The sequence below is a fragment of the Antennarius striatus genome, chromosome 11, assembly GCF_040054535.1.
Source record: "Antennarius striatus isolate MH-2024 chromosome 11, ASM4005453v1, whole genome shotgun sequence".
NCBI lineage: Eukaryota > Metazoa > Chordata > Actinopteri > Lophiiformes > Antennariidae > Antennarius > Antennarius striatus.
Window position 1 is genome coordinate 21,804,749 of NC_090786.1, and position 288,358 is coordinate 22,093,106.

At 43.5% G+C, this 288,358-nt stretch overlaps 4 protein-coding genes and 2 pseudogenes across 13 annotated transcripts in view; 2 read left to right on the plus strand and 4 right to left on the minus strand.

The window, feature by feature from the left end:
- Positions 1-15,483: 15,483 nt before the first annotated feature.
- On the minus strand, positions 15,484-20,560 carry LOC137603365 (synaptic vesicle 2-related protein-like; annotated as a pseudogene).
- An 811-nt stretch (positions 20,561-21,371) lies between these two features.
- LOC137603901 (synaptic vesicle 2-related protein-like) lies at positions 21,372-28,494 on the minus strand. Of its 4 annotated transcripts, none has more exons than XM_068327743.1 (16): positions 28,378-28,494; positions 28,016-28,146; positions 27,629-27,714; positions 27,444-27,542; positions 27,307-27,378; positions 27,102-27,226; positions 26,953-27,016; positions 26,724-26,849; positions 26,525-26,653; positions 26,344-26,417; positions 25,879-25,955; positions 25,593-25,697; positions 22,443-22,554; positions 22,254-22,335; positions 22,033-22,122; positions 21,372-21,934 (listed from the first exon to the last, which is right to left on the minus strand). In XM_068327743.1, exons 1-16 carry the CDS (start codon positions 28,434-28,436, stop codon positions 21,731-21,733), a joined length of 1,635 nt encoding a protein of 544 aa, XP_068183844.1. In that variant the 5' UTR covers positions 28,437-28,494; the 3' UTR covers positions 21,372-21,730. The 4 variants fall into 4 exon arrangements, with proteins under 4 accessions (XP_068183844.1, XP_068183845.1, XP_068183843.1 ...); XM_068327744.1 differs by having other exon boundaries at positions 22,254-22,302; positions 28,016-28,149; positions 28,378-28,462; XM_068327742.1 differs by having other exon boundaries at positions 28,016-28,149; positions 28,378-28,462.
- Positions 28,495-33,823: 5,329 nt separating this feature from the next.
- Positions 33,824-48,092, minus strand: LOC137603842 (synaptic vesicle 2-related protein-like). Of its 2 annotated transcripts, XM_068327651.1 has the most exons (16): positions 47,973-48,092; positions 47,577-47,710; positions 46,214-46,299; positions 46,028-46,126; positions 45,860-45,931; positions 45,637-45,761; positions 45,420-45,483; positions 36,297-36,422; positions 36,096-36,224; positions 35,910-35,983; positions 35,402-35,478; positions 35,216-35,320; positions 34,663-34,774; positions 34,474-34,555; positions 34,285-34,374; positions 33,824-34,156 (listed from the first exon to the last, which is right to left on the minus strand). In XM_068327651.1, exons 1-16 carry the CDS (start codon positions 48,029-48,031, stop codon positions 33,962-33,964), a joined length of 1,629 nt encoding a protein of 542 aa, XP_068183752.1. In that variant the 5' UTR covers positions 48,032-48,092; the 3' UTR covers positions 33,824-33,961. The 2 variants fall into 2 exon arrangements, with proteins under 2 accessions (XP_068183752.1, XP_068183753.1); XM_068327652.1 differs by lacking the exons at positions 34,663-34,774; positions 35,216-35,320; positions 35,402-35,478.
- Positions 48,093-61,090: 12,998 nt separating this feature from the next.
- On the plus strand, positions 61,091-209,440 carry LOC137604196 (adhesion G protein-coupled receptor A3). 2 transcript variants are annotated; one of them, XM_068328169.1, is made up of 19 exons: positions 61,091-61,540; positions 80,122-80,193; positions 89,600-89,671; positions 92,866-92,937; positions 93,321-93,392; positions 94,109-94,272; positions 106,633-106,846; positions 112,056-112,220; positions 115,380-115,578; positions 115,758-115,907; positions 117,512-117,673; positions 118,779-119,012; positions 158,270-158,480; positions 158,920-159,128; positions 181,471-181,598; positions 190,000-190,123; positions 196,560-196,705; positions 207,585-207,680; positions 207,921-209,440. In XM_068328169.1, exons 1-19 carry the CDS (start codon positions 61,323-61,325, stop codon positions 209,290-209,292), a joined length of 4,080 nt encoding a protein of 1,359 aa, XP_068184270.1. In that variant the 5' UTR covers positions 61,091-61,322; the 3' UTR covers positions 209,293-209,440. The 2 variants fall into 2 exon arrangements, with proteins under 2 accessions (XP_068184270.1, XP_068184271.1); XM_068328170.1 differs by lacking the exons at positions 61,091-61,540; positions 80,122-80,193; positions 89,600-89,671; positions 92,866-92,937 and adding an exon at positions 93,146-93,197.
- Positions 209,441-225,976: 16,536 nt separating this feature from the next.
- Positions 225,977-226,481, minus strand: LOC137604039 (adenosine 5'-monophosphoramidase HINT1 pseudogene; annotated as a pseudogene).
- A 50,862-nt stretch (positions 226,482-277,343) lies between these two features.
- Positions 277,344-288,358, plus strand: part of LOC137603878 (kinase non-catalytic C-lobe domain-containing protein 1) — a 17,288-nt gene continuing 6,273 nt past the window's right edge. For all 5 annotated transcript variants that reach the window (XR_011037344.1, XR_011037345.1, XM_068327707.1 and 2 more), the window contains exons 1-4: positions 277,344-277,667; positions 280,567-280,765; positions 284,683-284,741; positions 286,512-286,658. Coding sequence is in view for 3 of the 5 variants with exons in the window: in XM_068327707.1 (XP_068183808.1) it covers positions 277,569-277,667; positions 280,567-280,765; positions 284,683-284,741; positions 286,512-286,658 (504 nt within the window). In the remaining 2 variants the exon portion in view is untranslated. The remainder of the gene's footprint in view (positions 277,668-280,566; positions 280,766-284,682; positions 284,742-286,511; positions 286,659-288,358) is intronic.

A 288,358-nucleotide genomic window follows, 5' to 3' on the forward strand; every position in this document is an offset into this window, starting at 1 on the left:
TTATGTTTGTTATTGTCAGATAATTCTGGACAGCATGCAGTGCAAATGAAAAGAAAACTGCATTATAGGAAATCGAGCTCAACAGAATTGCATGATTATGTACTGCGATTTAATATCTCTGTGGTATACGATGACCTATTGCATTTTTTTTCCCATTTGTTGTCTATTGAACATTGTCAAACTGTTAAAATCTATTTATATTTACTTGCAATTTTAAACTGTTGGAATTTATCTCTGCATTCCCTAAACTTTTTATCTAGTAGAGCAAACAAAACTACCAAACAATGCTTGCTCTCATTACCTGGTATTCAAAAAGGAGGATTTACTTTGTTTCCTGCATGATTATCCAGTGTAACTATTATTTCCTCCGCTTTGCTTCTTTAGGTTTGTTATTTTTCTTTATATATGATGCAAGAAGAATCATCATGTAGTGCTGAGTAATGAACTAATTATATCTTTATTTTTAGGGACAGACATTTGACTTGGGGTTATATAAGTGCTGATAAATGTGCTCTTCTGTTCTTCTGAATCTTATTCTTTGAAGGGATTAGTGATCAGGTTTTGGTCTGAGGTGCATCCGCATCACATTTGGTGATGTGTGTGACGTGATCCCATCTGATGGCTAACTAGCAGTCATTGAAACGGTGAATGGAAACACCACAGACTATCTAGTTTTATACCGTTAATTACTAAGGTGCCGGTTTTGATAATGATTTTCCCAGTGTGTAATAAAGGACATGCCAAAGTGGAGCCAAAGAACGTCAACAGCAGCTCACTTATTCAGGGTGGATAAAAATAGGTATGACCCAATGAAGACAAATTCAAGTTGTAGAGTTTCATTTTTCCTGAGGATCCATGGGGGAGAGATTATCAGCGCTGGACTGGAGGTCAATATTGCCAGAGCAAATTTGGAGCAACTTTTCAATAACAATTGGAACACAGTAATAAAATGAAAACCACTGGACCTCCTGGAACATCTGAAATAATGATTCAGTGTGAGAGCAGCTCACACTGTGTGGGCGTACTCCTGGGAAATACATTTATAATCTGCAGTAACACATGGGTAGAGGCACCTGTTTGTTAATCTTGTACATAAGTACTAATACTATGCATGTGTATTTTGATGTGTGGATATGAATGATAGCAATAAACCTGATTCCCTGTCTATTCTGTTGTTAATATATTTACTTGTAGCATGTGGTGATGTTTCTACTCGTGTCAGTCGGTTCTTTGGTTAACAGTTGATTTGATTTGTATTCATTCACAGGCAAAAGTCCAGGAAAACAAGAACTGATGGCAAACTGTGGTATTCATGCTGAAGACCTCAGGTTTACTCTTTTAATGCACAATTGCTGAACCACTATTTTGGTCTGACTGTGACATTTATTTTAAAAAGTTTCCCTGTCGACTTCTGCCTTTGTACTGCTTTTAGGAAACAATGCTAAGGAATAATTATTAATCCATTTTCTAGAGGAGGAGATAATTAGTTATCATCTCATTTTCAGCTGCTTCTCCGGGTCTGGCTCACGAGTCATGCTGGAGTCTTTCCAGTTGACTACGAGTGTAGGCAGGTTACACCCTGGACAAGTTGCCAGTTTATTGCAGGGCCGCATGGACAGACGCCGCTCTGGGTGGACTTCTCATGTTCTCCCCGTGTCTGCGTGGGTTCTCTCCGGGTTCTCCAGCTTCCTCCCACCTCCAGAAACATGACCTTCAGGTTAATTGGTCGTTCCAAATTGTTGTGTGTGTGTGTGTGTTTGTTTGTTTATATGTGGCTCTGGCGTCGCACCCAGAGTGTCCCCAGTCTCAGGCCCCCAGTTGGCTGGGATAGGCTCCAGCCCCCCCTGACCTGTGAGAGCTTAAGACTTGGGCAGTGTGATCTAGACATTTATTTGGCCTTAGTTCTGGACCATGATGTGGATCCAGTGGGTAACAGTACTGTGTGACACACACACACGTGTGTACAGGCTGTTTAGGTGTGTGTTGACCTGTCTGCCTGTTTCTGGCCGTCTGCTGCGCTGAAGGTGGGCGTGGCAGAGGGTTACCTGTGAAGTGACAACACACGTTCCTGCTGAAAGATCCACATGAAGGCATGAAGCTTGAGCCTGTTTCTCCGACATCCCGCCCATCTTACGTGTGAAGCATCTTCAGAGGGTGGACAATTTAGAGCAATCATTTTGGAGGTGAGAAGAAGACGGGGAACCCGGAGAGAACCCATGAAGACACCGGGAGAACGTGCAGATTGTGTACTGAAAGGAATTGAACCCAGAACCTTCTTGCTGTGAGATGGAGATGCAGAACCTTTAGTGAAGCAGAGAAGAGCTTCTACCTCCAGTACCTGAAGCGGTGCTATGGTCTGTTTCATTGGCTCTCGCGTTGAGTTCATCTAGAGGTTCAGGATGTGACCAGGGCAACAGATTTGTGATTTCACCATCGGTGTCTCACCCTCCTCAGCATCTGGAGGAGTCAGTCTGTCCATCCCGTTCCTCAAAGTTCTTCTCTAACAAATAAAATCAATAAATTGATAATATTTGTTTTCCCTAACAAATATTGAACAGATGATGCCCTGAGCCACCAGGAGGTGGCGGTATAGAATCACATTCAAGATCATTTCCACTGCAGCACAAGAGATGAACTACTTTTCAGGTATTAACTCTGACCTGATGTCATTCATGACCTCCCAGGAGCATGAAGGGTTAAGTGTTTGAAACCTTTCCATGTTTAGCTCAGAGCTCAGGATTCAGGCCCATGAGGCCAGTGGTCCAGATGTTAAAGACATGTTAAAGAAGAAGAAATGTTAAAATACATCAAAACACAAGTATCACAAATATACAACAGAATAAATCATGGCAAAAAAGATAAATGATGTTTACAAATGTAGCAAATAATAAAAAAAAAAGATCAATAAATCCTTGTTTCCCATTAATATGGAGCAAATGAGGAGTGTTGTCTACAAATTATAAATGGAAAAAGCAGAAAGCAATGAAATATTTCTATGGAGGTAGATATAAGTACAGGTAACACAGCAAAACTTTGATAATTATAAGAAAATACACAAATACAATGAAAAAAAATACCTTCTAGAAACATGTAGGGTGGACAAGCAGTATTTTAGCTGAAAGTAATAGTAGTCGACATGTATGAGTCATTCAGATTTTAATCAAACCCTTTGATCCGTACTGTTCTCTATTTAACACAATCCCCAGCTTCTTATGGTAGAAACCCTCCATTTCCTACACAAGATGGATACACAAAATCAGACATCATTTAACTGGAGTTCAGTATAACAGTCTGTCACTATTTGGTGTGGCGGTGCTGGGGGGTGTGGCAGGGGGAGAGGCCAAACCTGTGGGTGGAGCCTCGGCTCCACACCTGTTGGTTCTCTCCACACCTGACGCTCATCACCACGCCCGTTGCTGGTCTTCTCACCTGATCTCAATTGATCTAATGACCTTGAGGCTTTTTAAGCCGGGTTCTACCAGAGCTCTTGGCCGGTTGGTTTTTTTTGTCCTGGAGTCTCGTCCTGAAGTTCTGTTCATGAAGTTTGGTCTCGAAGTCTAACCTGATAGTTCTGTTTTGTTCCAGCCCACGTTTTTGTACCTCCGTTTAACTTTTATGATTCTTGCCTGTCTGGAGAATTTTTGAGTTTTGATTAAATCATGAACAAAAGCTCTGCCTACGGTGTTCTTCATTTGGGTCCATACCCCTCCCTACTTTACATAGTTACTCTGTTTTATTTGACTGGGATGTCCAAAAATGGACCTAATTAGAATTGTATCTACAATGGAATACACGTTAACTCCTCAGACCTAAACTCTTGCATGGCATGCATTTTCAATTTCTCTTTGCTACGTAGGCTGATTGGGACCTGATGAGTGTAAAAACAAATAATTATCTTTTTACATGATGTTTCTGAGAAAAATGATGTCCACATATGAGGACATTAGTTTTAAATTCCGATAGAACACAATAAAGTCATAATTGAGTAATGATGTACAAAACTGTTTTGTGCCAGAACACAGCAGCATTTTTCCTGAGTGAAAGAACAAAATGAGAAAAAAACAATTGTGCCCCTTTGAGCTCATTTGAAGCGCTGCTAACAGTTGCAGAAAGACATTATGTCTGTAACAAAGTAAAAAACATTCCGAACATTTTGCATTGTTACTGTTCTAAACTGTTCATTTCAGTTTCTGAACATGGCATGAAACATGAAACTGCTACTTCCAACTTTTTTTCCCCTGTGGGAACATGTTTACACCTATGTGTGAAAGGCTCTAACAGTTGTGATCTGCCTGTAAGAAGAAGAAGTAGAACGTTATTAATCCCCTTTTACTCGAATTACTATTTTCACTCTTTTTTACATGATTGTTTTTGTGTTACATGCAGGATATATACAGTGTATTTGTGCAGGCCCCTTGAAACACACAAGGTACCTGTGTGCATGCAGTTAGTATCACAGCGGGGGAGGCAGAGAGTAAAGGGCAGTCACTTCAGGTAGCGCCCCAACTGAACAACTTGTAAGGGGATGGCGCCTTGCTCAAGGGTGCCTCGGCAGTGGCTGAGAGGTGAGCTGACACCTCCCACAGTCAGCTCACACTCCAATGTTGAAAGTCTGGCGGGAGCAGGAATCGAACCGCCGATGTCTGGGCGATGTCTGGATGGAAGACGTCTGCTCTACCGCTGAGCCACTGCCGCCCCTGTAAGCAGAGGATCACCTTGCATGTACCACACTGCACTCGAGGTTTCCCAGAGCAGCCTTTTGCTCTGCAGCGTGCTGCATTCTTCAAGTTTACCACCTCTGGCAGATGTTCATTAGCCCTCCTGCGGACTGAGACAGGGGGACTGACCTCACCGGACATTTTCTCCCTTGGACTAAAACTTCTGGGTCATCTTCCGGCTCTGAAGAGCCAGAGTTGTCATTGTCACGCTGAGCCAAGTAGGTCATGGCCACTTCCATTCGAAATTCAAGGAACTGCATGATGTTTTTCTTTGGTGTGCCACATACAGTGAGGTCCTTGCGGTACAGTAACCAGCTGCTGCTGAAGCCAGATCTGTAAAGTGCAATAACCTCCTCAGTGTCCTTTTCTTTGTGCGGCCATTCATCCGATAGTAGCTCATCATTCTATCAACAAGGTCAACTCCACCCATCTTGGAGTTGTATTCATGGACAATACTTGGTCGCATGATGCTCACATATGGTTTCTGTTTTTTGTTCCATCTCTGGCAGGTGTCTTCTGGCTCTCTAGCATGAACAGCAGACATCATCAATAGCGGTTTATTGTCATACCACTTAACCACGCAAATATTTCCATCCTCAGTGGTAACTTGCGCTGAGGTACCTCTTCCTTCCTTTTTCATTGTTTGTCGGTTGGTAGTCTGCACTGCTGCACCGACCCGCTTCTTCATAACTGTACCAGTTACATACATCTGCTTCTTCATCATGCGTTCCACACCTTGGATGGATGTGAAGAACCCATCACAGTGAATATTTGTATTAGGACGCAGAGTTTGAGACAGACAATCCATCACCAAACCTCCCAAACCCAGATCCTCTGGTTCTTCAACCTGCTCAAGAAGTGCATCTGCACCTTGATAAAGGTCAAAGTCCAGCACAATACCATCTGCTGTTGCACAAACAAAGCTTTTCATGCCAACTGATTTGGTTTCATTGGTAGATATTGTCGATACGGACACGCTCCTGTGAATGGAAACGCATTCTGGTCAACCCTGAGATTTGCAGCCTTTCAGAATAAGGTCCAGAAATGGCCTCACCTTCCAGAATTTATCACACAGTCTCAGATCCTCCGGAACGTCACCATCAATGAGCACTTTGAGTGATCGCCTCAGTCTGAAAAATCTGTCACGTGTGAACTTTTCAGTGATGGCAGGGAATCTCAAGCTTTTGGACCAATACATCCTGATTGCTGGATATGGTACACAAGACATCAAAATACATCATACATTTCATCAGTTCATGTGTTGAGTAGGTCCCTACTTCGAGCCAGTGAAGTAGCATCAGAGCAATCGGCAATCATTTTCATCAAATCTTTATCAATATACTGTTCAATGTAGTCCAGCGGAGTCCAGTCCTCTCTGTCCTGCGCAGTTTCCTCCTCATGCTCAAACTGGGCTTGATTTGGTGTTAGTGGAGAAGCCCTCCATCGCATCCCACGCAAATCAGCCACTTCCTCTATCTGACGGTGGTACGTGATGTGTAGGAGCAATGTTGGTGCATTGTTGTTCTTAAATTGTCCATTCAGTCAAATTGGTGTGCATCTTTGCACACGTATTTGTCAGTTTATGAGAAGAGTCCAATGTTGTTAGTATTCCATTTGTAGTCCCTTCCGAATGATGTTTCTGGGCAATTTCATGGTATCTGTGCTGATTGAATTTCTTGGTTTGTGTGTCAGAGCTGATGTTGAATTCTGTGCCTGCCCCCCCCCCCCTTGTCACTGGTGTCAGCATCACGGTTCCTGGCCATCACCTCCATACGTTTTCCCAATCTCTACAGCTTTTGAGTGATGTCTTCCTTGAACTGAGCATTGGCGTTGTCCTGCTGGTCACTCATCCTGGCCGTGGCCTCCTTGCTTGCAACTTGCACTCTGGCCGTTGCCTCCATTGCTTGGGCGTAATCCTCTTTTACTTTGGTCTGTTGTATTGCCAATTTTCTCAGCTTGCGATGCAGTATGAAAACTCCAAACCCCAGTTCTGTGATCCCGATTGTCATGGAGGCGAAGATGTACGCATCCTCGACGTCTTCCACGTCCAGCGGGGCCAGACACATAGTTTTGAACGTGTCCCAGCTGTCCACCATGTAGCCAGCCATAAAAGTCCTGTCTTGGAGCTCGCCAGATCCGGCTGGTCTGGTGGAAAGAATTCTGTCAATCGCATTAAGTGACCAGCTCACCAGCTCCATCTTGGTAAACAGACTTCGTGTTATGAAGTCTGTTTATAACTATACAGGAAGAGACAACGTGACGAGCCAACATTATCACATCTATTTATCAGGACATCATCTAAAATCCTGTTTCTGACCCACTAAGAGTTTCAGTGGATTGTTTGAGCTTCTGGTGGTCCTGCAGCTTCTGTAGTTCTTACTGTAGTTCAGGTCATGTCAGCTGTTTCCTCACCGCTCTTTGTCTTCCTGCTGGACCTGAAGGTCATCGGTCTGAGTGAACGCACACGTTGTTAGAGTCACTGACTAGTTATAATGTCCTGTTTGGGTTCACTGTGTGGATGGAAAAGTTAATAGCGCTAACGTGCTAGCCCATCAATGGGGTTTTCCATATTTTGTTAGCGTTGAGCTAGCTGCCAATTGTTACTGTTGGACTGTGTGGAGTTAATAAAAACTTTAGTTTATATAAATATGTCTTGTGTTTACTAAAGTATCAGGATCAGGGCCTGACATGATGTTTTACTATGTTTTATTTCAGTGTCATAGATCTTCTCAGTAAAATCACCTGTCAATCACTTTTGATATTGTTTACTTTTGCGAGTGCCATAACCCAGATAGCCTTTTCACTCCACCCCGGAACTGCCTCGGTTCCGCCACCGGCTCCACCACTGATCCGCATACCGGGCCCGGAATGAAGTCCACTTGCACAACACAACGGAACCGGAGCGGACAAGGGCCGCAGACCCAAACCAGATCGAGTGCGGATCCGGATGCCTTCATATAGCTGTGCAGCAGTCCGGAATCGTTCTGGAACCGTTCATGATGCGGCTCATCTGGCCCAGACCCTTTAGTTAAAATGGCTCATTTGGCCATAACTAGCAACAGAAATATCCAAAACCTAGCTTACAAACATCAGCGTTGTTCTGAAAAGCTTCAATATTTCCCTTAACCAGTCTGCCTTTAATAGGAATAAATCATTCAAGACTTTCAAGACTTGAAAATATATTAGACTATATCCTTTAACCCACACTTTGAGTCTCTGGTTAAATCGTCTTGTGTAGCAGCATAATAGCTTTGGTAGAGCTGAGAGCTATCAATTAGCAGTGAGACTCAACAGAAAAGAGGTCAAAACATACTGTAAATGGAAAGACGAAATGCAACCACCCATTGGATCTAAAGCATTTTGCCGCCATTCCTCTCTGGGTAATGGCTCACAAAAGAAAAAGATGAAGGAAAATAATCAATATGGTAACACATGAAAACGAAGGATGACAACATCGCTTCAACGACAAACTGGTTGGTCCTCTTTGCAAGTAGCACAACGCCTCCTGGAGGTGCCCCTGTCAGCTGCGAGGCCGAACCAGTGAATTGTATGTCTGACTAATTTTATACTGTTTATATTTTAATTTTATACTGTTTATATTTTAGTTATAGTTTAGTATATAAGTCCTGTTAGTGCTGCATGTGTCTGTCTGTTAGTGTAATGTATGTCTTGCGGTATGTCCTGTGATGTCAGTGTTTCTTTTTCTCCTGGTGTTTTTCCAGTATTTATTCGTTATGTAATGCCTAAGCAGTGGATATATACAATTTCCTCCGGGATTAATAAAGTATATATCTATTAGGTCCACATCTGTCACTGTACCCCCAATGTGGCTGTCATGATGGGAGGGGTATGGACCCAAATGCAGGTCACCGTAGGCACAGCTCGTGTCCATGATTTAATCAGACAACTCAAATCTCCAGATACAGGCAAAATCAAACAAGACGTAAGCAGATATATAAAAACGTGTGCAGGACAGGACAGAACTACAAAACTAAAATGCAAGATTTCAGGACAAAATTCCAGGACAGCCTTTAGGAACTGATTCAAGGAAAACCAAACTTAAGAAATGAACCAGCAAGTAGCTCTGATCGAACCTGGCTTAAAAAGCCTCATGGTCATTAGATCAATCAAGATCAGGTGAGAAGACCAGCAACGGGCGTGGTGATCAGCAGCAGGTGTGGAGAGAACCAACACACCAGCACCACCACACCAAACCATGACAGTGGCTTGTTTTTTACAGCATCTGAAATCACACAAAATATCATCACACAGGATTACTTGAACTCCCACACACACCAGTTGTAATGTTTTACAAAGGTGTGTATACTGATTGGCTTTTATATTGAAGTTTCGCTGCATGACATTAGGTGTCCCTATTTGCATTGTTGACAGAGCACAAATCTAATGTTCGAACAGGGAATTTAAAGTTTAGCCAGATACTGGTTAGTTTTACTCTGTGTAAATGCATAATGTGGATCTGTTTATACTGTAAAATCCACCTGCAGCATAGTTGTCACATGTAGGTTCTACCAATATGTCCTTGGTAATCAATATCACATTGATATCTACGTGCATATTAACATGCATTTCCCTGTCACTTGTCTTTGTCTCATGTGCATGTTACAGTTAATCAGTTAGTGTTTCTAGCAAGATCCTGCAATATCTGTCAATGCCCCCAACATTGACCATCTCCCCAGTGCCCTCAAATTAATTAGCATGTCCTTTCTAATGTAATCTCTTACAATAGTTATAGCACTGTAAGACCATTAACACAATTACTTACTTAGAAGAAAAGTCTTGGTAGCCATCTGGCTGAATGAGTGTTTTCCATTGGTCCCCTTCCAATTAATCTCATGCCCCATATCATCACGGAATATGTGGGCCAGGATGTTCCTCGCTTAATATCATGACCTCCGATACATCCCAATGAGAAAATCTAAATACATAAATACAGACACACACATACACACAGATTACAATTACATTTTAAAATATACTACATGTGAAACCAAGATTCCACAAGCTACTGACAACATGACACAATAATAAAGGTAAATCATATGTATATTATATGATGGATTCAAAATGGAGAGCAATTGAACTCATCAGCCTCAGCCTCAGACGTGAATTGGCAGAATCTTTAAGCCCATCTCAAATTCCCTGACTTCCTCCATCGGACCCAGTGGGAACCGGGCGGGGCCAGCCATGTCTGCGTCTGTGTCAGTGTCACTTGGGTTGAGCCTGCTCATCAAAAGATCACCTTAATTACTATTAGCTGCTCTTGCTGGTGTTTGATATATTCCAACAGGCTCATGATATGGACTTCAGCAGCTGTCAAAGAAGATTAAAATAAATGAATTCATTCCAGTACACTCTGAACAAGTCATTAAAGCAGTCTTCTTTTTTAATGTAAGCCAAAACAATAAACCCCGATCATCCCCTGGGTAAATGTTGTGCCTTGGAAGTTTGGTGTGCCTGGGGCACAACACGTTTGAACACCACTGGTACATGGGTAATACAGTTAACATCTTAAGAACAGAAATGATTGACATGTTGAATCTCAAGGTATTACCCACCAGAACAGGAAACTGTCCGAGCCACACAGTCCTCCTCGCCAAGTGGGTCAGTACACTTGGCTAGTAGGGAGAGTTGCCTCGTCTATTTGTCCCCTGTGTTCTATCTGAGGTGGTGGTGGAGTGGGTCCAGGTGGTGGAGCAACTGGCAGAAGGCGAGGTGGCAGCAGAATACAAGGAGCCTGTGGTATGGATGTGGCCGGATGCTTGCCTGTCTTTGTCGGAATACTTTCCTCCTCCCTGTCTTTGTCCGAGTCCTCAAAGAAATGACGACAAAACGGTTGGATAAATAAGCACCTGTTAACATTGTAAGAATGTTTATTCCAGTTATTCTGTACTTTGTCGACCAGTCCACTAAAAAGATTACTAACGCGTTAGACTCAAAAAACCTGTTCTGAATATTCAACCATGCTGAGATTATCCACAGACCTATAGACAGCTACATAACTGACCTTTTCAGTCAGTAAGCTGGCATCTCCACCATTGTGCACCACTGCTACACTCTTGTTTACTACGAATTAAATGGAACATTGTATATTGTGAAGGAAGGAAAAAACATTACCATCATCATAAAAGTGCAACTTTCTGTTCTGAGAACTTATAAAGCTACCACTGATTATTAGTGAGTGTTGTGGAAGCTGCTGTTCCAACAAAAGGAACATTTATCTCATCAGTCTTTGCCATAAAGTGTTAATCAAGCCTGTCCAATGCAAACAATACATGTATTTGGATCGTGTGACAAATATCTTTCAGTGAATATCAAAGGGATAGGTGAAGGGCTGCAAATCAGGATCATTTTCATTGTCAATTATTTTGTACATTTATACATAGTCATTTTGTGATTAACATACCTATTCGAGGTTGTGTGTTGGAAAATGTCAAACATTGATGAAACATGTGCGTCACTGTTTCACAAAGCCTTAGATGATGCCCATACATGCTTTGTATTACAGTTTTTCTCTATTGCTAAAACACATTTAACCATACTGCCCTCTATTTTCCCACAACTCTAAACACAAAACACTTTTCTCAAGCACTATTCACACAACTACACAGTGTCTTCAAAACCAACCCATACACTCCAGAACAGTTGCCTAAATGTTCAAAGTCACACAAGCACACCAAAACAATTGCAACTGTGCTCAAAAGTCTCACATATTCTCAAAAGTAATCCTTGACAGCACAATACCTCTCAAGTCCTGCAAAAATGTAAACACTACTGAGCATCATTACACACTACCAAAAAATTTCAAAACACAATGTTCAGAGTGTGCGACTGTTTTTTCTACAGTTTCACAACTGCCAGGACACATTTTTAGAAACTCTTACATACGTGTATTTTCAAATATGCATTGGGCATGTACTCTAGATTTGTGTGTTTACAATAGGAATAGTTACATAATGAAGAAAATGCAGTTATCATAACTCAATGTAAAACGTATAGCATTGTAAACACCATGGAGGATCCATTTCACACAATACATACAACAATTGAAAACATAATGTTCAGGGTATGACATTTTTTATTTTACTGTGCAGTGTTAAAAAAATAAACACCCATGGATCATACTTTGAGACAACACAAAATCAAATATTGTCCATAAATTAGGAAATGTTTACGGCAAGAATTAGCTAAAATAGCCCTTCTACAATCTCACAACAACATTGTAGATCTGCCATTTTCACTAGTTTGGGTCCTGGGGGAATGTCTCATTTCTCTTTTGGGTCACCAGCCAAAACATGAATGGAGACTCAACTCATTGGTCGGCATCATGTCGTCGGGCTGGGTCGGGCCACAGGGCCTCATCAACATCACATACAATATTATCCATGGACCGGTCTATGTGGGAAGAATGCCCTGGCATGCCGCACCCAGCCTTGGAACGCCTCCGCACGCACATCATCACAGGCCAGGTCCATAGCCGTGAGAAGGTTCTCTCATCGCTCAGAATCTCTATCTCAGCTCTCAGCTCTCAGCTCTCAATCTGTCTATCTCTGCTCCATGTTCTGTGTGGTGAGAAACTGCCATTTTAGTTTAGTGTTCTTTGTTAATTATTGTATATTCTGTTAGTCCATGGCGTAGGGTTAGCTAGAAGTTGCAACCCAACTTCAAATAATCCCGACTTTAACATTATAAAAATATTTGTATGACTTTCCTGGCACTTGAACCTACACTTGAAGTTTTGAGAAATCAGTGAATATGTTTTAATAGTTTATATGGGTTTAAAATTATCAGATATACAGCATAACATATAATGACTTCACATAAATCGGTCAGATGAAAACATTAAAAATACACCATTTATATAAAAAACTTAGTCAAATGTCCGGTTTCACAAAGATTGGTGGTGGTGGTGCAGTCTGTCGGTTTTTGACACAATCTCTGACTCTTATTCTAGATTGTCACCCAGTCAAAAGGTACAAGTGTACATCACTTTCAACACTATAACATAAGACATGCAACTAATACTGTACAATTCTCATATAAATGTGATATCAATATACTGCCTAGCCCTACATTGGGGATCAAAAAGTAGTTATCCCAAACCTGACTGAATGACAGACCTGCATTGTGTCCCACAAAAACATGGGCCATCCCTAAACTGTATGAAATAGGGGAATGGCTACAAAACCACTCATGTGGGGCAAGACTGCACATTTTTGAGCAAGGTCTGAAACTTTAACACAGTTGAGTGTATCAGATGTTCAGGAAATTGCATGAATGTGCAGGTAATCAGACTTGAATGGATAAGTGAATAAGGACGTATCTGCAATGTCTTGGTATATAAAATACATTCCATCACTGCATTCTAGAATGTTAAGTATGCAGCAAATGTCATTTCCAATGAGACAAACATTATCCCCTGTGGAGACTTTAATAGTCCACTTGTCACAGGTCATTTCACTGACATTCCATCTGCAAGCAGCTCAACAAAAAGCTGCTTTTTAAGAGTGGTACCATTCAAAGGACAGTCCATAATATTAATTTCTGACAATCGCCAAATAATTTAAGCCAGGGGAAATTCTGGTTTTCGAACTACCGTTTTCAGCTTGTGCAGGTAGCTTTCATACGGAAAGCAAAAAATGAATCAAGGCAACCATGCTGCTGTACTTCATCTGCTTGATGGACCAAACCATGTACATTATAAACAATTTGATCTTTGCCATATATTTGTCCAAAGTGACTGACAAAAGATTTAAGCAAGGTGGCAGCATACTGTGTGTGACAAGATAGTCGAGGACAAGATAGTCGAGGACTAAAATTGCAATACCAGAGAAGAGTAGCATGAAGTTGTTATACAGATTTATGTCCAGGAAGACACCCAGCATTACAGGTCCTGTGTACAGCAGAAACCGTCTTAATTCTGTTGCCTTCCAGCGATCCAATTCCCTCAGCCATCTGGTCTTGGGGGCAAACTCCACAGGAATATAAGAACGCGTTTCTAAGAGTTTTCCAGACATTCTTTCTACAATGTTTTCAGGTACTTGAAAGGTGAGAGGTCCTCTAAGCCAGATGTGCAACAGTCGCCTAATGGCACCTAAACAAACCAAATACATGTAATCTAAAGGGAACTATGAGACCATGCCAACACCGCCACCATGAAATGGATGTGGGCCCTCATGATGATGACACTCAACCATGTTTTCAAATGATTCATCTGTCCTTAAAGCATAATCTGTATATGGGTATGTCATGTGTCTTAATGTATTTGCCAGGCTGCACACATGTGTCACAGCCATGGTAAGCATTGTGATTCTTTGTGTTTTTAACAAAGGACCTGGTTGGTGTGTCACAAATTACTGTGTCCAGCTTGACCTTGAATTTCTTGCCGTCTACATGAAAACCTTTCTTAAGCTGTTCCAACTCAGTAACAAAGTCTCTGAGGAATTCCACTAGTGAACTGGGTTTCTTTGGTCAACAGAACAAACCTATCACTACTGGTTCCTTCATGGGAACACCTACTAGCAGACCAAGGATGGGCTACCGTTGCAGACAGGAGCTCTTAAACAAAGGAAGACCATCTATTTCAAGTGAAAGTGTCTGAACTTAGATAATGTATGTCTAAGTGATGCCAGAATCCCCAAATAGTGGTACTGTCCCCCAGCCCTATCCACAATTGATTATTTTCTAAGGACAGTCCTAGCATCCTTTGGAAGATCATGATAGCAAATGTGTAGTATGGCCAATAGTGCTGTCAAAGCAACCAGGGTAATGCCAAACTGTATGGCCCAGTTGGAAATTCTGTGGGTGAGTGAATGTCTGTCAGAGAATTCATCATCACAATGTTCTGAATCAGATGTCTGAATCTGTTCATCACAGTCACCAACCACAAAATCCACAGTCCTGTCTGCATTCATTTCCATGCCACCTTCCTCCTTCAACACTACTCCAGCTGCAATGCCAGAGCATGTTGCATTGTCTGTGTAATTAATACTCTCTGTCCAATAGCATCTCTGAGGTCCCATTTTCCTGTTATTTCAAAGTCATTTAACTTTGTGTAGTCATCACTAATTTGTTTCAATCGTTTATTGAAACAAAGGCGGCAGGCAAAACAGGCAGAGTCCAGTAGTCAGGCAGGTCATACACTAAGGCAGTCCAAAAACCAGGCAGACAAATCTGAAGAGGGGCTGACGAAAGGCAGGGTCCTAGTAACAGGCTGAGTCAATCACAAAATTAGAATAGGCAGGAGATAAACACTAACAATCTGGCAGAGAACTGAGGGCTGAGCTGGAAGATGAAGACTGGAGCTGATTAGGGGAGTGGCTGCAGGTGAGCGAAGGGAAGGCAGGTACAGCGAATGTACTGATTATAAGTGGGACTGGATCTGAAATGACATGTTAGTCACAGGAAAACAAACAGGATAATAATAGTCTAGAGACGTGACAGAAAGTCAAAGAAGACATACAGGATAAAACAATTTTGCGAACCTTTCTTTTTAATCAAATATATTTATACAAATTAAACTTACTTGACCACCATCATCACGTTGTTCATTAAGTCCTTCTGCCCAGCATATAATGACAAGGCCACACCATAAATAAAATGATTTTGCATCTCCCAGCCTGAAACATGGGTGTCCCCTTGTTGTTGAATTCACATTAAAACAATTCAGTTATTTGCAGAATTGTCTGTTGGTAATTTTAGTTATTATTGACCGTTGATCTTTGTCTTGGGACAGTCTTGCATCACTTCATTGGCTCGTTGCTGATGTCTTCCCTCCATCCTCTTGAGTAAGATGGGACTCCTGCAAGCCTTTTCCAGATATCTCAAAAGGTTCAAAAATACAATGCTGCCAGAAGAATACAGCCACAGTAGACAGAGTCAAATGTCCGCAACGTCATCTAAAACCAAAACACAGAAAATGAAGGATCACTCAGAAAAACATAGAGCCAAATTATGTGATATCAGACGGGGGATAAAAGCACGTTTTGAATACCTGTGAAACAAAAGGAGCAGTCGGAGAACCCCACCGCGACATCACACCACAAGTCCCCAATCCTAAGGCTCTATTTTCTGTAGGAAACACCTAATTTGCATGACAAGGGCATTTTTTTCAGTTGAAATTATACAAAACAAATACCTGTGTAATATTTATCTAGAGTGATCACATGTAGACTTACCTCTGGTGTGTAACTGACAACAACTTGAAATCCTCCTGACATGAAAATTCTTGCAATAAAGGTGGAGATTGTAAGAGGAATCCTGCGAGAACCGAAGACAAACACACAGAATGAGAGATTAGTCGTCACGTTTTAATATATTTTGTTGTTGAATAACAAAATTACAGATATTGAGACAAATGTACCTCCCTATACAAGTGTATAAAGGCAAAATGAACAAAAAAAACATGAAGAAACACAATGCCATGTTGTTCTGTCTTCCGATATAATCAGCTGGTTAACATAAGGTTTAAATAATGCAGAGGACAATACAGGGAGAATGGAATAAGTTAAGGTTTTCCAGGTTAGGCCACTACAACAACTTTTTGCATCTCTATTATCCCGTAGGCAACAACATTGAGCTAATATCAACAAAGCTTCAAACCTGTTCCTGTGAGAAAGGCAAACCCATTTAAATACCTGTATGTAAACAGTAATTTCATTTATAAAGGATGCTTACTTTCATTTAAGCTTGAACAAAATTCAAAACTTTTATCAATTGTATAAATGTTTGAAAACTAAGTTTAGTTATCAGAATTTTAACAGAAGTTGAAAGCCTTCTGGTCTCAGATTGTTCTCAGGGATGGTTGATAAAGAAACATGGAGGACCACCCTGTATCTGTCCTTAGCAGTTTTCTTACACCAGCATTTTGAAGGTGTAAGAAGGTGCAACTTCAATTCTCCATTAAAAAAAAATGCTAATAGGGAGCTTTTCATCTGGACATTCAGCCAAGGTTGTCCATGTAATGTCTTTGTCGTCATCTGATGTAAAATACTTGGACTCCAGATTACAAACGGGTTTAGCTTTGGCTTCCTGGGCTGCTAAATTGAAGATGAAGAGTTTAGTGTTGGGTTTTTTAAGACAAACAGTTGAAGCTGATTAACAAACAGACAGTATCTGTTACTCACCACTACATGTATCTCCATCCTGGAACAGCTCAGTTGTGAACAGGACTACGAAAAGGCAACAGCGGACCTTTCAATGTCAGAACATTGCGTCATTCTAAATGCTAAATAATGCATGTAGAATAGTATCTGGGGAAGGAAATCGTGTTGGTCCAGGAGTTGAAATGCCAACAAGTCAAATAAAATGAAATGATGTCAAATGAAAATTCAGTTTTGATTCATGTTTCTTCTACAAAATGAGGGTAATGCAGTACTTAATTTTGTTTTTTATTTGCAGTCCCAGATTGGATTTATTTCCATCCAATATTCAATTTAATGCTAATTACATCCTGCAAAGGTGATGTATTGTAATGTCAGTGTCCGTGTGTTCGTCTGTTAGTCCACCAAATATCTTCACAACCGTTCAGATAGAAAGATGAGACAAAAAGCACATTACTGGGGCAGCAAAGGGGATGAAGATGAGATGATGACCCTGACCTTGAAGAAACTAGGTCAAGGTCAAATTTCAACTTTTGCACTCATCACAGATTTTTGGTAGGCAGTCATGTGATACCATACTCACATTCTATTGGCTGACGGTATCCAGAAGTGCGCTACGTTCTGTGAGTCTCTGACTTCTGTGAGACACAAAGTGCTTTAAACAGTCTATCAGAGTGTTTTAAAGGCAATACAGATAGAAGGTGGTTTAATATCAGTATGGGGGGGGGGGTTGTGTGGTTCCTGGAACACATTAACCACGAGGAACGAGGGATCACTCTATACCTGTTTAGGGACACATCTCTGAAACCTGATGAGATGTAATCACAAAACAAAAAGCAACATTTTCAGGAAGCCAGAGCCACAAAAATGTGTGTGTCTGGGTAAAATGTTGAATTCAGGTGTGTCGCGGGATGTTACAGTCTCTGACTGCCTTGTTAGTTTTTAATATGTTGTTGTTTTCTATTCTTCTCCTGATCCGCACTTCAGGACCATCATAAAAAAATAAATGAAGTATGAATGGATAGAGGATAAAGTAGAAGCTAACCCAATAAACCATAGAAGAAGAGTAGTCCTCCTGTACTGAGGAGAAAATAGATCTTTAATCTGCCCACGGTCTTTCTGTGAAATAAAAAATAAAAAACAATTAGTGGGAACATTTTCACTATAAAACCTGTTCAACATTGTTTTCTGACCCAATCGTATGTAACCTTACCTGCTAGTGGATGATCACCTTCCCTTGAGGAATAGTGTTACCATTCTCTCGGGCAACACGCTGTAATGTTACCATGGCTTTCTCTGTGTTTCCTGCCACTGTAAAACAGGACGTTTACTGAAGAGATGACCTCAGGAGATTGTTAGTTTAAACATCTCTATAAACCACGAGTACACTTACAAAGCAGAAACAGGAAAATTGCCAATGATAGAATGGACACACCAAGCAGCCATCTCCAACCAAGTTTGGGCTTGATCCACAATGCCAGGATCACAAACATAGTACCAACTGACCAGAAGACCTGATGCACACAAAACAGCATTCGGAATGGGAATCATTAAACAGTAATTAACCACCACAACAACAACAATAACAGCGACAAAAAATCCACCACATTACCCACATCATCATGATGCAGGTGCCTCTCAACTTTGTGGGGAGGAACTCTGAGTACAATGTCACCCTTAAATGGGAGGAATAATTGATGTCAATTATGGTTTAATAATGTGTCATTCTGGCCATGCAGACATCAGTCCAATGGATAAAGAGGAAGCAGGAAATTTACGACTGAAAGTCCTCCAATGCTAAAGCCGACAAAACCCTGCAGAGCCAAGAGGCATTCATATCCTGGAGCGAAGGCACTCAACAGACCGTAAAACAGGATCCAGCTGATGCAAATGATCAGACACTGCTTCCAACAGAGAGATACAAAGAAAACATGAGAGTTATATGTCAAGTCATGCACAAAACCACTAAACTGTACATGAATAAACAAGGAAAAGATTAGGCCTACAATGTTTCTACCATAGCTGTCTGACACTTTACCCCATAAAGAGGCACTGAGGCCTTACGTGAAAAAAATCACCTGGAAAAAAAATTAAAAGAAAAAACACAAACATTTTAACATTTTTTTAAATCAGCAACAAGAACATTTTGAGTGGATCCTACCGACGTTAAGAGAGCCAACTTATAGCTAGACAGCCTCCAGTCACAGTGAAGCTGGCGGCCCCAGATACTGGGGATCATCATTTCCATGGGTTCTCCTACCTGTTCTCAGTGATGTGAACAATGTGTGAAACAAACACCATCTGGAAATCATAGTGAGAACATTTCCCATGTTTAATAACTACCAAAGCCAATCCGGCGAGAACAGATAATTTCCACTGGAACCTTCTGAAGCCGATCATTTTGAGAGCATCTTCTACAGTAAAGGTCTCTAAAATTGTCAAGACATTCACAGACATAAGAACCAAAACCAGCCTAACCAAATTGCTTTAATTATTAAAAACTGCACAATATGCATCTAACCTATAGACATAAAATGTCACGTCTTATCTGCTAAATAATGGTACTAAAGCATAGTTTTCAATAAGAGTTGATAACTATCTCCTTCAGAGTAAAATAACTCAATTAGATTCTCAAACATAAGGAAGCATCTATCCTATAATACCTGTATTTGTAATATTCTATTTTAAGGTTTCTTCAGGGTCCCCTCGCTGAATTGATGTGTGTTTTATTTTAAGGAAACAGACAGGATCATGAATGTGCATGATTTCTGAGAGTTTTACAGACGTTTCCACTGGTGATCTGCGTAAGGGTCCTGCAACCCATGACACACCAACTTGTCTCATATGTGAAGTACTGCAAAGTTAAATTTTAGGTCAAAAGCCATTTCTCGTGTGTGTTTCCTGTTGACAAGATCATTCATCGTATAGATAGTGTGAAGAGAGTCAGTTTAGATTCAGGAAATGGAACCTGCCCCAGTGGAGAAAATGTTGTTTCTAAATACAAACCAATGATGTCACAAAGCATAGTCATATATATATATATATATATATATATATATATATATATATATATATATATATATATATATATATATATATATATATATATATAATAATCACTAAACTATACATGTTTTGCATACTTCTTTATTTTGCTGACAGTTTTATTAACAGGCTTTCTGCAAAATGCTACACACTTCAAACTCATGCCACCTGATATTTTACCATCCAGTAGATGTCGCACTAGAGCAAATGAAGCCTCATGAAGCTCCGAATCACCGTGAACCGATTGGGATGAAAGGCTTCAGTGCTTCATGGGGCTTCATCTGCCCATCACTCCTCACTGGTGGAGGTACTCTAGGTCCAGAAATGTGCATTGGCTTAACTGATTAGCTGTTCTGACGTGTGCCTGCATAGTGTACACAGATGAGCAAATGACCTGTGGGCTATCAAGTCTACTAATAGGTAGACTTTCAAATGCCCAGTTTTTCATCCCAAATAAAAGGAAACAACCTGATATTTTACTTTCTCATGGTATTGTCTCGACGCATGGACAGAACAGTTTCCATTAATACCTCAGTACTATGAGGGAAACTCCTTCTGGCTCTGGTAGTTTAGATTCAGGCAGTGTCTTACAAATGGTATTAGGGGGACTAGATGGGCCTGCATGACTCTGATTTTTTTTTTACCGATCGTTCGTCTGAGGAACTGCTGAAAGGACATTGTGAACGTTTTGGAAAATATTTGCAAAATGTTATGTAAAAGTTACTAACCGTAGGCTTAGAAGGCTGGTTTTAACTATGGGCTCTGATTGTTTTTTGTTATGCTACAGAGACAGACATTTTTGTTAATTGAAGGATTCCATATGTTCAACCAGAAATAATCACCCTTACCAAAGCCAAAAAACTGATTTTGTAGTAGCAACTATCCATCCATCCATTGTAATTGTCTCATCTTGACCTGCATATCCATTTTGCAGTGTTGTAGGGGCCTATCTGAGCTGGCTATAGGTGAGAGGCGGGGTACACCCTGGATGCTTAGCCAGTGCATCACTGGGGCAGCTTTCAACTCTACTTTTATAATAAAACACACCATTCAAAGCCGATAGAAACTAGGCACTCACGGACGCAACATCCCACGACACCCCTGAATTAATTTTTTTCCCCTGACCTACTTTCATAGGTCAGGGTTATTTAATAAAAGATCTATGATCCAACTTGTAACTGGTGCATTCTATTTGTCATGAAGTTTCAGAAATGTGGACCTAAAATGGTATAAAGGTGAACATTTGACCTTGACCTAGTTTTTCAAGGTCAAGTTTGTGATGTAATTTTTATCCCCTTGTCTCCCTAAATATAACAGCTTTTTTCTTTTCTTTTCATTTTTCTGTCGTATCCGGTTCCTCAGATATGTGCAAAAATATCTTAGGATAGAAAATATCTCAGACCACTGTCACCTCACAAAACACGATTTGGTTGTAATCCAAGAAACCACACTTTAACTGTGACAAAATTTATACAAATTTCAAGTTTGACCAAATTTCGACAGGGTGACGTTTTAGGAAGGTTAAAGGTTAAAGGTAAACATCACTGTGACATCATAATAATTGGCAAAAGTACATCATTGGAAATAATTAAACACGATAAATGAGGTAACAAAGAAGAGCTTGTGAGCATTTCTAATATCTGTATGTCCTTGTACCACCGTGGTAATTGGAGATTGGCCTTTCCAGCAGACCCCTGCAGGTAAACACATGTCCACAAGTTACCATAAATGTGTGAAACAAGTAGTATTTGTCACTCAAATCATTCTTCCTGTTTCCAGTAGGGGTAGGTGTCACTTTAAATGCTCATTAAAACAAGCTGTTGTCGGTTGACAGAATTAACTGTCTTTTCAATTGTTTTTGCTTCTCTTGGTTAATCTGTGATGTGTTTGACTCATTGCGGTTGTCTGGACTCCAGCCTCCTTGTTAAGACTGGATTCCTGCAGTCTCTTGCCCAATGTCTCAGAAGGCAAGATCAGAGGCATAAAGACAGCCAGCAGACTACAGCCACAGAATACAGAGAGGGTCAAATAAATTGATTTCCTGATCATCACCTAGAACCAAAACAGAAAACGGGAAATCAGTCTTCTCTGAAAGACTCTGGCGCTGGTTCCTCTGGAAAGAAACTAACAAGATTGTAAGTTCTTTATACCTGTGACACAAATGGAGAGATGAGTGAACCCACTTTGGCCATTGAAGAACAAGTCCCCATTGCTAAGGCTCTATTTTCTGTAGGAAACACCTGCATGAGAAGGAAGCATTTAATTCAATTGAAGAAGTGGTAATTATGTCTGTATCAGTATTATCTATAAGAAAATGGATTGAAATTTGCTTGTCTACATCTGTCTAAACTGAAAAAATACATAGACCCACCTCTGGTGTGTAAAGATTAACAACCTGGTATCCTCCAGTGATGAAGGCTCTGGCAATAAAGATGAAGATTGTAAGAGGTATCCTGCATGAACCAAAAGACAGACACCAAGCACTGAACACTCATCCTGGTGTTTAAATATACTGTAGTTTGTTGGTGTATGATGATAAAATCAAAAAGACAAAAGTTACCTCCCAATACAAGCATATAAAGGCAAAATGAACAAAGAAAACATGAAGAAGCACAATGCCAGGCTTTTCTTCCTGCCAATTCGCTCAACCATCAATAGGGCACCAAATACACCTGAAACAACCATGAAATATTGAACATATGATTTACGTGGTGCAGAAAAATAAAATGAAACAGACACAATGAAATAACTTGCATTTCTACAGCATAGGCCACATGTGTCAAACTCAAGGCCCGGGGGGCCAAATGTGGCCCGCCACATCACTTTATGACCCGCAAGAACATAAAAGGTAAGAGTGTCTAAAAATAAATCTGTCAAAAGTGTGCTTTGACCAAAAACTGAATTTCCCACAAAGCAGTAATTAAGCCCATTTTAACATTGTCAGAGAAAGTTTTGAACAAAGTTAATGTCCTAAACCTGTACGTACCTTTCAGCATTAATGGTGCCCTTGCAGGTGTGTAAGTTGCCCATGCCTTGGGCACTAAATCATTCCCATACCATCACAGATGCTGGCTTTTGAACTTTGTGACTATAACGGTGCAGATGGTTCATTTCCTCTTTGGTTTGGAGGACAAGATGAGCACATTTCCCAAAAAAACAATTTGAAATGTGGACTCGTCCGACCACAGAACACTTTTCTACTTTGCATCAGTCCATCTGAGATGAGCTTCCAGAGAAGCCGGCGGCGTCTCTTGGTGTTGTTGATAAATGGATTTGGCTTTTAATAGTAGTTTTAACTTACACTTACAGATGTAGTGACAAACTGTAATTACTGACAGTGGTTTTCCAGAGTGTTCCTGAGCCCATGTGGTGATATCCTTCACACAGTGATACCGGTTTGTGATGCAGTACCGCCTGAGAGATCGAAACTCACGGGCATTCAGTGTTGGTTTTCGGCCTTGCTGCTTACGTGCAATAATTCTGAACTTTTTGATGATATTATGAACGGTAGATGACCAACTCCCCAATTCCTTGCAATAGCTGGTTGGGAAACGTTGTTCTTAAACTGTTCGACAATTTGCTCACACATTTGTTCACAAAGTGATGACCATCAATCCGTCCTTGTTTGTGAACGACTGAGCATTTCAGTGACGCTGCTCTTATTCCCATGCATGGGACCCACCTGTTTCCAAGTAGTCTGTTCACCTGTGGGATGTTCACCTGTGGGATGTTCCAAATAAGTGTTTGATGAGTGTTCCTGAACTTTCTCAGTCTGTTTTGCCACTTGTGCCAGAGTTTTTTGAAACATGTTGCAGGCATCAAATTCCAAAAGTAAGAAGGATATTCTAGACCAAGGGCGGCATAGTGGCGCAGTGGTTAGCGCTGCTGCCTCACAACATGGCAGACCCGGGTTTGAGTCTCGCTCTGTATGGAGTTCGCATGTTCTCCCCGTGTCTGCGTGGGTTCTCTCCGGGTTCTCCGGCTTCCTCCCACCTCCAAAAACATGCGCTTCAGGTTGATTGGCCGTTCCAAATTGGCCGTAGGAGGGAGTGTGTGTGTGCATGTTTGTATATCTTTGTGTGTGGCTCCGCGGTGCACTGGCGTCATGCTCGGAGTGTTCCCCGCCTCACGCCCTATGCCACCGAGATAGGCTCCGGCTCCCCGTGACCCGCTGCGGTGGATACAGCGGTGGTGATCTGATTCTAGACCAAATGGTCTCTTCTCTGGAAGCGTTAAAGAGCGAGTTAAAGAGCGACTGATAAGTTAAGGAGTGACGTTGATAAAAAGTTTGAAGAAAAGCTAAAACCGGTGCTAGACGCCTTGGAAGAAATGGAAGAAATGAAGGACGAAATGAAGAAAATGCAGAAAGACATGGATGAAAAAGACCAAAGAATTGTTGTCTTGGAACAGGGACAACAAAGAATGGATGACTTGGAACAAAGCATTCGTATAAATGATGTGAACATCACTGGAATCAAAATCAAGCCGAGGAATTACAAAAATGCTATGGCCAGCGCTGAAATCGAATCTCTGGAGCAACAAGTGAGTTCTCAAGTGAGGGGTCTGGAGATAACTATAGATCAGACCAGATTGAGACTTGTTACCCATTACCATGTGGAGGTAGGAGACCACCTGCAGTGCTGATAAAATTCAACAATCGTAAACACAAGATAGCTCTTCTGAAACAAGGCTTCAAACTGAAAGGAAAAAATGTCTCCATCAATGAGAATCTCACTAAAAAGAATGCTGATATCGCTAAAAAAGTTCGACAACTAAAGAAGAATGGACTGATCGTCAACACCTGGACCAACACCTGGACCAACACCTGGACCAACACCTGGACCAACACCTGGACCAACACCTGGACCAACACCTGGACCAACACCTGGACGAACAACTGCAGGATCTTCATCAGAACAAAGGGGTTTTCTCCAGACCAGATGAAAACAATGGTGATCAGGAGTGCAGAGGAGTTGGTGAAATATGAGCAATAAAGACGGACAAGAATTGTTACTACATCCAAGATCAGCACAACAGAGTCACTTCAATAGTGGAGCTCTACACCAAAATGGAACAGTTGAAAAAACTAACAACATTAATGTCAGAAACATGGATTCATGAACAAAAAAACAAAACAAATCATGTATTTGTGATAACATGGGATAACATTAAGTTTGTGACCTTAAAGAGCATGTTGATATCTTTTGACAATATAATACCATGTGAAACTATTAAAGTTTACACAACAAACTGGTTAATTCTTGTATAAAAACTGATAAACTGAAAGACGTGAATATGATTGTTATATTCTTGTGGAGAACACTGGTAAGGTCAACTTCCTGTTTGACCATCTATGATGTTAACAAGCCTTGTTGTTCCAGGAAGAACGTAAACATGGTTATGCTCTAGGCTGAAATGCTAATATCTGGAAGTGGATAGGAGTATGAATGTCAAAATTCAATGGATGAACTGGTTGAAAACATTTAATGTCTGAGTTTGATGACAACATATTGTAATGGGAGAGATGTTTGTTGATGTTGTAAAAGTGCTGAAGGTGTGAAGTCTGTTATATTAACATGTCCGAAACCCCCCCCCCAAAAACAACAACAACTAAATAAATATTAATTAATTAATTAATAAAGGAATGTCTCTTATGTGTTAATTTCAAATCACTTCTCTGAAAATTAATTGTCCGGAAGGAACATTTTACCTGGGATTTCAGCAAAGGTTGTCCATAACAGGTCATTGTAGTCTGTTGATGTCAAATAATTACACTCTAAGCTACAACTGGGTTCAAGATTTGCTCCTTGGCTTGCTATGAGGAAGAACAAAAGTTTAATATTGATTTTTAAATTTCAAAACTAATATATGTTAATCTACACTACAAGTGTTATAACAACAACAACAACAACAACAACAAAAACAACAACAATAATAATAATAATAATAATGAAATCCTTTATTCGTCCCTCGTATTTGGAAATTAGTTTACTTACCTTCACATGAATCTCCAGATTGGAACAACTCTGTTGTCAAGAAGACTATACCATAATAGCAGAACGCAATGGCAAACCTTTGGATGAAATAGTAACACATTGCTTTACAATTTAAAACATGATTGTGCAGTTCAAAATAAAGGAGAAACAGTAGATTAACCCTGGATGAATCATGTCTTGTGAAACCCGTTGCCTAATGCAATAAATAGCAACTGGCCATATCGGTGACAGTATACTGTATGTCCTACTGTTTGCAATCTGCCCATTATTTTTGCACATTTTTACTACAGAATATATTAAATTAACTCAATCATCTTATATAACAGTCTTTACAGTATTTTCAAATGGAGAGCTTGTTTTCAGTTCATGCTTGTGAAAGTATCATATGTAATTAAATGTAATAATTAAATATCAGTAAGAAACAATGACAGAAGATAAAATAGAAGATATATTACTTAAACCAACCAAATAAACCACAGAAGAAGAGTAGTCCTCCTGTACTCAGGAGAAAAGAGATCTTTAATTTGCCCACGGTCTTTCTGTGAAATTAATAAGGAAAAATAGAGGGAACATGTTTAACATTACCCATGAAGCATCATGATGGACACAGGTCTTCTCTTTCTTACAACTGTATCTGTAACCTCACCTGTTTGTGGGCGATCACCTTCCCTTGAGGCATGGTCTTACCATTCTCTCTGGCAACACGCTGTAATGTTACCATGGCTCTCTCTGTGTTTCCTGTCAGCAAGTCAAAGCGAGGACTTTCAGGAAGCCACTGTGTAACAAGAAAAAACATTTAAGAGTAACTTCTTGTTAGTTTAAACGTCAGTCAACAATCTACTTACAAAGGTGAAGCAGACGAAGATTGCCAGTGGTAGAGTAGACACACCAAGCAGCCATCTCCAACCAAATGTTGGCATGACCCACAATGCAATGAAGACTATGAATACAGCACCACCTGACCAGAAGAACTGATGCACACAAACACATTAATCAAGAGGGAACTGGTACCCATTGTAATTAATCAAATTGAAGATAGAACATTGGAATACAACAACAAAAACACCACATTACCGACATCATGATGATGCAAGTGCCTCTCTTCTTAAAGGAGAGGAACTCTGAGTACAATATTGTCCTTGAAAGAGAACAAAAGTTTCTTAGAAATTACTTCATGGTTATTAAAATGCATTCAGCAAATAAAGAAGAAGCAGTGAAATTACGACTGAGAATTTCCTCCAATGCCAATGCCTACAAGACCCCGCAGGACCAAGAGCCATCCATATCCTGGAGAGAAGGTACTCAGCAAGCCATAAAACAGGATCCAGCTGATACAAATGATCAGACACTGTTTCCAACAGAGAAGGAGAAAATATAAGACTTGATGTAAGGCGCAAAATTCACACAAAAAGTGCAAATGAGACTTACAACTCGTCTGCCATAGTTGTCAGAAACATAACCCCATCCAGGGGCACTCATCACCATTCCAAGAAACACCACCTGTTAAAAAATTATGTTTAAGCATTTTAAAAGACACAATAAAAAACCCTTTTAGACGTTCATACCGATAGTATTACAGCCATCTTATAGCTGGGCAGCCTCCACTCGCAGTGAAGCTGGGGGCCCAAGATACTGAGGATCATCATTTCCATGGCTTCTCCTGTCTGCTCTCAGAAAGTCAGAGAATAGGTGTTTAATATACATTATATGGATATCAGAACGAGAATTTTTCTCCATGTTCGAGTCTAACCCAAGCAAATCCAACGAGGAAAGATAATTTCCAATGGAATTTTCCGAAGCCAATGGTTTCCAGTATATCGTCTACTGTCAATGTTTCTGTAAAATTGACAAGACATTCACTGAATTCACTGTCCCCTGAAAAGAAATGTATTTGCATTTAAGAGCCAACTTTCATGTGTTGACTGGGTATATAAGACCAAATGCCGTTACACTTGTCTGAGTAATACTTCCATACTGCTATGTATTAAAGAGAAATAATTCATCACATTGTATTAATAATTCCTCAAATAATTAGCAATTCTCATTAACTGGAGAGAATTTCCCTGAAGAGGGCTGTAGTTAGCATACAGACACAGTCAAAATACTAATAAACTGTAGTTACAAGAGTTGGACAAACCTTCTGTTTCATCAGATCCACATCTGGATGCTGAATTTTCTCCACCTGAGTCAAACTTTCTTGAAACAATAGTGCAGATTTCATTGTCTGTGTTCTGGTCCTCATCGCTCTGACCCACAAAAGGTTCCTCCCTGCTGAACATCAACGCACCCAAAAAGGAAATTCAGCCTTTATTCAACACAGAGATTGGATTTAAAACACAGGTAATCCTGCAGCCACACAGGAAGAGTTATTTGCACATAGTCCACTATGTGAAGCAGGATTCCCCAAAGTGTAGGCGCTTCTCCAAATATCCAATGCATACATAGGGAATTAAACTATTAAAATGAAGAGGAATAAATACAACTGATTGATCACTTTACCTTAAATGACTTCTATGACACTTGAAAAACACGCTTCTTGATTTGCTCCAGTAGTCCATTTTCAAATGACTGTTTGACGTCCACAGCTTTTCTCTGACAGTAGAAAGGTGTTGATACTGGTTGTGGACTTTAAGACTTCATTGCAGTACCCAGTCAGAGAACATTATCTCGTCAGGTGTACAGGGAGGGATCACAGCAGGAACCGGTTTTATTGCATGATTGAATGGAGAGGTGCTTGGGTATTGTGGTCACTTAATTATGCCTCATGCCCTAAGCAAGCTGGGATAGGCTCCAGTTCCCCGTCATGCACGACGGCGGACACAATGTTTAGAGAAAATGAATGAATGAATATATACAGTATATACAGAATATATATATAGTTATTAATTTTAATGGTACCTGGTGCCCAAATATAGTTTCTATCCAGCTCTTACCAAGTATTCCAATGTTTGCTGTCTACCCAATTATTTTAAGACAATATCCCTGAGGACACATTTGCTCCAGAATATATTAAATTTAACCAAATCAACTGAAATAACAAGTTGTCACACGTCAAGCTCTTGGCACACTGTGCTCAGCATTAATTGCATGCTAAAAAATAATTTTAAACACGTGACTGAATGATCACAATCCAACTGACACATAGTGAAACCAAATTCTTCCAAAGTACTTGCTAGTTCTGTGTTGTTGCAAATTCAACCACAATGAATTGATTAACTGCTTCTTCTCTTTTGGGCTTCTCCCTTCAGGGGTCACCACAGCGAATCAGTGTCCTCCATCTAACCCTGTCTTCTGCATCCTCTTCTCTCACACCAACTACCTTCATGTCCTCTTTCACTACATCCATAAACCTCCTCTTTGGTCTTCCTCTAGGCCTCCTGCCTGGCAGTTCAAAACTCAGCATCCTTCTACCAATATATTCACTATCTCTCCTCTGGACATGTCCAAACCATCTCAGTCTGGCCTCTCTGACTTTATCTCCAGAACCTCTAACATGTGCTGTCCCTCTGATGTACTCATTCCTGATCCTATCCATCCTGGTCACTCCCAGAGAGAACCTCAGCATCTTCATCTCTGCTACCTCCAGCTCTGTCTCCTGTCTTTTCCTCAGTGACACTGTCTCTAGACCAAACAACATCGCTGGTCTCACCACAGTTTTGTACACCTTTCCTTTCATTTTAGCTGAAACTCTTCTATCACACATCACACCTGACACTTTCCTCCACCCGTTCCATCCTGCCTGGACACGCTTCTTCACCTCTTTTCCACACTCTCCATTGCTCTGGACTGTTGAGCCTAAGTACTTCAAATCCTCCCCCTTCTGGATCTCTTCTCCCTGTAACCTCACTCTTCCACTTGGGTCCCTCTCATTCACACACATGTACTCTGTCTTACTGCGGCTAACCTTCATTCCTCTCCTTTCCAGGACAAACCTCCACCTCTCTAGCTTCTCCTCCACCTGTTCCCTGCTCTCACTGCAGATCCCAATGTCATCTGCAAACATCATAGTCCATGGAGATTCCTGTCTGACCTCGTCTGTCAGCCTGTCCATCACCATAGCAACAAGAAGGGGCTCAGAGCTGATCCCTGATGCAGTCCCACCTCCACCTTGAACTCCTCTGTCACACCTACACACACCTCACCACTGTCTTACAGTCCTCATACATGTCCTGCACCGCTCTAACATACTTCTCTGCCACTCCAGACTTCCTCATACAATACCACAGTTCCTCTCTGGACACCCTGTCATCAGCTTTCTCCAGATCTACAAAAACACAATGCAGCTCCCTCTGGCCTTCTCTGTACTTCTCTATCAACATCCTCAAAGCAAATACTGCATCTGTAGTACTCTTTTTTGGCATGAAACCATACTGCTGCTCACAAATGTTCACTTCTGCCCTTAGTCTAGCTTCCACTACTCTCTCCCATAACTTCATTGTATGGCTCATCAGCTTTATTCCTCTGTAGTTGCCACAACTCTGCACATCTCCATTGTTCTAAAAAATGGGCACCAGCACACCTCTCCTCCCATTATGTTCATTTTTTTTTTAAATTTAAGATGTAATATACTTTAGTAATCCCCGAAGGGAAATTAAGAGCACACTCTAGTTAGTCAAATAAAATCCAATCACATGCATATGTCAGTATGTACAGGCCCTGAACACGCAAACACACACACACAGGGGGCCTGTACACATGCAGGGAAAGGTAGAGTGGCGGGTAGCTCCTTCCTGGTGCGCCCCAAATGAGCAACTTGTAAGGGGGACAGCGCCTTGCTCAAGGGCGCCTCAGCAGTGCTCCAGAGGTGAGATGACACCTCCCACTGTCATCTCACCGCCGGGTGTTTTTGGGCGGGAGCAGGAATCAAACCGCCGATCTCTGAACATTGGACGACCTGCTCTACCACTGAGCCACCACCGCCCTAATATTGGTTATTTTATGTTCATTATTAATATGGGGGTGGGAGTGTCTCAGCAGTAGAGCAGATATATTGAAGACGGATCGCCCAGCCATCAGTGGTTAAAATCCCACTCCCACCAGGACATCCCTCAGAGTGTGAGCTTATGGTGGGAGATGTCAGCTCACCTCCCAGCCACTCTCGAGGCACCCTTGAGCAAGGCGCCCCCCCCCCCCCCCCCCACACACAAGCTGCTCGTTTGGGGATCGACCCGTCACTCTGCCCCCCCCTACTGTTTGTGTGATGTGTTACTAATTGCAGGCCTACAGGCCCCCAGTGTGTTGTGTTCAGGGGCCTGTCTTCAAAACTTATGTGTGTATGCATGACTAACAACAGACTGTAACCACATGCAAAAAGAGTGAAGAGTGTAAAGATAATTTCCCCACGTTTGGACAAATAAAGTAGATTTAATCTTTAATATTTAATGGTTATATTATGTTTATTATTCTTATATCAAAGTCCGTTAGGTTCCCACACTAGTGTGTAACTTTTAGTCACATGGAGTTGCGAAATCACGCACTCACCTGTGGGGCCGCGGCTGGCCAATTGCGTCACCCCAATAGAAAGCCAGCGAAGAAGACGGCGTGGAGAGGGAGAGAGAGAAAGAGAGCAGGAAGCGCCAAGAGCAGCTGACGTAATGAATTTACCTGATTAGCCCGCAGGCTAACGCTTGGTGATCTGACTTTAAATGATAAAGAAAAGTGAAGAAAAGTACGTGGAGGAGCTGCTACGGACAACAACCTGCACCGGGGAGCGATAGGTTGGTCGCATGGTGCATTGTATATTTTCTGGACTTGGTCGGGGTGCCTGTGAGGACACGATCAAATTGATGGTGAGCTAGGACCCTGATTTGGAGCCGAGACAACCCTTGGTAGGAGGCTCAAAGCCTGGTCCCTCACCTCACCTTCTGTCACACACACACACACACACACACACACACACACACACACACACACACACACACACACACACACACACACACACACACACACACACACACACACACACACACATACACACACAACCACACAAACACACACACACACACACACACACGCACGCAGGACTTTGCACCTTACGGCTTCTAGCCAATGGACAATTAACAGATTGGACTTTACTATTGAGGTGTACATGTTGGACAATTCTTTATGAATTTTTTATTGTGTGCTGTTTTGCCTGATTTTGAATGTTAGGATGCATCAGAAATGTTAAGTGCATTTTAGTAGTTTATTTAATCTGCTGATTGTAAATATTGGGTTTCACTGTATATATATTGTCACAAATTAATACATGGTATCAACTGCATTTGAAGTACTGTGTGTGTGGTTCATTGTACCAGTACCTCCAAGAGCCAATTTAACTTCTGATTGACTTAGTCCCAAATGCTAATAGCTTTTAAATAATGTAGCTGGGGTATTTGCTACTCTAGTCTTTGTTCTCTCTCATCTTCCTCGTTAATCAACTCTTCAAAGTACTCTTTCCATCTTCCCATCACACTGCTGGCACCTGTCAATAGACTTCCATCCCTATCCTTAATCACCCTAACCTGCTGCATGTCCTTCCCATCTCTGTCTCTCTGTCTTGCCAACCGGTATAGATCAGTCTCTCCCTCCTTACTGTCCAACCTAGCATATAAGTCATCATTAGCCCCTTGTTTGGCCTTTGCTACCTCTACCTTCACCTTACGCTGCATCTCCCTGTACTCCTGTCTACTCTCCTCAGTCCTCTCAGTGTCCCACTTCTTCTTAGCTAACCTCTTTCTCTGTATACACTCCTGTGACTCCTCATTCCACCACCAAGTCTCCTTATCTACTTTCCTTCCAGATGACACACCAAGTCCTCTCCTACCTGTCTCCCTGATCACATTAGCTGTAGTTGTCCAGTCATCTGGAAGCACCTCCTGACCACCCAGAGCCTGTCTTAACTCCCTCCTAAAAGTCCTGCAACACTCTTCCTTTTTCAGCTTCCACCATTTCGTCCTCTGCTCTGTCTTTGTCCTCTTCATCTTCCTCACCACCAGAGTCATCCTACACACCACCATCCTATGCTGTTTGGCTACACTCTCACCTACCACTACTTTACAGTCACTGATCTCCTTCAGGTTACACCGTCTACACAAGATGTAGTCTACCTGTGTGCTCCTACCTCCACTCTTGTAGGTCACCCTATGTTCCTGCCTCTTCTGGAAGAAAGTATTCACTACAGCCATTTCTATCCTTTTTGCAAAGTCAACTACCATCTGTCCTTCTGGTCTCCTGGACACACAGTATGTCTACCTTCCATCATGTCAACCAACTCTCTGAGAACCTTTTCCTGTCATAGTTCCAACATTCAACGTCCCTACTCTCAGTCCTATACTATTGGCGTTCCTCTTCTCTCTCTTTCTACGAACACACTATCCTCATCTCTTTCGTCGACCAACAGTAATCCAATTTCCACCGGCGCCCTGTAGGTCAACAGCACAGATGGCGGTCGTTGTTAAACCGGGTCTCGACCGATCCAGTATGGAAGTCATATATTTGATTCACATATTGATTTGGCAAAAGTTTTACATCAGATGTGCTTCCTGACACAACACTCTCTATTTATCCGGGCTTGGGACCGGCACAATAAGACACAGGCTTGTGTCCTCTTGCGGCTACAGGGTAATAGACAGGGTACAGAAATGGGTCAACTTCTAACCTTTCTAACCCTAACCCCTTCCAACCGCTTCTAGCCCCTTCTCGTCAGTACCTGAGTAGTACCTACCTCAATTTTATGTACCACATTTTCAATAACATCACATGACAAACCAAAGTAAATATTGTACTGGTCGTCATTACAAGCAAACATTTTCAAAGTCTCCTAAGTACAAACCTGAAGAAAATAAAACACTCATAAGTGATGTTATAAACCTTTAAGAAAAAAATGATACAAACATCCAGTTGTACACAAGAATGACCAATAAACCAATATTGTATGAATGAACTGTGGATTTTTCAAGCCTTTCTTTTGTTATACCAGCAGAGGATGATGTGACTTTAAATGCATGTTGATTTTTGGATTTCTTCAGGTTTCAAAAATGGTTGTCAGTTGACAAAATTATGAAATTATCTGTCCTACTATTTCTTTCTTGACTAATTACCCTTAGTCCTGAGATAGTGTTGAGTTCTTTACTGACTCATTGCTGTGGTCATCTGCACCATACTCCTCGTTAGAAGTGGACTCCTGCAGGCCTTTGCCAGATGTCTCCATTGGCAAGATCAAGCACACGATACCAGCCAGCAGACCGCAGCCACAGTATATAGAAAGAGTCAAATACATTGATTTCCTGAGCAACACCTACAACCAAAACAGAAAATAAGGGATCATGCAGAGATATGCATAACCAAAACTCTATGACCCTGGTGCTTGAAGTCCTCATCAGGGAGCTTCTTTAAGAACTACCAACCGTGACTACTTGTTCATACCTCTGACACAAATGGAGTGATCAGGGAACCCCACCTGGCCATTGCACTACAAGTCCCCAATGCTAAAGCTCTACTTTCGGTAGGAAACACCTAATTGGCAAGAGGAGAGCATTTTATTTAGTGGAAATTCTACAAAACATTTTTTATCTTAACTTAAAATTTGAAATTTGATGAAATACGTAGACCCACCTCTGGTGTGTAAACAAAGGCACCTTGGTATCCTCCAGAGATGAAGGCTCTGGCAATAAAGATGAAGATTGTAAGAGGTATCCTGCATGAACCAAAAGACAGACACCAAGCACTTGTTAACACCCGTCCTGGTGTTTTAATATAGTTTGTTAATGATGGTGATAAAATAAGACAGAAAGACCGGTTTACCTTCCAATACACGCATATAAAGGCAACATGACCAAAAAATAAATAAAGAAGCACAATGCCATGCTGTTCTTCCTGCCAATTCGCTCAACCATCAATAGAACACCAAAAATACCTGAAACAGTCACCAAATATTGAACATATATAGATGGTGCAGACAGGCATAATACAGAGACACTGAAATAAATTTTGTTTCTAGAGCTGTTCCTAACACCTCTATCTCCGGAGGCTAACAACTGCATGTACTACAAGTGTGAGCTCATGTCAAGAAGATACCAACCCTGTTCCAGCAACAAAGGCAAAAAGTGAAAGGACATGGATGAGATGTGTTTGTTATTCATCTTAAGGTTGTTTTTATATGAATAATTTCATAAATAAACCAAAATAACACACCTTTTCTCAGGGTATTTAATGTGAAACATGTTGCAATACCCTCTCCATGGGTCAAACAGGTTTCTTACAACAGACTTATAAATGTCTTGACTTTACAGCTTCAATTTCAGACCATAGCTCTGAGAAAAATTCTAGCAAGGAACTTTTTTTTTAAATATTTTACCTGGCAGTTCAGCAACAGTTGTCCATGTCAGGTCTATGTAGTCAGCTGATGTCAAATAATTACATTGCAAATTACAACTGGATTCAAACTTGTTTCCTCGGGTTGCTAGACATAGAATTAGAGGATTGTGTTGGATTTTGTTCGACTAAAAGACAAACGGTGACTGATGAACATATAGTAACTTACTGCCACATATACCCCCAGACTGCAAAAGCTCAGGTGTCAACAAGATTATGCCATAATAGGAGAATGCATTGGCAAACCTATGGATAAAATAATAATAAATTGTTCGACAACTTTAAAAAATGTTTGTCCAGTTGGAAAATAAAGCAGAGGATACAGTTTATGACTGGATTCATTCTGTCTTGTGGACCAAATATGCTTTACAGACAGCAAAAGAGGAACAACTTTTGATGACAGTTTCTGTCCCAATGTTTACAATTTATGAATTAATTTCAAGTAATTTTACTCAGTACATATTTACTCCAAAATACACTAATTTAACGAAAGTCAACTGAAATAACAAATCTGCACAGTATTTGTCCGTGGATCTCATCTTTTCAATTCGTGCATGAGAAACAATCACATATAATTTACTGACCACAATGAAATTCTTATTCAAAATTCATAGATAAAGATGATGTAGACAAAAGAGGAGAGAGTATAAAGTAGAGGATGTTTTTCTTTGGCTAACCAAATAAACCACAGAAGAAGAGTAGTCCTCCTGTACTCAGAAGAAAAGAGATCTTTAAACTGCCCACGATTTTTCTGTGAAATTAACAAACACAAATAGACAGAAGATGTTTAACATTACCCATGAAACAACATGATGGACACACGTCTTTTTTTTCCTGACACCTATATCTGTAACCTCCCTCACCTGTTTGTGGGCGATCACCTTCCCTTGAGGCATGGTCTTACCATTCTCTCTGGCAACACGTTGTAATGTTACCATGGCTTTCTCTGTGTTTCCTGTCAGCAAGTCAAAGCGAGGACTTTCAGGAAGCCACTGTGTAACAAGAAAAATTATTTAAGAGAGTAAATTCTTGTTAGTTTAAGCGTCAATCAATAATATACTTACAAAGGTGAAGCAGACGAAGATTGCTAATGGGAGAGTGGACACACCAAGTAGCCATCTCCAACCAAGTGTGGGCATGATCCACAATGCCAGGAGGACCACAAACATAGTACCAAATGACCAGAATATCTGATGCACACAAACAAAATAACCATCAGGGACCTATTAAAATAGCTACACATATTACCTACTCGGGTCTCATAAAAGTGGAAAAATAAATTAATACAGAAATATGTTTTTTGTTTCAATGCATCAGATATATTTCTACTACTTCAGACCTGTCCATAGATATAAAGTTATATTTGTTTATTTTTATTATTATATATGTTTATATGGAATTTGCCATTAGAACCCTGTTTTTCTTCCAATAGGAAAAACACAAAATAAGAAATATTTCCAAAAGTTAGTGCACAGTTTAATTCTTCTGATAAAGATATTAAAACTAGTGGATTAAATGGAAAGACATGTTTTTACAGGTGTGTAAACACAGACAGTGGGTCTGTGTCTGGGTTGTGGGGTGATTGTGGGGTTATTGTGGGGACAGTGTCTTACTGCAGACAATAAAGAGCATGTTTAATCATGCCATGTCAGCATTATTATGTATAGTAATATATATCATATACATATGTAATAAATATTATATATATATATATATATATATATATATATATATATATATATATATATATATATATATAAAATGTCCCTCTCACCCTTGTGGGGTGGTATCTGTGTGTCATCCTCAAGCTCGGGTCCTCTACCAGAGGCCTGGGAGTCTGAGGGTTCTGCGCAGTATCTTAGCTGTTCCTAGGACTGCGCTCTTCTGGACTGAGGCTTCAGATGTTGTTCCAGGAATCTGCTGGAGCCACTCTTCCAGTTTGGGGGTCACTGCCCCAAGTGCTCCTACTACCACGGGGACCACATTAACCTTAACCTTCCACATCTGTTCCAGCTGTTCTTTCAACCCTTGATATTTCTCAATCTTTTCGTGTTCCTTCTTCCTGATGTTGGCGTCAGCTGGAATCTCCACATCTATCACCACTGCTCTCTTCTGCTCTTTGTCCATCACCACAATGTCCGGTTTGTTAGCCAGTAGCTGTTTGTCGGTCTGGAAGCTGAAGTCCCACAGGATCTTAGCCTTGCTGTTCTCAACCACCTTCGGTGGTATGTCCCATTGGGATTTGGGTACTTCTAGTCCATACCGGGTACAGATGTTCCTGTACACTATCACAGCTACTTGGTTGTGCCTTTCCATGTATGCTGAGCTGGCGAGCATCTTACACCCTGCTACCACATGCTGGACTGACTCTGGGGCTTCTTTACATAGCCTGCACCTTGGGTCAGATCTACTGTGGTAGATATTGGCCTCTATTGCCCTTGTACTTAGGGCCTGTTCTTGTGCTGCCATGATCAGTGCCTCTGTGCTGTCTGTCAGTCCAGCTTTATTCAGCCATTGGTAGGTCTTCTTGATATCAGCCACTTCCTCTATCTGACGGTGGTACATGCCGTGTAGGGGCTTGTCCCTCCATGTTGTCTCCTCCTCCTCCTCCTCTTCCTCCTCAGGTTTCTGCTGTCTAAGGCATTCACTGAGCAGTTCATCTGTTGGGGCCATCTTCCTGATGTACTCTTGGATTTTTGATGTCTCATCCTGGACAGTGGCCCTGATGCTCACTAGTCCTCGGCCTCCCTCTTTCCGCTTAGTGTACAGCCTCAGGATGCTGGACTTGGGGTGAAACCCTCCATGCATGGTGAGGAGCTTTCTAGTCTTGATATCTGTGGCTTCTATCTCCTCCTTTGGCCAGCTTATGATCCCAGCGGGGTATCTGATGACCGGCAGTGCATACATGTTGATGGCTCGGACCTTGTTCTTGCCATTCAGCTGACTTCTCAGGACTTGCCTTACTCTCTGGAGGTATTTGGCTGTGGATGACTTCCTTGCGGCCTCCTCATGGTTGCCATTAGCCTGTGGGATTCCAAGGTATTTGTAGCTGTCCTTGATGTCTTCTATCCTGCCCCCTGGTAGGTTGACCCCTTCAGTTCTGATCATCTTGCCTCTTCTTGATACCATCCGGCCACATTTGTCTAATCCGAATGACATCCCTATGTCGTCGCTGTAGATCCTGGTGGTGTGGATCAGTGAGTCAATTTCTCGCTCATTCCTGGCATACAGCTTGATGTCATCCATGTAGAGGAGATGGCTGATTGTTGTCCCGCTTCGGAATCGGTATCCGTAGCCACTCTTTGTGATGATGTGACTGAGGGGGTTCAGGCCTATGCAGAACAGCAGTGGTGATAGTGCATCCCCTTGGTATATGCCGCACTTGATGTTAACTTAGGCAATTGGCTTGGAGTTAGTCTCCAGGGTTGTCTTCCACTTCCCCATTGAGTTCTTGATGAAGGCTCTTAGTGTCCTGTTGATCTTATACAGTTCCAGACATTCCAGTATCCACGTGTGTGGCATTGAGTCGTAGGCTTTCTGGTAGTCAATCCAGGCGGTGCACAAGTTGGTCTGTCTATTCTTACAGTCTCTGTGTACTGCTCTGTCCACCAGTAGCTGGTGCTTGGCTCCCCTGGTGTTACTACCAACTCCTTTCTGTGTCCCGCTCATATATTGATCCATGTGCCTACTCATCTTAGCTGCCATGATGCCTGACAGGAGCTTCCATGTTGTACTGAGACAGGTTATTGGCCGGTAGTTGGATGGGGTAGATTCCTTCTGTGGGTCTTTCATGATCAGGACTGTCCTGCCTTCAGTCAACCATTCTGGGTGCGTCCCATCCCTTAGCAGCTGGTTCATCTGTGCTGCTAGACGCTCGTGGAGTGCTGTCAGCTTCTTTAGCCAGTATGTATGGATCATATCGGGGCCCGGTGCTGACCAACTCTTTATCTTTGACACTCTTTCTTGGATGTCTGCCATTGAGATGGTTACTGGTTCTTGTTCTGGGAGGCAGCTGTGGTCAGTCCTTAGGTCCACTAGCCACTGGGCATCGGTGTTGTGTGATGCTACTCTTTCCCATATGCCCTTCCAGTATTTCTCCACCTCAGCTCTTGGTGGGTCTATATATATATATATATATATATATATATATATATATATACATATATATATATATATATAAATAATTATGGATACTGCAGTGGTTAAGTCAACTGACTTGAATGCAGGAGGTTGTGGGTTCGAATCCCGGTCAGGAAAAACACTATCCAGTCAACTTACTCAAATGCAGGAGGGCGTGGTCTGGAATGCAGGAGGGCGTGGTTTCGAACCCCAGTCATGGCAGACACTATCCAGAGAGGGTCCTTAGGCAAGACCCTTAATGCTATACCAGCCTACCTCAGACATGAGTGAACACAATAAAGACAGAGTCATACCGGCTCGGACGTCACCCGGGTTAACAGGTCCTGCGTCAGATGTTAGGGAACCAGGGAAATCTGATCTGATGGGGCGGATGTGGGACCAATGGATGCTTCAAAACCCACAATCGAGGCTAACAAAGAAACAGCTGTTAGCCCAGTGTTCCAACATCAGTAACCAAAAACTGCTGTCACAACTAGAGATCGATGAAATACTACAACAATGCTACGGCAAGGGGGAGCCAGGACGCCAGATCAGCGGGGGGATACAAACCCCTCCCCCCAATTCGAGATTGGGTACCAAGCACCCAAGAGACATACACAGCCTCAATACAAGAGCTGCTGATCTGAGACGGAAGATCGTGGCCCAAATGGAAACCTGGAGCCTCCGACAAATACCGAAGCTAAGTTGTCAAGTACCTTCAGAAGATCTGCTGGAAGATGTGAATGCTGCAATAAGAACCATCCCCATAGGGAACATAACTGAGACCAACAAGCTGATCCACAGTACAGCAACAGTAATCCTCGAGATGCTGGGATATAAGATCAACACAGGGCATAACAAACAATACCCTCCATGGAAGAGACGGTTAGAGGCCAAGATAAAGGCAACACGGAGAGGAGTCAGCCAGCTAGCTGAGCTGCAGAAGGGGAACATGGTGAATAAAGGGGTACCCAGGAAATACAGCAAGCTCTCCATACCTGAAGCACTCGAAACTGCCAAACAGAGACTAACGGCTCTGGCTACCCGACTGAAGAGATACACCAAGGAGATAGAGGCCAGGAGAATAAACAAGACCTTTTCCACTCAACCAGCAAAGGTGTACTCTCAGTGGCAGGGAAATAGCATCCAGCCAGACTCACCAAGAGCTGAGGTGGAGAAATACTGGAAGGGCATATGGGAACGAGGAGCATCACACAACACCGATGCCCAATGGCTGACCACAGCTGCCTCCCAGAACAAGAACCAGTAACCATCTCATTGGCATACATCCAAGAAAGAGTGTCAAAGATGACGAGTTGGTCAGCACCGGGCCCGGATATGATCCATACGTACTGGCTAAAGAAGCTGACAGCACTCCATGAGCATCTAGCAGCACAGATGAACCAGCTGCTAAGGGATGGGACGCACCCAGAATGGTTGACTGAAGGCAGGACAGTCCTGATCATGAAAGACCCACAGAAGGGATCCGCCCCATCCAACTACCGGCCAATAAGCTGTCTCAGTACAACATGGAAGCTCCTGTCAGGCATCATGGCGGCTAAGATGAGTAGGTACATGGATCAATATATGAGCGGGACAAAGAAAGGAGTTGGTAGTAACACCAGGGGAGCCAAGCACCAGCTTGGGAGGAGCCAAGCACCAACACGACACGCCCCTCAGTGTGACCACAGAGGATGTGAGGAGGACCCTGCAAAGGATTAACCCTCACAAGGCTGCAGGCCCCGACGGCGTCCCAGGGAGAGTGCTGAAGGACTGTTCCCACCAGCTAGCAGAGGTGCTAACAGACATCTTCAACACATCACTGTAGCTAGCAACCGTCCCCAGCTGCCTGAAGTCCGCCATCATCGTCCCAGTCCCCAAACGCCACTCGGCGAAGGAGCTGAATGACTATCGGCCGGTGGCCCTCACCCCGTTTGCATGAAGTACTTTGAGAAGCTGGTCATGGCACACATAAAGGACTCCATAGACATTATGGTGGACCCCCACCAATATGCCTACAGGAGGAACCGCTCCACCGACGATGCCATCTCCTCTGTGGTCCACACATCCCTCACCCACCTGGAGAGCAAGGACTCCTACATCCGCCTGCTCTTCCTGGATTTCACCTCCGCGTTCAATACCACCATCAGCTAAGATACTGACAGAACCCTCAGACTCCCAGGTCTCTGGTAGAGGACCCGACACACATGTTGTTGATTCTTGAAAAATATTTTCAGTTTGTTATCTTTAGGTTTGAACCAATGTAACCACAAGAAGACACAAGCCAGTGTCTTATTGTGCCGGTCCCAAGCCCGGATAAATACAGAGGGTTGCGTGAGGAAGGGAATCCGATGTAAAACCTTTTCCAAATCAAACATGCGAATCAAACCTATGACTTCCATACCGGATCGGTCGAGGCCCGGGTTAACAACGACTGTCTTCGGCGCTGTTGACCTACAGGGTGCAGGTGGAAATTGGACTACTGTTCGTCGAAGTAAGAGCGGAGGAAAGTGTGTTCGTAGGAAGAGAGAGAAGAGGAACGCCAAGAGTATAGGACTGTGAGTAGGGACGTTGAATTTTGGAACTATGACAGGAAAAGGTAGAGAGCTGGTTGACATGATGCAGAGGAGGAAGGTAGACATACTGTGTGTACAGGAGACCAGGTGGAAAGGAAGCAAGGCTAGAAGTTTAGGAGCAGGGTTAAAGTTGTTCTATCATGGTGTAGATGGGAAGAGAAATGGAGGAGGAGTTATCTTGAAGGAGGAGTGTGTTAGGAATGTCCTGGAGGTAAAAAGAGTGTCAGATAGAGTGATCAGTCTGAAGCTTGAAATAGAAGGTGTGATGTTCAGTGTTAACAGATAGGATGTGAGCTGGAGGAGAAGGAGAAATTCTGGTTGGACTTTGATGAAGTGATGCAGAGCATACCTAGAAGTGAGAGAGTTGTCATTGGTAAAGACTTCAATGGACATGTTGATCCAGGAAACAGAGGGGATGAGAAGGTGATGGGCAGGTTTGGTATCCAGGAGAGGAACGCAGAAGGACAGGTGGTAGTTGACTTTGCAAAAAGGATGGAAATGACTATAGTGGAAGTGTCTAGGAGAGGTGGAAGTAGAGTTTCGGACTGAGTTGTTCAACAGGATCTTAGATAGTGAGAAGATGCCTGAAGAATGGAGAAGTGTGCTGGTGCCCATTTTTTAGAACAAGTGAGATGTGTGAGTTGTGGCAACTACAGAGGAATAAAGCTGATGAGCCATACAATGAAGTTATGGGAAAGAGTAGTTGAAGCTAGACTAAGGGCAGAAGTGAGCATTTGTGAGCAGCAGTATGGTTTCATGCCAAAAAAGAGTACTACAGATGCAGTATTTGCTTTAGGATGTTGATAGAGAAATACATAGTAAAGTGCAGTACAGTGCAGGAAACAGGTGATGAGGAGGTGATGGGCAGGTTTGGTATCCAGGAGAGGAACGCAGAAGGACAGATGGTAGTTGACTTTGCAAACAGGATAGAAATGGCTGTAGTGAATACTTTCTTCCAGAAGAGGCAGGAACATAGGGTGACCTAAAATAGTGGAGGTAGGAGCACACAGGTAGACTACATCTTGTGTAGACGGTGTAACCTGAAGGAGATCAGTGACTGCAAAGTAGTGGTAGGTGAGAGTGTAGCCAAACAGCATAGGATGGTGGTGTGTAGGATGACTCTGGTGGTGAGGAAGACAAAGAGGACAAAGACAGAGCAGTGGACGAAATGGTGGAAGCTGAAAAAGGAAGAGTGTTGCATGACTTTTAGGAAGGACTTAAGACAGGCTTGGGTGGTCAGGAGGTGCTTCCAGATGACTGGACAACTACAGCTAATGTGATCAGGGAGACAGGTAGGAGAGTACTTGGTGTGTCATCTGGAAGGAAAGTAGATAAGAAGACTTGGTGGTGGAATGAGGAGGTACAGGAGTGTATACAGAGAAAGAGGTTAGCTAAGAAGAAGTGGGACACTGAGAGGACTGAGGAGAGTAGACAGGAGTACAGGGAGATGCAGCATAAAGTGAAGGTAGAGGTAGCAAATGACAAACAAGGGGCTTATGATGACTTGTATGCTAGGTTGGACAGTAAGGACGGAGAGACTGATCTATACAGGTTGGCAAGACAGAGAGACAGAGATGGGAAGGATGTGCAGCAGGTTAGGGTGATTAAGGATAGAGATGGAAGTCTATTGACAGGTGCCAGTAGTGTGATGGGAAGATGGAAAGAGTACTTTGAAGAGTTGATGAACGTGGAAAATGAGAGGGAACAAAGACTAGAAGAGGTGACTGTTGTGGACCAGGATGTAGCAAAGATTAGTCAGGAGGAAGTGAGGAGGGCACTGAAGAGGATGAAGAGCAGAAAGGCAGTCGGTCCTGATGATATACCTGTAGAGGTACGGAAGTGTCTAGGAGAGGTGGCAGTAAGGTTTCTGACTGGGTTGTTCAACAGGATCTTAGATAGTGAGAAGATGCCTGAGGAATGGAGGAGAAGTGTGCTGGTGCCCATTTTTAAGAACAAGGGAGACGAGCAGAGTTGTGGCAACTACAGAGGAATAAAGCTGATGAGCCATATAATGAAGTTATGGGAGAGAGTAGTGGGAGCTAGACTAAGGGCAGAAGTGAGCATTTGTGAGCAGCAGTATGGTTTCATGCCAAAAAGGAGTATTACAGACGCAGTATTTGCGATGTTGATAGAGAAGTACAGATAAGGCCGGAGGGAGCTGCATTGTGTTTTTGTAGATCTGGAGAAAGCTGATGACAGGGTGTCCAGAGAGGAACTGTGGTATTGTATGAGGAAGTCTGGAGTGGCAGAGAAGTATGTTAGAGCAGTGCAGGACATGTATGAGGACTGTAAGACAGTGGTGAGGTGTGCTGTAGGTGTGACAGAGGAGTTCAAGGTGGAGGTGGGACTGCATCAGGGATCAGCTCTGAGCCCCTTCTTGTTGCTATGGTGATGGACAGGCTGACAGACCAGGTCAGACAGGAATCTCCATGGACTATGATGTTTGCAGATGACATTGTGATCTGCAGTGAGAGCAGGGAACAGGTGGAGGAGAAGCTAGAGAGGTGGAGGTTTGTCCTGGAAAGGAGAGGAATGAAGGTTAGCCGCAGTAAGACAGAGTACATGTGTGTGAATGAGAGGGACCCAAGTGGAAGAGTGAGGTTACAGGGAGAAGAGATCAAGAAGGTGGAGGATCTGAAGTACTTAGGGTCAACAGTCCAGAGCAATGGAGAGTGTGGAAAAGAGGTGAAGAAGCGTGTCCAGGCAGGATGGAACGGGTGGAGGAAAGTGTCAGGTGTGATGTGTGATAGAAGAGTTTCAGCTAAAATGAAAGGAAAGGTGTACAAAACTGTGGTGAGACCAGCGATGTTGTTTGGTCTAGAGACAGTGTCACTGAGGAAAAGACAGGAGACAGAGCTGGAGGTAGCAGAGATGAAGATGCTGAGGTTCTCTCTGGGAGTGACCAGGATGGATAGGATCAGGAATGAGTACATCAGAGGGACAGCACATGATAGAGGTTCTGGAGATAAAGTCAGAGAGGCCAGACTGAGATGGTTTGGACATATCCAGAGGAGAGATAGTGAATATATTGGAGAAGAAGAAGATCTTTAGGTTTGAACCCTGAAATGTGGCAAAATGTCAAAGTTCTTCGGGGGCCAATACTTTCGCAAGGCACTGTATATATACAGTGCCTTGATATATATTTATATATCAGATTTCCATTGTGCACACAATGGAAATCTGAACACTTCCAATGACAGGCATTAAGGAATTTAGAAAATAATGAAAGAAAGATGAAAGAAAATTACTGGCAAAATTTCATAAATGTAACCGTTTAAGTGACTGATTTATTAGGAGAGAAACACATAGTGGCATCAAAAATGTCAGTTCTGGTCCCAAACAGTTCCCAAGGGTTAATCAGGTGGGAATTGATAGTCATAAATAATTAGATCAAAGGTACAACACCTAAAGTCCAGTGGATACAGGTTTATGATAACTGAGAATCTGCACAGACAGCATTGAAGTACAACAATAAAAAAAACACCACATTACCGACATCATCATGATCAAAGTGCCCCTCTTCTTAACGGGAAGGAACTCTGAGTATAATGTCACCCTTTAAAAAGATGAGTGTTGGTTAGAAATTATTTCATGCTACTCAAATTTAGATTTAAGAAACTATTAATACCTAAAAGGGAAATTCTTACTATGAGTAATATGTTACTTAATATGAATTTTGTCACACAAAGAGTTTGTCAATTGAGATTACGTCTGAGGGCCTCCACCGAAGCCAAAGCCTACGAGTCCCCGCAGGATTAAGATCCAGGCATATCCCGGGGAGAAGGCACTCAACAGTCCATAAAACACAGTCCAGCATATGCACATTGTGAGACCCTGTTTCCAAAAGAGAAGGAGAAAATACATGAGATAATCATTGTGTGAAGCACAACATGTCGGTCACACTGCGTATGAAAATACCTAGTGAGACTCACAATTCTCCTGCCATACTTGTCTGAAACTTGACCCCACATGGGGCAACCCAACATCATCCCAATAAACACCACCTGTTTCAAAATTGTGAGAAAAAAAAGGTGTAGTTTTTAGTGAACACCTTCACACATCTCAAAACAAACATGCACACTTCTTTGAGTGGACCTTACTGATGTCATGAGAGCCACCTTATAGCCGGGCAACCTCCATTCACATTTAAGCTGGGGGCTCAAGATACTGAGGATCATCATTTCCATGGCGTCTCCTGTCTGCTCTCAGAATTGCAGTGATAAATAAAGATAAACAGTATCTGGACATAAGAGTGAAAATGTTTGTCCATGTTTAAGAAGTCTTACCCATGCCAGTCCGGTGAGAGCACATAATTTCCACTGGAATTTTCCAAAGCCAATGGTTTCCAGTACGTCGTCTACTGTCAAGGTTTCTGTAGAAGAGACAAGACATTCACTTGTTCCTTGTAAAGAATTGTATCTACGGTCTATTAAGAACCAAAACAAGCACAGTTTAATTCACAACTTAGGCTTTATTACTTTTTATGTTGAAAAACTGCCATGATGCAATACCACCTGGTCAAAATCTCAAATGGGAAAGGAAGCATATAGCAAGGGGTAAATGTTATCCCATGTGCCATCAAGTCAATTAAGTTGGGGTAATAAAAACCTTGATAACTTCATTACAGGAAAAGAAACTAATCAGAATACAGTTTGCCCTCACGCACTCGTGCATCAACGCTCGCAACTTCACCTCATCGCAGATTTTTGGTAGGCAGTCACATGATACCGTACGTGCATTCTATTGGCTGACATCATCCTGAAGTGTGCTACGATCCGTGAGTCTCGGATTTACATGAGACACAAAAGTGCTTCAAACAGTCTATCAGAGTGTTTTAAAGGTAATGCAGATAGAAGGTGGTTTAAATCAGTATGGGGGGGGGGGGGGGGGGGTTGTTCAGAAACGTGTAAATAACCATAAATAATAAGATAAATAGTTTGTTGTTCTATTGCGGAATTCATTAATCGTGTGTGGTTCCTGTAACACATTAACTACAAGGAACGAGGGATTACTATAAGTTACTTTACAAAAGTTGGATATTTGCATGTATTCAATTGTGTACTTCTTTGTACTTTTGCAAACTTTTTAAAACTGTGCTTTTTACTTAAGTAGCTGTCTATGTTTTCATTACAAATGATGCAAATAATGCATTGTTAAACATGACTCCACCAAAAGTTTGTCAAGATAATCAGTTCAGTTAATATTATTGTTGGAACAACCAATGAAAAAATTGGTGACGTGTTAACGTACCAACAAGTATTATTTGCTAATCGACTGTGAAATGCACGCGACTCACGAGGGACGTGCCGCTGGATAACGAGAGAGCAGGCAACACACCAGCCAACGACGAGAAACTAAAATGTACAGCATAGGAAGTGTTAAATAAACTGATTTCAGAGACATCATCTGGAACCAAAGTGCAAAATTTGGGAGTCAGGCAGAAAAAAATGAGACCAATTTGAACAGAAGTTCCAACGGAGATGGTGAATTTCAAAACTTTAAATTTTAGAGTGCTGGTACACACAAGAAAGAACTCGGGGTCCATCAACTCGTATATTGCATTGGAAGATTATAGTTAGCAGATACACACAGACTCACACACATACACACAATATACTAATAAAGTGTAGTTACAAGAGTTGGACAAACCCTCTGTTTCATCAGATCCACATCTGGATGCAGAATTTTCTCCACCTGAGTCAAACTTTCTTGAGACAATAGTGCAGATTTCATTGTCTGTGTTCTGGTCCTCATCGCTCTGACCCACAAAAGGTTCCTCCCTGCTGAACATCAACGCACCCAAAAAGGAAATTCAGCCTTTATTCAACACAGAGATTGAATTTAAAACACAGGTAATCCTGCAGCCACACAGGAAGAGTTATTTGCACATAGTCCACTATGTGAAGCAGGATTCCCCAAAGTGTTCCCTTTGCAGTAATACCCTACTATGGAGAAAAAGTGTAGGTGTTTCTCCCAATTTGCCACACATACATAGGAAAATGAAATATTAAAATAAAAAGGAACAAAGACATCTTATCACTTTACCTTAGATAATCCCTGTGACGCTTGTAGAAACTCCTTCTTGGTCTGCTCAAGTAGTCCATTTCAAAATGACTGTTTGAAAGACACAGCGTCTTTCTGACTGTAGGAAACTGTCAAAACTATTTGAGCACTTCATAGTTCTAGAGCATGTCACAACTGTGGCACTTCATTATTAGTGGAGTCATCGGACCAGTGAACAATTAGCCAGATGGCTTTCTTTCTGTCGTTTGCCTTCAAACATAACCAGACAAACAGTAATTTACTAGTCTAATGTGTTGTATAAACTGTCCTGCGGGTATGACTTACAACATGCAGAACAGTTTACAGGTGATATTTGCATCACTTCTATCATTGTTTATTCTCTTGACAATCAAGCATCTATTTTTGAGCTGTTCCACAGAGCTAGTGTCGCAAAATTTGGAAATACCGGTTCCATAATGATTTAGTTGATCATGTTTCAAGTGAAACCTGAACTGTTATTTGTCCCACAAAATTTGGATTGATGGGACTAACAGCTTCAAACTCACACATGAAGACGACAGAGCTCATCACCTCTGCAGCCGTAGTGCCACAGTTCTGTAATGGAGTTGTAATGAGAGGACACATGAGTCAGACAGAAGTTCACGTCAAATGAATGTAAATATTCTGTGTATTAAATGTATAGATAACTTCATTGTCCCAATTAAATAATTACTGTACTTTCCTTGGCTTTCAATCCAAACAGGTTTTTCTAGTATATTGTTTGTGTGTGTGTGTGTGTGTGTTAATAAAGTATATATCTATCTATCTAACACAAACTAAAAAAGATCTGAAACTTTTTTTTTTTTCTGTGCCGTCTATGATGTGGAAGATGGCCTGATTAGGCTTCAGGACCAAGGATGTGGGCTAATCATGCCAACAAACCAAGAACATTCAGCCAAATGCTAGGGGTTTGCAGAACTAACATAACACCACACCTGCTTTCCCATTGGGGTCTGGATTTGGAGTGGAAAGTGGAAAAACACACCACAGGCTGATCCAACTTTGATGTAATGTCTTTTTAACAAGTCAAAATGAGGCTCAGTAGTGTGTGTGGCCTCTGCGTGTCCGTATGACTTTCCTACAACACCTGGGCATGCTCCGGCTCATACTACCACTAGAGTGAAAGCACCGCCAGCATTCAAAAGTGACAAAAACAACAGCCAGAAAGCATCGGGACTGAAAAGTGGTCTGTGGTCACCACCTGCAGAACCACCCCTTCATTGGGTGTGTCAATGTCTATTCCATTTACACAACAGCATGTGAAACTGATTGTCAACCAGTGTTGCTTCCTATTTGGACAGTTTGATTTCACACAAGTGTGGTTGACTTGTGTGGTTTAAGTGTTCCCTTTATTTTTTGGAGCAGTGTACAGGTATATACATTATAATAGACTATAGGTCACCGGTAAGAAAACTGTTACAATCTGCCTGTTATTTCATATTTTTTTAATTATTGACCAAGTTGTCTCCCTGTAGAAGGAAAGTGATGTGTCAGGTCTCCTGGGGATAGTTGGTGCTCAGGTATACTGTCAGTAGGAGGACCTGTCCGCCACTCTACCTCCCATTATTTGCAAACTTACAGGCCCCTTGTTTGTGTGTGCTGCAGGTCTGTACCCACATATACATTTGTGTCACAAATAACATAATTTAGGGTGGTAAAAAAATTTAAGGAAATTTTTTCTTCTTCGTCCAAAGTTTGCAATGTACAAAATGTATTCATTTATTTAATTCATCTTCCTAACCCGCCTGAGCCACTGTCACAGGGAGCTGGAGCCTATCCCAGTCGACTGAGGGCGTGAGGCAGGGTACACTCCGTGTACACTGGCGTTGCACCCAGAGTGTAACGCTGTCACCTTGCTGTTTGGCGACAGCGTTACCCACTGTGCCACCATGCCGCCCAATGTGCCAAATTATTTTAAAATAATGTCCGTGAGGGCACATTTGCTTCAGGATAAATTAAATTAATTACAACAAATGAGCTTTTGTTTCACGCTGTCTCTTCCTGTGACGCCTCTTCCTGTTGCGGTAAGCGTTTCCGTCATTCCCTGTTGTGTTTGTTTGTCTGCGGTGTCTTGGTTCACTGTTGTCTTGCAATCATTATTAATATCTTGTGTCATTTTAAAACTGTAGACGAAGCTAGTTGTTTTTTCCAGCTTAAAACTTGATAGTGAAAGCTATCACGTATTTCGGCCAATCTCTTGCGAGTGGTTTATTATTAGGTAATCTGCTGTAGTTTAGAGCTAGCTTAGCTGCTAGTCATAACTACGCTTCCTTCTTTCCACTTTCCATTCTCTCTGTTTTGCTCAATCTGTCTGATATTTACCCCCCCCCCCGCTTCCTTCAGCGATAAAGGATGTTGCACTGCATGAAGTGTAGTGCTTTTGCTCTGATGGAAACAAGGCATAGCCAATTGGAAGCAGGCAGGCATACTGCAGCTCGAGAGAGCTGCAGTATGGTTTCATGCCAAAACAGAGTACTACAGATGCAGTATTTGTTTTGAGGATGTTGATGGAGAAGTACAGAGAAGGCCAGAGGGAGCTGCATTGTGTTTTTGTAGATCTGGAGAAAGCTGATGACAGGGTGTCCAGAGAGGAACTGTGGTATTGTATGAGGAAGTCTGGAGTGGCAGAGAAGTATGTTAGAGCGGTGCAGGACATGTATGAGGACTGTAAGACAGTGGTGAGGTGTGTGTAGGTGTGACAGAGGAGTTCAAGGTGGAGGTGGGACTGCATCAGGGATCAGCTCTGAGCCCCTTCTTGTTGCTATGGTGATGGACAGGCTGACAGACCAGGTCAGACAGGAATCTCCATGGACTATGATGTTTGCAGATGACATTGTGATCTGCAGTGAGAGCAGGGAACAGGTGGAGGAGAAGCTAGAGAGGTGGAGGTTTGTCCTGGAAAGGAGAGGAATGAAGGTTAGCCGCAGTAAGACAGAGTACATGTGTGTGAATGAGAGGGACCCAAGTGGAAGAGTGAGGTTACAGGGAGAAGAGATCAAGAAGGTGGAGGATTTGAAGTACTTAGGCTCAACAGTCCAGAGCAATGGAGAGTGTGGAAAAGAGGTGAAGAAGCGTGTCCAGGCAGGATGGAACGGGTGGAGGAAAGTGTCAGGTGTGATGTGTGATAGAAGAGTTTCAGCTAAAATGAAAGGAAAGGTGTCCAAAACTGTGGTGAGACCAGCGATGTTGTTTGGTCTAGAGACAGTGTCCCTGAGGAAAAGACAGGAGACAGAGCTGGAGGTAGCAGAGATGAAGATGCTGAGGTTCTCTCTGGGAGTGACCAGGATGGATAGGATCAGGAATGAGTACATCAGAGGGACAGCACATGTTAGAGGTTCTGGAGATAAAGTCAGAGAGGCCAGACTGAGATGGTTTGGACATGTCCAGAGGAGAGATAGTGAATATATTGGTAGAAGGATGCTGAGTTCTGAACTGCCAGGCAGGAGGCCTAGAGGAAGACCAAAGAGGAGGTTTATGGATGTAGTGAAAGAGGACATGAAGGTAGTTGGTGTGAGAGAAGAGGATGAGAAGACAGGGTTAGATGGAGGACACTGATTGGCTGTGGCGAGTCAAAAGGGGTGGGTACTCTGAACTGCTGTTTGGTGCATAAGCACAAACAACAGTCAGGACCCGTCCCCCCACCCGAAGGCAGAGGGAGGCTACCCTCTCGTCCACCGGGGTGAACCCCAATGTACAGGCACCAAGCCGGGGGACTATAAGTATACCCACACCTGCTCGGCGTCTCTCACCATGGGCAACTCCAGAGTGGAAGAGAGTCCAACCCCTCTGGAGAGGACTGGTACCAGAGCCCAAGCTGTGTGTGGAGGTGAGCCCGACTATATCTAGTCGGAACTTCTCCACCTCACACACCAGCTCAGGCTCCTTCCCTGCCAGAGAGGTGACATTCCACGTCCCAAGAGCCAGCTTCTGTAGCCGGGGATCGGATGGCCAAGGTCCCCGCCTTCGGCCACCGCCCAGCTCGCAGTGCACCTGACCCCCATGGCCCCTCCCACAGGTGGTGAGCCCATGGGAAGGGGGACCCACATTGTCCTTTCGGGCTGGGCCCGACCGGGCCCCATGGGTGCAGGCCCGGCCACCAGGCATTCGCCTTCAAGCCCCACCTCCAGGTCTGGCTCCTGAGGGGGGCCCCGGTGACCCGCGTCCGGGCAAGGGAAAACGTGGTCCATTGTTTTTATTCATCATTAGGGGTTTCTGAGCCGTCCTTTGTCTGGTCCCTCACCTAGGACCTGGGTGACCCTGCCAGGGGCACAAAGCCCCAGACAACTTAGCTCCTAGGATCATTGGGACACACAAACCCCTCCACCACGATAAGGTGACGACTCAAGGAGGGGAAAATTCAAATACAACAATAATTTGAAAAGCGGTGATGATTCCTAGTGAAGGGACGGCTCGCAGGAAAAAACAAAGTGAAGACTGCGCTGGGTTCAAGTAGTCAGGGTTCCACACACCCCCGACCAATCAGGCGGCAGCCAACAATGGGGCAACTCCTGCTTCCAGTTCAGGAGCGAGGCTGAACCCGATTCCAGTTCCCTCCTTCTGGTGGAGAGAAGAGACACAAGAGGAAGAGAGGAAACATGATAATCAATATAAAAAACACACATAACTGATCCATAAGCAATCTATAACGACACTTCTTCCCCATCTTCTGGTCTTTGCTCAAATGACCCCAACCTCATCAATAAAAATGATCTCATGTGGTATAGCATGACTAGCAATCGGTGGGACAATCAATTTGGACTGCACTCTCTGTCCAGCATAATGACTGTAGTTCTAAGGCTCCCTCTCCCTCACCCTTTCATTCTAAACTGCCCTCTGCCTCCCTTTGAAACATCTTCCGTTCTTCTTGTTGAAACCAAAAGGTGCTCACTTGTGGTCTGTTCATACCGTTAACCTCCTGACTGAAGTGGTACCAATGGAACATCAAGCTGTTTGCATCCATCGGCCAATTCACTCATCTAGTGTCAATTTGAATGGCAAACATGTACGTTTATGTGAATTATAGTCATGTGCAGAGAACCATGTTCAAAAGTGTCATTTGGAATTGTGTGGGCAGCAGGAAATGTCATTTGAGATTTGGACACTTGAAAAGACATTTGTTCCTCTTTCTGTTTTTATTATACATAAAATAAGTGTAGCTATGGTATATAAGTGTGTGTGTGTGTGTGTGTGTGTGTGTGTGTGTGTGTGCGTGCGTGCGTGCGTGCGTGTGTGTGTTTATGCACTACAACTCAAACACATATTAATTTTGTAAATAAGACTTTGTTGGGGGGAGGTGTGAAACAGGTGCTTCTGGGACTTCTTCCCTGGAAGAAGGATCCACTATTGTTCCTCTACAAATCCTCAAAGTGCATCTCACTCTACTGCTTTGCTTCTGATTGGTTTGGTATGACATCAATGCATCTCATATGGTCATCATTTTTTTTCAATGAGAGGCTAACTGACATGCAGGATGTGATCCTTCTGGGTCCTGATGATTCCAGAGTCAGATGAATCGATTCTCCTGGTGGAGGTACGAGCTCCTGAAGACCCTTTACTCATAAATAATAACAAAGAGCCATGGACTCGTGTGATATGTTCTGTGATTTTGTTCCTTACTGCAAATGACACAAATATGTTTATCATGTACTGCTGCCATGTTGTTCTTATTAAATATGTTGTCTAAGATTTAGAAACAGAACCGACCTGTTCTAGCACATTTCTTTTGCAGCCCTCCTCCCTCCTCTGCTCATTTGGGACAGATTCCCATGGTGCCTCATCTCCTTCATCTTCGTCTCATTGGATCCCAAGTCATGCAGGTCAGATTAAAGATGAAGACTAAAATATCCCTTGGGCTGAATTCAGCTGCTGCACCACAGACGGAATCTCCCATCTACTCTAACAATACCGTTAAAACAGCCACAGGATCTCCAGTCCTGCATTCATGGTAAGCAGAATGAACTGAAGTGTTGATCTTTAAACCAGAACTAGTAAATATTGAGATTTTTCTTTTCTGAAGGGTTGGCATTAGCTATTCTGTTGTGTCCTTTCAGCATTTTGTCAAACATTTAAGAACTCATGTATCCAAATGAAGATAAAGCATTTCATACAAAGGTTGCCATGGAAATCGAATGCTGTGTGGCTCTACAGAAAATGGATTTAAAGCCACAGCTTTATGTGAGAAAGTAGCCATAAATCAGCTTTAAAAGATCTATACAGGTCTTTCTCAAAAAATTAGCATATTGTGAGTTAATTATTTTCTGTAATTTACTGATAAACATTAGACTTTCATATATTTTAGACTCATTACACACAACTGAAGTATTTCAATCCTTTTAATGTTTTAATATTGATGATTTCGGCAAAAAAGTAAAGAAAAACCAAAAACCCCTATCTCAAAAAATAAGCATATTTCATCCGACCAATAAAAAAAAAATGTTTTTAATACAAAAAGTCACCCTTCACATAATTATGTTCAGTTATGCACTCAATACTTGGTTGGGAATCCTTTTGCAGGAACGACTGCTTCAATGCGACGTGGCATGGAGGCCATCAGCCCGTGGCGCTGCTCAGGTGTTATGGAGGCCCAGGTGCTTCGATAGAGGCCTTAAGCTCATCCACAGTGTTGGGTCTGGTGTCTCTCAGCTTCCTCTTCACAACATCCCACAGATTCTCTGGGGGGTTCAGGTCAGGAGAGTTGGCAGGCCAGGTGAGCACAGTAATACCATGACCAGTAAACCATTTACCAGTGGTTTTGGCACTGTGAGCAGGTGTCAGGTCGTGCTGAAAAATGAAATCTTCATCTCCATAAAGCTTTTCAGCAGATGGAAGCATGAAGTGCTCCAAAACCTCCTGATAGCTGCATTGACCCTGCCCTTGATAAAACACACTGACCAACACCAGCAGCTGACATGCCCCCCCCCCCCCCCAGACCATCACTGACTGTGGGTACTTGACAATGGACTTCAGACATTTTGGCATGTCCTTCTCCCCAGTCTTCCTCCAGACTCTGGGACCTTGATTTCAGAATGACATGCAAAATTTGCTTTCATCTGAAAAAAGTACTTTGGACCACTGAGCAACAGTCCAGTGCTGCGTCTCTGTAGCCCAGGTCAGGGGCTTCTGCCGCTGTTTCTGGTTCAAAAGTGGCTTGACCCTGCGGCATGCGGCACCTGTAGCCCATTTCTGCACACACCTGTGCACGGAGGCTGTGGATGTTTGTACTCCAGACTCAGTCCACTGCCTCCGCAGGTCCCCCAAGTCTTCTCCATGATCTTCCTCAGGGTCCGGTCACCTCTTCTGGTTGTGCAGCGTTTTCTGCCACACTTGTTCCTTCCCACAGACTTCCCACTGAGGTGCCGTGATACAGAACTCTGGAAACAGCCTGTTCGCTCAGAAATGTCTTTGTGTCTTACCTCTGGATTGAGGGTCAATGACGGCCTTCTGGACAGCAGTCAGGTCAGCAGTCCTACCCATGATTGTGGTTTTGAATAATGAACCAGGCTGGGAGTTTTTAAAAGCCTCAGGAATCTTTTGCAGGTGTTTAGAGATAATTTGTTGAATCAGATGATCAGATTGATGATGAGATAGGAATTTTTGGTTTTTCTTTACTTTTTTGCCGACATCATCAATATTAAAACAATAAAAGGCTTGAACTACTTCAGTTGTGTGTAATGAATCCAAAATATATGACAGTCTAATGTTTATCAGTACATTACAGAAAATAATGAACTTTATCACAATATGCTATTTTTTTGAGAAGGACCTGTATATCCTGGAACATCCATATTGTAGCCACAGCATACTAAGACAAAAAAAAAATTGTACTTAACATGCAGTTTACAATAAATATACTACTTATAGAAATGTGAATTTTCGAAAGGTTTTTGACACAGAAAAATATCTACCACCTTTATCTAAATGGTGTCTCAAACATCATACAGACACAATGAGAATCTGTCGACCAGCAGCTGCCTGGCCTCAAGTCAAACAGGTCAGTATTTAGTCAGGGTTGTGAACACTAATGCGAGAGAGGGAAAATTGACTCTCCTTTTTGTTGTGGTAAATGCTGAAGTTCTGCTGCCCATTACATGTATTTACAGTTGAAATAGTATTTATGGTGACGTCTATGTCAGTGATCCCACTCATTCCCATTTGAAAACATGTCCTCCACCATAAGCAGAAGCTGTGTTGAAGAACTTCTTTTATGCTCTTAGTTTCCATAAAGAGTTTTAAGTAGCTGTTTGGAGTCATGGCTCTGCCGACCACATTAAAGATGGATTATTTACACTGTGATGTCGGCCGTAACGGCTGACCCAGGGGTCATCTGGTGGGAAGACCCGCCTCAACACTTACAATCATGAAGTACAGTAAATACACATGTGGGTAAATAAGCCTGGCTGACAGTGCGAGAGGACAAAATGGGAGCACAAGGAGGGGGTCAGGCCTCTGCCTGTGGACACAGAGGGCTGAGCCTTCACAGCTGACAGCAGTAATGAACCGTCCATGGAAGCTCGTCAGGCAGAAGAATGGCGACTGTTTGTGGGGTCAGTGGGAGTGGCTTCAGATCCTCCATTGTAATCACAGAGAATGTGGATAATGAGGGAAGAATTTGGCACAGGGCACAGTTCACACAGATAGGGGACGCACCTCAACCCGGCCAGGCCCCCGGGAGTCCAACCGGCCAGCTGTCCCAGCTTCTGTCCCCCCAGGAACAGACACATCATATCAACAACCGATGAACATGAATGTCATCGGTTATGATGTTTGAGTAAATATTATATTAAAAAATCATTGACATATTAACTGTCATTTTACGCAAAAGATATTTTATATCATTCCAAAAAAATGATATATAGTACATGACATCCATCAATCTTCAGACCTGAACGCCAGCCTGAGGTAGATTGTACGGTACTGACAAAGACACTAGCCTCCCGATTGGAGAAGGTGCTACCAGACATCATAAATGGTGACCATGTAGGTTCCATCAATAATAGTTCATCAGCTGATAACTTATGGGGACATATGCTCCTCATAACGTTAAACCTCACAGATCTGGATCGGGTTGCAGCCCTCTTGATGTGTAGAACGGGGTTTCCCTCTGGCAGTCCCTCATGAACCTGAGTTTGGCGCGAGGCTTGTCACTGGGTCAGGGCGTTCTCCTCCAACCCTGTTCTCATGAACGTGGTGGTGGTAATCATCTTTGGCCTGTCAAGAGATACACAACAGATGAGTCCCTTTCCCCCTATGAGTCACTATAGTCTACAACCAATGGTATTGGCTATTAGATCAGAGGGAAAATTAAACGTGTGCAGGCAGGTAGTAGAGAAGAAACGCTTCAATGGATACAGAATAGACACAGAGTTTTATTTGAATGTATTCACTCACAATCAGATCAGTCAGGCAGTAAAATGAACTGAATTAACAGAGGTCATTCCAATACTGACTACATGTGAGTTCATGTCACTGTCTTTACTTTTACATAAGTACCACCAGGGATGAGAGCATCACTGAAGAAGTTATGCTCTTGAATATGGAACTACACACACACACACACACACACACACACACACACACACACACACACACACACACACACACACAGACACACACACACACACACACACACACACACACACACACACACAGACACACACACACGCACGCAAGCAAACACGCACACACACACACACAGACACACACACACGCATGCACCCAAACACACACGCATGCACACATGCACACACACACACACGCATGCACGCACGCACACACACACACGCACGCAAGCAAACACGCACACACACACAGACACACACACACGCACGCACACACACACACACACGCACACACACACAGACACACACACACACACACACACGCATGCATGCAAACACACACGCATGCACACATACACACACACACGCACGCACACACACACACACACACAGCCTGAAAGAGAGGAAGAGAAGTGATGAAACAGTTTTCAGAGGGTAGTCAGAAAAGACCACAAGGCAAATGATGCTTGGAGACTTGCCATGTTTCTGAACTGACTACGTGTGTGTGTGTGTGTGTGTGTGTGTGTGTGTGTGTGTGTGTGTGTGTGTGTGTGTGTGTGTGTGTGTGTGTGTGTGTGTGTGTGTGTGTGTGTGTGTGTGTGTGTGTGTGTGTGTGTTTGTTTGAGAGAGTTAGTGAAAGGAAAAAGAGAGGGACCCCAGCAGGTAAGAACATACAATTTGGGGTGTGAGTCAGTCATCCTTTGTGGAGCCTACAGGAACGTCTTTGTCTCCTGATTCATGTGGTCAGGAAACAGCTTGTTCAGTTCATTTATTCAGTTACTCATCTTCTTGAAGATGAGACAAAGTTGGACCAAATTTAAATGTCATAACTATTAAAGGGACAGTAAAGTCAAAATGAACCAGGTGTGTATCTGAAGTACATGATTAAAAAAAGTTTTGGTGGCATTTTGATTCTTTTTGATCAATGGGGACTTGGAAAAACAGAATTTATCTTGAGTGACGGAGCGCGCCGCGACAGCAGAAGAGATGCAATCGTAGACATCAGGGTGAATCAGGGTATAATGTCCTGTTTGGGTTTACTGTGTGGATGGGAAAGTTAATCACGCTACCAATGCTAACGTGCTAGCCTGTCAATGGAATTTTTCATATTATGTTAGCATTGAGCTAGCCGCCATTCGTTACTGTTGGACTGTGTGGAGTTAATAACAACTCTAGTATACTGTATATGAACTGTTTTCATATGTTTGGTATTTTCATACCAAACATATATTTATAAACCATCACAGAGTTCTCCACCAGGGGGCAGCGCATCCCGGTCTGACCCAGAACTGGTGCCTGCATTTTTGACAAGGATCGTGAATGAATGAATGAATGAATAAATATATAAACTTTATGGCTTGTAAAGAAACAGACGAACAAATATCCAACTGTCAGCATGTTGGAGCTGAAAATAGCCGGTTTTAACTCTGTACGTTCTGTGTGTACATGTAGACACGGGTCACACACACTGACGTCACAGCGGTTTTCGTTGCAAGAAGACGCCCCCCAGTTTTGGTCCCGGATATGTGCATTGTCGTTGTTAAGGAATATCCAAAAACTAACAGACTAGACCCCATCATTGGAGGTAAACTGACATTCATCATATATGAAGTACCAAGCATGATATGATTGAACCACTGTGATATGATGAGCAGAGCTTTAGAGAGTCTGGTAGGTGAAGGAATAGACTTGAGAGCTCCACCAATCCCTGCCAGGTTAATAATCTGAACAGCTTTGCCTGTAGACTATGCATCTGTCTCAGGAACAGGCTCTTGGGGAATTGGGCTATTAATACTCGAAATTGATGTGTCTCTCAGAGCTGAGAGATCAATGGTGAGAGGCAGGATGAGGAATGGGGACTTGACAATTGAACGATCATGTAACCCTTCAAACTTCTTTTGATTGGTAATCTTCTATCTCTTCTATCTCCTTAAGGGCAAACTGACTATTTTACTCTGGAGTTACTTCAGGGAGCCAGCATGAATCTGTGAGGAACATTTGACCTAAATCAGTTATGAGGTATTTAACAAAGGATGCTTGACAGAGCTGGGACATCATAAATCTAATGACATGCCATGCTAGGAGGAAGTCTGTTACAGCTGCTCCTGTCCCCTATTTTTAATTTTTTTCATTTTTTCTCACTTTTGTCTGTTTTTTCCTATCTTTGGTAAGTTTTCTATCTGTTAGCAAAGTGGTAATAACAAGTTTTGAAAGTAATTGCAAAGTTTTTCTGGTGTGTTTGCCTGTTGGACTGATTCACCTGGTACCTGAACCCTGCTTGTTGGATTAAATATTCTGAGACTCTTAACCCGCCTGCTTGTCTGTCGCGGTTTTGGGTTCCCTCTGCCGGTCTTGTCCAATTCATGACACAATTGATCAAATCAGATCTTGTTTGAAAAATAATCACATTTTTATTTTAAAAGTTGTCTACCTCACTTATCAAATCAGGCAGTTGATCCACAATAAGGTCTCTGATAATTGAAAACTCTCCTCTAGTCTGCTTTTTGAAAATTGAATGGAACCCCCAGCAGACCAGCACTGTAGGAACTCAGAGTTGTACTGGGTAATAAGACACAATGAGCTCTTCAAGATATGATGGTTCCTGGCTATGAACGTGAGAAGAGGTATTTTAAATTATATGCATGCATTAACAGGGACATTCTCGCACAGGGGAAATGTGATCTCTCAATCTACTTCCTGTTAGAACTGGAGCTGCTGCGTTCCGGATCAGGTGTTCAAAAGAGTTGTTGGGACAACCTGACAGTAATGAGTTGCAGTAATTCAGCCTGGAAGCAAAAAACACAAACAAAAAAAACATGGATTACCTGCAGTAATGCAGGTAATCCACATATTAACCCAACATGTCTGTGTAGGTTCTCAGTCATCCAGGTCATGGTACTCCAAAAGCTGTTGAGTCGATCCACTGGACGTTAAGAAAGTTCTTGAAAACGTTTCGTCTCTCATCCAAGAGACTTCTTCAGTTCAGAGAGTGGCTCATCATGTCCCAGCTTATATTAACCCAACAAGATTACTGGATCTTGTTAGATTAATATGTGCCTGATTTTTTAAATATTGTGAAGGTGAAAGAATGCAGTGGTTGAAATATGTTTTGTGTGGGAATGGAAGAACACGTCCTGATCAAAGATCACCCCAGGTTCTGCACAGTGATGCCGATAACACCGTCTACTACATTATAGAACAAGTATTTCTGAGGTGTTCTGAACCATTACTCCAGCTTTATTCACATTTAGCAGGAAGTTCTTGGTCATCCAGGAACTTTAATCCATGTTCTAAGTGTAGCTCAGTGACTGGTTCTGGTCGAACCAACAAGTTCAGGTTGACTTTAACTGACTTGTAAAAAGTTGATATAAAACTTTCATCAACCCTCTGCTGCTGTCATGTGACATGAATGAATGGAAACTGTGTTCTCCGCTGTTGTTCATTAACACCAGCCCTTCAGTGGCTCCTGTGAACTCATGCGTGTCTGTGGGATGGGAAGAGCCTGGAGGTTCACACTGGAGTCCGTCAGGGGGGACTGTTCCACGGGGAGTGAGGGACCACACGCCATCCAGTCCTGCAGACGGACGGGATACTTCCACCAGATCATTAGGAACTATTCACGTTCCAGCTTCATGTTTCAGTGATGCTGTGTGAGGGTAATTGGACTTCTTCAGCGTGTCCCACAGACGGTCACGCAGGATGTGTTGTGATGGGACAGGGCTTGTGACTGGACCAGAGATGTGGAGGATATGACCTGACACCGGCCTGATCCACCATGACCACGCTGACCCTCCTGTGTGTGGCGGTGGGACTGGTGGACCTCGGCCTGGCCGACAGAGTCTGCCCGGACCTGATGGTGGACGGCTGCCACTGCCTGGCCGAGAGGTCCAAGGAGCTGAGCCGGCAGAAGGTCCGCGTCAGGGTGGGGTGTGACGGCCTGGAGCTGATGGACACCCTGCAGCCCAGCTTCCTCCCCAACAGAACCGTCTCCCTGTAAGCCAACGCCTTACTCTAACACATGGACGAGAACCGGGTCGATAGATGAAGCTGCGCTGCTTCAAACAAACAAACAAACAAACAAACAAACAAACAAACAAACAAACAAACAAACACAAACAAACAAACACATCTCACAACAACAACACACATCACATATTCATTCATTCATTTTCCATTTAGTGTGAGACATGTGTGATGTGTGTTGTTAGTGTGAGACATGTGTGATGTGTGTTGTTAGTGTGAGATGTGATGTATGCTTCGCAGTACACTGGCGTCACGCTTGGAGTGTCCCCCGCCTCTCGCCAGTAAGTCAGTTGAGGCTCCTGTAACCACCGGGACCCGCAAGGATGGAATAACTGGTCAGGAAGATGAATGAGAAAATGAACACACGTCTCACGCTAACACACACACACACACACACACACACACAGACAGACAGACAGACAGACAGACACACACACACACACACACACACACACACACACACACACACCCTCACCCCTCACCCTACCGACACCAGTCCGGTCCTGACTGAAATTTTCGTCTCCACTCAGTGGATGGATGGATGAATGTGTGGATGGATGGATGGATGGATGGATGGATGAATGGATGAATGGATGGATGGATGAATGGATTGAATGGATGGATGGATGAATGATGGATGGATGGATGGATAAATGATGGATGAGTGATGAATGGATGGATGAATGATGGATGAGTGATGAATGGATGGATGGTTTCTGCTGGAGGATCTGAATTCCTGCCCAGCAGCTCCGTCTGGTCTGAGTTGTTTCTCTTGAACACAATCATCTCATGCAGGATTAATGATCTTTAGAGCGTCACCACGGAAACACAATAAATCAATCACTGCCAAACTGCTAATGCCCTTCAGATTCTCATGGTTTTTTTGCAGTAGTTCAGGTCATTTTGTTCATAGTGTGATATGTGAAGCTCTTGTAGGTAACGTCACTGCAAACGTATAGTCAGTGTAGTCCTTGTGTTTCTGTGGAATGGCCGTCTGAACAGCTCCACTATTTAAAGCTTTCCGGTGTGAGGCGAGTGAGTCCGTTTCTATATTGATTACCTTTTATTTCATTTTGTGAATGCAGTACATCTGCACAGGGAATCCCTGTGATCAACCAGACTGCCTGTTCCTGAACACAACAGGTACACAACAGGTACACAACAGGTACACAACAGGTACACAACAGGTACACTGGCTGAATGTGAAAAGGAACAGTCAGTACTTGCTGAGGATTTTACATCCATCCATTCATCATCTATTCATTTGATCATTTCTTATGACTGAGTATTCATTCAGGGTGACAGAATGAGGGAGATGATGAATTCATCACGGCTCCCCATTGCCTGAGAAGGGGTAATAGCCTGAACAGATAACACGCTCATTGCTGTATTGACTAATGTAGAGATAAACATTTCATTTTCACATTTTCACCTTTTTCCAACTTTACCTGAAAGTTCCTTAAGATATGAACATCCGACCAACGAAAACGTGTCGGTACGAACAACCGCATGCCGCCGTGTCCAACTGCTGTAGTTCCCATTTCTGCCACAACCCCCACTGAGCACTGTAACATCAACACCCCATACACTCAGATTTCAATCGTCTTGTTAACATGACTCAGCAAATCTCAGACTCAGTGAACAGTCTGCTCTGATGTCACTTCCTGTGGTCTTTTGGTCTTTCCTGTTGGCGTCATCTGCAGCGTGTCACCTTCTTTTCTCCACATCTCTGTGAACTCCTGAGCAGGAAACAAACCCACAATGCATTTCTGTTCATGGAGACGTTCACCAACATGGAGACTGAAGACAATTCAGGTTAAAGTTAGAGCAGCAAAGTAGACGAAAAACGACCTGTAGGAGACTCTGTCACCACCTGTTGTTAGTTCATATTTATTCATACCTGACGGGGTCGTCCTCCAGTAGGAACTAGATGATGTAGGAACCAATGTTGTCCTCCAGTAGGAACTACATGATGTAGGAACCAATGTTGTCCTCCAGTGGGAACTAAATGATGTAGGAACCAATGTTGTCCTCCAGTAGGAACTAAATGATGTAGGAACCAATGTTGTCCTCCAGTAGGAACTAAATGACGTAGGAACCAATGTTGTCCTCCAGTAGGAACTAAATGATGTAGGAACCAATGTTGTCCTCCAGTAGGAACTACATGATGTAGGAACCAATGTTGTCCTCCTGTAGGAACTAAATGACGTAGGAACCAATGTTGTCCTCCTGTAGGAACTAAATGATGTAGGAACCAATGTTGTCCTCCAGTAGGAACTACATGATGTAGGAACCAATGTTGTCCTCCTGTAGGAACTAAATGATGTAGGAACCAATGTTGTCCTCCTGTAGGAACTAAATGATGTAGGAACCAATGTTGTCCTCCAGTAGGAACTACATGATGTAGGAACCAATGTTATCCTCCAGTAGGAACTAAATGATGTAGGAACCAATGTTGTCCACCAGTAGGAACTAAATGATGTAGGAACCAATGTTGTCCTCCAGTAGGAACTAAATGACGTAGGAACCAATGTTGTCCTCCAGTAGGAACTAAATGACGTAGGAACCAATGTTGTCCTCCAGTAGGAACTAGATGATGTAGGAACCAATGTTGTCCTCCAGTAGGAACTAAATGATGTAGGAACCAATGTTGTCCTCCAGTAGGAACTAAATGACGTAGGAACCAATGTTGTCCTCCAGTAGGAACTAAATGACGTAGGAACCAATGTTGTCCTCCAGTAGGAACTAGATGATGTAGGAACCAATGTTGTCCTCCTGTAGGAACTAAATGATGTAGGAACCAATGTTGTCCTCCAGTAGGAACTACATGATGTAGGAACCAATGTTGTCCTCCAGTAGGAACTAAATGATGTAGGAACCAATGTTGTCCTCCTGTAGGAACTAAATGATGTAGGAACCAATGTTGTCCTCCAGTAGGAACTACATGATGTAGGAACCAATGTTGTCCTCCAGTAGGAACTAAATGATGTAGGAACCAATGTTGTCCTCCTGTAGGAACTACATGATGTAGGAACCAATGTTGTCCTCCTGCAGGAACTAAATGATGTAGGAACCAAGTGAAACTGAATGTTTTGCTGGTTGATGTTAAGTATTGGTGGATTAACTGAGAAACATAATTGAATTAAACAAAGTAATCAAACAAAGGGGCGTGTCTGACCTTTAATGAGCAGGAAGTGACATCAGCGAGTCATTCACGTCTGTCATGAAGGGAGGGATATGGACCCAAATGCAGGACACGGTGGGTGAAGCCTTTGTTCATGATTTAATCAGAACAAACTCAAATCTCGGCATACAGGTAAAATCAAACAAGACAAAAGCAGATATAAAGAACGTGTGCAGGACAGGACAGGACAGGACAGGACAGGACAGGACTGGACAGGACAGGACAGGACAGGACAGGACAAAACTACAAAACTACAAAACTACAGGACTTCAGGACAAACCTTTAGGAACAAACTGACAAAGAGCTCCAACACAAACCTGGCTTCAAAAGCCTCATGTTCATCATCAGGATTGAGTTCAGGTGTGAAGACCAGTAAGGGGTGTGGGGATGAGCCTCAGGTGTGGAGAGGACCAACAGGTGTGGAGCCGAGGCTCCACCCAGGAGTTTAGCCACACACCAGCACAGCCACGCCGAACCGTGTCAGTGTCAGTGTGGTGGGACACTTCTGTGGATTAAATCTGGGTCTAGCCTCTACACCCCCCAGGAGAAAATTCACTCATCAGAGGTTGAGATGGTAAAGTTACAGGATTTCATTTCTTCTGTGTTGTTTTTATGTCCTGTAATTGTTTCTGGTCAGTCTTAGAGGACAGTATGTTAATGTTTAGAATAGTAATGACATTTAAATGACCTCAAATAGTGATTATAGATTAAGATTTAATAGATAATGACTTTAATGAAAGAAAATAATTAACAATTCTGCTTTTGAGCAATCATTGAACGGTATTTCACCTTTTCTGCATGCCCTCAGAAAATTTGAAGAAACCTTCACAGAGATCATAAAACATTCAAATTAACAAAATTTTAATGAACTATGAGCTACTCCACTAACTACACCTTAGGCCTGGAACTATATGCGTATCTCTGACAGGTGATAGTATTACCATACTTGGATCCTGATTAAATTCATAATCTATTGTCAACTGAATAAATAGATAATGGGAGTCTTATTCAGAATGTCCTAATATACTGCTTAGTAATTAAATATTGATTTTATTAAGCAAACAATATTACCAGCAGTGCCTTATTGCTATTTCTAGTGTTGGGGAGTAACAGACTGATTCTGATTTTCTTTCATCATAGAACTGTCTTCACGCTGCTGTAAATGTTTATTGTTAATGTTCGCTTCTCATTCAACATTAGAATCCAGCTGGAGATGTAAGAAAAGTCCTAATTATTGAGACAAAACAAACCAAACAAACTCAGGACAAAATGACCCTCTAATCATAGACCAGCTGCTTCCTCACCTTTAGACACCCAGGAACTCGGAGGACGTTCTGGACTCGTGTCCACGCTGTAGGTGAAGTTGTTCATGTGATGAAGGTCTACATCACATTTAGCAGAGATGAGTCCAGTCTCACTGTTACCACTGATGTCACATTTTAGACCTGTAGTTGTCTCCAGAACCCAGTTTGACCAGCTCCATCTGACTGTGAGCCACACTGGAGCCTCCTCTGAGTTGGGATTTACATTTGCCATGTCTGCATTAATAATTGCATTTCTCTGCATTGTTCAGTAAAATCATTTGTATTGTCAAAGTTATTCAAGCACAGACTTTGACACACACTGACAGAAATGTCCTCTAGTATTCACTTTGCCTGTCTGCTAGATGAAAAATGCCTTCATACAGTCAAAGGGTTGATAAATTAGCCGACTCAATCCCCAGTCACTGTAGCACAGATTGAGTACCAGATTAACAGACATCCATTCATCCATTCACTGACAGCTCTTGTTGGAAGCACCAAGTCCACATTTTTAAGAGTACAGACTAAATGTGAAGTTTTAGCCAAGTACTTTTTCTGAACTAAGTCTGTGGTTGACTGAGGTGTCAACTGGTTCTACGGTCACAATTTGCCATTTCGGTGAGAGCTTTTACTTCTTTATAAAATGAATGGAAAAAGGGGTATTGTTGACATTTTCACACCTATGGTTGGATTTTTGTAGCTTGCAGGTATCAACATAGTTCATTTTTGTTGCGATACAATGAAGATCAATGCTTAAAAAACCCACCTTTTTTTCATGCTAACTGGGTCCAATGTGAATCTTCTCTCTCCCCTTGAAGTTCACATGGAAATATAAGGTTTAGCATGTGGTATTATAATTAACTCAGTGCAAATGAGGCTGTTCATCAGTCCTTGGTGAAGTAAATTTTACAGCTGGGTTTTGGCTGGCAGGAAGCAGTTTTCCTGCTTTAGGAAATGTGACCTTTGGCAGTCTCCCTGCTCACTCTTTAGTTTAGATGTGCTCAGAAAATAAACAGATCTATCAAGGGAAGTGTGCACATTCCAACATCTCCTGTAGAATGACTAACAAGTCCTCCTAATGTCTCGTTCACGCTCTTGATCTCATTGTGAGCTTCCAGTCACAGACCGCTGGAGCGGAGGAAACAGACAAGTTCAGTCACGTTTCCATCCACTGTCTCTATGCAATGAGTTTCATCAGTACCATTTTAGATCATACTCACCTCGCCAAAGGAGACAAATCCACCTACTCCAGAATCTTCTCACTGTCACCCCTCAGCTCAACAGCCTCCTCGTCTGATCTGCCCCTCGTAATTGATCCTAATAATTTTTATCTTAATCCTTGTGTGCTCTGGGGCCTGCATATGTATAAAAACCGTCAATGAAAAATTAATTTCCCCCAAAAAGCAAAAGTGTAATATACTTCTTCTTCGTCTACGTCCTCATCTTCGTCTTCTTCTGTTTCTGTGGTCCTTTTACAATGATTACACAAAGAAAAAATGCAGAACCCATTGGCCTTAGAACCCACTTGCTGTGAACACACAGCAATAGAGATATAAACATGGCTATTGATGAGCATCTTGTTCTCCGCCCAATATCTGTCCGTTTTTTATGATTAATTGTTTCTTTTTTTAATTAGACGTCACATAATGGATTATTGGAAAATGTGATCTAGCAGAAATGATAATTGCGACTGACTTGTAATTCACATAAACTCAACCTTCCATGTCCAAAATGAAGCAAAACCGATATCCTTGATTTACAGTCTAATAGATGATGTTGGTTTCAGATTGTCCATTGTCCTTTGGGAATTGTTGGGACGTGGATCATTGTTGGGACGTGGATCATTAAAGCCAGTGGTCATGTTGGATCAGCTGATGGAGGAGGTGTTTAGTTTGTGTACACGTCAGCAGGAACAGTCAGCTGGAAATTACATCTAGTGGCTTTTTTCTGGGTGACTGAGCATGTGGTGGACTTTACCTGGGGATCTGCAGTGAATACCCCTCTGATGTTAGCGGGTGCAGAGGGCTGTAGGACAGGGTAACTATGGAGACAGGAGGCAGATTGACATGAAGAGGTAATGACAGAACCATTGGAGGAACAGAAGGTGAGCAGAACGTTTTGAGTAGAGCTGGAATGTTTGTGTTGGCTGAGGCTGACTGAAATGTGGTGACAGACAGGACTGAGGCGTCACACAGACCCGTTTCACGAAGCAGGTTTAGTTAAACCCTAAGTGTTTTAACCCTGAAATGAGGGGAAACCCAGAGTTCCCGGTTTCACAAAGGGAGGTAACTTAATCCAGAGTCAGAGGGGTAACCCTGATCTGTTTCATGAGTCGAGGTAAACTGAACCTCTAGGATTGTTACCATAGTAACAGAGTCTCTGGAGCTAACCTGGTCATGAGCAGGTTTTATTCACCCAGGTTTCCTCTGACTCCGCCCCTTTTCACATCCGTTCACGCCGTTTAATTTCCTGGTTCTGTTGGACGAGAGTTTTGTCGAAGGTCGATGTTATGAAAATCTCCGTATTTTAGAGGTATTTTAGAGGTACTTCAGGGTATTTTAGAGGTATTTTAGACGAGGATCCCATTGGTGAAGCTGCAGCATTAACTCCGAAAATGAGTTATCATTGTATCGCTTTCAGATGTCCCGTCATATCCTGACAGTTTGTGATCGGTACCGTTTCACGTCTCAGCCCATCACACACATCCCAGCAGGTATTGTGTGTAACAAATGTTCAGGTGCACTCTCCTGGAACGCAATTAAAATTAATTTAGTGGCCAAAAAAGGCAAACCTAGAAGTTATGTGTTGTTTTGGACCAAACTGAAGCACAGCATGATAGTGACTTCTTCGACAGAATCATGAGAATGGACATGGGGCGTACAGGATGTAGTCTTTGATATGGCTTTAACTCTCATGCCATGCTCAGGCATTTTGGTACCTTTGAATGTTTAACTATTCATTATTTTTTACACCACAAACGTGTCCAGAGGGAGCATGCAGAACTACGTTAAATATACTGATGCAATCAAATCAAAGTTGTTGCTGATATTTGACACATCCTGAACTCACAGCCCCATCTCTGTGCTATTTATTTCATAGAAATAGTAAAAGTATTTTTTATTTTTGTAAAGTATAATTAAGTGTCCAGAGGGTGGTAACTTTGAAGAGGGCATAAGCGTTAAATTTATTTTTATGCACTATATAATTTGTTGGTAGTCTATGGTGTTTCAACGGAAGTAATCCAGATGAAGCTGTAGGTGGCTCCAAACCACCACTAGAACATCTTGGTTGTGCACAGAAGAACACCGCGAGATGGAAAGGCTTTAAAATAGCTGATGCACTCATGTAATGTCCTCTATTGAGAAAATGCACCATTGGATTTAGATAGCAGACATGTAAACTGTGTGAGAACTGGACTGCTGGATTTGCTTGGTGCTCCGTCATACTCTCAGTCTAAAGTTGTGTCATCATTGGTTTACCCTCGACACAGATATAAAACGGGATGATGATGATGATGATGATGATGGCGTTGTGTTGCTGTCAGCAGTAGTAGAGCGTACAGATGGATATCTCTTTGTAGTGATTGACAGAAAGGGTTCTTTACCCATCAGAGGCTGCTACTTGGTATTAAATGGAGCACATTATTACTGATGTGTGTGTAATCATATATAATCACACAGTATATGATGTTAGTGATTGTGATAAACTTGGTGTATTGTGTTTGTGTTTGCAGTATTCAGGTTGAGGTAAATAAAGGACAGGACACCAGAAGAGAACTGCTTTTTAGCGTATGGACATGTCTAACCTGCTAATTTGGTGTCAAACATGAGGTGGATGTTATGACTGGAAGCAGCAGCTAGAGGGCGATACCTCCTTCCTAGCAGAGGGATTCTGCTTTTGCTGCTATGCTACGTTTTCCTGCCTCCAGTGGAGCTTTCAAACACAATTTAATTGACATTCATACCATAAAATATCAGCACAGAAACCACAGCACAGCTGTGGCTTCACATCAATGATCTATTCACACTGTAGGCTTGTGTTGGAAAATAACCACATCGTTTCTCTATCTGTAGAGTGAAAGCACAGCTTCACGTCTTGTCACTATAAATATGATCCTGCGTTTTCTCCATATTCATTCCTGCACCCCCTCACCCCCCACTGTTGTTTCTTTGGAGCTTTTTTCTGTCTGCAGAGGTTCTGTTCAGAGCTCTGAGTACTTTCACATGAATATTTTATTAATAGACACACAACTCATCCATATTCTCCTGTGCATTACCTCACTGACATACCCCATGAGTCTACTTTTCATTGAGACATTAAGAATGCCAGATGTGTTAAATGATAGATCTCATATATACATTTAGAGAGGGCTGCCATTCTGCAGAGACCTGACCAAAATGGTCTTGATGGAACTTACTGCATCTAACGTCTCGCTCCATGGGGATTCATTCTACACTGGGTGGTCCTCAGCTTCTCTCCTTCTGACCTCTAGTGGTAAAATATTGAATTCAGGGGTGTCGCAAGATGTTTCAGTCTCTGACTGCCTTGTTTGTCTTGTCTTTGGTGAGGCCTCCTTCAGTGGGATAGGCTTTGGTAGACCTGACCCCATAACGAGGATAAACAGCTGAATTTATCTACAAGATGGATGGAAAATGTGCTTATAGAATTTGATGGAAGTGATAAATAACCACAATGAACACACAGTCATGCTGATGGCTGAAACAACATGATTCCATTGTCCTCAGTTTTGCCTCATAAAATGATAAATCAATGTTCCAGAGGTTGTTTGAAATAAATAAACGGGTGAATTGTGTAAGAGCCTTCAAACGCCAGAATCTGTTGAAACTGATCATCTAGAAATATAAAGGAGTGGAAAATCCAGTGTCTGCCAAGGACACCTCTCTGCTTTGTTACACCTCCCCAAATGATTGAACATAGTCGATCAGTCAGGCACCTTTTAGGACAGCTCAGATGCGCTGTGGGGGGGTACTAGGTGACGTTTTGGTGTCTGTTCCGCGAATTAGCGATATGATTTACACAGGCTGTTTTCCTGTACAAAACCGAGTCGTTCACAAAGTTATGCTCTGTAATGCTGCAAGTTACTGATTAAATATCAGAAATCTGAGCTGTTCCCCATGTGGCCCCCGCCCTGTGGCCAGAGTTACTGCTGTGGATGAAGTGGTTCCAACACACACAGTCCCCTCCAAGTCCATCTTCAAAATTTATAAAACATATTCTAGTGACGTTCTTTCTTGAATATGACTACATTAGGCCTACAAATCAACATTTCTGTCTATGAATGATTGTGTCACAGCCTGCGACATTTTTTGCAGCAGGGAAAAAGAGAACGATAGCTGATGAGAAGAGGATTCAAGGAAGAACAGACCCAATCATTTTCTCTCCTTGCCAATGTGAGACGATTGGCTGCACGTTCGTGTTATTGCAGTATTACTGGAGAAATTAGAGGAGTGCAAAGATAGATTTAAGAAGTAGATTTCATTTGTGGCACCTGACAGGTTTGATTTTGTTTTTTGGTCCAATTTGGCTCTTAGGACGTTTCAGATTGCTGACCCCTGATCTAGTTACTCTAGGGTCGTAAATTTGATAGAAGAAAGGTGGAACTTAAAAGCTTGCTTAAATCTGCTTTTCTTTCTAGCTGCTCTGTAATGACCACAAAACACAGCAAACAGAAGGATTGTTCAAAAATGTGTTTGTATGTGAATTATTTATAAAGCAGAGTCAGTGTGTTTAACGCATATCAATTATTTATATGTGATTTAAAAAATTTGAATCGGATGATGACTTCCTGTTTTTCTATAAGCTAAGGTGACACGTACTCCTTGCTCTGTCTTCAGTGGACATATATGTGGCAAGGGAAGAACATCTAACCTGACAACAACCTATTCAAACCAGACCTTTACAGGCTGGGAGGTGAACTCTGTCTAATGGATTCCTGCAGCAGCGTCCACTCATGTTAGCACACCCACAGCATTATTCTACCTTACACAGACATCACGAATGATAAAACCTCACGCAAAGAATCATCAAATCTGTCAATTAATAAGACATGTCGGATGAGGGCATTTACTGGATAAGAAAATGAATGAATGAATGAACGAATGAGTGAATGGATGGATGGATGAATGAAGGAATGAACAGTTCAAAATGTGTACATTTGAAAATAACAGTACAGGTAATCCTCGACATACAAACATTCAGTTTAGGAACATTCGAACAAGATATGAAGATACGAACTGTAATGGTTATTTCTTGGGCCTATTGATAACCATTGGTGGCCGAGCAACAATGCCTGACTCTCTAGCAGTCCAAAATGATCCAAGGTCCACAAAAGTTTGTAGCCAAAAAATAAACCAAGATTTAATTCAAACTAAAATTAATAAAAAAGACCAGAAGATCAAATGTTAAATTCAAATAAGGATTGCACTGATAAAGTTAGAATTTACAAAGGAGGATTAGTCTAATCTAAAGCTTGGAGGTTATGCATTGAGCGTCAAACTGTGTCTTCCTACTGCGACCACGCCCTGGGGCGGCAGTGGCTCAGTGGTAGAGCAGATGTCTTGTAGACAGATCGCCCCAACCATCGGGATCAAATCCCGCTCCCGCCAGGATGCCACCAGGAGTGTGAGCTGACGGTGGGAGGCGTCAGCTCACCTCCCAGCCACTGCCGAGGTGCCCTTGAGCAAGGCACCGTCCCCCCTACAAGCTGCTCAATTGGGGAGCGTTCCAGAAGCCGCTGCCCGTCACTCTGCCTCCCTGATGTGTGTTGTTTGATGTGTACTAACTGCATGCTTGCAGGCCCCTTTGTGTGCTGTGTTCAGGGGGCCGGTGTATACATTGATTGTTAAAAAAAGAACTAACACAACAGCATGTATTGAGTGACTGTGTAATTTCCCTGCGGGGATAAATAAAGTATACTTCTTCTTCTTCTCCAGGTAGGATGCCTGGACCTTTATGCTCCAGTCCAGCCACTAGATGGGGGTGAATCTGGGATATGGCTCAAACAGAACTAATATGAGTTCATGCAAACAAACATTCATTTTGGCTCCTACACATCCGGCCCCTAAATGTCTTAGGATTAAAACAATTATTCAACAAAATAATGGAGCCAATAAATGATATTACAAAGATTTTTTTTTTCCAGTGTTCATCCAATAGCAGGCAGAGCTTAGTGATAGGCCGCTCTAAGATGCCCATCTTCGTCTTGAGTCTAACAGATCGTACTAACCCTCTTGAGTCAGGTTTCGTCTCCAGGACTCTTGCCAGAGGCCACGATGATCGTGGGGAGGCAGGGTCAACTATCATCACGATGTCTCCGACCTTGAAGTTCTCTTGAACCTTCGGCCACTTTTGTCTTTCTTGCTAAATATTTTCAGTGCTAAATATTCTTGTGTCCATCTTCTCCAGAACACATCAGCCAGGTACTGTATTAATTTCCACCGGCGCCTGGTGTGGGAGTCAGCCTGTGAAAACTCACCCGGAGGGACAACTGGTTGGGAGTTAAGTAGCAGGATGTGGTTTGGGCTCAGAGGTTCTGAAGGGTCTGAAGGGTCAGAGGATGTTGTAGTGATTGGGCAGTTGTTAAGGATTGCCTCAACCTCACAGAAAAGTGTCTGAAGACCTTCATCATCTACTGTTTGTTGGTGTAAAAGAGAGTTCAGAGTCCATCGTACCGACCTAATAAGTATCTCCCACACTCCACCATGGTGAGATGCTCCTGGTGGATTGAAATTACATCCTATCCCTTTCTCAAACATGGCATTTTGGATTTTATTGCTGTTGAAAGTAGCCAAAGCTCTTCTCAGCTCTTTTTCAGCACTCACCATGTTGGTGCCATTGTCGGACCAGATGTGCTTTACCTGGCCTCGTCTGCACACAAATCTCCTGATAGCCTGGATACAGGACTCCGTGTCAAGTGAGCAGGCCATTTCGAGATGAACGGCTCTGCAGGACATGTAAAGATCATACCGTATCTTTTAACTAGACTTCTCCCTCTTTTGGTTTCTATTGGTCCAAAATAGTCCATGCCAACATTAGTGTATGGTGGGAGATGTGGCTGTGTTCTTTGTTGTGGTAAATCAGACATCTTTTGCTCTCCTATCCTGCCTTTCAAGCGCCTGCAGGTCACACATTTTGAAATAATTTTTCTTGCTGCACAATTGGCACTGACGATCCAGTACTTTTTTCTCAACTGAGTGAGGATGTAATTCCTGCCACAGTGCCCATACCTTTCATGGATGTGATGGAGCAACATACTAGAGATACGAGACTGTTTAGGAAGGATGATTGGATACTCCATGGTCTCAGACATGTCTGACCTTGATAGTTGGCCTCCTACTCTCAAGAGTCCATCCTTCAGTACTGGATCTAGCCTGTGGATGGTGTTCTTTCTCAGAACTCTAGGTGGTGTCTTTTCTAGGTTTTGTAACTCACTTGGGAAAGCCTGTTTTTGAGTAAAGGCTACAATAGCCTTTTCAGCCCTGTTAAAGTCTTTCAGGGATACATACTGACCACCGAGCGTTGACCTAAAAGCTTGTTGTTTCTGATGACGAGAACGTGTGTTGACACTGGGGGGTGGCTCTTTCCTTTTAGCAGACGAAGCAAAAAGGGTGTCTCCAAGCTTTTGGTACCACGCAACAGCTTTCACTAACTTGGTCCACTCTGAGAAGGAGAAGAGAAGGATGAGAGTTGGATTCGGAACATCTTGGGTTACCACATTGCATACAACAGGATAACCTTTGACCTCTGGCTCACCATGGGGTAGACTTCTGAATGATGGTTTCCACTGGCCAGTTGTACTTTGGCTTCCAAAGAAAGTCAGGCCCATGGATCCATCTCCTGTTTTCAAGAAATTTACACATACTCAGCCCTCTAGAGGCGTCATCTGCTGCTTACTGGCTACGTATCTCCACTGTTGGATATCTGTGTTCTCTCTTATCACAGAAACTCTGTTTCCCACGAAGGTGTGGTACCTGGCACTGTCATTGTGAATGTATTTTAGAATTGCCTGGCTATCAGTCCAAAATATGGAATCCTCCAGGGGTTGCTGCAGTTCTAGCCTCAGCATTTGTCTACCCTAACAGACAATACTGCAGCTGCCAGTTCCAGTCTGGGAATGGTCATGTGCTTCGAGGGGGCTACTCTTGCCTTTCCTAACATGAAAGATACATGTATCTCTCCTCTGTCATTGGTCATTCTAAGGTAGCTTACTGCTCCAAGCCCTGTCTCGCTGGTATCAGCAAAATGATGAAACTGAAAGGATTGTGGCTTTCCAAAGTTGCTGGGTTTGATACAGCGGGCAACACTAAAGTCTGACAGTTTGGGAAGATCTTGAACCCAATTCATCCACTGCCTAGACTGATCTGTGGGTACTGGCTCATCCCATCCATGGCCTTGCCTACAGAGCTGTTGTAACAGTTTTTTGGCTGGGAGAGTGAGAGGCGCTAGAATACCAAGTGGATCATACACGGAGCTCACCATTGACAGAATGCCTCTCTGTGTGTGTGTGACCTTTCAGTGACCTTGATGTCAAACCTGAAGGTGTCATCCTCCACACTCCACTGAAGTCCTAGTGTACGGTCAGTGGGAAGTTTGTCTTTGTCCAGATCTAATGATTTGATGTCCTTCCCTTGGTCCTCCTCCTTTATGGTAGAAAGCACAGCTCTACTGTTACTCACCCACTTGGTGAGTTGGAATCCTCCTTTGCTGCATAGCTCTGCTAAGTCTACTCTCAGCTGCACTGTTTCCTGTACTGTGGGCAGAGAGGTTAGACAGTCATCCACATAGAAATTCCTCCGTATGGTGTCGGTTACTTGAGCTCTGATGTGGGAATTGTCATCAGCAGTCCTTCGCAGGGCAAAATTAGCACAACTCGAGGATCCTGCACAACTGGATCCTGCTCAATGTCTCCACCTGACCACCACAAAAAGCGCAGGAAGTCTATATCTGACTTGGAGACTTTCACTTGGTGAAACATGGATTTCATATCAGCCAGTAGTGCAACAGGCTCTAGTCTAAACCTGAGCAAGACCCCTACTAGTGAGTTGGTAAGGTCTTGGCCACGCAAAAGTTCAGAGTTGAATGATGTGCCCTGAAACACAGCACCACAGTCAAACACCACCCTAAGTGTGTTCTTTTTGAGGTGATGGACTGCATGTTGTGGGATATACCAGGTTCTTCCATCAGTTTGTTTTTCCTCTTCCTGGGGGACCACCTCAGCATGTCCATTGGCTAAAACATCACTGAGAAAAGCAGTGTACTCTCTGTGGAAAGAGACATCTTTTAGTCTTGAGGCTCATGAGACAGCATGGCTATGTGGCGGTTGCTGGGCAGTTGTAAATCATCTTTCCTGAAGGGCAAGTTTAGAATGTAGTGTCCGTCTACTAGTGTGACTGACTCAGTAGCAATTTTGAGGAACTTCTTATCCTCAAGTGACATTTCATGCTTTTCCTCGGATGTCTTTTCATTAAAGTCGTGATTGTACTGAGTAATCAACTGCTGCTCTAGGTTTGCTACAGAGATTCTGTTTACTGTGATAGACCGAGAGACAGTGTCAGTACTAGATTCACCACCTCTTAAGGGACCATTGACTACCCACCCCACTAGGGTCTTCACTGCATAGGGTCCCTCACCCTGACTATTTACAATTTCCAAGGGTTCAATAACCTTTGAGGCGTTTGCTCTCATCAGTAGCTCAATGTTGCCGTCTATCTCAGGCATGTCAACATTTTGCAGATATGGCCATCTAAAGAGATCCTGCTTTGTGAGAATGTGGTCAGTAGTGACTGGCATCTCTTTTTGCATAAACACATCCGGTAACTGCAGAAAACTGTTTCCCTTCATTCCAGACACTTCTACTCCTGAGACCACAAACGTTGGTACCAGGGCTTTTGAACCAGTTCTTGGAACGAAAACGAAAACCAGAAACTTTTGGTATTTTGGCAGGAACGAAAACGAAACCGAAAACTTTATATTTTTTAATGTTCCGGAACAGAATCGGAACAGAAAATAATTGTACACCGGTTAATACCGGGATTTTTTTTGTTCTTCAAAAAAATATTTGACCTCATGTTTCACTTCCTGTCATTCACTGGACGCGGGATGAGAGAGGAGGGAAGTAGCGGCTATCAGCAGCAGTTAGGAAAAGGGCAGTCTCCCAGTAACAATGTAACAATTTAACAATTTAATTTCCTTTCTTTGTTGAAAGCAGTTCTTTTCTTGATGGAAAAAGTCTTTGACTTGTGTAATGGTTATTTCTTGGGCCTATTGATAACCACTGGTGGCAGAGCAAAAATGTCTGACTCTAGCAGTCCAAAATGATCCAAGGTCCACAAAAGTTTGTAGCCAAAAATAAACGAAGATTTATTTCAAACTAAAATTAATACAAAAGACCAGAAGATCAAATCTTAAATTCAAATAGGGATTGCACTGATAAAGTTAGAATTTACAAAGGAGGAGCAATCTAATCTAAAGCTTGGAGGTTATGCCTTGAGTGTCAAAGACTGTGTCGTCCTGCTGCGACCACGCCCTCCAGGTAGGATGACTGGACCTTTATGCTCCAGTCCAGCCACTAGATGGGGGTGAGTCTGGGATATGGTTCAAACAGAACATATGAGTTCATGCAAACAAATATTCATTTTGGCTCCGACACAAACAAACACAATGATTGCTTAAAAACTAGCGGAGAGTTCCTTGAAGTGTTTCCTTGTTCTACTCCTCAAGAATTAAATTATAGGGAGCAAAAGTTTACCATAATGTAATCTAAATTCAAAACCTTTATGTGGATCACTGGTGACACTTAATGGTAGATAGTTATCGCAACTGTACGTAGGTATATTAAAATGATTACATGTTTTTTTCTTATTTACCATAAAGTAACATGATATTATGTGCTTTAAATTGTTTTCTAATGATTTTAAGAGTCCAGTTTTTGTGAGGACAGATATTAAGGCAAATGAAATGCCGAAAACGTAATTGTTATTTTTCCATATATATATATATATATATATATATATATATATATATATATAAAACCGATGTATAATCCAGAACGATTTAACTCATATTTGAAGTCATATTTTATTTTATTAACTCATATTTTAAGTCGTATTATATTTTATTAGGTGTTGTTTGTATATCCTGTAATTTATTTATTTTTTGGTCAGTTTTGGAGAATAGTACTATAGTATCCCAGTACTTCTCTACCTGTCACTCAATCTGCGATGCGGTGAAATTGCGAGTTTTGATGCATGAATGTGTGAGGGAGCTCTGTATGTACTGTATATATATATATATATATATATAATGTGTGCGTGTGTGCATCCATTCATTCATTGTCATGACCCTCTATTCTGCTTCGTGGGTCATGATTGTTGCTGGAGCTTTCTTTTCTTCAGTTCTGGTTTCATCCTGAGTCATTCTTAGAAGTGATCGGTCCTTTCCCCAAAATGAGTTTGTAGACTCAGTAACAGGATAAACTGAGACACACTAAAGGTTGATTCATGAGAATTTTTGTCTTTCAAGACATGTTCTTTCATACTTTTCTGTCTTGTTTGAGTATACTGTATGTCTTAGTGTCATGTCTCAGGTGCTGATTCTACAGCCTGGCATTGTCATGTACAAACTGTCATGTACACATTCACTCACTGGATGTTGTTAAATGAACGTGGGGAAATGATGGGGGAGGGGAAGGGTGAGATCTGGCCCTGTGAATGACTGTGTGTGGTCATATACTGACAACATACATCAACCTTCACTACTACAGTAATACTCTACTAAAAGCAATCTAGCATCAACTGCTACTCTTATAACCATATTACAAGGCTATAATCCCCAGAATACACACATTTCAAAGACAATATACTCAGCATAAAATGATGGGAATTAAAACATGACATATATGGCACATGTGGCAAATGCTTATAATAACATTTCATCATTCGTTTTGAGCTGCTTATCCGGATCCGCTTACAGTCAACTTCTTTCCAAGACATTCCCAGGCCAATCGAGAGGCTTAATCTCTCCAGCAAGTCTTGGGTTTGCCTCTGGGTCTCCTCCCAGATGGACATACCTGGAACACTTCCCTAGGAAGGTGTCCAGGGGTCATCCTGACCAGATGCCTGAACCCCGTCAGCTGGCTCCACTTGATGCAGATGAGCATTAGCTCTAGCTTGAGTCTCTCCTGGATGTCTGAGCTCCTCACCACATCACTAAGGCTGAGCACAGACACCTTGTGGAGAAAACTCATTTCAGCCACTTGTACTCAGGATCTTGTGCTTTTGGTCATTGCCCAGGGCTCATGACCATAGGTGAGGTTTGGAACATGGACAGAGTGGTAAATTGAGAGTTTTGTCTTGTGGTTCATGTTTCTCTTCACCACCACTGACTGCTAGAGCGTTAACATCACTGATACACCTGACTATTTACCATTCTATTTTCCCTCACTTGTGAATAACACTCCCCACCTACCTGGAGGGGGCGTTGTCTCCGGGAATACAGAGATGGGTGAGTAGCCATGAGCCACCCACCCATACCCTTGATACCCGAATGGACTCTTCAGTGGATGTAAGTCGTAAGCTATCACCAGGTCCAGAAAATACATGCATATGGACTGGTTGGGCAATCCAATGAGAATTCAACAGGCATTGCGGCGTATGGACATTCATTTAGCACAGTAATGCATTTCGCCAATTTCTTCAGAACAAAGCATGAATGAAGCCTGTCTGAGTAGTGCTGAGCTGGAATTCCTTTAATCCTTTCTCATAGGCTGATATTTTAATATGTTGTTGGATCATTACACATCTGAATCACAAACAGCCATAAACAAAACCCTCACATGACCAGCTAAATCATTTACATCCACAATCTAATCAGACATCAATCTGCATCATTTACTGTACCGACATGCTACCCACAGGAAGAACAATGTTCCCGTCATTTGAATGAACACCGGTCCTTTGGTGCAGCTGTTATTTTCATGGGATTTAAAAACATGTCAAGTACTTGTTGACCTCATATTTTCCTCTCTCATATCTTTTGCTCTCCAACAGAACCCTGAGTAACAACAAGATCTCCCTGCTGAGGAATGGCTCCTTCTATGGATTAACTGCCCTGGAAAAACTGTGAGTACTGATGTGAATCAGAGGCTCGTTACTGTTTTTTCAGGTAGCGTTGAGCTGGTAGGTCAATGGGTGTTGGGATTTGGGTTGGGAACTGAAGAGTTGTTGTCCCAGCCCAGACAAAAAAAGAAATTGAGGACCGTAGATTGGTGGTTGGACAGGCACCTTGGACAGTGCCAAGGTGCCCCTGAGCAAGGCATCTATGTAACTGTAGTCTTGTGTAATGTATGAATGAATTAGGACATTCTTGATTAGGTTTACCCCGTGGTTGGCTCACTGGTGGTCTTCACCTGTCTGCTTTTCTGCCTTTCCTCAGTTTTCACAGTACATTTCTTAAAATGGGGAGCATCATATGAAGATCTAATGCAGAACTGACTAGGGACCTTTGATGGATGGAACGGCTGCTCTTGGTCCATGTCAATGAATCTTACATCACATGCGATGTCCCAGTGGGCTGTAAGTCTGCATGCTGATGAGGAGCTCAGTGACGGCTGCCCTGGCTTTTCATGTCTGTCGTGTTGAGGTCAACTCATGATTGATTTAGTCCAGCAGAGCAATCACTGCACATTCTACCTGAGGGTAACTCTGACACTGGAAACAAAAGGGGCTGAAATTATACCGAAGAGAACAGTATATTGCTGAATAACTCTCCGTTCTCATTCAATCTCCAGATGTATGAGCACACATCCTTGGCAATGTTTAGAAACTCATTTTAAGATCATAGACAGACTCAAGTGACTGTTTTGAATATCATGACAGTCAGTGGCCCTGAGTACTTCATAGTGAAATTCACATTGGAATAATGTGAGTGGAACAATTATAGCCCTTTCCAAACCTAATTGGATGTCTGTGTCACTGGTCGACCTATAGGATGACATCACCTCTTTCTCTAGAACCAGTCATGAATTTAATCCCTCATCTTTACAGCTTCAGGGTAATGAAATTATAATTGAAGAAATTGGTTGAGAATAAAATGAAACTGCATGTAACTTTTCTAAAGATGTATTTTTTTTGTTTTTTAAACATTCTTGGCATAAAGCATAATATACATGCAGAGATTATTTTTTAAATTAACTTTATATACAGTATATATATATATATATATATATATATATATATATATATATATATATATATATATATAATTACACAGATGCTCCTCAACTTCCGTTTGTTACGTTCCGAATGGCCGAATGTAAAGTATATATATGGTGGGCAGCTCCTTCATTGTACATCCCCTATGAGCAACTTATAAAGGGGACGGCACCTTGCTCAAGGGCGCCTCAGTTTCAGGTTTGTTTGTGGATCTGGGCTATATAAAAATAATGTCTCAAAGGGTTTTACAATCTGCACATGGACAATATCCCTCTGACCTTTGTGCACTGCGAGCAGTACGACCCTTACATCGGATGAGGAACAACTCCCCCCAAAACCCTTTTAACAGGGGAAAAAATGGATGGGAGAAACCTCAGGAAGACTGCAGAGAAGGGACCCCTCTTCCAGGAGTGGACAGATGAAGCAATAGATATGACATGTACAGATTAACAACACAATGATAATAACAATAACAGTAATACATGTATGACAAAGGCTGATCCATCCAGTAGAGCGAGTCACCACCAGCCGATGAAGCACACAGAGGTCACCGATTGCCGATGATCCACCACTCTGAGGATTGACCAAACAGTGCCTAAGTCATTGATCTCAAAAAAGTTATAGTTTAAGGTTACTCTGGCAAAACCCCATAACCACAGCAGAACCAAATGAGGCAGAACCAGCACTCCCCTAGTGGATGGTGAAACAGGACCACTGTGCAGCTTGTGCTATCGCCAGCCACGGAAGCAGACAGAGGTAACTCAGCAGTGCTCAGGAGGTGAGCTGATGTCTCACTGTTGGTTCACACTCCAAAACGTTTTTTGCCAGACACGGATCTTCAACCGGCGACTTCCAGTAAAGTCCAGGACTTAGTGGACTGAGCTACTGCCGTCGTGTGTGCGTGTGTGTGTGCCCGTCCGTCCATCCATTTCCCTGTAGACAAGACAATTGCTATGTCTTGCTGGTCATACATTTGCTGGAGTTTATCTCAGCTGGCTATGAGTGTAAGGCAGGGTTTACCCCTACAGACGCCAGCTCATTGCGGGGGTGTTTCATCCTGATTGACATTCAAACCAAATTCATCTGAACCCCACAAGGCAAACACCTTTTATGCAATTTGCCACCTCAGTCTAGATAGCATCATCTTAGTGGAACCCTGTCTGTTGGACGTGGCCTAGATCCCCGTATGGAGACGTGCCCAGTACCATCAGTCCCAGCGGGGCTCATGGGAGCGCAGCAGGAACAAAGCCCCCACTGTTCTCAGGTCAGGACACTGAATCAGGCGTTTGGTGGCTTCATCATGTGTTCCAACTGCTGAAGCTCTCAGTGTGTGATAATCTGTATGAAACACATAAGAGTTTAGCCTTCACAGTGTTGACACTGCATCACACGAGGTCTACTATGTTTCTTTAAATAAAAGTAAAATCTAAAAATCAAGAAAATGTGCTGCTCTTCAACTGGATGAAGGCATGCACACTCAAAACATCAAGTTCCCCTCTCCTAATAAAATAATAAAATAAAAAACACAATGGTCTCTGAAATAATTTGAAACTGACCAAATAATAATATAAAAATACTGAAAATTAACTGATTGTTTTTGAATTGTGGTTCAACTGGATAATTTAAAATATCTGGGCTGACTGGACGTCAGCTTTGAACAGAGACAACTTCTGAATTCACAAATGATATTGCCCATTCAGAAAGCAGAGATTCTTCCTGTCATAGAGGTCATGTTCCTTTTGAATGCATCACCTGGACAGGTGATTGATGAGGGCGTGTTCCTCTGCTGAAGGGTATATCTTCTGACACTTCCAGTCAAGATTCTGTGAGCAGAATGTGGGAAAGACTCACTACATTTCACAAAAACTGACCCTCAGATTGTCTTCAGTCAGCAGGTCAAAGGTCAGACGTCATTAACGGGGCTGGACAAAAGACAATTTTACTGCTGAAATTAGTGATGGGTATTTAAATAATATGAACCTAATATTATTATTATTATTATTAACTGACTCTTCATATTTTATGATGTGTTATTTTTATTTCCCAGACAGTGTTACAAACTGCTCCCTGACAGTCATGTGACAGTCATGTGACAGTCTAACGTGAGAAATGTTGCTGGGCTGTCGTCAGACTCTGGCACAAAAGAGGCAGAAAATCCAAAGTCAACCTGTGAAACTAATGTTTAATACATAAGTCATTCATTCATCTTCCAAACCGCTGTATCCGCCGTAGCGGGTCGAGGGGAGCTGGAGCCTATCCCAGCTGTATGATGGCGTGAAGCGGGGGAAACTCTGGGCGCAACGCCAGTGCCACACAGACAACCACGCACATACATGCTCACACCTACGGGCAATTTGGGACCGGCCAATTAACCTGAAGTTGATGTTTCTGGAGGTGGGAGGAAGCTGGAGAACCCAGAGAGAACCCACGCAGACACGGGGAGAACACACAAACTCCACACAGAGTGGGACTCCAACCCGGAACCACCTTGTGGTGCGGCAAAAGCGCTACCCACTGCACAACCCATACATAAGTCAATGAATATAAAATGAACAACTTGTGACACCGTCACATTAATGTAGATGTCATAGGAGTTATCGGTTGAATGAATGCGTACCAAAAGAATGGAAAATTTGCATAACATGTATGTATTTTCGGTAGCAGAAATGTTTCCCCTGAAATTACGAATAATGGATGGACTAATGGTCAGGTGTTCATTTTGACTGTTCAGACATTAGTTATATGTAACATGGATTATCATTAAAAAGATCTAAGAACAAATTGGTGTAATAATAGGTAAAAATACCTCAGGACACTAATTGACACAACATAACTTCCCTGCAATTAGACATCCAAACTTAAACTATGAAATAAAGGCAAATACAGTGCGCCCTCGTTCCTCGCGGTTAATGCGTTCCAGGAACCACACGCGATTAAAGAACCTGCAATCAAAATCCCGAACTATCTTATTTACGGTAATTTAAAAGTTTGTGAACCCTTCCCATACGGATATTAAACCACCTTCTATCTGTATTACCTTGAAAAAAACTCTGATAGACTGTTTACAACACTTTTGTGTCTCACGGAAGTCCCAGACTCATAGAACAGAGCGCATTTCAGGATGACGTCAGCCAGTAGAATGAGCGTACGGTATTATCAACATTCCAAAATGCTGTGACGGCTCCCTGCTGGAGACGCTGCTGTTTATGGCAGCCAGGTCAAGAATATTAAGAAACGCCACCAATGGACATCTTCACTGGGTATTTCTCCACCAATCAAGCACATCTACTCCGACCTTGGTTCTGTTAAACGTAATAGTATCCGGTTTAGCCTCGTGGCCACTTGTGATGATGACAGCTGTGTGGATTGTGATTAGAATGGAGACATTTTCCTTTGTTTGCATTGATGGATTGTTGAACTGAGACATTTCAGCTCGTCTTCAGTGTGCAGGGCCATTTGCTCCTCTACAGATGGAGGTAGCTCTGGTTTGCTCTTATTTACTGGATCAACCAGCTGCTTTTCTGGGCCTTTAGTGCCTTGGAAAGTTCAAGAGAAATAAAGAAGTTATCAGTGGTGATATTTCTCCCTCTTCCAAAAGAACAGCTCAGCTAGTTTCAACACCACTTCGTCTCCCAGTCGCTGTCCTGGCCTCTGTCTCATCATCGTCCAGATACGGTGCAGCATGTATGGCTATGTATTTGGTATCAACAGCAGCAGAAAGCCAGAAGTTGATAACAAATTTATCAGCAGTGCCTTGTTTTTGTTGGGAAGAGCTGCTCATCAACAGTTATATCAACACCTGCTGTGTAGCAGTGATGCAGTTCTGGACCAATGTCTCCTAAACTTCAGATACCAGGATGAACTTGTTCTCCTGTAGACATGTGGACCAGAGTCCTGTACCATAAAGCTGGATTAACCTAGCCGGGCTTCCTCTTACTTATCTGGCTTCACTTACCCAGACATCCGCCCTCCGGATTTTCGGTACCATAAAGCCGGCTATCAACTCACTAACTCAATCCAGACTTGTCCACTCTAGATCTGTGCGCGCTCACATAAAAAGGGCGGAGTTTGCTGCATGCGACCAATCGCAAACATGCAACAAACCGGCCCGAGCCGCATATTTCACAACAGAGGAGCAAACAATAATAATTAATAAATACGATCAATACAAATCAATAATCCAGGCAAAAAGCAACACAGCTGCAGCTGCCAAACGGAGCAAGGATCTCTGGGAAAACATGGCCGACTGCGTCAATGAGGAAGTTAGTGTCATTATAATATTACTGCCCCACTATGACTGCACTTGTGTATCTGACTACAGTAACGTGTGTGTGTTCATACATGTGTGTGTGAACCACATGTTTGGTTATGACATGTGATCGTAGCCCCGTGACTTTATGAACAGCTCTACGTACTGTGTTCTTCACAGGTTTTCAGCATCGCCAACAGAATACATAAAAGTACCGATCAATCAATCAATCAATCCATGATTTACTGAAACAAATCATTGATCAATGGCATTTTATCTGTGTGTTGCTTGTAACCCGTCCAACGAGGGATTTCAGGACATCATAATAATTACCAACATCACTCAGAAATATATTAACTGTGGCAAAGACCCTCAGGTCAATGCACACTGTGTGGGGCTGTCAGCGCGGGGTTGGGGTGCGTTCCATTCCTGATGTGAGGCTCCAGCAGCTGACAGATGTAATGTAACCCCTCTCCCCAAAACCTCTACCTGTCTACAGTCATTGTTCAGGCAATCCCCCCGGATTACAGCCATCCCTAAATATTCTCTCTGCCTGAGCGCTCTGCACACAAGCTGTGACCCGAGATCCACCGGGTTCTCAGGGAACGGACGGCCCGTTTTCAGGAGAACTGATTGGTCAGTAGGTGGGGCTGTTATACCTGCTGAGCTCTGATTGGTCAGTAGGTGGGGCTGTTATACCTGCTGAGCTCTGATTGGTCAGTAGGTGGGGCTGTTACACCTGCTGAGCTCTGATTGGTCAGTAGGTGGGGCTGTTATACCTGCTGAGCTCTTATCCTGAACTTATCCTGCTCCGGAGCAGGTTAGGTGTTCAGCATAGGTTACCGCGACAACGTAGCTGGATAGAAAGTCAGCCACCTGTATGGTACCGAAAAGGGTTAAGCCTGAAGTTATCTGGCTAAGCCGTAATCCAGCTTTACGGTACAGGCCTCTGGTCTCCTTTTTGTCAGAACGCAGGAATCACAACATTTCCTAGAATCTGTTCCGGGACATGGTCTCCTTGAAAATTTATCAAATAAGATGTCAGCAAATGTGGAATTCAATGTTTCCATGTCTGTTTGTCTTGGGAGCATCTCTGAAACGATTTGTCAAACTCTTAAAGCACTAGATGAAGCTTCTTCCAAACATAAAGTCACATCTCTCTCTGAAACGGATCTTCTATGGGATTCTTCCTCATCCAGAGTCTGAAACATGGCTAAAGCCTGCATTACATTAATTTTATTTCTACTTATCTTTTTTTTTTTCAGTTTAGAGTGAAGCTATAACTAGATTTTAGCTGCAGAGCACAAAAAACAAAGAGCAAGAGAGAGAGCAAACGGTGAAATATGGTCTAGTCATTCTGAGGGAGCATTAGAACTTATTTCTGCTTTCCTTAAATAATTGAAATTAGTATGAGATCAAGATTATTTGCACCAAAAACACATTTTAGAAGATTTTTTTCACACAATTAGCATTAGGACAAGAATATCTGTAATGAATCCAGTCATTCCAAACAGGTCCAGTCACTAAGCTGTGAGCCCAGAGCTCAGAGCTTCTCTTCCATCTGCTGGAAAAATGCTGCTGATTTCTTGTGACTGTTTTCATTTGGAGTGTAGGCTGAAATCAAGTCATCCTTGAATAAATGACTGGCTTTCATTACTACTCCCTTCTGTTCATCTGAGGCAGTAGAGACATCTTAAACAATCACCACAAATATCACATAAGCACTCTTCATCCACCCACGTGGAACAAATTACCCTCCATAGGTGTGTGACGAATGGGGCTCATTGTTCTAAAAGGGTTCAGACTGGAAATGTTCAAGCAGTAAAGACCAGTCTTTTTATTTAAAGCCTCTAACCTGTGTAATGTTATTTAAATGTAAATATGGTCAGTATTGATGATCAAACATTTAGTCCTGTGATCCTTACTGTACATAACGTTGTCCTGCCCCAGGGAAAGCCGGTGCTGTCCTCGGGGTGTTTTTATCACTGATTTATTTGCAGTCCACTGGTGGAACGTGTGACCAGGCTTTCCTTCAAAGCATAAATGAGCCATGAATATTTATTACATCAATACATGCTTTGAGTTGGCAGATAGCACATTAGCATTAGTGTATATGTAACTATACATTGCGTCGAGTGTTGTTAATGGAAGAGCAAGGCGTTTGAAAGAAAGGGAAGTTAAGCAAAAAGTTGCTTCCTGTGTTGAAGGTCTTCCTCTTAATGGCTCAATCCCATCTCTGCTGGTCCCTATCAGAGGATAGTGTACTGTTTCTGGAGGGGTAGTAGTCACTTTGCCCCTCAGACTACCCTCCAATGAAGCATTTTCAGGTGCTCAAAACAAAGGGGTAGATGATGGGGTAGAAAATCCAAGAATGCATGGTGAGCAGAAGCAGCATAAATGAACAATGGCTTCCATTTAATGAAGTACATAGATGTAATATATCTTCATAAATAACCCTGCAACAATGTTAGAAATTCGTAGGAATATCTGATTAATGTGGATACAAATTAATGAGACTGAACATTTCTGATACTCACTTTGGAAAAATCTCTACTTATGTTTTAACCCACTTTTCTTTCTGTAGATGAAGAACATTGAATGCAGTTCATGTTATTTTTCCCTATTTTGTTCTTTCTATAATGTAGTTCAGGTTGTCAGATTGTCAGCAGCAACAGGCTGGTGGAGAACTAGGGAACCTTCATGTTTTCATGAGGCTGCCAACCTGCTGTGGGAGTGAAGGACCTGAGTGTCTGAGATAATGATCCTAACCAGAACATGTATTGATGACGTGATGCGCTTCCTGGTCATCAATAGTCAGACACACCTCTTTATGTTTGATTGCTTTGTTTTATTTCCGTTAAGTTTCTTAGTTAACTCAACCAAAACATTAGATAACAAAACATTCAGTCGTAAAAAAACAGAACTGGGAACAAAAGTCACCTTAGTCTTCCCCCACCGCCGACCCCAGACGAGTCTGAGACTGGAGCCCATTTTAACGGCATAGTCTGGTTAACAAACCAGCATTTCTCACTATGTGCTTCGATGCTCCTCAGTCACTCAGTTGACTAAACTTCCCATGGTTAGTACACCAAACACACCTTCCTAGGGTAACAGGAGATGAGTCGTAATCAATTCATACTGCTTTGCCTCACCACATTCGATCTGGTGACTCTTGTTCAAAGGGTTGTTTAGGAGTCCTAATTGTGCAGACAGTGTTTTAATCACGGAATAGTTTGACACAGAACACAGATAATTAACCCTTGATTAGTCATATTCTATTAATGAGGGCCTGCCATCCATGTGTTGAGCTCATGCTTTTATATAACCAATTTAGAACCAGGGAGTGTAAAACAAACACAGTTGGTGCTTCTCATATACAGTATTTCACCTGATAGTATTCATGTACTAATGTGTACTGTGTATATATAATATGTAAAAAATGAGTTTCTTCATATATCAATAGGGTCCAGCAACCCTTGTGACCTGCAAAAGTGGAATAGGTGGTCAAGAAGAATGAATGAATGAATAATCTAACATTGCATTGATTCAGGTTATGTAATCCTGGACTTTGGTTTTAGAGATTCAAAAGAATTTTTCCATACATCCATACATCTTCCACCGCTTATCCAGAACCGGGTCGCGGGGGCAGCAGCTCTACTCTGAGCCCCTCGTGGACAGCAGTGTTTCTACCCTATCTCTAAGGGAGACACCAGCTATCCGCCTGAGAAAGACCATTTCAGCCGCTTGTCCTTCCGCTCATGACCATAGGTGAGGTAGCAAGTATAAATCATACCCTGACATTGGTATTGAATTAACAATGTTTTTTGAAGAATTTCAGATTGTTTCATCAAAATCTCTCTGCCATTGTAATACAGGTATTACACAATATACATACAGTATATTTTACTGTATGATGAACTACGAAATAACAGGAAAATCGGATTCTTCCTGTTTCTGTAACACTAGTCACTAGTTAACCATTGTATTTCTACTATTTTGTATCTGCTATTAATGATAATTTTGATAATGTAATACCACTGACTGTCATTTTTCTGTCTTTTTCAGAGATCTGAAGAATAACCTGATTAGTACGCTGGAGCCGGGGGCGTTCCGTGGTCTTCTGGCTCTAAGAAGACTGTAAGTATGAAGTGTTAAAAGCTTCCTCTGGGGGACACAGGGACGGGTCCTCTGCCTCCCTTCACGTGAATGTGTGTATGACCAGTCTACAGGACTTGGTGGTTTCATGTCCAGGTGCAGCAGGTTCTCAGGGAGGGGAATGGATTCGTCATTCTCTCTCTCAACTCAGATTCTTGTGGATTAGAGCTGCTGACCTGCTGATTCATGGGCAATGCGGGACATTAAGAGTATATACTGTGACATGACTGAATTATAATGAAAATAATTATCATAATGTTATATAGGAGGCATTCGTTTGTTATTTAGCTGTTATTTAGTTTAGTTAGTTTGGTTATTTTTGATAGATATTACTATGTTGTATATTATATTTAGCAAGAATTTCTTTGTGATATGAGTTTACATTGCTTACACAAATGTCCCAGAATGCACTGCAAAGTTTCATACTGTGAAAGAGTGACTATTTGTTCAAAAGTGACCCAGTAGTTTGACAGTTTTATTATTATTTATTTAAGTGTTAGATTAAATCTACACTGTAAATAATTTGAATATTTTAGATTTTGAAGACTGATAGAAACATTTGCTCCGGTTTGAGGAGCTTCCTGTGAAAGGGGGGCCAGATAACCAACTAGCTGGCTGCAGCCAGCGTAGTAGACCATGTCAGAAACATTTCTGATGCTTAAGGTCGATGTAGGTGACCAGTTTCTACTGTCATTTCCAGACTATTGATCACATCTGAATATAAGGTACACCAAAAAATTTTAAAAGAAAAAAGGAAAAGCTTTGTACATATATAGGCCATAAAGTTTATAAGCGGCTGGTGTGGAGGTTTAGTAACACTAGATATTTGCACTGAACGATTTTTAAAAATCTTAATTAGCTGTTTCACTACCTGCAAAACAACACTTCCGTCTCCACGGTGTCACCATCTATTCATTAACGCCACAGTTACGTTCAGCGGCTGTTTCAACAGTGATCGGTTGTCTTTAACTTAAAGCTGCATGGTTTGGCTGTCTTCACGTGTTTTACATCATAAGGGTTGTGAATGTTATGGAAAATGTCTGTTCAAAACACAATCAAACTGCAGTAGCGTTTTCCTCACTGCATTAATTCTTCCACCTGACTCTCCCTCCTGGACTTCCTGCTAAAGTGATCACTGGAGGCCTCAGCCCAGAAATAGATTAGCCTCATCCTTCTTAACCACAGTGTGTGGCTTATAGTACTGAAATTAAAGTAATTCTTTGTCATATTTGGTAAAACTACCTTTGTGACCTGACAACAATCCGCGAGTCAACAAAGCAATACCATTTTTTAACGATGGTATTGCTTGTAATATAATTTACATGAACACCAGCGCCTGAGTCAGAGGAGGAATGTCTGATGGAGGTCAAACTCCAAACCCCTCCTTGAAGAGGGGTTGCTGTGTGTGTGTGTGTGTGTGTGTGTGTGTGTGTGTGTGTGTGTGTGTGTGTGTGTGTGTGTGTGTGTGTGTGTGTGTGCTGCGCACAATAAGTTAGGGATATTTTGAGACGCTCAAAATATGGTGTTTGTTTCATTTCAGTGATTTTTGGGATAGAGAGGCAATTGTATTGAGGTTGATCGACACACCTCATTTTTCGTTTTTGTGATCTGCAGTGAGAGCAGGGAACAGGTGGAGGAGAAGCTAGAGAGGTGGAGGTTTGTCCTGGAAAGGAGAGGAATGAAGGTTAGCCGCAGTAAGACAGAGTACATGTGTGTGAATGAGAGGGACCCAAGTGGACGAGTGAGGTTACAGGGAGAAGAGATCAAGAAGGTGGAGGATTTGAAGTACTTAGGCTCAACAGTCCAGAGCAATGGAGAGTGTGGAAAAGAGGTGAAGAAGCGTGTCCAGGCAGGATGGAACGGGTGGAGGAAAGTGTCAGGTGTGATGTGTGATAGAAGAGTTTCAGCTAAAATGAAAGGAAAGGTGTACAAAACTGTGGTGAGACCAGCGATGTTGTTTGGTCTAGAGACAGTGTCACTGAGGAAAAGACAGGAGACAGAGCTGGAGGTAGCAGAGATGAAGATGCTGAGGTTCTCTCTGGGAGTGACCAGGATGGATAGGATCAGGAATGAGTACATCAGAGGGACAGCACATGTTAGAGGTTCTGGAGATAAAGTCAGAGAGGCCAGACTGAGATGGTTTGGACATGTCCAGAGGAGAGATAGTGAATATATTGGTAGAAGGATGCTGAGTTCTGAACTGCCAGGCAGGAGGCCTAGAGGAAGACCAAAGAGGAGGTTTATGGATGTAGTGAAAGAGGACATGAAGGTAGTTGGTGTGAGAGAAGAGGATGAGAAGACAGGGTTAGATGGAGGACACTGATTGGCTGTGGAGACCCCTGAAGGGAAAAGCCCCAAGGAGAAGGAGAAGAGGTTACAGAGTCAGTAACACCGTTGCTGTCTTATGGTTAGTGTGTTCTGGGCTGGCAGGACTGCCAGCAGTGCCCAGCTCAGGGAGCAGCAGAGTGCTAATTTAAATGCTCCCCAACTGGTGATTATCTGAGTGCTCTGCTTATTTCCCCACAGCTGTTCCACCAAGCAGGTCTTTAATTGCAGCACTTGAGAGCTTGGAGCAACGGATGTGACGGCATTCAGCACGCAGAGTGTGTGTGTGTGCGTATGTGTGTGTGTGTTAAATAAAGGTCAGGGCCGTTTTTCCTGGTAGTTGAATGGCACTGGCCAGTTGATAACAAAGTGATCACAGCTGTAAGGAAGAGATACATACATGTTTTCTGTATTTGATTCCAATGCATGTTTCCTGTTTCAAGAACAATAACAGTGGAATTATTCAATACAGTGAATCCTCGGTACTCGCGGTTAATTCGTTCCGGGAACCAACCCCAAACCAAAATACTGCGATATTGTGATGAACTATTTTTTATTACTTACGGTAATTTAAACGTTTCTGAACCCCCCCATACTGATATTAAACCACCTTCTATCTGTATTACCTTTAAAACACTCTGATAGACTGTTTAAAGCACTTTTGTGTCTCACGGAAGTCCGAGACTCAAGGAACGTAACGCACGTCAGGATGCTGTCAGCCAATAGAATGCGAGTACGGTATCACATGACTGCATACCAAAAATCCGCGATGAGGTAAAGTCGCGTGTGTTGATGCATGAATGTACGACGGATTACTGCATATACATAAAGTGAATGTTTTTCTTTCATAGGGACTTGTCCAACAACAGGATTGGATGTTTCTCTCCTGAAATGTTTCTTGATCTGGAAAACCTTTCAAAAATGTGAGTACCCCTAAATCCAAAGAATGCTTTTTAATACGGTGTATTTAATATACGCTATCTGAACAGAATGTGTTTGATACACATTGATACGACTTATACGGCTTTGGCTCAGTGGCAGAGCAGTCGTCCCTGTTTCAAAAGGTTGATGGTTCCCTGTAGACTTCATGTCAAAGATAAAGAACCCAAACTGCACCAGGTACCTGTTGCACCAGGGTGGTGGAGGGAATGGTCACTGGTCTTGTCATGGCACAACTTTGCATGTATGTATTAATGAGTGAATGATGGTTAGTGTAAAGGACTCTGACTGTTCAGTTTGACTGTTGTGGTGCTGTGGATGGACCGTGCAGTGTATTTAACATGGGTGTGTCTCGTTCTACCAACAGGAATTTATCTGGAAACATCTTCTCTACTCTGACTCAGGGAGTCTTTACACACCTTGTGGCTCTCAGAGCTCTGTACGTAACACACACACACACACACACACACACACACACACACACACACACACACACACACACACACACGGGTGATGGTAGAGTCTACATTGTGTCGTACCCCAAAGAGAGACTTGTATGGGACGATGCCTTGCACAAGGGCACCTAGGCAGCGCTCCGGAGGTGAACTGGCACCTCTCCACTGCCAGTTTACACTCCATACATGGGTTCCACATGGGTCATGAACTGGCTAATACAAGTAACACTGATCATATTAATACTAATACAAATGGCATTCAGCCACTTTTCAGATGCTTTGCCACTTTGTGCGGCTACAGTTAGAATAAAAAGGCAGACAATATGTGTTTACAAAGCCCGTGAGAGCCTGATGATGGCTTCATCATGTGACATGTCAGACGTGACGGAGCCAGATGATGGCTTCGTCATGTCTGACATGTCAGTCGTGTCTGACAGCGAGTCAGGAGCAGTTGACTTTGAGATGATTGCTCCTTACTACACCTTTACACTGCATGACAACTGATGCCAGATGCAGCTGAAATTCAAAATGACCCTAAAATAACCCAAACATCCTGTCAAAGCAGGTCTGTCATTTAGTTGTGTGTATGTACTGTTAAGACTGTTAAATGAAATGAGGAATGAAATCAAAACATGGTTGCGCAAAGAAGAAACGCCACCTCAAGCACCAGGGTGTAACTGTTGTCTTGTTCTCCCAACAGCCACTTCCACTCTGAGACCTTGTTCTGTGACTGTCAGCTGACCTGGCTGATCTACTGGGCTCGGAGACAGTCAGTGAAAATCGGCAATGACACAGTGTGTTCGTACCCCACTCACCTCCGAGGACTGGAGTTTAGCAACTTGCGTGAAGAACAGCTCAGATGTGGTAAGGACTTATTAAAGTTGAGAGGTGAACACACTTGTAGGCAGATAAAAAAGGAAAAAAAGCTTTAAAGCTCCCATATTCTGCTTTTTTTAGCTCATGTCATTCAGCTGCCAGATGTCTGTCTGCACTATACAGCGGTACTTCTACTTATGAAGTTAATTGTTTCTGGAAGAAATTTCATAAGTAGAGACACATTTTCCATGCAAACACCCTAATCTGTTCCGAGCCCCCTAAAATTCAGACATAAATGTTTTATAAAGCATAAAAATGCATCAAAACATGTAACAAATACATGTTACGATTAGATTATTACACAATAAATGAGAGTTGTGTATAATGCCAAAAACAAAGAATAAAGAATAATAATGATGGTCATTTACCTTTTAACTGCTGTCCTCATTGTTTTTTGCCCTCTTTGGTTCATGCCCTCTTGCCCCACCATGAACAACAGAGTGAATTCCAGTCCTCCTTCTGAACTTCTCCAACCACCCACGCGACGCCTTAAACTCCTTAAACTTCCTTTTGTTTTAATAACGTGGTGATTGTAGATGCATTACGGCCTTATTCTTTGGTGAGATCAACCAAACGCATCCCTTTTTCAGGCTTTTCTATCATCTCTTGATTTGTTTGTACGGAGAAAAAAACTCTTTTCTTCGTCTTTTCTTTTCCTCTTTTCTCCGTCACTTTCTTGGGGTCCATAGTGAATACTCTAAAAGTTAATATATTTACGTAAAAATATCAGAACACCTCACGGGTCGAGGGCCGAATGACGAAGACGCTGCATAGACACCGATCTAGCTCCACACAGAGGTCCCTCTTAGCCAATGAGATGTCAGGATGCTAGGTAATAGCCAATGGCAGAGCAGCTATGAGAATGTTGCATTCAGGAACCTGTGGGAGCTGCGAGTATCAGCCCAAACTGTATTTTTACCTTTAATAACTCGAAATTTATTTCGTAACTAGAGGCAATATTTTCCTGTTGAGGCGTTTCGTAGGTAGAAAATTTCGTACGTAGAGACATTCGTAGGTAGAGGTAACACTGTATATTGAACTGTTGGCTGTTCTCTACCTTCTCGCCATACACTAACCTAAGTCACAGTGACAAAGAGGTGGAATGTATCAGTATAGCACTTAAGTATTATTCATAAGCAACTGGAAATGATGCTGGGGATAGCCTTACACGGACACACACACACACGCACGCACGCACGCACGCACACACGCACACACACGCACACCTGACTGATGCAGCGTTAACTAGTTAGCCAAATACTGGTCGACTTCAACAGCTTGTGAGGAACTTTCAGTGTGTACTTTTGAGACAGGTCATTACCACACCCTGCTACCGTGGCCTGAACACAAACCAGACACACACACACACACACACACACACACACACACACACACACACACACACACACACACACACACACACACACACATCCTTCATCAATACATATTTGGAATCTTTTGGATTCATTTTTTATATACTGGTTCTGATCCCCACAGGGGACACTCTAGTTAATGTGTGTACAGGCCCTGAACACACAAACACATGCAGGGGAGGTAGAGTGGCGGGCAGCTCCTTTGTGATGCTCCCAAATGAGAGACTGGCTGGAAAAGAATCAAAAACGATCAGATTGACCACAGCTCCAAACCTTAAGTCATCTCTGAGGTGATTGATTGAGTAAATTGACCTATACTGAGTCATATTTGATTGTCCACCTGGATACGGGCAGGTTGGCTAATGTAGTTTCTGGATTCTTTCTGTGCCACCAATGGCCAAGGACCACCACCAGTCCACGGCCATTGGGTTAGAGTGTAAAGGGAAGTTATAATACCGTATTACAGTATTTTATTTCATTATGTGTGTTTTTATGTCTTGTAATTGTTTCTGGTCAGACTGGCGAAATAATAATTTAGTATTTAGTGTAGTAATGACATTGAAATGAAATCAAAAGTAGATTATCAAATCAGATCAAATCTGATCCGTCTCCATCAAGTGATCAATAATGCAGTGCCCAATATTTTTTTCAAACTTCAAACTTCAGATCAACCTATACTTTTGAACATCCTAATGAGTATGTTTTCAATAAGGACGTGATGAGAAAAAGATGAATTCCATCCATCTGGAGAACCTGGAGAGAACCCAAGCAGACACGGGGAGAATATGCAAACTCCACACAGAGCGGGACTCGAACCCAGAACTCCCTTGCTGTGCAGCAACAGCCCTACCCACTGCCCCACCGTGATAATAATGATAAAGCCATAATGATCTACGTCAAGTCCAATCGCTCGCTAAAGTGGTTTTCAACCAATTGGTCAACAAAATTATAGGAGTAGAAATATTTAGTGTGAATGACCTTCAGTGTACTTCATCTCATGAAAACCCAGAGGAAAAAAAGTGGTTAGTGAAAGTGATAAAACTTTCCTTCTAATTATAATTCAGAATATGAGAGGTTTTTCATAATAAACCATCAACAACATGCTGAACATTTACACTCACCTGCAGCAGGAGAGAGAAAACCAGGTGGAGAGAAAATACACAGAGATGAGGGGAAATGAGGGGAATGAAAATGGCATTGTAATACACTAAAAGCTTTCTCATTGGTTGTCTTTTATGTGTTGTTTCACAAGATTAAATCATTTATAGAATCCCATTTTGATGTTGACTGTTGGCAACACAGATGATGAAAACCTTTAAAACGTAATGAATTTGAGGACTAAATAATGAACACACACGTTGCCGTGCCTATCAGCAGTGAATGCATCAACCAGGGAGTTTAAGTAGAACCAAACGACCTCTTTACTGACGGGAACCTGTTAGCAGCAGTAAAAACAAACAAGTCTTTACTTTCTTTTGTCTGAACGACTGGTAACAGGAAGCCATCTCCACCTGCCTCCCTCCCATCCTCCTGTCCACAAATGTGAAGTTACTACCTTCTCTTGTCCTTACGTGTGTTTCATGTTCAGGGCATTGCTTTGAGATGAGAAAATAATGAGAAAACATTATTATTAGTTAGGTGTGCTCATTTTTCTATGGAGAATGAAAGGACATTACATAAAGATACAGTCTATGCATGATGTAACACAATTTACAAAACGTGCAAATGTGTAAAAATGAATTCCGCCCTGCAGCGCATACAGTGTGTGTAGATGAACACACAGGCACGTCTGTGTGTTAAATCCAAAGCAATTTCAGGCTAATTCTGCGCAGACAAAGAGCCATGAGTGTTATCCAGTGGCAGGACAAGGAGCAATCCCCTCCAGCCCTGAAGCCTCCATTATGGGATTACCATGATGATGTTCTCCTTCCTCTCCATGCTCCGATCCATCCACCACCACACAGCCCCATCTCACCTCCATTCATCACTAACCAACTGGCAGGTGTCACTTGGATACAGTCATTTGCTCTAACAGCTGTTAATTTTAGTATTTTATCTTTGTATTTTTGTGGCTTTGATGGCTGATTAAATGTCACACAGCTGTGAACATAAGCCACGCTACAGCTTCGTGGATTCGACATGACCTGATGCCTTCTAGAAAGTGAAGGTATGGAAAGACCCAATGTCCATCGAAAATATTAGTATGTTACTACAGGCAAACCTCGGTTTCCGACCTCAATTTATTCCTTAAGGCTGTTCGAATACTGATTTGTTTGAATTCTAAATACATTTTTCCCATTACAAATAATGTAAATGTTCAGTTGGCAGTTGGCATACGTGAACGTTAGGGAGGAGGAGGAGGAGGAGGATGGATGTTACTGTGTTTGTTTTGCGTTTGACTTCCAAATTTTGTTCGACTTCTAAGACAAAAAAATTCGGAATTTCTTGGTCGAATTCCGATTTGTTCGATGTCCAAAGAACCAATGTTTGCTTGTATATTGTGTTTATGGAAACATATCACACAACACACATCGGTTTCTGTCTCCAACAGCCCCATGATGACTGCAAATGTAGACATTCCACCAATGGGCCGTTTTCATGGCCTTTGCTGGTCTCATCCAGGCCTTGTTTTGAGAAGATCTAGATGTCTACCACGAAGGGCCATGATGAGAATCTAATAGTTTCTTCATAAGACACTGTGTTGTGCACTGCTTCTCTGCAGAGGCGCCATCAGGATCACTTCTGCAGTAACAACGGTTTCTTGACTTCAGCAGCTACTACACAGCTTGGAGGTGTTATAGTAGTACTGTTACCACCTGGCTCAAAGTCGGCAACAAAAGGGAAGCCACACACAGATGTAACAGTCAACGTTAGTTTTAACTAAAACAATTGAGCAAAAACAAGTTACTGATGGAATGTGTATGTATGAAGGGTATCAGTCGTGGTAGCTGTGCATGGACGAGTGAATCATGGTGTAAAGTCGTGTTGTAAGGTGCAACAATCCAAACAAAGTGATCAGGCTGATGAGGCTGCAGCAGGCCCAGCTGAGAGATTGTGACCAAAAGGGCGGTCCTTAAAAAGCCCTGCATGCCCCACCCAGAATGGCGAGCACTAACAGGCACTCCCTCACAGCTCCGCCTACCAGCCAACTCCTAGTAGCTGCAAGAAAGACAGACCAGTGAGAGACAAGCAAATAGACTGCACAAGGTCGTGACACCCCCTCCCTTAAAAATCGGGGGGTCCTACCTAGGATCCCCAAAATTAAATCTCCACTACAATATAACCTCACGATCTATGCTACTAAGTTAACCTCACGACCTGCAGGCAGTCTCCATCCTTGACCGTCAAGACCACCTCCCTCAGCAACCTTGGTACCTCAGGAAGCAGTTTAAGAGAGAGGAGAGCCAAAACAGACAGGAAGAGACACTGCACGGAGGAAGCAGGCATAGCATGAGACATGGCATCAGCCACCATGTTCTCAGTTCCCTTTATAAGACGGATGTCTAAATGGAACGGCTGAAGGAACGGACACCAACGCATAAGACGCTGATTTGGGTTTTGGAGTGAGTGGAGAAAGGTTGGGTGATTATGGTCTGTATATACCACGAAGGGATTTACTCCACCTCCCACGTAAACCTCAAAATGGTTCAATGCCCAGATGAGTGCCAGTGCTTCTTTTTCGATGATCGAATAATTTAACTGATGCAAGTTGAATTTTCTATAAAAGAAATTCACTGGGCAGTCGGCACCATTTTCATTCTCCTGCATGAGAACTACCCCAGCTCTGACCTTACTGGCATCCACATAAAGAGGGAAAGGCTGGTCCATCTGTGGAGCTGCTAAAACAGGGTCAGAACATAGCAGAGACTTCACCGATTGAAAAGCTTCTTGGCAGTGGGGAGACCACTCAAACTTAACCTTTGGGCTAAGAAGAGACATGAGAGGAGCAACCACTGTGGAGAAATTTTTGGAAAACCCCCGGTAGTAGCCCACCACACCCAAGAAACAGGACAGTTCTTTCTTGGTTGGCGGCACAGGAAATTGATCAACAGCCAACACCTTAGCTCTTACAGGCCGCACCCGCCCTTGTCCAACTACTTTGCCCAGGTAGGTGACTGTCGCTTTGGCAAACTCACATTTTGCCAAGTTGATGGTGAGAAATGTCCAGGCCAAACGGTCAAACAGGGCCCTGATGCGCTGAAGATGATCTTCCCAACTATCGCTGTAAATCACAATGTCATCCAAATACACAGCACAGCCCATCAGACCAGACACAACCTTATTCATAAGGCACTGGAAGGTGGCAGGAGCATTGCGCAAGCCAAACGGCATCAAAGTGTAAGAGTACAAACCGCTGGGTGTAATAAATATTGCGATCTCTCTGGCTTGTGGAGTCAAAGGCACCTGCCAGTAACCTTTAAACAAGTCAAACTTACTTACAAACTTTGCAGAGCCCACCTGACCTACACAATCTTCCATACGGGGAAGTGGGAAACAGTCAAGCTTTGTTACTTATTCATTTTCCTCAGATCAGTACAAGGTCTAAATGAACCATCTAGCTTCTTAACTAGTAAGCATGGGGAAGACCAACTGGATGCACAAGGCTCAGCAATATTGTTCTTTAACATGTAGTTGGCCTCTACCTCCAACTGCTCACGCTTGTCTAGAGACATTCGATAAAAACGCTGTTTGACTGGCGGGGCTACTCCCACATCAATGTAATGCTCAAAGAGATGAGTACGAGATGGAGTATCGCTGGAGAGATGGGGATAACCTTTAATCAGATTCACCAACTCTGTTCGCTTTGTTTTAGGTAAATGCTTCAACATTATCACCAGGTTGGCAAGAGATTCTGAATTTTTCAGACGTCCTCTCAAAATCCCATCATCTGGCATGCACACCTGTCCCTCAACTTCTGTCACCCGATCAGAAGGTGGGGGTGAAAGAATGACTGATGCTGCTGCAGCAACAGAGGAAACCAACAACCCAGGACCTGTACAACAGAGCAATAAAATAGGGTTTCAACAAGTTAATATGACACAACTGCATTGACTTCTTCTGGTCAGGGGTCGAAATCAAATAGTTCAGATCTGACACTTTTCGGACCACAGTATAAGGACCGGAGAACTTGGGCTGGAAAGGGGAACCAACCAAAGGCAAAAGGTCCAGAACTTGATCACTGGGACTATATTCACGGCGATCTGCCCTCCGATCATAGAGACTTTTCATTTTATTTTGAGCTGCTTGTAGATTCTCTCTTGCCAATTTATTTGCACAATACAGTCGATGTCTGAAACCATTTACATAGTCTATTAAGTTTTGTGGGGCCTGTTTTGCTTGCCAGTCACTTTGAAGGGATGCTAAAGGGCCTCAAACTTTATGTCCAAAAACCAGGTCATTGGGGCTGAAACCCAAACTCTCCTGGAACACCTCCCTGGCAACCCACAGCAGCCAGGGCAACCTTCCTCCCAATCTCTGTCCAACTCTGTACAATATGCTCGGAGAAGAGACTTCAAGGTTTGATGGAATCTCTCCAGAGCTCCCTGACTCTGGGCGTGGTAGGCACTGGACTGTCAATGCTTGATATTTAGTTGTTTTAACACTTCTGCAAACAACTTTGATGATAAATTAGACACTTGGTCAGACTGGACAACCTTTGGGATTCCAAAAATAGACATGAACTGTGTCAGAGCTTTCACAACTGACCTGGTGGTGATGTTCTTAAGGGGATAAGCAGCAGGATAACATGTAGCCTGACACATGACAGTTAGCAAAAAGCTGCTACCAGCTTTGGAACGTGGCAAAGGGCCAACGCAGTCAACAATCAGATCTTCAAATGGGTGTTCAGCAACTGGAATGGGGTACAGAGGGGCAGGTTTAATTGCCTGATTTGGTTTCCCAGTCAGCTGACATGTGTGGCAGGTTTTGATAAAGGCTGAAATATCTCTTTTCAAATGTGGCCAGAAAAATGCCGCATTACTCAAATGTAGGTTTTCCTCACACCCAAATGACCAGCTACGCCATCATGAGCCATCTGAAGGACAGTGAAACGTAATGCAGAGGGCAAAATTACTTGCACAATCTCATTCCCCAAAAAACAGTCCCCCTGGGGAACCCATTTTCTCACCAACAGGCCATCCTGGAGAAAGTAGCCATGAGCTGCACTTTCTGCCTCATCAGCTGGAAGAACTTGTCTGCACAGTGACCGAAGCGAGGGATCCTCTTTTTGCTCTTTCACAAGGTCACTGCAAGATACAGCAAGGGGAAAACAGGCACAGGAAACTCAGGCTCTCTTTTTTCCATCTAAATCAGCAAGACTTTAACTACCACCAGCACGACTCATAGCACGTGTAACTGCGTAGGGGGGTAGTGCTACAGGAGGATTTTTGGGAGACTCAAAAACTTCTACCTGAGAAGTTGGGGTGTCCACCATTACTGGTGCAACAGGCCACACTCGATCGCCAGCTAGGTCATTCCCTAGGATGACCTGTACTCCCCCCATAGGCAAAGAAGGGCGCACACCCATGTCACATCACCTTGCACCAGACCTGAAAACAGTGTCAGTTTATGCTGAGGAGCGGAAAAGACAGTCAAACCCATTCCCCGGACATCAACGCTGGTCCCAGTATCTGTCTCTGGATAGAAAGGCAACACAGAGTTCACAATAAATGAGTCCAGTGCCCCCGAGTCTCTCAGTATCTTTACAGGTACTTTCCTATCACTCCCAACCAGCGAAACAAAACCATCCGACACAAATGATGCATAGCCAAGATCAATTCAGTAGTCAAAAAATGTGCCTGTTTCTGCTCCACAACTGGAACCTCAAACACCAACTCCGAGGAAGAAGGTTTTGTGTGTGCCTGCAGAGCAGCAATGGCACGGCCCCTTTCTTCTGCACGCACTGACGCTGCAGCCCCAGAGGGTTTTGAATAAATATATAACCAGACCTTCGCCTTTTTTTCCACGCTGGACACTCATTTCGCCAGTGTCCCTTACCAAAACAATAGTTGCAGATGCAGTTCAGGTCCAGTTTACCCCACAAACTGCGATCCGTTTTAGTTGAAAATCTGTCTGTCCCTTCTGACAAAGACTTGCTGGGGAAAGCCCCCACAATGCTCTCTTCTTGCAACCAGAGTCCAGACCACGGCTCTCACCAAAAAAAACTTTATGGGTCAGGACACACTCGTCAGCCAGTTTGGCCGCATCTGAAACCTTGCTTACCTTCTGCTCATTCAGGTAAGAAACAACACGATCTGGTCAAGCAAAATCAGTTCCTGCAAATCCTCCAAGGTCTCTACGTCAGAAGAGACACACCAGCGGTTGAGAGTGTTTAAATCGCGAGCAAATTCAGTGTAAGACTTCTTCTCTTTCCTGAATGATCTGAAACGCTGACGATAGGCTTCAGTTACTAGCTCAAATGCCTTAAGTACAGCAGCTTTAACCAAGTGACAGCTACCACTGTCTGTAGCACTCAAGGCTGAGAAGACCTCCTGAGCCTTGCCAGTGAGCACATATTGAAGCAGCAGAGTATGCTCAGCATCAGACCAATAACGTGCTTCAGCTAAACGCTCGAATGACACGAAGAAAATATCAGGGTCCCAATCATTAAATTTCGGAACTAACCGTAAATTGAAAGCAACATCAAATGACAGAGTGGGAGGAACACGTGGAATGGACTCTTCAGCGTTTGGCTCAGCCTGAAGCTTGCTTTCACTTATGAGATCCAACTTGTAACGTTCCAACTGTAGCTTTTGTGTTGCTAGTGCAGATTTCTGCAGACGGGCCTCCTGTGTCAGCTTTTCTACTTCCAGAACATTCTTTTGTCGTAGCAGAAGGAGCTCCTTTTGTTGCTCAAACGTCAAGGCAGTCCCAAGCCCAGCCAAAGCAGGAGCTAACACTTTACTGGGCCCACTGACCTTAGCCGAAGCTACATCAGACAGCCTAGTCACATCTACCAGAGCACTTGTACCCTCCCCCAAAGACGACAAAATATTGAGCTCTACCACTCAGGTCTTTAATGTGGCCAGAAACTCCTCTTTATTCACCCTTTTAGAAACCTCAACACCATAATACTCAGCTACTTGAAAAGCTGATCTCTTCTATAAGAGTTGAGAAAATCCTCACATGGAGCCTGAACAAAATCTTCAATTGAAGCCATTTCCCAGTCTGACCACCTAGGGTTAATGTAATTCTTTCAGCACCAAACAACTTCAACACACCACAGGTCAGCCAATTTTAGAAGCAAAGACAAAATTCTCCACTACTGCACAACAGGATTAATGGCTGCTTTGAATTTGGAACCTCATCCCTCTGGCTAACTGCCTTAACACTAACTAGCTAACTCACTCAACCCTTGTCCTAATGCAGGGTTGTGGCAGGATGAATTAAGCACGACGCCCACCGACCCGGTTAATTTTCAGCACGCTGAAAATCACCTGGACAGTCCTTGAAGTGCCCTCGAGCAACGCTCTATTCACTTGCTGCACAAAAATAACTAAAGCAAAAAAAGGGTCAACAGAGACAGCCAGTGCCCCATGTTGCTTATGCCTATCAGGAATAAGGGTTCCAAATAACTTTCCAGCCCTCAAATCCTACTGGCAGTAAAGGAAAACATGTTCAAACTTTTTGCAGGCCAAAATATATGGAACGACATGCTGCACAAAATGTGTTAAACATTACAGTTCATTTGTGCATGCTTGGACGCTCCAGCCTGACACTAATAAATTGAATGTTGTTATACCAGTCTACAAATGTGTTTGTACTATGATATACTCATATTGTGCCACTCATAGGCTCACATGTATGTAGTTGCTGTCACCTTCCTCTCCCCCTCACACAAACACAACAATTGCACTTTGCTCTAACACTGTTCAGCATGCGAAGGCAGGCAGCCAGATTGTCATCCTCAGTGTTGCTCCAACAGTATCGCTATCAGCTATGTCAACACACAGCCTCCCCCGTGCTGTTTCTGCTCTGTGTCACCTCCGTAGGACAGCGGGGGCGCTGCAGAGTGTGTCGACACTCCAACAGGGTCAGCTCTAGCGCTACCCTGAGAGGCCAACACGGAGTATCCTATATTAATCACAGGTTTTTAATGTGACTCCTGAGAGTACAAGACTTGTGATCATGACGTCTATGTGGGGAAAAGCCTTGACTGTTACCTTAAGTGGTGCTGACTTCAGCTGTGACTGTTCTCCGGACTATATAACTCATGTATAGGATTGCCTCTCGGCATCAACATCCACAATTCATTGGTATACAAGCAAAGGTCAGATTACACTGCTTTTGGAGCAATACATTGTATTATTGTTTTTATTCTCAAGTGTCTTGTGTGTAGTAAAACACAACATGACGATGGCAGGGACACAGACAAAATGGATTGTTTCTGAACGGTTTGTTTGAGAGCCTTCACTACTGCTGGTTTCCCTAGTCGTGTGCACCAATGCTGGCTTCTAAAGTGATGATGACAAACCAGATGGTCCCTCTCTTCTGTAGCCTGCAGACATGGGAAATGGTCTGCAGTTATAAACACATTTCTACACTGACCGACTACACAAAGCACTGTACTGCAATCGCCAGCACTCACTCTGTCACACAAACATTCATGCACCACCTGTTCTATAGGAGCAGTAACCATCCAAACCATCACACACACTGTAACAGCCACTGGGAGCCATTGGGGGTTCAAGGATACTTTGACATGTGGACTGCAGGGCTGGGACCGTCTGATAAGTAGATGACCACTGCATTGACCCACGGCCGCCCACAGCTACCAGGGTCAGCTTTATATTACATTTTACTATCATCAGTTCCTGTTGGTAGAGATTCAGCTGCCATTAATGGATCAGCACCAACAGAGTTCAGACAGCGACTGCAGGAAGTGTTCCTGAGTATTCATGGAGTGATGTCACGACAGAATCCTGTCTGTTGAGGCAGACCCTACAGAACATCTTCACTGACATCCAATACTGATTTTGAGTTTTGTTTCTTGTGTTCAGAGACTACTTGAAAATCTGTGAGGCGTTTAATGATTTTCTTGACTGTAGATAATAGAGATGAGTTATGCTTCGAGAAACATTCTGAAAATGTTCCTCCATGCTCCAGCGCAGCCTCATAGAATTGTAAACCCCTCCCTCTCCATTCTGTAGACGTTCTACCTGTGTGGAGGGTCTTTTATATTCAGTCACCTCATTAATTTCCAGATGATCCACAAGGTTGTTTTAACATTTCATAATTTTCCCAGTCTTTTGTTGATGGTATCCCAACTTTTTAAAACGTAGGACATAATATAAAGAGTGGGCATACAGATTAAATAAATGTATGCATGTGTCTGTGTGTGTTTAGAGGTAGTGTGTTTGTGTGTAAGCCACATCATTCTGCTGCTTTGGTTCAAACTAAAGTATGTAGTGTTTGTGTGTGTGCGCGCGCGCATGTGTGTGTGTGTGTGTGTGTGTGTGTGTGTGTGTAATCTGCAGTATGATGAAATCAGGTCCTGAGGGTTTTTACATGAAACCCCCATCCATACGTTGACGACCGTTGTACTAAACACTCCACGCTCCTCCTTGATTTCTAATCGCTTCTTTCTTATCAGTCTTGTGCTTTGGGTAAAACAGCTCGCGGCCCCCGTCAGCTGTGAGGTAGCTAATCCAATCGCTACTTGCCTCCATTGTAAGCATGGAAGGAGTCGGGGGGAGTCCAGGGGATCGCTCAGGGCTCTGTTTGTGTTCGCTTTTATCTGCTGCTGTTCATCTCACACGGCAGAAGCAACAACTTGTGGGAATGATGAGAAAGAGTGTGTCCCTGCACAGGGTTGTGGTACTTTCAGGGTGTTTATGTGTGTTTGCAACATGAGATTGACATGAAGTCACTTCTGTGAATCTATTGGTAGATGTTATCAGTGGTTCCCCAACAGTTTCATTCTGTCAGTGTTTTTCTCTCAGTGAAAGATGACCTGCATCCTGCCCTCATCTTCTAGATGGACCACTGGAGATGCCCCTATTCCAGCTGATCCCCTCCCAGAGACAACTGGTGTTCCATGGAGACCGCCTCCCCCTCCAGTGCACCGCCTCTTACCTGGACCAATCGATGGAGCTGTGGTGGCGTCACAACGGTCAAGGCGTGACCACACAGGAGGATGGAGGTGTCTTTGTGGAGGAAACCCTGCTTCATGACTGCTGCCTGCTGACCAGGTACCTGCAGAGGAGAGAAGGGAGGAAGAGGAAGGAGCGTTCACACCACGTACATACGTTGTTTGGAGTGTGTACATACGTACACACTCCAAACATGATGCACTGAAGAAGTGGAACAGCAGCATTACCTTGCATATTCTTTGTTAGATGAAGTCCCCATCCTCTTCCTACCGTTGTTTTCTTATGTGATACGTAAGTGTGTGTGTGTGTGTTTGTGGAATGCTGTAACAGCGCTCAAATGAGGAGCACATTCCTGAGGATGACTTAAACTGCCTCCTCGACATGAATATTGATGAGTTGTTAACAGAGGTGTGTGTTCCTGTGTGTGTTGGGACCAGTGTGCTTCTTGCTGGGAGGTGTCTGGCAGTAACTACTGCTGCCCTGTTCCTCTACGTAAAGAGCTATTGTTCCCCGTGGCCTCAGCACCACAAGTAATCAATACGTTTTATTTCCGCTGTGCACCAGTTCACTGGTGAATACACTGATTAAATAATCTCACTATACAGCAGTGAGAGACCTTTGTCTTTGTGTGTCTGTTGTGTCTTGGAATAGTTTCATAGGATACAACTCCTTTTAAGAGTCGAATAGTATAGAATCCCGACACAAAGTAGAACAGGTAGTCCTCAACATACAAACACAACTGCTTCTGAGAGGTTGTTCATAAATTGAATTGTTCGTAAGTCGTTACTTATTGAATTTCAATCTATAATCTCCTTTTTAGGTTATTTAAATGTCATTACTACTCTAAATACCAAAGTACTATTCCCTAACGCTGACCAGAAACAATAACAGGACATTAAAACAATACATGATAAAATACTGTAGTACCACAGTATAACTTAGCTTTAGACTCCAACCCCCGGGCCGTGGACCGGTACCAGTCCGTGGGTCAATTGGCACCAGCTCACACAGAAAGAAAACAGAACTGACACTATTCCTTTTGGCTTCCATTGCAAACCCCATGGGATCTCAAAGTAGCATTTCCTCTGATTGTAAACCACACCTGTTGACTACTGTTAGAAAACAACAACAACAAACCGTTTCACTGATACTGATTACATCTGTTACTTTCTCAGTTATTTTCTCAAAGTTTTCGCAGTGGTAACAAGACAACCAAGGTATACAAACTAAGGCCCCGTCCACACGATGATGATGACTTTTAAAAAACACAACTTTTCTGTTGCGTTTACGCCTTCCGTCCACACGATAACGCAGATATCCAGAACGAAAACGCAACTTTTTGAAAACGCTGGCCGAGGAGGATTTTTTTTAAAACGCTGGGTCTGCGTTGTCGTCTGGACGGTGTATCCGCAACTTTTAAAAAACGCTGACGTCTTGCCTGCGACAAAAACCTCTGTGATGTCATATTTATGGGCCTGTGTGTTGTGACAACAAAATATGGAGGATTTCTATTGGATAAAATTTGACTCAATACTGCCACCACATGGTTTGGCATGCTTATAGCCGTCTTCGAAAACGCACTGATGCGTTTACGTGTGGACAGAGGTTTTTTTTAAAATAGCTGTCGTGTGGACGTGAATCGTTTTCGATGCATTTTTAAAAAGTTGCGTTTTCAAAAAATCCGTCATCGTGTGGTCGGGGCCTTAGGCCTAAGATGACCAAGTTATACAAACTCAGGTCAATGAGGTCATAAAAAGTGAAAGAATGTCAAAAACGTGTAAGCCTTGCAAGAATTTTAGTTCATTAAAATATTAAAGATACTGTATGCTGATATATGTGTAATTGAGAATGAATAGTAATCTAAATTGGGTCATTTCAGTTGAATGCCAAACCAGCTAATAAGACACTAAGGTCAAACAGAAGGCTTTAAAGGAAAAGCCTTTAAAAATAACAATAAACTGTCCAGTAATTATAATTCTCACATCACACACTAATAAACTACCTGAGAATGACAAGACAAACACTGTGATAGAAATTTAAATCAGAAATATGGATTCAATATACCAAATAAGTTTAGTAACCAAAGGACTGAGAACAAACTAAATCAGTTTCCCACCAACCAATCACTCACATCACCAATGAGCAAGCAAAAATTAACATGAAAAATTAGCAAGTTAGAAAACACCAGTGTGAATCCAGTTTAACCTCTGGATACGGAAGCTGCTGCAGCAGATTTTAAGGTTTCCTGACCACAGGGATGATGTTAGACATCAGGAAAAAAAATCTGTTTTTCACAATGATAAACAAAATACATGTCATTTAAAAATTAGTTTACTGTCCCTTCAATACCTCAAATGTGCACCAATCATGAATATGGGGAGAAAGCTGTTTGACCAAAAGAGAATTACGAGCAGTCTTCCTCAACTGCAGGACCGAAGCATACGGCACCTAATTGTTCTGGATATCTGAGCCACAGATTTACTGTTTTGATTTCACACTTACTACAGCCTCGGGAGACATAGCAATGCCAGGTTTAAACATGATTTTTTTTTTTCAGAAAAGGAACCTAGATGAACTGACTATACACAATCTGCTCAGTTTAAATGCATGAAGCAGCTTGCTGCTATGGATAAAGGATGTACAACTTACAACTTCTGGCTTTCATAGTATCAGTAAAGACAAACTAATATTCAAAAACTAGAGGTCACCTATAGAGCAAACCTCCATAGACACCACTGTCAGTAGAATTATGTGAAAATAGTTTTCAGGCTTTGTCAAAAAATAATCCTGTAGCAGCTGTCATCCTAACAAAATAGGAGTTAATCAGTTTTCAAGTGTCACAGCAGCAGATTGCCAATATTATAATGTCATGATAAACACATTACTCAAGTATGTGTCTTAACAAATGTAGTTACCCCACCTCCCTAGGGCATCTCCCTAAGGAGGTGTTCCTGGCATGTCCAGTAGGAGGAGACCTCAGGGCAGACCCAGGTCCAGGTGGAGGGATTATATCTCGACACTGGCTTGGGAACCTTGAGTTCCCCCAGTCAGAGCTGGTGGATGTGGCTGATGAAAGGAGAGTTTGGGGTTCTCTGTTGAAGCTGCTGCCCCCGACTCTGGATGAGCAGATGAGGATGAGAACATTAACTGAGAAAGACAACTGAGAAAGACTGAACACAAAGTACCCCAAAAAGAAAATCATATTTTGCAGATTACAAGTTGCAAGTAGTGAAATATGTAACTGAAAACGGTAATCAAGCAGCAGACAGAAAGTCTCTTGGACAGTAATGTCCCAAAACCGTCTACCTCCAGAGCTGACTGTTAATAGTTGATTTCCGGTTTGACTGATGAGTGAACGCTAGCTCAACTAGCTGCCACTGCTCACCGGTCAGCTACTTAGCTTTGTATCGTCCAAAGCTATTTTATGGATCTAGGAGCTAATCGGACGCTGAAATTGGAACATGAAATTGCTGTTGCTGGGGTGCTTTTGCAAACTCCTGCCACTTCAATCAATCAGTCTATCAACTTTTATTTGTAAAGCTCGTAGTCACATCAACAGACATTTCAAAGCGCTATTGCAGGCAAAGAAACCCAACAGAACCCTCCAGAACAAGCATAAGCAACAGCGGTGGGAAAAAACTCCCTGTGATGTCTGAGCTCACTGTCGTATCCCCGCCTAAGCCTGAATCTCGCCTGGCGTTTACGTGGACTTTGACGCTGTGTGAGTCCTTGTCCACGATGTGCTCATACATCTGATTCATATTTGCCTGGATCTTTTTTCTGCTAGTTCACCTGCCAGTGAAGGGTTTGCGTCAGTACTCGGTTACACTATCGCCTGCCTGGACCTACATCTATCAAGGGTCCAGCTGGAATTTCTGACATGGCGGCTCTAAAAGCAATAAAATCAATCTGGCCCAACTCCTGACGTCATCCACCATCCAACCGTGCAGATGTTAAATCACCTCTGTGACTTTGCCCAGAGAGATTGATTCAAATCCCCCATCATCCTCCAGCTCTGGCTCTGAAACAGAGGGCAGGTCAGTGGGGGTAGTTGGGTTTAGGAGTTCTTCAAAGTGTTCCTTCAGTCGATCTCTTTAGTTAAGGTGAACAGTGTTCCATCCATCCACAGCTTTGATGGTCCCCCGTTTCCCCCTCCTGAGGTGTCGAACAGTCTTCTTGGGGAACTTTGGTGCCATCTGAAAGTCCTTCTCCATGGCTTCTCCAAATTCCTCCCACACCCTCTGTTTTGCCTCCATCACAGCTGAGGCTGCAGTTCTTCTGACCTGTTGGTACCCTGCAACTCCCTTAGGAGTCCCCAGGGACTACATGCTCCTGAAGGCCTTCTTCAGTCAGATGACTTCCCTGACCACCGGGGTCCACCACGGTGTTCGAGGGTTACCGCCCCTTGAGGCACCCAAGACCTTGAGACCACAGCTCTCAGCTGCAACTTCAGCAATGGAAGCTTTGAATATCGACATTCAGGTTTGATACCCCAGCCTCCACAGGGATGCACGAGAAGCTCCTTCAGAGGTGTGAATTGAAGGCCGCGTGGACAGAGTCCTCCTCCAGACGTTCCCAGTTCACCTGTGATACTTGTTTGGGCTTACCAGGTCCATCCAGAGGTTCCCCCTGCCAACGGACCCAACTCACCACCAGGTGGTGATCAGTTGACAGCTCTACCCCTCTCTTCACCCAAGTGTCCAAAAGCACACTGTCAAAGGTCAGATGATAGGATCACAAGATCAATCATTGACCTCCGGCCCAGGGTGCTCTACCAGGTACACTTATGAGCATCCTTGTGTTTGAACATGGTGTAAGTTAGGGACAATGCATTACGAGGAAAGAAGTCCAACAGCATAAAGTTGCTCAGTTTGAGATCAGGGAGGCCATTCCTCTCAAGTACGCACAATTTCAGCCCCACCAGGTCCAACTGGTATCACTCCACCTTCAACACAAGCTCTGGTTCCTTCCCCGCCACTGAGGTGACATTCCACATCCCAAAACCAGTTTCTGTGACCTTGGTCTGGTCCATCGTGACTTTAATGTTGTTTGTCTTACATTTCACTCCACAATGCACTGGTGACATGTCCAGAGTGTCCCCCGCCACTCCCCCATAGCCGGCTGGGATAGGCAGCAGCAGACTCATGACCCATAAGGCAGAAATATGAATTACTTTGGGTACTTCTGAATGGTTATAAAGTTCCTTCTGTTATTTTACACCTGATCGATTTAAAAGAAACATTTTCTTTGTCTTGACACGAAATTCCACCCGGACACTAAACCCAAAGACTGTGTTGTGCTTCTGCAGTGAAGTCATCCTCTCTAACATCGATGTGGGAATCACTGGCGTGTGGGAGTGCCTGGTGACAAGTTCCCGTGGCAACACTTCACAGCAAATGCAGATAGTTGTGCTGGAGGCGTCAGCACAGTACTGCCCTGCCGACAGAGTGACCAACAACAAGGGGGACTTCAGGTGGGTCAGCGCTCAGCACCACAGGTTGGTCTGGCAAGAGTTCAGTTACTTTAGCCTCCTTTGGTGACTGACGTATCACCTTGGTCAACTTTGTGCAACTAGGAGCAATTTCCTCCAGGATTAATAAAGTATTCATGTGACTCAATGTTGACTACGTTTACATTTGATGTTCACATTTGACGTTTTTCAGATTTAGATTCCACTGTATGAATATATTAAGAACACAAACACTGTGTGTTTGTGTGTGTGTGTGTGTGTGCTTATACGTATGTATGTATATACTGTATACAATTTTGTACAGTAGTATATATATATATATATGTATATATATATATATATATATATATATATATATATATATATATATATATATATATATATATATATATATAATACATACTACTGTACAAAAGTTTGGGATCACCAAGACAATTTTATGAAAAGTCACACGAATAGACAATATAGTAAAGACATTAAAAAGGTTAGAAATAATGATTTGTATTTAAAATAATATTTTTTTCCTTCACACTTTGGGGTTTAGATCTGGTGACTACGCTGGCCCCTCCATTACAGATAGAATACCAGTTGCCTGCTTCTCTACAATTTGGAGGTGTGCTTTGGGTCGTTGTTTTGTTGTAGGATGAAATGGGCTGCAATCAAGCGCTGCCCACAGGGTATGGCATGGGGTTGCAAAATGGAGTGAGAGCCTTCCTAATTCAAAATCCCTTTTACCCTGAACAAATCTTACCAGCACCAAAGCAACCCCAGACCATTACATTACCCCCACCTTGCTTGACCAATGGCATCAGGCACTCTTCCAGCATCTTTTCAGTTGTTCTGCATCTCACAAATGTTCTTCTGTGCGATCCAAACACTTCAAACTTCGATTTGTCCATCCATAATGCTTTTGTCCAATCTTTCTCTGTCCAATGTCTGTTCTTTTGCCCATATTGATCTTTTTCTTTTATTGGCCACTCTCAGATATGGTTTTTTCTTTGCCACTCTGCCCTGAAGACCAGCATCCCGGAGTCACTTCTTCACTGTGGATGTTGACACTGGCGTTTTGTGGGTACTATTTAATAAAGCTGCCAGTTGAGGACCTGCGAGGCGTCTATTTCTCAAACTAGAGACTCTAACGTATGTATCTTCTTGCTCAGTTGTGCAGCGGGGCCTCCCACTTCTCTTTCTACTCTGGTTAGAGCCTGTTTGTGCTGTTCTCTGAAGGGAGTAGTTCACACCTTTGTAGTAAATCTTCCGCTTTTTGGCAATTTCTCACATGGAATAGCCTTCATTTCTAGGAACAAGAATAGACTGTCAAGTTTCACATGAAAGTTCTTTTTCTGGCCATTTAATCGACTTCACAAATGTGATGCTCCAGATACTCAACCTGCTCAAATGAAGGTCAGTTTTATAGTTTCTCCAACCAGCTAAACTGTTTTCAGATGTGCTAACATGATTGCACTTGGGTTTTCTAATCATCCATTAGCCTTCTCATGCAATGAGCAAACACAGTGTACCATTAGAACACTGGAGTGATAGTTGCTGGAAATGGGCCTCTATGCACAATTGTAGATATTGCACCAAAAAACAGACATTTGCAGCTAGAATAGTCATTTACCACATTAGCAATGTATAAAGTGTTTCTGATTAGTTAAGTTATCATTATTGAAGAAAACAGTGCTTTTCTTTCAAAAATAAGGACATTTCTGAGTGACCCCAAACTTTTGAACGGTGGTATACACACACACACACACACACACACACACACACATATATATATATATAGAATCTAGATAAGTGATATTCGTTATTCGTTCATATTTAATTTAATTGTAATGATGTTTGTGTTGTGAAAAATTCCAGTGACAGTTTGACTCAAGCTGAATAGCAAGACTCTAAGAAAGAAGAGCACAAATCAGGACTGATTCACACTTTGAATAAAAACACATTTCTTCTCCCTGATCTACCCTCGTTCCTCAGGGACTGTCCTGGTGACCAACACGTGGTTGTGTGCTCACAGTCACACTGCTCCTTACTTATGGGACTGCTATTGTTAAACACAGTCCACTCCAGTTGGCACAGGAACATTAAATATATTGGCCTCCTACCTTATATTTACGCCTAAATTAACACCATTTATTCTGAAGTAGAGCCACAGCGGCAGCAGCACGGATGGTGGAGGAAATAGAGATGAAAGCGATGGCAGGTATCTCCCCGCAGAACAGATTAGTGGGCTCCTGGGAGTGTGTGCCTTTATTTTCAATTCAGATGATGTCAGAAAGCTTCTGCGTTGAGCTGAATGTCGGCAGATCTCTGCTGCAGGATTTTGACATTGCCTTGAGGAGAAAACCAAAAAACATCAGATATGTTTCTCCTCTGATTACAGACAAATTGATCAATATGCATGAACATAAACACATCTCTCCTAAGGCTGCAGACACCAGAAATAACACCCACACCTCCCCCAGTGTTCGCGGCTCTGTTGGACCTACGATATTAGTGAGAATTTCATAAAGTACAACTTAAAAAATATAACTTTTCTCATACATTTCCTTTCTTTCCCTTTATTCACAATAATGTAACAAGAAGGGTTAAAAATTCAGTCTGTGGATTGAGGGCTGCACGGTCAACATCAGAAGATGATATAAATATTAGGTTTAGCTGCAAAACACAGAATCTCAAGAGTCAATTCCAAAGAGTCAAAGTGAAGTGACATTAGTGAAATCCTCCTCAGCTGAGTGATATCCTTCAGCCTCCTAGAAAATACAAGGCTTCTGTTGACATATCTATACTCCGATCTAAAGAATACTTCCTTTTCTCAAAGTTTGAAGCTATCATCACGGGTTATAACTCCTAAACTGTTCCACTGACTAAGACTTAAGCCAACTCAGCTGTCAATCAGAGATGATTTGCTGCTATAGTTTGGAAAAACAATAATGTTGATTAATAACGATATTAAATACAGTTCATTTAGACACAGGTCATTATTGAGACATTATTTCACAATCAAGTGTCATAATCTGGCAGTCTTCTGCAAAAATAATTCTAGAAGTAAATCAAAGATGTAAATGAATCGTTGACAGAATGGAGGCGTCTAGAGCGACCATCGTCTCTAAACTCACCTCATCCCTTATAATTCAGACGTATCCTTTGTGGCAGGTGGCCAAAGACTTTAGGTGGCCTTCTGGCCTTCCTGCCCTGTGCTCCTGCCTCCCCTGGCTCTGCCCCTCGCCCCCCCAGCCAGAGGGAGAAGAAGGCGTGGCGGCGCTGTGACGGGGCGGGGCAGTGGGCTGAAGACGACTACACCCAGTGTCCGTACACCAGTGAGGTGACCCGTGTGCTGCATGACCTCACACAGGTCCTGGTTCACGTGCATTCCACTCATCAGAACACGCAACTTCTCATTCACTTTCCTTACAAGTTCAAAAGCATTAACTGGAATAGCCTACAGTCATTTCTGCTTTACTCCACCCTACCACTGCTGTTTCCTGCCGGTGCTGAGGCAGTTGTGGATGTATATTTCCTGTTTCCTCCTAGATACCCATCAACAGCACCAACGCTCAGCCGTTAGGCGAGCGGCTGTCGGCCTTCACCAGCAGGGCTGAACACTTCACTGACGCCATGGATGTCATCTTCATCACACACCTGGTGGAGAGGCTGACACGGCTGGTGGAGGAACACAGAGATGTATGTGTGAACGTGGGCGCAGAATGACAACACACTGTAATATGAAGAATATCAATATGGATGATGTCCATGGATGTCCCAGATAAAGACTCAGTTATGACCGTAACAATACAGACACTCTGGTGTCCTGCAGGCCCACAGGCCTGAACACAAATACCTCCTCTTCACAACCCTCCACCTGTAAATACACTTTATACCCCTAGAAACACGTTGTGTTCCTTTTCTCACAGCGTAGTTCTAACAAAAGTAAGAGCATCTCGGTAAATAATGTTATAAGTGTGTATACATTTATAAACATGTCCATTAAACAGCACAAATCCATTCTTAATGAAGGGCCACATGAAGATGAATGAATGAATTATTTTGAAAATGTAGGTTTTCATCAGCATTGCAAACAGAATTGAGAATAATAGAATCAATTTATGGAACTGGCTTTGCCTGTGTAGCTGATAAATCCACCTTCATTAGAACAAAAACGTTTGAATTCCATATATGGTAATACTATTTTGACACCTCATTATTATTATTGGAGGGTTTCCAGCTATAGAAAATAAACCTAGAGGCCCATTGGCTCCAATTTGACCTCTAGCCAAGCTCAAATATTGGGCAATAGTGAGTATTAAATTTTTAATTGCTCCTAAATGTGAAAACAGAATGAAAAATGCAGCTTTCAGCTGTGCATTACATCACCTGGAGGCTCCGCAGATCACTGGAGTGATCCGTCGGTAATAAACGATGTAACAGAAGCTGTGAGCTTTAATTTAACATCAATGATAAGTACTGTATATCCTGTGTCTATGTCATCACCCATAGAGCTGTCTGCCTGCCTGTCTGTCTGTCTGCCTGTCTGTCTAGTACTGTAAGAGATGTACACAGCAGTTGTGAACTGAGAACACTGGAATGATTGCAGTAATGATTTTTGTGTGAGTCCATAACCTGTCCGTTATATTAATCTGGAGCTAACCATGGATTTTATAGAGCTTAGATTGTGGCTTCAGTCTTTCAGACATTCCCAAACAGCTCAGCTCTTCCCCCCATCACATTTCAGCGATGGGCCTTCAGACAAACAGCTCTGTGATGACACGTCTCTTTTTCACGCGGTGTGTTTGACCCTCAGTGAACGTCTCTTGGTCTTTCACTGGTCAGAGGTAACCAGAGTTCACACTGAAGGATGTGAGGTCAGTGGGGGAAAGGATTCAATATTTCTCTCACTTGTGCAAATACTCATCAAAGGTCAGTTGGGAGGAGATATTAGTTATATAACCCCCAAGACAATTCTGATGAGACCACCCTTACTCATCAAATAATGAACAATTGAATGAAGCCACAATGAAAGTACAGTAAATAGTAAAGTGCCATTCTGTTGAAGTGATTATCCCCCATTGCAGCTGCTAATCTAAATTAAATCTCTTTGTAATGAATGGAGCCACCACAGTTTCCCTCACAATTCTGTCTGCAGATAAAAATGTGCCCGTTGTTGCAGAATGCTGTGTGTGTGTGTGTGTGTGTGTGTGTGTGTGTGTGTGTGTGTGTGTGTGTGTGTGTGTGTGTGTGTCCGTGGGAACTGCATCAATTTGCATCCTTGTGTGCTCCTGTGGTTCCAGTTGGGGGACTATATACCCCACATAGCCAGTAACGTGATGCTGGTGGAGGAGCACGTCTTGTGGATGGCACAGAACGAGGCGCGGGCGTGTTCCCGCATCGTTCAGTGTGTGGAACGCATCGCCAGTCTGGCACTGACGGGAGGGAATCAGGTCATTTCTAAGGTACACCTTAACAAAGAAACACTATTATTGACACACATGACACAGCGATTCAAGACAACGGGTTGTCAAATACCTAAATACAGCGGTACCTCTACTTACCAAATTAGTTGGTTCTGGAAGAAATTTCGTAAGTAGAAAATTTCATAAGTAGGGACGCATTTTCCTTGCAAATGCCCTAATCCTTTCCAAGCCCCCAACATTCTGACATAAATGTATTATAAAGCATTAAAATGCATCAAAACATGTAACAAATACATGTTACAATTAGATTATTACACAATAAATGAGAGTTGTGTATAATGCCAAAAACAAAGAATAAAGAATAAAAATGACGGTCATTTACCTTTTAACTGCTGTCCTCATTGTTTTTTGCCCTCTTTGGTTCATGCCCTCTTGCCCCCCCATGAACAACAGAGTGAATTCCAGTCCTCCTTCTGAACTTCTCCAACCACCCACGCGACGCCTTAAACTCCTTAAACTTCCTTTAGTTTTAATAACGTGGTGATTGTAGATGCATTACGGCCATATTCTTTGGTGAGATCAACCAAACGCATCCCTTTTTCAGGCTTTTCTATCATCTCTTGTTTTGTTTGTACGGACAAAAAAACTCTTTTCTTCGTCTTTTCTTTTCCTCTTTTCTCCGTCACTTTCTTGGGGTCCATAGTGAATACTCTAAAAGTTAATATATTTACGTAAAACTATCAGAACACCTCATGGGTCGAGGGCTGAATGACGAGGACGCTGCATAGACACCTATCTAGCTACACACAGAGGTCCTTCTTAGCCAATGGGATGTCAGGATGCTAGGTAATAGCCAATGGCAGAGCAGCTATAAGAATGTTGCGTTCAGGAACCTGTGGGAGCTGCGAGTATCAGCCCACACTGTATTTTTATCTTTAGTAACTCGAAATTCCATTCGTAACTAGAGGCAATATTTTCCTGTTGAGGTGTTTCATAAGTAGAAAATTTCGTACGTAGAGACATTCGTAAGTAGAGGTACCACTGTATACTGTCTGCAGGATAAGACATTAAGAGAAAGACAGATACATTCTTAACTGTCCCTCTGAATAAAGACATCGACCCGTTCTTCTCGTCCACCTACCAGGTCTCTGCTAACATTGCACTGGAGGCCTTCCTGATCCAACCGTCTAACTCTCTGGGTTTGTCCTGCACTGCTGTCCAATGGCCACCCTCATCTGCCACCCTGTCCCCCCCTGACAGCCTCTCCTCTGCCCACAAGGGCGGCAGCAGAGATCACGACACAGTAGAAGAGACGCTGCTAGACTTCCAATGCCAGATTCTAAACAGCACCCGCCCACCAGCCAGCCCCCTCAGCATGGTAAGGTGTACGCTGTTACAGTATGTGGGACCTCTGGAACATGCTGCTCTGCTGTTTGCTCTGTGTAGAGCCTGAGGTCAGGAAGCAACACGATTGTTTCTCTACACTGTATTTTTTAAGACACTTGTATTTTTTGATGCTGTGTTGCAGAGGTGAGACTAGGATGAGAGATAGACTCATGAAAGACAGACAGAAACAGAGAGAGACATAAAATAAGGGAAACAGAGGACAGCCTGTGCAGCAGTGCAGTGGGGAAATCGTACTAATGTTCCGCTGCAGCAACGTTGAAGCCTTTGAGAAGGATTACGGCCAGCTCTGAGATTGAATCTGGCCCATTTGTCATGAGGTGTTGACACCTTGTTTGGGTTTGTTGGCATTGCATAGATCAGCCTGAGATGGGTGGAGTGGATACGGGTCCAGCAAATCAGACAGGAAGTTGGACGTCAGTTAACCTGGACCACTCCGGGTGATGAATCTGGTGGCCTTGTCTCCCTGTCGCTTTACATCAGCCACAGCCCCACCGTCGCTCCTGTCATGGCCATCAGAAATGAAAAATACATGTCAGGTGGGGAAAAACATTCTGCTCCCCCAGCAGTGAAGTGACATGGGTGTTTGCTTGGGAGAATTTTAATATTTTGCCCCCTCAGCTATTTAGATCGCCAGTGGATTCACCACTGAGAGTAAATATCAGTGGGTGAAAGATATGTTCTTTCTTTGTGGTGAGATCATTGTCCTATCTGAGGTTCTGTCAGCGATTACAGCAGATTATTCTCACTTCAGGCGTCATGTGGAGGGTATTAGAGGGTATTGGAGGGTATTAGAGGGTATTGGAGGGTATTCAGGTACGTCTGCAGGCATTTCTGGAGGCTGAGCTCAGCTGTGTAACAGAGAAGACGATACTGCAGAGACAAGTCTGCAAATATGTTCAAATCAGCTCTTGATTATTTCCGGATGTACTTCATTTGCCTCTAGAGGCCTGGTTTGACTAAGTCTGAGAACATCTTCACAGAGACAAGGTTCTCTATGTTCTCCAGTTGGCTCCAAACAGAAGTCAGTCCAATTTGTGAGGTTCTGTCAGTTGGTTAGTCGGACCTCTAGAACTGTGACAAATGTCCTTTAATAACTCCTCGTAAAACAAATGGGATTTTTACTGAATTTTTAGAAATAATCATGTCAGAAGATGAACTCTAAAACATGAATAATCACTTCATCTCAAGGAAAGAAAAACTACTGTCTGTATTTCAGCTTCCAAGGGACTCTTGTGCTCGTTTGGTCTTAATCAGAATCTACTTTACTGGACATAAATTGTTTTATTGGATAAATATTTTGTTTTGATTTTTATTATTTTATTTTATGTTATTTCTAGTTACAGTTAGGAAGCTACGCTCTGATCCACTGTTTCACAGACGACACACTAACAATGCATGTAAAGTGAAAACAAATCTGTTTGGGGTAACACATCTAACCTGGAACAATGTACCCCAACCTGAAGAATGAGCACGATGGCTTCGATTCATTCATTATCTAGTTGGGAAAGATTCTGTTTGAGAGAACAGAAACTATCCTAAAGGTTTTTTTTCCTCTGAATGATGAGTATTTTAAAAGGGTCAGATTTCTGTGGTTGAGGCTAGATGCTACAGAGTCAGTTGCTTTCCTCTGCTGTATTTTATTATTCTGTTGTGAATAAATATGGAAATTGTTTATTTAGTACAATAATGTGCCATTTCAGTCAAGTTACTTAGTTCAGTAAAGTTTGCAAAATAAAACTTGAGCTACTCTAAGTGTGAAACTCCCCTTCAGAGCAGTAGAGGTTGAACGTGTAACAGTGACGGCCTGAGGCAACAGCCTTCATGTTGTAGTTACTGAGAAGCAAATTCACAACAAAAGTTCACACTTTTCTGCTTTTTGCCAGATATGTCCCTCATATCTTTGACCTCCAGTGATCAGACTCTTGTCAGAGAACAGAGAACACCACGGATGACGAGACCGCTCTGCCTGACACTATTTTCTGAAGTGCACCTTTTGCCCTTTTCATGTTGGGTCAGTCCAAGAGCTGCTCACCTCACTAGAACCAGAAGCAAACTTTGATAATAACCTTCCAGCCTGTCCTCTCTTTTGAATGTCTGCCAAAGGAACAAAGTAACACAAAGAAGGACAAATTATGACACACATGGAATGATGCACGACAAACAAGCCACCAAAGAAGGCAAGACAAATGTGGTAAATGCTCTAAGGAGAGAAGGCTAACAGGAGATAGGTGCAAACAGTCGACAGTCTCAAAGGTGGGAAGTCGACACAAAGGAAAGAAGCATGAAGTGAAAAGCATGACATAGAAAATAAAACAGGAAATAACTCACATTTGATTTCAATCTGAGTTGTGATTGTTGATAGATTATTAACAAAATACATTTACTAGTGTTTTGGGAGATTAAATCTTTGGAATCTAATGTTAAATCATCATCTGCAGGTATTGGTTCTGCAGCTAACTGATAGCTATTGGACCTCAGCATCCACATGGCAAATAGATTGAGTTTAGATTGCAGTAAACGGGGGAAATAAACAAATGTTCACATATCTAACAGAATAAATGTGATTATTATGTGTGTCACAAACTTCAGTCTGTGCTGGGTTTTATATTTGAGTGGTCAAATTAAGCGTTGCCATGACAGTGAGTTCACTGCATCCTTCACTGCTGCAGACACACGACTAGGCAGCATCACTAAACCTTTGTTAATGTATAATGGGGGGAAAAACAACCCTTTTTTTGCATCACCTTCTCTTTAAAAGCATTTAATTCACATTGAATCCACCAGTGTGGCCGTGAAGCACAGGTGTAGATGTGACAGGAATACCAGAGGATCGTAAACGACAAAAATGAACAGCCGTTCTGAATTATGAATGAAGCTGGTGTGTGAAACTGGACATCCTTTCTCCTACCAGGGAGGCAACACGTGAGCTATGTGGGAAAATGAATGCTGTTGCACACACACACACACACACACACACACACACACACACACACACACACACACACACACACACACACACACACACATGCAGAGCACATCACAGTCCTAGTCCTGTATGAATCATCAGTTTGTTTAACACTGTTTAGTGTAACAACACACTGTGAAAACCCCAAATGGGCACACAGAATCATCTCCTCTTATTAAATAAAGGAGATGTTGTAGATAGATAGACATGACAGCACCAGTAGAGATATCCTGAGAGTGTGTGTGTGTGTGTGTGTGTGTGTGTGTGTGTGTGTGTGTGTGTGTGTGTGTGTGTGTGTGTGTGTGTGTGTGTGTGTGTGTGTGTGTGTGTGTGAAGTTCATGAGCCACAAAGACACCAGGACAACATACAAACTCCACAGAGAACCACTGAAACCTTGAACCTTCTTGCTGTGAGACCCGAGCGCTACCCACCATGCCGCTATCTTCATATTTGACTTGATATACATTTAAAGCTGGGTGCCCTTCCTTCCACAACCCCTTCGTTTTTTCGGTCTTGAGCCTGGCACTAATGCTAAACTGGCATGTCTCATCGTATTTTAGATTTTAAATGTACAAGTATTATGTCATGGGTGAATTGCTGCTCCAATGACGTGTGAATGCCAACCCAAGTGTTCAAATGCTCACGTGACTTTCTGGTTCTGCTGAACTTGGTAGAAGATCTATTTGCAATTTTAATCATTTTACTTATTCGGGGAATTTCATTTCACTGCAGCCTTTTTCAGGGATGTTCTAAATCCATTTACAGAGTTACTCACATTTAGACTGGAAGGTGCTCAGTCCTACCCCAAACCTGCTCTGAACCTGCCACTGAACAGCCCCAGTGAAGTCAGTAGGTTTTTTTTACCAAACCTTTTGAGCAGTGATGTCAGTGACACCAGCCTTCTTCTGATTTCTGAGGCTTATGTCCAGAGGACCATCCTTTGGAATTTGATTTAGGATGTTTTATTTTAGGACGTGTATGGAAAAAAATAGGCCTATATTTCAACACCATATTAATCATCAGTGGAATTAAAGCAAAAGTATCACCCATTCTGCAAGGGACCCCTGGTTCCTCCTTTAAAACACCTCAGTTCAAAAACGATGGACTTTTCTAACCAAAATGTATCTGGATGGAAATCACGGTGACACTGTTTCCTTCTGACAACTACAAATCTATTTTATCTTAATGGTATCACTAAAGTTCTACTAGTCTATAAAGTATAAAAACCGCGTTTTTTTGTAAGATAAGATCAGATGAGATCAGATTAGAAGATAAGATGCCCTGTGTGTGACCCTTTTTAGGGCTTATGTGTGACATCCAATCACAGCATCTCAATGTGCAGCCGGGATGAAAGATAGTCAAATTTGGGAACATTAGAATATATTCATTTATTAATTTTCTAAACCCACTTCATCCGCTGCTGCATGTCACGGGGTTGCTGGAGCCGGTCCCAGCTGACTGTGGTTGTGAGGCAGGGGACACTCCGGGCGTGATGCCAGTGCACTGCAGCCACATATAGTCATACAAACACACACATTTTACTGTACAAATGATTCTCTTTCAGAATAAAACAGGACATCAGCAGTGATGTTGTCTTTGAAGTTATGTCATTTAAGTGGGCTGGTCCAGGTCAGAAATGGAAGTGTTTTAGGTCCGACCCCCATCAGTGTTCACGAATGTTCGTGATGGTGAAAGAACAGGGTCACAGATCCTCTGTGGAAGAACTGGGTTCAGCCTTAGAGAAGGGACCTGGATTAGAAGTCACGTTGTTCTTTCATCTGGTCAGGATGTGTTGTTACCGTCTCTGGTTGGAGTCTTTGTGGGAACTTCACACTCAGGGTAGAGCCTGGGGGGTGGGGGGGTTATAGATCTCACACTGGGGGTGATCAATAGTATTGTTTGAGAAAGGAATGATCGAAACACCTGCTTAACCTCCTGTAACTAAGACCAGACCCTAAATACCTAGAAGAGGATGGATGGATGGATGGATGGATGGATGGATGGATGGATGGATGGATGGATGGATGGATGGATGGATGCTAGGTAACAGAACGAGGACCAGAGAAGTGTTCTGACATGATTTTACTGCAGGCAGGTACAGTACAGGTGTTCGTAGGCAGTGATTGTTTGTCCTGTCATAGTCTGAATGTGATGAACAGTGAAGGACTCAGTTATTACAAAATCAAGAATAATAGCTGTGGACTAAATATACTACACGTTAACCATTTTTATAAGTTGCTTGTTAACTTTTCATGCAAAATAAATAAATGAACATTTTGTAATTTAAACGAGCTTTTGAAGATGCCCATATCTTGTTGTTCCTGTGTGTTGGTACCCCTGTCTTTACTACCACTGCAGCACACATTCAGGGGTAATTATCCCTAAATTGCATCAACATTGGTCTTCCTATCCTGTTCCTCTGGTTGTTGGGCCTTATTGTTGGGCGTACGGTTGACTGAGGATGACTGTGTGTTTACCAGCTGAGATTCCCTCCTCGCTGTCGCTGACAGGTAATTAGTGTGAGCCTGTGGGCTGATGGGTTGGAGTATTCCCTCCTCTCAGAAAGCTGCTTTTTAATTCCAACCACTCCACTCTGCATGTGTGCTTGTTTGTTCGTTCTCCTTCATGAGGGCTGTGTGGGTGTGTTTGTGCTTGATGGTGGTGTGTGTGCTCAGCGGCTGGCCTCTAGGTTAACACCCTATCTGGAGACACACTGCTGTGGGCTGCTGCACAGTAAATGAATCCTCTGCCAACACACCAGCTAGAACCAAACAGGACCAAGTTTGTTCTGATTCAGTAAACATGCAGCTCCACCAACACACGCTTAATGTCCTGATAATTGGTTCTAATTGGAATGTGTTCGTGATACACTCTGTGCAGCTCTCTAATAACCAATGGAGGATTTAACATATGCTCCTGAACTTGTGCATGAACAGTTCTCTTCATTAGCTTGTTGACCTGTGTGTGTGTGTGTGTGTGTGTGTGTGTGTGTGTGTGTGTGTGTGTGTGTGTGTGTGTGTGTGTGTTTGGAGCCGGGGGTCAGGGGAGGCATGGTTAAGTTAATCACTCCTCCATATTAGACATGCAAACAACTGGAGGTTAATTGTATGGGTGTTAAGTGTCAAAGACAAATGGCAAGTGGCATTAACATTGAATGGGTGTTAAGATTTTATTAGTTCTTGTTGTGCTGTATGATTAACGGTGGCTGGGCTGGCCCTCCGGCTGTGTGTGTTGCACGGAAGTTTGCTTGTGATTTAAGGTAAATACACGCATCTGTAGTTTTTTATCTAATTGTTTTTGCATGTTTGCAAAGACGTGAATCCTAAGCGACTGCAGCTCAGGCATGCATCCGTGCATTCCACTCCACAGCGGGAAAACCGAACTCTGTCACTGAGGAACTGAGTGTTTTTCTCCTCCCTTTGCAGCTCAGTGAAACAAACAGGCCTGTGATGCAGCAGTGAGAGGCCCTGAATGCTAAACACACCACCAGATGGGGGGAGGGCAGGAGACAAAAAGAGAAGTAGAGTTAAAACAGAATAAGAAACTGCAATAGAGCAGAGAGTGTCGTACAAATGACAAGAGATGGGCGAGTGGACATATAGGGAACAGGAGAGGAGACCAACCTGGGATTAACGATATGAAGAGTAGGAGAATCAGGAAGACACATCGTCCAATCAGAGGCTGGAGGCATTTTCAAATGAGAAGACCAGTAAAAGAGCAGAGGAGTTTATCGTTTACTTCCTGTGGAGACTCTTTGTTAGACAAATGGTCTCCATCAGTCTGTAAAATCAGGTGTAAACGAGCCGACACTGTTCTCAGTGCCCACAGAGCCATGGGAGGAGATCCTGGTGAGGACAGAAGGGACACGCCGGCGCCAAACTGAAAAGAGAATGTGTGGAAAACAATGATGGCAGGTTGAGTAACGATAGCAGTGATTAAATGAGGAGCGACAGCTGAGCTGGTAGGTCTGAGTGAAGAGAAGGGATTCAGAGAGAATACAGACCTACAGTTAGACACATGCTACTACATCCATCCATCATCCATCCATCCATCCATCCATCCATCCATCCATCCATCCATCCATCCTTCCTCTTGAAGACTAGAACTCTCTAGTTAATGAGGCAAATCAAAAGGAAACAGGGCAGTCAGAGACTGCGACATCCCTCGACACCCCTGAATTCAACATTTTACCCTGAACTACTTTCATAATGGTCGCAGCAATGAATTCTACATTGTTCTATCGAGTATGACATTGACCTAGTGTTCCACAGGTGAAGGTCGTCATTACATTTCTGTGCCTCTGACTTCCTGAAAATGTTGGTTTTATTTCTGTGATTATATCTCATCAGATTTCAGAGACGTTTACGTAAACGTATAAAAGTGAAAATTTGACCTTGACCGAGGTTTTCAAGGTCAAGGTTGTGATCTAATTTTCATCCCCTTGTCTCCCTGAATATAAAGCCTTTTGTTCCGTCTTTCTACTTTATTCATGTGATGTGTGCAAAAAAAATGTACAAAATTTAAAATTTGACCTTGACCTAGTTTTGTCAAGGTCATCATCTCATTTTCATCCCCTTTCCCCTGAGTCATGTGCTTTTTGTTTCATCTTTTCATCACAGTTACAATACATCACCGCTTTGAAGCGGGATGTAAACAGGAAGTCAAACTGGATTGTTTGAACCTTTACATGATATAAAGTTCAACTTGCGTTGCTCAAAATTAAGGTGATTTTAATCATGAGTTATTTTTTTGAAATATAACAAAAATAAGAGCAATACACTGAAAAAATGATGTTGTCCATGTCCAGATGCTACAGATCGGTGATCCCTAACCCCCCAGCAGTGGACCGGTATCTGTATGTGAGTCAGTCGGAACCAAAGCACACAGAAAGAACCCAGAAGTGACATTCTGTTTTATTTATTATCTGGTTCTCAACAATATTTTGTTTTAAAATCAGCAGATTCTCTCCTCCACATGGGGCTAGGAATCACTCCTGAATCTTGTCAAATTTGTAGTAGAGTCATTTTTTATTAAACCGTTGTGATTTGATTGGTCCGACATAAGCCTTGTTCAATATGACCTGCAGAGGAACTGTCTGTTTATGTCTGTATAAGGTCAGTCTATCATTGAGTGTCTACCTCGTCATCTCCACTCAGCCCAGAACATTCCATTATAGGAACACACACACACACACACACACACACACACACACACACACACACACACACACACACACACACACACACACATGATTATAAGAGCACAGAGAGAAACAATGTTCCAGTGAAGTCTGTATATCTCGTCATATCAGCGCTCAGCGACTTCGCCTGATCGTGGATGTTTGGTGCAAAAATGTTTTAAACAGTCTATCAGAGTGTGTGAAAAGTTAATTCAGATAGAAGGTGGTGTTTGACGTTTATATTACTGTAAATGATAAGATAGTTTGTCGCTCTATCCCGGAATTCGTTAATCGCGTGTGGTTCCTGGAACGCAGTAACCGTGAGGAACGAGGGATCACTCTATTTGCTAAACTGTCTGTTTGTATCATCGGTGATTCTGTTGGACATTTCCTCAACCTAGGTATGATTTGATTTGGCAACAAATATTTGTACCTCTTGTACTTTGACCTGTCTTAAGAAAGCTCTCACCACCACACTTTTTAAAAGATCTGTTAGGAGACAGAAGAAGAAATTACAATTGAAAAGAAAAAGAAAGCTGCAAATTACCAGTATTTATGCTGGTCGTGTAATTTAATTTTGTTGTATTTATCTGCCTCACCCTAAAGGCCGGCTGGGGACCACTGGCTTAGAGCTCTACTTTTATGTTCTGTGCTTGTTGTTGCAGCAAAACTCATTATAGAAAGAAAGTAGTCAATGTTAAACACAAGTCAGTTTTCCTGGAAAGTAGTCATTCTAACAAGGCCAACAGTCACAATATGGTTCATCTCCCACAGGCAGCTCTGGAGGAGAAAAGACCAGCTGGGGCCAACTCCAGAGGACTGGACCTCACAAGCCTGTTGATGTGGGAGGCTGCCAGTTGTTTGGGTGTCAACATTTTTTTATACCAGTCTGATCCTGAAGGGAAATGAATGAAAATTTGAGGCAGAAAAAACTTGCATGTTATTCCACTTCTTCTACAAAATATCCAGCTCTATTTTATAACTGCCTGTTCTCACATTTGGAGTAACTTTACTAGCATTTGTGTGAAGTTCCAACAATTCAGCTGTGAAGTTCCTTTTGTCCTTCGCAGCAGTCAGGTGGTGTTCATCCAGCTAACTTATAACTGCTTGACACGTCATGATTCTAGTAATAAACAAACCTGTTTATGGCGTCAAACCCATCCGTCATTGCTTATTTGCATGAAGCTCAATGTTTGTATCTTGTCTGTGAAGCAAATGCAAATGTTGGATGCAAATAGTAAGCATCATCTGATGGATGATGCTTACTATTTGTTTAATTCAACATTTTCCATCCATCCATCCATCCTTGTCCTGAGGTTGGTAAACTCTGGTCACATGCATGATTACTCCAAATCTTTCCAAATTTTAACAAGAAAGGATCAGGACAGCTCTGCCTTCCAGACTCCAGATGACGGTAGTCGTACTAGTTTATTGTCGCTGTCGCTGCCTTTCGATCACCAAACCCATCAAGTGTGTGACATTAAGAGTGGCTGGTGTATGAAGAACACATCTGGTACTTCTTATTCAATGTGTAATGAGGGCTGTTTATTTATCGATGGCATTGTCTGCCAACACAATACAGTTGTTTCATCATAGCCAGGAACGTCTTTTTTAAACTGTCTTACCCATGATGCACCAACATATACATTTAAAGTAGTTACATAAGATCATGTGACTTTCTCGTAACTTTGTGTAAATGCTACAAATATCACAGAAATGACAGAAAATATCACAGAAACGGTTGTTCTGAAACGGTCTGTCTGAAATGATCGCTCTGAAACGGTCGTTCTGAAACGATCGTTCTGAAACGATCGTTCATAAACAATCGTTCTGAAACGATCGTTCTGAAACGGTCGTTCTGAAACGGTCGTTCTGAAACGGTCGCTCTGAAACAATCGCTCTGAAACGGTCGTTCTGAAACGATCGTTCTGAAACGATCGTTCTGAAACGGTCGTTCTGAAACGGTCGCTATGAAACGGTTGCTCTGAAACGATCGCTCTGAAACGGTCGCTCTGAAACGGTCGCTCTGAAACGGTCGCTATGAAACGGTCGCTCTGAAACGATCGCTCTGAAACGGTCGCTCTGAAACGGTCGCTCTGAAACAGTCGCTCTGAAACGGTCGCTCTGAAACGGTCGCTATGAAACGGTTGCTCTGAAACGATCGCTCTGAAACGGTCGCTCTGAAATGGTTGCTCTGAAACGGTCGCTATGAAACGATCACTCTGAAACGGTCGCTCTGAAACGGCAGTGGCTCAGTCGGTAGAGCGGGTTGTCCAATGATCCCAGATCAGCGGTTCGATTTCTGCTCCCGACCGTTCACTTTTGGAGTGTGAGCTGTTAGTGGGAGGAGCCAACTAACCTCTAGTGCCCTTGAGCAAGGCACCGTCCCCTCCACAAGCTGCTCATTCAGGGCGCTCCAAAGACGGGGCTGCCCATCATACTGCCTCCCTGTATTTACTGCATGCCTACAGGGCCCTTGTGTGTGATTGGTTGTTTCAGGGGTCTGTACAAAAACATATATATGCATGATTACTAACTACCCACGAGTGAAAACATAATAATTTCCCTCCGGGGATCATTAAAGTGTGTTGTTGGTGTTTTGTTGTTAGTGTTCATCCATTTAACTGCTGGAGCTTATCCCAGCCCACTCGGGTTGTGAGGCGGGGTACACTCCGGGCGTGACGCCGGTGCTCCACTGAGCCACATATACTATGTCCTTTTAGCAAAAGTATTAACAGAAAAAAAAAAAAATCCAGTCACACACGTTGCCTTTCTAACAATGTAGACACTGGATGTGGTTTCCTCTGTTGCTATGTTGATGTGAAGGAGAACCATGTGGACTTTTACACGTGTGCCATTGGCAGAGAGCACACACTGTTGGGTGACAGGTTACATGTGGCAGTTTGTCCCTGTTTGAGTACGAAGCACCAAAGAAGAAGAAGAGGAGGCTCTGCTGCATTCTGTCTGTAGAGGAGAGAGGAGCTCCAGACACTCAGACATCTGTTAGGAGTTCCAGCCCACCTCCTTCGCTGTTATTGGAGACGATTGCTCCTCCAGCGTCCTCCTTTCCTCTGGTATCATTTCCTCTTTTAATCTGCTCCATTCACGTCATGATTAGGGAGAACATTCTCCTCTGATGTCCTTGAAAAGAAGCTGGAAAAAGAACTTTAATTGCTCTGCGGCATGTTTATATGTTACACCATCTGTGGGTCTTCTGCCCTTTGCTGAATTAAAATTCGAAGACCAATCAGATTGGAGTTTTACTGGGCTGCTCTCAGGATGAATTTGCTGCTGGAGCAACAGATTTTACAAGAGAGAATCCCAGTAAGGCTGTGCTCCTCTCGGCAGTGAGCTGTCCGTCTCTCTCACGCTGTATATTTATCTCTAATTATTGTTATTCCTCATGTGGAAACTGTATTTTTCAGCCCTCTACTGTATCCGTTACGGCTCTGTGTAAAGCTATAAATTTGGCACAACAGTTACGAGTCCGCCCACAGACTGGCCATAATTCTAGTTTTACTGAAAAATATAAGCTGCTTATTTCTTATGAAACATTTGAACATTTCATTCACGAAAAGTGGAACAAATAAAACAAGACATCCGCGGGACACTGGCGTCGTGCCTGGAGTGTCCCCTGCCTCATGCCCTGAGACTGCCGGGATAGGCACTGGTTCCCCCGCGACCTGCGTTAGCAGATTAAGTGGGTTAGAAGATGACTGATGATGACTGATCCTTGAAAACATGTTGTGTGTGAGGCTTCACCACTATGCACTGAAGCACACACACCACAAATCAATCAATGAACAACATAGCAGATTTGAATGTATTGATGGTTAGGGTTAGGAATTAATTGTCTGCTGTCAGTGACATTTAAGCAGGAGGCAGCACATGTTATTATTATTATTATTATTATTATTATTATTATTATTATTGTTGTTGTTGTTTTTATTAACTAATAATAATAATAATAATAATAATATATTATAATACATAGATAGATATATACTTTATTAATCCCGGAGGAAATTGCACATATCCATATAATGCTATTACTATTATTATAGAAGTAAAAGAAGATCAGTGTTCTGTACAGAAAATCTTCTCAGAGTTCTTCAAACACGTCCATCAGTGTTCAGAGGACCTTCAGGTGGAGGGCAGGTAAACAGAGGACCTTCAGGTGGAGGGCAGGTAAACAGAGGACCTTCAGGTGGAGGGCAGGTAAACAGAGGACCTTCAGGTGGAGGCCAGGTAAACAGAGGACCTTCAGGTGGAGGGCAGGTAAACAACACCCACATGCTGTCAGTAAACCTGCAGCCACAGACGTACCTGAGGTGTTTCCTCCATCATGGACTTTAGATTGTAGAACAATGGAGTTTTCACTTACAACTGCCTCAAGATGTTCTACTTTACTTGCTTCATGTGTGACACTTCAATGCTGTCAGAGTTGTAGAAAGGACAACTGCAGGACGCGTTAGCCTCGTAGCGCGAGACGCTACAGCGATGCCACAAACGCAGCATGAAGGAATTCTGCATTAACAGCCGTGGCTGTTATTCAGTTATTATTCAGTGTTATGACAGCAGGAATATTGAAATATCGTACTCACCTCGTGAGTTCATCTGTGTGTGTGTGTGTGTGTGTGTGTGTGTGTGTGTGTGTGTGTGTGTGTCCCCACCCACTCCTACAGTCTTCTCCTCACACCTGTTCTCGTTCTGAATGTACATTAGCGCTCACGAGTTCATCACCATTAGTTGCTTTAGTGCTGGATCATGGCACTGAAACAGGACACACAGTTGGTGACACACACATCAGTGTCTGCGCACCAGCATCATGCTACATTTAGCTTTACAGCAGCATTACTGCTGCACTTCACTCGCGTCTAACCTGCTGTTAATTGGTCAAACCTGTTGTGTCGCACATGACAACCTGTTTCCACTCCGTCCACGTCTGAATCTGCTCCAGATACCATCTGCTTCTATTAATACCCACATTGGAATATCTTACATGTTCAATCTGTTCAACCTGCTGCTGAAACGGAGCATGAGTGGATCACAGTATTTACCATACCAGAGACCCCCCCACCCCCCAGGGGCCTGGAATGTTAACGGATCCTCAAGCCGACCTGCACCTTTAACTCACTCCCCCCATTTCTATAGAAACTAGCAGACACATTTTCAAGAACACAGAGCACAGGTGTAATTATTGTTCCCACCCACTCCACCTGTGTTTCTGTCCAATCAGAAGGACGGGTTCACGTGTTCTTCGGTTGTCGGTGTTGTGAGCTCGTTCCTTCTGTTCGTTCCCGTCTCACTGGCGGTGAAGTGTGTACCCTTTCCCCATGCTGTGTAATCCATCCGTCTGTCTCCTGTGTTCCTGGAGAGCCCCTCTAATCCACAGCGAGGCTCTTAACTCGCTCTCTGCTCAGCATCCGTCCTGAATCCTCAGACGTGAGCTCATCGCCCAGCGTCACATTCGTGCTGCTTCCGGACAGACTTCACTACCGCGTGATGACGTACTCAAAGTACTCAGTTGCTTCAGAAATACCCCCCCTCCTTGTAGCGATCTGGAATCCTGATGTCACTGAAGACAAACACCTTAGTTTAGAGAAGGTTAGCGCTGCTGGGTAGTCAGAAGATGATGTTTGATAACACAGTGGACACGTTTTAAGAAGACAGACGGCTTCGAAAAATTCAGGGCAGTTTTGATGAAAGATTTTAAACCTGCAGCAGAAATGGCTGCTGATCACACGTCAGCTCTGTCACGTTTGTACAAGTCCATAATGTCAGCGTTTACAGCAAATAAAGTGTGACTCAGGCTAGCAGAAGGTTCTGGATCTGTGTGGGTTCTCTCCTGGTTCTCCAGCTTCCCCCCACATGCAGCTTAGATTAACTGATGGATCTAAACTGTCCATAGGCATATGTGTGTGTGTGTGTGTTTGCCCTTTGTGTGGTTCAACAATGAGCTGACATCTCATCCAGGGTGTACCCTGTGTCTCGCTCATAGCCAGGTGGGAAGGATGAGGGTTAGCAGACCCTCAAGGTGGGTGAGCAGCTGTAGAAGAGATGATTGTGGTTGTCTTGTCTACAAGAAAATGAATGGATGACAAGTGTGTGAATCTTTTTTTGTTAATCAAAATAGAAAAAATATCTTCTAATCGATAGAAGTAAGAAAATTCCTCTTTAAAATAAAAAATAATAATTATATATATATATATATATATATATATATATATATATATATATATATATATTTTTTTTTTAATGCAGTCTTACACATTAAGTCCTAATGAAGTGAGATAGACAATGTAGTGTGATTCATTGAACCCTACAGCGGGCTGAATAGTTGACCTGGAGGTTTCTGTGGTGTCGGTCCTGAGGCTGAGGCCTGGTAGGCAGGAAAGATGGAGTCACAATGGTTTAAATAAATCATTCCAAAATCACACAGAGCACGGTGTTCCTGACTGGATTGCTGTTCCTGTCTTTTCTGCACCACTTCAGCCAACAGCCACACAATGAGACGTGCTTTAGCGCTGGTCGCTGGACAGCCATAGTTCATTATTCATGAAAGTTTGATAGGGAACTAAAAGCCTTCCCTTATCCAAAAAGCAGGTGAGAGAGGTAGAGAGTAGAGGAACATCAGGGAAGAAATGAAAAGCTCTAGAGGGTCACATCAGCACCACGGCTGTCCTCAAAGGGCCAGATGTAACTAATAAATGTAACTAAATGTAACTACTCCTTAATGTAACTAATAAATGTAACTAAATGTAACTCAGTGTAATGTAACTAAATGTAACTACTCCTTAATGTCACTAATAAATGTAACTAAATGTAACTCAGTGTAATGTAACTAAATGTAACTACTTATTAATGTTAAATAACTGAATTTATTATATAAGATATAAATATTACAAACCTGTTTGTTTCTCTGTTCTAACATAAATCCTTTTCATTTGTCAGGTTATTAAACCCACAGAACTCCATCAATCAAGGATCAAACTATCAATCAATAAAGAAAAATAACATCAGACACAAGTTAGGACGTTAACTTTGTTCACAACGTTTAGTCAGAGTTAAAATGGGCTGAAGTACTGCATTGTGGGAAATGTAGTTTTTTGTCGAAGAATACTTGACCTATTTTTTGATGCTAACCTTTAATGCTCTCGTGGGCCACATAGAATGATGTGGCGGGCCACATTTGGCCCCCGGGCCTTGAGTTTGACACATGTGGTCTAGAGCAACGACACCTCCGGCAGAGAAAAGGTGAGCGTAATTATAAATGTAGAAGTGAGAGAACAAGAGCGAGGGGAACATGAATAAAAGATGACAGAGGAGCCTGTTTTTCCGAGAAGGCTCCAGTTGTCATCACCTACACAAGTCCCTAGATGCTGTTTGTGCAACGAGGGTCTATGAAGGAAAACAGTCAATGACTGAGTCAGTGCAGAGCAGCGTGCTCCTGACGTCACCTGCACCTGAAGTCAGAATGGGTTTTTACAGGAATTCTGAAGAACTTAGACAGTTCAATGGGTGATTGTTGTCAAGAGATACTCAACCTTCAAAACGTGCCAAAGAATACATCACTAGTGTTTTTCTTCCTCCACACATGCACCAAAGCATTCTGGTTTGAACAGGTTTTCCTGTGGTTTGTGTCTCTGGATCTGCCTCAGTGCTGGGGGCAATTATTAGAGCCTTTTTGCCCCAGGCACCCACAGAGTGGTCTGAAGATCTGGAAAGCACAAATAAATGAGCATCAGCCTATCTCTCCGGACAGCAGGAGGGGCGACACGCGCCGCTCTTCAACAGTGATTATCAAATGTTTTAAAGCACTGGTTTCCTGATGGATTGGCAGCACAGGATGGAATGGAAGTGAGTGATTGGAAGGAGAGGTTGTGGAAAGGTGGGGGGGGGGGGCAAGGGGCTGCTCTCCTTTTAGAATTTTTTTTTTTTTTTTACTGTCCTGCTTTCAATTTTAAAGAATACGTGACTAGAGGTGAGCGTCCATAAAGGAAATAAATGGAAAAAATTGTCTAAATCAGAAAGGTTAACGTATGACTTTATTTTGGGCAAAGAAAGAAGCCTTTAAATATTAGTGTGGATCCAACAAGTGCTGAAGCTGATTTTTTCCCATTTTCTTTAATGGAGAAATATTTTGTCAAAATTTTGCTTAATTTTGCAAAAAATGGGGGGAAAAAAGAATTCAAGTGAGAGGAAAGATCCAGCTTGATATCCACGATTTTGTTTCCGATTCCCCCCATCATTACACAGGATAAACTGAAGTGATCAGTGCAAAACGATGAGCGATCGTTGGGCTGATAGAAAACACGTGTTTTGGACTGTTTGTTCATGTTGGAGGTGTGAAATGTTATTGTGTGATTTTATTTCTGGTTCTTATTTTCAGGACTTCAACAAAACCAAAAGTAAAAAGCGTGTCTTTGTCCTGGCTCACACGTGTAATCTGAAGGGACTAAAACAGGCAGACTTTACTCCAAACAATCTAGATTAACAAGAATATATTCCATTGTCTATTATTACCTGTTGGACAGATTGATTTTATGAGGTGATGTAAATATAAAGATAAGGACATTAGATTTACAAAAAACCCTGAAAAATAGAGGGTGGCACGGTGTTAGCCTCTAGAGTGTTGAACCACTGTGTGGAAATCTGTCCTGGATACGGTTTCAGCATCCTGGGTTCTCTGGGCTGGAGGTGTCTGTGGCTGGGACAGTGGAACAGCTGTCAACACATAACAACTCGCCAAATCTTCCCTCAATTGTGGATGGTCTCATCTCTGCAGCATTTGGAATTAAATTGATTTGAGTTTCCTCTGAGAGGAACTTGCCGCACAATGTTGACTCATTCAGGGACAGGCGGGGGCTGATTTAACTGTGTGTCGTTAAAGAGACTTCTGGGAGCAGAGATGGGTGTAATGTCACGTACACTGAGCTGCCTCACCAGCTGATGTACATGCAGATAATGTATAAAGAGAACGGGGGTGAAATTCAGCAGCTTCACACACACAGCGTGACGTCAGACAGCAGATACTTCACCGTCAGAACCATCTGTCCGGTTTGCCACTGATCGTCTCACTGATTGATTCTTTTACATTTTTTTATGTTATGTTGTATACTGGTCTGATCCCGACGGGAAATTAAGAGCACACTCTAGTACTAATTATTAATCAATCGCATGTACACGTGTTAATGTGTACATGCTGCTGTAGTACACACACACACACACACACACACACACACACACACACACACAGGGGGGGCTGTAGGTATGCAGCTGGAGGTAGAGTCGCAGGCAGCTCCTTCCTGGTGAACCCCAATTGAGCACCTTGTAAAGGGGGACGGCGCCTTGCTCATGGACGCCTCGGCAGTCCATGAGGTAAGCTGCATTTTCCCTAAATAACTGTATATACAGGTAGTCCTCAAGTTACGAACATCCAACTTATGAACATTCGTTGATACGAATGTTCATGCCCCATTACATGCCCCATTACAGTCCACAGCGTCAGGACGTGAGCAGTAATGACATTCAAATGACCTCAAATGGTGATGAGGGATTGAAATGTAATCCTTACTATCAGATCAGTTGTGTTGGTCCACTACCTGTAGCAGCTCCTGGCTGAACAAAGGTCTTCAATGCATTAGTTTAAACCTGAAAGCTGCTTTGTGTGTTTCCTCAACTGTTGTGTGCATCGATGGGATAAACACCTTCCTGATGGTGACACGGCTGTGTGACACGGAGATCACGGATCTCCTGGTTCCTTCAGATGTGTGCTGTCATGCCCCATTACAGTCCACAGCGTCAGGACGTAAGCAGGCCCTGACAGACGAGATGAGTTTAGACGTAGCAGCGCTGTGTGGGATCAGCTTTAATACATTGAGTTCATAGTGATGTGGGTTTGTCGCTCACTGCTGCCTTATCCTTTGAGCTTCACGTGTTTCCCTGAAAACACACATAGGAACACAAACAAACACCCACTCTCATCAGCACATCCCATCACTCTGTCTGGGTGTCGCCTCACGTGAAATCTGAGGCTACCTGTCAAATCAAATGGTAAACTGCATGACTTGAATGTATTTCATTGAATTGCTCTGATCCCAGGATTTAACCTGGACCGATGAGTTCTTTTAGCAGCTGATGCCAAACAACAAAACCCTCAGCTGACATCTGGCAGGAGGTGTATTGGTGTCACCCCAGACGGCTTTGAATGAAGACATTGGATTCACAAGGTGGTGCTTGAACTTGGTGTTACCCTCAGACAACTGACAATGTTGACTGTGGTTCAGGTCAGTGTGGACAAAGCAAAGCCTGATGTGGAGTTTTCTCCTTTCATTTCTGATTGGGGCCACTTTCATGGTGGTCCTGAATACGTCCATCGTTTGTACCTGCTAATGTTTCATTGTGTTTGGGGTATCAAGGAGGTGCAGACGTCCCTGTCTTTGATGGATGCTGGGAGGACGGTGAGAGATGTGGGCCATTTTGAAAGTGATGTAATGGCAGTTTCATGCAGTGTCACTATGACAACCAGCTACACTCGGACAAGACTGTCCTCAAAATGGAAAATGACCTCTAGAAAAATACCTGATGCCAACACAGAGTGGAGCAAAGTCGACTGGGAATACATGAACGAATGAATGAATGAATGAATGAATGAATGAATGAATGAATGAATGAATGAATTTACAGGTATGTTGACTCATGCCTGTGAATATTTGAAACAGCCACAAACATGAGGACCACCAGTGTGTGACGTAAAGACGTTCCATCCTCAGGGTTCCGTGCAGAAGAACAGACAGCAAGGTTTGAATGATGAGCAGGCAGTTAAGAATTTAGGATGGGGGGGGGCGGGGGTGGACACTAAACAAAACGCCAGCACGCAGCGCAGACCCGTGCTTCTCCTGGAGGCCATGAATAATGAGGGAACACTGCATTATGTTGTCACACCAGCGCCGTAAACAGACAATTAACAAAATAGCTCACACACACACACACACACACACACACACACACACACACGTGAACCAGTAGAAGGCACCGTTGCAGTATTTCTGGTAACACATGAGGTTGAACACACACACACACACACACACACCTTTTTTGTTTCCTCTCTTGCTGTTCCTCTTTGTAGACTTTCAGTTTATCCTGCTCTGAAAATCTGTCCTCCAAAAACTCTCCTTGTTCTATATTTATCCTAATGCCCTGATTGTTATTCAGTCCGAGCCGTCTCATAGATTTCTTTATTCAGTACTTGTTTGAATTGGATGCTCAAGGCTGCTCTCCTCCCACTGCGAGAGCAGGATTGGCTGTGGTTATCATCACTAGGCGGTGGTGTGGTATAAATGATGTCTTCCTCATTCGTGTGAGGCTCATCAAGGCTTCAGATTATAACACAAGGTCAAATGGAAGGTCAGGTCACATTCGCTCCAGCTCAGAGATGGTTTATACCTTTACTTTTAATCACATTTTAACATATTCAGATCATTTGTTTATATTTTCCTTTATTTAGTTTTGATCTCTGAGCAGCTTTCTATTATCAACCACAGACAGATGATCAAACTAAACTATTACATCTTAAAGCTGACATAATGCAGATCCTAGTCCTGTAAGGAGAGGAGAACATTGGATGCTCAAACACACCTGCAGGCTCACGTGTCCTTACGGTGATCCCCCTTCTCTACGTGGCACCGATGGCTCAGCTTTGGGATCACAGGCTTGTTTTCCACCAGAGGATAGGACCCCCATAATCATCTCCAACATCCCATCTATTCTTTCACAGGATCAGCACAATCATGAATGAATGCAGGTAAAGCAGCTGATATGACATGACATGGCAGGGGGGGTTATGCTACTCAGGGTTTCACATGTTTTTGCTGCACTTAGATGACAAAATCATGTTGCGATGATTTCCTTCCACATCCACAGTGTTGTCACATTGCCTCACTGGGAGCGATATTAAAAACGTACACACCAGGTTCCTGGGTACTCTTGCCAAGCGGAAAACTAAAAAACAGTAGAGGCGAGTCGAGTGTAGACAAAGTCATGTCGTGGAAACATTATTTCATTAATTTTCTATCCCTCGTTCCGCTTGTTGCGGGTGATGGAGATTGCTGGAGCCTATCCCAGCTGACTTAGGGGCGAGAGGCTGGGGACACTCCGAGCACGACACCAGTGCACAACGGAGCCAAAGTGGAAACATTTCACACAACTGTTGTGTTGACCTCTGTGCTCCATCTAATGCTGACGACTCCGTGTCATCCTGGTGTGAACCATCAGGATTTACAGTGAGCTGAAACAGTGAAAAACACCAGAATCTAAATAATATCATTACAGCTTGATAGCTAGTCACCAGTGAGCACTGACTCCATATGAAGACAATTCATTATGAGTCATGGCATGAATCACATGTACTTCATGTGATTCATACCATGACTCATAACTTAACATTGACTCATTTCATCTAGACATATAATGTTAATATCTGTGTGTTGGGTGAGGCACCGTTTCTTGTGCCAGGAGGACCAGATTGAGAAGCGAATCCCTACTGATGTCGGAGGTTTCAACATTTCTTCCCTCTTTCTAATTGGAGTTGATGAGATAAAATCAGGCATATATAATAGATTGGTGTCTGAAATGTGTTGCGGATCTATTGTAAATCCTTATCTACCAGTTAAAAGTTACAAATCCATTAAACTACAATCCTGCTTATAGGGCTGTGACATTGATTTTTTGATAAGGTTGATAAATTCAGTTGGTCTGTATGACCTGGATGGAGATCTGTGCCCATCAGGCAGTAGATGAGATAGTAGATGACAGATGTAGTGGTCCTAAGGGAGGAGAGAGATGTGTGTGCAAAGTTGTCTGTGGCAAACCAGCAGAGGTAGAGGGTGCTGAAGTTACACCTAGAGTTATTTACGTGTTGCTCTTCCTCTGTCTTCCCCTCTCTGAAGGCTGTCGTTGGAAGGTCATGGCGATGAGATAAAACGCTGCCCTGATGTGGAGATGGGCCAACTGCTGCAATTACTTTGACATCAATGGATGGGTCATTAAATAACTCCATTAAATAACTCAACTGATGTTGTATCCATCCGCCAACTCATGGTAAAGAATGAGATCCGGTCTCAGTTGATATATCCATCCGCCAACAGGCAGCGGTGCCCTGAAGCACAGCTTGTATATCAACATAAATATACTGTAAATGGACATATATTCACAGCGTGACGCTCATATCTCAAAATTGTATGCCAAGCAGCTCGTATCTCAAGGTGCTACAGTATACAGGCGGTCCTCAACATACAAACACTGGACTTATGAACATTTGTAGATATGAACAAACAGACTCAGCCTTATCCGAGTATCGTCCTGCGGTTCCCCTTTCTGCCACAATCCCAGGGGGGGGGCAGCACTGCTGTGTTCACACAGCTCCAACACTCGTCTGCCCCTCTTCTTGTTGTTTGTTGTCTTTTTTAGCATCTCAGAGTTTCAAGCTTCATACCTTGGTTACTTTACTGTTTTTCTTGGATGATAAAGCAAAGGCTAGTGAAGGTAGTGCTAGTGGTGACTATTTCTCTGTGCTCACCCTTTTCAGTCAGAGATCACATTATCGTGCTCCAACAAGTCCTTCACGCTGCCTTCATTTGCACTGAACAAAACACAGGCAGCATGATGCTCCCCCAGCACCACACCAAAGGATACGCCACAGAATAAACCCCACAGAGTGTCATCACATTAGTGAAGTAGAATATGTTGGAAGTCTGCTTTAAAAAACTGGACAGTCTGATGCTCTTTGTCCATAGTATTCTATTTGAATATGGAAATGCATTTAGAGCCATTAAAACGATGCAGGGTAGTGCTTTCAGAGGAGTTGCATTGTGCATGTTCATAGGATGATTTTCTTTAAGAAAATATGTTTTCAAAGTTTGTATTGTCAACTTCAGAAAATGCCTTCTGATGTAAATGGACCAATATGTAACTAAAGTTGACCACTTGAGTTGGACAGGTTGTTGTGTCAATGGCCCCTGGATGGCTTCCACAAGCAACATGCATGTTAATTAAACAAATCATACATATCATGTTGTTACATTTTGAAGTTAAAGACCCAATCGTAGACGTGTTGACCTGCACACATGCGCTCTCTGCCAAATGATGTTGGATGATTTTATAGTATTTAATGAACAACCTCAGAGGGGAATGTCCAACACAACAGCATTTCAAACAAATCTCAAACGCTATGTTTCTAGAGTACTAAATCCAGAGAAAGACCAAAAACACCGTTTTCTTCCTCATTAATTGCCATCTTTTTTCCCCAATCTGGCAGTGAAGATTTGACACACAATGAAAAAGTCAGAACCCCATCCAGTCCTAACATTAGCCGGGTTAGGATGTTGATGTGATGCTGTTATGACCTCAGAGGCAGAATGACATTGATCCTGATTCCACTGTCAAAACCTTCAAACAGAAAATGGTGAATTAAAGCCAACCCCACTGTGAACTGTCTTTGTTGGAGGAATGTCTGACTCCTGGGTGTTAAAATGACAGGTGACCAAAATAACACTCGATTACCTTACCCAAAATTATTTCTATGAATTAATAATAATTAAAATTACTTCATTTATGCTTTCTTAAAATGTGTCTGATAATGTGAACATACAAGTGAGTAACATACAGTATATAATGCTTGTTTTGAAGGATTTTCTGATCAAACATGGACTTGACTGAATAAATGTATTTTTCCTCTATGGAGAAAATTCCATGTGACATAATAGTGCATTCATTGTAATGCCACCATTAATGAAGAAACCTGCACCAGACCCAGTGTCTTATCTCTCAGGATTTAGTTTTCAGGAGTTTTGATGGAAGTTCAATATGATATCCATTATGATTTATAAGTATCTGAATCCAAGCACTGGTGTGTGCTGCTACTGCAGAAAGATCCCTCTGAAAAAAATGAGTAGACCTCCTTCAACATGTTACACCACTGAGTTTCTACAGCAGCCCAGAATGGACACATTTTTAGCCACCAGAGGGCAAGAGTTAAATGAGCAGTGTTCATTTGGGTGAAATCTGCAACCAGACCACAAGATGCCACTAAGTTCTACAAACTGTCCCTTTAATGGATGTGGATTATGTCAGGTCAAGTCCACTGATCTACTGATGAACATCACACTCATGCAATCATCAAACAACTGTTGAGGCAGTTGTAAGTTGTCGAGTAGTTTTAGGCTCTTCTTAAACAGGACTTCTCATCAAGATGTTTGAGAGTGAAATTGTACTTGTTTCCTGGCTTTGCATTGTGGTCATATGTACCTGAAGGTGATACAGCACCTGCACGTGAGAATATCCACTGAATCACTATGTGTCTGCCCCTCACCACTCATCCTAATCTGGGATGTGGAGTGCCTCAGGTGCTTTAGAAAGTGAAAATTACATCTACAACGACATGGAAAGGCAAGTCAGTGCCTGGAGTGGAACTAAAGTGTGCTGGTGTTACTGCTGTCAAGCATCCATTTTCATAGAGCTCTCCCTGGAGGCTGCCGGCTTGCAGTTCACCTACCGTGGCCTCGTTGAGCTGATACGTCTCAATGGAAGCCTCTCTCTACTTGGGTTGTGATGTGTGTGATATCTGTGAGACTTTGCCCTTACACTCTTATCTGATTTTATTCTGTTTGATAATATTAACTGTCCTCCTCAAATATGATATATATGTGTATGTGTAAGGCCAAAGTCGCCCTACAGTTATCCAGCTATCAAATTGCTAAGACTGTATCTCACTTGTAGGGTCACAAGGTGATGCAGTATTCCACCTGACATTAGGTGTCCCTAGTTTATGATAGGGTTGACAGATAGGTGGACAACATAAAGACAGAAACAACACCACTGCTGAATGCAATGGATTTCAGGAAGCAGCTGAAGCAGCAGACAATCTGGGAGATATGAATCAATCAAGCTTTATTTATAAAGCTCTTAATCACATCAACAGACATTTCAAAGTGATTCAACAGACAGAGAAACCCAACTGAACCCTCCAGACCATAAACGACAGGGGCTGGGAAAAACTCCCTCATTGAGGAAGAAACTCGGGGCAGGACCCAGACTCTTTTGGGCGGCCATCTGCTTTGACCGGTTGGGTGGAAAAGAAATAAAATGAAGATAAGAACAGGGTCAGAGCGAGAGAGACACAGAGAGAGTCAGATAGACCAGATAGAGTCAGTGTCTTTATGGTTACAGTCAGACCATTTGATGCAAGCGCTGAACTGGGGACCAGAAAGTCAGGCTGTGTTCACCGACTCCTGGGTTGTTGTCTTCATACATGTTCACCATCAGGGAGTTGGTGAATTCAAGGCACAGTAGGACTTAAAGGCAGGACTTACAAACTGCTCTAAGACCAGCCCCAGTAACAACAAGGTAGTCCTCAAACTATGCAGTAGGAACAGAACAGGTTCCAAGAGGTTGGTAAACTGAATTGGGCATGAGTAATTATTTATAAAATTTAAATCTGAGGCAATTTAATTTCCATTAGTACTCTAAATACTAAAGTACTATTCCATAAGACTGACCAGAAACAAAAACAGAAGATTAAAACATAATGAATGAAATACTGTAGCACGATAACTTGAACATCTCTACCTCAGCTGGATGAATTTTATTCTCAGCGATATCAAATCAAATGTTCAAATGTAAGTCAAATGTTCATATCTTGGGGACTAGCTGTAATATAATACCAGGTCACTCTATTAATCCATTCTCCTACATACTGTGCTTTAGTTCAAAATAAAAAGCAGTATGTTACATTACAAACAATACATAATGAACACAGAAGGGAAATGAGAGATACCAGATGCCCATGAATTCATGTTTCATTCATTTTGCTCCGTGATTTGAACAAACTAATAATGGGCTAAAGCTGTGCTAATGTGTTTGTTTAATGTGGAAATTGATGACATTCTGTCTGTTTAGTTCTGTTAAATGGTTCATTCTATCTATTCATGATGTCTAAAAGCTTCATTTTTCATCTCTAATAAACACTCACAGTATCTGCCCACAATAAGAACAGCAGCCAGTGACGAGCTGGTGGACCTAATGGGGCACTGGTGGATCAGGGGCCTGTTCTCAGTCATCCAGCGGTGTTTGATTCAACAATGGACACAAACATCCTCAGTAATCCGAAAATAAGTCTTCAGAGTAATCGGAATGATTGGATGTGGTTCTTAAAGGCCAGTGAAAACTAAACACTGGACTTTTTATTATAATTTCTGGTCAGAATATGTGAATTATTGTTTGTGTTAGATTGCTAAAAAATGCCTCTAGAATACTGGTACCATCCTTCTTCTGGAGATGCAGAAACCTGCTATGGTGAAGCTTCAACGGTGGATTATGATGCCGCAGATGGATTTTTAAATAAATTAGAGGTTATAGCAAGTATTGCCCCTTCATGACCACCTCAGTCAATTCCCTCACTAAAATGAGACCTTAATGGCAGCACATACAGACTGTCTGCCATAAAGTGACCAATTAGCTCCCCCCTGAGATCCATGTTGCTCAGATGCTGTGACATCATAATGCTTGTGTGAGCAATGTGGCAGGAGCTTCAGTGAAACAGACCTGGAAACGACCAGCAGAGTTAGCCCAGGTCAATAGACCCAACGCAGACAGCTAGATGGTGTTCCAGTCAGGACTGAGGGGACAGCAGCAGCAGGCTTGTTGCTATAAATCACACACACACACACACACACACACACACACACACACACACACACACACACACACACACACACACACACACACACACACACACACACACGCCCATTAGCTCCACCATCACACACAGCTTAATCCCACACCAGCCTGACATTGGAGAGGACGGTCAAGGTGGAGACCATGCTGGGGCTCTTCAGAGCGGGGGCCATGCTGTATGTCCCTGCATGAAGGATGGTGTTTATTTCCTGCTTGTTGGTTTTAAGGACATCTCTCAGGAGTTTGGATGTTTTCATAAGATTTCTTTAGATCTACCAACACCTGAGGATTATTTAATATTTCCTTTAGCATTGACATACTGTTATCCATCTGTTAACATGTAACATTAAGGGTTATACAATGTTATTCCAACTCATTACTATTAGTCTACTATTACACTAAGTGATACTAGGGATCTCATATTTTGTCACTGCATCAGTTATAACCAGGACTCTTCTGTCTTGATTGAATGTGAGGACCATAATACATCTAGTTGTCATGACATTTCCTCTAGCTCTTCAGAAAGATACACTCTATGTCATAATTGTATTGGTGATCCCAATCCTCCTTCATCATCATCATTGTCGTCATTATGTTTTCAATGCACGTGCTATCACTTTCACTGAGATAGATGGATATATATATTTAAATAGAAAGGTAGGTAGGTAGGTAGTTAGGTAGGTAGTAAGTAAGGCTTTTGCTTTTGAGGCAATGTTTTCTGTAAAAAATGTTTAGTTTACACAGGAAATGTGTTTGTTATCTTTATTGTTATAAGAAAATAAGAAAGACTAATATTTTTCAAAGCCATTAGAAATGTATTAAACAGGCCTGTCTTATTTTCCATCATGTGTATGGCTAATGGTAAGCAACCAATATTTCTTATTGGATTACTTGAATAATCGTCAGAGTAATGGATTGGATAATCAATGAGTGAACTCATTGATTGCTGCAGTTCTAATGTGTAGTACATACAGACTGCCGCAGATGTGCTAGACTGTAGTTTGGAGAAAATGGGTGATCTCAGTGTAAAAAAAGACACCTTCGAAGGTGAGCCAAATTGATTGCTCAGTATGTTAAACAGGACAATGAGACAAAGGTTAATGGGTTGTTAACACCATTACTTTGCTTTTTTCCTAATCAGGGTGATGAAAGACTGTCTGTCTCTGTGGTCACTGAGGACACTAAGTAGGATAGATAAGAAGCCCTGCTGGAGACAGGAGCTGGAACGTCTGACCTGTTGTCTGATGCTGACCTGGGACATGTAGGGACTCAGCAGATGGATGGAATGGGCTGCAGACTGGTTAGTGCTGCTCTAAACAAATCACCTGTCTGTTCAGTGCACCACCAATACTGTGTTCAGTGGAAGCAGGGAGCTGCTGACCTCTATGAGGTGGACTCGTTCATCACCCAAGCTGAAGTCACCAAGGTGGTTGCCAAACTCCTCAATGGCATGGTACCTGGGGTGGACGAGATTCACCCTGAGTACCTCAAGTCTCTGGTTGTGCAGGGATTGTCTTGGTTGATGCATCTCTGTAACATCACATGGCGGTTGGGGACAGTAGCTCTGAATTAACAGACCGTGGTAGCGGTCCCCTTTTTCAAGAAGTGTGGTCCAACTATAGGGGGTCACACTCCTCAGCTTCTTGGGGAAAGCCTATTCCAGGTTACTGGGGAGGAGGATTAGAGCGATAGTTGGATCTTGGATTCAGGAGGAACGAAGCAGTTTTCATCCTAGTTGTGGAACGCTGGACCAGCTCTATACTCTCCATTGATTGCTCAAGGGTTCATGGAAGTTTGCCCAACCAGTCCATATGTGCTTTGTGGATTTGAAAAAGGTGTTTGACCGTGTCCTTCATGGTAAACTGTGGGGAGTGTATGGGCTTCAGGGCCCTTTGCATGTCTGGTCCCTGAATGACCAAAGCCTGAGTTTGGTTCGCATTGCTGGCAGCAAGTCAGACCTATTCCAGTTGCATGTTGCACTTCTCCAGGGCTGCCCTCTATCACCGGTTCTACTCATAATTTCATGGACAACATTTTCTAGACGTAGGACACGCTGGAGGTTCTATGTCTCTCATTTGTCCAGGAAACACCTTGGGATCCCCTTGAAGGAGCAAGGTGAGGTACATGAGGAGAGGGAAGTCTGGGCGTCTCTGATCAGACTGTTTCCTCTGCGATGCATCTCCGGATAGGCAGTTGAAGATGGACGGATGATCCCTACTTATGTAAAATTACAGACTCAATTTTAACTGAAATATTGGAGGTAGGAGTCAGTGATTACCAAAATGCCCAGTACGATTTGTAGCTTCAGGTAGCGGAACAGAGGTAGCGGAACAGAGGCTTAACTTCTGATAATACTTTAAGACAGGGCATACTGAACTGTTTTGCTCTTTGCAGAGGTAGAGCATGAGCCAGCAGCTCAAACAGATAGCACAAATTGTTTGTCCTTGTTGGAGGCATCTGTTATTGAGAGCTGTTGTTGTTTCAGTTTCATACCAACCTGTGTGTGTGTGTGTGTGTGTGTGTGTGTGTGTGTGTGTGTGTGTGTGTGTGTGTGTGTGTGTGTGTGTGTGTGTGTGTGTGTGTGTGTGTGTGTGTGTGTGTGTGTGTGTGTGTGGACACCAGCGTATTGCCCCTGTTTAACAGATTCAATGGCTGACCAATCAATGGCCGATCCTTGGGAATTCTTCTGTTTTGGGTCCACTCACATCATCATTTTTTCATCATGTTAAGAGGATTGTCGGTCATTGTCACCCCCGACCTGCTGCTGGACCAAACACTGCCAGTCTGGTGATTCATATTGAAGTCATGATCCTGACTGAGACACGTAAGCCTCCCTCTCCTCTACATGTTGTGTCAACTGGCTTCTCTCCCGCTGGAGGGTGGAGCTGTTGGCCATGGAGGGAACATTCATTGAAAGGGATGGGGGGAGCTGAACAGAGGAGTGAGCTGATTATGGTAATGCGTCCACAGATCGATTACAGGGATGTGTGTTTGAAGCAGAACGCTCCAATGAATCCTATATCCTACCCTTACTGTCAGTGAAGTGTGTTGGATCCCTCAGCATGACCAGGACTGGGAGGCCTGTGCAGAATGCCAAAGAGCAGCTGTGGAGGAACACAGCAACTGTGCCTGTCCTGCAAAAAAAACAATGCATAAAATACATGTCTGGGAAAACTGAACCACAAAATTCTGTTCTATCAAATAGTCAAAGCCAATTCAGAGGTATGGTGGGCTTTAAGTGATGTGAGTTAGCACCAAATATGTTTAGATACCATCCCATTTTTAATTGGTACAGCCTTTCTACAGTGTTAGAGCACAAAGGACCTTTTTATTAGTAATTATTCTAGGGCAGAAATGTGATCTCAGCAAAAAAACAACAAAAATAAAAAAATACAATAGTTTCAAAAAAGGATTTGAGAAATGCTATCTAAACCATGCTGTTATGAGGCACAGATGTGGTTTAGAAATGTATCCTACTGATTCCCACTTTCAGCTGTTTGCCATTGACTCCTGACTCCTGACTCTTTCTCCATTTCATGTCCCTTCCTATCTGATTAATGCAAAAATACCCTAAAAACAGAAAAACATCCCCTTGGTGATGGTAGATCATGCAGCTCAAACCGTAGAGCCTTACCTCTGACTATCCTGAGCGCTCTTTGAACCTAAGCTTTGGAGCGATCCCCTCTTCCTGTTGGGTGGGTACAATCTGGGCAGCAGCTGAGTCCACTGAGTCTTAGGTTGGGGACTGGAGGGTGGCCAGTTCAAGACCCATGTGAAGGTGTGAACAGGCAGTGGGAGGTGTCAGTTCACCTCCTGAACACTGCCGAGCTGCCCTTGAGCAAGAGGCCATCCCTTTACAAGTTACTCGTTTGGAGGCCCCACGGGGGAGCTGCTCACCGCTCTACCTCCATGCATGCTTACAGACCCTGTGTGTGTGTGTGTGTGTGTGTGTGTGTGTGTGTGTGTGTGTGTGTGTGTGTGTGTGTGTGTGTTTTGCAGGGCTGTACCAACTAGAATATATATATATATATATATATATATATATATATATATATATATATATATATATATATATATATATATATATATATATATATATATATATATATATATATATATATATATATATATATACACTAGTGGGAACCCGTGGAAATTCCACGATAAAACAGTAATAATACTTCCGGGTAGACGCCAGAAGGTGACAGCGTGAGGTTTTCAAGTGAACTTATTCACATGTAGAGGTGGGGAGATGCATGTGATTAACTATAGTGGAAAATAATTTCCTCAACTGGGGACAAATAATGGATTTCATTATTATTGTATTATTATTGATTGTTTTCTGATGTTTTGTACCTCATATGAAGAAATGTACTTTGTCATTGCTGTTTAAAATACTATTGAACAGAAAAAGCTAAGTTTATTGTCCCTACTTCCTTTCATTCACTCATACAGGCCCTCAGGGACACTCAGATGTCAGGTCTTGGTTATAAGAAGGCAACACAACCACAAAGTATTACATTCATGGAACAAAATATACTGTTTTTAAGTTTACATCCCAGCTTGCTTCAAACGCAGTAGCACACAAAACAATCGTGTGTGTGATGGTAATGAGCTCGATCACCCTGGGTAGGAAATACCATTATCACCATTGTTATTATCCCAACCTTCCTCTGAGCTTTTGTGTGTTCAGATCACACAAATAAAAAGACTTTAGAATCTCTGTGTACTTTCTGTTACTTTTGTTTGCTTTTGCACAAACTATAATCACTTTCCTTTGCAAAGACAAAGTCCAGACTTGATCCACAACTTTATCTTTTCTTTAAAAAATGTAAATCCTGTGTTTCCTGCTATGATTTTGTGCAGATTCATCTTTTACTGGCTGATGAATGAAATGTGGAGGCTTACATGCAAAAGCCTGTGTAATGTCACTGAGACGTGTGGGCAGACTGTGTCCTGGTGGGTTTGGTGTCTTCATGTTTTCTGGCTTCTGAACTGCATCATTCACACAAACTGCTCTGATGAGGCCCAGACAACTGACCCTGAGATCCTGACTTACAAACCAGCTCCATCCTGGTGACCAAAGAGGTTTTAGTCACTCTTCTGTCCTTTCTGTGTGAATGACTAAACTCAGGCATCATCAACATGACCTGGAAGACGACATGCGATAACCGAGACTCACAACATCAAGCAGCATGAGAATAATCATCAGTCTGATGCCAGAATGACCCGATCCAGTTCAGAGTTATTTGGTGCAGTTTAAGGATTAAAGGAAAGGGATTAATATGGTGAAAGGAGGCCATCCATGAATGATGCTCTTTCTCTCCTTTTCATTTGCTTCCATTTTCTTCTACATCTAACAGATTTGCACTAAAAATGCCAAAAGCAGGAATGTTAACTACAAAACAAGACGATAGACCATCAAAAACTATCAAATCTAATGCAGATGTACCTCAGTTATACATGGTCTCCAATTTAAAGTCCATTTATTTATAATGACATTGAAAGCAAACACTGACTTAAATGTTGTATGACCTGGTTGTTCTTTTGATGAATGTGACATTAATGTGGCAGTCCTGCTAGAGGAATCAAACACTCCTGTGTTCGCCCTGCAGAACATTGTGTGTGTGCGTGCGTGCATGCGTGCGTGTGTGTGTGTGTGTGTGGTTGGTTTGGGCATCTTGATTGGTTATTTTCAACGTATAGAGGTGATTCAGCTCTAAAGCTTTGCTCTTTGTCCTCAGCTTGATTTGCTTTTGATAAAACAGATCAGAAACCACGCCTGAACCCTCGTGTTCACAACAGGTGTGTGTTGTTAAATGTGACCCTCGTGTTCACAACAGGTGTGTTGTTAAATGTGACCCTCGTGTTCACAACAGGTGTGTGTTGTTAAATGTGACCCTCGTGTTCACAACAGGTGTGTGTTGTTAAATGTGACCCTCGTGTTCACAACAGGTGTGTGTTGTTAAATGTGACGGATGACTCTGCGACTCAAAGACAACATGAAAAAGAGATTGATAAGCTGCTCATAGATTGGCTATTATTTGCATCATCATTCTTGTAATAAAGTTTAGTGTTTGCTCTTCCCTGGGGGTCAATTAAAACACGTATAAAACATAATTATATTCATGTTTCTGAATTTAAATCACAACTAAAATGTGAAAATCTGACCCGTTAGCAGTGTGATCTCCGTTGAAGAGCCCCATGAATAAAGGGTTAACCACATTCCCCGCTGTGTGTCTGAAGACGTCCCATCAAAGCTCGCTGTGCATTCTGGCTTTACAGATGAATGCCTCCCCCAGTCACGCATCTACATATTTATGTAGATGCGTGTAGCTTTAAGTGTATCTAACACACAACATAATGCACACTGCTTCTCTGTCACTGTACAGAGAAATCAATACGTCACTCAGGTTCATGATCAGGTTACCATGGAGACACTTTGATGGTTGAAGTGATGCCTTAGAGCACATGTGTCAATCTCATGGCCCGGGGGCCGAATGTGGCCCTCTACATCATTTTATGTGGCCCGCGAGAGCATAAAGAGCCAGAGTGTTTAAAATAAATAGGTCAAAAGTGTGATTTGACCAAAACTACAAATGAAAAGGATTTATGTTAGAACAGAGAAACAAACAAACATGTTTTTTCTGTCTAACTGTAATGTTTGGAGCTAGAATCAGTCAGAAATTCAGTTATTTAACATTAAGGAGTAGTTACATTTAGTTACATTACACTGAGTTACATTTAGTTACATTTATTAGTTACATTAAGGAGTAGTTACATTTAGTTACATTACACTGAGTTACATTTAGTTACATTTATTAGTTACATTAAGGAGTAGTTACATTTAGTTACATTACACTGAGTTACATTTAGTTACATTTATTAGTTACATTAAGGAGTAGTTACATTTAGTTACATTACACTGAGTTACATTTAGTTACATTTATTAGTTACATTAAGGAGTAGTTACATTTAGTTACATTACACTGAGTTACATTTAGTTACATTTATTAGTTACATTAAGGAGTAGTTACATTTTACATTACATTGAGTTACATTTAGTTACATTTTTTAGTTACATCTGGCCCTTTGAGGACATGATGCTGATGTGGTCCTCAGTGGAAATGAGTTTGACCCCCCTGGTTTAGAGTCACAGAATCATTAATGGGAGGTGGGGTGGTGACATAACACACAAGAATAGTTACCATCTAGTACATCTAGTGACATTATGCAAAGAAGATGAAGTACACAACTCAAATCTGAGTCCATTTGCAGCATCAACCCCCCCCCCCCCCCCCACAGCAGAACAGTTGCCATAAAATTAAGAAATGAATACGTGATTATAGAACATTCTGATTGCAAACAAGTGAATCATCTGTAGGTGCATGAAGGTCCTTCCACCAGACAGGTGTGTTCACAGCACAACCACTCAACTGGAGGAAGAATCCACCTGACATTACCTGGAATATATTTATGAAAGTATATGTTTCAGCAAAATACTTTATATTTAGAAATTCTGAAATTATTCTGCTGCTAGACATGAGATTGTATTTAAAAAAAGACATAAGAAATAATTAGTTTTAAAAAATATCAATCAACAACATGACAACAGCCTCCGGCACATTTGAAATGTCAATCTGGCAAATTTATTGTGTTTTTTTTTGTCAACAATGATCAATAACTGTAAAATTCTGGAATTGTTTGGAATTGTGATTTTTGATTTCAAGGACGTCACACAGGACCACAAAGAAAATATACATATCAAGGCTCAAGGTCTTATTGAAAGGAATAAGGAGAGGTAGCTGGAAACAAACAGTTAAAAATGGGCCGGGAAAAAAGAAATTCTTGTCAGACAAAAGTGAAGGCCAGTCATACCGTACCTGAGGGTAAGGTGCTTCTACCTGCAGGCTGGTGACACAGGTTTAAACACAATGGATAAAAACAGAGTCTCTGAGAAGTAATTCAATCTGTTTAGTGCACAAGCAGCTCACATTCATTTCACCTCTGAAACAAATCACATGTTACAATCTGAGAGGGCCCAAAGAGCCTCTGAGTGCTCCGGCCCCCGCCCTGCCCCAAATGGAGGGCTACCTTAATGAGATTACTCAGGTGGAGTGACTTCTGTCTGCTTGAATCTAGAACGTGATGGAGACATGGGAGGAACGTGAGACGTGACATTTTGATATCAGCATCATTGTTTCTGGGCGGAGCTACATCAGGGGTTTTAGTAGGTAGTCACGTGATACACACAGGAAGTGCAAACAAAGCTAACACACGAAGCTAAAGAGGAAAAACAGCTTTCAAGCAACAACCATGTCAGCTGCTTTTGTGCACACATGTTTCATTTGTTTTGAATATTTGACTAACCCGTGAAAAAGCTGCAGGACTGTGAGTAAAGTTTAGCTGAATGTTGCTTTTGAGCAAAATGTGATTTATTTTCAGACTTTCCTACATCACGGGTGGAAATGACCCCCTGAACCTTCATGAAGTCTACCTATTTGTCTTGGTCACAGTGTCTTTCACTACTTCTGAGCTGTTGCCAATGATTACAAAGAAAAAATAAATTATGCAAATCTCCCATCATGCCTGTCAGCATTTCCTGGTGGCTGAGGCTGAGCTCAGCAAGATGCCCTTTGAGCCAAATCCACTTCATTTGTAGTTCATTTTTTTGTCGCCCCCTGCACAAATGAATGAGTTTATCTCGCCTTCATACACACACACACACACACACACACACACACACACACACACACACACACACACACACACACACACACACACACACACACACACACACGTCAGTAGAAACCCAGTGACCAGTCTTCCCAGTGAGACACAGATTCCTCCGCGCTGGGATTGGCCTCAGGTCCAGTACAGCTGTTGCCTCCTGACCTGCAGACTGTTGTGCAGCTTAGTGGTTCCTATCGAGCCAGACCATGAATCACCTAACAGGTGGATCTCATGGGGGGGGGGGCAGGTGGGAGAGAAGTGCCTGGAAATGGAGGTGACGGCTGACATTCACCTGGTTGACCTCTCTGAGGAAACGAATGAGAGAGACTGGTGGGGGGGGTGGTCCTGAGGCTGGAGCAGGAGATGGAGGGGAGTGTGTGATTATGGTTGCTATGGCTACGGCATGCTGCTTCGATGGACAGGGAGGGGCTGGGAGGAAGGTCAGACGGCTGAGGCACAACCAGCTAAATCAACTCTGAAATGTGAGACCCCCCGGGGTGCTGGGGCCGAGGAAATGTTGCTGTTCACATCAGTGGGGGGGGGGGCAGCCACTGTAAAAAAAACAAAACAAGAAATATAAGAGAGGGAGAGAGATTTTTAATTCATGAATAAAATCTTACCATCATTTCCTGCCATGATTTTAAACTATGTCCAAATACCCCGAACGTGATTACTTTAGTATTTTGTTATAAAATAGGACATCGTGCTTAAAACCATGTCTTCTTGACAAAGATACATTTTATGACTGGGTTTGCCAAGAGGAAGACATTTATCTTTATGTTAGACACGGGGCCCACTGTCCTTTAGAGGTCATTATAGGTCATTAGGTGAGGTCATGGATCAAACTTTACAACGTTCAATGAAGACACAGCTTGTTCTAGTGTGGACTGAGACCTTCTGAAACCCATGTTCTCTGCAGGGCAAAGGTCACCAAGTAGCTCTGGTTGACCTCTGAGAAGAGGTCCACACTCTCCTGTGAGTCAGAGGCTGAACCTCCACACCTCTGGTTCCCTTGTCTCCATCTTATGGTGTCCTCCATCCCTCAGCTCTATGGAGGAAGGAGATGATGGAACACATGTTTCAAGAGAAGGTCTTTGTTCCGCTGCCCCCACGCCCAGACACTCCAGGATGGAACTCAGCCTCCAACAGTCAGTCAACGCAGAAACTGGCAGAAAGAGTTAACAAACCAATAGTGTGTGAGCACAAATTATGTTCCACCAGAGGAGCCCCGACGGTCACACACACTCTGGTATCGGGGGAGGGAACAAAGTCGGCCGTCACCGTATGCCAGGATGTCTTTTGGTTAATTGGCCTCACTAATGTGATCTTGTTAAGTGTGTGTGGGGGGGTTATTAACTCCATAAGTCAACCCACATTTCCTAATGACAGCAGTCACAGGCGGAGCAGCGAGGACGAGCCAACAGTCCACAGGAGACGAGGAAACTAAACGCTAGACAGAGCTGTAATCAGCCTCAGCACCACCGGTCTCTGGAGCAGCGGCCCCCGACCCCTGGTCTGTGGTCCGGTACCAGCCCAGGGGTCAGTCGGTACCGGTCCAGAGGTCAGTCGGTACCGGTCTGTGGGTCAGTCGGTACCGGTCTGTGGTAAGAAATTATCCAGAACTTACATTTCTGTTTTTGTATTAAATCCTCTTTGTAAAGTTTTTTAGTGCAGGCTAAGAGTCAGGAGGAGACAGAAGAAGAACCTATGACGTCAAAGAAACGGGAATCTGCAAAATAGTTTTGATGCTGGTCTTATAGTTTTATTTCTTGATTCACCCCCGACACCTTAAAGGGCGGTCTTTAAAAATAGTCTAACATTAAACAGGTCTGTGGAACAAATGGGTTGGGTCAACTGGTCTAGAGGATGACTGGGGTAGGGATGGGGATAGGAGTTATTACGCTGGTTTTAAGCTAATCTCTTTAACATAACCAGCACCAGAGAACGTTAGGAGCACAGCATCAGTTGCCATGGAGATGAATCCAGGTAAAAATTGTGTTGGGGTTGGGGTTAAGTTATCTAGTTAGCTGCCCACAAAAACATCCTACCTTGTAGCTCAGGATTGTAGGAGCCCACATTTCAGAAACCCCGCTACCAGACAAAGAGCTCCTGGTCCTCTGACTCAGAACTCGATCCATCTTTCACTTTGACACTGAACTGAACATCTGACGAAGCCGTTCCCCATGAACTGTAAGGCCATGGAGTCATCCACATTCATCTGGTGCAGGAAGCCTCCATCCGCAGGCTTGCAGTCTCATCCCATCACACCGGAGGCTGAACCACTGATAGATGAACCGAACAATCTCTGAAGCCTCCAGCTTCACAGTCATCGTCTTTATGATGAGTGCATCTCAGCATTAGCATCATCATTAGCATCATCCTCCATTGGGATGAATCTGTGAGGATATATGTGTCAATGATTTTGTATCCCCCTCAAAACATATTTTTTCTTTGTGTTCTTTCATGAAGACTTTCTGTGTGACTCCCTCAAATGTTTAAAGAGGGGATGTCAGACTTTAGTGTCTCACAACCAGATGAAGGTCACTGTTCACAACGTGAACACTTTTTTGAACACATTATGCAACTTAGACCACATGTGTCAAACCCAAGGCCCGGGGGCCAAATGTGGTCCGCGAGAGCATGAAAGGTCAGAGTGTCTAAAAATACATAGGTCAAAAGTGTGCTTTGACCAAAACTACATTTCCCACAATGCAGTAGTTCAGCCCATTTTAACTCTGACTAAACGTTGTGAACAAAGTTAACGTCCTAACTTGTGTCTGATGTTATTTTTCTTTATTGATTGATAGTTTGATCCTTGATTGATGGAGTTCTGTGGGTTTAATAACCTGACAAATGAAAAGGATTTATGTTAGAACAGAGAAACAAACAAACATGTTTTTTCTGTCTAACTGTAATGTTTGGAACTAGAATCAGTCAGAAATTCAGTTATTTAACATTAAGGAGTAGTTACATTTAGTTACATTACACTGAGTTACATTTAGTTACATTACACTGAGTTATATTTAGTTACATTTATTAGTTACATTAAGGAGTAGTTACATTTAGTTACATTACACTGAGTTATATTTAGTTACATTTATTAGTTACATTAAGGAGTAGTTACATTTAGTTACATTACACTGAGTTATATTTAGTTACATTTATTAGTTACATTAAGGAGTAGTTACATTTAGTTACATTACACTGAGTTACATTTAGTTACATTTATTAGTTACATTAAGGAGTAGTTACATTTAGTTACATTACACTGAGTTACATTTAGTTACATTTATTAGTTACATTAAGGAGTAGTTACATTTAGTTACATTACACTGAGCTACATTTAGTTTTCCTTAGACCAGGTGTGTGAACCGGTCCTGGTACCGTAGGACAATCGTCAGGTTCCAGGTCAGACTGTCCTTCCTTTAAACACAACAATCCATCAGCAACAACTGGTCCTGCCTGCAGACACCAACAACTCACGTTTCAGTAGTTCCTACAGCTGCAGTCAGGTCTGGACACGAATCCAACGGCTGGGGTTGGTTCTGGGCTGTAGGAATGGAACATGGGGGTGTAGAGTCAGATCCATCCAAGTGGAGGTTAGACACGGAATCTACATGTTCCATCACAGGAGATCAATAGCTGATCAATGAGACTGCAGGTGACAGGAATGCCACAGAAGCTCGTCTTGTGGACCCTGTCCTGATCTCAGTCTGAGGTTCCAGACGTTCTGGTTGGTTTTCTTCTTCTTGGTGTTTCGCTCTAACTCTGGTACCTGCTTTTCAAATCTCTGTTGTGGGTCTGTGGATCCTCCAGAGTGGACTCAGGTTGAGTTAAAGGGGCTCCAGGATTCTCCTCAGGGGACCAGGAGGCCCTGTCCCTCGGTTCCTGTTATTTCTCCTGACAGGGGGGGTGTCTGGTTGTGTGAGGGTATTTTCTGCTGACACAGCCATCAGAGCCTTTTGGTGATTGGTGCTGATCTTTGGGTTCAGTGCTTCTGTCCTCTCCTGTCCTACAGTCTCTGGTCTGCCCAGCCTTTCACCACCTTTCTGTCTAATCTAAACTGCTTCAAGGTTCCCGCAGCTTCAAGAACCTTGGTCCAGATTATTTTTTTCTCCCAGTTTAGCAGCAAGGCATCATGGGTCCAAAACCCACAGGTTAACCTGAAGTTAACTCTGGTGAGACTTTGGGTCCCTGAGGGGAATCTTTGTTTTCACCTTCTTGCGGTTCAGCATCACTAAATGTCCCTCAGCATCAGGACGCTCCAGTCGTCCTGATGAGTGTCCCTACCTTCTCACGGTGGTCCCTCCAGTGCCCTTGAACGTAAAGAGGCTCCAGTCAGACCGGGTGTCTCTTTAAATCACGCTGCAGTGTTGATGTGCCCTCAAGCTGAAATGGTAAGAACCATTTCCACCTCTGCGGCAGGAACCCGACCGAACAGGCGCAGGAAGCTCTTCAAACGTGACTCCCGCTCCCCTGGTCATCCGTGGTCTGTGGTCGCCCCCACTCCTGGGGAGGACAGCAGTGTCTCAGGATTATTCTGTGGACTTTTTTTTCCCCCTGCACATCTCGGAGGCTTTGTTCCAATTTCCTTTCCTTTTTGTTTCCCATCCCCAGAACTCGGCGGCTGTCGCCTCGATCCATTTCCCCCTGGCTGCTCCTCCTGCCTCCCTGTCTGCGCTGCAATCTGTTGATAACTCCACTTGTCGGCTGCAGTTCCTCCTGTTCCGCAATGGGAAGCTGTTCCCCTGCACTGGGAATTCCACAAACCTCGCGGATGACGGGAAGCGGAGGAGCGTCTCAACACCAGTTGCTTTCGCCAAATTAGGTAAGAGGTTATTCTTTATGGCATGACGCGCACACACACACACACACACACACACACACACACACACACACACACACACACACACACACACACACACACACACACACACACACCATCATCCTCATCATCTGCGCAACATGTTGAAACGCTTCACAGCTCGACACGTTTCCAGAATGAACTCCGCTGCTGTTCCATGAATACCTCGTTGCCCCTCCACTGCGGAGTGTCTGTGTGTGGGGGGGTAGGGGGGGTATGTCTGCTCTGGGTCTCTACTGGAGATTAAAGTTGATCTGCGCCACCGCGTCCTGCGGTAACCGTCTCCATGTGCGCTGCGCGTAAAGCACTTGTCGTCCGGACGCGTCCACGCGTCCCGCGCCGCCGCGCCTCCACGCGTGTTTCCTCCACGCCTCCGCCACTCAATGTCTCGCCTTCCTTTCAGATGGGTGCAGCCCGGGGAGCGCCGTGCACCCCGTCACCATAGCTCTCCGGCACTGGGCTCTGGGTGTCGACCCCACCGCAGCCTACTGGGACTTCGAGCTGCTGGATGGCCGCGGCGGCTGGAGGACGGGGGGCTGCCTGCTGACGCGCTCCGGGGGCGACACGACCACCATTCACTGCACACGTCACAATAACTTTGCTGTGCTAATGGTGAGTACCACACTGTGTGCTGCCAGGGTCATTCATTTTAGCACACTAATGCCCCCTCCCCACCCCCCCACATAAAGTGTCTCCTCTTCTATGGCCTATTATGGATCTTTCCCCCCCACTGTGGGTTAGTCACGTGTTTTAAGGAGCACTTCATCCGGTGACATTTAAAAGCTTCCTTTAGTGCGGCTCTCCGGTGGAGGGGGAGGATTTATTTATTATCTGTGGACCGAACCCCCCCTCTAGCTGTTCTGGAAATGGGAAGTTGCGTCTGCTGAATAGTCTGGAGCGTTTTTTCCTAAACGCAGCCGCTGAGATAGACGCGATGCTCAGGAGAAGGGGCGTCTTGTCGGGGGGGCCGTCCGCGTTAATTGGCTGCAGCCGCCGCGAACATGTTGGACAGTAAACCGGTCGGTGTTCATCCGTGTGGCCGAAGCCGTCCCCTCCTGACGCCGTTCCCGTCCTCCGGGGGGTTTGATGAGGATCGGAGCTGAAGCGCAATGGCACCGCACCCCCCCGCTGCCCCCGCAGAGGCGCCGCGTCCGCTCCGCGTTTGGGAGTGAAAGAGAAACCCTCCGGATGTTTACCGAGGAGTGGGAGCCGTTAGACTGGGAGGTCAGTCCTCAGCGCAGCACCGCAGCATGTCGTGTCCATGTCGCGTCCATGTCGTGTCCATGTCGCGTCCATGTCGTGTCCATGTCGTGTCCATGTCGTGTCCTGTCTGGTACCTGTTGTTGTTTTACCTGCATATTTGATGAGGCTGCTGTTCGCTGCTGAACAGCCGCATAGGAGCGGGCAGGAGCCGGCGTGGGGGGGCGAGTGGGGGTGTCTGGAGAACACGGAGCTGTCGGGGAGGGGGTCAGGTCGTCTTGTGCCTGATTTTCGTTCTGTACAGACGGGCCGTCGGTCCGACCCGTTCGGGCTCGGTGTGGGTCCGGATGGTCTGGTCCCCGGATGCAGCGCCTCCTCCTGCAGTCACCACACCCCCCGGTCTCCGCAGTGCCCGAGACCCGGACCGGTGTCGGGGGGCTGTTCGCGTCATGGCTGCTGTCCTCCCCAACCCGCGTGTGAAGCGGCGGGACTCGGTGAGGGCTGCCTCTGCAGGGGGACCGGACCTGTTGCTGACCCGGTTCGTGTCTCACTGACAGCCGCTGGGGGGACCTGGGGGCTGGTTTAACCCCGGTGTTCAAGTCAGGGGGGCTGTCAGGACCCGGAGGGGGCTGTGAGGACCCGGAGGGGGCTGTGAGGACCCGGAGGGGGCTGTCAGGACCCGGAGGGGGCTGTGAGGACCCGGAGGGGGCTGTGAGGACCCGGAGGGGGGCTGTGAGGACCCGGAGGGGGCTGTGAGGACCCGGAGGGGGCTGTGAGGACCCGGAGGGGGCTGTCAGGACCCGGAGGGGGCTGTGAGGACCCGGAGGGGGGCTGTGAGGACCCGGAGGGGGGCTGTGAGGACCCGGACCCGCTGCTTGTGTTCCGGGTCCTGACCGGTGACGTCATCCGGACCAAACTTCCCGCCCCCGTCAGAACATTCCACAGGAGGACGGTGACGCGTCCCCGGTGACGCGCGGTCTGAGCCGAGCGGGTCCGTCCCGGACCAGGACCACCGCCCCCGGTTCTGGACGACAGGAGCTGGACTCCAGCGTCCAGCTCAGTCCGTGTCACGTGATGAGGAGCAGACGGGATGAGACACAGCATGACGGTGTGTGTGTGTGTGTGTGTGTGTGTGTGTGTGTGTGTGTGTGTGTGTGTGTGTGTGTGTGTGTGTGTGTGTGGAGATGATTAGTCTGCAAACAGCATGACAACCCACAACAGTTGTCCCTGCGGACTGGGCTTTGGGGGTGGGGGGTGGGGGGGTACAGAGTACTTTAATGAGAGTCTTTTGGACTTGGCTCAGCCAGACTTACATGCTGGAGAATCTGCCCCCCCCCCAGCTCAGTGATGAGAATGCCAAATAACCTACTTGGGACAGGATGTGTTTGGAAAAACTCATCAGCCTGTTGAGACGTTCTTTGACTAAAAAGCAGTGGAACGACTCGGGGGCTGGGGGGGGGCTCTCTGGTGTCACACAAACAGGAAGTGGCTGCTGTGGGTGTGTTTCCCCCCCACCAGGTTGAGGTTGTTGGGCTCCAGGTTTCAGCACCAAGGACAGGTCCATCCACCCCGTCTCTCTCTGTCCCGCATCCCTCCCCATCCATCAGGTCAGTGTCAGTATGGAGGGGGGGCTCGATTCACTCCTTCACAGCAGTGCAGCCTCATCATCTGTCTTCATCGGGGTGACAACCCCCCCCCACAACCCTCTCCAAAACACACGTCTGGTTCGTGGCACCAGACCTGAAGCCCTTTCCCTCGTAGCACACGGTGGGGGGGCGGGGGGTGTCCATGTGGGCGATGATGCAGCTGTGTCTGATCGCTGCAACACTTCATGCTGTTTAACATTCAAGAGCAGACCTTTAGAATGACACGGGGGGGGGGGGGGTTGGCTTCTGTAAACATCCAATCAAGACAGAGACCCTGAGGCCCTGACCAATAAGAAACCTTCCTTTCACATGTTTCCCAATATACCATACAAGACTGAATACATGTATGAAGCCGAGCGTGTTCCTGGACGCCTCTGGTTACAGCTGGAGTCTCAGTGGGCGGAAGGCATTCCCCCAGTCCTCGGATACACACACTCATGGTGTGTAAACGTTTAGAGTGTGTGTTCAGTGTTGGTCTGTGTGATGCTTCACGTCCCATAGGACACATTGACAACAGGGAAGAGTTTCAGGAGCATTGGGGAAGGATTCAGTAGGGTTGTTGTTTCCAGTGCTTGGTGGTACTACCCTCTACCCATCAGTAGTAACACAAATACTCACTGCAGGTGTAAATAATCAGCTGATGAAGACCTGGGAGCAGCTGGAGAAACTCTCCCTCTGCAAACCGCTTTAAAAATAGCGTTTCAGCATTGCTGCCAAGTTTGTTGTTCTAAGTGACTTGGGCCTCGTCGTTATGGAACGTCAGACAACATGCATTCTGTCACTGGTGTGTAACTGTCACAGCATCCCTGATGACAGAAGCACATCAACCGATTCAGCAGCACGAGTGATGCAGAGAAAGGTCCTGCTGCAGTCAGACCCCCTTATGTCCCCCCAGCACTGAGCCAGTAGTGCTGGGGCTCCACTGTGTCCAGGCCTGAGCATGAAGGTCACATGTCTGCTGCTGTCAGTCTGCAGATACACCTACTGGACATGATACCTGCAAATACTAAAGATACCAGATAAATCACCGATTCAGTGTGTGTGTGTGTGTGTGTGTGTGTGTGTGTGTGTGTGTGTGTGTGTGTGTGTGTGTGTGTGTGTGTGTGTGTCAGCTAGAATGAAGATGAGTTCATTCCATTTACCACTGCAGCTGCTCTAGTATCTACCAATGAGACAAGGAGAACCTAGAGAACTATGTAGACAACACTATGTAGACAACACTATGTAGACAACACTATGTAGACAACACTATGTAGACAACACTATGTAGACAACACCATGTAGACACCACTGTGTAGACAACACTATGTAGACAACACTATGTAGACACCACTGTGTAGACAACACTATTTAGACACTATGTAGTCAACACTATTTAGACAACATTATGTAGTCAACACTATGTAGTCAACACTATTTAGACAACACTATGTAGTCAACACTATTTAGACAACACTATGTAGTCACCACTATATATAAAACACTATGTAGACAACACTATGTTGACAACACTGTGTAGACACCACTGTGTAGACAACACTATGTAGACAACACTGTGTAGACAACACTGTGTAGACACCACTGTGTAGACAACACTGTGTAGACAACACTGTGTAGACACCACTGTGTAGACAACACTGTGTAGACAACACTGTGTAGACAACACTGTGTAGACAACACTGTGTAGACAACACTGTGTAGACAACACTATTTAGACAACACTATGTAGACAACAGGATGTAGACAGCACTATGTAGTCAACAGTATTTAGACAACACTGTGTAGACAACACTATGTAGACAACACAATGAATACAACATAATGTAGACAAGGTGAAAACAACACTGTTAATCAATAATTCAATCAATCAATCAATAATCAACCTTTATTTATATAGCACCTAATCACATCAGCAGACATTTCAAAGACAAGAGAAACCCAAAAGAACCCTCCAGAGCATAAGAGACAGAGGCAGGGAAAAACTCCCTCATTGAGGAAGAAACTCCGGGCAGGACTCAGACTCTGGAGGGGGGGTGTCTGCCTTGACAGATTGGATGGGAAAGGAAATATACTGGGGGTAGAGACAGGGCAAGGAAGAGAGACAGAGAGAGAGAGTGGTAGATAGGGCAGATAGAATTTGCAGTCCAAATTGTGCTGTAGTTGCTATTTACACAACAGGATATCGTTAATCAGCAGTCAATTCAGAACAATAAGTAGGTAGGTAAGTAGGTAGGTAGGCTAGAGTGAGTACAGTATGTCACAATAGACCTTAACAAGGGGTTGACTACTGCACTCAGTGTCATAAAGAGGGGGTAAAGAATACTGTCTGTACTCCAGAGCCAGTAATGTTAAGAGCTAAGATTCACACACAACATGCTGTTGTGTGTGTTGTTCAGGACAAGAAGCCACAACCTGTGAACACCTGGTCTCACATGACACAGGTCTGACAGCCTGGAAGGCCACACCCAGCAGCATCTTCAGCCATGGTAGCACAACACAACGCAGAACAACACAACATAACGTAACACGAGGCAGCCACAACTACAGCAATACCCCCACATACTGACGTCATTGTTTGGTTTTGTTGGTTGAGTCCCCCCTCAGAAGTCATTATGAAACACACAGTACACACTGTCCATTCCACCCGGTTCTTCATTAATCCATTTATCCGGGTTCAAGAATGAGACCATCCGTTTTCTCAGGCTGCTCTGAGGTTATTGAACAGCTTCTTCTTTTAAAGCACTTCCTGTGTTACTGAATATCTGGTGTCTCATTAGAAATTGCATTTTTGTAGCAGCAGCAAATGTAAAATACCCCAAAATAGACTTATGAATATTAGTACCTAATTCCAAGTACCACACCAGTAAAGTGAGAAAAACCCAACCCAACTAAATGCTAAAAAACAGACATTTTCTTCTTGTTGTTTTTGATGATAATTTAACAGAATGACAACTTTAAAGGAAATATGTCCAATTAATTGCAAATATTTCCAACTAAAAAATTCACAGTAGCATATGATAGAAATAGTCATATTGACTATAGTCATAGAGATACCATAGACTAATGGTGAAGCACAGGTCTTAGATAAATATATATAAGTACACGTAGAGTAAATTAAATGACTTCAGATGATGGTGGTCCAGGGTTAGGGTTGGGGTTTTTCTGTTGTTTCTCTACCTTGACTCAATGATTGAGCTTGGAACATAAATATATTGCTGTAATTCTCAGATGAATTATTTGTTCCCTGACCTCTATCCTCGTCGTGAGGCTGTGTGAACTCAGTATCTGCTGCGAATCGCCACTCATTCCCTTTACTACATCTCCGACTCAAACCAAACTAACCGAACAGAATACCATCTTGAGATATTAGTTGTCATTGGCCGAGCCATCTCCAGGCTCCATCCCAGTGTGACGTCACTGCTGACTGCCTGAGCTGACCACAAGGTCTCATCCATCCTATGGGGGAGCAGAATGAAGGAGCGTATTTGTGAGGAGCATCCATCCATTCTCTAGAGAGAAGGTGGAGATTTTCATGGTGTCTTTACAAACTGTAGATCAGCTTCATTCTTTTCCTGGCTGCAGTGTTTACTGCCTACTCAATCACTACTGTCACAGGAGAGGAAATGAAGGATTAACGGAAGGAAACTAAGCAGAGACTCCAATCAATAACAATTTTATTCTTTAAGGAAAACAGGTTCATGCAAATTCAGTCCACGTGTGGCTCTTTCTTCTTTACCAATTAAGACTAATAAACACAGCATGATGTCGACATGGTATAGTTTTTCTATTGCGAAAATATCTTTTTGGTAGTAAGCTGATCAGAAACGGTCTTCTTGTTTACGTCTCATTTTATCAGTCATTTTTCACCATATAGCAGTTTCAAAGTTGTGGTGCTCATTATTTTTCCTACATCTTTCTCAGTGCAGATATAATGAGAGAAGCAGCCAGTTGGACAGTGTTTGCTAACAGGGTGGCTCCAGCCTCAGACAGATGCATTTATTCTTACGTCAAAAGCACAGATTTGATTAGAATTTAAGGTCAAACGTCTTCCCTTGATGATGAGGAGGATGACCTCAGTCTTTGTTGAAAAGAGGGAATAAATCTCCATCAACTACCTTTCTATTTTTATACTTTTTGTTGAGGTTTGATCATCTGTTAGTTGTGATGTCATTGAATATGTTTCAGTAAAAACCAGAACATTGTCCCACAGTTGTTTCAGAAATTTACACAACTCGTATATTGAAGGCCAAAAAGAAGATGTATGGGTGTTCAGTGACACAGCCACTATAGATGGTTCAACAACAACACATGACAGCACAATAGACACTACACACTGTGCTACAGTAATAGTAATAATAATAGTAATAATAATAATAATAATAATAAAAATAATAAAAATAAAAATAATGATAATTATAGGAAGAAGAATGAATTACTACTACTACTACTGCTGCTGCTGCTTTATTACTACTATTACTACTGCTTTACTACTACTACTACTACTACTACTACTACTACTTCTACTACTAGTACTATGCATTAATAATATAGAATTAAGTAAAACACATTTTAAAAGTAGTGCAGCTGTGCAGAAGGCCAAGGGTGATACAGATGTGTGTGTTGCCCTGTTTCTAACTCTAAAGTGAATAAATATTTAGTCCCTACACATAGAAAGTGAAATGCCTTCCCTGCTCCCTACAGACAGTGTGTTCCAGCACTTTGGAGATTGTGTAGAATTTCCCCCAAAACACCCCCAGCTGAGGGTTGTAGACCTGTTGAAAACAGACCCTCTCCTGACATGTTCTAGTGGTTCTCATGTCACTGCGGTGGAACCAGACCTGGAGCCTTTGTGTCTGGAGTTTGTGTTCTGACATCATCAGTTCCCTCAGAGGCTCTGCCTTCCTCCTGCATTCTAAAGAATGTTCTGGCTCTGTGTTGAACCGACAACCTGTCCAGTGCACCTCTCTTCTTGTCTTAGGGTTAAGGTTGGCTGGGACCGGTTCCCGCACCCCCGGGACCCTGTACATGAAGGGTAAATCCTCTCTGGATGCATGTACACACACCTATAAGTGCCTCTCACCTCTTGTCTCAGTATTTTCTAGCAGGGCAGGACAAGAGTGTGTCACAAGCCAGCTTAAAATAGAACTATGAACAGTGTTCTGCTGTCACCTTGGTGCTTCAGGGGTTGAGGACTAGAGCTGAATCTTCTTTGTGTGACTTGACTTGGTATCAGGTCCTTCAAGGTATTTCCATGAGAGGATTGTCCATCCTTTGTTGGTTGAAATGAATCTCTCATAGCAACAGTACCTTCAGTGTGGGACACACTTTCCTTCACCTATCTAGATCCTCTCATCAGCCATCAAAGACAGGAATGTTTCACCCAATAGAACACCGTATTTCAAAAGGCTGCGGTTACTAAAGTAGCTTCACAGTTTGAGTGTGGCAGCCATTGATTGGTGCTCCACCTGATGGGAAACCAAAAAGATATATGGAGTCAAGCTGGTGTTACAGTCTTCTTACATATACTGTACATATGTGACTAAAACCAAATGCTGGACAGTGAGTTTGTATGAATAATAATGGTATACATAAGAATTATTACACAAGAATGATTACTGCATTTAATAAAAGCACTCTTGTTCCATTTGTAAGTGTGTAGTTAAATGTGACGTCAGGCGTGATTTTTGGTGTGTGTGTGTGTGAGTGTGGCGTGGAACCCACCCCAATACACTCGCCTGTGCTGCTACTGCTTTGACAACCTTCACCCTAACCTCTTAGAATTTGCTAACTGCAGACTTGCTTTGGGTCTGGCTCTTCCAGAACAGTCACTCCTAGAGCCGATCGCTGTTGTTTCCCCCTGACTAATGAGTTCAGAGGTCACAGACACAGCATTTATCTCAGACGTCCACCCTTGGTGCTGCTGGGTTACTACAGTACACACTGCTGGCCCCTTCTCTTGCTGCTGTCTTTAGGATACTCTATTTTTAATGTGGTGTGTATCTCTATTCTAGTCTGGATGCAAACAGCACTGCTTTAAATGCTTGTTATTCAAATCATGTATGAAAGATTATATGAATGCTGCTTGCAGCAGAAGGAATTGCTGCACTTCATACGTCTCCATATGTGTGTGTGAAGAAAGTTAATAGAGCATCGTGTGATTTGTTTCCATCCACTCACTGATTCATTGACAGCCAGAGACCTTCATTTTAATTGAGGAACATAACATGACAGCTGCTTTTTAGACAGTTTTAAACAGAATAATGTGGTTGTGTTTTCATTTTATTTCCAACTGAATGCTTTTGGCTCACATATTCCCAGTTAGACAGGAACACATAGATGATCTATAAATGAAATGTTCAAGCAGCAGTACTCTGTAACAGCCCTGGATCAGTTCTAGACAGCAGAGCACAGAGCTGTGGGGTCTAGACCAGTGGTCCTTACCCCTGGTGGAGGTACCGAACCCTGCAGGTCTCATATGCTCACTCACCGACCCCTTCTTTAGTAAAAAAAATAAATAAATAAAAAGAAGTTTGTTTTTTTTAAATTTCAGACATAAGTACATGTTTTATTGGTGTATTTAATGAATTGTGCATTAATGTCACCTTTTTCAAAGAACTAAACCAGGACAGTGCATGAACTGACATGAAATGACCTACCTGTAAATCAGTGTGACTTCTACTGTTGTCATAGAGACCAGTTCAGATATGCGTGGCTTCACCTTGACAGGTGTTACTCTGATGTCATTTTACACCAAAGTCTGTTTCTGTTGTTTTCCATCAGCTTCAGGAAGTGTTCCTTTATTTTTGACAGTGTCAGACCGGAGTTGCTCAACCTGACATTCAGATCCTGCAGAACCCTGACTCCCATCACGTTCTGTTAGACAGTACAGGTAAATTCAGGTTACACATGTTCGTCTGACCACTTTCTTTTTCTGCTCAACATAGTTATTATGAATTAAAATATTAAGAATCAATCAGATGACGTACCATCACGACAGGCAGAAATCCACTACTGAGTGCGCAAAATCCCCTGTAGCACAGGTAGACTAATGATGTAGCGTCACGTGATCACCTGCAGCCAGTGATGGCTAAGGGGGCGTGTCATCACCAATTGACACGACGTGTTAAACGTACACAGTGATTCGTGTGTGCTTGGCAAAAACACCCGACACATCGTGTCGAGTGTTTTGTCTTGACCTCCGTCTCTGCCGGACCCCTGAGACCGACTCACCGAACCCCTGAGACCGACTCACCGAACCCCTGAGACCGACTCACCGAACCCCTGAGACCGACTCACCGAACCCCTGGTGTTCGATTGAACCCAGGTTAAGAACCGCTGGGCTAGGCTAACATGTTAACGGCTATGTCCTTCTTTTAGAACACAAACCAGCCATCAAACATTGCTATTTTCACAATGTACTTGATATATTGACAGTGTCTCTGGTGCTTTATGTAGACTGTGGTCACCACTCCTGATCTCAGTATCCTTTGACATTCATCCCTGTGGTCGGTCTCCTCCTAGGGGTCCATTCTTCTGCTCTCTCCAGTGGAGCCTGCAGCTGTTTTAATCTTTTCTCTGGGTGAAGAGCAGCTGCTGCTGTTGGCTGAGAGGCTTATAATTACAGATCCGCTATTGGTACGATGTTTCTCCTTCTCCTTTGAATAAGATAAATGAACTATAAATGAGATTTAGGTCCTATGAAGGGGAAACAATAATGTGTCTGTGTGAAGTCTATTAGTCACCTGACCAGATGGTGTCGGTGAGATCGTATTAACACTGGACATTCAAGTTGTTATCTGCCTTATCTTAAGAAAATATAAGAAAAAGCACTGCTCTGTGTGACCCATCATGTGGTCACACCGCCGCTGGATGGTGTCACGTATTTAATGACGTGGGATATTATTTCACTTTCTAGTGAGTGGATTGTAGATTTCTCAAATGATATCAACACATTTAAGTAATGAATAAACATCAGTAGAGTTTTTTTCAAACAGATACATCCTCTCTGGACAAAAGCTGCTGTTGGAAAAATGCTCTTGAAAATGTGAAAGAACACAGCGGTTCACTGACGCGAGCGCCGTTAAACGAACCCACAGCAGACCAGAAGAGTTCTTCAGGTCCATACTGGTAGGATGGTAGGATGTCTTCATTCTCAGGGCGGCACAATGTGGGTCGGTTGGTCAGTCTAAAAAAATGTAGGTTTTTTTTCGCACGGTCTGTCAGTCGGTTGGTCTAATTTTTTTTTTGAATGGTCGGTCTAAAACATTTTTTTTTTTGTTGGTTGGACGGTCCGTTGGTCTAAAAAATGTTTTTTTTGTCCGTCGGTGTAAAAAAATATTATTTGTGATCTCAATGCAAGAAGGTTCCGGGTTCGAATCCTTTCTGTACATGTTGTGTGTACGTTCTGTGCAGCTGAGGTGAACTGATGAGTTGTGAATTGCCCCTAGGGGTGAGTGTGTGCACTAGTAGTTGTTTGACTTTCATGTGGCGCTGTGATGCACCGGTGACACGTCTGGGGTGCACCCCACCCCTCACCTGAAGATGGGCTCTGGTAACACCCACCACCCACACAGAAGAAGAAGCAGCTGAGATGAAGCTGGTGGATGGATGGACTGATTCCTACCAGACCTACAGTCTACTGAGTATCCTCTGAGTGCTTCATCCTGGCATTTGATCATTTTCAGTTCCGTGGATGAAGATTTGTGTAAATCAGTATAAACGTGACGCCCACAGACCGAGCCTAGTTTACTGTCTCAAAATTCATTTTAACACTGATGTGAAATTCAATGCCCCATTCTGAGCAATGTGCTCTGGTTTCCAAGGTGGGAATCAATCCCCCCCCCCCTGCTCTGTCCTCACATGGTTTGTGCTTCACAAACAGCCCTAACAGGAAACACGCGTGTGCAGCGCTGCATAAGGAGACGGAGGTCCACTTAGGTCTAAGTGGCACAGATAGCACAACTGCCAGCTGCTATAATGGAACAGGCTGACATCACCACCCGTAATCTGTGATCAGAAATGGAGAAAAATTGCATTGTGGCTGGGGGGGCATCAGGACGAGGTCTGACTCACATGTGCTTCAGCTTCATGGGCTGAAGGTGAAATCCTTCCTTCTCTCCCATCGGTCCGTGTCCACACCATCGCTCCTCATGTCCTCCTGTCCTCAGAACGGCCCCTCGTCCCTGTCGTATGTCCGATGCTCTTCATTTATCGTTTTTTTTTGCACAGTTTTCATTTGAGAAGGGCGTCCGTCTCCCGCCGTTCTTTCTCACCAACTCTCCCTCAAAGGGATAAATGCTGCCGCGATGACAGAAGCTGGCAGCAGAGGCCGGCGTCGGGGACTCTTGACAGAGCTTCAAACGATGACGTCGCCATTCATTTTTACATCCTTTGTGTGTTTTTGTTTTTTGGAGATGGAAAAATGCCCAGCATTGTTCCTCTAGTCAGGCAGCCCAGAAGGGCTCCGAGAGGTCTAAGTCAGCAGAGGAAGACCCATGAACATGGAGGCTAGCATCGTGGTAGTGTGTGTGTGTGTTAGTGTGTGTGTGTGTGTGTGTGCTCCTTAGCAATGACTCAACCCTGACAGCACCTACGAACCATCTCATGTTCTAACTCTCCTGCCTGTGATGCTGACATGAGTGTCGTTCTTACTCATATTGGTTAACAAAGAAAATCTTATTCCTACTTACGTACTACACATTCAAAGTAATCTCCACTCAGATTTATTTATTGGTGGAAACGTTCAGAAGTTTTTATCTTCTTACAGTTGTTTTTCAGTTAATGACCAGCGTGAGTCGATAATGAAGCGACTTCTACAAAACTCTACATCTTCACGCTGCATTTCAGCCCAACAGCTCCTGTCACCTTCAAACCTCACTAAAAACAACACAGTTCAGTTTTTATTTGCATCATGATTCACATAAAACAATGTAATGCCTGAGGAGCAGAGGCACTGGTATAAATAATATTTAAAGGTAAAAACACACACAGGAAAATAGGGTTGACTCCCGTGAATGCCATTTTCTTTTCTTTTCTTTTCAAATCTCCTTACCTGATGTGGTTCCCATCCCCAGCTGTTGGGTTTAAGGCTTATTTAAGTATTATTAGTGTGTTAAAATGCTCAAATAGTGTTTTGATCCCTTATAGCTCTTACCTAGCAAAATCTGCAGCAGAGAGAGTATTTGTCCTGTGTGTGTGTGTGTGTGGGGGGGGGGGGGGCGTTATGTCCTGCAGGTTGTAAAATATAATACTGATTCTATGCCAGATATGCTAATACCAATACTGAAAAAATCAATAAAGATAATAACAGATAATTTATCTAAATAATAGATTCTATTTAGGCGGAGTGGTTCTGTTGTCGCACAGCAAGGCGGCTCCCAGTTTGAGTCCCTCTCTGTGTGGAGTTTAGGCTCCATCACCCCGTGACCAGCGACAGAGGACGTAGTGGGTATAGAAAATGAATGAATGAATGAATGAATGAGTGAATGAATACAGTTCATTCATAACAAACTCATCATTTACTAAAATCTCAAAATGTTACAGATAAAATAAGGAAGTAAAATGTGAATTAAAAGTCAGTGTAGCTGAGACACAACAAGCTGCTAGGACATGATGGAAAGCTGGGGACAGCTAGTCGTGTCGGGGGGCAGCCCAGTCCCCCATGAGCCGTAGGTAGTTTTTTTATTTTCATTTTTTTGGGGGGGATGTTTCTAGGACCGAAGGGTTCAGGTGGACGTGTGAAGGGTGAGGAGGTCCCTCAGGTACTCAGTGGTGTTGCCGTGGACACACTGGTCATGATGTCGATGCAGTGTCTCAGTGAGGCTGTGTGTCGTTAGTGAGTTCTACCAGAAGTTGCTGTAGCCCTGTGGGAGTGTTCAGCTTTAGCAGAGGCTGTCATTCTGATGTTCCGTGTTCCGTTCTGATCTAATCAAATGATTTTATTGAGGAGTCCAGGTTCCCACTCATACCATTTTTGGGGTAAGCAGAGCGAAAGCGAAGTTGATTTGAGTCATTCCGCCTTCCCTGTCCGATATTAAACAGCAGTCCTCTCACTACGTTCACATTTGTTCGTATTGATCCCTTCTGGTAGCAGACGTGCAGACTTAGCAGTACTAGAGAGGGTTTGCTGACAGTGAATCATGAGGGCCTACTCTCTGCAAGGCACAAGGTCTCATTCATTTGATAGTCACACTCTAACTATCTCCAAAGAGCAGTGATTATAGTAGTTCTCTGAAGGAGTTTGAATAGACTAACATTAAAAGCAACGTGTCGAATTTTAAGCTTTAGAGAAGTGGAACAACTTCCCCTCGGTGTGTGAGGTGATATATCCAGAAGATGATCTGAGTCTCAAACGCTCGTGTAGGAGCTTCAATCTGTCAACCAAGTGACGCTCCTCAACAGCCCATAATGTTTGTTGATTTGATAAATGTGTGTTCCATTATGTGTGATTTGCTTACTCATTTCACATCGGGCCTTCTTTGCCTCACTTGTCAAACATTCACCTGATGAGTGTTTGACTGATTTCAAAGTAGTGACTAAACATCCACAAGGTAACACTAAGACCTTAATGGTGGATGGCCAGGGTCAGGGGTTACTCTGGGGTCACTCTGGGGTCACTCTGGGGTCACTCTGGGGTTACACTGGGGTTACTCAGGGGTGACTCTGGAGTTCCTCTGGGGTTACTCTGGGGTGACTGGGGTTACTCTAGGGTGACTGGGGTTACTCAGGGGTTACTCTGGGGTTATTCTGGGGTTACTCTGGGGTGACTGGGGTTACTCTAGGGTGACTGGGGTTACTCAGGGGTTACTCTGGGGTTATTCTGGGGTTACTCGGTCCTGCCGTTGTCCTGTCTCTCTCGGTGATGTGATCTTGATTTGCACATTGATTCTGTTCCAGTGTTCATGCGACCATTCAAGGATGATAAAGTAGAGTTCTGGATTGGAGCTCGAGCCCACAGGCTATGAACCAGAGGATTTTCATTTGTTTTTTCTCTCAGTCCGTCTCTCCCACAATGTTTGTACATTTGTGCATACAAGAACTCCAACAGGAAATGAAGCAGGGTTGGAGTCTATAGGATAATAGTGGTTTGCAGTTTAAACAGCTTCAATTCAAACTAAAATCTGTTCTATTTGCAAGGCTGTGGGAATTATTTGTATTTAGGTTCTACAGGTTGGATAGCTCATCACATCCAATCTCCAGGCTAAAACAAGATACTGAGCCTGTAATTCCTCTCAGATTAACCAACCCATTTTTTGCAGGATTGATAACCCTGCACCCACTGTGCCTGAGTGCTGAGATTATGGAACAAGTTTAATTGACTTCACTAATCTGATTTTGGCATGGGGAGGGAGGATTCTGGATTAAAGTTGTTACTACAACATGAACAAGGATCAGAGTACATTTAGCTGCTGAGGCTGGGGGACGATGGGGCCGTGTTTGGATGTAGAGTACCCGTCCTAAACTGCCCTGCGTGGCAATATCACTGATTTTCCCAAGAAATTGCAGCCAGTCACACTGTCCTGCCTCACAGTAACGTGGCTCAGATGAAACAGGACTACAGCTCCATTCTCACTATTCCTTTGTTCTGGCCATAATCATGTCTGAACAGTTCCATGGGACGCAGCCCAGCATTGGGAAGGGCAATGCTGGGGTGCGTTCAGACTGGCAGGCAAAATCCAATTTTTAGCCCATCCAGATTGAAATCGGATGACAATTTTGTAGTCTGAACAGTCACAAACTGGATTGGAACCACATTGGAGAGGTCGTTTCAAATCGTATTTGAACAGTCTGAACAGCTCCAGTCAGTCATACAGTCATCAGAACATACTGATCGGTTTTGACTGTTGGCATCGCTCTACGAGAGCCAATGCGCGCTAGGCAATATGGATGACGTCTTCACCCCGAGGTCGTCGCTACAGCAACCTGTCAGATTGGCCAATAATGTGGCCCAGTCTGAACAGAGCCAGATCCCATTTGGACACTTGCTAAAAGCAGTGTGGACAGTCAGCCCTAAAAATCAGATATGAAAGGGAATCTGATTGGTATCCATGTTATACATTATCAACAAAGGTTAATCTGCATTGTACCACGAGCCAGTCAAGTGATTCCAGTGCTGGCATAGCTTCAAATGTTTGTGTATGTGTAGGGAGGGAATTGCAGTCTGAATGAGCTGGAGCTGTCTTATTGATTATTTCGATGATCCTGCAAAAAGCAGAATGGTAGTTTATTCTGGCAGGCGGTGTGGCTGCGGAGGAGTCACGAGGCTTTGCAGCAACAGCTGGACAGGAAACGTGGTCTCCCCACATCAGAGGGGGGAAATGGGGGGTGGATTTAAAGGGATGAATGTAGTAGCAAAGGTAGCAAGGATTACCTCATGAGCCAATGTCTAAGTAAAGGATCTCTATCTATCTATCTATCTATCTATCTATCTATCTATCTATCTATCTATCTATCTATCTATCTATCTATCTATCTATCTATCTATCTATCTATCTATCTATCTATCTATCTATCTATCTATATTACTTGAGTTCTCAGGCTTTGCTATGGGAACAAACCAGCGTTCATCCCTCAGAGACCAGATATCATCTGAAATGGTCTCTCTCCTCCAGCAGTGACAGGAACCGTCCAGGGCAGGGTAGCATTGTTACTAACAACAAAAGCTGAGAACTCTGTGTACAGACTGGTGCTCCCCATGAGAGGGATCTCAGAATGGGTGGTGGCAATGGATGAAGGCTCCATTATGAGCTGAGCCTCGTCCATGAGATCCTGCCTCAGCTGTCTGACGACCTTCTGTCTTGAGCATGCCAGGAAGCAGTGTCAAAACACAACAGCAGTGATGTTTGGCAGCTTCAGAGGCCAGCTATCAACAGTATAGGCTAGTACAGGCTAAGCTTGACAGGTAGAGGCGCGGTCTCTAGCGTGAATAGTCATCCAAACTAAAGGCTCGTGAGCAGCTTCTGGCTAAACTTGTGTCAGGTAGTACGACAGACATGAGAAAGACATGGATCTATCTTGGAAACACACAGTTTAACATTAAACGTAGTGAATTGATTTAAAATGTTGGGGTTTCTCATGCGATAAGGAGGTGTAAATGCCTCCCACTGACAGATTGTCTGGACCGAGCAGGAGACCTAAGTAATCTCTTTGTTAAAATTGGATCATTTCTTCTAAGGTTCTGCTTTCATCCTCCTTCTCTACCCAACCTCTAGAAGCAGTTTGTCTCTAATCACCCCAGGAGTGTAGGCACGGCTTCCATGAGGCCAGGGAACCGTTTGTTCAGACCAGCCTGTAGTCCACGTCTTCCTTTTTGTTTGGGTCTATGCATTTGCTGAGAGGAGAATTCTCCCCTCATCCTTCATTGTGTTTCTCACCTTCTCTGCCCGTTGTAAGGTATTGTCTAACCTTCATTTGTCCAGGAGGGGGTTCTGCTGAGCAGGCAGGCTCATCTCCAGCTCTGCCCTTCTCTGCTGTTATTCACTGTGCTGCCCTAAAGAACAGCCATTGCTCCAACATGTTCAAAGAACAGATATTAGTCATTGGCTACTGCACCTCCTCATTTTCAAATTCAAAGTCAAAAAACTTTATCAGTCCCCAAGGGGCAATTGAAAACACATAAAGCAGGATAGATGTAAAACATACAGTATAAACCTAAACAGTGTAAACATAAACGATAACGGAAAACGGCAAAAATTGCCCCGATCCACAAATCAGGGGACAAGGACTTGGCTAGTAATTACAGACCTGTTGCCATTCTTCCTGTTGTTTCTGAAATATTAGAAAAGATTGTTGCTCCACAACTCACTGAACATCTTGAGTCTAGACAACCACTGCACCCACGGCAGTTTGGATTCAGACCGAAGCACTCCACAGAAACAGCTAACTGCTACTTACCTGACAGGTTCAAAGGACTACTGGTGAGGGGCGTGTTGTGGGGACCTCAAAAAGGCCTTGGACACTGTCCATCATGGAGTCTTATTGTCTAAGTTAAAACAGAAGCTCCACAGTGGTTTAAGTCATATCTGGGAGGGGGACAGCAGTGTGTCAGGGTCAGTCAGTCAGTCAGTCATCTTCAGATCGCCACCACTGTATCCGCTGCAGCGGGTCACGGGGAGCCGGAGCTTATCTTGGCGGCACAGGGCGTGAGGCGGGGGACACTCCGGGCATGAAGCCAGTGCACCGCGGAGCCACACACAAAGACATACAACCATGCACACACACATTCACTCCTACGGGCAATTAGGAACGGCCAATCAACCTGAAGCGCATGCTTTTTGGAGGTGGGAGGAAGCCGGAGAACCCGGAGAGAGCATGCGAACTTCGTGTGTCAGGGTCAATGGAGGGAAATCAACGCTGCTCCCTAACAACATGGGAGTGCCCCAAGGGTCGCTACTTGGACCGCTTTTGTTTACTATGTACGTAAAGGACCTTCTGAATACCTGTCCAGGCGTTAGCTGCCAGATGTGTGCTGATGACACTGTCGTCTATGCATCTGCTAAAACAGCCAGCATGGCAGCTGCGCAGCCGACACAGGAATTAGAGAACATCTCAGACTGGCTAGAGTCGTCACAACTAACTTTAAATGTACAAAAAACAGTCTCAATGTGCATCTCCATCCGCAGCAGGCCTGCTGCTCATACCTTTGAGGTTCGTATCAAAAATAAAACTCTTGCTGAGATGAGTGAAGTAAAATATTTCAGTATAATCTTGGATAAAAACCTAAAATTTGAAAACTGGTAAAGCATATATGAAAGAAGGATAAACCCATCCTAAATTGTTTCCGTCATATTAGAAGGGACCTATCAGCCAAAATTGCACTACTGTACATGCATGCCATGATTTTCTCACACCTATCACACAGTATTACAACATGGTCACCGTCCTCTCAAACTGCCTTAAAACCAATAACGTCATTATACAAGGAGGCTGTAAAAATCATGGATCAAAACCGATGAGATGGCACCTTTGTGGTGTCCTAAAAAAACACGACCTTCTCACGTTTGAAAACTTTGTATTCTTCTCTACTATCAAACTGGTTTTTAAGTTTTTACATGGTCATGTTTCACCCCTGTTCTCTGGACTGTTTCATAGACTCCTGAGCTCTGGTAGAGCAACCACACGAGCCTCAGTAAGGGGCAACTGTTTTGTCCCAGGTGTAACAACTCATTCAGACAGTCTGCCCTCTCAGTAAAGGGAGCAAACCTGTGGAACTCTCTGCCCACGGTTCTAAAAACCAGAGACAGTAGGTAATGTGTTCTACTGAGGGCTCAGATCTAATCAACTGTGCTCACTTGTATAGCCTCTGACTGGTTACTAAATGATGTTTACTTTAGTACTGGAGGTTATATAACGTACTGAAACGCTGCTCTAAATATTAACATAATGTGTTTTATCTTTAGTCCTTGATTGGGTGTTTCTTTTTAACTGCAGTGGTACTGTTTTTCTATTTGTTCTCTTGTTTCTTAGAAAAGCCTCCCATGTACAAGTGGTGAAAATTAGCACTCGTGCTAACACTGTAAATGGACACATCTATAAGTCGTGCAAATGTGCAATGAGCAATGTGAGTGTTATGTCCATGTCAAAGAAATAAACAGAAACATAAATAATAACTTAAATAATATGAATATAAATACAATGTTTATGTTGAATCTTAATTCAAAACCTAGTTAGTTCAGAATCAAGTGAGTTATTGCAAATCCTAGTTAGTTTATAACCTAATATGCTCTAAACCTAATGGGTTAGTTAGTTAATCAGTTAGTTCAGAAAAGAGTTAGTTCAAAGCCTAGTTAATTTAAAAGCCTGGTTAGACAGTTCAAAGACTAGTTTGTTTAAAACATAGTTCAAAACCTACAGTAGTTAGTTAGTAGGTTCAGAAACTAGTTAGTTTAAAACCTAATTAGTTTGTTTGTTTAAAGCGTAGTTAATTTAAAACCGAGTTAGTTCAAAACTAGTTTTTAAACCTCTGTGTCCTGCAGGCGGGGCAATGGAGACGGCGTTGTGACGGGAGCCACTCAGAGGAGGAGTGTAGATCATGTGAGCAGTCTTGAAGGATATTATTGGCTAGCCGAAGTGTTTGTTTCTGGTGTGTGGAGGACAGGGATCTGGTTGGAATTCCAATGACCGTAGAACAGACTCTTGTGGTCTTCTCCATGTGGTTTCTGTTCTGAAGGCTGACGGAGTGGAACCAGCGAGTGATGGATGTTTCATCGTGTCCAGTCAGCTGTGTTCTCAGGGTTGTGGTGCTGAAAATCATAACTTTACTTTTCATGTTTAATTTTCATGTTTAATAAAAACATAACATTTGTGGGAGTTGCAAAATGTCTAATGTCGAGTCTGAGAAAATTGTTCTCAAAATGTTCGTACGACCCCACTGGTACTTTCTTCTCTTTGTGCTGCAGTCGTGACCATTATAGCGAGTGACTGTCCCAGGTTCTGGTGTTGGTAAAATGTTACATCACAGTCGCATCTTGAGCAGCCGTATCTTCTGTGGGTGTCGCATCTTTTAATAGCTTCTCTTGTCATTCTGCCATTGGAAATACTTCAACTAAGTGGAATTAACATGAACTGAGAGGCTGAGTGTCTTCTCCAGCAGTAAATACATGCTTCAGTAGGCATGTTGTTCATCTGTCATTTATGTTTGACAGTGTATAGATTCTAGTCACACTGTATACTGGCCCAAAACACAAATCCATGCCTCCCCGTCTCTTCTTTAACAGAGAACTGCCTCTGAATTTAATCTACAACTAAAACTTGTGACACTAATTAATAATACATCTTATAAACTGGTTACAGCAGGTTGGCTTGTCATGGTTGGAACTAACCGCAGATCAGAAGATGTCTTCTGTGTTCCCCTTATTGAAGCTGACGTTCTGTCAGGTTGTTACGGCCTGCTCTTCTTCTGTGACGTGGAATTAACTCTTTAACGATGTAAAATATCAGCTACTAATTAAGAAGCTTCACTACAGCAGGACGTCTGGCTGACGCCTCAGGCCAATGCCTCCGTTTTTTAGCAACATCAATTCATTGAGCTTTAATTAACAGCTTTTATTGAGTTTTCATGACATAGCTCCGAGGACAAATGCACACTTAAAAACTCCGTGTAAATATGTAACTAAATTATCTGAAGCTGTTTATGACATTTTAAAATATGTGTGTCACACTTGTGTTTGCTTTTTCTTCCTCAATCTTGCGTCCTTAAACCGCTCTACATGCTGATGCTCAGGGGTGGAGATATCTTCTCCTTAACTCTTACCCCCTCCCTTCCCAGTGGAGATTCAACCAGAGAGGAAGGGAAGCGTTGGGGTATTCATCACATGGGCATGGACACGTTACCAAATCAGAACTAACGCTGCGTCCAAACGTCTAACGATGAGAACAGATTGCTCCTCTAACTGCTCAGACCGAGGCCGTCTCCAGGATCGCTTACAGAGCTCCTGGAACCCGTCACCACAATGAGAATGAGGACCGACTCCCAGTGGCTGCGGTGTTGTGTGTGTGATGATACGTGTCACTGCACATGATCGGGCGTCCTGGTGTACACAGTGTCCCAGGAGGTCGTCCGGTCGCCACCGGAGGTCGACATTCAGGCACCACATTGTGGTTTGTGTCAGAAATGTCATGTTATCAATAAATCAATTTATGATCCTTTTCAGATGAAAAATAAGATTTGTTTAAAACATTTAAAATTCCTCAGAATTCTGTGATGATTTGACCATTAATGCTGAGTGCTTTTAGCAGTAAGTCAGTCCACAGACCCAACACGGGCCTGTTTGCTCCTGTCGTCACTCATTTCCTTTTGTCAGTTCTTATTTTATTGAGGTTTTTGTTTGCCTGCTTGCTGTTAGTGTTTGTGTTGCTCAAACAGTCCTGATACGTTTAAAGGTGAAGGTAAAGGACTTCATCAGATCTCTGCAGGTGTGCTGTGGTATCTGCTAGCAGTGGATCCTTTGAGTCCTTGTAGGGTGGGGGCATCTATGGGACGTGTTTGTACAGGACATGACACATGAGGTCAGGTCAGCCCCTCAACACTGTTGTTGTTGTCCTCCTGAAACTACTCCTGAAGAAGGTTTGCTTTGTGTGGAGGTGCGTTATCCTCCTGAACAAGGCCACACACATTTCCATGTACGAGTATTCCTGGTTTACCACAGCCTGGGGGGGGGGGTGTCAGAGTAACGTCTACATGGATGACAGGACCCAGAGTTTCCCTTGTAAATGTATCACACTTCCTCCAATGGCCTGCCTTCTTCCCACAGTGCATCTTGGTGCACGTCAACTTTGCGGTCAAAATATGCACATTACTTCTTAGTATACCCCCCCCCCCCAACAGCTGTGGTGAAGAAATCAATATACACCTAAACATATAATACACACACACACACACACACATACACACACACACACACACACACATATATATATATATATATATATATATATATATATATATATATATAGGATATGTGTGTGTTTGTGTGGGTATACAGATATACCTCACCCTGAGCTGGACCGGCCGGCCTCATCCAGATGAATTCCACACACTGATGTCACTGCTGGAGCCAACAGGGTTGTGTTCATACTTTACAACCACTTGCTCAGTATTGTAATGCAGTGAATCTCAGGCTGACAGGTACAATGTTAAATTAAAGTTGTGGAACAGCTGAAGCCAAAGCTGTCAGAGTGTGTGTTGTAGGAACTGAAGAAGTTGGTCTGCTAGAATAAATTAAGCCCTTTTCAGCATCACAATCTGTCTCTTAGAGACACAGAAAGCTTCACTTTGTTTTTCTTTGCTTTTCTTCTTCCTCGCCTGCAATCCGTTCTTCTGTCGCGTTTTATCTTGGCAGACTGGAGGAAGCTTACGCTATTGTTGAACTGGGTCGCTCTCACTAACAGCGGAAGCTAAACGGCTGAAATGTAAAATGTAAATGTGGGAGACGAGCGTTCCGGCGACGGGTCGGACCCTTTATGCTGATTTAAAGCGCTTTCTGACTGGTTTGTGTCTCTGCTCCTGTGCGTCTGGGGAGCTGATCATCTCCATCTCTGGTAGATGTTTGGAGACTCGTGAGTGATGCTGACTGATTAACCCTTTCCTTTCTCTCCTGCTGATGCCCTAGGATCTGAAGAAGGTGCTGTCTTTCCCCCCGTACCCTGGACAGTTTCTGCACCCGGTCGTGTATGCCTGCACAGCGGTCATGTTGCTCTGCCTCTTCGCCTCCATCATCACGTACATAGTGCACCACAGGTAGGACGAAAGCCCACCTGTCCCTGCTGGTCCTACTGAGTTACAAATATCTGTTAGTATGTTGTGATAAAATGCTTTAGAAATGAGGTTTCAGTTTTATCTGAGACACTTCAGAAAGCACATGACTCACAGCAGCCAATAGGAGAAGAGAGTGTCTGCTGTGTTGCTGCAGCAGGTTCCTCCACCCTCTGTTGTTCCCGTAGGGCTTCAGCCTCACCATGTCAGTGAACTTAATGTCACAGGAATGAAAAGCTGTCAATTCACTTCAACGGAAATTAAATATTTCTCTCTTTTTTTGTTGAAATTGTTGTTTTTTGGACTAACACGAACATTTTAGTTGTGTGGATTCTTTAAAACCGTCTTTTAACTGCGACTAAAGGCAGAGGATGTCAGAAACAGTTGCAGCCTTTGCGGTTTGCATCCATCTGTCACCTGCAACAGACGGGGGGGGGGGGGGTCCGACCGCATCAGACGGTGATGACAGCATCTGGGGCTCCAAACAGCAGCATCACTTATTGTTGTGGAGGACTGCAGTGTGACTGGAGACACACACACACACACACACACACACACACACACACACACACACACACACACACACGCACACACACACACACACGACAGCTGCAGTGCAGACACACACAGGAGACGGTCTGAGCACCAGTGGATGTTCTGCTCCGGTATTGGTCGTAACCTGGTCTCACCTGTCATGTGATTCCAGACACGTTAACATTCCACCTGCTGTCACAGGATGTCAGGTGAGGCTGTGTGAAGAGAGGAGCTTCTACTGGATGGGTTTGACTGGGAAACAAAAAGCAAACCACAGGCTCCACCCAGGAGACCAGTGTTTGTCTCCCGTGTGGAACCAAAAGGAAACTTTGACCTAGTTTTATTGTGTTTTTACTAACTTTGTTTTAAAGTTGAGACACCAAACCATCATTTCCTAACGTGTGTACTGGAGCCGAGCAGCTTCAGTTCAGTTCACGTTGTTACCGTCGCACTGAGGGTATAGTTTATATGCAGATGTAGAAGACACCAGAGAAGCAGAACATGCGTCCCGTGACGTGACACACGGATGTATTTCTGCTGACTCGGTTCAGAGGTGCTGCTGACCTCACCTCCTTCTTAGACATGACTGAAGGATCGTTTGGTCCTGAACCAGTGATGGGGGCTGAATAGGAACGCTGGCTTCCTCGCACCAAATACAACTCTGTTAATAAGAGTTCAACAGTGTGGAATGCACACACTGTCTGTTACATGATGTTTGTGTGTTAGAACAATCAAACTAACATTATTCTACTGATTTCAAGGAATTTTAATAAAATCTTCAGCCATTATTAGTGGCAGTGGAGTGGGTCAAAAACCAGAATGTGATCCTGGTCAGGGGGCTCGAGGGTCAGGGGGTCACGCACTTTTATTCCTTCATGCTTGAGAATGCTGTGTAACAATTTTAGGTCATTAAATGAATCATTTAAGTCAATTTTCAAACCTACCAAGATCTATCTACAGTCAGTCTGTTTAAGTACATTACTCACTGCAGCCTTTGACTATAATACATTTTAGAGCACAAACTCCTGGCTATACAGGCCACACATTAGGGTTTGAATCTTCATGGACCTTTGATGACAATAACTTTGGATCCATCAGTTTGCCGGAGCTGGACTATAGATTTATAGGATAAAATGAAACTGCATCTACAAAAATGTATTCATATATATATATATATATATATATATATATATATATATATATATATATATATATATATATATATATATATATATATATATATATATATATTCACAAATCTCAATAATTTCTATCTACAATAAAGTGCAGGTAAAATAACAAAATACATTAAAAAAAACTGTGAATCTTGTGAGCAAACAATGTCTCCACCGGTGGAGGTCGAAGGAGCATCAGCCCCAAAGATGAGGCAGACTTTTTAGACTCTTTTCTATGCATGACGTGAGCGACATCTGTTTGTTCCTCTCAGATTCTTCATCTTCATGTTTCACTGCATGACTTTATTTTCCTGGACTCGGGGTTTGATCCACATGTCTTCTTCTCTATGTTCTAGAGCAGGGTTTCTGTCTGGTCGACAACCGCGGTGTTAAAGCAGCTGGACAGACTCTTGTGGGTGTATATTGAGTTGTTTTGAGGCAGGACTATTTTAAACTATTAAACAGAATATAACCTGTTACATTCAAAGTCCTTCCAATGGATAACATCACCTCCTACAACATTCAACAAATCAGGAGAAACACACACCAGGTGTACGTCAGCAAACACACTCGATGGTTTGTCCCAATCCTCAGGACTCATGTTCCACTCCAGAAGAGTTCAGATGAAATAATGCCGCAGTTTTTGATGCAGGTGTACCAACATCTCCCAGAACAGGACAGCACGACTGGCTCAAGCCAAGAAAAGTCTTGAAAGTGTTTGTGAAACTCTGACAGACAAATGTCAGTCTGTTCTGTGTGGAGTAGAGAATAGAGTAGGACTTTATTCTTCCCTTCAGGAGGGTCCATCAGGGAAATTAGTTAGGTAGTTAGGTAGGTGTAACGTCTCTATCAACTATCACACAGGCCTTTCCTGCATCTCCAGCTCTGACTCCAGGTTCTGGAGGTTTGACCAATCCTGAGGAGCAGCTTTGAGGAGATGTTTCATCTTTCGTTGTAATGCATTAACCATTTCTTAGTTTAATCAGCTGCCTCAGCAGATGTCTCTTTTACCGTCTATCCATCTTGGAAGGGCTTCTTGTTCTTTATGTTGAAATAATTCACCGACTGCACCGGTGGCAGTTTTTGCTTTTGAAAAAATACCTGCTGTCTCCACAACTGGCTTTTTAGTTCCTTCTCCGTTCTCTTCCTCACCTCAGTTTTCGGTTGACAGTCGGTGTCGTAGTTTATTATGAACAGTCAGAACAGTCATGTGACTCGATGGATGGGAGGGTGACTTCTATTTTCTTAATGTTGTGCGATCAACTTTAACTACTGTTGCAACTGGTCTGTAGATCAGTCGATTGTGAGCATCCCTGATCTAAAGGAATGACTCCAAAGAGACGTATTGGTCTGTAAAAGTGAATCCAACCTTACTCTAGCAGTGGATTTTGCCCCTCATGTGGGCCAACTTGGGTTCTGTTAGACCAGGTCTTTCCCTGAACAGTACCCCAACGTCACATTTTATTTTGATGTGACTCTAAACAAATAAAAATAAATGAAAATGAGTCAAAACTGAATTGAATTCCTTTTTTGTAAACTGTCATTAGTGGTGTTGTGGAGATTTATTGACATCATTGATGATGTAAGGCAGAGGTGTCGAATTCATCTTCACTGAGGGCCACATCATCACAACGGCTGTCCTCAAAGGGCCAGATGTAACTCATAAATGTAACTAATGTAATGTAACTAAATGTAACTACTCCTTAATGTTACATAACTGTGAATTTATTACTTATTCAAGTTCCAAACATTACAGTTAGACATTCATTCATTCATTCATTTTCCAACCCGCTTAATCCGCTAACGCAGGTCGCGGGGTAGCCAGTGCCTATCCTGGCAGTCTCAGGGCGTGAGGCGGGGGACACTCCGGGCACGACGCCAGTGCACCGCGGAGCCACACAGAAACAAACACACTCACTCCTATGGTCAATTTGGGACCGGCCAATCAACCTGAAGCGCATGCCTTTGGAGGTGGGAGGAAGCCGGAGAACCCGGAGAGAACCCACGCAGACACGGGGAGAGCATGCGAACTCCGCACAGAGCTGGACTCGAACCCGGGTCCGCCGTGTTGTGAGGCAGCAGCGCTAACCACTGCGCCAACGTGCCGCCCTACAGTTAGACAGAAAAAGTTTATTTGTTTATTTGTTCTCTGTTCACATTTTAATTAGTGAGGTTATTAAACCCACAGAACTCCATCAATCAAGGATCAAACTATCAATCAATAAAGAAAAATAACATCAGACACAAGTTAGGACATTAACTTTGTTCACAACGTTTAGTCAGAGTTAAAATGGGCTGAACTGCTGCATTGTGGGAAATGTAGTTTTGCTCAAAGCACACTTTTGACCTGTTTATTTTTAGACACTCTGACTTTTTATTCTCTCTGGGCCACATTCAATGATGTGGAGGGCCACATTTGGCCCCCGGGCCTTGGGTTTGACACGTGACGTAAAGGATGTGTTACAACAACAACGATGATGATGCTAATAATAATAATAATAATAATAATAATAATGATGATAATAATAATAATAATAATGATAATAATAATAATGATGATAATAATAATAATAATAATGATAATCATAATAATAATGATAATAATAATAATAATAATAATAATAATAATAATAATAATAATAATAATAATAATAATAATAATAAACACATATTTGGTTATTTATTCCAATCAAACCCAGTGCTTCATGTGTGCTGCCTTAGTGTGTTTATAGTTTTTAGATCTATCATTACATTCTGCTGTTTTCAGTCTGGATTTTCCTCTTTGTGATACCCGGGGATATTTCTGACTCTGAGGTACTTTTAACTCTATTCTCGTCTCCGCCTGATGCTGAAGTAATCCCAGAGGCTTTCCTTTGTCTAAACAGACATGTTTGCTCGTTCTGGATTGGTGGATCCATCAGCTGGTTCTGGTGTTTCCTGCTCTCCATCATTATCAGCATGACCTTCCATTTCTCCATGTACTGCCTTGACACCTGAGTTTGATGGGACCCGTCGCCTTGTTTAGAGCGTCTACCAGCAGTGAATAGGTTAATATTATCCACCGTATTAATAAGTCATGTTATACTGAGCGTAGCTTTATTACTTCTTATAATAGGCTCAGCATCAGAGAGCGCATGGAGAAGACAGTTTTATTATAGGCACCCCCCCCCACACACACACACACCTCCCCAGACACACACATGCATGTAGATGGGGAGGTGGAAGGTTGGGAGGTTAATGTAATTGACCCCCCCCCCCCCCCCCAGGGACAGCCTGATTTATGACCTGTTTGCTGGATGGACTTCATCAGCAGCAGCTTGACGCCCCCCCTCCCCTGAGGAGGGGCAGCCAGAGACACGCCTCATAGCTCACCGCTGAGCCGCTGCTTCATCTACAGTTGGCTCGCGTGCAGACGGGGCGCAGCTCCTCCATTTTGGGGGGAGCATTATGTAATCTGATGTGGTGACAGTGGCTGTTAAAATAATCCATGCTCTAATAATCCACACTGTACGCCAGGTGTTTCCCTATTGCTTGACCTACCCAGCTACTTTTCCCACAGCTGAATGAAAGGATGACTGGGGTGAAGTGTACCCCCCCGGCTGATGCCATGCCATCATGTACATCTGGCTTCACATTGAAATGTAGCCAATCGGAAGGAATCTCCTTTCATCTCATCGTCATCCCAGCAGAATCATCTTTGTGCACAGAGACCACCGCTTTGTACGTGAAAGTGGGTTAAAAAGTGGTGTGTGTGTGTGTGTGTGTGTGTGTGTGTGTGTGTGTGTGTGTGTGTGTGTGTGTGTGTGTGTGTGTGTGTGTGTGTGTGTGTGTGTGTGTGAACACGTTCTTTAGTCCTTTGCCTGAGGCCCATCATTCTAAATATGGACAGCATGGTACCGTCCCGTCAGCTAAGGATGTAAATTATTTGTAATCTGCTCCACGCTGTTGAGTTTTCATCATGTTGACCTTCTGACATGGTGCAAATATCAAAATTATTACTTTATTTTTTGGAGCATTTTCTTGCGGTGCTTAAATATTTTAATGATCTGGGGGGATAGTCTCTGTTTTCTTGGCCAAATGTACAGCAGTGTCAGCCCTCTGTGGCGTGAGGCTTCCACTGAGTAACTAAGAAGGTGAAACCTCTGATGCAGTGGAATCCTGACAACAATAGGAAGATGCAAAAGTTGGAGAAAAACCAAGAGACTAAGAGTGTTTTCTGGAATGAAGGTCAATCAGAAGGTAGTGAAGGAAAAGAGACAGATAATACTACAGGTAATACTACAGATAATACTACAAATATTACTACAGATATTAAAACAGGTGTTACTACAGATATTACTACAGGTATCACTACAGATATTACTACAGGTATTACTACAGTTAATACTACAGATAATACTACAGGTAATACTACAGATAATACTACAGATATTACTACAGATAATACTACAGATAATACTACAGATATTACTACAGATAATACTACAGATAATACTACAGATATTACTACAGATAATACTACAGATATTAATACAGATAATACAACAGATAATACTACAGATATTACTACAGATATTACTACAGGTAATAATACAGATAATACTACAGATTTTACTACAGGTAATAATACAGATAATACTACAGATATTACTACAGATATTACTACAGGTAATAATACAGATAATACTACAGATATTACTACAGGTAATAATACAGATAATACAGATAATACTACAGATATCACTACAGATATTACTACAGATATTACTACAGGTAATAATACATATAATACTACAGATATTACTACAGATAATACTACAGATATTACTACAGGTAATACTACAGATATTAATACAAATAATACTACAGGTAATACTACAGATAATACTACAGGTAATACTACAGATATTACTACAGGTAATACTACAGATATTAATACAGATAATACTACAGATAATACTACAGATAATACTACAGGTAATACTACACATATTACTACAGATAATACTACAGGTAATACTACAGATAATACTACAGGTAATACTACATATATTACTACAGATAATACTACAGCTATTACTACAGATAATACTACAGGTAATACTACAGGTGTTACTGCAGGTGTTACTACAGATATTACTACAGATATTACTACAGATATTAATACAGGTGTTACTATAGATATTACTACAGGTATTACTACAGATATTACTACAGGTATTACTACGGATAATACTACAGGTAATACTACACATATTACTACAGATAATACTACAGGTAATACTACAGATAATACTACAGGTAATACTACATATATTACTACAGATAATACTACAGCTATTACTACAGATAATACTACAGGTAATACTACAGGTGTTACTACAGGTATTACTACAGATATTACTACAGATATTACTACAGATATTAATACAGGTGTTACTACAGATATTACTACAGGTATTACTACAGATATTATTACAGGTATTACTACAGATATTACTACAGGTATTACTACAGATATTACTACAGATATTACTACAGATATTAATACAGGTGTTACTACAGATATTACTACAGGTATTACTACAGATATTACTACAGGTATTACTACAGATATTACACTGCTTTATTGACAAGATAAAATCACTAAAACTGCCTGCTCCTCCACAGAGCTCAGGTTACAGAACATTCCTCCAGATATCTCTTCATGTCTGTATAAAATGCACCTACCCTGACAACTGTTGATCTGGTCTTCTAAATATTTGAGTTACGGATCCTCTGTGACAGCAGATTTGGCTCAGTTTAGACGTGTAACACGCTGCAGTAAAGAGGTGAGCAGGGGGTCAGATATGTATCAAGGAAAGTGATATCATCAATCACGCTGCCTCGCCAAGATGGAGGGCAGGCCAGACCCCCCCCAGAGAACAAGCTGCAGATTATCCACACCCTCCATCATCGACAGCGGGGGACTATTTAGTGGAGACCAAAGGAGGTGGCGCTCTGTAGGGTCTGCTGGCTCGACGCGGCTAATCCCTGCAGTAAAACTGATCTGTAAACATCTCCAGAGGGCAGACAATCATCCAGACATGCCTGATAGTATCAGGTACCCTCAGGAACCTGTGACAAGAATGGGAGGCTGAAGTCAGGATGGATCTGAGCATATTTACTGTGAACTCTTTAAAGTTGAATCAATATTAAAATATTTTCAATATTTTTAAAATTATATAAAAATATGGAATAGTTAAACTATGTATATTATATTATATTACATTAGTAATATATATATATATATATATATATATATATATATATATATATATATATATATATATATATATATATATATATATATGCCAATGTAATATAATTTACATAGTTTATAATATTTTTGTATAATTTTTAATATTTTAAATTTTTTCATTAAAGTATGAGCTACTTGAAGCTGCTCTTGAGGTCATCACATTTTGGCAGTGAGGTCAGGAGGAGCTTGTTTTCTCTACCCAGTGTATATCTTGCTCTTCCTGGGGTGTTCTTCTACAGAGCCGTTAACCTCATAGAGACGACTGACTAACAATGTCCTTGGAAAAGCTCCCTGATCTTTTTCTTTATGATAAATCAACAAACCTTGTGAGTCATGCTCTGTGCTTCCTAATTTGATTCCTGATCTTTTTTGGCAGTGTGATCCGCATCAGCCGGAAGGGATGGCATATGCTTCTCAACTTCTGTTTCCACACGGCTCTGACCTTTGCTGTGTTCGCCGGCGGCATCAATCGAATCAAATATCCCATCATCTGTCAGGCGGTGAGTGCATTCCTTTTCATTCAGCTCGCCGTCAAATGTCTCCAGAAAATTGGTGATCAGTTGCTGGTCAGCTGTGTGAGAGTGGTGCTTTGGCTGCGTGTCTGGACACTATTTAGTGATGCTGCCTGATGACTGAGGCGTTTCCATTCTCACTGGATACACCTCACTCCTTCAGTCTGTGTCCGTTTTATAGCAATGTGCATTGGAAAACAGGCTGACAGTTGATTTAATAAGAAAATATAATGATACCAATATAGAATATTGTACATATTGATGAGTGGGTGGATTGGAATGACATTCATGGTCCTCAAAGGATGAACCCTAGAGACTAGGATCTCATGTTCGCTTCATTTACACACATTTCTTCTTCTTTTCCTCAGTTGCTCCAAGTTATTAGTTGCATAAAAATGTGTGCGTCTGATGATATTTTATGTGTTTTTTTGTTTTGTATTTTTTGTTGTAATGTGTGTTTAATGTTGGCTCTTTAAAAACTAAAAAAACCCATGAAGATTCAACATGAATGCATTTGTTCTGCATAAACCCAACAAGACTGGAGTTATATACATCAATAATGCCATCAGAATAAAAACAGAATGTTCAGGGACACAGATGGTCCCACAACTCAACTGGTGCCAATCATGTGATTGATGACTGGATGACATGAACAGCTCTTAACCCTTTAAAGCCTGAACCATGAATGATTGCCAGGACATGCATGAAGTCATCATCACACGTATGTTTATGCTCAGATTTTTTAATTTTGTAAAACATGAAAAACGAGAACACTTAAAAGCTTCATGCGTCTTTTTTTTTATTTCATATGGATGGAAAGTCACGTGATCCTGGTGGATGTCACTTCCTGTCAGCTGATAGGGAGTGAGTTGGGATCCTCTCCATTCAGCTTACCTTTAGATGAAGGGGGTCGGTGAAGAGGGCTTTGGTGGGGGGTGTTGTTCACTCTATGGAGAGCACTTTCCTGTTTTTCACTCACATTTATGACAGCCTTCATTTACTCCGTGTTCTGCCAACGGGCCATGTTCACTTCCTTTCGCTGCTGTGCGGTTGTGACTCTTCTGCTGTCACAAGCAATTTAGGTGGTCCCTCATTCAAAAGTGTGAAGACTCCACCTCTGCACACTGAGCTCTAGTGTCGGAATTCATGTCAGCCAGCCTAGTCCGAACAACCGAGAAAGCAGACAGAGAAGTAAGTCACCATTGGTGTCACTTATGTAACCAACTGACAAAAAACAAAACAGTCGGTATGTCATTACATACAGCTTACCCATACTGCACCTGTCTATCTTCACCCCATGGACTAACATCTATCCTCTCCTTTGGTTTGACAGCCATCTCGACAGTGTCCCACAGCAGTGTAGTTATTACTGACCACTGATAGAAGCAGGAACGAGTCTGGGGGTGAATTAGACTGGAATTAATACCAGTAGGTCTTTGGGTTGGTGTCACGAGTCAATAAGGACTTTCAGAAGTCTATAGAATAATGGTCACCTCATAAACTGTACATGTATCTACATTAACATTCATCCTTTAGTCCAAGCCTCCCCAGTAGGCGCTATCTTCAATAATTAACGGATGCTGGAGAAGAAGCACACATTCGTATATACTGCACCTGCCAGGTTCCATTACGCTTCTATACACATGTGCACCTCCTACCTCATTCTTGAGGACACACAAGTGAAGGCTCGCTCTTCATCTGAAGGAACTTCAAGGAACTGTGAAACTCGCTGTGGCAGTTCTAGAAGCCCGTTGTGACCTTCACCCTGACTCTTCTCCGTCGTTATTAAACCTTTATTCGTTCCTCTTCACTCGATCTGTATGCCACTCTTTATTCTTGCATCTTCCACTGCTGCTTTGCAGTATGCGATCTCTTGTCTTGATGACTTTATACCAAGGCCATCTCTGACATCTGAGGCCTGTACCATAAAGCTGGATTAACCTAGCAGAGCTTCCTCTTCCTTATCTGGCTTCACTTACCCAGACATCCACCCTCCAGATTTTCGGTACCATAAAGCCGCCTATCAACTCACTAATTCAATCCAGACTTGTCCACTCTAGATCTGTGCGCGCTCACATAAAAAGGGTGGAGTTTGCTGCATGCGACCAATCACAAACATGCAACAAACCGGCCCGAGCCGCATATTTCGCAACGGAGGAGCAAACAATAATAATTATTAAATACGATCAATACAAATCAATAATCCAGGCAAAAAGCAACACAGCTGCAGCTGCCAAACGGAGCAAGGATCGCTGGGAAAACATGGCCGACTGCGTCAATGAGGAAGTTAGTGCCATTATAATATTACTGCCCCACTATGACTGCACTTGTGTATCTGACTACAGTAACATGTGTGTGTTCATACATGTGTGTGTGAACCACATGTTTGGTTATGACATGTGATCGTAGCCCCGTGACTTTATGAACAGCTCTACGTACTGTATTCTTCACAGGTTTTCAGCATTGCCAACAGAATACATAAAAGTACCGATCAATCAATCAATCAATCAATCAATCAATCAATCAATCAATCAATCAATCCATGATTTACTGAAACAAATCATTGATTAATGACATTTTCTCAGTGTCTTGCTTGTAACCCGTCCAACGAGGGATTTCAGGACATCATAATAATTACCAACATCACTCAGAAATATATTAACTGTGACAAAGACCCTCAGGTCAATGCACACTGTGTGGGGCTGTCAGCGCGTGGTTGGGGTGCGTTCCATTCCTGATGTGAGGCTCCAGCAGCTGACAGATGTAAAGTAACCCCTCCCCCCAAAACCTCTACCTTTCTACAGTCATTGTTCAGGTAATCCCACCGGATTACAGCCATCCCTAAATATTCTCTCTGCCTGAGCGCTCTGCACACAAGCTGTGACCCGAGATCCACCGGGTTCTCAGGGAACGGACGGCCCGTTTTCAGGAGAACCGATTGGTCAGTAGGTGGGGCTGTTATACCTGCTGACCTCTGATTGGTCAGTAGGTGGGGCTGTTACACCTGCTGAGCTCTGATTGGTCAGTAGGTGGGGCTGTTATACCTGCTGAGCTCTTATCCTGAACTTCTCCTGCTCCGGAGCAGGTTAGGTGTTCAGCATAGGTTACCGCGACAACGTAGCCCGATAGAAAGTCAACCACCTTCATGGTACCGAAAAGCCGGGGTTAAGCCTGAAGTTATCTCGCTAAGCCGTAATCCAGCTTTATGGTACAGGCCTCTGGTTCCATCTTTTCTTCTACCGAGGATTGATTTGTCATCACCTCAAGTGATAACACAACAAATTATTAGCATTCACCTCACCTCGTTTCACATTGTTTACCTCAGCTGATTGTTGAGTGAGTGTAACCAGAGTTAAATAACCACTCATTTTATGAAGTTTGCCATCTTGTTTCTGGAGGTGACCTAGATCTGAAGCTACAGCCAGCTATCAGCCTGAAGATCCTTAACAAAGAATTTTCTCATTAGCCTGCCACTGTGAAATTGGTTGTGATGGCAAACACTGCAGCAAAAAAATAAATATTGTTATTACAGCGGTGATCGTCTTTGTGCATTGGATGGGTCAAATTTGAATGTTCCTGAGCTCATCTCCACATATGTAAAGCCCTGCTGGTTAGTTATTCACCAAAAGCAGTAGGGAACCAACATAATGAACGTTCTGCTGGAAGACACCTGAAAGGAACCAGCTTGAACACTGTTAGCTTATGCTACGATTGTTGGAACAATTCGTCTGACAGTCACTATGCTACCCTGAAGGAGGTGCCATTCTCAATTCAACTGTCATAACGTAACAGCTTAGGGTGTCCTCATGCCAGAACACATGAACATAGAGACAGGTGGTGACATCAGGGACAGGTGGAGACATCAGAGACACGTAAAGACAGCAGAGACATCAGAGACAGGTGGAGACAACAGAGACAGGTGGAGACAGCAGAGACAGGTAGAGACATCAAAGACAGGTAGAGACAGCAGAGACAGGTAGAGACAGGTGGAGACAGGTGGAGTGATCAGAGACAGGTGGAGACATCAGAGACAGGTGGAGACAGCAGAGACAGGTAGAGACATCAAAGACAGGTAGAGACAGCAGAGACAGGTAGAGACAGCAGAGAGAGGTAGAGACAGGTGGAGACAGGTGGAGACATCAGAGACAGGTGGAGACATCAGAGACACGTAAAGACAGCAGAGACATCAGAGACAGGTGGAGACAACAGAGACACTTAAAGACAGCAGAGACATCAGAGACAGGTGGATACATCAGAGACAGGTAGAGACAGCAAAGACAGGTGGAGACAGGTAGAGACATCAGAGACAGGTAGAGACAGCAGAGACAGGTAGAGACAGGTGGAGACATCAGAGACAGGTGGAGACATCAGAGACACGTAAAGACAGCAGAGACATCAGAGACAGGTGGAGACAACAGAGACACTTAAAGACAGCAGAGACATCAGAGACAGGTGGATACATCAGAGACAGGTAGAGACAGTAAAGACAGGTAGAGACAGGTGGAGACAGGTAGAGATAGCAGAGACAGGTAGAGACAGCAGAGACATCAGAGACAGGTGGAGACATCAGAGACAGGTAGAGACAGCAGAGACAGGTAGAGACAGGTGGAGACAGGTAGAGACATCAGAGACAGGTAGAGACAGCAGAGACAGGTAGAGACAGCAGAGACAGGTAGAGACAGCAGAGACATCAGAGACAGGTGGAGACATCAGAGACAGCAGAGACAGGTAGAGACAGGTGGAGACAGGTGGAGTGATCAGAGACAGGTGGAGACATCAGAGACAGGTGGAGACATCAAAGACAGGTAGAGACAGCAGAGACAGGTAGAGACATTACGCTAAACTGGAACTAGGAAGCTAGCAGAACCAACAAAGAACAAACGGTGTGACGTTACGAGGACGATGCTAATAAAATTGATGCGAACTGGATTCAAATTTATTGTATTTAGAAAAAAACAATTTTTATGCTGGTGGTATTGTTTTATTTGTACATGAACACATGTACTATTTGAACACAAATGGTACAATAAATCATTATAGATCCATTGCTTATGTCATTTTTAGTACAATGTGCTGAATGTGGATGATTTGAGCCCAGATATCGTGTCTCATCTGTTTTCAGGTGTTTTGACCTTTGTTACATGTTGATGTTAGTTTTTCGACATTTTTGTTCACTTTTTTATTCTATTTTAATAACTTAAATTACATTCTTGTTGTTTGAGACTCATTTGACTGCGTTCAGACTGGCAGGTAAAATCTGATTTTTATCCCATCCAGATTGAAATCAGATGGCTGGTTTGTAGTCGGAACAGTCACATACCACATGAAATCTGATTTTTGCCGGATGGATTGAAACCACATTCAGGAGGTAGTTTCTAATCGCATTTGGCTCAACCCTGAAAATCCGATATGAAATAGAATCTGATTGAAATCTGATTTGCCTTTAGTCTGAACACAGCCTTAAAGTAGCTTGAAAAGAAACTGGCCCTGGTTTCAGGTAGATAACCCGGGACAAAAGTGGTATACAACTGTATTTGTTGATACTGACCAGCACAATCTGGCTTTTTACGTTTGTTGCGTGTCTTATCAGAAGGTTGTAGCGTTCTGTCTGCCGGAGGATTCTTACCGATGTGTTCACACATATCAATGCCAGATGTGTTTTTCCGAAAAAGCCTCCTGGGTGTCATATTGCAAACATACATCCTTTCTGTCTGCTCTGGGTTCCAATTAGACACTGAAGTGTGCAGAGTCTGCAGCAGTGATTGACTTACCACCCACTCCCTGTTCCCTATAATCAGCTCAAGGACACTTCCAATTAGCATGTGGACTCTGGTGCATCAGCTTCAGTCCCCTGGTGTAACAGGCTGGAGAGGAGACATCTGATTGGGTGTCAGTGTATCATGAACAAAACTGAGCAGAGAAATGGTCGGAGTGGATTTTAATTTTCTGTAATTTTAGCTTTTAAACAAAGTCAGCTCAGTACAAATATAACTTGTGAATTTTAAAATGAAGACATTCATGCTCGTAGCTGTCCACGTAACATTTATATACAGATCTATCATTCACATGCACGCCTTGTGTCACTGATAAGGAGCAGCTCACCATCCGGCCGAACCCATCCCGCTGTCATCCCAAACCACCCTGATGATTCAATAGCAGTTTTCAGAACCTGCCTTTCCATTCTTGCATTCTAGTGTTTTAGTGGAGGATGAGACAAAGCAGTCACGCCTTGAAGGAAACCTGTGGGGACGCCCTTAGAGTGACATTGATGAAGAGTGACAGCTCTACCCCAACATCTGTTCTTTGAGTTACAGGAATAGAATCAATCCTGACGTTTTTCAGAGGCAAACTATAGCATAGAAATTTAGGTAAAAGTACAGAAAAAGTCCAATGTGTAACTGGGTGTTCCTTCTTTCCCCGTCAGGTGGGGGTCGTGTTGCACTACTCCTCTCTGTCCACCATGCTGTGGCTCGGGGTGGCGGCCAGGAACATCTATAAACAGGTGACCAAGAAGCCTCCGCAGGGCCAGGATGGGAACCCCCCCCAGCCCCCAAAGCAGGCCCTGTTGAAGTAAGCCTCCTGTAAACACCTCTATGTGTGCACACATGTTCTTACACACGCCTGTGTGTTTGCTGCTGCTTGCTGTGTCCGTGAACTCTGAGACCAAGAACTCTGCTCAAACTCATTATTTCTTTGTGTTGTGGCAGTACAATTTAGCAGGCGACGGTTTCTTCAGAATTATTTTACAGGTAAAAACTAGCCCCATCCTGGCTTATATTTATCTTTTTGAGATTGAAAGAAATCCATATCATTCGCTTACATAAAAAGGAAAAAGGAAAGATATGACTTTACTGCAATAAATGCAAATAAAGAACATAAAAACAAGGATTTGCACATTGAAAAAAATAGACCAGTTCCACCCACTCAGCACAGCCCGGGCTGCTCTAGATGCTAGTAGGTGATACATTCCGTTCTACGGAGAGTTTAACTTGCTTTCACATTTGAACCTCATGCCATGAAGCACCTCAACCGTTACTTAGCAACACTGACAGCTGAAGTTGCACTCTTAGGTTGCATTATTATCTTGATACATTTGTTTTTGGTAAGAAAAAAGGAACCGTGACTGATGTGCAGTACATCCTGAGACAGGTTGGACCTGAGATGAAACAGACCCATTGGATGGACTTGCATGAATGTTGTTTCTCTGTGTCTCTAAACTCAGTCTTGGTGAACATGACCCTTTAAACAGGAAGCAGCGATGTCCTTTACTTTCCTTTAAGACACGAGGTATACGTGTTTTCTGCCACAAGCAAACCAATAACACAAACACGAATCATGGAAGTTGTGTCTTAATTGTTAAAGAGTCACCTAAGCTGGTCTGATATGACTCTTTGTGGGATTCTTGTCTCTACAACTCAACAAAATATTCATAGATTTCATAAATGTCACATCATGCTGTCGGGCCCATCTCCTCTGGTCATTATTCTCTCTGGAGTGTCGGGGGTTCTGTCACTACAGACACATGTTTGGTAGTGAGAACCATTCTGTAGTCTGAGACACGTTGCATGTTTACAATCATGGAATTCAAGGAGTAGACAGGCATGCAGTGGTACACGTACCCTGGCCAAGGGTTAACCGTCACACGTGTGTTAAATCCACTAGATCACATCAAAGAAATAACACTCATCAGGACAGAAGCTCTTGTCAGATAAAAACAGCTTGGAGGGCTTTGACTACAAGAATGCTTTTAAATTCTATTTGGATTTTGCCTGGAGAGAGTCCAGAACTGGAGAGATATGATCACTTCTATTAGTTCTGCTTTGAACATGTGCAGCAGCATTCTGGAGGCTTCATTGGGACAGCCTGATAAAATGGTATTACAATAGTCCAGACTGGAAGGAATACATGCATGGTTTCTTTTGTTGCTTCTCTTCTAACAGAATTTCACCTGATTTTTTTTTTTTTTTCGTTTTTTTGAGAATTACAGAAGTCAAATAAGGCACTCCTAGAGATGAGTTTCAAAATAAGACTCTTGGAGAAGATGGGTGACAAGGTGATGCTAGCCACAGTTGTTTTTAATTTATAGTGTCTCTTATTTCTTACAATTTTTCTGAGTAAAGAGTAAAGTGTCAAACCACCAAGGGTTAGTTATCTTATTCGTTACCAACCTACTTTTTTCACTCACAGGTAAACTTGTGTGTCATCTGCATCACAGTGAACAATTATGGAGTGATTCTGAATGATGTTGCCTAAAGTGAGCACACATAGGGTGAAAGATAACTCCATCCAGCTCCATGGTGGACTCTGTTGTGCATGGAGGATTTCTCATTAACATGTACAGAGATGTACCAATGGATACTAGAGTCTGTGTTGTATCTGATTGTGAATGTTCAATCAAAGAGATGATTTAGCTTTAAAGGTGGTCTTATTATGAAAAATACTTTACATACACACACCGTGGTACTCCCTAACCCTACCAACTCCTAGAATCTTGAAAACAAACGTTTCCGATATCAACCGAATAACAGAAAATTACTTACAAAAAATAATTTGTTTCAGATCAGTGCCTGTCGTGACATAATGACTGGAGTGATCGACAGTGATTGACATATCCCAAGCCGGTCTGCGGGATCACCTCCTTCTACCTGATAAGGGCATGCTCATCCCTGAGGTTAACTTCCTGTTCAGGCTAAGGTGTGAGGCAACGTCCTGGCTGAGAGCGACACACTGAATAAAGCATAAAGACATAACCCTCTAGTCCAGAACCTTTACTCTGAGCTGGCGTAGGACATATCGTCTCTGCTCTAATCTGGAACATAATCTTCACGGGGGCCTTCCAGCTGAGCGTGTGATCCCTGTGCACCCCATGATGCACAGGAATCACACGCACAACAGGCCCTAATTTATATGTGTTCCATGTATGACCACACAACCTATAGTTACTGTAGGGGAGCTGGAATGAGAGTGAGGAAACACATCCCTATCCCTGATGCTAAGGAGGCTAACAGAGCTAAATAGCACAGACTAAACTGTGAGCTTACAGAGAAAGTGAGGTGTGAGGTGATTTGTTTCTATCATTCTGCTGAGGTTAAAAAGAAGGAATCTAGTAGCTTCCATGTTGTCCTGCTGACGAACAAACAGACCGACCTTCTCATTAACACGCTGATGATTCCCTTCTAGCTTTCTAGGTTGCTCTGTATTGACGTTGCTGTCAGGCCTTCCCAATATCCCATCTGGCTCTCCTGTTGGGTTTCATCAACATTTTGCTCCTTTTAAGAACTTTTATTTTAACCCTAGTCACTGTCCATCTCAAGGACAAACACTTCAATCCTGAGCAGAAATCATTCATGTGATGTTAAAAAAGTCCTGATGATTACCCCATATTAGACTCGATTGACTCACTTCTAGTTCCATCAAATATCTGAATTGAGGCCTTTTTAACTTTTTAAAGGACTATTAGAGGTGACATTCCCAGATAAATACACAGAAACACAGGCCCTCATGCAGAAATATGGTCTTATTGTTTTTCTTATATATGAGTAATGAGAGGGAAAGAAGAAAATCCTATCCGTATGTACGATTGAATGAACTGAACTCATCTGAGTCAGTATGACAAAATAAACACAGACTATTAGAAACTCTGCAGCAACTAATTCATTTTAATGAAGTTTTTCTGTCACACACAATGTCTACCCTTGTGTTTGGTCATATTTGAGTTTTAAAAAAGCTCATTACCCTAACAAATTGATCTGTATAAATGTTAATCATTCACTGTCATTCTTCAACACAACTACTTAAGGCTGGCAGTAGTGGGTGGCCCAAATTTCCACCTTGTCCACCCAAACAAAAGGGAGAACATTTTAATTTATTAGTCTAGCAAGAAAAGAGCAGAAAATTGCATTAATATCCATGGCTCCTGTTTGGGTGGACATACTGCCTCAGATCAGTCAGGTCCACAATGTGAAGAGGACCTCTGCTGTACGGGCGGTGAGTTGCTGCCGGCCCTGCGTTCATTTGAGTTGAATAATATTGAGTTGAATAATGATATAACAACCCAGTCATTGTTAAAATTAAGTTAAATAATTTATATGTATGTTTGTTTTCCATTTTCATCGCCCATGTGTAGATATCATGTACGGGCCCAGTAACTCTGAAAAAGGGCTTCTTTATGACTAACATGCCTCTGCACAAGCTCAAAGGCAGTGAACGTACCATGAATCACTGCAGAATTAATGTCACTCACATCAGCTTTACAGTCAGTGAGAACGTTTCTGGTCATCCGGTGGTTTTGGATTCACGTGTTGGAATAGATTCACAGGAAGACATTCGGTTATGGAGCCATTAAAACTACTGTAGAGGGTAGACTAAGGGCAGATTCCAACATCATGTACTGCGGATTTAATGATCCACCCCAAGTTTTACTGATGGTGTTTATCAGTACTTGTAATTGTATTAAGAGTAAGAAAAAAAGATGATAGTATATTATCTATATGTGTAAGAAGTAAAGTACACATGCATAAGCTTATTTCTTTTGGGATGTCATCTGTTCTAAAAAGGACATTTGAGCAACGTTCTCATAGCATTACAGTAGTGTAGATGTTCAGAGGTGGTTAGGACTACACACCAGGATGTTAGGAAGAGCAACAGTCACATGACCAAAAGTGCTGATTCGTGATTCCAGTTCATTTCAAGCACTGGTTTGAGCTCATTTGTAAAAATAGTGTGTAGAAGTCATAAAACAGTAATTGCTCCTCACACAGTCTCTGTGCTGTTTAAAAAAAGAACATTAAGAGCTGCTCATTTACAGGTTCCCACAGATCTACAGACATCTCTATTCACTTGTGACAAGAATGTGTCACGAATTAATCATGTGCAGTAAACATTTCCTCTCATTCTGAAGCTTCTTCCTATACTGTCAAAAATAATTTATAGATGGCAGTGAATATTAGGAGGAAGAAGTGAATGTCTTGTGAACATGTTATCACCTCACTGCTTCTATGACATGTCTAATCAAACAGGAGCATCATCTTAAGCCTCCGTTAAGTTGAATTATTAATTTTCTATTTGCAAAAGTGCAGACATCTGGTTGGATTTCTGCTTTTTGTTTTCATTCATGTTCTGTTTGATTCATTTTCTCCTTTGGGCATCTGTGTGACACACAGGTTGAGCTCTTTCACACCAAGCTAAACTCTAGAAGCTCCAAGAATATTATATATATATATATATATATATATATATATATATATATATATATATATATATATATATATACTGTATGTATATATATATATATATATATATATATATATATATATATATATATATATATATATATATATATATATATATATATACACATACATACAGTATATATATTACATTTTAGAAAAAGGTTGAAACTAGTTGAAAATTAAGTCCTGAATTTTTTTCACGCGTTAAAGTATTTTCACGATGACACATTTGATGATCCCCCTCCTTCAAAACTCTTTCAACATGTAGAAATATGTTTGATGTGAAACCTGTTGTAATAAATTGAAAACTGGGATCTAGGATCGCTTTCTAAGCTTGATCTGTCTTCAACTCTTCAATTACTGATCTTTATAGTAACACCCTGTTTCTACAGCTGATGGGGTTTTTTGTTCATTTGTTTTTATCTGATCAGGAAAATGGATGGAATATGCCAGTGAAACACCAAATAAAGAAAAGCAGTAGCACAGTAATTAATCAGAAACAGTAGAGGGCAGCAGCATCATTTCAGCTCTTCATCCAAAGGAGTAACACTAGTGTCATATGGTCAATGTGTGCTAGTCCAGAAAATAGAGAGCAAACCACACCCAGAGAAGACCTGGGTGTCTGTCCATAACTGATACCATGTTCTATCATGGGGGGGCACACAAATGCATTTGGCACCAGTGTGCCCTAGATTATAGATCAATGCTCCACGTGGCAGTTATATCGGCCGATCTGCAGCCATGTGTTCTGGACACCCAGGTGAGGAGAGGAGTCGACCTGTCAACTGATCGCCACCTGGTGGCCAGTTGGATCGGGTGGCGTCCACACGTATATGCATCGGTGTGTTGATCAACACGTTTATCAGCAGAACAACTCCGAGAACGACAGGAGAGATGACCGGGACGTGTGGGAATACACGGCGTTCCTCCTGGAGGATGACCTCCATCGCTGAGTTCTCCACCAGGGGGCAGCACATCCCGGTCTGACCCAGAACTGGTTCCTTTGGCGAGGAACAAGAATGAATGAATAAATAAATATATAACCTTTATGACTCACAAAGAAACAGACAATCAAATATCCAACTGTCAGCGTGTTCATCAAGGCGTCTTCAACGTGGAGCTGTTACACGTCCGAAAATAGCCGGTTTTAACTCCTTCCATCCTGTGTGTACATGTAGACACGGGTCACACACACTGACGTCACAGCCGTTTTCGTCTCAGGGAGACTGTAAAAGTTTCCGTTACAGCGTCCACACGACAACGCAGACCCGGCGTTTACAAGAAACTTCACTTTGTCCCCGATGTCTGCGTTGTCGTGTGGATGAAAGGAGTAGCTACAACAAAAAAAGTTGCATTTCAGAAAGACCCGGCACCATGTGGGCGGGGCCTAGGTATCCCTTCTTTATCAGTGAGGGGAAAATGGAACAGGAAATAAACAGGTGGATCGGTGCAATGTACATGCTCTGTGTAGGTTCACTCAGATATGGTCATGAGCCCTGGGCAATGACCAAAAGGATAAGATCCTGAGTTCAAGCGGCTGAAAAGAGTTTTGTCCACAAGGTGTCTGGACTCAGCTTGGAGATGAGGAGCTCAGACATCCAGGAGAGACTCAAGGTAGAGCTAATGCTCCTCCTCATCAAGTGGAGCCAGCTGAGGGGGTCAGGCATCTGGTCTGAATGTCCCCTGGACACCTTCCTAAGGAGGTGTCGCCGGCATGTCCATCTGGTAAAGACCCAGAAGCAAAGCCAGGACTCAGTCTCTTGATGGACTTGGGAACACCTCAGGATCCCTCCAGAGGAGTTGGTGGAAGTGGTTGGGAGAGGAGGGTCTGAGATTTCCTGCTCAAACTGCTGCTGCTTTAAATCATAAAAAGATGTGGATTTGTTGTGTCCTCACCACATTAGTGTGGATATGTCTTGATGGTAAACCTGTGGTCTGGGCCCTCAGATGGCACTGCATCAAAAACAGACAGGATTCTGCTGTGACATAACAGTATTACCCCAAGAGAACCCACGGTCCCTGTTCTATGTGGTCTACTGAGCTGTGTCACAACCCACATAATTTTCTTTTAAGGATTGTTGAGCCGCATTTTGTAATAACGGTGCATTTTGTAATAAACATCGAAAATGTCATAAGTTATTACATAATGCGGCAAAATGTATTACAAAACGCGGTACTTTATTACAAAATGCGGCTTTATTACAAAATAAAATGAAAAATGTATTGCAATTTGGACTATTTATTACAAAATGCACCATTATTACAAAATGCGGCTCAACAAGGGATCAATGGGTGTGGGCTCTTAGGGGTTAAAAACAAACACAATTCTGAAGAATATTAAAATCGAATGACAATTTCCATAGGACCAGCTTTGTTTTTGGGTTTGCTTTGTTCAGATTAGATTGAGTTTGGTTTGCTTTTGTTTGGAGTTTTTGGAGGTTCAGATTAGTTTCAGTCTGCTTTTTACATTCAGTGAAGCAGTGATGTGTTGTGATGTCAGTGTCCGTGTGTTCGTCCGTTAGTCAGGCCACCAAATAGCTTCACAACCGTTGATGATAGAAAGATGAAACAAAAAAACACATTACTCAGGCACAAAAATGTGTAGGTCAGGCCAAAATGTTGAATTCAAGGGTGTCACAGGATGTCTCAGTCTCTGACCTTCATGTTTATCAGACATCACAAATTGTGTTTTAAATGAGGTAGTGTGTAATCTATTGTATGATAACTATTATCATTTTTCCTGTGGTGAAGTTTTGTGGCTGTCCCCATTTGAACTATGTATTTTCTGCAGCAGATCAGAGAGGACAGTTCATGACCACGAAACAGGAACACGGATGGGGTGGGGGTGGGGGGGTGCGACCGTGAAGCTGCTGTCTGAAAAGCACTTTCAGACAGCTCCCAAGATCGCTCAAACCCAAAATCCTGCTTTCAGAGCCATTTCAGTAGAGGTTGAAAGGTTCCTGTAATAGAATGACCGTTAACACACGTGTCAGTGAACTGATCACACGTGTAAAGAGAAGAAGCACACAGATATTTAATCACACTGATACTTCACAGCTTACATGTAAGTTGTTGTTTTCCTTCACTCTGTTTCGAATCAGGAGCAGTGGCCCCGACACGTCACTCATTTTAAAGATATCTCAGAAAGATGGGTTTAAATGTGTTAATATTATACAGCTTTTCTATTTTATTAGATTTCACAATTGAAAAACAAATATTAAAGACAGAAGAAGTGCAGGAGAGGGGCAGGAGAGGGGCAGGAGAGGGGCAGGAGAGGGGCAGGAGAGGGGCAGGAGAGGGGCAGGAGAGGGGCAGGAGAGGGGCAGGAGAGGGGCAGCATCGTCCCACACTGGGTGGTGATGTTGCCTCACAGCAAAAGCGTGGTTAGGTAATTTGGTTACACCAAATTGTTCATATGTGCGAATGAGAATTGTTCAATCAATCATTCAATCAATCAATCAATCAAATCTTATTTATTTAGCTCTTAATCACATCAGCAGACATTTCAAAGCTTTTTAACAGACAGAAACCCAACTGAACCCTCCAGAGCATAAGCGATGGTGGCGAGGAAAAACTCCCTCATTGAGGAAGAAACTCCGGGCAGGACCCAGAGTCTTTTGGGCGGTCAACCGCCTTCACCTGTTGGGTGGAAAAGAAATACACTGGGGACAGAGACAGGACAAGGAAGAGAGAGAGACAGACAGAGAGAGAGATTGGCAGATAGAATTTGTAGTCCATACTCTGCTGCGCACGGCACGGTGGCGCAGTGGTTAGCGCTGCTGCCTCACAACACGGCGGACCCGGGTTCGAGTCCCGCTCTGTGCGGAGTTCGCATGCTCTCCCCGTGTCTGCGTGGGTTCTCTCTGGGTTCTCCGGCTTCCTCCCACCTCCAAAAACATGCGCTTCAGGTTGATTGGCCGGTCCCAAATTGACCGTAGGAGTGAGTGTGTGTGTGAGTGATTGTTTGGTTCTATGTGGCTCCGTGGTGCACTGGCGTCGTGCCCGGAGTGTCCCCCACCCCACGCCATGAGACTGCCGGGATAGGCACCGGCTCCCCGTGACCCGCGTTAGCGGGTTATAAGATGACTGACTGACTGACTCTGCTGTTTTTGCTGAAGTGGGGGTGGGATTTCCAGGCCTTTGGATTGTTGGGCAGAACTATTGCCCCACAGCTAGAAGGTTCCTGGTTTGATTCCTTTTTTTCGTAAGTTGGCTCTGCGATGAGCATGGCGTCTCATCCGGGGTGAACCCTGCCTCTCACCCACAGAACGCTGTGATAGGCTCCAACCGGACCTTTGACCTCAATATGGATAAGTGTCTGAAGGCGACTATGACCATCTCGCCTTCAGGAGGATGAATGAATGAATTAATTAATTAATTAATTAATTAATTGATTGATTGATTGATTGATTGATTGATTGATTGATGATTGAAAGTGCAGGAGAATAAGACTTTATTTAAATAATAGAAGCACAGTTCGCCCTCATTCTTTATGATTAATGCGTTCCAGGAACCACACATGATTAACGAATTCCGTGATAGAGCGATAGAATATTTATCTTATTATTTACGGTAATTTAAATGTTTCTGAACCCCCCCATACTGATATTAAACCACCTTCTATCTGTATTACCTTTAAAACACTCTGATAGACTCTTTAAAGCACTTTTGTGTCTCAGAGAACACTTCAGGATGATGTCAGCCAATAGAATACGCGTACGGTATCACGTGACTACCTACCAAAAATCCACGATGAGGTGAAGTCGCGAGTGGGACCATTTAACATTTAACTCTCTGCTTGAAGAGCACGGGTTAAAATATATCGTGTTGCTACACAACAATTTTTGCTATGAAAACAATAATCAATACAATAATCTAGCCTGCACTTGGTCATAGTTCTGGAAATAGTACTGCATAAGTATTGATCATTGTAGTATATGTGATGTGTGTGAGTGGCTGTCTACCAAAGGAAATCCCTCGTAGGAGGTGTTCTTCTCAGAATCGCCCCCAGCCCAAACACACATCTCGATAGTGATGAAGGTTGTGGGTCAGGCTGTGTGTAACAAAGGCCTGAGAGAGGGATGAGACTGAGGTTGAAGGCGGGAAGATGGAGTTGGATGGAACAGGAAATAGTAGTGTGTTACACTAGAACTTGGACGACTGTGCAGTCAGGTGACCAGGACAGGAGAGAGGGTTCCTGTTCCTAAAATGAGTTCTTACTCATCATTTGTACAAAGTGCTCTTTTCTTGTGACCTTGTCTGAACCTGTGGGAATAAAAAGAATATTCAGTAGATCAGAGACCAAACATTCTCAGGACGTCTGGGATTGGCTCCAGCAGACATGTGACCTGCAAGGCTGTAAGCGAGACCAACGCAATTGTCTAGTCTACCAAAAAAAATTGATGGATGGACGTCTTCTTCAACACATTCCAAAGATTTTCATTTGTAGACAGCTGATCTAACTTTATGGCTACATAACATTAACATAACCTTTACCTGACTAAATGAAGGAACCCCAGAACGTAACTACCACCACAGTTTTGTATGATAGGCACTAAGTAAAAACAGTGCATCGTTTTATCTACTTGTCTTTTTTCTCTGAGGCCTTATCACTCTGGAATGTGGTCAATCTGGACTCATTAAAGCTTTTTCTGCTCCAGAGAAAATCGCAAAAAATGGCAAAAAAGTACACCTCACTAGTAGATTGGTGGACATAATTTCCTCACAGGGATCAATAAAGGTCTATCTTGTCTTGTCTTGTCTTATGGTTGACAAACCAATCATTGTTGCATTGGTTATGAAGTGTTGTTTGTATGCTGGAGTAAAATGTTGCTCCTGAAGCATGAAAAAGAATGGTAGAAATGTTCCTCCCACATCGATCTCCTTGACGTCTCCTGAGCTCCTGTGAGCAGGACGGACTGAGAACCATTCAGTGTTTGCTGAGAAGTTTATCAGTCTTACACTGATGGAAGAACATTTTCTTTCATGATAAAATTTACAGATTGGTTCACATCAAAGAACACTGGGTAGGGAGGTGATCACTCATATCGAACACCAAGAACGACTAGTTCAGATGTCCCACGCTGGCCTCATGAACGTCTGCAGGGACACCCCAGTGTTTCTTTGACTGGAGTCTGTCGTCCTCTCTGGATTATTGTTTGTTGTTTGTTAAATTTATATTTTCATGCCAGATATTCTTTGTTTGTTTCTCTCCTCAGATTTTATTTAGTCAGTGGGGGGGTGCCCCTTGTTATCTGTGGGGTCACCGCAGCCATCAACATTGACAACTATGGCAGTGGGGAGCAGGCGCCATAGTAAGTCTGAGACTTGTTTCTACTCTTATTGTTATATTAAATTCTACACGGTTTTATACGTGTTAATACAGGTTTGTGTTTCCCTTGACATATTTTCTCTTTCAACGTTCATTTCTTGAAGTGTCACTCAAGAACAAAAGGGTTTTTTCACAAATCATCGATTTGTTTTCTGGGTATTTTATTTCCGTTCATGATTAAAGTGAATGATCGACACACACGCGTGTGTTTTGTGTTGTGCAGCTGCTGGATGGCCTGGGAGCCCAGCCTGGGGGCCTTCTTTTGCCCCGTGGCCCTCATCGTTCTGGTGACGTGCGTCTACTTCCTGTGCACCTTCATCCAGCTGCGGCGACACCCCGAGAAGAAGTACGAGCTGAAGCCGCTGAGCGAGGAGCAGCACAGGCTGGCGGCCGTCGACGTGTCCGCCCACTGCCACCAGGGGGAGCCGGGGGCTCTGGCCGCCCCACGTGGGGGGAGCCACTGCCCCGCCGGCTGCCCTGGCGTCCCCATCAACCCCGCCCTGCTGGCCAACGAGCACTCCTTCAAGGCTCAGCTGCGGACGGCGGCCTTCACCCTCTTCCTGTTCCTGGCCACCTGGACGTTGGGGGCGCTGGCCGTGTCTCAGGGTCACTTCCTGGACATGATCTTCAGCTGCCTCTACGGCGCCTTCGCCGTCACGCTCGGCCTCTTCATCCTCATCCATCACTGCGCCAAACGGGACGACGTCTGGCATTGTTGGTGCTCCTGTTGCCCGGGGCGACGCGCTGATGCCTGTCCTGCCGCTCAAGCGAGACCCAAGGTTAACGTGAACGGAGACACCCCCGGGAGGGGTCCGGGCCACGCCCACTGCCACCACGACTCCCCGTGTCAGGGCGCGGCGCTGGTGAGCTGTGGCCACTGCAAACACGCCTTCCCATCGTCACAGAACCACGGGGCGTGTCTGGCGCCGGTGGCGCCCTGTTGCTCCGCCCTGCACAGCCAGCAGCTGATGGAGGAGGAGCCTGTGGCCACGCATGTGCTGCTCCACCCCGCCCCCGAGGGGTACCGGCCAGGAATCCAGCTGCACCCCTGCTTGAAGACCAGCAGCAGGACTAAAGGTCGTCAGGTCAGCCGGCGGGCCAGGGCTGGTGTCTGCGGGGCGGGGGGGGGCGAGCGGGAGTACGCCTACCACATCCCCTCCAGCGTGGACGGGGGCAGCGTCCACAGCTCACACACTGACAGCCCCCACAGCACGCACGAGCGCCACGCCCACATGTGTCCACACGCGTGTCACGCCGCTGTGGCCCCCGCCCACGAGGCTCTCGCGTGCCACCACCCCTGCCACCGGCACGTCTGCTGCGCCAAGGCGGACCTGTTCCCGTCCGGGGGGGCAGCAGAGGCAGGCGACACAGGTGTGTTCCTGTGTGGCTGCGGCAAGATGGCCGACCAGGAACCAATGGCAGCGCACCATCATCATCTCCAGGAAATGCACGCCCCGCGCAGACAATCCTACCCCCAGAACCCCCCCAATCAGAATGGGATTCTAAAGGGGGGGCTTCACGAAGGAGTCCTGTACGCCTCAGACAGCACAGGGAATATACGCACAGGACCCTGGAAGAACGAAACTACTGTGTAGTGATGGACACCCCCCCGGCCCACCAAAACCCCCCACCTTTATTTCTAGAATTGAAAAAAAAATGAATTGAACAAAATGTCATCAGAACCAGTGGGATCAGTTTTTTTATTTCAAACGTCTGTGTGTTTTGATGTGAGCTGTTTTACTGTACAGAAATCATGTAAATTCTCTGAACAACCCCCCACCCCACCCCCCCACACAAAAATAATCTGTGAGTCGCTTCACATCACGTGTTCAGATGTAACTTGAGGTAATCCCACTGTTCCACATGACCACAGATCTCTCTTTATATATAAAAGAAAATGAATGGATGTGTGTGTGAGCGTGTGTGATAGTGTGTGAGTGTGTGTGATAGTGTGTGAGTGTGTGTGATAGTGTGTGAGTGTGTGTGATAGTGTGAGTGTGTGTGATAGTGTGTGAGTGTGTGAGTGTGTGTGATAGTGTGTGAGCGTGTGTGATAGTGTGTGAGTGTGTGTGATAGTGTGTGAGTGTGTGTGATAGTGTGTGAGTGTGTGTGATAGTGTGAGTGTGTGTGATAGTGTGTGAGTGTGTGAGTGTGTGTGATAGTGTGTGATAGTGTGTGAGTGTGTGTGATAGTGTGTGAGTGTGTGAGTGTGTGTGATAGTGTGTGATAGTGTGTGAGTGTGTGTGATAGTGTGTGAGTGTGTGTGATAGTGTGTGAGTGTGTGAGTGTGTGAGTGTGTGTGATAGTGTGTGAGTGTGTGTGATAGTGTGTGAGTGTGTGAGTGTGTGTGAGTGTGTGATAGAGCGTGAATATGCGTGATAGTGTGTGAGTGTGTGTGTGTGTGCGTGATAGTGCGTGATAGTGTGTGATTCAGTGTGAGTGTGTGATAGTGTATGATAGCGCGTGATAGTGTAATAGTGTGTGATAGTGTGTGATAGTGTGTGAGTGTGTGTGATAGTGTGTGATAGTGTGTGATAGAGCGTGAATAGGTGTGATAGTGTGTGAGTGTGTGATTGTGTGTGAATGTGTGTGAGTGTGTGTGTGTGTGATAGTGCGTGATAGTGTGTGATTCAGTGTGAGTGTGTGATACTGTGTGAGTGTGTGATAGTGTGTGAGTGTGAGTGATAGTGTGTTATAGTGTGTGAATATGTGTGATAGTGTGTGAGTGTGTGATAGTATGTGAGTGTGTGAGTGTGTGTTATAGTGTGTGATAGTGTGTGATAGTGTGTGATAGTGTGTGATAGAGCGTGAATATGCGTGATAGTGTGTGAGTGTGTGTGTGTGTGTGTGATAGTGCGTGATAGTGTGTGATTCAGTGTGAGTGTGTGATAATGTGTGAGTGTGTGATAGTGTGTGATAGTTTGTGATAGTGTGTGAGTGTGTGTGATAGTGTGTGATAGTGTGTGATAGTGTGTGATAGTGTGTGATAGTGTGTGATAGTGTGTGAGTGTGTGATACTGTGTGATAGCGCGTGAGTGTGTAATAGTGTGTGATAGTGTGTGAATGTGAGTGATAGTGTGTGATAGTGTGTGATAGTGTGTGATAGTGTGTGATAGTTAGTGATAGTGTGTGATAGTGTGTGATAGTGTGTGATAGTGTGTGATAGTGTGTGAGTGTGTGATACTGTGTGATAGCGCGTGAGTGTGTAATAGTGTGTGATAGTGTGTGATAGTGTGTGATAGTGTGTGATAGTGTGTGATAGTTAGTGATAGTGTGTGATAGTGTGTGATAGTGTGTGATAGTTAGTGATAGTGTGTGATAGTGTGTGATAGTGTGTGATAGTGTGTGATAGTGCTCATGCAAACACGCTGCAAGATTTTTTACCCTCCATCAAATCATTTATGATGACACTGAACCTTCAGTACCTTAAAAAAAAACTCCATATTTTTGATGACAAAACCAGCAATTTTAGACTCCATGGGTATTTTTTCCATTCAGTCAAACAACTGTGAATATCTACTAGAGATTTAGTGAACATAGAGAGATGCTGTCACTAGCCAGAGAAATTTAAAGCAACACAAACACAGTAAGTCTCCTCTTCCAGGTTGTGATGATTGTGCTGTCTCTGTTGTCTTCATTATTCTGTTTTTCTTTATTTCGTAGCAGCAGCATGGCCATTGTGAATATAAAGTGATGTCATTGGTTATTCCATGAACACTGTGGTGCTCATGGGAGATCATGGCCAAACCAGCGCGCAGGGCTTTTGTTGTCTTCAGCTCAGTTGCTGCAAAACTTCATCAAATATTCGATAAATCATATTAACCTTTGAAGGAAAAAGGAGAGTGAATGCAGTGACTGAATCATTTAAAAAGCTGCTTCTGACCAATGCCCCGTTGTTTCTGCTGCCATTAAAACTAAGTGAACATTTAAAGTCAACTCACTCACTACTGTATGTGCAAAAAAAAAATACCTGGAAGAAATGAATACAGATGCAACTTGTAGAGATTTTATTTATTTTAAATTTCTGTCCTGACGCAGGCATTTCTCGTTGTATTTATCTATTAGGGTTAGGGTACCACTCATGTCTGAACCAATACCAGTGTCAGTATGGTACATTTCCTAGTGGGGGTCTGCGTCCATCATTGATATGCTGTTATATTTACCATTAGACCACGTGTGTCCATGGATTAGATCACCATTAGGGCAGGTTTGGTTTGTTTTAAATTCATAAAGTTGGACAGTCTTTCTCTTTGTGCATGCTTCTGTCCTTTCTCACTAAAATGCTCTGTGAGGTTGAAGATCTAACTCCGATGAACTTCGTGTGATTTGGTTCCCTTAAGTAGACTGAGAGCTCCACCCAGCCCTAACAGCTGCCACATGTAACTCCACAGGTGTGTTATTCGTCTCCTCCTGAATCAGCTGATGCATACCTGCCATGTATAAAAAATTTTCACACGTGGATTACAATAACAGTAAAAATATAATTTCTCACTCCTTATTTTGATTTGAAGTATTCATTTTACTACAGAATCCAAAAAATTGTAAGGCTTTTTGTTCTGCTATGTTAGACAACCTGTCCAAGGTTGAAATATAAATTTTATTTTATTTTAGTATTTGCATAATAATTATTTGTTTTCAGTGATGCAAATATTGAGTTTAATAATCCAGAAAAAAACCCCACACACTCACACTTTGAGATGTACACACAAGCAGCGCATGTAATCTCACAGCAAACCCTGCTCTCGGCATGCACACCAACCCTCTATCCATCTTGTGCTCTCTGTATACACTGTATATATAGAAATGGTTTCTGATTAATTATTTTGTATGAGATTTAAACTATTTAAGAATAAAAGAAGTCTATATGTAAAGAAAGTTGGATGGGAAGAATTGACCTCTCAATGGTAATACTCAGTATCTGAGTTCAGAAAATGTAGTTTTTATTTTAGATGCGTTTTTTTTCTGTTGTGATTTTAGTTGACATTAAAGAATGAAGACCGGTCGTGTGTTCTCAGAGTTATCATATCAACTTAGAAATGCACTGCTCATAATTACTCACCACAATAGAAATTGTTGCTTACAGTATGAAATGAAATGTAGAAAAAAATATTTGAATTCCACAAAAAGGACTTCTGCAGAAAAGAAAAGAGAATAATTGATGCTCCATTCCCTTTATTTGGACGTCAGGCTCTGAGCAGCGGAGGGGGGGGGGGTAAAATGATGCATTAATCTCATAGTTTTGCACAGGGATGCTTCAGTTATTTCCTGGTTGTGGGACAAACTGTGAAATTACGGAGCCGGCTTTAGAGTCGTGAAACACAGCCTCCTTTGAGCCCCTTTACATCCTGACAGTCAGCTGTGGTTATTGGGGGGGGTTGTAACAGTATCACAACTAAACATTTGAATCCTGCCTCTCCGGCTAAACCCGTATTAAACTTGGAGAACTTCGCTGAGGATTAATTGCCGTACTTTGAGTGTATTTGCTGGTGCTGTGTGTTCGGAGCAGCCTGAGCTTTTCAGTGTCTGTGAAATGATGTTTTGGGTCTCACAGGCCACCGTAGGCCAACGTGTGTGTCGTCATCAGTAGCAGACGTACCGCCCTGAATGAGCTTCTTGACTGCGTGTCGCTCACTGGACAGCTGCTGCAGCATCACCTGTGGTACTGTGACAACACCTGATGCCAGTTGTCCATTTTTTTTTTTTACATTGACACAGATTCCAATAAATGTATTTTTTCACCACGTAGTAGATGAGAGCATCCTTGACTCATGTTTGTGTTTGACTCACTACATTTGATGTCTGAATGAAATTGACTCAAATCCATGGCAAATGTCGAAGTTTCTGTCTGAAACACTAATCCTTGTGCCGTAGTGGTGATTACATGACCAGCATGATTGAATTTAATCACCAGGGCTGTCACTGTTTTCCTAGAAAGTGCTGTTGCTTTCAGCTTTGGACAGAGAGCTAGTAAAAGTAAAGACTGCAGGCGGGGGCGGGTTGGACCACAAGGGAGGAACAGGTCCAGGATGGCGTCTGTTACATTAAAAGTTCATCAGTTTTTAGCAGCACAGATTTGTGTTTAAGGTACAATTACCTGCTTTTTACCTTTCTGTTGTAAAAAAAAATGCTTTTAAACAGCAACCAGGCCGTGCCTACACTGTAAAAAATGATTAAAGAACTTGCGGGCTGCAACAATTGACTTTATCAAGCATTGCTGTTTTATAGTTTAACAACGCAGCACTGGTGCTGTAGAGCAGTGGTGTCCAACCCCCGGTACCGGTCCGTGGGTCATTTGGTACCAGGCTGCACAGAACGAAAAAAATATTTACTGTGCTTCCGTTTTATTTATTTAAGTCTGGAAGAGGTTTTATTTTTAAAAATTACCTGAATCTCTGTTACATCTGTCTACGTCAGTGCTCCCCAACCACCGGGTCGCGACCTGGTACCTGGTCGTGGGACATTAAATACCGGGTGGCACGGAACGTTTGACTTTTTTTTAATTGATCACCAGTCTAAAGATGTTTTATTGTTAAAGTGACGTCTGTGCTGAATGACACACAGGTGAATGCGTGCGCCTGTGCCTCTTGACAGGTCTGGGTCACGTGACAGGTTACCAGCCATTACCCCTAAATTAAGCGCCCACAACTGCTCCAGTGTTCTGGATTAAAGTCAAACCAGATTATCCTGAGACCCTAAAAGTGTCTTAATCCCTGCTTCCATTTCCACCTCCTGTCTCTGTGAAGTGGGATTTTCTGCAGTGACTAAAGAAAACCAAACTGGAGTCGACCGGACGTCTGAACACACTTCAGGTGTCATTGTCTCCGTTACCCCTAGATCAGAGGTCCCCCACCACTAACTCATTATTGTAATTATTATTATTGATTGTTTGATTGAAATAATCAGTATTTCTCCTACACTGAACGAACTGATTGTAAGTCGCTATATTTTAAAATAAACCTCATCAGTGCCGTCACTTCAACCGAGTTTATAATACAATTATTTCTTACAATTATTTTGTTTACAGAGATGTTGATTATTATCAAAAAACTTTTTTATTGTCTGTTAATGTCTGTATTTTACATAAAACCACTGATTTATTATTAGACTACAGGTGTCCTGGCGTCATTAACGATAACCGAGCAAATGAAGACCAGTCCGTGAAAATACTGTCTTAGATTAAACCGGTCCGTGGAGCAAAAAGGTTGGGGACCGCTGCTGTAGAGGATAGGGTTAAAAGGGGCGCGTCCCTTTTAACCCCCTTTAGGGGCGGCAGTGGCTCAGTGGTAAAGCGGGCGGTAGAGCGGGTCGTCCTATGATTTAAGATCGGCGGTTCGATTCCCGCTCCCGCCCCCCCAAAAATACCCGGAGGTGAGCTAACAGTGGGAGGTGTCAGCTCATCTCCGGAGCACTGCCGAGGCACCCTTGAGCAAGGTGTGTGTGATACAGGGGCCTGTACTCACAAATATGTATGCATGCTTTTGTAATCAGTAGCTAGAGTGTGCTTTCTTAATTTCCCTTCGGGGATCAAACCAGTATATAAAATTAAAAAAAAAAAAAATTAAAAATTAAAAGCATAGCATCTGGACCGGAAGTGATTTTATTAATTTTCAGTCAAAGATACTGAGGACCACAGATCAGTTTGGAGCAAGACATTTCAAATCCAGTGTATTTTAACATCTGGCAGCTGAATGACATGAATGTCAAAAGGCATAACATGGGACTTCTAAGTCATAAGTCCATGTGCTTTCAAGAAACCTCCAAAAAATTAAAACTAGGTTACTTTTTTTTTTTTTACGTTTGTTTCTTCTCTCATTTTTTGCCATTATTTGGCTGTTTATCGAATTCTACTTTGAGCAGAAAAGCCTTTTGGATGAAACTCAAATCATCATCCTCATCATGTGAGGGAGCCTTGATGGGATGTGGGTACCATCTACATAGCCACTGACATTTGGGAAATCAATCAAGAAATCTAATTTTCTATTCCAAGTCTGAGGTTGTAGCCATGATTGCATCTAAAGTAAGTTTTTTATTAAACCGAACCACGGTAAAACTCTCCGTCTGAAAGAACCAGGAAGTCAAACGTTATGAGCGGCTGTGAAAGGGGGCCGAGTCCCCATACTGATATTAAACCACCTATCTGTATTACCTTCTCAATGCTGTCAGCCAATAGCGTGTGTGTACGGTATCATGTGACTACCTACTAAAAATCTGCAATGTAGTGAAGCCGTGCATCTTGAAGCGTGAATACACGAAGGATTATTGTTCACATTAGAAAAGTATTCACAAGAAGAGTACAGTATTGATTCCGTGTCAGGGGTCGGCCGCCTCGGTTACCACGGTTAACCTTTCTGCTCCAGAAAAAAAAACCCATCAAAGTCTGAAGTACATCAAAGTCTCCTGTGATGTATAGTGGATATATTAGAGTGGGTGGGTGGAGACAAGTCAGTTCTTTCAAACACTACCTATCACGTTACAGTATTCTTAAGGTAAGACCATAAATAACGAGCCAGGAACTAACCCAGACCGCTGTGCCTCCACATCAGAATTGTAGTGTGCAATAATACTTATTGATTTGTTTACAGTCTGTTAAATCCATTAAAGCTATTACGGTTTTTAAGTCTATTGACCCTCTTAATAGACTTCAATCAATTTTTGGACTTGTTTTTGACAGGTTCTGTTTCACCCTGTGAACCTGGACTGATTCACTGTGTGAACCTGGACTGATTCACTGTGAACTTGTGATATTGAACTCCATTCAACAAAGCAAGGTTATCAAACCTTGAGTAAAGCCTGTGGCTCTGGCTCTCTGACGTCGAGCCACTTTGCATGGTTTCCTTGATTGTAGCCACAACTGCTTTAGCTCTTACATCAATGGCTGTGGCATTGTACTGCTTAGAACAGCTTTAAGAAAATCCAAATTTTATTACATCCCGCGTCAAAGCAGTGATGTAATGTCAGTGTTCGTGTGTTCATCCGTCCGTTCGTCCACCAAATATCTTCACAACTGCTGCAGATAGAAAGATGAAACAAAAAGCACATTACTCAGGCAGCAAAGGGGATGTAGATGACCTTGACTTTGAGAAAAATAGTTCAAAGTCAAATTTTTACTTTTGTACACCCTGGAAGTGGCTAAGATAGAAAGACAAGGAAGAAGGCCAGTGTGAGTAAGACCTACTGTGATAGATCAAAGATCTATCACAGTAAGATCTATCACAGTCAATCAGTGTCCTCCATCTAACCCTGTCTTCTCATCCTCTTCTCTCACACCAACTACCTTCATGTCCTCTTTCATTACATCCATAAACCTCCTCTTTGGTCTTCCTCTAGGCCTCCTGCCTGGCAGTTCAGAACTCAGCATCCTTCTACCAATATATTCACTATCTCTCCTCTGGACATGTCCAAACCATCTCAGTCTGGCCTCTCTGACTTTATCTCCAGAACCTCTAACATGTGCTGTCCCTCTGATGTACTCATTCCTGATCCTATCCTTCCTGGTCACTCCCAGAGAGAACCTCAGCATCTTCATCTCTGCTACCTCCAGCTCTGTCTCCTGTCTTTTCCTCAGTGACACTGTCTCTAGACCAAACAACATCGCTGGTCTCACCACAGTTTTGTACACCTTTCCTTTCATTTTAGCTGAAACTCTTCTATCACACATCACACCTGACACTTTCCTCCACCCGTTCCATCCTGCCTGGACACGCTTCTTCACCTCTTTGTAAGATTTTTAATGCAGGGGTGTCGCTGTGGGGGACATGGTTCAGTGTAACGAGTCGGCAGTCTCGGTTACCATGGTAACCTTTTGTACTCCAGCAAAAACCATCAAAGTCTCAAGTACTTTAAAGTCTCCTGTGATGTATAGTGGATATATTAGAGTGGATGGGTGGAGACAAGTCAGTTTTTTCAAACCTTAACGCTACCTATCGCATTACAGTGTGTTGTTAAGGTAAGACCACATGTCCGTGAGTCAGGAACCAACCCAGAACAGTTAGTTTATCTATGATGCATGTCTTTAACATGGTGAAACAGTAGTCAATCTACATGTACCTGCACATTTTTGCTGTGAAATGTCATCATCCTCGTTGTGTGACGGAGCCTTGATGGGAATGCGGGTACCATCTATGCTGCCACTGACATTTGGAAATCCTATAAAAACTTAATGTTAGTATTCCAAGTCTGAGATTGCAGCTCATTGTTCATTAAGAGAATATAATTTCCAATTAATTGATCAGATTTCTACATCATTCACCTGCAATCATGTAAAACTCTGTCCTTGATGATTCTGACAGGTTTATTTCTGATTGCCATACAATAAAATTTAATTCTATGTGCATTAATGCCGAAAGTCCATCAATGGGATCCTCGTCAAACAGACAAGCCATGTTTGCCTCTAAAATACCTAGGAAGTACAGCTTTTTAAAAACTGAACTACATTAAAAATTGTCTTCCAACAGAACCAGGAAGTGAAATAGCATGAGTGGATGTGAAAGAGGGCGGAGTCACAAGAATCCCTGGGTTTATGGAGTAAAACCTGCTTTTCATCACGTTAGCCCCAGCGAGTCTGTTACTTTGGTAACCAACTCAGAGGTTCAGTTACCTTGCTTTACGAAACAGGCGAGGTTTACTCCTATGACTCTGGGCTGTTACCTCCTGTTGTGAAACTTGAAACCCTGGGTTTCCCTAATTTCAGGTTTAATATACCCAGACTTTAACTAAAGCTGCTTCGTGAAAAGAACTCCTAGACTGTTTTACTCTAGTCTTCTTTCCTGACACTTTGTCGGTTTAACTGTTGTTTCTCTGTTCAGCCCCAAAGATGATCGCTCCCAACCAAGAGTCACCTGTCCGCTCAAACGTTCTGCACTCAGTCCAGTTTGTGGTTAAACTGTGTAAAATGGTGAGTTCAAAGACCCCGTTATTTCTCAAAGTCATCCAGGTGGAATCAGAACTTCATTTTACGACACCTCAAACACCAGGAAGTTTCCTAATGGGGGACATGCTAACATTACCTACAGTGTGTGACCAGGTGATTCCACTGGGGGGACGTACTAATGTTAGCTACGATGTCATTGTGGATCCTTTCATTCATTCATTTTCTTGTACCGCTGCTGTATCCGCTGTAGCGGGTCACAGGGAGCTGGAGCCTATCCCAGCTGGCACAGGGTGTGAGGCGGGGGACACTCCGGGCACGATGCCAGTGCACCGCAGAACCACACACAAAGACATACAACCATGCACACACACACTCATTCCTACGGGCAATTTGGAACGGCCAATCAACCTGAAGCGCATGCATTTGGAGGGGGGAGGAAGCCGGAGAACTCCGCACAGAGGACTCGAACCCAGACCCGCCATGTTGTGAGGCGACAGCGCTAACCACTGCGCCACCGTGCCGCCTCATTGTGGATCATTTAACTTTATTGTTAATGATAGGTAAAAGTAGTTTTACTGGACTGAAGATGAAGGCGGGGCTGGGGACCATTTTCCAGGGGGAAGGGCAGAGCTGAAGATGCAGTGTCCTTCATCCTCCATCTCCGCTGGTGGATTGCTCCAGGAGAGGAAATGAAATTCATTTCATCAACAAACCACAAACAGGAAGCTGACCAACCAAACAGGAAACAGACAACCAAACGCCGCCGTGGGGTCACGAGTGAGTCAATCGGTTGACGGTGAAGATGATCCTTTAGGTCTGTTATCAACATGGAAGAAATGTGAATACTCTTCTCCCTGTCACTGGATCATGTGACTCACAGGGACCAATAGGACATGCTTGACCTTTGACCTATCAAGCGTTCCAGGAAGGGTAGGAGTGAGACCCGGTCCAGCCTGAGACTTGGTCCACTCTGACATCAGAACTCCAACTGAACCAGACTCAGGAAACATTTTATTCACTCATTAATCAATTCTTGTTGATGACTCATTTTTTAACCTGATTGATGATCGTTCTCGTTGAAGTCATGTGACCAGATGTTGTTGGTGAAGGCATGTGAATAGAAACTACCATTGGGCTGCTGTGTCTCTCCAGATGTTTTCCGTGGTGGCCACATTCCTGGCGATGTCGGTCCCAGCCTACTCCTGCCTGGGTGCCCATGTTTTTTTTTTTCTCACCTCCTTCTTTGCCTCCGTGTTGATGATACTATCCTTCATCTGCTTCGGTACGAGCCTCCACACCTGGTGCAACATCAGCTTTAGGCCCGTTCTGGTGAGGACCCTTGCATCACCACACAAGGTTACACACACACACAATCATGTGTTGCTACAACGACAAGCATCAAACTGGATGAACTCGAGAAGGAACGCCACCTGAACAACAGACAAACGTATTCAGGGTGGTCCAGTAGAGAGAAGGGTGTCGATTCAAGACCCTCTACACCAACCTGTCCATCAGGCCAACACCTAGCTTTAGCCCAGGTGTTGGCCTGGGCTAAAGCTAATACGTGGACCATAGCTTTAGCCCAGGTGTTGCAAGAACCGGTAGTTTTACCTCAGGTGTTGTGTTGGCCGTTAGCTTTAGCACAGGTGTTACGTGGACCATAGCCTTAACCCAGGCGTTGCATGGACCTTAAGCTTTAGCTCAGGTGTTGCGTGGAACATTAGCTTTACCTCAGGTGTTACGTGGACCATAGCTTTAGCCCAGGTGTTGTGTTGCCTGTGAGCTTCAGCACAGGTTTTCCTTGGACTAGTAGCCTTAGCTCAGGTGTTGCATGGACCGTTAGCTTTAGCCCAGGTGTTCCATGGACCGTTAGCTTTAGCCCAGGTGTTACGTGGATCGTGGGTCCGACATTGTTACCGCTGTCCACCTCTACAGAGCAGGAGGGGCTGCCTTTGGGTTTCGGTGGTACATTGGGGATCCTGGCCCCAAAGGTTTCCTCGTAGTCGTCAGGTGTGAAGTGCAGACTTCACACGCCGAACCCCGCCATACCTGGACGTGGGGGTGGGGGTGTCCTCGTCCAGGCAAGGGTTCTGGATGGCTCTCAGCCACGTCCTGCAGCGCGGCGGGTCGGGGGTGGGTAGTCCGTGGAACACAACACCTATTGACTTGGCCTCATCGTAGCCTTTATGCCCGGGGACACAGCAACTCCACAGCATGGGTTCTGCCGCCAACAAGGACCGGGGTGGAAGAGAGGCGCACCTCACCAGAGAACAGCACATGCTGTGGACCGTTAGCACAGCAGCTGGAAACTAGCTGCCCACTTCTTCTCTCCCCGGCTCAGAGGGCTGCAGGACCGGTGCTGCCCCCTTCTGGCCGGGGCAGTATGATAACACAACATTAACCTAGCTGTTTCCCTTAGTACTAAGCTAAAGTATCCACCGTGTTTGTCCTCTTCCTCAGAGCTTAGTCCACACCTCCGCCAGCACTGTGCTGTTCGTCCTTGCCTCCCTTGTCTTCTCCATAGATCACAGAAGCTCGACCATTGAGAAGACCACTGTGGTGAGATGTTTTTTCATTTCCCCTCTTCGCCCACACCCTTTCTCTTTCCTTCCATTCCGTCTTCTTCAGGCTGTCTTCTGTCAGATGTCGTTGTCGGATGTTGTTGATGGTCCTCTCCTCCTCCAGGCCTTCGGCTTCTTGGCGGCGGCAATTTACCTGGTGGACGTCGGCCTCATCCTTAAGAAATACTTCTTTCTCTGGAAGCCCAACGTTACGCCGGAGTCGGATCACGGTAGCCCGGTGGAGGAGGGCAGCCCCTCAGAGGAGGAGAAGCTGACCACGCCCCTCCAAGCGCATTCAGTCTGAGATGTCAGATGACTTTGCTGCCTTCCTTCATATGGTCACAGGAGGTCGAGCTTCATATCGGACTTCTCTGTGCCGCGGTTTTGTTTTTTGTTGTGTCTTTAGACTGAAGCCAAACGTTATCAGTTCTCATGTTTCATGAAGGAAGAGATCCAACGTCTGAATGTGGATCTATTAGTGTGACGCTCCTCTGGACCGCCGGTCTGCATTTGTTCTGTTAGTTCGTCTGGAAACGGGTCTCTGTTCCCTCCTTCAAGGTCTCTGTTGCCTCGTTCCAGGTCTTTGTTCCCTCGTTCCGTGTCTCTGTTCCCTCATTCCGGGTCTCTGTTCCCCCCGTTCTGGGTATCTGTTCCCCCCGTTCTGGGTATCTGTTCCACATTGGTTTCACACCTGATCCTGAAAACGTTTCACCTCTCAACCAAGAGGCCTCTTCAGTTCTGGTGGTGGTTGGTCTCGTCTCAGCTTATTAACCCTATGAGGTGTGGTCACTGCTATTCATATTCCAACGACCATAGTCGAGACCCGTCTGGCTCCTAAACAATGGATGGTGGGGGTGTGAAAGGGGGTTGTTGAAATGTGAGTTTCTCCGAGCCTTAGCTAGACTAACATGTCACCAGACCCATTGTCAGACCCGTCCCTCAGACCCATCCTCAGACCCGTCCCTCAGACCCATCCTCCAGGTGTTCACATCCTGTTGTTTAATAAACAGATTCTCCCTCAACAGTTTGCTGTGTTTTTATTGGCTGTGGGTTTCTGGTTTCACTCCGGTTCCAACGGCATGCCACCGTGGGATGAACCAAAGGTTAGTACTAGTGTTTATGGAATAGGGATCCGATCTGAGGACCACCACGCCTGGTCATTCAGATGAGGACCGCGATCATCTGTAAAAACTACGATCGATTAGCTGTTAATCACCAATCTGAGATCAGTGCGGACCTTCAGGTGGTTCTACTGCAGCCTGTATGGACCCATCAACCTGACCCAGATCCAGCTTCAGGTTCCTGAGGAACCTGATCCGGTTCCCCCAGAGGGTTTCTCTTCTTCCAGTCAGGTGACACCAGTCAGGTGACACCAGTCAGGTGACATCAGTCAGATGACACCAGGTGACACCGGTTCCAGGACCCCTTCTGGAGCCGGGTGAACTCTGACGTCTTCTTGGATCTTTGTCCGGTGACTTATCCTCATTTCCTCGCGGATGGAGACGTTTTTTTCTAAGATCTCTTGATCCTTGATGGATCCATCTGACTCACTACAGGCTGGACCAGGAAGAAGAGCGGTCCCAGAAGACCACCGACGCCCCCCACGCTTCACGTACAGAGGGAGTCCATCAGCTTCAGGTTCATTCTTCCTCCTCTGATAGTCAGGATGATGTTCAGGAAGTTGGATTGTGGTGAACTTTGGTCTGCAGGTCTTCTGGTTGTTCAGGTGGATCAACAACTCTCCAACCAGGGTCCTAGATGGTCCCCATCAGGTCCAGTCTGACCCGATCTCGACTGGAGGGGTTCTCCATCAGGTCTGATTGGACACATGCGAGCACCAGGGTTCTAGATGTTCTCCATCGTTGACCAATCTGACTCGATCCAGAACCAGAGTTCGAGATGTTCTCCACCAATCTAGAACCAGAGTTCTAGGAGAGACAAAACAGCTCAGACCTGCTCCTGTGTGCCAGCAGAGGGCACTGCAGCCCACCCATTTTGAGGCTTTCCCCGTCATTAAACTGAGGGAGGCAGCATTTCATCTGGCCTCATGAATGTATAATATAATTTATATATAGCATAGTATGGGTCCAATCATATACATAACTCATAGTATACACTATGAAATAAAAAAAAAAAAATGTCCCTCTCACCCTTTCAGGGTGGTATCTGTGTGTCATCCTCAAGCTCGGGTCCTCTACCAGACCCCTGGGAGTCTGAGGGTTCTGCGCAGTATCTTAGCTGTTCCTAGGACTGCGCTCTTCTGGACTGAGGCTTCAGATGTTGTTCCAGGAATCTGCTGGAGCCACTCTTCCAGTTTGGGGGTCACTGCCCCAAGTGCTCCTACTACCACGGGGACCACATTAACTTTAACCTTCCACATCTGTTCCAGCTGTTCTTTCAACCCTTGATATTTCTCAATCTTTTCGTGTTCCTTCTTCCTGATGTTGGCATCAGCTGGAATCGCCACATCTATCACCACTGCTCTCTTCTGCTCTTTGTCCATCACCACTATGTCCCGTTTGTTAGCCATCAGCTGTTTGTCGGTCTGGAAGCTGAAGTCCCACAGGATCTTAGCCTTGCCATTCTCAACCACCTTTGGTGGTATGTCCCATTGGGATTTGGGTACTTCTAGTCCATACTGGGTACAGATGTTCCTGTACACTATCACAGCTACTTGGTTGTGCCTTTCCATGTATGCTGAGCTGGCGAGCATCTTACACCCTGCTACCACATGCTGGACTGACTCTGGGGCTTCTTTACATAGCCTGCACCTTGGGTCAGAGCTACTGTGGTAGATATTGGCCTCTATTGCCCTTGTACTTAGGGCCTGTTCTTGTGCTGCCATGATCAGTGCCTCTGTGCTGTCTGTCAGTCCAGCTTTATTCAGACATTGGTAGGTCTTCTTGATATCAGCCACTTCCTCTATCTGACGGTGGTACATGCCGTGTAGGGGCTTGTCCCTCCATGTTGTCTCCTCCTCCTCCTCTTCCTCCTCAGGTTTCTGCCGTCTAAGGCATTCACTGAGCAGTTCATCTGTTGGGGCCATCTTCCTGATGTACTCTTGGATTTTTGATGTCTCATCCTGGACAGTGGCCCTGATGCTCACTAGTCCTCGGCCTCCCTCTTTCCGCTTAGTGTACAGCCTCAGGATGCTGGACTTGGGGTGAAACCCTCCATGCATGGTGAGGAGCTTTCTCGTCTTGATGTCTGTGGCTTCTATCTCCTCCTTTGGCCAGCTTATGATCCCAACGGGGTATCTGATGACAGGCAGTGCATACATGTTGATGGCTCGGATCTTGTTCTTGCCATTCAACTGACTTCTCAGGACTTGCCTTACTCTCTGGAGGTATTTGGCTGTGGATGACTTCCTTGCGGCCTCCTCATGGTTGCCATTAGCCTGTGGGATTCCAAGGTATTTGTAGCTGTCCTTGATGTCTTCTATCCTGCCCCCTGGTAGGTTGACCCCTTCAGTTCTGATCATCTTGCCTCTTTTGATACCATCCGGCCACATTTGTCTAATCCGAATGACATCCCTATGTCGTCGCTGTAGATCCTGGTGGTGTGGATCAGTGAGTCAATGTCTCGTTCATTCCTGGCATACAGCTTGATGTCATCCATGTAGAGGAGATGGCTGATTGTTGTCCCGCTTCGGAATTAGTATCCGTAGCCACTCTTTGTGATGATGTGACTGAGGGGGTTCAGGCCTATGCAGAACAGCAGTGGTGATAGTGCATCCCCTTGGTATAAGCCGCACTTGATGTTAACTTGGGCAATTGGCTTGGAGTTAGTCTCCAGGGTTGTCTTCCACTTCCCCATTGAGTTCTTGATGAAGGCTCTTAGTGTCCTGTTGATCTTGTACAGTTCCAGACATTCCAGTATCCACATGTGTGGCATTGAGTCGTAGGCTTTCTGGTAGTCAATCCAGGCAGTGCACAAGTTGGTCTGCCTATTCTTACAGTCTCTGTGTACTGCTCTGTCCACCAGTAGCTGGTGCTTGGCTCCCCTGGTGTTATTACCAACTCCTTTCTGTGCCCCGCTCATATATTGATCCATGTGCCTACTCATCTTAGCTGCCATGATGCCTGACAGGAGCTTCCATGTTGTACTGAGACAGGTTATTGGCCGGTAGTTGGATGGGGTAGATTCCTTCTGTGGGTCTTTCATGATCAGGACTGTCCTGCCTTCAGTCAACCATTCTGGGTGCGTCCCATCCCTTAGCAGCTGGTTCATCTTTGCTTCTAGACGCTCGTGGAGTGCTGTCAGCTTCTTTTATATATATATATATATATATATATATATATATATATATATATATATATATATATATATATATATATATATATATATATATATATATATACAGGATGGATGGATAATATCCAGAAATTAGGAATATAAAATACTCTACAAGAAATATATAATCATACAACTCTAGAAAATATAATAGTGCAGAGTTAAACGTAATTTTCCCTGACACTGAGAAACAGAACAGAGGTCTGAATGTGTGAAGCTCCACCAACAACAGACTGACAGCAACAAGGAGGAATCACACAGACAAAAGCGAGTGATGACACAATGACTAACAAGTGCACAGAAGACAGGAGACACAATCACACACACCGTGGAGGCAGCATTAAGATGGAAAACTTCAAGGAAAAAAACAAGAAAGGTCCATCGAGAAATCTGAGACAAAATATGGACGAGAATAACACAGGAAATGAAAGCACAAGACACAAGAGCTGCTCACAAAGTAACAGGAAATAACAAACTAAACATCGAACCCATTATATCACAAAGATTTAGTTCTTCTTTACCGATTATTACATGTACAATGATTTTTTTTTTTTTCATTTCGACTTAGACCATTTTATTATGGACATTTTCAGGTTTTGTTTGATGCATGATTCACATGAGACAGACTTCCAAGTCAAAGGTGAAGTGTCACAGCTGTCAGACAACAGATGTCAAAATTGATGGAGGGATGGTCTGTGCCTGATAGAGGAGGTTAACCAGGAGGCCACACCATTTGCCGCTTTCCAAGAGCATGGATGTGGAGGTGGTACACCGACTGACCTCCATTTCGTCCATCGTTGATGACAACTCTATAACCATCATTAGACAGGCCCAACATTTCAGCACACTTCTTTGCAACTAACAACAGATGGCCCAACAATGCAGCATCATTTTCTTCTGCGAGGAAGTGAACGGGGGCTTGAGGATTAAGATCATGGAAGGCCACGCACTCTAAATCTTCAAAAATGAACTTTGTAGGAATCTCCCCGCGTATGATTTTTCCAAATACTGTGTCTTCCCCTGGCTTGGCGCTCTGCGCTCTGTCCGTTTCATCAGCCATGTTGGCGCAGGTCGGGAGGAGGACCGAATACAACTGATGGAGGCTGATAAAAGACGTTTGGAATGACAAACTGGTTGTCAATAAATATCTTCACACTAACACTAATAAAAATGATAATAAGAATAGTAATAATAATAATAATAATAATAATAATAATAAGAAGAAGAAGAAGAAGAAGAAGAAGAAGAAGAAGAAGAAGAAGAAGAAGAAGAAGAAGAAGAAGATTTTTTTTTTTTGATTTTTGCAAAAACACTTTAATCTCATTCAAACATTTTGCAGTTTTACATTAGATGAAAGCATTTAAGTGCCTCAGAAGATCTTTTCCAAACAAACTTCAATCACATTTAACATTTAGAACATTTAGAACATGTAGAACATTTTACAATTTTTCATTAGATGAAATTTCAAAAACACTAAACACTCAAAAACATTAAACACAAAGAAACAAAGGGAAATACAATATAAGAATTAGTGCATTATAACAGGAAGTTTGCAAAAGTGAGGTGGTCATCAACTAAAGTGCATAGGACATTTTTGTAACACCAGATGTTCCTAAAGTTATTCAGGTCTTTTGTCAATTTATAGAAACCAAATTCTAGTTTTAAGCGACATCTGATGTTACAGCAAAAAACAGTAGCTGCTTCTTGAGCGGTTTTGTTTTCAATTTTCCTCTTCCTGGTCACATGAATTGCAAGTTTTGCCTCCCCAGAAATAAAATTTAAAAGCTGCCACTTTCTCTGATTTGATCTATTGTACCCAGCACCGTAGATGAATTTCCTGATACTAAAGTTTTCATTGAACAAGTTAAAAACATTGGTTAGAAGAGTGAAGAGCACTGCAAGTCTCCCACACTCACTGAAAGTATGGAAGACTGTCTCCTGAAGAGGACAGAAGGGACACTGGCTGGACACCGCAGGGGTGAAAACAGAGACAAAAGCATTGGAACCGACGGCACCATGTAAAATCCTCCACTGGAGGTCGGCTGTTTTTTTCTTGAGGGGGGGTTTGTACGGAAGTCTCCACTGTGGGTCAGGTCCATTTCCCGTCATCTTGTTGGCCCAGGTAGTGGGGGCTCTGTCACACAGGTTTTTCTTGTTGATCACTTTTACACATTGTTTGTACAGTATTTTTTTGTTGGCCGTGTGCAGGCTGATCTGTCGTTCATCTCCGAGGAGAGGACCCTCCAGTTCTCCAAACAGGGGACTGATGTGGACCTCAGGGAAAGGGTCTTTGCTGTCTGGTACAGTCCCTGTACTATAGTCCAGGAGGAGGCTTCTCTCCTTCCAGGAAAGTCTTTGCCTCCACAGTTGTAGCACCCTCTGAGCCACCCTGGTGGACTGGATGTTCAGCAGGGAAGAAGAAGAAGAAGAAGAATAACAAATACAACAACAATAATAATAATAATAATAATAATAATAATAATAATCAAGAAAATATATGTACTTAACCTTCAGATACTTCGCTGCTCATTTGAACCTATAGGCCAATTTCAAAAACCAAGACAATTCACATTGCAAACTTCTTGTATTATTTTTCCAAGACTTAACATAATAGGTCTAAAAACACAAGATAAATTATCCTGTTTTTAAAAATAGTGTAGTTATTTTATCAAGTTTCAAGTTTATTTATTTTTATATAGCCCAGATCCACAAACAATGTCTCAAAGGGCTTTATAATCTGCACATGGGCGATATCCCTCTGACCTTTGTGCACTGCGAGCAGTGCGACCCTCACATCGGATGAGGAACAACTCTCCCCAAAACCCTTTTAACAGGGGAAAGAAAGGATGGGAGAAACCTCAGGAAGACTGCAGAGGAGGGACCCCTCTTCCAGGAGTGGACAGACGAAGCAATAGATATCGCATGAACAGATTAACAACACCATGATAATAACAATGACAATAATAAATGTATGACAAAGGAACGCTGATCCATCCAGTAGAGAGTCACCACCAGCCGATGAAGCCCACAGAGGTCACCGATTGCCGAGGATCCACCACTCTGAGGATTGACCAGACAGTGCCTAAGTCATTGTTCTCAAAAAAAATTAGTCTAAGATTACCCTGCCAAAACCCAAAAACCAAAACAGAACCAAATGAGACAAAACCACACTCTCCTAGTGGATGGTGAAATAGGACCATTGTGCAGCTTGTGATATCACCAGCCACGGAAGCAGACAGAGGTAGCCGATTGCCGATGATTCACCACACAAAGGCCTGACAGAGAGAACAGGGAAGGGAGAGAGACAGAGAGAACAGGGGCAATAGTGGCGCTAGAAGGACCAGAATGGCAGAGGATTAATGGGAGGCAGGGGCCTAACTAAGAAATCCTACGGCTCATCGGCAGGACTAAGCTAAACCTAAACACTGAGACCGCCCCTCCCGATATTACTTGAATGTTAGGTAGAACTGATACGTTTTAAGTCTAGATTTAAATACATCTATGGATTCAGACTGTCTAATACCTATAGGGAGATTATTCCATAGTAAAGGGGCACAATAGGAGAAAGCCCTCTGGCCAGCTGACTTCTTTTAACTCTAGGAACACACAACAGACCTGTATTCTGAGAGCGGAGAGCCCTAATCGGAGTGTAAGGTTTAACCAGATCAGACAGATAGGTTGGAGCAGGCCCGTTAATGGTTTTATACATCAATAAAAGTACCTTAAAATTGGATCTAACATGAATCGGGAGCCAGTATAATGCAGCTAATACTGGGGGGATATGGTCAAATTTCCTAGTTTTAGTTAATATTCTTGCTGCTGTGTTCTGAACCATCTGAAGGCCCCTAGTTCTAGACCGAGGCAACCCCGATAACAGAACATTACAATAGTCAAGTCTAGAGGACACAAAGGCATGAATTAAAATTTCTGCATCAGCCATAGACAGAGAGGACCTAATTTTGGAGATATTACGCAGATGAAAGACGGCGATCTTTGTCACCTCTTTAATATCCTGGTCAAAGGAGAGAGTTGAATCTAACGTTACTCCAAGATTCTTGACTGTTGAACTTTGGGTGATTGAACAGTTATCTACAGATATTGTTAGTTGTTGAAATTGGTTTCTATGTCGGGCAGAGCCAAGTGTACCTTTCTCTAGATCAAACTTTAGGGTTTTCTTGACTTGTAAAATGATTTTGAGCATGGATAATTTTATAACTGCTATAGATGTGTTCTTGTATCTTAGCCACTCTGCAGCACATCAACACGCAATTTTCACTTTTACAATGTTAATTTTTTTTCTTTTTTTACAAAAAAAGTGAAATAATCTCATTGCACTAGCAAATAAATAGATTTCTTTTTAGTTTGTATCTTCAATAACTTAACTTTTATGGTCTATTCCATGACTTCTTTGGGCCACATTTTAACAGGACTCCCTGGTCATGTTTAGATGTGTGTGGAAGGGATGGTGTTATCTAAGACAGAGCTGTGGGCTGCTGCAGGAGTAGCTGACAGTCTCCCTTGTAGTTTTAATGTGTTTCATAGTCCTCCCCCAACCCCTCTGCTATCCTCTGATGACCCAACACTGTACAAATGGAAAGGAGCAATGCATCATGTGATGGTTTAACACAACTATCTGGTGGATTATGGTGACCTAACAGGCTTCTGCAGACAACAATGTCAAGGTTTGAACACAGTAACCAGGCAGGCAGATCCCTCCCTCCTCTTCCTCCCCTGCCCCTTGCTGGGTGGGAGGAGGGAGGAAATAAAGATGGGGGAGTCAAGAACTTTTTAAGCACGTTAAAACCAACAATCACTGCAAGCCTCCTCTTCAGAAAATGAAGGTTTATTTCATATACAAGAATCATTTACAAAGTTCGTAAAGGTAATTGTAAAATGTGAGTAATTCTATATCTAATTTATAACATTAGAATCAATTGCTTCCAGTGAGAAGAACGAGTAGTGTACACAGACTCAGAGCAAAAATATGAAAAATGGAACAAATAAATTAAATGGTTATATTTATCCAGTCATGTGTCTTCTTCTTCTATGCACTTTAGTTGATGATCACCTCACTTTTGCGAACTTCCTGATACAATGCACTAATTTTTTAAATTGTATTTCCCTTTGTTTATTGGTGTTAAGTGTTTTTGAAGTTTCATCTAATGTAAAATTGTTAAATGTTCTGAATGTGTTTGAAGTTTTTTTGCACAAAATCTTCTTCTTCTGAAGCACTTGAGTGCTTTCATCTAATGTAAAATTGTAAAATGTTTGAATGTGATTAAAGTGTTTTTGCAAAAATCAAAAGCAAAAAATCTTCTTCTTTTTGTCCTTTGGGCTATTCCCTTCAGGGGTCTCCACAGCCAATCAGTGTCCTCCATCTAACCCTGTCTTCTGCATCCTCTTCTCTCACACCAATTACCTTCATGTCCTCTTTCATTACATCCATAAACCTCCTCTTTGGTCTTCCTCTAGGCCTCCTGCCTGGCAGTTCAGAACTCAGCATCCTTCTACCAATATATTCACTATCTCTCCTCTGGACATGTCCAAACCATCTCAGTCTGGCCTCTCTGACTTTATCTCCAGAACCTCTAACATGTGCTGTCCCTCTGATGTACTCATTCCTGATCCTATCCATCCTGGTCACTCCCAGAGAGAACCTCAGCATCTTCATCTCTGCTACCTCCAGCTCTGTCTCCTGTCTTTTCCTCAGGGACACTGTCTCTAGACCAAACAACATCGCTGGTCTCACCACAGTTTTGTACACCTTTCCTTTCATTTTAGCTGAAACTCTTCTATCACACATCACACCTGACACTTTCCTCCACCCGTTCCATCCTGCCTGGACACGCTTCTTCACCTCTTTGTAAGATTTTTAATGCAGGGGTGTCGCTTTGGGGGACATGGTTCAGTGTAACGAGTCGGCAGTTTCGGTTACCATGGTAACCTTTTGTACTCCAGCAAAAACCATCAAAGTCTCAAGTACTTTAAAGTCTCCTGTGATGTATAGTGGATATATTAGAGTGGATGGGTGGAGACAAGTCAGTTTTTTCAAACCTTAACGCTACCTATCGCATTACAGTGTGTTGTTAAGGTAAGACCACATGTCCGTGAGTCAGGAACCAACCCAGAACAGTTAGTTTATCTATGATGCATGTCTTTAACATGGTGAAACAGTAGTCAATCTACATGTACCTGCACATTTTTGCTGTGAAATGTCATCATCCTCGTTGTGTGACGGAGCCTTGATGGGAATGCGGGTACCATCTATGCTGCCACTGACATTTGGAAATCCTATAAAAACTTAATGTTAGTATTCCAAGTCTGAGATTGCAGCTCATTGTTCATTAAGAGAATATAATTTCCAATTAATTGATCAGATTTCTACATCATTCACCTGCAATCATGTAAAACTCTGTCCTTGATGATTCTGACAGGTTTATTTCTGACTGCCATACAATAAAATTTAATTCTATGTGCATTAATGCCGAAAGTCCATCAATGGGATCCTCGTCAAACAGACAAGCCATGTTTGCCTCTAAAATACCTAGGAAGTACAGCTTTTTAAAAACTGAACTACATTAAAAATTGTCTTCCAACAGAACCAGGAAGTGAAATAGCATGAGTGGATGTGAAAGAGGGCGGAGTCACAAGAATCCCTGGGTTTATGGAGTAAAACCTGCTTTTCATCACGTTAGCCCCAGCGAGTCTGTTACTTTGGTAACCAACTCAGAGGTTCAGTTACCTTGCTTTACGAAACAGGCGAGGTTTACTCCTATGACTCTGGGCTGTTACCTCCTGTTGTGAAACTTGAAACCCTGGGTTTCCCTAATTTCAGGTTTAATATACCCAGACTTTAACTAAAGCTGCTTCGTGAAAAGAACTCCTAGACTGTTTTACTCTAGTCTTCTTTCCTGACACTTTGTCGGTTTAACTGTTGTTTCTCTGTTCAGCCCCAAAGATGATCGCTCCCAACCAAGAGTCACCTGTCCGCTCAAACGTTCTGCACTCAGTCCAGTTTGTGGTTAAACTGTGTGAAATGGTGAGTTCAAAGACCCCGTTATTTCTCAAAGTCATCCAGGTGGAATCAGAACTTCATTTTACGACACCTCAAACACCAGGAAGTTTCCTAATGGGGGACATGCTAACATTACCTACAGTGTGTGACCAGGTGATTCCACTGGGGGGACGTACTAATGTTAGCTACGATGTCATTGTGGATCCTTTCATTCATTCATTTTCTTGTACCGCTGCTGTATCCGCTGTAGCGGGTCACAGGGAGCTGGAGCCTATCCCAGCTGGCACAGGGTGTGAGGCGGGGGACACTCCGGGCACGATGCCAGTGCACCGCAGAACCACACACAAAGACATACAACCATGCACACACACACTCATTCCTACGGGCAATTTGGAACGGCCAATCAACCTGAAGCGCATGCATTTGGAGGGGGGAGGAAGCCGGAGAACTCCGCACAGAGGACTCGAACCCAGACCCGCCATGTTGTGAGGCGACAGCGCTAACCACTGCGCCACCGTGCCGCCTCATTGTGGATCATTTAACTTTATTGTTAATGATAGGTAAAAGTAGTTTTACTGGACTGAAGATGAAGGCGGGGCTGGGGACCATTTTCCAGGGGGAAGGGCAGAGCTGAAGATGCAGTGTCCTTCATCCTCCATCTCCGCTGGTGGATTGCTCCAGGAGAGGAAATGAAATTCATTTCATCAACAAACCACAAACAGGAAGCTGACCAACCAAACAGGAAACAGACAACCAAACGCCGCCGTGGGGTCACGAGTGAGTCAATCGGTTGACGGTGAAGATGATCCTTTAGGTCTGTTATCAACATGGAAGAAATGTGAATACTCTTCTCCCTGTCACTGGATCATGTGACTCACAGGGACCAATAGGACATGCTTGACCTTTGACCTATCAAGCGTTCCAGGAAGGGTAGGAGTGAGACCCGGTCCAGCCTGAGACTTGGTCCACTCTGACATCAGAACTCCAACTGAACCAGACTCAGGAAACATTTTATTCACTCATTAATCAATTCTTGTTGATGACTCATTTTTTAACCTGATTGATGATCGTTCTCGTTGAAATCATGTGACCAGATGTTGTTGGTGAAGGCATGTGAATAGAAACTACCATTGGGCTGCTGTGTCTCTCCAGATGTTTTCCGTGGTGGCCACATTCCTGGCGATGTCGCTCCCAGCCTACTCCTGCCTGGGTGCCCATGTTTTTTTTTTTCTCACCTCCTTCTTAGCCTCCGTGTTGATGATGCTATACTTCATCTTCTTCGGTACGAGCCTCCACACCTGGTGTGACATGAGCTTTTGGCCCGTTCTGGTGAGGACCCTTGCATCACCACACAAGGTTACACACACACACAATCATGTGTTGCTACAACGACAAGCATTAAACTGGATGAACTCGAGAAGGAACGCCACCTGAACAACAGACAAACGTATTCACGGTGGTCCAGTAGAGAGAAGGGTGTCGATTCAAGACCCTCTACACCAACCTGTCCATCAGGCCAACACCTAGCTTTAGCCCAGGTGTTGGCCTGGGCTAAAGCTAATACGTGGACCATAGCTTTAGCCCAGGTGTTGCATGGACCTTAAGCTTTAGCTCAGGTGTTGCGTGGAACATTAACTTTACCTCAGGTGTTACGTGGACCATAGCTTTAGCCCAGGTGTTGTGTTGACTGTTAGCTTCAGCACAGGTTTTCCTTGGACTAGTAGCCTTAGCCCAGGTGTTGCATGGGCCGTTAGCTTGAGCCCAGGTGTTGCATGGACCGTTAGCTTTAGCCCAGGTGTTACGTGGATCGTGGGTCCGACATTGTTACCGCTGTCCACCTCTACAGAGCAGGAGGGGTTGCCTTTGGGTTTCGGTGGTACATTGGGGATCCTGGCCCCAAAGGTTTCCTCGTAGTCGTCAGGTGTGAAGTGCAGACTTCACACGCCGAACCCCGCCATACCTGGACGCGGGGGTGGGGGTGTCCTCGTCCAGGCAAGGGTTCTGGATGGCTCTCAGCCACGTCCTGCAGCGCGGCGGGTCGGGGGTGGGTAGTCCGTGGAACACAACACCTATCGACTTGGCCTCATCGTAGCCTTTATGCCCGGGGACACAGCAACTCCACAGCATGGGTTCTGCCGCCAACACGGACCGGGGTGGAAGAGAGGCGCACCTCACCGGAGAACAGCACATGCTGTGGACCGTTAGCACAGCAGTTAGAAACTAGCTGCCCACTTCTTCTCTCCCCGGCTCAGAGGGCTGCAGGACCGGTGCTGCCCCCTTCAGGCCGGGGCAGTATGATAACACAACATTAACCTAGCTGTTTCCCTTAGTACTAAGCTAAAGTATCCACCGTGTTTGTCCTCTTCCTCAGAGCTTAGTCTACACCTCCGCCAGCACTGTGCTGTTCGTCCTTGCCTCCATTGTCTTCTCCATAGATCACAGAAGCTCGACCATTGAGAAGACCACTGTGGTGAGATTTTTTTCCATTTCCCCTCTTCGCCCACACCCTTTCTCTTTCCTTCCATTCCGTCTTCTTCAGGCTGTCTTCTGTCAGATGTCGTTGTCGGATGTTGTTGATGGTCCTCTCCTCCTCCAGGCCTTCGGCTTCTTGGCGGCGGCAATTTTCTTGGTGGACGTCGGTCTCATCCTGAAGAAACACTTCTTTTTCTGGAAGCCCAACGTTACGCCGGAGTCGGATCACGGTAGCCCGGTGGAGGAGGGCAGCCCCTCAGAGGAGGAGAAGCTGACCACGCCCCTCCAAGCGCATTCAGTCTGAGATGTCAGATGACTTTGCTCCCTTCCTTCATATGGTCACAGGAGGTCGAGCTTCATATCGGACTTCTCTGTGCCGCGGTTTTGTTTTTTGTTGTGTCTTTAGACTGAAGCCAAACGTTATCAGTTCTCATGTTTCATGAAGGAAGAGATCCAACGTCTGAATGTGGATCTATTAGTGTGACGCTCCTCTGGACCGCCGGTCTGCATTTGTTCTGTTAGTTCGTCTGGAAACGGGTCTCTGTTCCCTCCTTCAAGGTCTCTGTTGCCTCGTTCCAGGTCTTTGTTCCCTCGTTCCGGGTCTCTGTTCCCTCATTCCGGGTCTCTGTTCCCCCCGTTCTGGGTCTCTTCCCCACGTTCTGGGTATCTGTTCCACATTGGTTTCACACCTGATCCTGAAAACGTTTCACCTCTCAACCAAGAGGCCTCTTCAGTTCTGGTGGTGGTTGGTCTCGTCTCAGCTTATTAACCCTATGATTTGTGGTCAGTGCTATTTATATTCCAACGACCATAGTCGAGACCCGTCTGGCTCCTAAACAATGAATGGTGGGGGTGTGAAAGGGGGTTGTTGAAATGTGAGTTTCTCCGAGCCTTAGCTAGACTAACATGTCACCAGACCTATTGTCAGACCCGTCCCTCAGACCCATCCTCCAGGTGTTCACATCCTGTTGTTTAATAAACAGATTCTCCCTCAACAGTTTGCTGTGTTTTTATTGGTTGTGAGTTTCTGGTATCACTCCGGTTCCAACGGCATGCCACCGTGGGATGAACCAAAGGTTAGTACTAGTGTTTATGGAATAGGGATCCGATCTGAGGACCACCACGCCTGGTCATTCAGATGAGGACCGCGATCATCTGTAAAAACTACGATCGATCAGCTGTTAATCACCAATCAGAGATCAGTACGGACCTTCAGGTGGTTCTACTGCAGCCTGTGATGGACCCATCAACCTGACCCAGATCCAGCTTCAGGTTCCTGAGGAACCTGATCCAGTTCCTCCAGAGGGTTTCTCTGCGTCCAGTCAGGTGACACCAGTCAGGTGACACCAGTCAGATGACACCAGGTGACACTGGTTCCAGGACCCCTTCTGGAGCCGGGTGAACTCTGACGTCTTCTTGGATCTTTGTCCAGTGACTTATCCTCATTTCCTCACGGATGGAGACGTTTTCTTCTAAGATCTCTTGATCCTTGATGGATCCATCTGACGCACTACAGGCTGGACCAGGAAGCAGAGCGGTCCCAGAAGACCACCGACGCCTCCCACGCTTCACGTACGGAGGGGGTCCATCAGCTTCAGGTTCATTCTTCTCTGATAGTCAGATGATGTTCAGGAAGTTGGATTGGTTGTAACTCCATGTGGTGAACTTTGGTCTGCAGGTCTTGTGGTTGTTCAGGTGGATCAACAAATGGAGAACATCTCCAACCAGGGTCCTAGATGGTCCCCATCAGGTCCAGTCTGACCCGATCTCGACTGGAGGGGTTCTCCATCAGGTCTGATTGGACCCATGCTAGAACCAGGGTTCGAGATGTTCTCCATCAATCTAGAACCAGAGTTGTAGGAGAGACAGAACAGCTCAGACCTGCTCCTCATGTATGCCAGCAGAGGGCAATGCAGCCCACCCATTTTGAGGCTTTCTCCTTCATTAAACTGAGGGAGGCAGCATTTCCTCTGACCTCATAAATGTATAATATAATTTATTTATAGTATAGCGTGGGTCCAATCATTATATATATGTATATATAGGTATATATATATATATATATATATATATATATATATATATATATATATATATATATATATATATATATATATATATATATATATATATATATGGAGTTGTTTGAATGCTACTACACAAGTAATCCCAGAGAGAGGGGATATATGGAGCGGATGTGGGACCAATGGATGCTTCGAAACCCACAATCAAGGCTAACAAAGAAACAGCTGTTAGCCCAGTGTTCCAACATCCGTAACCGAAAACTGCTGTCACAACTAGAGATCGATGAAATACAACAACAATGCTACGGCAAGGGGGAGCCAGGACGCCAGGTCAGCGGGGGGATATCACCCCCCACAATCCGTGATTGGGTACCAAGCCCCAAGAGACATACACAGCCTCAATACAAGAGCTGCTGACCTGCGAAGGAAGATCGTGACCCAAATGGAAACCTGGAACCTCCGACAAATACCGAAGCTAAGTTGTCAAGTACCTTCAGAAGATCTGCTAGAAGATGTGAATGCTGCAATAAGAACCATCCCCACAGGGAACATAACTGAGACCAACAAGCTGATCCACAGTACAGCAACAGTAATCCTCGAAATGCTGGGATATAAGATCAACACAGGGCATAATAAACAATATCCTCCATGGAAGAGACGGTTAGAGGCCAAGATAAAGGCGACACGGAGAGGAGTCAGCCAGCTAGCCGAGCTACAGAAGGGGAACATGGTGAATAAAGGGGCACCCAGGAAATACAGCAAGCTCTCCATACCTGAAGCACTCGAAACTGCCAAACAGAGACTAACAGCTCTGGCTACCCGACTGAAGCGATACACCAAGGAGATTGAGGCCAGGAGAATAAACAAGACCTTCTCCACTCAACCAGCAAAAGTGTACTCTCAGTGGCAGGGAAATAGCATCCAGCCAGACCCACCAAGAGCTGAGGTGGAGAAATACTGGAAGGGCATATGGGAAAGAAAAGCATCACACAACACCGATGCTCAGTGGCTAGTGGACCTGAGGACTGACCACAGCTGCCTCCCAGAACAAGAACCAGTAACCATCTCAATGGCAGACATCCAAGAAAGAGTGTCAAAGATGAAGAGTTGGTCAGCACCGGGCCCCGATATGATCCATACATACTGGCTAAATAAGCTGACAGCACTCCACGAGCGTCTAGCAGCACAGATGAACCAGCTGCTAAGGGATGGGACGCACCCAGAATGGTTGACTGAAGGCAGCACAGTCCTGATCATGAAAGACCCACAGAAGGAATCTACCCCATCCAACTACCGGCCAATAACCTGTCTCAGTACAACATGGAAGCTCCTGTCAGGCATCATGGCCGCTAAGATGAGTAGGCACATGGATCAATACATGAGTGGGACACAGAAAGGAGTTGGTAGTAACACCAGGGGAGCCAAGCACCAGCTACTGGTGGACAGAGCAGTACACAGAGACTGTAAGAATAGGCAGACCAACTTGTGCACCGCCTGGATTGACTACCAGAAAGCCTACGACTCAATGCCACACACGTGGATACTGGAATGTCTGGAACTGTACAAGATCAACAGGACACTAAGAGCCTTCATCAAGAACTCAATGGGGAAGTGGAAGACAACCCTGGAGACTAACTCCAAGCAAATTGCCCAAGTTAACATCAAATGCGGCATATACCAAGGGGATGCACTATCACCACTGCTGTTCTGCATAGGCCTGAACCCCCTCAGTCACATCATCACAAAGAGTGGCTACGGATACCAATTCCGAAGCGGGACAACAATCAGCCATCTCCTCTACATGGATGACATCAAGCTGTATGCCAGGAATGAACGAGACATTGACTCACTGATCCACACCACCAGGATCTACAGCGACGACATAGGGATGTCATTCGGATTAGACAAATGTGGCCGGATGGTATCAAGAAGAGGCAAGATGATCAGAACTGAAGGGGTCAACCTACCAGGGGGCAGGATAGAAGACATCAAGGACAGCTACAAATACCTTGGAATCCCACAGGCTAATGGCAACCATGAGGAGGCCGCAAGGAAGTCATCCACAGCCAAATACCTCCAGAGAGTAAGGCAAGTCCTGAGAAGTCAGCTGAATGGCAAGAACAAGGTCCGAGCCATCAACATGTATGCACTGCCTGTCATCAGATACCCCGCTGGGATCATAAGCTGGCCAAAGGAGGAGATAGAAGCCACAGACATCAAGATGAGAAAGCTCCTCACCATGCATGGAGGGTTTCACCCCAAGTCCAGCATCCTGAGGCTGTACACTAAGTGGAAAGAGGGAGACCGAGGACTAGTGAGCATCAGGGCCACTGTCCAGGATGAGACATCAAAAATCCAAGAGTACATCAGGAAGATGGCCCCAACAGATGAACTGCTCAGTGAATGCCTTAGACAGCAGAAGCCTGAGGAGGAAGAGGAGGAGGAGGAGACAACATGGAGGGACAAGCCCCTACACGGCATGTACCACCGTCAGATAGAGGAAGTGGCTGATATCAAGAAGACCTACCAATGGCTGAATAAAGCTGGACTGACAGACAGCACAGAGGCACTGATCATAGCAGCACAAGAACAGGCCCTAAGTACAAGGGCAATAGAGGCCAATATCTACCACAGTAGATCTGACCCAAGGTGCAGGCTATGTAAAGAAGCCCCAGAGTCAGTCCAGCATGTGGTAGCGGGGTGTAAGATGCTCGCCAGCTCAGCATACATGGAAAGGCACAACCAGGTAGCTGTGATAGTGTACAGGAACATCTGTACCCGGTATGGACTAGAAGTACCCAAATCCCAATGGGACATACCACCGAAGGTGGTTGAGAACGGCAAGGCTAAGATCCTGTGGGACTTCAGCTTCCAGACCGACAAACAGCTGCTGGCTAACAAACCGGACATAGTGGTGATGGACAAAGAGCAGAAGAGAGCAGTGGTGATAGATGTGGAGATTCCAGCTGATGCCAACATCAGGAAGAAGGAACACGAAAAGATTGAGAAGTATCAAGTGTTGAAAGAACAGCTGGAACAGATGTGGAAGGTTAAAGTTAATGTGGTCCCCGTGGTAGTAGGAGCACTTGGGGCAGTGACCCCCAAACTGGAAGAGTGGCTCCAGCAGATTCCTGGAACAACATCTGAAGCCTCAGTCCAGAAGAGCGCAGTCCTAGGAACAGCTAAGATACTGCGCAGAACCCTCAGACTCCCAGGGGTCTGGTAGAGGACCCGAGCTTGAGGATGACACACAGATACCACCCCACAAGGGTGAGAGGGACATTATTTAAAAAAAAAAAATATATATATATATATATATATATATTAACAAAACAGTAATATATATACAGGATGGATGGATGGATGAATGGATGGATAATATCCAGAAATCCAGAATATCCAGAAATTAGGAAGTATAAAATACTCTACAAGAAATATATAATCACACAACTCTACAAAATATAATAGTGCAGTTAAACGTAATTTTCCCTGACACTGGGAAACAGAACAGAGGTCTGAATGTGTGAAGCCCCACCAACAGACTGACAGCAACAAGGAGGAATCACATCAATAAATATCTTCACACTAACACTAATAAAAATGATCATAAGAATAGTAATAATAATAATAATAATAATAATAATAATAATAATAACGGTGGCGCAGTGGTTAGCGCTGCTGCCTCACAACAAGGCGGACCCGGGTTCGAGTCCTGCTCTGTGCGGAGTTCGCATGCTCTCCCCGTGTCTGCGTGGGTTCTTTCCGGGTTCTCCGGCTTCCTCCCACCTCCAAAAGCATGCGCTTCAGGTTGATTGGCCGGTCCCAAATTGACCATAGGAGTGAGTGTGTGTGTGAATGATTGTTTGTTTCTATGTGGCTCCGCGGTACACTGGCGTCGTGCCCGGAGTGTCCCCCGCCTCACGCCCTGAGACTGCCAGGATAGGCACTGGCTACCCCGCGACCTGCGTTAGCGGATTAAGCGGGTTGGAAGATGAATGAATGATGAATAATAATAATAATAGCAAATACAACAACAATAATAATAATAATAATCAAGAAAATATATGTACTTAACCTTCAGATACTTCGCTGCTCATTTGAACCTATAGGCCAATTTCAAAAACCAAGACAATTCACATTGCAAACTTCTTGTGTGATTTTTCCAAGACTTAACATAATAGGTCTAAAAACACAAGATAAATTATCCTGTTTTTAAAAATAGTGTAGTTATTTTATCAAGTTTCAAGTTTATTTATTCTTATATAGCCCAGATCCACAAACAATGTCTCAAAGGGCTTTATAATCTGCACATGGGCGATATCCCTCTGACCTTTGTGCACTGCGAGCAGTACAACCCTCACATCGGATGAGGAACAACTCCCCCAAAACCCTTTTAACAGGGGAAAGAAAGGATGGGAGAAACCTCAGGAAGACTGCAGAGGAGGGACCCCTCTTCCAGGAGTGGACAGATTGAAGCAATAGATATCGCATGTACAGATTAGCAACACAATGTTAATAACAATGACAATAATAAATGTATGACAAAGGAACACTGATCCATCCAGTAGAGAGTCACCACTAGCCGATGAAGCACACAGAGGTCACCGATTGCCGAGGATCCACCACTCTGAGGACAGACCAAACAGTGCCTAAGTCATTGTTCTCAAAAAAAATTACAGTCTAAGATTACCCTGCCAAAACCCAAAAACCAAAACAGAACTAAATGAGACAAAACCACACTCTCCTAGTGGATGGTGAAATAGGACCATTGTGCAGCTTGTGATATCACCAGCCACGGAAGCAGACAGAGGTAGCCGATTGCCGATGATCCACCACACAAAGGCCTGACAGAGAGAACAGGGAAGGGAGAGAGATAGAGAGAACAGGGGCAATAGTGGCGCTAGAAGGACCAGAATGGCAGAGGATTAATGGGAGGCAGGGGCCTAACTAAGAAATCCTACGGCTCATCGGCAGGACTAAGCTAAACCTAAACACTGAGACCGCCCCTCCCGATATTACCTGTATGTTAGGTAGAACTGATACGTTTTGAGTCTAGATTTAAAGATATTTACGGATTCAGACTGTCTAATACCTATAGGGAGATTATTCCATAGTAAAGGGGCACAATAGGAGAAAGCCCTCTGGCCAGCTGACTTCTTTTAACTCTAGGAACACACAACAGACCTGTATTCTGAGAGCGGAGAGCCCTAATCGGAGTGTAAGGTTTAACCAGATCCGATAAGTAGGTTGGAGCAAGCCCGTTAATGGTTTTATACATCAATAAAAGTACCTTAAAATCGGATCTAACATGAATCGGGAGCCAGTATAATGCAGCTAATACTGGGGGGATATGGTCAAATTTCCTAGTTTTAGTTAATATTCTTGCTGCTGTGTTCTGAACCATCTGAAGGCCCCTAGTTCTAGACCGAGGCAACCCCGATAACAGAACATTACAATAGTCAAGTCTAGAGGACACAAAGGCATGAATTAAAATTTCTGCATCAGCCATAGACAGAGAGGACCTAATTTTGGAGATATTACGCAGATGAAAGACGGCGATCTTTGTCACCTCTTTAATATCCTGGTCAAAGGAGAGAGTTGAATCTAACGTTACTCCAAGATTCTTGACTGTTGAACTTTGGGTGATTGAACAGTTATCTACAGATATTGTTAGTTGTTGAAATTGGTTTCTATGTCGGGCAGAGCCAAGTGTACCTTTCTCTAGATCAAACTTTAGGGTTTTCTTGACTTGTAAAATGATTTTGAGCATGGATAATTTTATAACTGCTATAGATGTGTTCTTGTATCTTAGCCACTCTGCAGCACATCAACACGCAATTTTCACTTTTACAATGTTAATTTTTTTTCTTTTTTTACAAAAAAAGTGAAATAATCTCATTGCACTAGCAAATAAATAGATTTCTTTTTAGTTTGTATCTTCAATAACTTAACTTTTATGGTCTATTCCATGACTTCTTTGGGCCACATTTTAACAGGACTCCCTGGTCATGTTTAGATGTGTGTGGAAGGGATGGTGTTATCTAAGACAGAGCTGTGGGCTGCTGCAGGAGTAGCTGACAGTCTCCCTTGTAGTTTTAATGTGTTTCATAGTCCTCCCCCAACCCCTCTGCTATCCTCTGATGACCCAACACTGTACAAATGGAAAGGAGCAATGCATCATGTGATGGTTTAACACAACTATCTGGTGGATTATGGTGACCTAACAGGCTTCTGCAGACAACAATGTCAAGGTTTGAACACAGTAACCAGGCAGGCAGATCCCTCCCTCCTCTTCCTCCCCTGCCCCTTGCTGGGTGGGAGGAGGGAGGAAATAAAGATGGGGGAGTCAAGAACTTTTTAAGCACGTTAAAACCAACAATCACTGCAAGCCTCCTCTTCAGAAAATGAAGGTTTATTTCATATACAAGAATCATTTACAAAGTTCGTAAAGGTAATTGTAAAATGTGAGTAATTCTATATCTAATTTATAACATTAGAATCAATTGCTTCCAGTGAGAAGAACGAGTAGTGTACACAGACTCAGAGCAAAAATATGAAAAATGGAACAAATAAATTAAATGGTTATATTTATCCAGTCATGTGTCTTCTTCTTCTATGCACTTTAGTTGATGATCACCTCACTTTTGCGAACTTCCTGATACAATGCACTAATTTTTAAATTGTATTTCCCTGTGTTTATTGGTGTTAAGTGTTTTTGAAGTTTCATCTAATGTAAAATTGTTAAATGATCTGAATGTGTTTGAAGTTTTTTTGCACAAAATCTTCTTCTTCTGAAGCACTTGAGTGCTTTCATCTAATGTAAAATTGTAAAATGTTTGAATGTGATTAAAGTGTTTTTGCAAAAATCAAAAGCAAAAAATCTTCTTCTTTTTGTCCTTTGGGCTATTCCCTTCAGGGGTCTCCACAGCCAATCAGAGTCCTCCATCTAACCCTGTCTTCTGCATCCTCTTCTCTCACACCAATTACCTTCATGTCCTCTTTCATTACATCCATAAACCTCCTCTTTGGTCTTCCTCTAGGCCTCCTGCCTGGCAGTTCAGAACTCAGCATCCTTCTACCAATATATTCACTATCTCTACTCTGGACATGTCCAAACCATCTCAGTCTGGCCTCTCTGACTTTATCTCCAGAACCTCTAACATGTGCTGTCCCTCTGATGTACTCATTCCTGATCCTATCCATCCTGGTCACTCCCAGAGAGAACCTCAGCATCTTCATCTCTGCTACCTCCAGCTCTGTCTCCTGTCTTTTCCTCAGGGACACTGTCTCTAGACCAAACAACATCGCTGGTCTCACCACAGTTTTGTACACCTTTCCTTTCATTTTAGCTGAAACTCTTCTATCACACATCACACCTGACACTTTCCTCCACCCGTTCCATCCTGCCTGGACACGCTTCTTCACCTCTTTGTAAGATTTTTAATGCAGGGGTGTCGCTGTGGGGGACATGGTTCAGTGTAACGAGTCGGCAGTCTCGGTTACCATGGTAACCTTTTGTACTCCAGCAAAAACCATCAAAGTCTCAAGTACTTTAAAGTCTCCTGTGATGTATAGTGGATATATTAGAGTGGATGGGTGGAGACAAGTCAGTTTTTTCAAACCTTAACGCTACCTATCGCATTACAGTGTGTTGTTAAGGTAAGACCACATGTCCGTGAGTCAGGAACCAACCCAGAACAGTTAGTTTATCTATGATGCATGTCTTTAACATGGTGAAACAGTAGTCAATCTACATGTACCTGCACATTTTTGCTGTGAAATGTCGTCATCCTCGTTGTGTGACGGAGCCTTGATGGGAATGCGGGTACCATCTATGCTGCCACTGACATTTGGAAATCCTATAAAAACTTAATGTTAGTATTCCAAGTCTGAGATTGCAGCTCATTGTTCATTAAGAGAATATAATTTCCAATTAATTGATCAGATTTCTACATCATTCACCTGCAATCATGTAAAACTCTGTCCTTGATGATTCTGACAGGTTTATTTCTGACTGCCATACAATAAAATTTAATTCTATGTGCATTAATGCCGAAAGTCCATCAATGGGATCCTCGTCAAACAGACAAGCCATGTTTGCCTCTAAAATACCTAGGAAGTACAGCTTTTTAAAAACTGAACTACATTAAAAATTGTCTTCCAACAGAACCAGGAAGTGAAATAGCATGAGTGGATGTGAAAGAGGGCGGAGTCACAAGAATCCCTGGGTTTATGGAGTAAAACCTGCTTTTCATCACGTTAGCCCCAGCGAGTCTGTTACTTTGGTAACCAACTCAGAGGTTCAGTTACCTTGCTTTACGAAACAGGCGAGGTTTACTCCTATGACTCTGGGCTGTTACCTCCTGTTGTGAAACTTGAAACCCTGGGTTTCCCTAATTTCAGGTTTAATATACCCAGACTTTAACTAAAGCTGCTTCGTGAAAAGAACTCCTAGACTGTTTTACTCTAGTCTTCTTTCCTGACACTTTGTCGGTTTAACTGTTGTTTCTCTGTTCAGCCCCAAAGATGATCGCTCCCAACCAAGAGTCACCTGTCCGCTCAAACGTTCTGCACTCAGTCCAGTTTGTGGTTAAACTGTGTGAAATGGTGAGTTCAAAGACCCCGTTATTTCTCAAAGTCATCCAGGTGGAATCAGAACTTCATTTTACGACACCTCAAACACCAGGAAGTTTCCTAATGGGGGACATGCTAACATTACCTACAGTGTGTGACCAGGTGATTCCACTGGGGGGACGTACTAATGTTAGCTACGATGTCATTGTGGATCCTTTCATTCATTCATTTTCTTGTACCGCTGCTGTATCCGCTGTAGCGGGTCACAGGGAGCTGGAGCCTATCCCAGCTGGCACAGGGTGTGAGGCGGGGGACACTCCGGGCACGATGCCAGTGCACCGCAGAACCACACACAAAGACATACAACCATGCACACACACACTCATTCCTACGGGCAATTTGGAACGGCCAATCAACCTGAAGCGCATGCATTTGGAGGGGGGAGGAAGCCGGAGAACTCCGCACAGAGGACTCGAACCCAGACCCGCCATGTTGTGAGGCGACAGCGCTAACCACTGCGCCACCGTGCCGCCTCATTGTGGATCATTTAACTTTATTGTTAATGATAGGTAAAAGTAGTTTTACTGGACTGAAGATGAAGGCGGGGCTGGGGACCATTTTCCAGGGGGAAGGGCAGAGCTGAAGATGCAGTGTCCTTCATCCTCCATCTCCGCTGGTGGATTGCTCCAGGAGAGGAAATGAAATTCATTTCATCAACAAACCACAAACAGGAAGCTGACCAACCAAACAGGAAACAGACAACCAAACGCCGCCGTGGGGTCACGAGTGAGTCAATCGGTTGACGGTGAAGATGATCCTTTAGGTCTGTTATCAACATGGAAGAAATGTGAATACTCTTCTCCCTGTCACTGGATCATGTGACTCACAGGGACCAATAGGACATGCTTGACCTTTGACCTATCAAGCGTTCCAGGAAGGGTAGGAGTGAGACCCGGTCCAGCCTGAGACTTGGTCCACTCTGACATCAGAACTCCAACTGAACCAGACTCAGGAAACATTTTATTCACTCATTAATCAATTCTTGTTGATGACTCATTTTTTAACCTGATTGATGATCGTTCTCGTTGAAATCATGTGACCAGATGTTGTTGGTGAAGGCATGTGAATAGAAACTACCATTGGGCTGCTGTGTCTCTCCAGATGTTTTCCGTGGTGGCCACATTCCTGGCGATGTCGCTCCCAGCCTACTCCTGCCTGGGTGCCCATGTTTTTTTTTTTCTCACCTCCTTCTTAGCCTCCGTGTTGATGATGCTATACTTCATCTTCTTCGGTACGAGCCTCCACACCTGGTGTGACATGAGCTTTTGGCCCGTTCTGGTGAGGACCCTTGCATCACCACACAAGGTTACACACACACACAATCATGTGTTGCTACAACGACAAGCATTAAACTGGATGAACTCGAGAAGGAACGCCACCTGAACAACAGACAAACGTATTCACGGTGGTCCAGTAGAGAGAAGGGTGTCGATTCAAGACCCTCTACACCAACCTGTCCATCAGGCCAACACCTAGCTTTAGCCCAGGTGTTGGCCTGGGCTAAAGCTAATACGTGGACCATAGCTTTAGCCCAGGTGTTGCATGGACCTTAAGCTTTAGCTCAGGTGTTGCGTGGAACATTAACTTTACCTCAGGTGTTACGTGGACCATAGCTTTAGCCCAGGTGTTGTGTTGACTGTTAGCTTCAGCACAGGTTTTCCTTGGACTAGTAGCCTTAGCCCAGGTGTTGCATGGGCCGTTAGCTTGAGCCCAGGTGTTGCATGGACCGTTAGCTTTAGCCCAGGTGTTACGTGGATCGTGGGTCCGACATTGTTACCGCTGTCCACCTCTACAGAGCAGGAGGGGTTGCCTTTGGGTTTCGGTGGTACATTGGGGATCCTGGCCCCAAAGGTTTCCTCGTAGTCGTCAGGTGTGAAGTGCAGACTTCACACGCCGAACCCCGCCATACCTGGACGCGGGGGTGGGGGTGTCCTCGTCCAGGCAAGGGTTCTGGATGGCTCTCAGCCACGTCCTGCAGCGCGGCGGGTCGGGGGTGGGTAGTCCGTGGAACACAACACCTATCGACTTGGCCTCATCGTAGCCTTTATGCCCGGGGACACAGCAACTCCACAGCATGGGTTCTGCCGCCAACACGGACCGGGGTGGAAGAGAGGCGCACCTCACCGGAGAACAGCACATGCTGTGGACCGTTAGCACAGCAGTTAGAAACTAGCTGCCCACTTCTTCTCTCCCCGGCTCAGAGGGCTGCAGGACCGGTGCTGCCCCCTTCAGGCCGGGGCAGTATGATAACACAACATTAACCTAGCTGTTTCCCTTAGTACTAAGCTAAAGTATCCACCGTGTTTGTCCTCTTCCTCAGAGCTTAGTCTACACCTCCGCCAGCACTGTGCTGTTCGTCCTTGCCTCCATTGTCTTCTCCATAGATCACAGAAGCTCGACCATTGAGAAGACCACTGTGGTGAGATGTTTTTCCATTTCCCCTCTTCGCCCACACCCTTTCTCTTTCCTTCCATTCCGTCTTCTTCAGGCTGTCTTCTGTCAGATGTCGTTGTCGGATGTTGTTGATGGTCCTCTCCTCCTCCAGGCCTTCGGCTTCTTGGCGGCGGCAATTTTCTTGGTGGACGTCGGTCTCATCCTGAAGAAACACTTCTTTCTCTGGAAGCCCAACGTTACGCCGGAGTCGGATCACGGTAGCCCGGTGGAGGAGGGCAGCCCCTCAGAGGAGGAGAAGCTGACCACGCCCCTCCAAGCGCATTCAGTCTGAGATGTCAGATGACTTTGCTCCCTTCCTTCATATGGTCACAGGAGGTCGAGCTTCATATCGGACTTCTCTGTGCCGCGGTTTTGTTTTTTGTTGTGTCTTTAGACTGAAGCCAAACGTTATCAGTTCTCATGTTTCATGAAGGAAGAGATCCAACGTCTGAATGTGGATCTATTAGTGTGACGCTCCTCTGGACCGCCGGTCTGCATTTGTTCTGTTAGTTCGTCTGGAAACGGGTCTCTGTTCCCTCCTTCAAGGTCTCTGTTGCCTCGTTCCAGGTCTTTGTTCCCTCGTTCCGGGTCTCTGTTCCCTCATTCCGGGTCTCTGTTCCCCCCGTTCTGGGTCTCTTCCCCACGTTCTGGGTATCTGTTCCACATTGGTTTCACACCTGATCCTGAAAACGTTTCACCTCTCAACCAAGAGGCCTCTTCAGTTCTGGTGGTGGTTGGTCTCGTCTCAGCTTATTAACCCTATGAGTTGTGGTCAGTGCTATTTATATTCCAACGACCATAGTCGAGACCCGTCTGGCTCTTAAACAATGAATGGTGGGGGTGTGAAAGGGGGTTGTTGAAATGTGAGTTTCTCCGAGCCTTAGCTAGACTAACATGTCACCAGACCCATTGTCAGACCCGTCCCTCAGACCCATTCTCAGACCCGTCCCTCAGACCCATCCTCCAGGTGTTCACATCCTGTTGTTTAATAAACAGATTCTCCCTCAACAGTTTGCTGTGTTTTTATTGGTTGTGAGTTTCTGGTATCACTCCGGTTCCAACGGCATGCCACCGTGGGATGAACCAAAGGTTAGTACTAGTGTTTATGGAATAGGGATCCGATCTGAGGACCACCACGCCTGGTCATTCAGATGAGGACCGCGATCATCTGTAAAAACTACGATCGATCAGCTGTTAATCACCAATCAGAGATCAGTACGGACCTTCAGGTGGTTCTACTGCAGCCTGTGATGGACCCATCAACCTGACCCAGATCCAGCTTCAGGTTCCTGAGGAACCTGATCCAGTTCCTCCAGAGGGTTTCTCTGCGTCCAGTCAGGTGACACCAGTCAGGTGACACCAGTCAGATGACACCAGGTGACACTGGTTCCAGGACCCCTTCTGGAGCCGGGTGAACTCTGACGTCTTCTTGGATCTTTGTCCAGTGACTTATCCTCATTTCCTCACGGATGGAGACGTTTTCTTCTAAGATCTCTTGATCCTTGATGGATCCATCTGACGCACTACAGGCTGGACCAGGAAGCAGAGCGGTCCCAGAAGACCACCGACGCCTCCCACGCTTCACGTACGGAGGGGGTCCATCAGCTTCAGGTTCATTCTTCTCTGATAGTCAGATGATGTTCAGGAAGTTGGATTGGTTGTAACTCCATGTGGTGAACTTTGGTCTGCAGGTCTTGTGGTTGTTCAGGTGGATCAACAAATGGAGAACATCTCCAACCAGGGTCCTAGATGGTCCCCATCAGGTCCAGTCTGACCCGATCTCGACTGGAGGGGTTCTCCATCAGGTCTGATTGGACCCATGCTAGAACCAGGGTTCGAGATGTTCTCCATCAATCTAGAACCAGAGTTGTAGGAGAGACAGAACAGCTCAGACCTGCTCCTCATGTATGCCAGCAGAGGGCAATGCAGCCCACCCATTTTGAGGCTTTCTCCTTCATTAAACTGAGGGAGGCAGCATTTCCTCTGACCTCATAAATGTATAATATAATTTATTTATAGTATAGCGTGGGTCCAATCATTATATATATGTATATATATATATATATATATATATATATATATATATATATATATATATATATATATATATATATATATATATATATATATATGGAGTTGTTTGAATGCTACTACACAAGTAATCCCAGAGAGAGGGGATATATGGAGCGGATGTGGGACCAATGGATGCTTCGAAACCCACAATCAAGGCTAACAAAGAAACAGCTGTTAGCCCAGTGTTCCAACATCCGTAACCGAAAACTGCTGTCACAACTAGAGATCGATGAAATACAACAACAATGCTACGGCAAGGGGGAGCCAGGACGCCAGGTCAGCGGGGGGATATCACCCCCCCACAATCCGTGATTGGGTACCAAGCCCCAAGAGACATACACAGCCTCAATACAAGAGCTGCTGACCTGCGAAGGAAGATCGTGACCCAAATGGAAACCTGGAACCTCCGACAAATACCGAAGCTAAGTTGTCAAGTACCTTCAGAAGATCTGCTAGAAGATGTGAATGCTGCAATAAGAACCATCCCCACAGGGAACATAACTGAGACCAACAAGCTGATCCACAGTACAGCAACAGTAATCCTCGAAATGCTGGGATATAAGATCAACACAGGGCATAACAAACCATACCCTCCATGGAAGAGACGGTTAGAGGCCAAGATAAAGGCGACACGGAGAGGAGTCAGCCAGCTAGCCGAGCTACAGAAGGGGAACATGGTGAATAAAGGGGCACCCAGGAAATACAGCAAGCTCTCCATACCTGAAGCACTCGAAACTGCCAAACAGAGACTAACAGCTCTGGCTACCCGACTGAAGCGATACACCAAGGAGATTGAGGCCAGGAGAATAAACAAGACCTTCTCCACTCAACCAGCAAAAGTGTACTCTCAGTGGCAGGGAAATAGCATCCAGCCAGACCCACCAAGAGCTGAGGTGGAGAAATACTGGAAGGGCATATGGGAAAGAAAAGCATCACACAACACCGATGCTCAGTGGCTAGTGGACCTGAGGACTGACCACAGCTGCCTCCCAGAACAAGAACCAGTAACCATCTCAATGGCAGACATCCAAGAAAGAGTGTCAAAGATGAAGAGTTGGTCAGCACCGGGCCCCGATATGATCCATACATACTGGCTAAATAAGCTGACAGCACTCCACGAGCGTCTAGCAGCACAGATGAACCAGCTGCTAAGGGATGGGACGCACCCAGAATGGTTGACTGAAGGCAGCACAGTCCTGATCATGAAAGACCCACAGAAGGAATCTACCCCATCCAACTACCGGCCAATAACCTGTCTCAGTACAACATGGAAGCTCCTGTCAGGCATCATGGCCGCTAAGATGAGTAGGCACATGGATCAATACATGAGTGGGACACAGAAAGGAGTTGGTAGTAACACCAGGGGAGCCAAGCACCAGCTACTGGTGGACAGAGCAGTACACAGAGACTGTAAGAATAGGCAGACCAACTTGTGCACCGCCTGGATTGACTACCAGAAAGCCTACGACTCAATGCCACACACGTGGATACTGGAATGTCTGGAACTGTACAAGATCAACAGGACACTAAGAGCCTTCATCAAGAACTCAATGGGGAAGTGGAAGACAACCCTGGAGACTAACTCCAAGCAAATTGCCCAAGTTAACATCAAATGCGGCATATACCAAGGGGATGCACTATCACCACTGCTGTTCTGCATAGGCCTGAACCCCCTCAGTCACATCATCACAAAGAGTGGCTACGGATACCAATTCCGAAGCGGGACAACAATCAGCCATCTCCTCTACATGGATGACATCAAGCTGTATGCCAGGAATGAACGAGACATTGACTCACTGATCCACACCACCAGGATCTACAGCGACGACATAGGGATGTCATTCGGATTAGACAAATGTGGCCGGATGGTATCAAGAAGAGGCAAGATGATCAGAACTGAAGGGGTCAACCTACCAGGGGGCAGGATAGAAGACATCAAGGACAGCTACAAATACCTTGGAATCCCACAGGCTAATGGCAACCATGAGGAGGCCGCAAGGAAGTCATCCACAGCCAAATACCTCCAGAGAGTAAGGCAAGTCCTGAGAAGTCAGCTGAATGGCAAGAACAAGGTCCGAGCCATCAACATGTATGCACTGCCTGTCATCAGATACCCCGCTGGGATCATAAGCTGGCCAAAGGAGGAGATAGAAGCCACAGACATCAAGATGAGAAAGCTCCTCACCATGCATGGAGGGTTTCACCCCAAGTCCAGCATCCTGAGGCTGTACACTAAGTGGAAAGAGGGAGACCGAGGACTAGTGAGCATCAGGGCCACTGTCCAGGATGAGACATCAAAAATCCAAGAGTACATCAGGAAGATGGCCCCAACAGATGAACTGCTCAGTGAATGCCTTAGACAGCAGAAGCCTGAGGAGGAAGAGGAGGAGGAGGAGACAACATGGAGGGACAAGCCCCTACACGGCATGTACCACCGTCAGATAGAGGAAGTGGCTGATATCAAGAAGACCTACCAATGGCTGAATAAAGCTGGACTGACAGACAGCACAGAGGCACTGATCATAGCAGCACAAGAACAGGCCCTAAGTACAAGGGCAATAGAGGCCAATATCTACCACAGTAGATCTGACCCAAGGTGCAGGCTATGTAAAGAAGCCCCAGAGTCAGTCCAGCATGTGGTAGCGGGGTGTAAGATGCTCGCCAGCTCAGCATACATGGAAAGGCACAACCAGGTAGCTGTGATAGTGTACAGGAACATCTGTACCCGGTATGGACTAGAAGTACCCAAATCCCAATGGGACATACCACCGAAGGTGGTTGAGAACGGCAAGGCTAAGATCCTGTGGGACTTCAGCTTCCAGACCGACAAACAGCTGCTGGCTAACAAACCGGACATAGTGGTGATGGACAAAGAGCAGAAGAGAGCAGTGGTGATAGATGTGGAGATTCCAGCTGATGCCAACATCAGGAAGAAGGAACACGAAAAGATTGAGAAGTATCAAGTGTTGAAAGAACAGCTGGAACAGATGTGGAAGGTTAAAGTTAATGTGGTCCCCGTGGTAGTAGGAGCACTTGGGGCAGTGACCCCCAAACTGGAAGAGTGGCTCCAGCAGATTCCTGGAACAACATCTGAAGCCTCAGTCCAGAAGAGCGCAGTCCTAGGAACAGCTAAGATACTGCGCAGAACCCTCAGACTCCCAGGGGTCTGGTAGAGGACCCGAGCTTGAGGATGACACACAGATACCACCCCACAAGGGTGAGAGGGACATTATTTAAAAAAAAAAAAAAAATATATATATATATATATATATTAACAAAACAGTAATATATATACAGGATGGATGGATGGATGAATGGATGGATAATATCCAGAAATCCAGAATATCCAGAAATTAGGAAGTATAAAATACTCTACAAGAAATATATAATCACACAACTCTACAAAATATAATAGTGCAGTTAAACGTAATTTTCCCTGACACTGGGAAACAGAACAGAGGTCTGAATGTGTGAAGCCCCACCAACAGACTGACAGCAACAAGGAGGAATCACATCAATAAATATCTTCACACTAACACTAATAAAAATGATCATAAGAATAGTAATAATAATAATAATAATAATAATAATAATAATAATAACGGTGGCGCAGTGGTTAGCGCTGCTGCCTCACAACAAGGCGGACCCGGGTTCGAGTCCTGCTCTGTGCGGAGTTCGCATGCTCTCCCCGTGTCTGCGTGGGTTCTTTCCGGGTTCTCCGGCTTCCTCCCACCTCCAAAAGCATGCGCTTCAGGTTGATTGGCCGGTCCCAAATTGACCATAGGAGTGAGTGTGTGTGTGAATGATTGTTTGTTTCTATGTGGCTCCGCGGTACACTGGCGTCGTGCCCGGAGTGTCCCCCGCCTCACGCCCTGAGACTGCCAGGATAGGCACTGGCTACCCCGCGACCTGCGTTAGCGGATTAAGCGGGTTGGAAGATGAATGAATGATGAATAATAATAATAATAGCAAATACAACAACAATAATAATAATAATAATCAAGAAAATATATGTACTTAACCTTCAGATACTTCGCTGCTCATTTGAACCTATAGGCCAATTTCAAAAACCAAGACAATTCACATTGCAAACTTCTTGTGTGATTTTTCCAAGACTTAACATAATAGGTCTAAAAACACAAGATAAATTATCCTGTTTTTAAAAATAGTGTAGTTATTTTATCAAGTTTCAAGTTTATTTATTCTTATATAGCCCAGATCCACAAACAATGTCTCAAAGGGCTTTATAATCTGCACATGGGCGATATCCCTCTGACCTTTGTGCACTGCGAGCAGTACAACCCTCACATCGGATGAGGAACAACTCCCCCAAAACCCTTTTAACAGGGGAAAGAAAGGATGGGAGAAACCTCAGGAAGACTGCAGAGGAGGGACCCCTCTTCCAGGAGTGGACAGATTGAAGCAATAGATATCGCATGTACAGATTAGCAACACAATGTTAATAACAATGACAATAATAAATGTATGACAAAGGAACACTGATCCATCCAGTAGAGAGTCACCACTAGCCGATGAAGCACACAGAGGTCACCGATTGCCGAGGATCCACCACTCTGAGGACAGACCAAACAGTGCCTAAGTCATTGTTCTCAAAAAAAATTACAGTCTAAGATTACCCTGCCAAAACCCAAAAACCAAAACAGAACTAAATGAGACAAAACCACACTCTCCTAGTGGATGGTGAAATAGGACCATTGTGCAGCTTGTGATATCACCAGCCACGGAAGCAGACAGAGGTAGCCGATTGCCGATGATCCACCACACAAAGGCCTGACAGAGAGAACAGGGAAGGGAGAGAGATAGAGAGAACAGGGGCAATAGTGGCGCTAGAAGGACCAGAATGGCAGAGGATTAATGGGAGGCAGGGGCCTAACTAAGAAATCCTACGGCTCATCGGCAGGACTAAGCTAAACCTAAACACTGAGACCGCCCCTCCCGATATTACCTGTATGTTAGGTAGAACTGATACGTTTTGAGTCTAGATTTAAAGATATTTACGGATTCAGACTGTCTAATACCTATAGGGAGATTATTCCATAGTAAAGGGGCACAATAGGAGAAAGCCCTCTGGCCAGCTGACTTCTTTTAACTCTAGGAACACACAACAGACCTGTATTCTGAGAGCGGAGAGCCCTAATCGGAGTGTAAGGTTTAACCAGATCCGATAAGTAGGTTGGAGCAAGCCCGTTAATGGTTTTATACATCAATAAAAGTACCTTAAAATCGGATCTAACATGAATCGGGAGCCAGTATAATGCAGCTAATACTGGGGGGATATGGTCAAATTTCCTAGTTTTAGTTAATATTCTTGCTGCTGTGTTCTGAACCATCTGAAGGCCCCTAGTTCTAGACCGAGGCAACCCCGATAACAGAACATTACAATAGTCAAGTCTAGAGGACACAAAGGCATGAATTAAAATTTCTGCATCAGCCATAGACAGAGAGGACCTAATTTTGGAGATATTACGCAGATGAAAGACGGCGATCTTTGTCACCTCTTTAATATCCTGGTCAAAGGAGAGAGTTGAATCTAACGTTACTCCAAGATTCTTGACTGTTGAACTTTGGGTGATTGAACAGTTATCTACAGATATTGTTAGTTGTTGAAATTGGTTTCTATGTCGGGCAGAGCCAAGTGTACCTTTCTCTAGATCAAACTTTAGGGTTTTCTTGACTTGTAAAATGATTTTGAGCATGGATAATTTTATAACTGCTATAGATGTGTTCTTGTATCTTAGCCACTCTGCAGCACATCAACACGCAATTTTCACTTTTACAATGTTAATTTTTTTTCTTTTTTTACAAAAAAAGTGAAATAATCTCATTGCACTAGCAAATAAATAGATTTCTTTTTAGTTTGTATCTTCAATAACTTAACTTTTATGGTCTATTCCATGACTTCTTTGGGCCACATTTTAACAGGACTCCCTGGTCATGTTTAGATGTGTGTGGAAGGGATGGTGTTATCTAAGACAGAGCTGTGGGCTGCTGCAGGAGTAGCTGACAGTCTCCCTTGTAGTTTTAATGTGTTTCATAGTCCTCCCCCAACCCCTCTGCTATCCTCTGATGACCCAACACTGTACAAATGGAAAGGAGCAATGCATCATGTGATGGTTTAACACAACTATCTGGTGGATTATGGTGACCTAACAGGCTTCTGCAGACAACAATGTCAAGGTTTGAACACAGTAACCAGGCAGGCAGATCCCTCCCTCCTCTTCCTCCCCTGCCCCTTGCTGGGTGGGAGGAGGGAGGAAATAAAGATGGGGGAGTCAAGAACTTTTTAAGCACGTTAAAACCAACAATCACTGCAAGCCTCCTCTTCAGAAAATGAAGGTTTATTTCATATACAAGAATCATTTACAAAGTTCGTAAAGGTAATTGTAAAATGTGAGTAATTCTATATCTAATTTATAACATTAGAATCAATTGCTTCCAGTGAGAAGAACGAGTAGTGTACACAGACTCAGAGCAAAAATATGAAAAATGGAACAAATAAATTAAATGGTTATATTTATCCAGTCATGTGTCTTCTTCTTCTATGCACTTTAGTTGATGATCACCTCACTTTTGCGAACTTCCTGATACAATGCACTAATTTTTAAATTGTATTTCCCTGTGTTTATTGGTGTTAAGTGTTTTTGAAGTTTCATCTAATGTAAAATTGTTAAATGATCTGAATGTGTTTGAAGTTTTTTTGCACAAAATCTTCTTCTTCTGAAGCACTTGAGTGCTTTCATCTAATGTAAAATTGTAAAATGTTTGAATGTGATTAAAGTGTTTTTGCAAAAATCAAAAGCAAAAAATCTTCTTCTTTTTGTCCTTTGGGCTATTCCCTTCAGGGGTCTCCACAGCCAATCAGAGTCCTCCATCTAACCCTGTCTTCTGCATCCTCTTCTCTCACACCAATTACCTTCATGTCCTCTTTCATTACATCCATAAACCTCCTCTTTGGTCTTCCTCTAGGCCTCCTGCCTGGCAGTTCAGAACTCAGCATCCTTCTACCAATATATTCACTATCTCTACTCTGGACATGTCCAAACCATCTCAGTCTGGCCTCTCTGACTTTATCTCCAGAACCTCTAACATGTGCTGTCCCTCTGATGTACTCATTCCTGATCCTATCCATCCTGGTCACTCCCAGAGAGAACCTCAGCATCTTCATCTCTGCTACCTCCAGCTCTGTCTCCTGTCTTTTCCTCAGGGACACTGTCTCTAGACCAAACAACATCGCTGGTCTCACCACAGTTTTGTACACCTTTCCTTTCATTTTAGCTGAAACTCTTCTATCACACATCACACCTGACACTTTCCTCCACCCGTTCCATCCTGCCTGGACACGCTTCTTCACCTCTTTGTAAGATTTTTAATGCAGGGGTGTCGCTGTGGGGGACATGGTTCAGTGTAACGAGTCGGCAGTCTCGGTTACCATGGTAACCTTTTGTACTCCAGCAAAAACCATCAAAGTCTCAAGTACTTTAAAGTCTCCTGTGATGTATAGTGGATATATTAGAGTGGATGGGTGGAGACAAGTCAGTTTTTTCAAACCTTAACGCTACCTATCGCATTACAGTGTGTTGTTAAGGTAAGACCACATGTCCGTGAGTCAGGAACCAACCCAGAACAGTTAGTTTATCTATGATGCATGTCTTTAACATGGTGAAACAGTAGTCAATCTACATGTACCTGCACATTTTTGCTGTGAAATGTCGTCATCCTCGTTGTGTGACGGAGCCTTGATGGGAATGCGGGTACCATCTATGCTGCCACTGACATTTGGAAATCCTATAAAAACTTAATGTTAGTATTCCAAGTCTGAGATTGCAGCTCATTGTTCATTAAGAGAATATAATTTCCAATTAATTGATCAGATTTCTACATCATTCACCTGCAATCATGTAAAACTCTGTCCTTGATGATTCTGACAGGTTTATTTCTGACTGCCATACAATAAAATTTAATTCTATGTGCATTAATGCCGAAAGTCCATCAATGGGATCCTCGTCAAACAGACAAGCCATGTTTGCCTCTAAAATACCTAGGAAGTACAGCTTTTTAAAAACTGAACTACATTAAAAATTGTCTTCCAACAGAACCAGGAAGTGAAATAGCATGAGTGGATGTGAAAGAGGGCGGAGTCACAAGAATCCCTGGGTTTATGGAGTAAAACCTGCTTTTCATCACGTTAGCCCCAGCGAGTCTGTTACTTTGGTAACCAACTCAGAGGTTCAGTTACCTTGCTTTACGAAACAGGCGAGGTTTACTCCTATGACTCTGGGCTGTTACCTCCTGTTGTGAAACTTGAAACCCTGGGTTTCCCTAATTTCAGGTTTAATATACCCAGACTTTAACTAAAGCTGCTTCGTGAAAAGAACTCCTAGACTGTTTTACTCTAGTCTTCTTTCCTGACACTTTGTCGGTTTAACTGTTGTTTCTCTGTTCAGCCCCAAAGATGATCGCTCCCAACCAAGAGTCACCTGTCCGCTCAAACGTTCTGCACTCAGTCCAGTTTGTGGTTAAACTGTGTGAAATGGTGAGTTCAAAGACCCCGTTATTTCTCAAAGTCATCCAGGTGGAATCAGAACTTCATTTTACGACACCTCAAACACCAGGAAGTTTCCTAATGGGGGACATGCTAACATTACCTACAGTGTGTGACCAGGTGATTCCACTGGGGGGACGTACTAATGTTAGCTACGATGTCATTGTGGATCCTTTCATTCATTCATTTTCTTGTACCGCTGCTGTATCCGCTGTAGCGGGTCACAGGGAGCTGGAGCCTATCCCAGCTGGCACAGGGTGTGAGGCGGGGGACACTCCGGGCACGATGCCAGTGCACCGCAGAACCACACACAAAGACATACAACCATGCACACACACACTCATTCCTACGGGCAATTTGGAACGGCCAATCAACCTGAAGCGCATGCATTTGGAGGGGGGAGGAAGCCGGAGAACTCCGCACAGAGGACTCGAACCCAGACCCGCCATGTTGTGAGGCGACAGCGCTAACCACTGCGCCACCGTGCCGCCTCATTGTGGATCATTTAACTTTATTGTTAATGATAGGTAAAAGTAGTTTTACTGGACTGAAGATGAAGGCGGGGCTGGGGACCATTTTCCAGGGGGAAGGGCAGAGCTGAAGATGCAGTGTCCTTCATCCTCCATCTCCGCTGGTGGATTGCTCCAGGAGAGGAAATGAAATTCATTTCATCAACAAACCACAAACAGGAAGCTGACCAACCAAACAGGAAACAGACAACCAAACGCCGCCGTGGGGTCACGAGTGAGTCAATCGGTTGACGGTGAAGATGATCCTTTAGGTCTGTTATCAACATGGAAGAAATGTGAATACTCTTCTCCCTGTCACTGGATCATGTGACTCACAGGGACCAATAGGACATGCTTGACCTTTGACCTATCAAGCGTTCCAGGAAGGGTAGGAGTGAGACCCGGTCCAGCCTGAGACTTGGTCCACTCTGACATCAGAACTCCAACTGAACCAGACTCAGGAAACATTTTATTCACTCATTAATCAATTCTTGTTGATGACTCATTTTTTAACCTGATTGATGATCGTTCTCGTTGAAATCATGTGACCAGATGTTGTTGGTGAAGGCATGTGAATAGAAACTACCATTGGGCTGCTGTGTCTCTCCAGATGTTTTCCGTGGTGGCCACATTCCTGGCGATGTCGCTCCCAGCCTACTCCTGCCTGGGTGCCCATGTTTTTTTTTTTCTCACCTCCTTCTTAGCCTCCGTGTTGATGATGCTATACTTCATCTTCTTCGGTACGAGCCTCCACACCTGGTGTGACATGAGCTTTTGGCCCGTTCTGGTGAGGACCCTTGCATCACCACACAAGGTTACACACACACACAATCATGTGTTGCTACAACGACAAGCATTAAACTGGATGAACTCGAGAAGGAACGCCACCTGAACAACAGACAAACGTATTCACGGTGGTCCAGTAGAGAGAAGGGTGTCGATTCAAGACCCTCTACACCAACCTGTCCATCAGGCCAACACCTAGCTTTAGCCCAGGTGTTGGCCTGGGCTAAAGCTAATACGTGGACCATAGCTTTAGCCCAGGTGTTGCATGGACCTTAAGCTTTAGCTCAGGTGTTGCGTGGAACATTAACTTTACCTCAGGTGTTACGTGGACCATAGCTTTAGCCCAGGTGTTGTGTTGACTGTTAGCTTCAGCACAGGTTTTCCTTGGACTAGTAGCCTTAGCCCAGGTGTTGCATGGGCCGTTAGCTTGAGCCCAGGTGTTGCATGGACCGTTAGCTTTAGCCCAGGTGTTACGTGGATCGTGGGTCCGACATTGTTACCGCTGTCCACCTCTACAGAGCAGGAGGGGTTGCCTTTGGGTTTCGGTGGTACATTGGGGATCCTGGCCCCAAAGGTTTCCTCGTAGTCGTCAGGTGTGAAGTGCAGACTTCACACGCCGAACCCCGCCATACCTGGACGCGGGGGTGGGGGTGTCCTCGTCCAGGCAAGGGTTCTGGATGGCTCTCAGCCACGTCCTGCAGCGCGGCGGGTCGGGGGTGGGTAGTCCGTGGAACACAACACCTATCGACTTGGCCTCATCGTAGCCTTTATGCCCGGGGACACAGCAACTCCACAGCATGGGTTCTGCCGCCAACACGGACCGGGGTGGAAGAGAGGCGCACCTCACCGGAGAACAGCACATGCTGTGGACCGTTAGCACAGCAGTTAGAAACTAGCTGCCCACTTCTTCTCTCCCCGGCTCAGAGGGCTGCAGGACCGGTGCTGCCCCCTTCAGGCCGGGGCAGTATGATAACACAACATTAACCTAGCTGTTTCCCTTAGTACTAAGCTAAAGTATCCACCGTGTTTGTCCTCTTCCTCAGAGCTTAGTCTACACCTCCGCCAGCACTGTGCTGTTCGTCCTTGCCTCCATTGTCTTCTCCATAGATCACAGAAGCTCGACCATTGAGAAGACCACTGTGGTGAGATGTTTTTCCATTTCCCCTCTTCGCCCACACCCTTTCTCTTTCCTTCCATTCCGTCTTCTTCAGGCTGTCTTCTGTCAGATGTCGTTGTCGGATGTTGTTGATGGTCCTCTCCTCCTCCAGGCCTTTGGCTTCTTGGCGGCGGCAATTTTCTTGGTGGACGTCGGTCTCATCCTGAAGAAACACTTCTTTCTCTGGAAGCCCAACGTTACGCCGGAGTCGGATCACGGTAGCCCGGTGGAGGAGGGCAGCCCCTCAGAGGAGGAGAAGCTGACCACGCCCCTCCAAGCGCATTCAGTCTGAGATGTCAGATGACTTTGCTCCCTTCCTTCATATGGTCACAGGAGGTCGAGCTTCATATCGGACTTCTCTGTGCCGCGGTTTTGTTTTTTGTTGTGTCTTTAGACTGAAGCCAAACGTTATCAGTTCTCATGTTTCATGAAGGAAGAGATCCAACGTCTGAATGTGGATCTATTAGTGTGACGCTCCTCTGGACCGCCGGTCTGCATTTGTTCTGTTAGTTCGTCTGGAAACGGGTCTCTGTTCCCTCCTTCAAGGTCTCTGTTGCCTCGTTCCAGGTCTTTGTTCCCTCGTTCCGGGTCTCTGTTCCCTCATTCCGGGTCTCTGTTCCCCCCGTTCTGGGTCTCTTCCCCACGTTCTGGGTATCTGTTCCACATTGGTTTCACACCTGATCCTGAAAACGTTTCACCTCTCAACCAAGAGGCCTCTTCAGTTCTGGTGGTGGTTGGTCTCGTCTCAGCTTATTAACCCTATGAGTTGTGGTCAGTGCTATTTATATTCCAACGACCATAGTCGAGACCCGTCTGGCTCTTAAACAATGAATGGTGGGGGTGTGAAAGGGGGTTGTTGAAATGTGAGTTTCTCCGAGCCTTAGCTAGACTAACATGTCACCAGACCCATTGTCAGACCCGTCCCTCAGACCCATTCTCAGACCCGTCCCTCAGACCCATCCTCCAGGTGTTCACATCCTGTTGTTTAATAAACAGATTCTCCCTCAACAGTTTGCTGTGTTTTTATTGGTTGTGAGTTTCTGGTATCACTCCGGTTCCAACGGCATGCCACCGTGGGATGAACCAAAGGTTAGTACTAGTGTTTATGGAATAGGGATCCGATCTGAGGACCACCACGCCTGGTCATTCAGATGAGGACCGCGATCATCTGTAAAAACTACGATCGATCAGCTGTTAATCACCAATCAGAGATCAGTACGGACCTTCAGGTGGTTCTACTGCAGCCTGTGATGGACCCATCAACCTGACCCAGATCCAGCTTCAGGTTCCTGAGGAACCTGATCCAGTTCCTCCAGAGGGTTTCTCTGCGTCCAGTCAGGTGACACCAGTCAGGTGACACCAGTCAGATGACACCAGGTGACACTGGTTCCAGGACCCCTTCTGGAGCCGGGTGAACTCTGACGTCTTCTTGGATCTTTGTCCAGTGACTTATCCTCATTTCCTCACGGATGGAGACGTTTTCTTCTAAGATCTCTTGATCCTTGATGGATCCATCTGACGCACTACAGGCTGGACCAGGAAGCAGAGCGGTCCCAGAAGACCACCGACGCCTCCCACGCTTCACGTACGGAGGGGGTCCATCAGCTTCAGGTTCATTCTTCTCTGATAGTCAGATGATGTTCAGGAAGTTGGATTGGTTGTAACTCCATGTGGTGAACTTTGGTCTGCAGGTCTTGTGGTTGTTCAGGTGGATCAACAAATGGAGAACATCTCCAACCAGGGTCCTAGATGGTCCCCATCAGGTCCAGTCTGACCCGATCTCGACTGGAGGGGTTCTCCATCAGGTCTGATTGGACCCATGCTAGAACCAGGGTTCGAGATGTTCTCCATCAATCTAGAACCAGAGTTGTAGGAGAGACAGAACAGCTCAGACCTGCTCCTCATGTATGCCAGCAGAGGGCAATGCAGCCCACCCATTTTGAGGCTTTCTCCTTCATTAAACTGAGGGAGGCAGCATTTCCTCTGACCTCATAAATGTATAATATAATTTATTTATAGTATAGCGTGGGTCCAATCATTATATATATGTATATATAGGTATATATATATATATATATATATATATATATATATATATATATATATATATATATATATATATATATATATATATATATATATGGAGTTGTTTGAATGCTACTACACAAGTAATCCCAGAGAGAGGGGATATATGGAGCGGATGTGGGACCAATGGATGCTTCGAAACCCACAATCAAGGCTAACAAAGAAACAGCTGTTAGCCCAGTGTTCCAACATCCGTAACCGAAAACTGCTGTCACAACTAGAGATCGATGAAATACAACAACAATGCTACGGCAAGGGGGAGCCAGGACGCCAGGTCAGCGGGGGGATATCACCCCCCCACAATCCGTGATTGGGTACCAAGCCCCAAGAGACATACACAGCCTCAATACAAGAGCTGCTGACCTGCGAAGGAAGATCGTGACCCAAATGGAAACCTGGAACCTCCGACAAATACCGAAGCTAAGTTGTCAAGTACCTTCAGAAGATCTGCTAGAAGATGTGAATGCTGCAATAAGAACCATCCCCACAGGGAACATAACTGAGACCAACAAGCTGATCCACAGTACAGCAACAGTAATCCTCGAAATGCTGGGATATAAGATCAACACAGGGCATAACAAACCATACCCTCCATGGAAGAGACGGTTAGAGGCCAAGATAAAGGCGACACGGAGAGGAGTCAGCCAGCTAGCCGAGCTACAGAAGGGGAACATGGTGAATAAAGGGGCACCCAGGAAATACAGCAAGCTCTCCATACCTGAAGCACTCGAAACTGCCAAACAGAGACTAACAGCTCTGGCTACCCGACTGAAGCGATACACCAAGGAGATTGAGGCCAGGAGAATAAACAAGACCTTCTCCACTCAACCAGCAAAAGTGTACTCTCAGTGGCAGGGAAATAGCATCCAGCCAGACCCACCAAGAGCTGAGGTGGAGAAATACTGGAAGGGCATATGGGAAAGAAAAGCATCACACAACACCGATGCTCAGTGGCTAGTGGACCTGAGGACTGACCACAGCTGCCTCCCAGAACAAGAACCAGTAACCATCTCAATGGCAGACATCCAAGAAAGAGTGTCAAAGATGAAGAGTTGGTCAGCACCGGGCCCCGATATGATCCATACATACTGGCTAAATAAGCTGACAGCACTCCACGAGCGTCTAGCAGCACAGATGAACCAGCTGCTAAGGGATGGGACGCACCCAGAATGGTTGACTGAAGGCAGCACAGTCCTGATCATGAAAGACCCACAGAAGGAATCTACCCCATCCAACTACCGGCCAATAACCTGTCTCAGTACAACATGGAAGCTCCTGTCAGGCATCATGGCCGCTAAGATGAGTAGGCACATGGATCAATACATGAGTGGGACACAGAAAGGAGTTGGTAGTAACACCAGGGGAGCCAAGCACCAGCTACTGGTGGACAGAGCAGTACACAGAGACTGTAAGAATAGGCAGACCAACTTGTGCACCGCCTGGATTGACTACCAGAAAGCCTACGACTCAATGCCACACACGTGGATACTGGAATGTCTGGAACTGTACAAGATCAACAGGACACTAAGAGCCTTCATCAAGAACTCAATGGGGAAGTGGAAGACAACCCTGGAGACTAACTCCAAGCAAATTGCCCAAGTTAACATCAAATGCGGCATATACCAAGGGGATGCACTATCACCACTGCTGTTCTGCATAGGCCTGAACCCCCTCAGTCACATCATCACAAAGAGTGGCTACGGATACCAATTCCGAAGCGGGACAACAATCAGCCATCTCCTCTACATGGATGACATCAAGCTGTATGCCAGGAATGAACGAGACATTGACTCACTGATCCACACCACCAGGATCTACAGCGACGACATAGGGATGTCATTCGGATTAGACAAATGTGGCCGGATGGTATCAAGAAGAGGCAAGATGATCAGAACTGAAGGGGTCAACCTACCAGGGGGCAGGATAGAAGACATCAAGGACAGCTACAAATACCTTGGAATCCCACAGGCTAATGGCAACCATGAGGAGGCCGCAAGGAAGTCATCCACAGCCAAATACCTCCAGAGAGTAAGGCAAGTCCTGAGAAGTCAGCTGAATGGCAAGAACAAGGTCCGAGCCATCAACATGTATGCACTGCCTGTCATCAGATACCCCGCTGGGATCCTAAGCTGGCCAAAGGAGGAGATAGAAGCCACAGACATCAAGACGAGAAAGCTCCTCACCATGCATGGAGGGTTTCACCCCAAGTCCAGCATCCTGAGGCTGTACACTAAGTGGAAAGAGGGAGACCGAGGACTAGTGAGCATCAGGGCCACTGTCCAGGATGAGACATCAAAAATCCAAGAGTACATCAGGAAGATGGCCCCAACAGATGAACTGCTCAGTGAATGCCTTAGACAGCAGAAGCCTGAGGAGGAAGAGGAGGAGGAGGAGACAACATGGAGGGACAAGCCCCTACACGGCATGTACCACCGTCAGATAGAGGAAGTGGCTGATATCAAGAAGACCTACCAATGGCTGAATAAAGCTGGACTGACAGACAGCACAGAGGCACTGATCATAGCAGCACAAGAACAGGCCCTAAGTACAAGGGCAATAGAGGCCAATATCTACCACAGTAGATCTGACCCAAGGTGCAGGCTATGTAAAGAAGCCCCAGAGTCAGTCCAGCATGTGGTAGCGGGGTGTAAGATGCTCGCCAGCTCAGCATACATGGAAAGGCACAACCAGGTAGCTGTGATAGTGTACAGGAACATCTGTACCCGGTATGGACTAGAAGTACCCAAATCCCAATGGGACATACCACCGAAGGTGGTTGAGAACGGCAAGGCTAAGATCCTGTGGGACTTCAGCTTCCAGACCGACAAACAGCTGCTGGCTAACAAACCGGACATAGTGGTGATGGACAAAGAGCAGAAGAGAGCAGTGGTGATAGATGTGGAGATTCCAGCTGATGCCAACATCAGGAAGAAGGAACACGAAAAGATTGAGAAGTATCAAGTGTTGAAAGAACAGCTGGAACAGATGTGGAAGGTTAAAGTTAATGTGGTCCCCGTGGTAGTAGGAGCACTTGGGGCAGTGACCCCCAAACTGGAAGAGTGGCTCCAGCAGATTCCTGGAACAACATCTGAAGCCTCAGTCCAGAAGAGCGCAGTCCTAGGAACAGCTAAGATACTGCGCAGAACCCTCAGACTCCCAGGGGTCTGGTAGAGGACCCGAGCTTGAGGATGACACACAGATACCACCCCACAAGGGTGAGAGGGACATTATTTAAAAAAAAAAAATAAATATATATATATATATATATATATATATATATATATATATATATATATATATATATATATATATATATATATATATATATATATATATATATATATATATATATATTAACAAAACAGTAATATATATACAGGATGGATGGATGGATGAATGGATGGATAATATCCAGAAATCCAGAATATCCAGAAATTAGGAAGTATAAAATACTCTACAAGAAATATATAATCACACAACTCTACAAAATATAATAGTGCAGTTAAACGTAATTTTCCCTGACACTGAGAAACAGAACAGAGGTCTGAATGTGTGAAGCCCCACCAACAGACTGACAGCAACAAGGAGGAATCACACAGACAAAAGCGAGTGATGACACAATGACAAACAAGTGGCACAGAAGACAGGAGACACAATCACACACACCGTGGAGGCAACAGGAAGATGGAAAACTTCAAGGAAAAAAACAAGAAAGGTGCATCGAGAAATCTGAGAGACAAAATATGGACGAGAATAACACAGGAGATGAAAGCACAAGACACAAGAGCTGCTCACAAAGTAACAGGAAATAACAAACAAAACACCGAACCCATTATATCACAAAGATTTAGTTCTTATTTACCGATTATTACATGTACAATGATTTGAAAGGAGGAAGACGGAATACAACTGATGAAGCCTGATAAAAGACGTTTGGAATGACAAACTGGTTGTCAATAAATATCTTCACACTAACACTAATAAAAATGATCATAAGAATAGTAATAATAATAATAATAATAATAATAATAATAATAATAATAATAATAACGGTGGCGCAGTGGTTAGCGCTGCTGCCTCACAACAAGGCGGACCCGGGTTCGAGTCCTGCTCTGTGCGGAGTTCGCATGCTCTCCCCGTGTCTGCGTGGGTTCTCTCCGGGTTCTCCGGCTTCCTCCCACCTCCAAAAGCATGCGCTTCAGGTTGATTGGCCGGTCCCAAATTGACCATAGGAGTGAGTGTGTGTGTGAATGATTGTTTGTTTCTATGTGGCTCCGCGGTACACTGGCGTCGTGCCCGGAGTGTCCCCCGCCTCACGCCCTGAGACTGCCAGGATAGGCACTGGCTACCCCGCGACCTGCGTTAGCGGATTAAGCGGGTTGGAAGATGAATGAATGATGAATAATAATAATAATAGCAAATACAACAACAATAATAATAATAATAATCAAGAAAATATATGTACTTAACCTTCAGATACTTCGCTGCTCATTTGAACCTATAGGCCAATTTCAAAAACCAAGACAATTCACATTGCAAACTTCTTGTGTGATTTTTCCAAGACTTAACATAATAGGTCTAAAAACACAAGATAAATTATCCTGTTTTTAAAAATAGTGTAGTTATTTTATCAAGTTTCAAGTTTATTTATTCTTATATAGCCCAGATCCACAAACAATGTCTCAAAGGGCTTTATAATCTGCACATGGGCGATATCCCTCTGACCTTTGTGCACTGCGAGCAGTACAACCCTCACATCGGATGAGGAACAACTCCCCCAAAACCCTTTTAACAGGGGAAAGAAAGGATGGGAGAAACCTCAGGAAGACTGCAGAGGAGGGACCCCTCTTCCAGGAGTGGACAGATTGAAGCAATAGATATCGCATGTACAGATTAGCAACACAATGTTAATAACAATGACAATAATAAATGTATGACAAAGGAACACTGATCCATCCAGTAGAGAGTCACCACTAGCCGATGAAGCACACAGAGGTCACCGATTGCCGAGGATCCACCACTCTGAGGACAGACCAAACAGTGCCTAAGTCATTGTTCTCAAAAAAAATTACAGTCTAAGATTACCCTGCCAAAACCCAAAAACCAAAACAGAACCAAATGAGACAAAACCACACTCTCCTAGTGGATGGTGAAATAGGACCATTGTGCAGCTTGTGATATCACCAGCCACGGAAGCAGACAGAGGTAGCCGATTGCCGATGATCCACCACACAAAGGCCTGACAGAGAGAACAGGGAAGGGAGAGAGATAGAGAGAACAGGGGCAATAGTGGCGCTAGAAGGACCAGAATGGCAGAGGATTAATGGGAGGCAGGGGCCTAACTAAGAAATCCTACGGCTCATCGGCAGGACTAAGCTAAACCTAAACACTGAGACCGCCCCTCCCGATATTACCTGTATGTTAGGTAGAACTGATACGTTTTGAGTCTAGATTTAAAGATATTTACGGATTCAGACTGTCTAATACCTATAGGGAGATTATTCCATAGTAAAGGGGCACAATAGGAGAAAGCCCTCTGGCCAGCTGACTTCTTTTAACTCTAGGAACACACAACAGACCTGTATTCTGAGAGCGGAGAGCCCTAATCGGAGTGTAAGGTTTAACCAGATCAGACAGATAGGTTGGAGCAAGCCCGTTAATGGTTTTATACATCAATAAAAGTACCTTAAAATCGGATCTAACATGAATCGGGAGCCAGTATAATGCAGCTAATACTGGGGGGATATGGTCAAATTTCCTAGTTTTAGTTAATATTCTTGCTGCTGTGTTCTGAACCATCTGAAGGCCCCTAGTACTAGACCGAGGCAACCCCGATAACAGAACATTACAATAGTCAAGTCTAGAGGACACAAAGGCATGAATTAAAATTTCTGCATCAGCCATAGACAGAGAGGACCTAATTTTGGAGATATTACGCAGATGAAAGACGGCGATCTTTGTCACCTCTTTAATATCCTGGTCAAAGGAGAGAGTTGAATCTAACGTTACTCCAAGATTCTTGACTGTTGAACTTTGGGTTATTGAACAGTTATCTACAGATATTGTTAGTTGTTGAAATTGGTTTCTATGTCGGGCAGAGCCAAGTGTACCTTTCTCTAGATCAAACTTTAGGGTTTTCTTGACTTGTAAAATGATTTTGAGCATGGATAATTTTATAACTGCTATAGATGTGTTCTTGTATCTTAGCCACTCTGCAGCACATCAACACGCAATTTTCACTTTTACAATGTTAATTTTTTTTCTTTTTTTACAAAAAAAGTGAAATAATCTCATTGCACTAGCAAATAAATTGATTTGTTTTTAGTTTGTATCTTCAATTACTTAACTTTTATGGTCTATTCCGTGACTTCTTTGGGCCACATTTTAACAGGACTCCCTGGTCATGTTTAGATGTGTGTGGAAGGGATGGTGTTATCTAAGACAGAGCTGTGGGCTGCTGCAGGAGTAGCTGACAGTCTCCCTTGTAGTTTTAATGTGTTTCATAGTCCTCCCCCAACCCCTCTGCTATCCTCTGATGACCCAACACTGTACAAATGGAAAGGAGCAATGCATCATGTGATGGTTTAACACAACTATCTGGTGGATTATGGTGACCTAACAGGCTTCTGCAGACAACAATGTCAAGGTTTGAACACAGTAACCAGGCAGGCAGATCCCTCCCTCCTCTTCCTCCCCTGCCCCTTGCTGGGTGGGAGGAGGGAGGAAATAAAGATGGGGGAGTCAAGAACTTTTTAAGCACGTTAAAACCAACAATCACTGCAAGCCTCCTCTTCAGAAAATGAAGGTTTATTTCATATACAAGAATCATTTACAAAGTTCGTAAAGGTAATTGTAAAATGTGAGTAATTCTATATCTAGAAGAAGAAGAAGAAGTATACTTTATTTTTCCCCGCAGGGAAATTACACAGTCACTCGATACATGCGGTTGTGTTATTTCTTTTTCAATGTATACACCGGCCCCCTGAACACAGCACACAAAGGGGCCTGCAAGCATGCAGTTAGTACACATCAAGCATCATACATCAGGGAGGCAGAGTGACAGGCAGCGGCTTCTGGAATGCGCCCCAATTGAGCGGCTTGTAGGGGGGACGGTGCCTTGCTCAAGGGCACCTCGGCAGTGGCTGGGAGGTGAGCTGACGCCTCCCACCGTCAGCTCACACTCCTGGTGGCATCCTGGCAGGAGCGGGATTCGATCGGTTGGGGTGATCTGTCTACAAGACGTCTGCTCTACCGCTGAGCCACTGCCGCCCCTCTAATTTATAACATTAGAATCAATTGCTTCCAGTGAGAAGAACGAGTAGTGTACACAGACTCAGAGCAAAAATATGAAAAATGGAACAAATAAATTAAATGGTTATATTTATCCAGTCATGTGTCTTCTTCTTCTATGCACTTTAGTTGATGATCACCTCACTTTTGCGAACTTCCTGATACAATGCACTAATTTTTAAATTGTATTTCCCTGTGTTTATTGGTGTTAAGTGTTTTTGAAGTTTCATCTAATGTAAAATTGTTAAATGATCTGAATGTGTTTGAAGTTTTTTTGCACAAAATCTTCTTCTTCTGAAGCACTTGAGTGCTTTCATCTAATGTAAAATTGTAAAATGTTTGAATGTGATTAAAGTGTTTTTGCAAAAATCAAAAGCAAAAAATCTTCTTCTTTTTGTCCTTTGGGCTATTCCCTTCAGGGGTCTCCACAGCCAATCAGTGTCCTCCATCTAACCCTGTCTTCTGCATCCTCTTCTCTCACACCAACTACCTTCATGTCCTCTTTCATTACATCCATAAACCTCCTCTTTGGTCTTCCTCTAGGCCTCCTGCCTGGCAGTTCAGAACTCAGCATCCTTCTACCAATATATTCACTATCTCTCCTCTGGACATGTCCAAACCATCTCAGTCTGGCCTCTCTGACTTTATCTCCACAACCTCTAACATGTGCTGTCCCTCTGATGTACTCATTCCTGATCCTATCCATCCTGGTCACTCCCAGAGAGAACCTCAGCATCTTCATCTCTGCTACCTCCAGCTCTGTCTCCTGTCTTTTCCTCAGTGACACTGTCTCTAGACCAAACAACATCGCTGGTCTCACCACAGTTTTGTACACCTTTCCTTTCATTTTAGCTGAAACTCTTCTATCACACATCACACCTGACACTTTCCTCCACCCGTTCCATCCTGCCTGGACACGCTTCTTCACCTCTTTTCCACACTCTCCATTGCTCTGGACTGTTGAGCCTAAGTACTTAAAATCCTCCACCTTCTTGATCTCTTCTCCCTGTAACCTCACTCTTCCACTTGGGTCCCACTCATTCACACACATGTACTCTGTCTTACTGCGGCTAACCTTCATTCCTCTCCTTTCCAGGACAAACCTCCACCTCTCTAGCTTCTCCTCCACCTGTTCCCTGCTCTCACTACAGATCACAATGTCATCTGCAAACATCATAGTCCATGGAGATTCCTGTCTAACCTCGTCTGTCAGCCTGTCCATCACCATAGCAACAAGAAGGGGCTCAGAGCTGATCCCTGATGCAGTCCCACCTCCACCTTGAACTCCTCTGTCACACCTACAGCACACCTCACCACTGTCTTACAGTCCTCATACATGTCCTGCACTGCTCTAACATACTTCTCTGCCACTCCAGACTTCCTCATACAATACCACAGTTCCTCTCTAGACACCCTGTCATCAGCTTTCTCCAGATCTACAAAAACACAATGCAGCTCCCTCTGGCCTTCTCTGTACTTCTCTACCAACATCCTCAAAGCAAATACTGCATCTGTAGTACTCTTTTTTGGCATGAAACCATACTGCTGCTCACAAATCCTCACTTCTGCCCTTAGTCTAGCTTCCACTACTCTCTCCCATAACTTCATTGTATGGCTCATCAGCTTTATTCCTCTATAGTTGCCACAACTCTGCACATCTCCCTTGTTCTTAAAAATGGGCACCAACACACTTCTCCTCCATTCCTCAGGCATCTTCTCACTATCTAAGATCCTGTTGAACAACCCAGTCAGAAACTGTACTCCACCTGTCCTAGACACTTCCAAACCTCTACAGGTATGTGTGTGTATATATATGTATATATATATATATATATATATATATATATATATATATATATATATATATATATATATATATATATATATATATATATATATATATATATATATATATATATATAATCACTTGTATATCACTTCATCCTGACTGATCTTTGCTACTTCCTGGTCTACAACAGTCACCTCTTTTGGTCTTTGTTCTCTCTCATATCCAGTGATGTGTATTATAAGGTTATTTTGTCATTTAACATCACCAATTTTGAATTATTTTTACTCAAAATCTCTGAATTTTCACATTTACCACTGAAATACTGATCAGAGACCTGTGGTGAGACACCAGCCAGCCGAGCCTCACCATGGATTGATCAATGACTCGACTAGCTGTTCTGGTAGCTAAACAGTGGGACCGTAATGCTATCTCTCTATATGTTACTAAAATGTTCAAACACGTTTGCTCTATGAAGTAAATTCCCATAATTTAGATGATGTATACAATGTACAGTGTTCTTTTGGTTAGCAACTCTATGTGTGTAACATCTTTCTTGAGTTGAGCGGTCCTGAAACCGCTGGGAAAAGGCATTAGTGAGGCACGCAGTTCTCCTGCCTCATGGTAGGGGGTGCTGGTGATCCCAAGGATTCTTCTTGGGACTCGTCAGCCGTAGAAGAAGTGACAGTAAACTACAATGCATAGTGAAGTTCAACCATTCATTTGTTTCCCACTCACCTTGCCTTACTACAAAAATGGAGGATTACGTATCTACACTCAAAATGTTTTCACTGCTTTTGTTCTGAAGGAGCGGCGCATGGACTTCATTTATAAGTAAACGTAAAAAAAGAAAAAAGTGTAGGTAACAACATAACATTTTTTAATCAAATGTGCTTATTTGTGTGTTACAGTTTGTGTGTGTAAATAATTCTGTTGTGAGACTTTAACATAACCCATTCACTGTTGATAATTAAATGGTGAATAAGCTAAACTGTAGGTTCAAATGGTTGTAAATCAGATTTGTGTTTTTCCAGTCAGGCATTAGACAGTAGTGCCCTAAGACCCTGAGGACCCGACTGCATCAGTGACTCGTCTCTGGTAGATCTTCGCGCTGCCTTAGACAGACAGACAGACAGACAGACAGACAGACAGACAGACAGACAGACAGACAGACAGACAGACAGACAGACAGACAGACAGACAGACAGACAGGGTCATTATTATGAGGAGTTGGGATAAATTGTGGGGATATATAACTCTAGCATGTTTAAAACTGTTGCTATGCCCACGATTAATTTGAAACTAGTTTGACTCATAACAGTTGATACAGAGGGGTTGTGCTCCAGGGGATCAGCGTGTCATCCGTTTCATTGGGGATCTCCAATTATAATCATGCATTCAGCTGTTAAACATGCAAATGTTCTAGAATGGAAAAAATCAAAAGGTGCCTCTGGATGTTTTTAAAGCGTTCTGTTGGGTTTTTCTTTCTGTTATGGCGCTTTGAAATGTCTGTTGATGTGATTAAGCACTATATAAATAAAAATTGATTGATTGATTGATTGATTGATTGATTGATTGATTGATTGATTGATTGATTGTGGCACAAATCCAATTATTACTTTAATATCTGCTTCAAACATCATATCAGAAAATAACCCGCTCTTTTCAAACCATGTGGTAAACTCATAACGATTTTTTACTCAGTTTTTGATGTCAGGATGATAATTTAATGTAAAATATAATAGTCTGTTTGACTCATGAATTTGTAAACTGACAATATTGCGTCACCAGCCATGAACGTCACCACGTGTCCCTTTCACGTTAAAACACAACCTATATTTTACATGTTCAAGTCTCCACACATGCTCAGACCCCTCGCAATCCTCCCCTCCCAGCACACCGCAAGGTGGAAGCAAGATGGAGCCTTAAAACACGACTATTTACCCAAGTGAACATTTTTTACTAAATGTCAGTTTTTAGGATGCAAGAAAAAGTCAAAACCATCTACAGTACACGATTGAAACGTAATATGCTTACAACAGAAAATACAGCACCCCCTTAGGGCCCAGAGTTCATGTCACCTCCAGAAAGTAGTGCATCCCTGGGATGCACTTCAAGAAAGATTTGTGCATCCCAGCATAATGTTCATGCATCCCAAAAGTGATAACAGAATATACGGTAGAAGCGTACGCAAGGATTGAGTTTTTCCGATAGTACAATATTAAAACTTAACTGTTAATTTTACTGATTTTGTGAATAACTGCTTAAGTAAAAAGAAAAAAGAATACAATTTTCTTTGCCTTAAATTCATATATTCTCCTGTGGACACTGAATCAAGCTGACAGAACCTTCACACACGCATTTGGTAATATCTGTAGTAATATCTATAGTAATATCTGTAGTAATATCTGTAGTAATATCTGTAATATTATCTGTCTCTTTTTCTTCATTGACTTCTGATGTGTTGTTTGTTCTTGTGTATACTCTGTGCTGCGTAACCAAATAAAATGTATTTAAATATAAGATGTGTTGGATCACCTCTCTGCCTTAGACACCTCAGAACAGAATTAAAGGCCTGATGTCATCTAGGTGGAAGTGGCTCCTCTCTTTAAACCCCCTAAAACTACACTGTCCAGCTGTCTGTTGTTTCCTGCTCTCTATACAGTAGCGCCATCTAGTGGTCAGCTGCTACACTGCACAGTGTTCTGTACAGTCCAAGGTTAGTCTTTTTTCCAGCCCATTTTGTAAATATTTATAGATTTATTGAGAAGTAATAGTATCTCGATGTTGATATTGTCTCTAGCATTACACGAGTCTCTCTTCAGTTCTCTGGTTATTTCTTATTTTAGCTGCTAATATTTGCAGGGCAGAGCTCGGTTCATCTCCAGAATCAGAAATTGCCTCCTTTTCAGCCACAGGGGTTCAGACTGTAGCCTGTCCCGCTGACACTGGGTGGGACACAGGCTGTACCCTGGACACCAGCTGATTGCCTCAAAGAGAGATAGACAACCACTCCACCTTGAGTTAATCTATTGTAGAGTATTCTCGCTGTGAGCCAACGTTGCTCTGCACCAACCTGCTGCCCAGCACCATTAATTAATCTCTCGGCCAAGTATAACAGAATCCTGGAACCCAGCCCCCTCCTCACCTCCTGCCTTTACCCACTCAAGCCTGTTACAGACATTTTCATTGTGTGAAAGATGAGCCAGCTGAAGTTATTAAGCGTTCAGATGGAGGGGAAGAATGTGGGGAATATGCTGAACCTCAGCCACATGTGGATGCATGCATGCAGCATTGTGTTCATGGTTCTCCCTTTCCATGCTCCTCTCCTGTCAAACATGACCATGTGGTCCAAAGCTATTTAAATGAATCCACCGGACTTTTAGAAATTTTCTTGAAGATGTTTTGACTCTCATCCAAGAGGCTTCTTCAGTTTTTCCAACTTTCTTAGAGTCCAGTGCATTGATTTAAACAGCTTTGGATAATTGAGAACACACACAGACATGACCATGTGGTCATTGTCCAGGCTGGGTTCATAAATGTCTGCGTCTGCAGCTTGTTGCCCATGCTCTGGGAAGAAATGAAGCCAGGGTATTACTTTGTCTGCAAGCAGTGGTGGGCCATCTATTTCACATCTAGGCCTTCAGTGATGTTCTACCTAGTCAACCTTGAATAAATACATCTCATAATACTGTCATTTGGCCCATGTTATATCAGAATGTGTATATACCCATATTTAAGCAAATGCATTAAAATATAATTAACTTTTATCATAAATATCATAAATTCTGGTTGGCAACAACATTCACATTTACTCAGTGGACTGCTGTTGATTCACAGCTACATGTGGGTTTCCAGTGCATTCAATCAGCCATCTGATTGGACATTCATTAAATTAAACAACTTCATTTGTGTCTATATTGCAGTATTCTAACACTGCTGTGGCTGACCTCAGTGAAAGGTACTAATTTAAGACATCGTCTGTACTGTAGTTTCTGTCAGGAGGAGACAAACCAAACATGTACTCTATATAGTGAGGGATCATGAGAGTTGTTGTCATTGTTATACAACCTTGCTGATGAACATCTGACATGATGGACGAGGTTATTCTCTTCTCATTCTCTGACTCATATGCAATATGCAGGTAAAGCTTGACTGACGTAAGTTTGAGTCACTTAGTTCTTAATTTAAAAAAAAATACATGAAAAAATAAAAATCAAGTTTACGGCATTTTACTCCACTTTATGCCGTCAACCACAAATACTGGAGTTATAAAATCACTACTAAATCAGCACAATAATATCATGATGCTGTCAGAATTGAAACATAACATATTTTATCCTGTACCAACCCCAGTGACCTGCACTGCAGAGGAAGCAGCTGAAGATGAGACAGCCATGTTTGATCTGTACAATATCAAAAACTAAAAATTAATTGTTTATTGAAAATGTCTGCATAAATACAGTTCAGTACAGAACTGGGAATGTTATCTTCAGTTTTGCCTGGAGACGAGTTTATTTGCCTGAAAGTGTGTGGGTCCTGCACAGAGTTTCTTCCTCAATGAGCGAGTTTTTCCCCTCCGCTGTCGTTTGTGCTCTGGAGGGTTCAGTTGGGTTTTGTCTGTTAAAGCGCTTTGAGATGTCTGCTGATGTGATTAAACGCTATATAAATAAAACTTGATTGATTGATATTATCTGATGTTCTACTGCATTATAATCTGAGGTTGTAACGTGTTATCTTTGGTTCTAATACTTTTTGTAGAATATCTGTCGTAATAATAAAGATAAGAAGCGATCTAGATTCTAGGAGCAGGTGTTTGTGATCACAGAGTCACATGATGAAAACCAGCCTATCAGGGGACTGTTTGTTCTTTGTTAAATGAACCCTTGTAACCGTTGGCGACAGACAGCTGTAGGTCACACTCAGGTGGATGATGCTGATGTCATGTTTCGTGAAAAGGTGTGGATGACGTAACAGGTCATGTGACACGTCAGTCAGAGCCAGAAGACAGAAGCAGAGATGTAATCAGGAACATGAGTCACTCCGGACGGAGGCGTGAAGCTGCAGCCTGCTGACAACAGCTCTCCATGCTCCAGTCATGCTGCCAGGATCCCCCTCTTCCTCCCCCTCTTCCTCCTCCTCCTCCTCCTCCCCCTCCTCCTCCAGCAGAGCAGAAACAGGAGCATCTCCTCCGTGTGATGTGACGCCGTTCCTGATCCGTGTGTGTGGATGTGGGCTGTGGATCCACCCCGGTTGTCCTCGGGTCTGCCTGGAGACACGATGGTCTGGGTTGGCTGGACGATTTGAAGGAGGTTGCTGCGATGGAGACGTGGAGGGACGATGCAGCGGACTCATACTGGTGGAGAGCAGAGGGAAGTGACGGGGACCTGGAACATCTGCCTCCACTGCCGGAGGATGAGGTAGGACACAGGTTCACAGCCCCCAGCTGCAAATGTTGTGCTGTCTTTTAAATGGTGGCTGTGTACACGACACATGATCACTGTTGTTCCACGAAGCTTCAGCAGGAATAAAGAGAAGGCTGAGATTCTTCTGAAGAAAGAAAGTTTCTGCTTAGGTTCCAAATAACACATTCTTTCTGAATCCCTTCCACTCTTAGATTATTAGATTCATCATCAACCTCAAGTGTGTGTGTGTGTGTGTGTGTGTGTGTGTGTGTGTGTGTGTGTGTGTGTGTGTGTGTGTGTGTGCGTGCGTGCGTGCGTGTGTGCGTGCGTGTGTGTGTGTGTGTGTGGGCCACTTTTATAGTGTACATAGATGGGACACTGCTGCTGTTATGTAACAGTACACGCACACACAGTTACACTACTATCTATAGCAGATGACAGCAGATGAAACGGTCAAGAAAATGGATAAATGGATCCATTTATCCATTTTCTTGATTGTTTCATCTGCTGTCATCTGCTATAGATAGTAGTGTAACTGTAATAATAAAAATTATAATATGATTATACAAACTTGATACAAACTTAAAAAGACAAAATATTTAATTTTCTGTGCTGGCTAGGATGAAGAAGATGGTCACAACAGGGTTCACATGGAAAATGGCCAAGGATAACAACATGGCCATTTCCTCCTGTAGGAACTAAATGATGTAGGAACCAATGTTGTCCTCCAGTAGGAACTAAATGATGTAGGAACCAATGTTGTCCTCCTGTAGGAACTAAATGATGTAGGAACCAATGTTGTCCTCCAGTAGGAACTAAATGATGTAGGAACCAATGTTGTCCTCCAGTAGGAACTAAATGATGTAGGAACCAATGTTGTCCTCCTGTAGGAACTAAATGATGTAGGAACCAATGTTGTCCTCCAGTAGGAACTAAATGATGTAGGAACCAATGTTGTCCTCCTGTAGGAACTAAATGATGTAGGAACCAATGTTGTCCTCCTGTAGGAACTAAATGATGTAGGAACCAATGTTGTCCTCCTGTAGGAACTAAATGATGTAGGAACCAATGTTGTCCTCCTGTAGGAACTAAATGATGTAGGAACCAATGTTGTCCTCCTGTAGGAACTAAATGATGGAGGAACCAATGTTGTCCTCCTGTAGGAACTAAATGATGTAGGAACCAATGTTGTCCTCCTGTAGGAACTAAATGATGTAGGAACCAATGTTGTCCTCCTGTAGGAACTAAATGATGTAGGAACCAATGTTGTCCTCCTGTAGGAACTAAATGATGTAGGAACCAATGTTGTCCTCCAGTAGGAACTAAATGATGTAGGAACCAATGTTGTCCTCCAGTAGGAACTAAATGATGTAGGAACCAATGTTGTCCTCCTGTAGGAACTAAATGATGTAGGAACCAATGTTGTCCTCCTGTAGGAACTAAATGATGTAGGAACCAATGTTGTCCTCCTGTAGGAACTAAATGATGGAGGAACCAATGTTGTCCTCCTGTAGGAACTAAATGATGTAGGAACCAATGTTGTCCTCCTGTAGGAACTAAATGATGTAGGAACCAATGTTGTCCTCCAGTAGGAACTAAATGATGTAGGAACCAATGTTGTCCTCCTGTAGGAACTAAATGATGTAGGAACCAATGTTGTCCTCCAGTAGGAACTAAATGATGTAGGAACCAATGTTGTCCTCCTGTAGGAACTAAATGATGTAGGAACCAATGTTGTCCTCCTGTAGGAACTAAATGATGTAGGAACCAATGTTGTCCTCCAGTAGGAACTAAATGATGTAGGAACCAATGTTGTCCTCCAGTAGGAACTAGATGATGTATGAACCAATGTTGTCCTCCTGTAGGAACTAGATGATGTAGGAACCAATGTTGTCCTCCTGTAGGAACTAAATGATGTAGGAACCAATGTTGTCCCCCTGTAGGAACTAAATGATGTAGGAACCAATTATCCCGGTGATAATTAGTGTTCAGGTATAAGTAGGAACCAATGTTTTCAGGTTACGTTGTAAGTGAAAATACATTTTTAGGAGTTATAATTGATAGTAAATTGTCATGGAATCCCCATGTCGCTGTCGCCTGTCATTCAGATTAGCATTAGCTCATTGGTTCATGCAGTCAAACAGTTAGAGACATCGACACGAGCCAAGGAACACACAGGTGCCACTCAGCGACATCAGTGGTACTGCTAAAGCATTGCACAGGTACCTGACTTTAAAGGGAAAGGGAGAACGATTATTGGTTAATGTCATGTTAAAGCACAGAGTCATATCCACCTTGTGCTATTCATTCTGGACCATGTGCTTTAATTGTTAAAATGGGTCATTGACTACCGTCATTTTCTTTAGCCGGTTCTTTCAGAGCCAGGAAGTTGAGGCAGAACCAGCACCATCCTAACAAGAACACTGGAGCTCAGAGGCAGACTTATATAGGACAACATGTTTAACTTGGGGGGGTCAAGGAGACTTTCCTCTGCTCTGTTCTCCTGGGGAGATGTCTATTTATGGGGCTGCTACTGGTTGAAGTGCCACTTCCTCATAATTGTTCGCTATACCACCACAACCCTCAGCCGCAGAAGTCATACAAGAGAAAAATGCAGTCAAGTTTCTTTACCCACTGTTTCCTCATAAAGACAGAGCCCTTACAACTTGGGGACAATCGTGGGGGCAAACCACTGCAACATTTTGAGTCTCAATCAAGAAAACACAAAAAAAAAACTGTGTATACTGTTTCTACAACACTTTTACTGAGACATTTACTACCTCCACCCCAGCATGCACCTGTAGGATGTACTGTCCTACTAACTGAACATGTTGAGGAATCAGCTCCAGATGAAGTAGAACAGGCTAGAGGTACTAGAGCACCGTCTGAGACTCTCCTCTGACGTGGTCCACAGGAGAACGTGTCTCTGGCGGACGTCCTGTCCCTGAGGGACAGCTGTCTGTCTGAGGAGGAGGTGTGGGCGGTGTGCACCGAGTGTGTGGTGGCCCTACAGCGCCTCCGACCCTCTCACCTCTTCCACACCCTGTGTTTAACACCAGACACTCTGGCCTTCAACGCCCACGGGAACGTTTGTTTCATGGAGCAGCTCAGTGGTGAGTCCACACACACACACACACACACACACACACACACACACACACACACACACACACACACACACACACACACATGCATATACATACACCCACACAACAGGGCCCCAGCAGCAGCTTGTGAGGTCAGTGCCTTGCTTAAGGGCACCTCGATGGCACTGCTACCAGTTCAGAACCTTCCTTTGGTCCCCAAGACCCGTCCTGGTGGACTGAGCTACAGCAGCGACAGTTTGAGATTCAGGTCCTGGTTGTCAACACGACATGCTGTGATCTGTGTCCTATGGAAACCAGATAGAGAGGTCGGACATATAGGACGTATTAATCTGTCATACTCATCAGTAAAACCAGTCTTTAACTTTAGAACTAGACGACCCCTGGTGTCTGGAGTTATGTTGCTCATAATGAATAAAAATGTTTTTTCTTCCTTGGAAAAATGTCAGTTTTCCCAGTTGAGGAAATAGCAGCTGGAACAGACCAACTTCCTGTAGAGATCACCAGGCATGTTAAAGATAGTAAGACCCCTCTGTAGATTTTTTACAAAAGTGCTCCAGTGACTGCTGTAGGAGACTCCCTGTACATCAGATTTGAAGTAAATTGAATGATGACATTATCACTTATATGCTCTCCTTATATTTCTCATATGCTCTCCTTCTCTGGTGTTAATTGTGTTCGCCACTTGCAATAGTGTTAACAGCCTGTCAGTCACCGCTGCCTCCTCAGCGGGCCATTCTGAGATGGAATATCTCTTTACAAGGATGACATCCTCTGGTCAAGAAGATACTGATTTCAGACATGAGCTAGCATGATGATGGATTCATATGACACAGGAAGGATAACACCAACCTCAACGACAACATCGCCTCAGCACAAGACTTTATTTTTTATTTTCCACAATCATTCTCATCTAAACGTTCTCGTAGCTGGAAGACATTCTGCTGAAACGTGTTTTTTGTAAAGAACACGTGTAGCTGTTGTGTAAATTCTTTACGTATTCAGAGTCTTAAGAACTCTATTGGTGAATATTGGGGAAAAAACCCTCTCAGACATGGAATGAGGCACGTCTGAAGCCCCAAACAACTAGCACACAGCAAGCAATGCATGTTGGGTATTTTTTTTCCAAATGATTGCATTATTACTAGGTATAAGGTTTTGCTATCAGTGACCTGTGGGATGAGATGGAAGAGCAGACACAAACTAAGCATTAACCATTTTCTCAAAGATGTATCACCACCTGGGGAGTGTGTGTTCCACATGATCTGAAACCTAAACACCACAGAAATATTTAGATATTATTCAATTACAGAAACTGTATATTAACATGTGTTCTGGTGAGAAATATTACAAATTGCAGATATTTCTAGTTTTCCTTCTCTCTAGTCAGAACGTAATAATAAATCATTTGGTTTGGAGGTCTGACGAGGTGAAATATCTTTGCAATCCTATCGTACTGAAACGGTTTGTCACACTCGGTCTGTTTCGTGTCATTTATTTTATCGGTCCTATCCATCAAAATGTTTTAACACTTTGCTGAGTGAAAATCCAGGAGCAGCGGTGTGTAACAGTCAGACCGGCCATAATGAGGACTAGGAGTCAGACAGAATGTCTGGAGTCTCCCAGACACACAGGTGACATTGGTCAGGTGTTGATATCGATGCTGCCATTGCTTATATCTGTAATATTATAGATTAGGGATCGAGTTGGACTGATGAATGTCATTTGTACCTGAAATCAAAATGTAGTTATGTGATTTGATTGGATTTTAATCTTGATAGCTGATCTTAAATTCTAAAGTTTCAAAGTGTTTTTGACATCATGTTGGTGTCTGAAGGTCTGAAGGTCTGCTCCAATGTATACAACTTTCTTATTCATCTTCATTTTAAAGGACAGGCTCATCACAACGAATGAGAAGGCATCCTATTAGAAATAGATCCCTAACCCCTTCTCTCTCTCTCTTTCCTTTAGTTGTTCTGGTTTGGTGTTCCAAACTCAGCCTTGACGGCTTTCTTTGAAAGCGCTTCATGTTGTTGTTTTTTTAGATCTCTGAATCTTTGGTCCTATCAGCAACACTTTGAGGAGATGTTTTGATTCCCCTGTCAGGTAAAATCCTCTCCAGCCTGCTGTTGTGACAATGCAGGAAAGTGTGTTTACTCCTTCAGCTGTGATTCATTCTGTGGGTAGAGACAGAACCGCAGTGCCCATACTGTCCTCCTGCTGTTGGTGTGTGTGTACATCATCCATCACAACACTTCCCACTGCCTCTATTCATTGTGTTTGTTTAAGTCTAAGTGCAACAATGATGACATTTTGAGCTGACACACACTAAAACAACCAATCACAGGCTGGCTTTCCCTGTCAGACAGTCGGAGTCACCTTGATGGTGACGGACCTCAGAGACAAGTCATTTCAGAGAAGTGACTGTTGTGTGTGTTCAGTGGCAACGTGACAAACTGCCTTAAACCATTTCCACACAGTAATGAAGCTAAATCGCTCTTTTTCCCACGTGTTTGAACGTGGCAGGCTGTTGCGTTGTGACGGAGTGGGGTAGCTGTTGGTGACTACATGTTGGGCTGACTGCTGTGGGTGGACATGAGTCACTGCGCTCTCTCTTCACCTGGAGGCTCGTGCGTCATGGACAATAGCTATCTGTCTTCTGCTGACTGCCAAGTCCACAGTGTTACAAAACTGCCTGACTACCAGCAAGCGTGTCCTTTTCTTGGATTCCTCTGTCCTTCACTCTTTGTTGTTGAGCTTTTAGGGAAAAGGTGTGTCGGAATGACAAGAGTAAATGTAAGAATAGGGTTAAATGTAGATCAGGGTATAAATATACAGCATGTTGGGAGTAGTATGCAGCGACTGCAGCATTTTGAACCAGTCAGTTTGCAAAGATTGTATAGAATTGAGCCCCAGTGATATAGAGTCTGTCTCTAGATAGGGCTTCAGCAACAGGGCATTTAGTTGCAACCCTGGATGTCCTGCATGCATCAACATAGTCCAGTGGAATATCTAAACCAGACTGAAACCATCCAAACTGTTGTGTGCTCTGAAAACACCAGAAACATGAAGTGAAGCACAAGAAAAGATGGTGGCAGCGTTTCTGTGTGAAACGTTTCTGGGACCATGTCTCTGTGATGGTTCTGGGACACTGAGACCCTGACTCCCAGTCAGGATGGGATCAAGCTTTGGGAACATGTCATTTATAGACATCACAAAGCTGCAGACAACAAGATCGACTGGTCTGGTTGGTCAAATTCTTTGTTATCAGAGGTTAATACAGTGAGATAAAGAAGAATAGAATAGAATAGATACACTGCACCCAATTCAACTCACTGAACACAAAACGCACACACATTTACACACGCACCCTACAAAAACACACATTACTTCTGGTTGTCAACGGTAACAATGGGCTCATATTACAGCAGAGATTCCACTGATCCAAATGAAAACTGATATCACTGCTTATCAGGAGGGAACACAAACAGACCAGTGAGGTTCTCCACTAGAGACAATATGTCCTCATGGGAGAGAGGGAAGGAAGGCCAGGCCCAGACTGTAACCCCAATGTTAACAGAAATACAGAAACACAGATAGAGGAGAGGGAAGGAAAGGAACAGTGTTCTGATCTTGTGCCCCTGTCTTGTTGGTTCTCGGGAACACATGGATTCTTTAGGTTAAGGGGCCCAGCTCTTGCCACTGGCTGGACTCCAGCAGGTTCACCATGTAAACACACGTTCTTGTGATTTGCATCTCTTTACAGACGGTGTTGAGCAGCTAACGTACAGCTCAGAACTGACATCGATATACATCAGTGCTGACTTCAAACGCTAAATATTTCCCCTTTGATGTCATTATTGTGTATTTTGTACTTTTCAGACATGCTTAATGGTGCAGATAATTGATGTGTTTTCATCCTGCAGATGATCCAGAAGGCTCATTTGTGCCTCCGGAGTTTGACATCACAGGCAGCACATTTGAGGTGAGAGATGCTGAATCTTCTTTGAGGTGTTAATTTGTTCACAGCGGCAGAAAATAATTTTATTTATGTCCTGTTTATTATGCTGCTCAGTGATGTGAATGTTTGCAGGGCAGGGATTCATCATGACCACAGCCTCATTTGGATAGAACAGTGTACTTTATCAGGAAAATAAAAGTGACTTCACATTCAGTAAATAATATATACTATGTAAAAAATATACAGTGGTACCTCTACTTATGAAATTAATTGGTTCCGGAAGAAATTATGAAAGTAGAAAATTACATAAGTAGAGACACATTTTCCATGTAAATGCCCTAAACCGTTCCAAGCCCCCAAAATTCAGACATAAATGTTTTATAAAGCACAAAAATGCATCAAAACATGTAACAAATACATGTTATAGTTAGATTATTACACAATAAATGAGAGTTGTGTATAATGTCAAAAACAAAGAGTAAAGAATAATAATGATGGTCATTTTCCTTTTAACTGCTGTCCTCATTGTTTTTTGCTCTCTTTGGTTCATGCCCTCTTGCCCCCCCATGAACAACAGAGTGAATTCCAGTCCTCCTTCTGAACTTCTCCAACCACCCACGCGACGCCTTAAACTCCTTAAACGTCCTTTTGTTTTAATAACGTGGTGATTGTAGATGCATTACGGCCATATTCTTTGGTGAGATCAACCAAACGCATCCCTTTTTCAGGCTTTTCTATCATCTCTTGCTTTGTTTGTACGGACAAAAAAACTCTTTTCTTCGTCTTTTCTTTTCCTCTTTTCTCCGTCACTTTCTTGGGGTCCATAGCGAATACTCTAAAAGTTAATATATTTACGTAAAACTATCAGAACACCTCATGGGTCGAGGGCCAAATGCCGAACACACTCCATAAACTCCGTTCTAGCTCCACACAGAGGTGGAGTAGCTTCCCTCTTAGCCAGTGGGATGCCAGGAAGATACGTAATAGGTAATAGCCAATGGCAGAGCAGCTATGAGAATGTTGCATTCAGGAACCTGTGGGAGATTTAAGTATCAGCCGATACTGTGTTTTTACATTACGTAAGTCGAAATTTCTTTCGTAAGTAAAGGTAATATTTTCCTGCTGAGAAAATTCGCAAGTAGAAAATTTTGTAAGTAGAGACATTCGTAAGGAGAGGTATCACTGTATAATATATACATACATGGTATATGTAAGTATATATTTTTTAATTTTTAATTTAAAAATACTTTTTTAATTAAAAATTAAAAGAATATACATACAAATATCATGTATGTATATATTGTATATATATGTATATATTGTATGTATGTATGTATATACAACATATATATACATATATAATTTTATATATTATATATATATATATAATTGTATATATTTTATTTATATATATATGTATATATATATACACATACATACAAATATCATGTATGTATATATTATATATTATAACATTATATGGTATATGTATGTATGTATGTATGTATATACAACACACACACACACACACACACAAATATATATATATACATACATACATACTGTATGTGTGTCTGTATACATATATATCTATATGCATTACATTTTCATTACTACTTAAGTCAACGCCACAGCAGAAGCAAACTGTTGATCCACGCTGGACCCACCTTGTTAGCTGCATTCAGGTGGGTGCAGGCCACTGCAGTGGGAAATTATGTGTCCGAACTCTGTCGCGTTAGAGCTGCAGTTACAGCTCTTCCTAAAGTTTGCGTCTCCTCTTTTTCCCTGCTGTAGGGTCACGTTCACTCTCTGGGCGCTACACTTTCTGCTGCATTAAACTTTGTCATCGAGCCAGAGCTGGAAGCGCAGCTGGGAGAAGAACTTCAGAAGCTGTTGCAGCTGATGCAGGAGGAGAAACCAGAGGACAGGCCACGCCTTCAGGTGAAAAACACCTCTGATTGGTTCGAACCGCTGCGACGAGCTGCGTAGTGTTATCGGTAAAGAACAATTGGAGAGCTCACGGGATTGATGAATTTAACTAAATTTAATTTAACTGGTACAGTGTTCACACATCACAGCTCTAGTTCATGTTATCAACAGGTGTGGCTCGAAATCACCTCAGAGCAGCCCGATCACCAGTGGGTGACTAAACATTAACTGTTGCTAAGCAACTCATTTTTGAATAAGTGACTAGATGGTTAATAAACCAGATTTAGGACAGCCATGAACTGTGGGGGGAGGAGCCTTCATCTGAGAACACCAGGCGGGTAGAAATGAGTCATCGTCACTAGAGGCTCTGGTGAGCAGCTTCCTGTCAGTCTGTGCTGTTTGAGCAGCATCAAGTGGAAACTCTGTGGCACTGCAAAAAATTCAGTCATTGTTCTTTACATTAAGCTGAACAATAACTAGAACATTAAGAATAATCACATTTACAATGACAACCATTATATCATAGTCTCTTAATGCTCTGGCGACAGCGGAAGAAGAGGTTATTAAAAATGAATCAATGAAGTCTCAATAGTAAGTAAATAAAGACTTTTCTCCTCATCCAAGAGTCTTCTTCAGTTCTGACTGACTGGTAGAGTCCAGATCCTGATCCTCCTGTTGGAGGTTCTGACTAACTGGTAGAATCCAGACCCTGATCCTCCTGTTGGAGGTTCTGACTAACTGGTAGAATCCAGACCCTGATCCTCCTGTTGGAGGTTCTGACTGACTGGTAGAGTCCAGGTCCTGATCCTCCTGTTGGAGCAGAAAACAAATGACTGGAACCACCAAGACAATGGTTCTTGTTAGGAGTCGTTACCCTTCATAAGGGGGTCGTTGTCCTCCCAACCCACATGTGAGCTGTTATGGTGAGCTGCAGCCAGGCGTGAACAGTTGCTGTAGTTTCTTGGGGATGGAAATCAATACAACATCATAGGTAGCTGATCGATGGTGTCTTTATCCTCCTCTGTTCAGAGATGGTTTACAAAAATGACCTGTTTAGCTCCTCTCTCAAACCGTCTGTCTTCTCTGGCAAGAAACCTGGACATGACTGTCCTCAAAAGAGTGTCCTGTGGACTGTTCAGTCTAGTCCTGAGGAGTTGTGTCTCCTGTGTGGATCCATACTCTTGTGGAGTGGTAGTTTGGACTCTCCATTGTACAAGTCAATGCATTCCTCATTGCACTGGACAGCAGACACTATATTGTTCTGTTTGTGGTTGTCCTGAGGTTGGACTAGCTTCTGTTTCAGTGTGTTACCAGGCTTGGTATGACAATTTTATGTCTACTGAAAATTCTCTTGAATATTCTGAATCACCAGCAAGGTAGGGGATGACGACGGGTATCTGTTTGCACTCCCTCTCATGCTCGTTGTTGCTTTTGTTGCAGGATTTGTTTGGCCTTGACAAGTTTGGATAGAAACATGTCTTAAGACTTCTTGGTTTACCTCAACCTGGATGAAGAGACCCTACAAAGACAATAGTACTCACTGCATCTATTGCATGTACTTTTGCCATTTTGTGCTACTACTGTGTGGGTTCACCCTGGACTAGATGCTTTTTAGGCCACATAGGAACAAACCGTCACACTGGCAAGTACAGCTACAGCCTCCAGTTCACTTCTACTGTGTGTTTTTGTTAGTGGGAGGAAGCCAGAAAAGT

Coding starts and splice junctions, on each gene's coding strand:
- LOC137603901 (XM_068327742.1), bottom strand. CDS start 28,436: ATGGACTACTGGAGCAAATCAAGAAGCGTGTTTTTCAAGTGTCATAGA. Junction 26,418..26,524: donor AGGTGATCGCCCACAAACAG/GTGAGGTTACAG, acceptor TTAATTTCACAG/AAAGACCGTGGGCAAATTAA. Junction 22,123..22,253: donor TTAATCTTTACACACCAGAG/GTGGGTCTATGT, acceptor CTTCTCATGCAG/GTGTTTCCTACAGAAAATAG.
- LOC137603842 (XM_068327651.1), bottom strand. CDS start 48,031: ATGGACTACTTGAGCAGACCAAGAAGGAGTTTCTACAAGCGTCACAGG. Junction 46,127..46,213: donor CTCTCACCGGACTGGCATGG/GTAAGACTTCTT, acceptor TTCTGAGAGCAG/ACAGGAGACGCCATGGAAAT. Junction 35,984..36,095: donor AGGTGATCGCCCACAAACAG/GTGAGGGAGGTT, acceptor TTAATTTCACAG/AAAAATCGTGGGCAGTTTAA.
- LOC137604196 (XM_068328169.1), top strand. CDS start 61,323: ATGACCACGCTGACCCTCCTGTGTGTGGCGGTGGGACTGGTGGACCTC. Junction 61,541..80,121: donor CCCAACAGAACCGTCTCCCT/GTAAGCCAACGC, acceptor GCTCTCCAACAG/AACCCTGAGTAACAACAAGA. Junction 94,273..106,632: donor TGAAGAACAGCTCAGATGTG/GTAAGGACTTAT, acceptor CTCATCTTCTAG/ATGGACCACTGGAGATGCCC.